Genomic DNA, 288,358 nt, shown 5'->3' on the forward strand with positions numbered 1-288,358 from the left:
GAGAATATTACTGAAATGAATTTAAAAAGCAGCAGACACAATAACAAATATGGTCTGCAATTAGCATTATTAAAGGGGTTGTCCAGGACTTTTATATTGATGGCCTAACCTTAAGATAGGTCATCAATACTAGAGTTGAGCGAATACGTTTGGAATCGGTCGCCCAACATGAATTTTTCATAGTCGTGCCATATTGGTACCCTATTCGTGCCGAATTTATGTTTGATGACATGTCATTAGTACTTCCATTGACTCCATTGATGTTCAGCTGTGTTCGGCGAATACTGCAAAACCAATATTCGCCGCCGATCATAATAAGAACTGAATTTTGGAAAATTTGCTCAACTCTAATCAATACCTGATCAGTGTGGAGTGACACCCAGCAATCCTGCCAATCAGCCGGATGTGCTGAATTGTGGAGCTTCACAACACAGGTCCGTCAACAGCCGAGGCCTGCAGAACCACCGCATATTTGAATCAACATTTCTTTTTGCAGACCGCTTAATAAAACTCGCCCACTAAATATGTGTGATAATCAGAAATGCACATTGTCCTGTCATTATAGACCAGCCACAGAAATCAAAATTGTACAGAAATGGCTGCTTGTTCTGTGGAAGAAGGTTTCCTGAGCTTCATTCATGTAGATATATCAAGGTGACCTCTTGGAGCCAAGAAAACTTTCCACCCATATGAGATTTTATCGCCTTCTCAGCCAATGACGGTGTGAAATGTGAGCTCATTAAACACGCTATGTACTTTGGGATAATATGACAGATTTACATGTAATCTAGTTAATAATTTAATCTTCACTACATCTATTGTGCTATTGTGTTATGTAATAGGATGATGGCTGACAGAAGGCCTCGACTACTGGAAGAGGCCATCGGAGGAGCCTTCAGTAATCCCTCGTTTCCTGCAGCTATTGCTTCCTGCAGTTCTCCCAGGGATATGTAGAGCTGTATCTTTAGCTCTTGGTTATTTTTTTCAGTGCATTCAATAATTGGACACATTTACATTTGAGATCTTTTTTGACTACATGGTCAAAACCAGATTATGAACTGCAACAAAACAAGCGTTTTTAAATCCCACAAATTGCGCAGTTTTGCAATGCTGATCTTGACCACAACGTTGCAAACCCCAACCTGTTTGAAGTGAAACATTTAGTGTTTTTCACCACGATAAGTGTGAAGGACAAATAAATCGCTTAGACCTCATGTGGCTGATGTATGCATTTTGAAATTCCATGTCAGAATGGCTGTATAATCCTCTATGAAAATTTATGTTATGCGCTTACCTGGTGCGGTGGGTTCTCTAAGCTAAATATCAGGGTAAATGGCACGGACCGGAGGTTTTAATGCAGCGGAGTGGACTTGCCGAACAGGACATGCATCAGTGATGATCAATACAGACTTTTCAGGACTGCAGACGGGCATACGTAGATCAAGATACAGCTGAGCCAGATGTATGGCTACACATTTATATTCAGATTGCATGGGACCAGTGGAGATTGAGAGCAATGTATAAACACCTGCTGTGTTGGTGGCTCGATTAGTGGTGCTCTTAAATCAGGGCAAATATGGAGGTGGGAATTAGGCAGGTACGAAGCAAGATCAGAACATTTCCTACACAAAGACAACTGTTAACCAAGTCCGGGATGATGAGGATTGTATAGAGGACAAGACTGAGAACCAGATCATGGTGCTGAGGAACTGATGTCATGAGTGGTGTGTGTTTGCACATGCAAGAAAGAGCAGAGCTGCCATCTACCCAAAAGATCCGGCAGAACAGATCTGCTTGTGGGGTCAACTTTGCAGCAGGTGATGCCTTATGTGCTGTTGATGAAGATGACTCCAACACAAATGACACTTGGACCATGATTATTCAGTCAAAAGTTTTCTTCAATTTATATAAAGTTCAAAGCCACATAAACATGTACAGTACAGACCAAAAGTTAGGACACACCTTCTCATTCAAAGATTTTTCTGTATTTTCATGACTATGAAAATTGTACATATACACTGAAGGCATCAAAACTATGAATTAACACATGTGGAATTATATACTTAACAAAAAAGTGTGAAACAACAGAAACTGTCTTATATTCTAGGTTCTTCAAAGTAGCCACCTTTTGCTTTGATGACTGCTTTGCACACTCTTGGCATTCTCTTGATGAGCTTCAAGAGGTAGTTACGGAAATGGTTTTCACTTCACAGGTGTGCCCTGTCAGGTTTAATAAGTGTGATTTCTTGCCTTATAAATGGGGTTCATCAGTTGTGCAGAAATCTGGAGGATACACAGTCCTACTGAGTAGACTGTTAGAATTTGTATTATGGCAAGAAAAAAGCAGCTAAGTAAAGAAAAATGAGTGGCCATCATTACTTTAAGAAATAAAGGTCAGTCAGTCCGAAAAATTGGTAAAACTTTGAAAGTGTCCCCAAGTGCAGTGGCAAAAACCATCAAGCGCTACAAAGAAACTGGCTCACATGAGGACCGCCCCAGGAAAGGAAGACCAAGAGTCACCTCTGCTTCTGAGGATAAGTTTATCCAAGTCACCAGCCTCAGAAATTGCAGGTTAACAGCAGCTCAGATTAGAGACCAGGTCAATGCCACACAGAGTTCTAGCAGCAGACACATCTCTACAACAACTGCTAAGAGGAGACTTTGTGCAGCAGGCCTTCATGGTAAAATAGCTGCAAGGAAACCACTGCTAAGTACAAGCAACAAGCAGAAGAGACTTGTTTGGGCTAAACAACACAAGGAATGGACATTAGACCAGTGGAAATCTGTGCTTTGGTCTGGTGAGTCCAAACTTCAGATCTTTGGTTCCAACCACAGTGTCTTTGTGCGAAGCAGATAAGGTGAATGGATGGACTCCACATGCCTGGTTCCCACCGTGAAGCATGGAGGAGGTGTGATGGTGCTTTGCTGTTGACACTGTTGGGGATTTATTCAGAATTGAAGGCATACTGAACCAGCATGGCTACCACAGCATCTTGCAGCGGCATGCTATTCCATCCGGTTTGCGTTTAGTTGGACCATCACTTATTTTTCAACAGGACAATGACCCCAAACAAACCTCCAGGCTGTGTAAGGGCTATTTGACCAAGAAGGAGAGTGATGGGGCGCTACGCCAGATGACCTGGCCTCCACAGTCACCAGACCTGAACCCAATCGAGATGGTTTGGGGTGAGCTGGACCGCAGAGTGAAGACAAAAGGGCCAACAAGTGCTAAGCATCTCTGGGAACTCCTTTAAGACTGTTGGAAGACCATTCCCGGTGACTACCTATTGAAGCTCATCAAGAGAATGCCAAGAGTGTGCAAAGCAGTAATCAAAGCAAAAGGTGGCTACTTTGAAGAACCTAGAATTTAAGACATAATTTCAGTTGTTTCACTTTTTTGTTAAGTATATAATTCCACTTGTTAATTCATAGTTTTGATGGCTTCAGTGTGAATGTACAATTTTCATAGTCATGAAAACACAGAAAAGTCTTTGAATGAGGCGTGTCCAAACTTTTATTCTGTACTGTATATCATGATGGCAAGCAAATATAAACATACAAGATGGTGGCCCGATTCTAGCGCATCGAGTATTCTAGAATATGTATAGTAGTATATAGCACAGCCCACGCAGTATATAACACAGCCACGTAGTATATTGCCCAGCCATGTATATAGTGCAGCCACGTAGTATATTGCCCAGCCTCGTATATTGCATAGCCACGTAGTATATAACACAGCCACGTAGTATATAACACAGCCCACGTAGTATATAACACAGCCCACGTAGTATATAGCACAGAGATGTATATAACACAGGCCACGCAGTATATAACACAGCCCACATAGTATATAGGAATGTCGGCACCATATCCCTGTTAAAAAAAAAAAATTAAAATAAAAAAGTTATAAACTCACCTTCCGGCGGCCCCCGGATCCAGCCCAGGCGTTTAGCGATGCTCCTCGCGATGCCCTGGTCCCAAGAATGCATTGCGGCAATAACACGTGATGATGTAGCAGTCTCACGAGACCGCTACGTCATCATCTCGCAAGACCACTACGTCATGTCCGGTCATTGCCGCAATGCATTCTTGGGACCGGAGCATCGCGAGGAGCGGGAAAGGCCCTGGAAGGTGAGAATGATTTTTTATTTTAATTATTTTTAACATTAGGTCTTTTTACTATTGATGCTGCATAGGCAGCATCAATAGCAAAAAGTTGGTCACACAGGGTTAATAGAAGCGTTAACAGACTGCATTACACCGCGTTATACCACGGTGTAATGCAGTCCGTTTAACGGACTGCTAAACCGCTATGGGGGCACTGACTGGGGAGTAGTGAGGGGGCACTGACTGGAGTGGAGTAGGGAAGGGTGAATTCGTGGCCGGACTGTGTGGGATTTCCGTTACAGACAAACAGACGGAAGTACCCCTTAGACAATTATATATATAGATAACTTTAGAGCCCATGAGATACTGTAGAGAGCGCTTGCATCATGGAACAGAAGAGCTGGACATTTTGGAGGAGGATCAACAGTGTTTGGAAGGTCTGGTTGGGGTCATGAAGGTGGCGAGTCCTACATGCGCACGTCGAGTGTAGTTTTTTTCACACTGACCGAAAAATCTTTTACAATGTTCATACTCTGCAAGAGGAAAGTAAGCAATGCACATCTAGGCTGTAACTGACTAAGAATTATATGTCTCTTGCTGGATCATTACTTCTGATCGAAACCGACGAGGGAGCGCACTGTCACTGTGCATACTGCACGAGAAGAATTTACTGAGCACAAGTCGAAGTTGACAACCATCACATGCTCAGTAGAGCAGAGAGTAGCCCAGTTCCAGAGACAGAGGTCACTGGTGAAGCTTTTCTGTAGGGTGGGGGCAGAAGCTGCGGCAGTAACCCCAGCCTCTGCCCCGATGACGTTTCATTTGGAGTATCACAGCATGCACTTGGATTCTCAAATGAAGCGTCATCAAAAAGGAACTAGTAAAACATAAAAGTAGTTACTGTAGTGAGAGAATGGTAGGGACTCTTTAATTAAAGTATATTAGAAGATATATTAGATTACAGCATTAAATGGGCATTGAGAATAAATTAATTTGTGTTTCAGTCCACCCTTTTATTGCAAATTGCGGCTATAAAAACTTACACAGCAAACCAAAATTTGTGTCAGTCTCAAAATTTTTGGCCACGACTGCACGTTCAGTGCAGAGACATTACAAATCCCCATTTGGTATTTTAGGTCGTAAAATTCCAATCCAGGTGAATGGAGAGCATTGCTACCACTGCAGACATAATAGTTCTTTATTATGGATTAGATTTACACAATAGTGTAGCAGTAATGACCAATAAAGTGTTCAGATGAGCTGTAAAGACAAAATGTGCTACTTGGGTTTTCAGGTTTGGTCATGTTGCCAAGTCAATAAGAACCTGGAATCTGCTACAGAAACACATACAGTGCCCTCCATACCAGGCTAGGGTTGTGCCAAGCTTTAGTTACAATAAACACATTCAATGTGGTACATCCACAAGAACCATTTCTATAGCGTTTGTGATACTCATAAATTACAGCAAAATAGCAGCTTTTTGGACCCATTTTTACAAGACAAGAACTAACAAAAATATTCTTGTAAATATAGCCTATGGAATGGATTCATCAGCATAAAAAAGGGCTTATTTTGGCGCACATCATTTTGTAGCTTTTTACCTGCTTCTGCACTTTTAGAAAAGGTGGCAAGATTAGTGAGAGGGGGTTTACTCATTTACACCAGAAATCGTTGTAAATTATAGTAAAAATCTTCACCAGATCGCCACAGCTAGAGCACTTTAATGTAATGTAGCACTATGGGGCTCAAAGTGGTGGCAGTAGCAAGCCTCCAATGGAGGCAGACCACGCATCTATTGAGCCCGTGAGTTTGGTGCCTAGTAGTGATAAGCGAACTTGCTCGTGTAACGTCTTATATGAGCATACTCGGGTTTTATCTGAGCATCTGGGTGTGCTAGTATATTATGTTTGAGTCCTTGCGGCTGCATGATTTGCGTCTGTTTGACAGTCTGAATATACAGCTCTGGCAAAAATTAGGAGACCACTGCACAGTTTTATAAAAATCAGCTTCGCTACATGTCTGGCAGCCATTCCATTCCAGTGTCAGTTGAGTTCCATCCAGAGTGCACCTCATTCTACTTAATGTGCTTCTGATTAGGTGATCACCTGAACCAACTCTTATTTAACAAAGAAAAGTATAAAAAGAAACACTGCTGTGGTGTTCACAATCCTCTTGCAATAGGACAAGCTGGATGGCAAAAGAAGTGCTAGTAATATCCCAAAAGTAATAGGAATGAAAAAACAACTTTTATCCATGCCAAAGGAATTGAAAAGTCTTGAGTGAGGAAAAGAAGGGCTCAATTCTGGCTTTACTAGCAGAGGGACACAATGAGCGTCATGTTGCCTCCATCCTTAAAAATTCTAATACAGCAGTCCATTACAACAAGGTCAAGCAGCAGACATTGGGGACAACAAAGCTACAGACCGGCAGAGGGCGAAAACGACTCTCCACTGACCGGGATGACCGTCATCTTATCTTAATGTCACTCAGCAACCGCAGAATGACATCAAGTGACCTACAAAAGGAATGGCAAATGGCATCTGGGGTGAAGTGCACGGCAAAAACAGTTCGTAACAGGCTCCTAGAGGCAGGACTCAAGTCATGTAAAGCCAAAAAAAGCATTTCATCAATAAGAAGCAAAGGAGAGCCAGGCTGAAGTTTGCCAAAGACCATAAGGATTGGACCATAGAGGACTGGAGTAAGGTGATCTCTGATGAGTCTAATTTTCAGCTTTTGCCAACACCTGGTCGTCTAATGGTTAGACGGAGATCTGGAGAGGCGTACAAGCCACAGTGTCTTGCACCCGCTGTGAAATTTGGTGGAGAATCGTTGCTCATCTGTGGATGCTTCAGCAAGGCTGGAATTGGGCAGGTTATTCTTTGCAAAGGACATATGAATCAAGCCACATACAAGGAAAAATAGTTGATTCCTTCTGCTCAGGCAATGTTCCCCAACTCTGAGGACCGGTTTTTCCAGTAGGACAATGCACCATGACACACAGCTAGGTCAATCAAGGTGTGGATGAAGGACCACCATATCAAATCCCTGTCACAGCCAACCCAATCTCCAGATCTGAACCCCATTGAAAACCTCTGGAATATAATCAAGAGGAAGATGGATAGTCACAAGCCATCAAAGAACTGCTTAAATTTTTGTACCTGGAGTGGCATAAGGTCACCCAAAAGCAGTGTGAAAGACTGGTGGAAAGCATGCCAAGACACATGAAAGCGGTGATTAAAAATTATGGTTATTCCACAAAATATTGATTTCTGAACTTTTCCCGAGTTAAAACATTAGTATTGTTTTTTCTAAATGATTATGAACTTGCTTTTTTTTGCATTTGAGGTCTGCAAGCAATGCATTTTTTTGTTATTTTGACCATTTCTCATTATCAGAAAATAAATACAAAATGTATTGCTTGGAACTTCGAAGTCATGTTGTCAGTAGTTTATAGAATAAAAGAACATTTTACTCAAAAATATACCTGTAAAAGAGAAAAATCAGACAAACTGAAAATTTTTGCCAGAGCTGTATGTGGGGATTCCCTAACAAACAGGCAATCCCCACATGTATTAAGCTAACAGCTGCAAATCATGCAGCCGCAGGGACTCGAACATAATACAGTTAAGTCCATATATATTTGGACAGAGACATTTCTAATTTTGGCTATAGACATTACCACAATGAATTTTAAACAAAACTATTTAGATGCAGTTGAAGTTCAGACTTTCAGCTTTCATTTGAGGGTATCCACATTAAAATTGGATGAAGGGTTTAGGAGTTTCCGCTCCTTAACATGTGCCACCCTGTTTTTAAAGGGACCAAAAGTAATTGGACAATTGACTCCAAGGCTATTTCATGGACAGGTGTGGGCAATCCCTTCGTTATGTCATTCTCAATTAAGCAGATAAAAGGCCTGGAGCTGATTTGAGATGTGGTGCTTGCATTTGGAAGGTTTTGCTGTGAAGTAAACATGCGGTCAAAGGAGATCTCCATGCAGGTGAAACAAGCCATCCCTAAGCTGCAAAAACAGAAAAAACCCATCCGAGAAATTGCTACAATATTAGGAGTGGCAAAATCTACAGTTTGGTACATCCTGAGAAAGAAAGCACTGGTGAACTCATCAATGCAAAAAGACCTGGGCGCCCACGGAAGACAACAGTGGTGGATGATCGCAGAATAATCTCCATGGTGAAGAGAAACCCCTTCACAACAGCCAACCAAGTGATCAACACTCTCCCGGAGGTCGGCGAATCAATATCCAAATCTACCATAAAGAGAAGACTGCATGAAAGTAAATACAGAGGGTTCACTGCACGGTGCAAGCCACTCATAAGCATCAGGAATAAAAAGGCTAGACTGGACTTTGCTAAAAAACATCTAAAAAAGCCAGCACAGTTCTGGAAGAACATTCTTTGGACAGATGAAACCAAGATGAACCTCTACCAGAATGATGGAAAGAGAAAAGTATGGCAAAGGCGGGGTACAGCTCATGATCCAAAGCATACCACATCATCTGTAAAACACGGCGGAGGCAGTGTGATGGCTTGGGCATGCTGGCTGCCAGTGGCACTGGGTCACTAGTGTTTATTGATGATGTGACACAGGACAGAAGCAGCCGAATGAATTCTGAGGTATTCAGAGCCGCCATACTGTGTGCTCAGATCCAGCCAAATGCAGCACAACTGATTGGTCGTCGTTTCATACTACAGATGGACAGTGACCCAAAACATAAAGCCAAAGCAACCCAGGAGTTTATTAAAGCAAAGAAGTAGAATATTCTTGAATGGCCAAGTCAGTCACCTGATCTCAACCCAATTGAGCATGCATTTCACTTGTTAAAGACTAAACTTCAGACAGAAAGGCCCACAAACAAACAGCAACTGAAAACCACCGCAGTGAAGGCCTGGCAGAGCATCAAAAAGGAGGAAACACAGCGTCTGGTGATGTCCATGAGTTCAAGACTTCAGGCAGTCATTGCCAACAAAGGGTTTTCAACCAAGTACTAAAAATGAACATTTTATTTAAAATTATTTAATTTGTCCAATTACTTTTGGTCCCTTTAAAAACAGGGTGGCACATGTTAAGGAGCTGAAACTCCTAAACCCTTCATCCAATTTTAATGTGGATACCCTCAAATGAAAGCAGAAAGTCTGATCTTCTACTGCATCTGAATTGTTTTAAAATTCATTGTGGTAATGTCTATAAACAAAATTAGAAAAATGTTGTCTCTGTCCAAATATATATGGACGTAACTGTATATGAGCACGCCCAAGATACTCTGATAACACCCAAGCGTGCTTGGATAAGACATTATCTGAGCATGTTCGCCCATCACTAGTGCCGAGTGATCCCTCTCCACACCTGCCGTTTGCCTGTTGCCCCTTCTATATGCATTTAGCCAATGTGCGGCTGTCTCTTGGTCAATCATGGCTCTTGGAACATCAGTGCGGTCTCTGGGATCATGGAGGCTTTGAGGTGAACATGGTGGTAGCTCTTCTCATTGTTTAATATTATTTTCCTGGACAACTTCACAGGAACCAGCAGACTCCCAGTTCAGAGCCAGCCTAAAGATTCTAGATTGCTGGTGGTTGTCTTACCAGAGCCCCTTAAACTTCTTTTTTATAGTTCTAGATCTGATTTGTAACTGATGCATATCTTATAACTCAATGGAACATTATAATAATAAGACTTGGCATTGATTTATAATATTCAACCTCATATGAATTTTGGGGATGTGCAGTCTTATGCTCTTTTGTACTGAGAGATGAACAGATCATCCGAGGATCATGTTTGTAAACGTTCCTAAATTTTCTCACTATGTACTCCAATCTCTCATTTGTACCTCCTGCCGTTTATTTTAAATTTATTTTTAATTGCAATTACACTATCTCAACTCATCAATTATAATAGCATTGACCAAGGCTCTCAGAATTGGATTAAAGGACAGCCCCTATAAATCTTAATTTTCCCAAAAAACCCTATATACTATTTATAAACTGTCTTCAATAGATTCAGACCACATACCATATATACTAGAGTATAAGCTGACCTGAGTATAAGCCGACCCCCCCCCTCATTTTGCCACAAAAAAACTGGGAAAACTTAATGACTCGAGTATAAGCCTAGCGTGGGAAATGCAGCAGCTATTGGTAAATAAAAATAGATAAAAAAGTTAAATTAATTGAGACATCAGTAGGTTAAGTGTTTTTGAATATACATATTGAATCAGGAGCCTCATATAATGCTCCATAAAGTTCACGATGGGCCCCATAAGATGCTCCATACAAAATATGCCCCATACAATGCTGCATAAAGGTTGATTATGGCACCATAAGATGCTCCATAGAAAATGTGCCCCATATAATGCTGCACAAAGGTTGATTATGGCCCCATAAGATGCTCCATAGAAACATTTGCCCCATATAATGCTGCATTAAGGTTGATTATGGCCCCATAAGATGCTCCATAGAAAATGTGCCCCATATAATGCTGCACAAAGGTTGATTATGGCCCCATAAGATGCTCCATAGAAAATGTGCCCCATATAATGCTGCACAAAGGTTGATTATGGCCCCATAAGATGCTCCATAGAAAATGTGCCCCATATAATGCTGCACAAAGGTTGATTATGGCCCCAAAAGATGCTCAACAGAAAATGTGACCCATATGATACTGCATAAAGGTTGATTATGGCCCCATAAGATGCTCCATAGAAACATTAGCCCCATATGCAGCTGCTGCGATTTAATTAAAAAAAAAAAAAATGTACATACTCGTCTCTTGTCCAGAGCAGGCAGGGACACCGGCTCTTGCGATATTTACCTGTCCACATTCCACCGCTGTGCGCCGCTCCATCTTCCATCTCTCTGCAGTGACTGTTCAGGCAGAGGGTGGCGCACACACTAAACACGTCATCACTCCCTATGACCTGAACATCACAGCCAGAGGGCGCAGAAGACGGAGCGGCGCGTAGCGGTGGAGCGGGGACAGGTGAATATCACATGTCTCACGTCCCTCTACTCACCCTCTCGGCGCGATCCCTGCTTCTCCGTGATGGTCTCTGACGCTGGCAGCTTGTTCCGATGTTCAGCGGTCACGTGGTACCACTCATTAAAGTAATGAATATGCGGGGCTCCACTCTTATGGGAGTGGAGTCGCGACCATATTCATTACTTTAATGAGCGGTACCGCGTGACCGCTGAAAACAGGAAGAGCTGTGGGCGCCAGAGAAGCAGGGTCATGCAGAGACGAGCCGGGAGCAGGTGAGTATGATGGACAGCTGCCGCTCTCCCGCCGACCCCCTGGGACAATAACTCGAGTATAAGCCGAGAGGGGCACTTTCAGCCTAAAGAAGTGGCCTGAAAATCTCGGCTTATACTCGAGTATATACGGTAGTTTCTATAGTGCCTATGAACTGGAGGGCCCCCAATGCTGGACAGCAACCCCTCACTCACTTCTGTAAGCCAGATCCTAACTCCGAGCATCCCTTATGACCAGAAACATAAGCAGATGCAGTTGGCTAAAAGGCAGAGTCAGACTTTTTTAAATGGTGCCCCATGATTTCTATGTATATTGCACTGTGGTGGCACAAGTATCGAAATGTTGCTTCTTTTTGGATTTTTGTAAGGGAGCAGTCAGATGGCCGTATCTATTGGACTGAGATCGGACCGCAATGCTTGGACTGGTCTCCGCTCTCCTGACTCAAGCGTCACAACTGCATAGAAATATATGAAGCGGTCATGCTCGGGTCGGGACAGCCGCCAGCCAGTCCATGCATTGCGGTCCAATTTATATGGCCATCTGACTGCACTTTAAGGAAAAAACATTTTGATGTAGATTGTGAGCCCTCGCGGGCAGCGTCCTCTCTTCTCCTGTACGAGTCGTGACTTGTATTAATCAAGATTACTGTACTTAGTTTTTATTAAGTGTACCCCTTACGTGGAATAAATGGCGCTATAATAACAATAATAATGTATGAGAAGACCTGACATGATATTATACAGTACATGTACTTATAAATTCAAGTTACACCCTTGGACACGGTCATTAATCCCTATTCTTATGGAATGGCTCTACTGTTAATTTTGGGTATTAGCATAGTTATTTGGGAACTTTGTCTCAATTGTCCATTACAGCACAACTTATGGAAACTAGCTGTTGCAGAACAAAAGATAACCTAATAAAGTACTACTTAAGAGAGCTGGCTGCCCTAGAAGTTAATGATTGTTCCTTTAACAAGTCTTGCAACATCACCAGGGATAAATGCTAATCCAGAAACTTTTCTACAGACTCTTGTTTCAGGGTGTTTGCCCCTCATCATCATAGAGCAGAGTCAAGCTAGTTGAGAGTGATGCCTTTGAGACAACATGGGTAAAGTGCTGGTTGTGTTCTGCAAGACCTAATTTGCATATATTTATCCAATGGGGCAGTACCTGTAATACTCAACTGGTCTTTTTAAGGAGAACACAGTAAAAGCATGTCAAAAACCATATACTAAACCTCTTATGGTGAGACTATGTAAAGAGAAGAGTTGCTATAGTTACCATGTTTCTTGTAGAAACCATCCATGTTCCTCAAATAACATCCAACCCCCTTTAAAGAAATATTCCTAACTCATAAGTGATGTTTGATAGGTGCAGGTGTCTGGGGGGGGGACATACCTACTTTGAGAATGGGACACATAATATGCCATGAATGCTTAGGAAAGAACTAACCCTTTAAACCTTTCACTCATAGGCCATTTTTCATTTTTGCACTTTTGTTTTTCCTCCTCTTCTTCCCAAAGCAATAACTTTTTTATTTTTTTCCCCATCAACACGCGGTAGCTATATGAGAGCGTGTTTTTGTGGGACAAGAGGTAGTATTAAAATGGCACCATTCATTTTACTACATCAAGTACTGAAAAAATATTCCAACTGTGGTGAAATGGTGAAAAATATGGAATTCCACTACTATTTTTTTGGGTTTTATTTTTACAGAACTATTTTCACAGTAAAAATGACCCGGAAACCTGACTCTTCAGGTTAGAACAATTCCACTGATGCCAAAGTTTTTTTTTCTTGAGGTGAGAAAATAATGCACAAGTTTGGATTGGAAAAAAGAACATTTTTTTTTGTTTTATATTGCCATTTTTCAAGACCTGCAACATTTTTCATTTCTTTAGATAGTGAACTTATTTTTTCATAAACACCATTTTGGTATATAAAAGGTTTTGATCACTTTTTATTGTATTTTGTTTTAGTGTAGGTGTTGGGAACACACAACTGCAATTTAGATTTTTTTTTTCTCACGATTGCATTCATGGATCGGGTTAACATTGGATATTGACAAATCCAACTTTTACGGACGTGGCGACACCAAATATGTTTATTACTATATTTTTAATTAGTCATTTTAAAAGGTCAATCCATTTTTTTTTAAAGCTTTTTATTTTTTACATTTCATTAGCCTTCTTACGGGACTTGAACCTGTAGTCGCCTGATTGCTTACACTATAATATTACAGTATTTATGTAATGTAGTGTAAATCGCTATGTCCTTAGAAGCTTAGCCTATACCTGAGCTTCAAAGGATAGCATAGCATAGGTGCTTTTGTGAAGCTCAGAATATAGCGGAGCTTCACAAGAGGACCAAGATGGCAGCAAAGCCTTCAGCAGGCTCCCAGTTTTCATAGCAGCTGGAAGTCAATGTGCGCTTGCACCAGCCATAACATCATTTAAATGCTGCTGTCAAAAATTGACAGCGTGACCACAGAGACAGATGTCGGCTATTTAATATAACTGGCTTCAACAGAGTATGAAGGGAGAGCAGCTACTGAGCCCCCTTCACAGGCAGTCAGCCCAGCTTTGGACATAGTTATAGCCATCTATTCTCATTTTATTAAACTGATTTAGTCACAAAGAAAAAGCAAGTTTATTACAAGCTTTATTATTTTCAATCTGCTTTCGTTCTCCTGCTATGAAAGCTTTTATCTCTCATAGTGTGCAACTTGTTTCCAAGGAGCTCAGCAAATAGAACTTGGTAAAGTATCGAAGTGGGTATATTCCTGGAGAGGAGTTCACTCCTAAAATCGCAGTGAGCGCTCTCCAGCCATTGATGTCTATGCAGCAGTTAGATGCTCTTATCAGTCCTTAATCACAGCTCTCACTGGTCTATGCCTTGTTCAAATGCAATGTCATCTCTAAATGCAGATATAGAGGTAACAAAACATAGCAGAAGGAAACAGACTAGAACTGTCACTCTAGGAAGAGTGCCTTCCCACCCAGCAACGAAGAAGTAAGGAAAATGCAGAGCCATGAGATGAAAAGACAACTCGAAAATAACCATTTAAAAGATATATTAAAATATAGAAATAACAGTTCATTTTGAAGCACACAACTCAGGAAAGTGAGAATTGCTTTGAAAACTGCTAATAGTGGAGGCTAGCGGATTGTGATTATACAGGAATGATAAGACCAGCTCTGTCAGGAGCTGACAGAGAGGAGGAGGGAGGTGAACTGTTAACTGCTCAATAGAAATCAACGGGCTGGAGACAGCTGACTGGAATCTCAGGAGTTAATATCTTTCCTGGAATGAAGCTACTGAACACTTCTGCCAGGATAAAGTGGATAATATCTTTGGAAACAAGCTATACACTATGTAAGATAAAAGCTATCACAGCAGGAGAATGAAAGAAGATAGCATGAAAATAAGCCGTTTGCAATTGACTTTTCTTTCCTAACTTTTTTAATAACTTGAGAATACTTCTTTAAACTTTAATATAGGTATGAATTATTTATATGCTCACATTCTGTTACACAAAGAAGCGATGTTTAGGGCAGCAAGGTAAACATGTCATATAGGTGTAATGGAAAGCTTGGCTCTTCACATGAACTATAGTCCCTTTGTCCTTGTTGCTATTGTGAAGGCAGCCATTAGCTTTACGTCCAGTAGTGACACAAAGACCAATGACTATTGGGAGATGCTTTTACAATCCAGGTCTGGATTCAAAGTTTTAACTTTTCCTAAAACAAAAAATTAATAGTTATGACATTTTCTTCAGGAAGAGAGGACAAGTTGGCAATTTTGTTCCAAGCGCAGGGTTCAGCAGCGAAATGTTGTCAGAGGCTCTTCTGTAAATTATCAACTTTGCTCCATGTGTTGGGAAATAATCATTGTGTATATGGAGGATTACATCTCATAGTACAAAATAACACAGAACAGTCACTAAAGACCGCTTCTTTTTGCTAACCCCCATGGTCCCTGATCTTCAGAAAGCACGGATTACAGAATGTAATCAATGTGTACCTCATACAGAAATTATCTGTATGCACAATACTGGTTCTTAATATGTAAATTCTACATTTTAGGTTTACGCTGTAATAAGAAAATAAGTTGCTTTATTTCTGTTTATCATCTTTGTTATATTAACAAATTTGAAAATGAAAAATGTTTGTCTCCAAAGCACTAAAATAATCAAGTCCTTGTGTCGTTCTTGAAGTTTTCATTTTTTATATACAAAATTGCACCTTTACACAAGTCTCTCAAATGACATAATTGAATTTCCCAGACCCATCAGTCAGTTATTCATAGGATAACTTGTATCAAAAGCAATTTAATAAAAGCACTCGTAAGCATTTTATTCCTATCCATGATTGCAGACATTTACAAAAACCAGAACAACATTTGAGTTTACCTTAAAAAATAACTTATTAAGCAGTGATATACACAGCACAAAATAGTTCAGGGAGAAAATGCGACAATTTGTAATTCAAAAATGTAAACGTGGAAAAAAAAAAGATGGAACAGAAGTCTCTATGTCTCGCTACTTAAGATGGCATGTGATAATATCCTTTTACAATGTCCTGTGGGAATATATATATATTTATATATATATTTATATATATATGTACAGATGATAAATTGCAGTTCTGTTTAGGGCACATTTTTACATATGCCACTCTTTACAGTCGCTTGAGTTTACACTTGGACCCGCTTCTTCACAAACAGGGTAAATGGCAAGATATAGAAAAAAAAGGATTCGTGTGACGGGGGACCAGGATCCTTAAGTTAAATGGCATGGTGATGAATAGGACTCCTCAAGGGCAGATCTGTGAAGAGGGCTAACTCACTGCAGTCTTCATGACGACACATGATGAGGAATCACACACTCATTGTCATGCTAGGGGAATACTGTGGAGAAAGAAAACAAAGGGTTAGAAAAGCCTTCCACTATACTGTAGATAATTTTCTGTATTTCTCTGTACCATGATAGATACTGAGTGTGTCATTGTCCTCACTGGAGGAGCATCTGCGCTCACTCAGAGCTGGAGGAGCATCTGCGCTCGCTCAGTGCTGGAGGGGCATCTGCGCTCCCTCAGAGCTGCAGGAGCATCTGCGCTCGCTCAGAGCTGGAGGGGCATCTGCGCTCGCTCAGAGCTGGAGGGGCATCTGCGCTCGCTCAGAGCTGCAGGGGCATCTGCGCTCGCTCAGAGCTGCAGGGGCATCTGCGCTCGCTCAGAGCTGGAGGGGCATCTGCGCTCGCTCAGAGCTGGAGGGGCATCTGCGCTCATTCAGAGCTGCAGGAGCATCTGCGCTCGCTCAGAGCTGGAGGGGCATCTGCGCTCGCTCAGAGCTGCAGGAGCATCTGCGCTCGCTCAGAGCTGCAGGAGCATCTGCGCTCGCTCAGAGCTGCAGGAGCATCTGCGCTCGCTCAGAGCTGCAGGAGCATCTGCGCTCGCTCAGAGCTGCAGGAGCATCTGCGCTCGCTCAGAGCTGCAGGAGCATCTGCGCTCGCTCAGAGCTGCAGGGGCATCTGCGCTCGCTCAGAGCTGCAGGGGCATCTGCGCTCGCTCAGAGCTGCAGGAGCATCTGCGCTCGCTCAGTGCTGGAGGGGCATCTGCGCTCGCTCAGAGCTGCAGGAGCATCTGCGCTCGCTCAGTGCTGGAGGGGCATCTGCGCTCGCTCAGAGCTGCAGGAGCATCTGCGCTCGCTCAGAGCTGCAGGAGCATCTGCGCTCGCTCAGAGCTGCAGGAGCATCTGCGCTCGCTCAGAGCTGGAGGGGCATCTGCGCTCGCTCAGAGCTGGAGGGGCATCTGCGCTCGCTCAGAGCTGGAGGTTTCCCGTGCAGAGACAAGCAGGGACTTCCTGAGCGGGATCAGATATAGCCATAAGGTGGGCATTCATATGCAGTTTTTGTTTAGCCAAATAATGAATTCAAGAAGATAAAATATGAAAGAAAAGAAAGAAATATGCTAAAAATACACCTTTAAAGGGTTTATCTGGGACTTTTACATTGATGGGCAATCCTGGGTATAGTTCATCAATATATGATTGGAGTGGGCACCCCCACGAAGTGGCTGTTCACAGTGCCAGAGGTGGGCAGAACTACTCAGTTACGGAGTTGCACAGCACAGATCCATGAACTGTATAGTGGTGGTGGCCGGGTACTGCACCTCGCCACCTATTGATTAGAATTTGCAGCAGATCTGCAGTACCTGGCCCTGTACACTACACAGGCGATTTGCACTGATCAGATGTTGATTATCTATCCTGAGGATAGGCCATCAATGTAAAAGTCTCAGACAACACCTTTAACTGCTGCAAACATGCAAATCTTATGCGCAACCTATAAAGTTACATTTCTGATACAAAACTCCAAATCTTAAAACTCAAGTTTTTCGCTTTACTTAGGATACTTTCACACTAGCGTCGGGCTGAGGTTCCCGACGCTAGCGTTGTCTCCGCCGCACAACGGGGGCAGCGGATGCATTTTTCCAGCGCATCCGCTGCCCCATTGTGAGGTGCGGGGAGGTGGGGGCGGAGTTCCGGCCACGCATGCGCGGTCGGAAAAAGCGGACCGTCGTGAGCAAAAAACGTTACATGTAGCGTTTTTTGCTCCCGACGGTCCGCCACAACACGGCGCAACCGTCGCACGACGGTTGCGACGTGTGTCAATCCGTCGCAATACGTCACTTAATTTAAGTCTATGGGGAAAAAACACATCCTGCAAGCACTTTTGCAGGATGCGTTTTTTCAGCAAAACGACGCATTGTGGCGGATTGCAGTTAACGCCAGTGTGAAAGTAGCCTTATGAAAAATAGCAGGTCTATCTCTGGGTGAATTTCAGGAGATGCTGCAGGGGTCTTCTATGCACGGTGTTTGGGGTTTTGTATCAGAAAAACACCTTTGATAAAGGCATACTAGAAATCCAAGGCGGCAGAAGATGCTGGACCTATTGAAACTATTAAGTGCAGAAAAAGGGTCTAAGTATGTCAGGGGTGGACATGTAATTTATAGTATAGGTTTTAGAAACCTGTAATGTTGTAATTATATATGGGAGGAGTGAGGAGGATTTATGGGATGGTCACTTTTCCATACGGGTAATGTAGTGGACAGATATATTACGGTTATCACAGTGGCTCACACTGGAGAACAGAACGGTCCAATCTCAGGTTACACCACCTATTAGTTTGCCATTTTTGGCCCATGTTTTTTCAGGTTAGAGCATACCCTCTTCCCACTAAGCCATACTAAATTATCAAATGAAGAATATAAGAGACACTGATTCATCAGGGTGTTTTCACGAGAAAGGTGAAATGTTGCACAAAATTTTGGAGACTTTTGCCGTTTTCATGGCATGTCAAGCCAGTACTGCCCACTTTTAGAAAAGAGCGCAAAGCTGAGGTGGGACAGGGTAATGACCAAGCACACCCGAATAATTCATGATCAATTATGCCAGAAATGTACTCCAGCTCCTAACTGGGGAAACAGCATCCGGGCACTAAAAGAGGTTGTTCGTGAAGAATGGAAAAAACAGAAGTTACGATATGTCGCCAACTTATCCGTCCCATGCCTAGAAGACTTGGTGGTTGTCCGGTCTAGAAAGACAAGTCTGCAGTCACTCGCATATCGCTGTTCCCGCTGTAAGCACTGGAGAACCCTTGCAGTGCATCATGGAGGTCCTACAAAATACTACATGTAGTAGTTTTTGATGTGGGGTGTATTCATTTTTGCATCACCTAATTTGAATAAAACTGAAAATTTTGTAATGAAGTTATATTATTAACTTTACTTTCGCGTTATGGATAAAAAAAAAATATTCTGTGAAACTCAAGTCTTGTGAAAATGCTGGAAACTGAGGAGGTGTACTCATTTATGCTGAGCACTGTAAGTAATATGTTCACAAACAGGACACGACACTCACACTCTCGCTCTGAAAGGGATTTAAGAAGTTTCCACCCATCTCTCCGTCATCCCGTGGTGTGCCTGGCTGGTTACTCAGGCTCATGTTGTTCGGAGAGTTCTGGGGGATAAAGCAATACATGTTATGTTAGGCAGAGCATCCACATAAAGGCATTTGAGGGGTGAAAGATTAAAGAGGTTCTTCTTTACTTTATCATTGATGACCTATCCTTAGGAAAGGTCATCAATGTCTGATCGGCCAGGGTCCGACACCCGGTACACCCGCTGATCAGATGTTCTCTATATTGGCGGCCGGAAATGCTCAATTGCGGAGGTTCTCTGTCTTCAATAGGAGGCAGATGTGCAGTACCCGGCCGTGGCCACTATCAGAAGATGGAGCAGCTCCACAATTAGGCATTTCTGGCCGGTGGCTGCCTACACCGTGATCAGCTGATCGGCAGGGGTGCTGGGTGTCGGACCCTGACTGATCAGTCTTTGATGACCTTTCCGAAGAATAGGTCATCAGTGATAAAGTAATGGACAACTGCTTTAAACGTTCAAAAATAATTAAGGGACGTTTAGTGACACGAGGTCACACAAGTCTAGTTATTTTTACTACAACTTCTTCAAAGTGAGAAGTACAGGATACAAAGAAAATGTGCACACAATGGAGAACAGGTCTCATCACTGGTGATTCCATGCTATTCACAAATGACCGTACCTTGGAAATACTGTCCATGTCCCCAGAACCTACACAACAAGGAAATAATTAGAAACACAAGGTAATACCACAAAGTAAAATCACCTGTCAACATCACTGGATGCAACAAATATTGGAATTAATGTGTATAGTCATTTGTAGGTAGATAACCAGTAATTAATCTTCACTGTGAGGCAATGGCACATCTTTTAAGGCAACATTTTTTTTCTCTTTGAGGCATCTTAGAGTAAACATACTTTTGAAATGCCCGATCAGAGACCATGTGTCTCAGATGAGCAGTACGATACAATCTTCGATCCTTTTGACTTATCTGTCAGTCAACTGAAACAGAGTGAGGATCACATCAGACTAGTCATCCAAAACACAGTCCGCAAATTGGATTGTCAAAATATGTTTACTGTAAAAGCATTCGCTTTAAATGCTAGTGTTATTGGATAAAAAATATTTTTGCAGTCGTGTTTGTTTTATTTTGAATGATTTGGCTTCTACAGCCTCTGTGTATCACTGTTCATAGCTGGCTGTAGAATGAGGGAAAGAGAATTAGAGCAGCACAAAGAAAGAGTCCAGGTGCAGAGCCCCCCCAAATACCAAACCTCAATTATAAAAATCCAGAAACATTGGAGGCAGCACACTGTTTTGTAATGTTTTGAGAAAGGTTCCTGTTGGGACCGAAACGTCGCTTTCTGGGCGGATTAAATAGCTCCTTTTCACTACAAAACGGTATGCTGCCTCCAATTTTTCTGGATTTTTATAATTGTGGCTGTAGAATGAGTTAGAAGTTTGATCTGTCAGTGAACTTATGGATAAAAACCTTGCTGTAAGAACGAGCTCACTGATTGATTTGACTGATTGATTTTAACTCATTATGCAGTCTTCTATGTATGGTTATACATGATGGCTGTAGAAGCCATACGCCCCCAAATTTGTAATAAAACCCAAAAGGATAAGTTATTTTTAGTCAAAAATACATGCACGGCAATGTTTGTGGTAACTCAACTCATTCCTTAGCCATAACTTAATATAGCTGTGGATCTGCTGCATCACAAAATGTAGGAAAACAAGGGCTAAAAAGGGAGATGTGAAATGATATTGTCCAAATGTGGGCAGTAACAGAATTGGCTGTACGTCTATATACCGGGGTATGCCAACATGCATAAGACTGCTATAGCAAAGTACTGACACTGAAAACTATACATATAAATGACCTGTAAATCAATGGTCAGGTGGAGTTTGGTTGTAAGAAGGGCTCGACTTTATGTGGAAATAGCACTAATGGTGTGACTACCAAAATCTATTTCTACCTCACATGTTCTAGAGGCCGTTATAAAGAATACAGCTCGGCCGCCATGATGGCCGCACTTACCTAACGAGCCATTTATGTGGTGCGGTTCCATCCCACCTAATCCACTCATTGGGCCATCTGATCCAGGCCCCATTGGGAACTAATACAAAAGGGAAAAATAAAATGAGCACATCGGTGTTATTCTGAAAATATTCACAGTTCTAATCTATCCTTTATACAGCTCCAGTACATTATAGGCTAGGAGATAAATATATGCCCGCAGACAATCGGGGAAGGCTTACCTCCTACATACAGTTACAATCTATCCGTACTGATCCCCAACTTACATTAGGTCTGTTGGCGCCAGGAGGTACTGCATTCATTAATGTGTACATATTGTCTCCAGAATTTGTGGAATCTGAAATAGAAGTGAACATGTATAGTCAGCGCATGGTCTCCTATACAGCAACTCTGGACAGGAAGGTGGATGGAGAGGGGGTGACCATGGTTAGGAAAACAGCGCCACCCCTGATCAGAGTTTGTGTGTTGCATTGCAGCTAAGCTCCAATACCAGGCAACATCCATGGTCAGGCGTGGTGCTATTTCTGAAAAAAAAAAAATAGCATCCATATTTTTCAAATACTGCACAACCCCATTATTAAAGGGAATCTGTCACCAGCCTTTTGCCACCTTATCAGCAAGCAGCATTAATGTGGAGATATTGACCTTGATTCCAGCGATGTATCATTTTCTAGGCTGCCTACCATAAGCTTGAGAAAATCACTGTTTTATCAGCAGGAGATTATCACAAGAGGTATAGTAAACCTCCTGCCATGTAGTCCTCCATATTCATAGTTCTGTATAACTCCGCCCCCACCACCGATTGGCAGCTTTGTGTGTACACTGTGCATAGATAGAAATTAGCCAATCGGTGGTGGGGGCAGAGTTATACAGAGCTCAGCATTCAGAGAGCTGATAAGATTTGTAGCAGATCAAACCATTTTTAATCAAAACTGCACCAACAAGTAAATTAAGTGACACATTGCTGGAATCAGGGCCTCTGCCCCTACATCATGCTGCTCTTAAATGGGGCGGCAGAAACCTGGCTACAGATTCCCCTTAAGGGTTTTCCCACAAAACATTTCACAACTATCAACAGGAATCCATTCAAACACCTCCTCAATGCTTATTCCAACGTCTATGATAATCGGTCCATGCACGGATCGCTAATACACGGACTGGCCGTGGCTCTCCCAACACGTGCGAGGCCGCTTCATATATTTCTCTGCAGCCGTCGTGCTTGAGTTGGGAGACCCGCGGCCGGCCTGTGCATTGCGAACTGATTTGCATGGACGTCTGATGAGTCTTTACAGTGATCATACAGTGAGCCAGAACAGGGCACTTGGAAGCCCAGCTGTAGTGATCCATGGGATCCCCGGCACCAGACATTTACCATCTATTCTCTCTGGCGAGAGGATGCATTTCCATATTGATGCATAAACCTACCTGCTGGACTGGGCATAATTGGCGTGCCCGGAGGCCCACCACCACCAGGAGGACCCTGCAGAGACAAGATTGGGTAACAATAAATCCTGGCTACCCAACAAGGCCATATTACATATAACTTGAAACAAAACTACTCAAAACAGAATCTGTGCACAGTTTGTAGTTTTAGGGTATGTTTCCATGGGCACAAACCGGCGGGACTTTGGACGCAGCACATGTCCGCTCCATTCAAAGCGCTGCCGGCTTTTGTATGCACGGTGATTCTGGATGTGTTCATGGAACCGTGCAGAATCACCACATCCTATACATTGGACGGGTGATATCTATCTTGCGGAGACTGAGTGAGATAAATAGACATGCTGCAGCCTGGAAAGACGCGCCGCATGTCCGGTTACGCAGGGACGCCAGGGGCGTGTGCACGTATAGTGGAGACGGGATTTCATAACATCCCATCTACTATGCTGTAACATCTGGCCGCTGTGGGTAGGACACTGCCGATGTACTCAGCATCTAATCCACAGCGTTTACTGACCGTGGAAACATACCCTTATGCTTCTTATTATTATCTTTTATATAAATATAAAGCACTCTCCTAATCTGTTTTTTTCAGTCAGTCAGTTTTTTTTTAATATACCAAATGGCTGCAGTGAAACAAAGCATGAAAAATGTAAAGGAGTCTGAATACTTTCCGTACCCACTGTATATTGCAGTCATCATATTATACAGCACTATGTTCTTTCAATTGCTCATTTTCCCTTCTACCCAGATAATTCTTCTCTTTTCCATTAGGTCTATGATATCACGTGATTAAAAACTGAATAGCTGAATCCTTCTAAGCTCTTTAAATGTTCCATACAGTATAATTATTTGGAGAGGGGGCTTACTGAAAAATGTAGCTGCACAATCAATAGAGATAATGCAGATTTGGTTTTTATTGATCCACAATGACTGAGGCAATCCCCCCCCCCAAAAAACCAGGAAAACCAAAAAACAATAAGCTCCAGTAAAAATACAAGACGAAAGATGAATAAATACAATAGGAAGTGTTCTTTTAATGTACCCTGAAACTTTTTGTCAGGTTACATGTTGGTAAATACAAGTTTCTGTAAAGTTTACAACTAATCCGATAAAACAGAAGTGATTAGATCCTACTATAAATGGCCTCTTTAAGTTATATTAGTGGAACGTAGAGCTGTTGCTTTCGAGGGGGTCTACGCCAGTAGTTTTACCGCTTCTCCATAAACTGACCGCATTAGTGGATTCCTCTCCAGCAGTCGGCAGAGTTAATCAATGGGTTTTTGAGCTCCTCATTGTTCCAAGTGATTGTGAAGTACCTCTTACCGTGGCATGCATTGCAGCGGATGGTGTGATGGAGGGAAGCCTGGCTCTCCCTGCATCTGTGCGCAGATTGCTAACGGTTCTTCAAACGAATATCAACATATGCACATTAAACGTCAGACAAAACAGCGGCGCGCGGCTCAGATGTTCACTCCGCACACAATACTCAAGGGCTCCTCTTAACATCTGGATAACTATTTCTTTGACTAAATAAAATGTAACATCAATTCCAATGAGCAAACAAAAGCAGATGAACTTACTACATAATTCCCGGGAGACGCGGACGAGTAGGGTATCTAAAAGCAAATAAAAATCAAAGTTACTCCTTTATTGTGCAGTGAGAACATCTATTGATTGCGTTCCTTGTTGGGGACATCTTTCTTGCAGGGCAGATTGTCCTCTTTAGTTAGATTAGTCCACACAGATATCAAAGGGAAATGGTCGCACGTCTCGCATTGGAGCAGCTGCTTCCTATGCCAAGGAGTGGAAATACGCGCAATCTCGGGTGGGTGACGGAATCGAAGGGGCTTCAGCTGGTGAAGAAGGGGTCACAAGAAGAAATAGCAGCGACCAGGTTAGGCAGTGCTCAAATCACGCGTTTGAACTAGGCTCTAAACCAGAAAAGCTCCTAGCCCTTATCATTTATTTAAAAGGATGTCTTTTTGACGAAACCAGGCTGTTATGCTTCATCATGAGGGATATAGTAAAAATACAAAAAACACTTCAATACAACAACAAAAAAAACATATGTACAATGGTCTTTTTTTTTTTTTTTTACAAGAGCCTATTTGAATACACCGTGACCTTACATCTTAGGGCTCGTGCACATGACTGCATTTTCGGTCCGAGTGTGATCCTACAAAACATCGGGGATCACTCGGGTCAATGTTAGTCCATGGAGCCTTGCACATATCAGATTTCTGCATCCATAAATCGGATTGTACTCAACCATTCAACTCAGTGGGTCAAAAAATTGGACTGCACTTGGATGACATCAGAGTGTGGTCAGATTTTAACAGAATGGAGTATTTTTTGTGATCAGCATAATCGGCCTGATTTTCTCAGATGAGAGAAAAAAGGTGATATGACCCTATCCTAATGCCTAAGTCTGGAAATCTACCAACAAAGCCTTATATAAGAGGATCACAGATATCCCCAAAAGAAGTGCCCGCTCCATGCAAAGCAGAGCATCTCTTCCTACATGACTGGATCCGGACACTCAATGGCTCCGGGGCTGTTGTGTGTCTGTATCACAACCACATTGGGTACTAAAAGAAGGTAAGAAAATGGCCTTAAATAGAAGGTCTGTCTTGTCAGCATTACTAGAATTGAAGAGGTCTGTAATGAGGAGCTACGCCTGGTTTACACAGAGTAAGATAAAATATGTCAATATTTATTTGAAAACTCTATTAAAAAGATATGTAAAGTAAAGTAATCATAGACAAAAAAAACATATCAAATAAATATATACTAACTGAGTTTGCACTGCCGGGGTTGGGCCATGGTCTTCCACCTCCAGGACCCCTGAGTATTAAAATAAAGATCATCACTTTCATCATAACAAATATCAGACACAAAATAAAGCATCAAAGGGTTAACTGTTTCAGTGGTGTACAGGGGGCCAAGATACAGCTGTTAGTCCAGGAGACCTGCGGTGGGTCCAGGCATTAGTCTGTATACAGACTGAGATCGGGACATCTGAATCCGGTCCTACAAATAAACTCCCCGTGTAGCCCTGGCCTTAAACCTTCCTTTAAGCAATAAAGGAAATTATGAATATTACACCATAATGCACATTAGATGTTACTTGTCCTTTCATTAAAACCCCGGAGACCACCCCCAAGGAGTTCAGGAACGACCATGCTCCCCATTAATGGTGTGTGCCGTCCACTTACATATTCATCCCCGGCATCCCTGGACCACCAAGTGCATTCAGTGGCGGTCGCATCCCACCTCCGTAGCTCTGTAATGATAACCAAGGGTCAGACTACCACAAAACAAAAAAAAAAGCAAAGAGGAAAGGAGAAAGAAAAGACAGTACATTAATGGAAGCCCAAAAGATGTCTGCTGCCAGACACACACCATACACCCCAGCCGAAGGCTTGCCGAACGGCAAACAGGAGCGGAAACCCTCGGGGAAAATGTCACTCTTTCACCTCAGCCCAGTCTATACCCAGGCCCAATGGGACCGGGGTTTGTGCTCATTTATTCACAGTTCTCCCCTGAATATTCCATTTTTTGTATTTTGGGTTTTTAAATCCACCATAGGGCTTCAGAGAGATCAGAGATATGGGCCTTTAGATTTATTGCTATTTCTTATGGACTTTACAAGGGGGCGTGGCTCGCAGAGCAGCCTAAAGTCTTGCCCCGGAGCATCCAGTTAGCCACGCCCCATTGGTAAAGACCCTACAAAGTTGTACCAAATAGAAAATCCCACATCTCTCGAAAACTGTATAGAGAATTTAGAAAAAGCAATAAGTGGAACGCTCAGTGGAGCAGCAGTAGCCAAATTACCGCAAACACTGATCGCTCCTCTGTATCCAGGAGGCCTCAGGTCAGGAGAAACGTTTGCTTCATTCCTGAACGGCACCATTTTGTCTCCAGCACTTTGGGTGTAACGGGGTCTGCAGCTCAGCCGCATTTACTGGTATGGGACAAGCGGGCCCACCAGACACCGCACAGGACGACCTTACTCCTAACTGGATACAATCAATTTTCATCTGTAAATTGAGCCAATGTGTGGCCGGATCAATATCACTACAGAATAAAGGCTGCGGACAGCTCTGCAGTGAAATGATTTCACTGTTCACTAAATGGAAAATTAAGCAATATTCTAAGTAAAATGAGGAAACTATTTCCTGCTGCAGATTCTGTTTTACTCCTTCATCTAGCTGGTTGCCCTGAGACTTTTTGCATGGGACCAACAGTATAGCACTTTAGGCAATGTCGGTCCCCCCTCCCTTTACTCAATGGAAACAACCATAGCAGGAACCAGTCTGTACATCAGAGATCCCAGTGTGGAGAGGGGAAAATGCATCCATAGTGCAGAGAGGGAAAATACATCCACACATAGTGCGGAGAGGGAAAATACATCCATACATAGTGCGGAGAGGGGAAAATGCATCCACACATAGTGCGGAGAGGGTAGAATGCATCCATACATAGTGCGGAGAGGGGAAAATGCATCCATACATAGTGCGGAGAGGGAAGAATGCATCCATACATAGTGCGGAGAGGGAAGAATGCATACATACATAGTGCGGAGAGGGAAGAATGCATACATACATAGTGCGGAGAGGGGAAAATGCATCCATACATAGTGCGGAGAGGGTAGAATGCATCCATACATAGTGCGGAGAGGGGAAAATGCATCCATACATAGTGCGGAGAGGGAAGAATGCATCCATACATAGTGCAGAGGGAAGAATGCATCCATACATAGTGCGGAGAGGGAAGAATGCATACATACATAGTGCGGAGAGGGAAGAATGCATACATACATAGTGCGGAGAGGGGAAAATGCATCCACACATAGTGCGGAGAGGGTAGAATGCATCCATACATAGTGCGGAGAGGGGAAAATGCATCCATACATAGTGCGGAGAGGGAAGAATGCATCCATACATAGTGCAGAGGGAAGAATGCATCCATACATAGTGCGGAGAGGGAAGAATGCATACATACATAGTGCGGAGAGGGAAGAATGCATACATACATAGTGCGGAGAGGGGAAAATGCATCCATACATAGTGCGGAGAGGGAAGAATGCATCCATACATAGTGCGGAGAGGGAAGAATGCATACATACATAGTGCGGAGAGGGGAAAATGCATCCATACATAGTGCAGAGAGGGGAAAATGCATCCATACATAGTGCGGAGAGGGTAGAATGCATCCATACATAGTGCGGAGAGGGAAAATACATCCATACATAGTGCGGAGAGGGGAAAATGCATCCATACATAGTGCGGAGAGGGAAGAATGCATCCATACATAGTGCGGAGAGGGAAGAATGCATCCATACATAGTGCAGAGAGGGAAGAATGCATCCATACATAGTGCAGAGAGGGAAGAATGCACACATACATAGTGAAGAGAGGGGAAAATACATCCATACATAGTGCGGAGAGGGTAGAATGCATCCATACATAGTGCGGAGAGGGAAGAATGCATCCATACATAGTGCAGAGAGGGGAAAATGCATCCATACATAGTGCAGAGAGGGGAAAATACATCCATACATAGTGCGGAGAGGGAAGAATGCATCCATACATAGTGCGGAGAGGGAAGAATGCATACATACATAGTGCGGAGAGGGGAAAATGCATCCATACATAGTGCAGAGAGGGGAAAATACATCCATACATAGTGCGGAGAGGGGAAAATGCATCCATACATAGTGCAGAGAGGGGAAAATACATCCATACATAGTGCGGAGAGGGTAGAATGCATCCATACATAGTGCGGAGAGGGAAGAATGCATCCATACATAGTGCGGAGAGGGAAGAATGCATCCATACATAGTGCAGAGAGGGAAGAATGCATCCATACATAGTGCGGAGAGGGAAGAATGCATCCATACATAGTGCCAAAAGGGGAAAATGCATCCATACATAGTGCAGAGAGGGGAAAATACATCCATACATAGTGCGGAGAGGGAAGAATGCATCCATACATAGTGCGGAGAGGGAAGAATGCATCCATACATAGTGCGGAGAGGGAAGAATGCATCCATACATAGTGCGGAGAGGGAAGAATGCATCCATACATAGTGCGGAGAGGGAAGAATGCATCCATACATAGTGCCAAAAGGGGAAAATGCATCCATACATAGTGCGGAGAGGGGAAATGCATCCATACATAGTGCAGAGAGGGAAGAATGCATCCATACATAGTACGGAGAGGGGAAAATGCATCCATACAAAGTGCGGAGAGGGGAAAATGCATCCATACATAGTGCGGAGAGGGAAAATGCATCCATACATAGTGCAGAGAGAGGAAAATGCATCCATACATAGTGCGGAGAGGGGAAAATGCATCCATACATAGTGCGGAGAGAGGAAAATGCATCCATACATAGTGCAGAGAGGGAAAATACATCCATACATAGTGCGGAGAGGGAAGAATGCATACATACATACATACATAGTGCAGAGAGGGGAAAATGCATACATACATACATAGTGCAGAGAGGGAAAATGCATCCACACATAGTGCGGAGAGGGAAAATACATCCATACATAGTGTGGAGAGGGTAGAATGCATCCATACATAGTGCGGAGAGGGGAAAATACATCCATACATAGTGCGGAGAGGGGAAAATACATCCATACATAGTGTGGAGAGGGTAGAATGCATCCATACATAGTGCAGAGAGGGAAGAATGCATCCATACATAGTGCGGAGAGGGAAGAATGCATCCATACATAGTGCGGAGAGGGAAGAATGCATACATACATAGTGCGGAGAGGGGAAAATGCATCCATACATAGTGCGGAGAGGGGAAAATACATCCATACATAGTGTGGAGAGGGTAGAATGCATCCATACATAGTGCAGAGAGGGAAGAATGCATCCATACATAGTGCGGAGAGGGAAGAATGCATCCATACATAGTGCGGAGAGGGAAGAATGCATACATACATAGTGCGGAGAGGGGAAAATGCATCCATACATAGTGCGGAGAGGTGAAAATGCATCCATACATAGTGCAGAGAGGGAAGAATGCATCCATACATAGTGCGGAGAGGGAAGAATGCATACATACATAGTGCGGAGAGGGGAAAATGCATCCATACATAGTGCAGAGAGGGGAAAATACATCCATACATAGTGCGGAGAGGGTAGAATGCATCCATACATAGTGCGGTGAGGGAAGAATGCATCCATACATAGTGCGGAGAGGGAAGAATGCATCCATACATAGTGCGGTGAGGGAAGAATGCATCCATACATAGTGCGGTGAGGGAAGAATGCATCCATACATAGTGCGGAGAGGGTAGAATGCATCCATACATAGTGCGGTGAGGGAAGAATGCATCCATACATAGTGCGGAGAGGGAAGAATGCATCCATACATAGTGCGGTGAGGGAAGAATGCATCCATACATAGTGCGGAGAGGGTAGAATGCATCCATACATAGTGCGGTGAGGGAAGAATGCATCCATACATAGTGCGGAGAGGGAAGAATGCATCCATACATAGTGCCAAAAGGGGAAAATGCATTCATACATAGTGCGGAGAGGGGAAATGCATCCATACATAGTGCGGAGAGGGGAAAATGCATCCATACAAAGTGCGGAGAGGGGAAAATGCATCCATACATAGTGCGGAGAGAGGAAAATGCATCCATACATAGTGCGGAGAGGGAAGAATGCATCCATACATAGTGCCAAAAGGGGAAAATGCATTCATACATAGTGCGGAGAGGGGAAATGCATCCATACATAGTGCGGAGAGGGGAAAATGCATCCATACAAAGTGCGGAGAGGGGAAAATGCATCCATACATAGTGCGGAGAGAGGAAAATGCATCCATACATAGTGCGGAGAGAGGAAAATGCATCCATACATAGTGCGGAGAGGGAAGAATGCATCCATACATAGTGCAGAGAGGGAAGAATGCATCCATACATAGTGCAGAGAGGGAAGAATGCACACATACATAGTGAAGAGAGGGGAAAATACATCCATACATAGTGCGGAGAGGGTAGAATGCATCCATACATAGTGCGGAGAGGGAAGAATGCATCCATACATAGTGCAGAGAGGGGAAAATGCATCCATACATAGTGCAGAGAGGGGAAAATACATCCATACATAGTGCGGAGAGGGAAGAATGCATCCATACATAGTGCGGAGAGGGAAGAATGCATACATACATAGTGCGGAGAGGGGAAAATGCATCCATACATAGTGCAGAGAGGGGAAAATACATCCATACATAGTGCGGAGAGGGGAAAATGCATCCATACATAGTGCAGAGAGGGGAAAATACATCCATACATAGTGCGGAGAGGGTAGAATGCATCCATACATAGTGCGAAGAGGGAAGAATGCATCCATACATAGTGCGGAGAGGGAAGAATGCATCCATACATAGTGCAGAGAGGGGAAAATGCATCCATACATAGTGCAGAGAGGGGAAAATACATCCATACATAGTGCGGAGAGGGAAGAATGCATCCATACATAGTGCGGAGAGGGAAGAATGCATACATACATAGTGCGGAGAGGGGAAAATGCATCCATACATAGTGCAGAGAGGGGAAAATACATCCATACATAGTGCGGAGAGGGGAAAATGCATCCATACATAGTGCAGAGAGGGGAAAATACATCCATACATAGTGCGGAGAGGGTAGAATGCATCCATACATAGTGCGAAGAGGGAAGAATGCATCCATACATAGTGCGGAGAGGGAAGAATGCATCCATACATAGTGCCAAAAGGGAAAAATGCATCCATACATAGTGCGGAGAGGGGAAATGCATCCATACATAGTGCAGAGAGGGAAGAATGCATCCATACATAGTGCGGAGAGGGGAAAATGCATCCATACAAAGTGCGGAGAGGGGAAAATGCATCCATACATAGTGCGGAGAGGGAAAATGCATCCATACATAGTGCGGAGAGGGTAGAATGCATCCATACATAGTGCGGAGAGGGAAGAATGCATCCATACATAGTGCGGAGAGGGAAGAATGCATACATACATAGTGCGGAGAGGGGAAAATGCATCCATACATAGTGCAGAGAGGGGAAAATACATCCATACATAGTGCGGAGAGGGGAAAATGCATCCATACATAGTGCAGAGAGGGGAAAATACATCCATACATAGTGCGGAGAGGGTAGAATGCATCCATACATAGTGCGGAGAGGGAAGAATGCATCCATACATAGTGCGGAGAGGGAAGAATGCATCCATACATAGTGCCAAAAGGGAAAAATGCATCCATACATAGTGCGGAGAGGGGAAATGCATCCATACATAGTGCAGAGAGGGAAGAATGCATCCATACATAGTGCGGAGAGGGGAAAATGCATCCATACAAAGTGCGGAGAGGGGAAAATGCATCCATACATAGTGCGGAGAGGGAAAATGCATCCATACATAGTGCGGAGAGAGGAAAATGCATCCATACATAGTGCAGAGAGGGAAAATACATCCATACATAGTGCGGAGAGGGAAGAATGCATACATACATACATACATAGTGCAGAGAGGGGAAAATGCATACATACATACATAGTGCAGAGAGGGAAAATGCATCCACACATAGTGCGGAGAGGGAAAATACATCCATACATAGTGCGGAGAGGGGAAAATGCATCCATACATAGTGCAGAGAGGGGAAAATGCATCCATACATAGTGCGGAGAGGGGAAAATACATCCATACATAGTGTGGAGAGGGTAGAATGCATCCATACATAGTGCAGAGAGGGAAGAATGCATCCATACATAGTGCGGAGAGGGAAGAATGCATCCATACATAGTGCGGAGAGGGAAGAATGCATACATACATAGTGCGGAGAGGGGAAAATGCATCCATACATAGTGCGGAGAGGTGAAAATGCATCCATACATAGTGCAGAGAGGCAAGAATGCATCCATACATAGTGCGGAGAGGGAAGAATGCATACATACATAGTGCGGAGAGGGGAAAATGCATCCATACATAGTGCAGAGAGGGGAAAATACATCCATACATAGTGCGGAGAGGGAAGAATGCATCCATACATAGTGCAGAGAGGGAAGAATGCATCCATACATAGTGCAGAGAGGGAAGAATGCACACATACATAGTGAAGAGAGGGGAAAATACATCCATACATAGTGCGGAGAGGGTAGAATGCATCCATACATAGTGCGGAGAGGGAAGAATGCATCCATACATAGTGCAGAGAGGGGAAAATGCATCCATACATAGTGCAGAGAGGGGAAAATACATCCATACATAGTGCGGAGAGGGAAGAATGCATCCATACATAGTGCGGAGAGGGAAGAATGCATACATACATAGTGCGGAGAGGGGAAAATGCATCCATACATAGTGCAGAGAGGGGAAAATGCATCCATACATAGTGCGGAGAGGGGAAAATACATCCATACATAGTGCGGAGAGGGTAGAATGCATCCATACATAGTGCGGAGAGGGAAGAATGCATCCATACATAGTGCGGAGAGGGAAGAATGCATCCATACATAGTGCCAAAAGGGAAAAATGCATCCATACATAGTGCGGAGAGGGGAAATGCATCCATACATAGTGCAGAGAGGGAAGAATGCATCCATACATAGTGCGGAGAGGGGAAAATGCATCCATACAAAGTGCGGAGAGGGGAAAATGCATCCATACATAGTGCGGAGAGGGAAAATGCATCCATACATAGTGCGGAGAGAGGAAAATGCATCCATACATAGTGCAGAGAGGGAAAATACATCCATACATAGTGCGGAGAGGGAAGAATGCATACATACATACATACATAGTGCAGAGAGGGGAAAATGCATACATACATACATAGTGCGGAGAGGGGAAAATGCATCCATACATAGTGCAGAGAGGGGAAAATACATCCATACATAGTGTGGAGAGGGTAGAATGCATCCATACATAGTGCAGAGAGGGAAGAATGCATCCATACATAGTGCGGAGAGGGAAGAATGCATCCATACATAGTGCGGAGAGGGAAGAATGCATACATACATAGTGCGGAGAGGGGAAAATGCATCCATACATAGTGCGGAGAGGGGAAAATACATCCATACATAGTGTGGAGAGGGTAGAATGCATCCATACATAGTGCAGAGAGGGAAGAATGCATCCATACATAGTGCGGAGAGGGAAGAATGCATCCATACATAGTGCGGAGAGGGAAGAATGCATACATACATAGTGCGGAGAGGGGAAAATGCATCCATACATAGTGCGGAGAGGTGAAAATGCATCCATACATAGTGCAGAGAGGCAAGAATGCATCCATACATAGTGCGGAGAGGGAAGAATGCATACATACATAGTGCGGAGAGGGGAAAATGCATCCATACATAGTGCAGAGAGGGGAAAATACATCCATACATAGTGCGGTGAGGGAAGAATGCATCCATACATAGTGCGGAGAGGGAAGAATGCATCCATACATAGTGCGGTGAGGGAAGAATGCATCCATACATAGTGCGGTGAGGGAAGAATGCATCCATACATAGTGCGGAGAGGGTAGAATGCATCCATACATAGTGCGGTGAGGGAAGAATGCATCCATACATAGTGCGGAGAGGGAAGAATGCATCCATACATAGTGCCAAAAGGGGAAAATGCATTCATACATAGTGCGGAGAGGGGAAATGCATCCATACATAGTGCGGAGAGGGAAGAATGCATCCATACATAGTGCGGAGAGGGGAAAATGCATCCATACAAAGTGCGGAGAGAGGAAAATGCATCCATACATAGTGCGGAGAGAGGAAAATGCATCCATACATAGTGCGGAGAGAGGAAAATGCATCCATACATAGTGCGGAGAGAGGAAAATGCATCCATACATAGTGCGGAGAGAGGAAAATGCATCCATACATAGTGCGGAGGGAGGAAAATGCATCCATATTTTCATGTAGGGCAGATAATGTAGTAGGTTTCAGTGTATTAGAATGCAGAAAGGGAAAAAAGAACACACGGAGCCACCTGCTGGGGTGGAGGGAATCACAGAGCCTGAATATACAGAGAGAACCTATGAAAAACTGTGGAGGGGAAGGCGGCTAAATAGCACAATCGCTACCAAGTGATAAGATTCCTTGTGGGCTGTAGAAGGAGAAATCGGTACAGGAATGAAGCTGTGCTAGTACATAACAGTGGTGAAGGCAGCAGCATCTTGGACACACACAACTAATATGCAATAACTATTACTCAAAGCAACACGAGAAAGGGCTAAAATTAGGAGAAGGCTGCAAACTGCTTATTACGGGGTCTAAAATGAATGAAAAAATAAAAATTCCAACCTTGAACTTAGTGCAACTTCTTTAAAGGGAATCTGCCTCCAGGTGTTTGCTACCCCATCTGAGAATGATGTAGGGGCAGACGTTGATGCCAGGAATGTTTGCTAGATTTTTGATAAAATGACTGCTTTATCTGCTGCAGATCTCTGAATGCAGTGCTCTGTATAATCCTGCCCACACCACTGACTGGCAGCATTCTGTGTACATGGTACATTGATGAAAAGCTGCCAATCAGTGGTGGGAGCAGTGTTACACAGAGCAGGGGGACTACATGGCATGAGTCCTGTAGAGATAATCTCCTGCTGATAGAATGCTGATTTTATTAAAACTACAGCACAAAGCCCAATAAGTGACAAATCACTAGAATCTGGGTTTCTGCCCCTACATCATGCTGGTCTCTGATTGAAAGGCATAAAAAACTAGTGACAGATTACCTTTAACACAACATAACTAGTAAAAATGTAAAAATAAATGTTCCCATGTCTCAAAGGCATTCATAGCCTTTAATCCTTTAAAACTTCCAGCAACCCTCCTTGAATGATCCTGGATCATCACTCTAAGGACCATCCATCTTACTGAGCGGAGGTAAAGATCAAATCGTAAAAATGAGCTTTGCAGAAATAGTTTTCAATAACTGGCTAATTGGCTTGTGGCACATTTTTGAGTTGTGCGGACCCGTTAATCTATTTGGGATTCTTTCAGGATATAAATAAAAGCTTTGTGCAATCTAATTGTAATCATCAAATATTAGTCAAGGAACCAAAGACGCAGAACAGCAGTGGCCACTCTGTGGAATTGTTAATAATAATTATAATAATAATAATAATAGCAGTACTATTTAAAAGTCCATCTCCCACGTGTAGAGATCTGAGGATGGTGCTGGTTACAACATGCTCACTGGGACCCACGTGCTGTATAAGAATGACACGGTGCGATGAATATGGACACAGTCAGGATTCACCTCTTCATATCGGACATTCTTTAATATGCAGGACATATATTAAAGACCCGAAGGCACCTCAGCAAGGATGAAGCTGGCAAACTCCTCCAACACTGAGAACCTCACAGCGCCAGCTTTCCAACCAGAGACCCCACAACCCCCTACTAAGACATATGGTACGTACCTGTGGGCCGAGAGGAACCATTCCTCGGGGGCCACTCATCCTCTGCATTGGCCCACCCATGTTTGGATGACCTGAAGGAGTCAGGACACATAATAAAAGTTACTTCCATACACCATCGGAGACATTTACTCTCAATGTCACACTAGGAAACGCGTTCTTGCAGCAGTTAGCAGAATCATCTCCTTGGAGTGAGATGACCCAGCAAAGTGGTGACTGCATGATAATGTGACTGCACGAAGGCAATGACAGAAGACAGAGCGGTTATTAATGTTTCCCGTCAGTTTGCAGCATAGTGATACAACAAGCGGCATTTCTAATAGCTGACCATCTACCGTAATGGTAGCGATATGGGGGGGATAAAGATTATTCTACATTTGTTGTTAGAATGTCTTCTGAAAGCATCTGGACCGGGGTTTACCACTTGGCATGAGGTGCAATTGGAAGAATAGTGGGGGCACTGATCCAAAATCCTGCATAACATGGCACCAATACTGCTCCAATAAAAGGGTTTTCTGGGAGTGACAGACTGATGACGGCCTCTTATTTATCACTAAGGCCCCACTCAGACACGCGTTTTTCACGTAATGATCTGTGTTTTTCATGAATCGGGCCGTAGTTTCACACTGGATCTATAGCTGAACACTTACAAGTTACTAAGAACTAACATCAGTAACAACTGTACAGCTCGGTCCTACTTTTATCACCTTGCTGTCTTGAAGGATCCATACCGCTGGGAAGTAACGTCTGGCTGCCAGGAACGCCGGCCAGTCCCTGGAGAAAGAAACACCTCGCTTACAGACAGAACACAGCAAGGGTAAAGGACGACAGTATTCGGAGGGTTAATGGTACACTTACCTGATTAGGTATTCTTAATGGAGGCCGTGGACCACCGGGATATCGAGGGGACATGAAAGGCTAAAAAAAGGGAAAAATATTACTATATCCAGAATTGTATGGAAAACTTCCAGACCTAATTTCTTCGCCGCTTTTTGCACAGAACCAATGAATTCTGATAGATAGTAAACAAAAAAATCATTATAAACCAGTTCTACACTTTACAAAATGACTAATAGTCTCCATTCTGAATGTCCCAGCTATTCCAGACACTGGACCTTTGTGTCCACGAAACTCGCTTTATTCCATATGTGCAGGTGGTTTGCATGGTCCATTCTAAGTGTAGGGACCAGAATACACTGTATACACCAAGTATAACTGGAAATACACAGTCTATATCACATTATCCCCTGAGCTTCCCATGACCAGACGAGGAGGACAGAAGCTGCTGCTCAGCAGGCAGGTTGGTGTATAGTCTGTACCACCACCAATTATTCCCCGGCTGCGCTGCTGAACTTACTTTTCACGACACCAGTGAGATTCAGGAAAAGTATTTGTACGCACGATGACTAAAACCACCAATACTTTATAGATTGCTTGAATTCATAAAGGGAATCTGTCACCAGGTGTTTGTCTCCATCTTATGTTGATTTCAGATTTAGCTGGTAGAGACCCTGATTCCAGCGAAGTGTCACTTACTGGGCTTCTTGTTGTAATTTTGATAAAATCAGCAGGAGATTATCACTAGAAGATTAGTAAACCTGCTGCCACATAGTCCTCCATATTCATGAGCTCTGTGTAGTCCCGCCCCACCACTGATTGGCAACTTTCTGCCTATGCACAGTGTACACAGAAAGCTGCCAATGAGTGGTGTGGATGGGGTTATACAGAGCTCAGCATTAAAAAAAATGTAGATTTGCAGCAGATAAAACAGACTATCAAAATAGCAGAAAACACACCAGTAATTGACACATCACTGGAATCAGGGCCTCTGCCCTAACCTCACACTGCTCTCAGTTGCAGCAGCAACCTGCTGTCAGATTCCTTTTATACCCATATATGTTAGACCACAGTAAATTATCGCTGGCTGTTTTGGGGAAATAAACAATCATTTTGAACAATGACAGATGGACGAATGTTCATCAATACTCAAAACAAAGATCGGAAGAGGCTTTTTTCGGCTAATGCTAAGCAGTGGCTGCATCACTGGCTGAAAATTTATAATATCGACCCATGGGTATTGAGTAGTCATCCATCGGCCCATTGTGATTGCCGAACAGCAATCATTCCCAAATACCGCCCCCATATACTGCCCCATAGAATGCTCCATATAATTCTCCATGAACTGCCCCATATACTGCCTCATATAAAGCCCCATATAATGCGCCATACACTGCCCCATATACTTCCTCATATACTGCCTCATATAATGCCACATGTACTACCCCATATAATGCTCCATAAACTGCCCCATATAGTGGCCCATACACTGCCTCATGCACTGCCGCATATACTGCCTCATATAATGCCCCATATACTGCCCCACATAATGCCCAATATACTGCTCCATATAATGCCCAATATACTGCCCCATATAATGCCCAATATACTGCCCCATATAATGCCTCATATAATGTCCCATATAGTGCCTCATATACTGCCCCATATATTGCTCCATATACTGCTCCATATAATGCCTAATATACTGCCCCATATAATGCCTGATATGCTGCCCCATATAATGCCTCATATACTGACCCATATAGTGCCTCATATACTGCCCCACATACTACCTCATACACTGCCTCATATAATGCTCCATATAATGCCCCATATACTGCCTCATACACTGCCCCATATACTGCCTCATATAATGCCCCATATTCTACCTCACACTGCCCCATATACTGCCTCATATAATGCCCCATATACTGCTCCATATGCCCCATATACTGCCTCATACACTGCCCCATATACTGCCTCATACACTGCCCCATATACTACCTCATACACTGCCCCATATACTGCTCCATATACTGCCCCATATACTGCTCCATATAATGCCCCATACACTGCCCCATATAATACCTCATACACTGCCCCATATGCTGCTCCATATACTGCCTCATACACTGCCTCATATGCTACCCCATATAATGCCTCATACACTGCCTCATATAATGCCCCATATACTGCCTCATACACTGCCCCATATACTGCCTCATATAATGCCCCATATACTGCCTCATACACCGCCTCATATACTGCCACATATACTGCCTCATACACTGCCTCATATAATGCCCCATATACTGCCCCATATAATGCCAGCCTAGCTAAGTGTACATCTGCCTTCATTGAGCAGAGAAGAGCTGTTGCTCCCAATGCCTGGCAATGGCTTCTCTCTAACGGGGACAAAGAATCGTCACGCTCAAATCCAACATGGGTGATCAACGGCCTGAAATGCCCAACAGGAAGTATATGTGCTCGGCGTCTTCTGTAAATATCTAATATAACTCGCACTCGGTGGACTAAGCTTTGTGCCATCAGCTTCTCAGAAATCTCATATATGTGATCCTGTGAGATTGCCCTAAACTTTACGTGGGCCAAACTTCTCAGGAACTGAGGAGGAGAAGTCAACAACACATCTCTAACATCAATACAGCTAAACAGGATCGGGAAAAGGGGAAGACGATCACTTCGGTGGCGGCACATTTTTTGGATGCATACGGCAGCAGCATCAGAGGCCTAAGAATCATGGGACTGGAGGGCATAAATGTGACCATTAGGGGTGGCAACATAACCAACCAATTACTGAGATGTGAGTCCAAATGGATATATAAATTGAAGAGTCTCACACCGGTTGGACTTAATGAAGAACTATTGTTCACTGGCTACTACAAGCAACTTTAGGGTGCATTTACTGATTGGACTAAGCAATTGAGTTCTTCCTAGGTTTACTATTTTTTGGATTGGTACCCTGTATAGTGAGATAATTATTATCTTTTGATCTCCCTGTAAGATCCATCCTCTATGAGTAAAATGGGTCTTGGCAATTTCTCCTTTTTGTTGACACTCTTTGCATAAGTAGGGCAAAAAATAATAAATTAAATAGGATACGGTAACATGATTTTTGAGGTATTTTCCCTGTCATTAGGTTTCTGGGTCTAGGTGGTGATTGGTACCCAATATAGTGGAGGCTTCCCTTTTTGAGCTCACATTTTGAGTTCTGGTTTTTGAAGAATCCTCTCAGGTTGAGACAGTCTTTTATACTTTAAATCCTAGATCTAGCAGTACAAGTTAATGGGTCATCTGTGCTTTGTGACTACCTGGGTTTGTGTTGACATATCACCTGCGTATGTTTATGCACCCTCTTTATATTGGTAAATTCATCTCCTTTGCCTCATTTTGGCATTAAATACATCATACGGCAATTTCTGGCCAATTGATATCTTTCATGTCGCCTAGATTAGTATTTTTGCGGGATGGGGACTGTAGGTTCATGTAACTGACTTCAATCATCTAGTAAAATATATGTCTATGTATTTACATGCGCGTGCGTAATGGATGGAGCTCGGCTAAATGACATTGCTTTCGACTTTGAATACTTAAGAGTTCAGTATACCATTATAAATGTAGGCCCTTGGGCAATTATTTCTATATGACTGCGCTCGATAAATAAGGTGTTTCACAATTTACTGTGCCTGTGCGAATACAGCAGTTGTATATTTGTCTCCATGGTTACTCCAGTTTGTGCACATTATGAAGCAATCTGATTGGTTGGGTAGCAAGCTAGTGCTGACCTGGGCTACTGTTGTCGCCCTGGCTACTGCACCTGCGTAATAGGGTTGGCGCCGTCTTATTCTCATGGAGATCCTTGGTTATGCGCACTAGCGTTTCCCGGGATACGGTAATTCTGTGCTGATTTGTATCTCAGCGGTAACTAAGGTGACCGCGCTTGTGCAATAGGGCTGACGCCGCCGCATCTCTATGGGGATTCCTGGGCATAGGCAATACCCATTTCCGGGACGCTAAGGAGACAACATGCTAGTGCCTGTACTCCGGCGTGACTCGTGTCACAGCTGCAATGAATTTCTTAAATTGTAAGTGCTATATATACTTTTGTCTGTAAGCTATCACACTACTCTACCCCTGATGAAGTCACTTTGGTGACGATACGCGTTGGGTGGGCTACATGGGAGCCGGTTCCGTTTTTCCATCTCATCTTCCTCAGCCATTTACAGAGTGTGAGCATGTCTATTAGGAGCTTATTCTATGCATTTTCATCTGATTCATTCTTTTTGCTCAACTATGTTGGTTCTCCAATGAAATGCCCATATGGGTATGGTACTAAAATGTTATTTGTGCATTTAGGCTCTGTATATCTAGTGTTACTCTTCCTGTCTATCAGATTATTATAGACACTGCACTTTGCACCTTCTATTTGCCTATATTGGGTACCAATCCATGAGAATAGGGTTGTTTATGGTCTAGATTTAATAATAATAATAATATCTATATGAGGAGATTTGATCAGGAACTGTTCCCCCATGTGTACTTTCTTTGTCTTCCCTTATTGCTTTCTTGGGTATATTCTGTTGTGCTATTTGCGGTTTTAAATGTTTTTAAATTCAAGTTGTGTGGTTAAAAAGACATTGAATAAAATTTGTAACTTTTTCTTGTTGATCCCTGCGTTTGTGCATGTTTCTTTTCTTCTTTTTTGTATGGTCTATGTTTGACATGCAGCGGGTTGAGCACATAGAATATTATTGTTGATGGTGCCCTCTGTCCTATAGTGGTTTGCTATCAGCTTCTCAACACTCTACTATGATGGGCAATTAAACAACAAAGAAGGCTCCTCACTCCCAGCTGCATATAGAAGAATACTTGTGTAGTGCCCGGATATTGCTGGCATGTCAGGCCATGAGACAGCGAGCCGACAGTCACTGCTTTCTTCGGATTACACCGGGAATCTTCCTACGGTGGAGGCTCGTCATGGGCACAAGCGTCCTGTAGGCCACAGCCTTCATCTTCACATTACCTTACGTGTTCTATAGGGCGGTAGAACGGCCATGATTGCCTTCCATACCTCCAGCTTTATAGCAGAAGATTGTACTTTACTCCCTATCCACTGGAACCTTTTAGACTTCTAATGGTTGTACCAAGTTTGGACGTTATCTCCTATCCTTAGGATAAGGGATAACTTCCCAATGACTCAGGCCCCAGGAACCCAAGAACAGGGGCTCTGAAAAGCCCAGTGTGAATGGAGCAGAGGTCAATCGTGTGCACTTCCAATCCATTAATTCTTAAAGGGACCTCCGGAGGTAACCAAGCGCTCGCTGTCAGCACTCCCATTAAGAATACAGCGGTGCACATGACTGACCACTGCTCCATTCACACTGGCCCCTTCAGAGCCTAGGTTGTCGGGATCATTGGGGGCTACCGCAGTCGGACTCCCAGCAATCGGGGAGTTATCCTTACATAGGGGAGAACTTCCAAACTTAGCCATTTATTGCAGTAAAGAGGGTTATACCAACATAAGAATACCCCTTTGACTTCTATTAACACAGTTTCTTTCCTTTGAAGGGGTATGTTCACATGTGGCATTTTTTCATTTTTTGGTATGTATTTTTTTCTGCGGCAAAATTGCTGCATCTCACAGTACCAGTGAAGTTAATGATATTTCAAAAATCTCCTCCACACGCTGCGCTTTCCTACTTGTCTTTTTGTGTTAAAAATAATAAACTCAGTGCTGGTCACTCTCCCCAGGTCCAGAGCTGCCCTCTCCACCGCTGCTCCTAGACTTTTGCTCACTTTCCCCAGGTCCAGAGCTGCCCTCTCCACCGCTGCTCCTAGACTTTTGCTCACTTTCCCCAGGTCCAGAGCTGCCCTCTCCACCGCTGCTCCTAGTCTTTTGCTCACTTTCCCCAGGTCCAGAGCTGCCCTCTCCACCGCTGCTCCAAGTCTTTTGCTCACTTTCCCCAGGTCCAGAGCTGCCCTCTCCACCGCTGCTCCTAGTCTTTTGCTCACTTTCCCCAGGTCCAAAGCTGCCCTCTCCACCGCTGCTCCAAGTCTTTTGCTCACTTTCCCCAGGTCCAGAGCTGCCCTCTCCAACCCTGCTCCTAGTCTTTTGCTCACTCTCCCCAGGTCCAGAGCTGCCCTCTCCACCGCTGCTCCTAGTCCTTTGCTCACTCTCCCCAGGTCCAGAGCTGCCCTCTCCAACCCTGCTCCTAGTCTTTTGCTCACTCTCCCCAGGTCCAGAGCTGCCCTCTCCACCACTGCTCCTAGTCTTTTGCTTACTCTCCCCAGGTCCAGAGCTGCCCTCTCCACCGCTGCTCCAAGTCTTTTGCTCACTCTCCCCAGGTCCAAAGCTGCCCTCTCCACCGCTGCTCCAAGTCTTTTGCTCACTCTCCCCAGGTCTAGAGATGCCCTCTCCACCGCCGCTCCTAGTCTTCTGATCACTCTCCCCAGGTCCAGAGCTACTCTCTCCACCACTGCTCCTAGTCTTTGTTGACATGCTGCAGCGGTGACTACAGCACGTGACCACTGCAGCCAAATCTCTGGGTGATTGGCAGTAGCGGCAGAGACGTGATGCCAAGTTTATTACTTTTCACACAAGCAAGCCGATATACCAGCTATAAATGGAGACGCCCTGTAACGGGCGAACACTGCCTGTATGTTTTTTATTTCGTAGGATTTCCCGCTGCCAAATGATAAACTCTGAATTGACCCTTTCAGGTATTCGGCTTTGCTTGGCAATATCTTTCATTTCCTTCTTCAATCCTTTACATTTCATCCAATACCCTCTCTCCTAAAAGCAGGATTCCTCTGGGAAGGGAGGAATGGCAAGCAATTGGGGGAGGTGTTCAGATCCAGGATCCCCGACCCTCCATAAATCTCCCTTAAATGGTGGGATTCACCACTATGACCGTTGTGCTACTAATGTTCAGGCCACATTTATCAGCAGGAATAGTCGAGTCGGGCAACCTCCACCTACTCTCTATTAAAGGGAATCAGTCAGCAGGTTTTTCTATGTAATCTAAGGACAGCACGAAGGAGGGGTTAAAGCACAGATTTCAAAGATGTGTTACATGTCCGGCTGTGTGCTGCCGTTTACTTACCCTCAAGCTTTCATCACCTGGTGATTAGCATCATCTGGACTATAGAAGCTACAGCAGTGTGTGCATGCTAGTCAGACTCCGCCCCTCCTGTGATAAGCAGCTCACTGTCAATAGACAATGTACATACAAAGCTTGGTGTGGACGGGGTTAGCTTTCTCAGCTCTGCTGCATTGCTAAATCTAAGAACTCCGATTGTGTCAGAACGAATGCACCATGTAATCTAAGTGATACATCGCTGGATTCAGGGTCTCTTCCTCTACATTAAGCTGCTCTCAGAAGAGGTAGGAAAAACCTGCTGACAGATTCCCTTTAAGAATCCGCCATGCGCAAATACCACGTGCATGAAAAGATGGTTACAGAAGGGGGTAAATTAATCACAACAGACTTTGGAGTTAGTTGACCACCTATGGGGACAGTTAGTTTATTATTTTAATGGTCAGGAATAATAAACAAATCAGGGTAAAAAGTTAGAATCCGCGGCAAAGCTTCAGGGCATTGGCTACCAGACTTAAGCGATGGACTATAGTCGGCCCTTCCAAACAAAAAAAAACAACAAACTCTAGTGTACTCTACCTGCCCGTGGGGTCCTATCATGGAGCTGCTGAGGTTGTGAGGTAGGTGATGTGCATGTGGTGATGGCTGTGAACCTGGAGGACCCTAGAGGGTAATGAGATCACGGATATCATTAGACAGGGACTTTCTTATTGGTAAGAGGAAAAGATCAGTGATCACAGATTAGAGTCTGGCAAGGCGCTGTTCACATTACAGGGGATCTGTCGCCAGACTTCACCACACAAACTGCATACATTCGTCAACACATCACAACTACATGGTGGTATAACTGTAGAGTTCTTTCTTAAAGGTTTCCTTCTGCTTTTTAAGAGTCTACATCTAGCTGGACTCCTACAGTGCACATAGTAATATCAGGGACATATTTTCAAAGTAAGTACTCCAACCTCATCGGGTCTAATAACCTACAAACTGAATACATTATTCATTGGATCTATAGGGTGACTGATCCATTTCAACACTTTTTTGCCCCTTACCTTAGGGGGTTTCATATGTTTGATGTCAATAATGGCAGCACTATTCCACCAGTCTAAAATACCTGAAACCCAACACACCCCATTCAAAGGACGGCATCATCTATGACCAGAAGCCATGACAAGTGTGAACGGAGCTGTACACTGCCTTCTCTCCCTGGTGACAGGACCTGCAGTATTACACCAGCTAGTGATTACAATGCAGTAGGAACTGGTCTATGTAATGCATCTGATGTGCAGGAAACGTTATTACCAGTACTACTAATGCCTTGCTTTATTCTTTAGAGATTTCTTGTTATTTTTCTCCATTGCTCTGGTTGTGTAATAAGCTGGGGGTTATTTCCATTTTGCTCTAAAACATCTGTAATATTAAAATGAATATGTCACTGACTGTTCAAACCAAGCACTGGTGCTGTGTGCAGCCTTGGCGTGAGCACCTGTAGTTGTACACCAATCCTTGCCCTTTTCTGAGCTGCCAATGAAGGAGACGGATGGGAAGTTGCACTGAGCTTTGTGGACACCCAAGGGTGCAGAGACTGGGCTTGGTTTGAAATGTCAATATGTCGACAAACTCGCTATAAATGGCCTAAAATGTAACCATCATTTAAGTCCTATTTCATAAATCAAGAGTGCTCATGAAAACACACGACTTAGTAATATATCCCAGCAGAGAAATCGGTTTTGTTCTCATCCAGGATCGATCTTTTACTCTCAATTCTTGGGTAACAGCGGTATTCCGTGTACACCAATGTAACATTACTGAGAGAAGATGTGAGAGTTGGTGCTTCTAACATTCTATGTAGAACGGAGGAGGAGATAGAGGCAGACACAGATATTCTGCGGCAAGCTCTCCTGGAAAACCCAAATCCCATTCTCCATAGAACTATACGAGCACCAACTGTCATCTCCTATCTCACTAACGGGAAAACCTGCATTCAATGAAGAAACAGTATAATAATAACAATAATTAGTTTACTGCTAATTGAGAATTTTGAGAATAAAAGATCAGTCCAGGAAAAGAAAGAAGCACATTTCTCTGATAAGATATAATACAGAATTGCTTATTTCCATGTGTATTATTAATTAAAACACCGGATACTCTCTAAATTCTCTCAAATGTCCATCAGATACAGTAATTTTTAAACAGACAGATCTTTAGTCAGTGGTCTGAAAATCAATAGTCCATGCATAGCTCCTAGTATGATCATGGAGAGGCATGGTGGGTGCAATGTCTGAAAAAAAGACAGTGGCGCCAAACTGATCAGAGGTGATCGTGGACCTCACCAATCATATACCGATTATGTATCTGGAAAATCACAGTAAAATAAAAAACCTATCATTAAACTTCCCAGAAATGACCTCATAAATAATAACAAACAAAAGAAGTCAAACTGCAAATCAGATGGTGAAAATCCGTAAATGTTAAAAATCCTTTTCTAAAATATATAAACAAAACTAAATTAGAACCAGAGGGTATTTCCACAATTGATATATAAATTACAAATAAAAATTACGGTATATAATTTTACTTTTATCATTCACATTTTTGTGTTGTGTTGCAATTGCTGCTTCAGTCCACTAGGTGGCATTGCAGACACAGATAACGATTGCTCGGCTTCCCCTTCTTTTTAACCTTGTCGCTTTATTTTTTTTTTTAGTGTGAAATATAGCGTTTAATTTTATTTTAGGCTACGAGGTATCTGTTTTATAAACACAGGGTCACACACTGTATTCAGCTGAGATTATTTACCAAAATCTGATCATTACAAATGGATGGAGAAGAATGAAGAGCCCCCGTCCCTGCGTAATCGTCAGACACCTCTCTTTAGGGAAAAGACTGAAGTTACTGACTTGGGGTTCTTCCAAATATGAAGCCATCACAACATTTAAAGAAATCCGTCTACTGTCTCCCCATAGAAGACTGTGTCATCTAGAGAGGAATGAACGATAAGTAATTATACGCGATTCCTAAAAATCACCTTGGGCTCAGCACACCGACACTTTTCTTTGTCACACCAAACTAATGCTCGGCTATGTTATGGCCACTGCACGGCCTGCAGGGGTGGCCCACCCATGAATATACGGTAATCCCACCTGCCAGGCACACAGTATATTGTCTGCATATCTCCAGACGCTGGAGAATAACGGCCGTGCCGCCTCACGGATTTCATTATAGGAGGTCGTAACTATGCTCCGAGCAAAAAAAGGATCCAATATAAATCTATACTTTCATAGATACATTGATTAGCACTTCCCAGCTTCTGCTGATGATCACTTTGCATTTAGCTATGAAGTGACCCTAATGGCGGATTCATGCTGCCGAGCCACGGGTGGCACGTGTCACACACCGGCTGTCAGTCATACTAGTAGCACAGGTTTTAGCAATTTAGTTTTCAGATTAAAAACTATTTTATATGCAACTGAGGGGCTCCCGTGCACCCTTGGCATAGTCGGGGCCTCAGTGCACCGCTGCTGGGAACCTGGTCATATCTTGAGCGTTTTCAGAACTCAATCACCGGCTCTGATCCTCCGCACGGACGCTGCATGAGCCCAGTCTTCTGCAGTATAGTACCCAATGGCAGCTGCAGACAGGAGCGAGTGACGGGAGCCCACAATGACACTGTGTGTGAATGGCTACTGCAGTGTCGGAGTGCGCACTCATTGCTGACCCCTGTCTGTAGTATGGTACCAAGCAGTGGCTGCAGGCAGGAGTCAGCAATGATCGTGCACACCGACACTCCAGGAGCCCATCTGTGCTTGTATAGTCTCACTGTGGGCTCCCATCACTGGCTCCTGTCTGGAGCTGCCATTAAGTACTGTACTGCGGACAGGAGCCAGCAGTGAGAACACGCACACCGCCACTACAAGAGCCCATCCGCAGTGCCATTGCAGATTCTCATCGCTAGCTTCAGTCTGTGGTACTGTACTGCGGACAGGAGCCAGCGATGAAAGTGCACACCGACACTGAGCATGGTGGGCTCCTGCAGTGCCCATGTGGAGATGCGGAGCCTCTGACTGAGTGCAGGCACAGCGTGCTGTCAATCAAGACATGACAAAGTGCTCAGCATGCAAACTGAGGGGACAGAACTGTGCGCTGAGCCCTCGGCCATGCTAAGGGGGCACCAAATCTCACTCATTTACATATAAAAATACATTTTTTTGGCAACTAAACCTCTAATATCTATACTACAGGTATGACTTGTATAATGTCTAAGGCCCCGACGGGATTTAATTAGAATATGGGGGGGTGACAGGACCCTTTAATCCAGCAATGTAGGTTTCATTCTGTAACACTGTGGTGTGTCAGGGAAAAATGTTATAAATGAGCATGACTAGTCCGAGAGGCGGATCCGCCGACTGCTCCATCCAGCTGACCTGCCTGTTGTGGGGTGAAGCTGGCAGGGACCTTACCTCCGAAATCAGTCGTCATAGTCAGGAGGTCCCCTGAAATGCCAGTGTGTCATGCTGAGGCATGAGGAATCAGCGGACAGGTTCCCTTTAAGATTCCCCAGTAGGGCAGACCCCCAGGATTTGTGGCGATCAGTCTCAGTGACACTTTACACCTCTAGGGGGCGCTTCACAGTAAGTCACGTATGCTTCATTTGGGAGGAGATTTGTACAGATCTCTGACAGACTGAGAGCTTAATGTTACAGTAATGAGCATAAAACACAATCTGCCGGACCCCGAGCATGCGGCACAGGACTGCGGGGTCAGGGAGGAGCGGGCACACTGGTCCCAACAGGAGGGGGCTCCTATAGGCTTCCTGGTACGGACATAGCCGTCATGAGACAGGAGCTGTCAATCATGTCTGCAGGAGACGAGATGTTAATTGCACCGTTCTCCGAATGGCCTCGTAAAAAGGTAATAAGTGAAGCTCCCGTCACACCGAGCAGAGGAGGGAACAGCGACACCTAAATATTTATCTACTAGTTATGTTCCAGACTGACTGGGAACGGCGAGGACTGGGCAGGAACTGGGAGAATGGAATGGGCGGCACATAACGTAACTGTCTGCGGCCTAGTCAATCACTGAGACAACTGGTCACAGTCCGATGCCCAAGAACACATCACACCGCTACCTCTGTTATATAGGGAATCTGTCAGCAGGTTTTTGCCATGTAATCTGAGAGCACCATAATAAAGGAGCAGGTACCCTAGGGGTTCACAAGGTAGGGGTGCAACATACTTGCCTATACTAAAGAGCTCATTGGGCACATACAGGGTAGACGCATGTGTTTATATGGCATCATCCTAGGGTCAAAACCGATCCTACTTCTTCAACTAAGAAGCCCAAAGCTGATGGGGACAAATTATGGAAATTCTGGCATCAAAGCCAATATAATGCAGGTAAATGATCGGGTATTGGAAACAATTTGCAGTCATACATCTATAGATCGCTGTGAATTTTAGTAACCTAGAGTTGTGCAGAGAAGAGACGAACACTATCTGAACACTTTATACAAGGAGAACAATGGACGCTGACTGCATATAAACAGTAGGACTGGATCTATCTATCCTCCGCTGTCCATTGCCCTCCGCCGGGTGCTGCAGATGGAGCCCAGCAGCGGTAACTAAACAGTGTGACAGCACAGTGCCCTCCGGACGCTGCAGGAGCTGGTGATCAGAGGGGTCACTGGGTGCCAGACCTCCACTGGTCTGAGAATAAGGTGACTTGCAAAAGTATTAACGCCCATTGGCTTATAAACTATTTTGTTACATTTCAACCGGTGTTTAAGTATTTTTGCAATCTGATTTGTGTGTGACGCATCAGCACTAAATAGTTGCTGAAGTGAGAAAAATAGTGGCACAAATTAAATTTATTGGATCAAGTAAAAATTGGCATGTACAATTGTGCATATGAACGCATCAATTTTGCCAAGAAGCCCCTAAAAATCTCTGATGCAAGCAGTTTCCTTTGTGACAGGAAGCCCACCTGTGTGCAATCTAAGAGTCACATGTCTGTCAGTACATACACTGCACCTTCTCTGAAAGGCCACAGAGCCGGCAACACCATTAAGCAAGAGGCACCACTAACCAAACACCATGAAGACCAAGGAGATCTCCAAACAAGTCAGGGACAAAGTGGTATAGAAGAACAAGTCAGGGCTGGGTTACAGAAAAAATTCCCGATCTCTGATGATCCCCTGGATCAAATGAAAAGAACATGGGACCACTACAAATTTGCCAAGAGGACCACCCACCAAAACTGTCAGCCCGGGCAAGGAGGGCATTAATCAGAGAGGCAGCACAGACACCAAAGGTAACACTGAAGGATCTGCAGAGTTCCCAAGCAGAGATTGGAGTATATGTCCATAAGATCACAATAAGCCATACACTCCTTAGATGTGGCCTTTTATGGAAGAGTGGGAAGAAAAAAGCTTTCATGAACACACAAAAATTGTAAGGCTCGTTTTGAGTTTGCTCAAATACATGTGGGACACTCCGCAAATGTATGGAGGAAGGTGCTGTGGTCAGATGAGACCAAAATTTAACTTTTTGGCTACTAAGGTAAATGCTATGTCCGGCGCCAAACCAACACAGCTAATCACGCCAAGAACACCATCCCTACAGTGAAACATGGTGGTGGCAGCATCATGCTGTGGAGATGTTTTTCGGCAGCTGGGACAAGGAAAATGGTACGAGTAGAGGGGAAGGTGGATAGTGCGAAATACAGGGATATGCATGAGCAAAACATGTTTCAGTCTGTCAGTGATTTGAGACTAGGATGGAGGTTCATCTTCCAACAAGACAATGACCCAAAGCATACTGCTGAAGCAACACTTGAGTGGTTTAAGAGGAAACGCATAAATGTTTCAAGTCTGTGGTCAGACTTGAAGATTGCGGTTCACCACAGGAAACCATTTAACTTCAAGGATCTGAATCAGTTATGGTTTGAGGAATGGGCAAAAATCCCAGTGGCAAAGTGTGGAAAGCTCATAGCGACTTCTCCAAAGCGACTTGCAGTTGTAACTGTGTAAAAAGAGGCTCTACAAAGTGCTGACTTTAGGGGAGTGAATAGTTATGCACACTGCAGTTTTCAGTCATTTTGTCCTGTTTGTTGTTTGCTTCACAAAAAAAGAAGAAAACCAAATGTCCACAGTTGTAGGCATGTTCTTTACATGAACTGGTGCAAACCCTAGAAAAAAAAACTGTGAAATTCCAGGTTGTGAGGTAGCAAAACATGAAAAATGCCAGGGGAGGGGGGAGAATACTTCGCAAGCCACTGTTATGTTATCAATATGTCAGTACTGGAAAAACCTTTATAGGGGTAAGTCCATACATAGTGGCCACAGTATGCAGGAAAAAGCACCTACATGCAGGTTTACCAGAAATATGTCCATGCCCCTGTTGCCATTTGGAGCATTTATGGTAAGGACTGACCACTGTATGTCAGGAACGCTGCACAGGTCCTGCCATTTTGGAGAGCCATCACAATTGGGCCCTTACTCAGAGTCATACACTTGCCCATTTGTACTGCTTATGAGACATCACTTTCCAGAACTGTTATCTTGCTGCTGAATACATCCCGCCTGTTATCCAATATTATACACCTGTTTTATTGTTGTGGCTGATGGCTATATATCTGAAGGGGTTTCTTAAAGTCACCTACCAGACAAAGCTCAACAGGTAAACAGCTTCCTATAGTTATGCTATAATATTAGATGTAAAAAGACCATAAATATTCCTACAGAACGTACCCTCTTATGGTATAGTTTATTTCTCCGCTGAGACGCCTGAGCGCACCATGTAGGTAATGTAATATGAGGCGGAGAAGGTGACCACCCGCAGTCACAATAGAGACCCTCCATAAGAGATGAGGTCTCCTGCAGAACTAACTGGAGACTCTGCAGCCAGCGGCCCCCGTGTGAGTGTTTAGTCTTTGCATACCTGAAAGAATCCAGGAGGGACCGGACCCACCGGCATGCCGTCCCCCGGGGGCATATTTCCTAGAACAGGACTGGGTGCAGCGGCAGCACTCTGCAAGGAAACAAGATGCCCGATTAGTGTCAGACTTATCCATCACCAGTCTAATAACAGAACAATACATTTACATGCAGGCAGCCATGTCCTCCTCCATCCAAAGTTACTAGTTCCTAAACTGGACACAATACCTGCAGAAAAACACGGCCTTGCCTCACTCATCTGCCACAAGTGAAAACTGCTTTTGGCGCATACACCAGTTTTATAGGTCTCATGTTTTTTCGGAGAGGGTAATACTTCTCATCAGCATCATGTCAGCACTATAGGTGCAAGGAGTTCCCTGCCCACACTTCCCATTATGCATTGCTCCTGTTAATGACCAATGAATTGCCTGTCCTGTACTGAGAGTTTGACAGAAAGGAGGGACAAAGTCCTGCTCCAACTTAATTTGATCCATGTCAGTGCTGCTAGAGAAGGTGACATACGTCTGTGGATAAATTACAAGAAAAAAGGGAGACACCTAGTCTCTGGCATTTTGGAGGGTATTTCAGGGGTAATTTTTTTTTACTAAAGTTATTTGCAGATTGTCTTATTTATCACAATATCAAATTAGAGGAAAGTGCAGGGATCATGTATACGCAGAAAATCTATGTTATGGGGCACTCTTACATGTCCTCCATCTGTCATCAGTGGAGTCATGCATGGAGCTCTGACAGATCATGAAGGTGAAGAAATGCCATGGTGCTCCAATGTGTTCAGTGAAATGCTGGACATCTCCCAAAGAGCGGTGAAGCCCCTTTATTCTAGAGGTCAATGTGGCTACCCATCCAAAGCCCCCAAGTGCTTTACTAGCAGGTGGCAATAACCTGTCGCTGTATGTGATAAGGAATGGTGATGAGCGAGTGTACTCGTTGCTCGGGTGGTCTCCGAGTATTTGTGACTGCTCGGAGATTTCATTTTTGTTGGCGCAGCTGCATGATTTACGACTGCTAGCCAGCCTGAGTACATGTGGGGGGTTGCCTGGTTGCTAGGGAATCCCCACATGTATCCAAGCTGTCTAGCAGCCACAAATCATGCAGCTGTGGCAAGGAAATCTCCGGGCAGTCACAAATACTCGGAGACCACCCTTAGCAACGAGTATACTCGCTCATCACTAATAAGGAGGCACTCCTCCCAATAAAGTATTCACCCACATAATATATTGCAGTCAGCATATTATATAGTGATGGTGAAAAAAAAATGGTTTTTTTGCTTAGGTCGGCATTTTCTGAGGCCTGTAATGTTTCCATTTTTTGGTGCACAGTGCTGTGTGAGCGCTTATATTTTGCGCCCTGAGACGACATTTTTATTGATACAAATTTGATACGATGTTTTGATTGCCTTTTATTGCAATGTTGCGATGACCAAAAAAAATCCCGTAATTCTGGAGTTCTGATTTTTTTCTCGTTAGGCTGTTTATCGAACACATTGATTTATTGTATATTTTGTTAGCTCGGATTTCTTCAAAAGCAGCGATACCAAACATGTGGGGGCTTTTTTTTTTATTATGGTTTTATTTTTAATGGGGAAAAAGGGGGGTGATTTGAACTTTACAGTCTTTACTGGCTTCAACTGTCCCCTTAGGAGACTTGAAGCTGTGACCGTCTGATCGTCCTATGTACAGCAAAACCTTTGATCTCCTATGAATGACGGCGTGTCATAATGACAGGCACGGGGGTCAACACATCGGTGCCCGGCGATCGTCTGACATGGGTGCCGATGGGCAGGATGAATATCGAGCTTCCTGCCGATGGGTGTTAAATCCCGCTGTCGGTGACTGACAGCGGAATTTAACTGGTTATCAGTCACGGGCGGAGCACTGCTCCACCCATGGCTGTTAAAGGCACATGATGGCTGATTAAATCAGTCATCATGTGCGGGGAAAGGCAGGGTCGTGACCTGTGACATAAATATACGTCATAGGTCGTGAAGGGGTTGACTGTACTTACAGTAGATGGACTCTGTAGAAGGGCAGGTAATTTCGTCACAAATTTTACAGAATAGCTACTTATTTAATAGAATTGTCATAAAAAGTCACATTCGACCAAAAAATAAATATTTTAGCAGATAGACAAGTCTCTGCCAGTAGGGATGCATATAGCGCCGTGTTACTGAAATCACAGCTACAAGGAGAACTCATTTAATGTCAAGTGTTTGGCCTTTTTATTAATAGCTATTCATGCAAGTCACCAATGTATTCTACAAAGCTGGAGACCCCCCTTTAACAAAATAAAAATAAAAAATTGAAAAGTAGCAAAACTTCTGTAAGTAGCACATCACCAAATTAGTTTACATTTCTGCAATCTTTAAAGGAGAAATGACTAATTAACCCTTACGGTCACACGCCCAGCTCCCCTATGCTGATGTAGAGACATGTTCGTAAGTAAACACACCGTGTATGTAGTTTTGCATTCGTGTGTAGAAAGGCAGGCGTTATGTCATGGGCATTTTACACCAGAGCTTTGCATTCCACAGAGAGAAAACACAGAAGAAAAAGAGAGAGGAATCATTGATCCCTCTGGGGCTTTTCTCAAGAACATGTGGGCTTATGCTGCGCAGAAGAAAAGCCGTGTGGATCATGGTTCTATTAACTTGCACAGCGGGCTGGATGTTGTAGCCAGCTAACAACTGGAGAGCCACAGGTTAACAGCACACGGGGTTTAATGTGCCAACAACAGGCAATAAGGCTGAAAGTATGCCAGCAAGTTCTAAATAAAGCCAAGTCATTAGCACATAGGGGAAACGGATTCCAGATCCAACGCTACAACGCCATAAAGGAGCAGAGAACGTGCAATCCAGCCTCCACCAACATAATATCCATAATAGATTACACAGAGGTTTCCATAAACAGATCGAGCACAATACAGTTAATATTTTATCACGGGTATTAAAATATTTATCAGCAGTTATAGGGTCTTCCATTAAAGAAAGATGACAAAACCACAGTGACATCTGCTTCTGGTGACAAATATGGAGGCTAAATGGTGGCCAAAGTATTCTGCATTTATATGAAAAATGTAAATCTCAGTCAGAAAAGACATAAAAAATAGATGGGATGGACACATACTGTATGTGCACCAAGTAAGCCTCCACCTATGGCCAAGTAAGCCTGCGCCTATGACTAAATAAGCCTCCGCCTATGGCCAAGTAAGCCTCCGCCTATGGCCAAGTAAGCCTGCGCCTATGGCCAAATAAGCCTGCGCCTATGGCCAAATAAGCCTGCGCCTATGGCCAAATAAGCCTGCGCCTATGACCAAATAAGCCTCCGCCTATGGCCAAGTAAGCCTCCGCCTATGGCCAAGTAAGCCTCCGCCTATGGCCAAGTAAGCCTCCGCCTATGGCCAAGTAAGCCTCCGCTTATGGCCAAGTAAGTCTCCGCCTATGGCCAAGTAAGCCTCCTCCTATGACCAAATAAGCCTCCGCCTATGGCCAAGTAAGCCTGCGCCTATGACCAAGTAAGTCTCTGCCTATGGCCAAGTAAGCCTGCGCCTATAGCCAAGTAAGCCTCCGCCTATGGCCAAGTAAACCTGCGCCTATGGTCAAGTAAGCCTCCGCCTATGGCCAAGTAAGCCTCCGCCTATGGCCAAGTAAGTCTCTGCCTATGGCCAAGTAAGTCTCCGCCTATGGCCAAGTAAGTCTCCGCCTATGGCCAAGTAAGTCTCCGCCTATGGCCAAGTAAGTCTCCGCCTATGGCCAAGTAAGTCTGCGCCTATGGCCAAGTAAGCCTCCGCCTATAGCCAAGTAAGTCTCCGCCTATGGCCAAGTAAGTCTCCGCCTATGGCCAAGTAAGCCTCTTCCTATGGCCAAGTAAGCCTCCTCCTATGGCCAAGTAAGCCTCCTCCTATGGCCAAGTAAGCCTTAGCCTATGGCCAAGTAAGCCTCCGCCTATAGCCAAGTAAGCCTCCGCCTATGGCCAAGTAAACCTGCGCCTATGGTCAAGTAAGCCTCCGCCTATGGCCAAGTAAGCCTCCGCCTATGGCCAAGTAAGTCTCCGCCTATGGCCAAGTAAGTCTCCGCCTATGGCCAAGTAAGTCTCCGCCTATGGCCAAGTAAGCCTGCGCCTATGGCCAAGTAAGCCTCCGCCTATAGCCAAGTAAGTCTCCGCCTATGGCCAAGTAAGTCTCCGCCTATGGCCAAGTAAGCCTCCTCCTATGGCCAAGTAAGCCTCCTCCTATGGCCAAGTAAGCCTCCTCCTATGGCCAAGTAAGCCTTAGCCTATGGCCAAGTAAGCCTCCGCCTATGGCCAAGTAAGTTTCCGACTATGGCCAAGTAAGCCTCCTCCTATGGCCAAGTAAGCCTTAGCCTATGGCCAAGTAAGCCTCCGCCTAAGGCCAAGGAAGCCGGTTGCGACTATGGCCAAGGAAGCCTGCATCTATGGCCAAGGAAGCCTGCGTCTATGGCCAAGTCTCCGCCTATGGCCATGTAAGCCTGCAACTAAGGCCAAGTAAGACTCCGTCTATGGCAACATGCATTAGAAAATAAAAGGTAAAAATCCAACATTATTTATTTTCAGTATATAATAAAATATTCCTACCTGGAAACTGTCAAGAAACAGACAAGATGCTATTACAGAATCTTTTCATTAAAGGGGTTTAGTATAAGCAACATTTATCATCTATCCACAGGATGAGGACAATAAAGACCCCTACTGATCATGAGAACAGGGTCCTAAATTCTCCTGTGCGAATGGTGTGGAAGTGCACGTGTGACCTGTGCGATACTCAATGTCCATGGGAGTGGTGGTTACACATGCACATTACTGTGTCATCACTCACACGGGACTTTGGTACCCCCGCTCTTGTGGTCCTGTAAATATGTTTGTGGAACAACGTCTTTAAAAGGGTGACTCAGCCTTAACAAGAGATGATCTATTTGTAGGATAGGTCATATGATATTGGCTGAAATGTTCTCAAGAAGCGGACGAATATAAGCGATAAAACACAGCAGCTCTGTATGTTGATTTATGGCCACTGCTGAGTCCTAGTCACTTTAATAGGAGACAAGGTGCAGTCCTTGGCGACGGCCACTATACAGTATGTATGGAGGCAAGGTGTCCTGCCCCGCGCACGGTGCGCATCCTGCCCCCCGCACGGTGCGCATCCTGCCCCGCGCACGGTGCCCATCCTGCCCCACACACGGTGCCCATCCTGCCCCACACACGGTGCCCATCCTGCCCCGCACACGGTGCACATCCTGCCCCGCACACGGTGCACATCCTGCCCCGCACACGGTGCACATCCTGCCCCGCACACGGTGCACATCCTGCCCAGCACAAGGTGCACATCCTGCCCAGCACAAGGTGCACATCCTGCCTAGCACACGGTATACATCCTGCCCCGCACACGGTGCACATCCTGCCCAGCACAAGGTGCACATCCTGCCCAGCACACGGTATACATCCTGCCCCGCACACGGTGCACATCCTGCCCAGCACACGGTGCACATCCTGCCACTTACAGGGCAGATTGCAATGGATCAGCGCGGGTGTTGGATCCATTATATATCTTATTCTATGGATAGGTCTTCATATGTTCGTCCCCTATAAGGTATGCACTTACAACTGTATATCAGATCTGCCAATATCAGCTTGCTGATGGTTTCCAAGTAAGAAATGGAAATCATTTCAACACCAAAAAAATACAAAGAATAAAATAAAAATTACATGATTGAAAACAAGATACAAAAGGTAATGAATACATATTGTAAGATAAAAGATTTTCCCAGCGCAAAATGCCATTAATGTTGTGTCATTGTCATTTCCATTGAACTTTCAAGAGAAAACCCAACAGAACACACAAGAGCCAAAGTCAAGGATGATATATTGAATACCACAATACGCATACAATGCAGCTGTCACACAGCGTTACGGTTTATCATCTGCTACTCATTTGCCCAATTTTATGATATATAAGTATCACTGATCCAGTTGTCTCCACATAGTAATCACAAGTCACACAAAGCAGAGGCTGCACGGAGCGGAGGAGCAGGACTGGTCTCCTGGCAAAATAAGAGTAATGGCCGAATAACACTACAGAGAAAGGCTCCCCGGCTTGTATGTTGTAGCAAATCATTGAATTCCCCATAACATTGTGCAGCATTTTGTGTAGTTGTTGTGCAACATTTTTCACAGCACTTTACAGATATTTTCACTCACTGTCTGCAAGATGCCTCACACTAACTCCCCTATCAGTATGGAGTGTGGGAAGAACCCGGAGGAAACCCACACGGGGAGAACATAGAAACTTTTTGCAGATATTGTCCTTGGTGGGATTTGAACCCAGGACAACTGTACAGCAAAGGTAACAGTGCTAACCACTGAGCCACCGAGCTGCTAATCACAGAGATACGGCGCTGCCCATTGTACATGTCCTTGGTTACTCTTCCTACAAAATTATCAACAAATTGACAACAGAGGGGGCTTCAAACCCTCCAGTCACTGCTGGCAGTATCAGACATGATCCTTCAGCAAGTAGAGATGGTAACACCAAATTCTTAATTTATACATTAACTTCTAAAGTAATTTCACAATGAAGAGTTAGGCCCCATTCACACTAGCAGTATTTGGTCAGTATTTGACATCAGTATTTGTAAGCCAAAACCAGGAGTGGGTGATAAATGCAGAAGTGGTGCATATGTTTCTATTATACTTTTCCTCTGATTGTTCCACTCCTGGTTTTAGCTTACAAATACGGAGATAAAAAACGGAAAGTGTGAACATGGCCTAAAGTGCTATATACAGAGGGGGTGCCTATATGAGACAACCTCTATAGGGTATTAGGGCAGATGGGCATCAAACAGGAGAGTCCCTCTGTTCAGGGTCCTCTCCCCCCATCATCTTGAACAGAAAGGCCATAAGCAAAAAGCATCTGTAACGGACCCTGGAGGCCATATATTACATTGGCGACCATATATTACATAGGTGAGCATATGTTACATTGGTGACTGTATATTACATCGGTGACCATATATTACGGTACATTGGTGGCCATATATTACATTGGTGCCTGTATGTTACATCGGTGGCCATATATTACATCGGTGATTGTATATTACATCGGTGGCCATATATTACATCGGTGACTATGTATTACATCGGTGGTCATATATTACATTGGTGCCTGTATGTTACATCGGTGGCCATATATTACATCGGTGATTGTATATTACATCGGTGGCCATATATTACATTGGTGACTGTATATTACATCGGTGGCCATATATTACATTGGTGACTGTATATTACAACGGTAGCCATTATTACATTGGTGGTCATATATTACATTGGTGGCCGTATATTACATTGGTGACTGTATATTACATTGGTAGCCATTATTACATTGGTGGTCATATATTACATTGGTGGTCATTCATTATAATAGCAGGCGAGGGGCAAGAAAAGTCAGTTTTCCTGGGCAGCCTATGGAGACGTTGTAAAGCTGGCCCTGATCAGATGCTCTGTGCAGCTCGCAGTAATATATCTGCTATACCCGGCATATATAAGACCCATTTATGGGTTTAACAGCTTTCAGCCATATTCTGCTGGGATCCACGTGACCGATCCCCCAGTTTGTCATACATCATGGCACAGGCGCGATTCGCATTATACCTCTCGACGTTTAGTGCAGAACGCAGCAGTCAGTGTAGCGGCTCCATGAAGATGGAGGGGGCACCAGATAAATAACTACAAAGCCCTGCAATATATTTGTAATGACATTACTTGCGCAGCGTGAGCATTAATGGCAGGCGCTGCATATCTCCTCCGCACAGAGCAGGGGACCTAAAATTTATTGATGCAATTATCAATGGTTTTCTTTGCTACACCTGTAATTTAGTGGCCTCCTTCCTCCTCCTCCTCCTTCATAATACAGACTATTTAATTGTCTCAATATTTTATAAATAAAGCACATTGATGTAACATCAAGAAGTCATTATACTAATGGGTTTCAATAGGTGAGTGGCACTGCGATGTGTGCACTGATGTCTTTCCATTGTCTGGTGATTGTTTTAGAGAATACAAGTCATTACCTGCGCTGACAACCAACAGCTCAGCGATTCTAACTTTCATACACTCCTCGCACAGTCATAAACCGCCTCCTACATACACAACACACGGGTGTACACATCCACGACACATCGGTCCCTGTGCACAATGGAGGACGCCCCTTACAAACAGAACACTGCACAAGCTCCTTGCAGATGTTGTCCTTGGTGGACTCAGGGCCTCATCGCTGCAAAGCAACAGTGCTAACCACTGAGCCGCCGTCCTGCCGACACATTGCTTTCTTGATGATTGCGCCAGTATATTCCAGAAGAGGCCAATCTGACTGGTTTTCATCAGCACCCCAATGGTTTAGTTGAACATTACACATGGCCATTGCCCCCTGCCACCCATCACATCTACTAAACATTGAATTCTAAGTGGCATTTGTGAGCTTAACAGACCCTTAACTCAGGGAACAAAAATATTTTCAAAAATGGTTTAATAAAACATAAAAGTAGTAATACTTGGGTGAGTAATCCCTCGCCGCTCCAGCTCTCACCAGAAGTGACCAATCAGTGGCGGCCGCAGTGGTGACCCGTCACAGCCAAGGTCTGAGCGTGGAGTTCAGTGCGGACAGGGTAAGCATCAGAAAAGGAGCGGTGACGGGTCATTGAGGGCATTTCTTATTTTACTATACTAACATTTTATTCAGTCAATATTCATCTATATTGTAAGTTTTCAAAGTGAATCTGTGAGAACAAAATGACTGTTCAAACAAAGCACAAGCACTCCGTCCATCTATGATGTGTCCCAACAATTCAGTTCTCCTCCCTTCCTGTAAAGCCAGAGATGTCAATTGAGGAAGAGGAAGGGAGAGACAGAAGAAAAACGAATTGTCAGGAAGGTGAACTGACTATATTGGCCAGCCCAAGGGGACACCGCGTGCCAGTTATTTTGTGCATTTTGTGCTCACAGCCTCCCTTTAAAACCTCAAAGACAAAAAGTCAAATTACAAAGAAAAAAAAAAGGGTGGGGACATCTCACCATGCTGGAAACAGTATGCGTTCTGGTTGGAGTTCACTGGAGGGCGGCGATCCCACTGGTGAAAGCAGCAATAATGAGGATTCCAATCCAGCGCGACCATATAAGTAAGAAATGATCACTAGGATGGTCGTGCTGGATTGGAATCCCTCCCACTCCTCAAAAGTCAAATTAGGTTTTTTTCCTAATTTTGCACAATTCTTTACCTCTACTTGTACAACAACATGCACAGCTGAACAAAACTACTGAAACTTGTGTATGTTCCGGTGACCTAAAAGGACTTGGCTCAGTGTATAAAGTTCTGAAGCCTCCTATCGTAGTCCCCCCATACTTTTATATGTGCACTGATCCAGTAGAACTGGGCCATGACACATTAGAGAAAGCCATTGAGGCCACATTCTCCGTCTTATACAGTAAAAAATTGGAATTTCTTATATACATCAAAATGGACTCAAGCAGGAGGTATTGGGAATTAGCCGCCCCCCTCGGCCTAGGAGAGCTGAAAGTTAGTTAAGTGTTATAATAAGGTTATGTTCACATGTTACTTTTTTTTCCATTTTTTTAATACAAATTAAAAGCTGCATTTTACAGCCAGAGCTTTAAGATTGCAGAAATCTCATGCACACGATTGTTATTTGTTTCCTGGCTGAACTGAAAAACTGGAGTGTCTTTGAGACCTCCAGGATGTCTCTTTCAGCATTTTTGCAGCATTTTTTTTAACTAATAAAAAGCAATGAGAAAGTAAAAAAAAGCTGCAGAAAAAACACAATTATTTGGTGAATAAAACTAACTGAATTAAGCATGTACAGCAGACAAATGACACATACAATCTGCGCAGAGAACAGGTTTTGCCTGCAGAAAAAAATGCTGCAAAAATGCAACATGTGAATGAAGCCTACAGGTTTTGGAGCTCCTCGAGTTGGATGAAGCAAAGAAAGAATACTTTATTAATTATCTATCACCTCTGAAAGCTCCCGAACCAAGGAGCATCTGTCTTCATCTCCTGTAGGTGATAACCGTGTTACTAAAGTGCGATACCACCCAGCTAAGTGTTGTATAGAGTGACGATGTATAAGTGCAGGACAGTGGAGAAAGCCCCTAATTAGAGTCATCCATGGCTTATTCACAGGCGATTATGCAGAACTAGATGGTGGCCCGATTCTAACGCATCGGGTATTCTAGAATATGTATGTCCACGTAGTATATTGCACAGCCCACGTAGTATATAGCCCAGCCACGTAGTATATTGCCCAGCCACGTAGTATATTGCCCAGTCATGTAGTATATTGCCCAGCCACGTAGTATATTGCCCAGCCACGTAGTATATTGCCCAGCCACGTAGTATATTGCCCAGTCATGTAGTATATTGCCCAGCCACGTAGTATATAGCCCAGCCACGTAGTATATTGCCCAGTGACGTAGTATATTGCCCAGTGACGTAGTATATTGCCCAGTAACGTAGTATACAGCAGAGCCACGTAGTATATTGCCCAGTGATGTAGTATATTGCCCAGCCACGTAGTATATAGCCCAGCCACGTAGTATATTGCCCAGCCACGTAGTATATTGCCCAGCCACGTAGTATATTGCCCAGCCACGTAGTATATTGCCCAGCCACGTAGTATACTGCCCAGCCACGTAGTATACTGCCCAGCCACGTAGTATACAGCACAGAGCCACGTAGTATATTGCCCAGCCACGTAGTATATAGCCCAGCCACGTAGTATATTGCCCAGCCATGTAGTATATTGCCCAGTGACGTAGTATATTGCCCAGCCACGTAGTATATAGCACAGCCCACGTAGTATATTGCCCAGCGACGTAGTATACAGCACAGAGCCACGTAGTATATTGCCCAGCCACGTAGTATATTGCCCAGTGACGTTTGCAGAGCGACGTAGTATACAGCACAGAGCCACGTAGTATATTGCCTAGCTACGTAGTAGATTGCCCAGCCACGTATGTCACAGGTTAAAAAATAAACATACTTACCTTCCGATCAGAGGGCCCCTTGTAGTTCTACATACTCACCATACTTGTAGTTCTGTCGCCTGTGCGCGGTACAGGCGGCAGCTTCCGGTCCCAGGGTGTGACGATGTCGCAGTCACATGACCATGATGTCATGGTAAGTCCTTCTGCCATACGATCCTTGGTACCGGAACCTGCCGCTTGCACAGAGCGGTTACCGGAGGGTGGCGAGGAGCAGGAAAGGCAGCGGAAGGTGAGTATATAATGATTATTTATTTATTTATTTTTTAACAGTAGATCCTTTTACTATTGACGCAGCATAGGCTGCGTCAATAGTAAAAACTTGGTCACACAGGGTTAATAGCGGCGGTAACGGAGTGAGTTACCCGCGGCATAACGCGGTCCGTTACCGCTGGCATTAACCCTGTGTGAGCGGCGGTGACTGCAGGGAGTATGGAGCGGGCGCCGGGCAGTGACTGCAGGGGAGTAGGGAGGGATTAATCGGACTGTGCCCGTCGCTGATTGGTCGCGGCAGCTATGACAGCCAGCTGGCGAGACCAATCAGCGAATGAATAAACGGGACAGACAGACAGACAGACGGACGGAAGTACCCCTTAGACAATTATATAGTAGATAATATCAAGCTACAAAAAGCATAAAACAATATAACCTGACACGGAAGCACAGAAATGTTGTCCTAACTGCTGTAAAATTAATATTTCCTGTGATATACAGAGTCATTACTCAATTGTTAGACTAGATCATGGACGTGTTTTCACTTAAGACCAGCAAACCATTAGTAATATTAATAATTCAAATGAACAGAGTCCAAAAATTAGCAATAAAATAAGCAAAATAATTATATTAAAGGGCTCAAGGATAACAATGGGACTCCTGTTTTAAAGCTACCAAAAGGTGTCTGCTGTCAATCATGGCCAATCAGATTATGGCTTGACAGCGGTATTTTGGAGAAAAAAAACAAAAGCAAAAAACTTTCCTTTGGATGCCAAGAATAACAAGGACCTCTGTACATTGAACCAGTTTTCATTTGCAATGATCATAAAAGGCTGAGCTCTTTTTCTTTTTACTTGTACTGCAATGTATGGAATGGGAAAAGTAAGAATGTAGAAAAAATAATAAAAAGATAAGGGAAAAAAACTCAGTCTCATGGAATTTTCAGTCCAAAAATGATCAATGTTGATATATATGCAAGTGAGAAATAAGTGTCATAAGTCTTAATCTTTACTAATTGCATAGGATCAATGTGAATAAATGTAATCACTAGCACATAAATATATGTATGCCGTGTGCAGCTCATTTCTAGAAGAACGATGGATTCTTGTATTCTCCAATAGGGGTCACTCTCAAACTCTGTTTTAATGCACATTAAAAAGCTCAAAAAATGAAATACTTTTGTTGTCAGAGGGACGAGGAATAAGCTCTGCTGGAGACTAACTGACATATTCCTACTTTTCTCGGAAACCGCAAGACACAGTTTATCTACTCGGGGTTAGCTGGAAAAAAACATCTGCAACAAAGGGCTAGGTTAGAAGAGAGTGAGACTCGGGAATTTTGCTGCCCGTAAGCGGCTTGTCCTTGTCACAGCTCTGAGCTACAGCACCAGCAGACCGCGTTATTACAGATATCTGAGGGACACAAAATATAAAACAAGTGCAAAAATTAACCACAGGAGCAGTGCTGGAAACAAACCCCTGATCCACACTAGCTAAATATCTAGAAGTCCACCCAAGAGGAGACAAGAACATGTGGATTTAGGCTTATTAATCTAAAGAATGTAAAAATTATCTACATTCCCCATAGGGGTGGAGCCGCATATTCATCAGTAATGAGCGGCACCACGTGACCGCTCATACAGGACAAGCTGCGACGCTGAGAGGAAGCATCAAGGGAGCTGGGTGAGTATTTTATATCCAGCGGGCGGGCGCACAGGGGGTGGGAGGGGGTTGGCTACCGGGAACTTTATTTCAACCGCAAAAAACAAACAAAAAAAAAACAATGATTTTTCATTCCTTCTCTCCAGCGAACGCTGCTGGAGAGAAGAAATGAATGGCGGCTTCAGCACCCAAAGCAGGGGACAGCGCTTACTGTAGCGCTGTCTCCTGCACGGTCCGTGTGGTACCCAGTCGGCACACGGCTGCCGCACGTGTGCTACACTGATGTGCCACATGCGCACACGGACACGGATAACTCCGGTACCGATTTTTCCGGTACCGGAATTATCTGGACGTGTGAGACTGGCCTTAGAAATACATGAACAGTCATCAGAACCGAACAGTCACATGTATGGGGAAGTCGGGAGAAATGGCTGTCAGTCAATCACTTGCGTGACAGCTTCTAAGGTGCAATGGACAAGTTTTGATTAAACTACAATGTGTATGGCGACATCAGACATACTTTTGGTCAGTCATCATCACCTAACAACCAACTTGTATCCTATGTGTATGGCCGCCTTCACATTTACAGTCCACTTACAGAAAACAATGTAAACTTCCACCTGCTGGATAATAAAACCCAGATGGCGCCTTGGCAAAGAAGGTGGTCTACTGCCTCGGTGGCCTTTTAGAGGTCTGTAATGGTGGTTGGATACAATACTTTTTATGTTAAAATTTAAGTCTTTAGTTTTACAGATTATGGTCTGAGAAAAGGGGCTAGTGACTGTTCCCGTTTATGAATGGTTAAAGGGGGACTTAGGAAATAGGTCAGTAATATCAGAAAGGTGTGACCACCGGCACTAATCAGCTGTTCTCGGTGCTGGACAGATATGATCCGTGGTGGAGCAGAAAAGCTCACATCTGCCAACTGTACAGCGGCTGTGACTGGGTACTCTACATCCACCCTTGTGTGAATAAATAGGGGGATCCTGCAGCCCCCTGTTGGGGCCTCCATACAGTTGACAAAGCGGTGTGCTTCTGCTCTGCAGATGATCACACCCGACTACGGCTAGCACCAGTAACAGCCGATCGGTGGTGATGCCATGTGTCGTACCCTCACCCAAGGGTAGGCCATCAATATAAAAGTACTTATCAACCGCTTTACCTTAGATATTATTTAGTTATGACATTTTTTTTTATTTTGACTGATGTGTGCTTCACTTACCCTATCAAAGGTATAGTCATGCCCAATCCAACGGAATTTGGCCATACAACATATTTCATTCAAGCGGGTGTTTTAAGAGGGCAATTTCGTAATATGGGAGTATATGAACAAATAAATAAATGCAGATAATTTGTTTGATCCAACCTTGGTCTTTAGGATACAGCTTAACTGTTTAAAACTAAAATCTTGTGACAAAAAACAAAAAAACAAAATATGACTTACATCTGTATTTAGTCTGGTACCCAGCTCCTCCGATCTTCTTCACAGTCTCATCTACTAAATGCTACATTTTAAGTGTTTTTACAATGTATTTGATACTAGATGCTTATGAACTATATTAAATAACAATTATATTACATTACACTTCTATTAACAGAAGCAGATTATTGATTGAAGATCATCTCATTGTGGCCTTATGATGAAATATATACATATGCATTTAGCTGCCAAAGCTTTGTTACAGACCTGAAAATTCCAATCCCTTCATGAATATGGTTTTACGAAGGAGCCATTGTATTCATGATTTTTTTTCAACCACAAATCCTTAAAAAGATTGTACAGAATTTAAAAGAAAAAAAAAATCCACCTTCCATTTATCCCAGAAACAGCACCACACCTGTCCATGGGTTGTGTCTGGAACTCCACTGAAGTGAATAACAGACACAACTTGTGGACAAATGTCACGGTCTTGAAAACTAGCCAGCCATGTTTTTCTAGCCTTGGGTTGAATGTTAAATGACCCAAGAGTAGATCTGTGAAGGTGGCCTTGTAAATATGAATTCTGCCCAAAGTAGTTCACAATTTGTTGTAACTTGGTGAACCATCGCAAGCCCCCTACAAGTCCCCTGCTGTGGGCAGACCATCATTGTGCGCATGCGCCGGTCCCATCGAAGTGGACCGGGATGACGTCGGAGGCAGCATCCACATTGATCAAGCAAAGATGGGCTGTGTTACAGACACTTGGGAGTTCGAGATGCCCCTCAGCCCTGTTTTGTTGGAGTTTTTAGAACATACATGTCTAGTGTATGTATAATTTCTGATGACTGAAGACATACATTTTGAAAGGGGTTCTACAGAGAGGTGCAATAGTTTTATAAGGGTAAAACTTGGCAGGATCAGCTCACTGTCTAACATGGATCACATGCACTCTGAGTGTGTTTCTATATGGGGGAGGGGATCAGAATACAAAGTAGTTGGCCAAAGGAGACAACCCTTATCTCACGTGTAATGCCAGAAGATATGAAAAGGAGTTGTCTTATGTCACAAGATTCGTGTAATATAATGGCGAGACTCATCTTATAGAGATACCTCCTCTATCCCAGGGGTATAATGGAGCCCACCTACATATTAGGCTACATTCACATGACCAGTATCAGCCATTACAACGGCTCAAGCAGCAATCTTGATAAACAAAAGTTTAGCAGACCCAACTTTGCTGTCCGCCTAAAAAAATGGATTTCAAATGGATCCGTTTATTTTTACATTGAAGTCTATGGAAAACGGATTAAATAGGCATTCATTTTTCTCCCATTTTAAAAGGATCTGCTTTTTTTTTTTTGCTTACTGGTTTAGTTGCAAATGGAAGATTAATTGACAGGTCATATGTCCAAAAAATATAGTTCTTACCGATAACGGTATTTCTCTGAGCCCATGACGGCACCACGGAGAGAGGGGATCCGCCCACCAAGGACAGGAAACCTACGGATAAAAAAGGCGGTACCACCCTCCTGCATCAGTTTGTTTACATAGAGAATGATGGGAGACTACTTAAGGCATTTGTAATTTTCAACTGTTTAGCCTAATAAGATACCGCGTGACTTTAACTAAAAGTAGACTATAAATATACTAAGGCACTCTAAAAATGTGCACACCCATAAGTGAAGGGAGGGAATGTACGGGTGCCGTCATGGGCTCAGAGAAATACCGTTATCGGTAAGAACTATATTTTTCTCTGATCGCCCATGACGGCACCACGGAGAGAATTGCATAGATAGTACATTCAGGGAGGGACCACTGCTTCCAGAACCCTTTTACCGAAGGTAAGATCTGAGGAAGAGATTAGGTCCAATCTATAGTGCCTATAGAATGTAGATGGTGAGGACCAGGTAGCAGCTCTACATATCTGGTCTATAGAAGCGCCGGCCTTCTCCGCCCAGGAAGTCGCCACTGCCCTTGTCGAGTGAGCCTTAACCTCCCCGGGAACGGACATCCCACTTGCCGAGTATGAAAGACTGATGGCGTCCGTGATCCATCTTGCTATGGTGGCCTTAGAAGCTTTTTTCCCCTTCCGGGGACCCTGGAAACACACAAACAGAGAGGAATCCTCCCTACTCTCTCTAGTGGCTTCTAGGTATTGTAAGAGACACCTTCTTACATCCAGAGTATGTAATGTTTGTTCCTCCTTATTTGTAGGGTTGGGACAGAAGGAGGGGAGAGATATTTCTTGAGACCTGTGAAATTTTGAAGCCACTTTCGGGAGATATGCTGGGTCTGTTTTTAAAATGACCCTATCCTCTAATATTTGTGTGTAAGGGGCATTAACCGATAGAGCCTGTAAGTCGCTGACCCTACGTGCAGAAGTGAGGGCGACTAACAGAGCGGTTTTGAGAGACAAGTTTTTTATTGAAGTTTTGTGTAATGGTTCAAATGGTGGACTAGTGAGGGCTTTAAGGACCAAGTTTAAGTCCCATTGTGGAACCACTTTCACTGGCAGAGGCCTCGATGTTCCGGCTGCTCTGATGAATCTAGAGACCCACCTATTTGAAGCTAAGTCAAAATTGAATAATGCACCTAATGCTGCCACGTGAACTTTCAGGGTACTGGTGGCTAACCCCATCTCCAAACCTTTTTGTAGGAACTCTAATATGGAATTGAGGGGAATCTCTTTCCCTATTTTTGCCCCTGAAGAAGATAAAAACTTTTTCCATATTTTGCCGTACTGTCTTGTTGTAACCGGCTTCCTACTTTTTAACAGAGTTGAGATTACGCCTGAAGAGAACCCTCTGTTTTCTAATATCTTCCTCTCAAGAGCCAAGCTGTCAAGTGCAAGTTCTTGACTTGCGGATGACAAACTGGGCCCTGCGACAACAGATTCTGGAGGTCTGGTAATACCCACGGGTCGGATATTGACATTTTCCTCATCCATGAGAACCAAGGCCTCTTCGGCCAGAACGGGGCAATCAGGATGACTAGTGCCCCGTCCTCCCGAATCTTCCTCAGCACTGCTGGAATCAGGATGAGAGGAGGAAAGGCATAGACCAGGTGGTGACCCCAAGAAATCAGGAAAGCGTCCACAGCTACTGGGTTCCCCAAGGGAGATAGGGAGCAGAAGGAGGCTACTTTTTTGTTTAAATGGCTCGCAAAGAGATCTATTTTGGGAACCCCCCATTTTTTTGTGATCTGAGTAAATATCCCTGGGTTTAGTTCCCATTCCCCCTGTTTCAGGCTGGAACGACTTAGAAAGTCTGCCTTGTAATTGTCTACCCCCTTTATGTGTAGGCTTGTCAGGGATAGAAGGCTGTTCTCGGCTATCTGAAGGATTGAGCTGGTCACTTCCATTAGGCTTTTGGAACGGGTACCCCCCTGATGATTTAGGTAGGATACTACTACTTGGTTGTCCGACATCACTCTTACATGGTGAGATTGAAGGACTCCCAAAAATTCCTGAAGGGCAAATTTCACTGCCAGGAGTTCCTTCATATTGGAGGAATTGTTTGCAAGGGACGGAGACCAGATACCCTGGGCTACTAGGTCGCCCAGATGAGCCCCCCACCCTGAGGGGCTTGCGTCTGTAGTTAGGACCTTCGAGATCGGGATTACCCATGGGACTCCCTGGGAAAGATTTTCCTGCAATGTCCACCAAGTCAGGGAGTGATTGGTGCGAGGAGACAATGTTAACCGCCCGTCTAAATGTTCTCCTAGGCGGTTTTGTTCTGACAGTATTTGCCATTGGAGGTCTCTTGAATGTAGTTGGGCCCACTGGACCGCCGGGATGCAAGAGGTCATAGAGCCTAATAGAGACATGCCCTGATGAAGTGTTATGGAGGGAAGAGATTGTACTCTTAGCGCTAAATTTTTTATTTTTTGTATTTTGCTCTCTGGGAGCCGGCATTCCATTTGTTTGGAGTCTAGAGTGAGACCTAGGTACTCCTGAACCTGAGAAGGCACCAGTCTGGATTTTTCTAGGTTTATTAGCCAACCTAGATTTTTTAGAGAATGAATCACTAGGTCTAGTTGGCTCTTGCAATGCTGCGGGGAAGAGCCTATCACCAGGAAGTCGTCCAGATATGGTACGATTAGGGTATTTTCTTCCCTGAGGTGCGCCATTACCTCCGCCACCAACTTTGTGAAAACTCTCGGGGCGATCGCTAAGCCAAATGGTAGGGCTGAGAACTGGAAGTGACTTAGGACTCCCTGGATATGGACTGCCAGTCTGAGGAATCTTTGGTGGTCCTTGTATATTGGGACGTGATAATACGCGTCCTTTAGGTCCAGGACCACCATGAAGCATTGAGGAAATAGCATCTTGATGGATGATTTTACTGTTTCCATCTTGAATGCTTGAACCTCTAGGTAGTTGTTTAGTTTTTTTAAATTGATGATGGTCCTGAAGGAACCATCTGGCTTCTTTCTCAGGAAAAGAGGGGAATAGTAGCCTTGCCCTCTTTCCTGAGGGGGAACTTTCTGGAGTACCCCTTTTTTTACTAACCCGACAACCTCGTTTTCTAGCGTCAACTGCTCTTCTGCCGAGGATCTTGTGGGTGTTATCTTGAACGAGGGACGGGGGTACCTTTTGAATGTTAACCTCAGTCCCGACTCTATGATGTTTAGTATCCATCGACTTGAGGTAATCTTTTCCCAGGCTGGGAGAAAGAGAGATAACCTCCCCCCCACCTGGGGCGAACCTTCATTGTGAAGGCTTTTTGTTGTCATTGAGGTTTTTATTAAAGATAAAGCCCTTGTTTTTGCTCTTTTTATCTTCCCATTTCCCCTGGTTTCTCCCCGTGTTCCTACGGAAAAACCTCTTGTTCCGAAAGGGCTTCCTATAAGAGGGGAGACCCAGAGGGGGGGAAGGATTTTTTCTTGTCCCCCGCCTTTTCCAAGATGTCATCTAGGGTGGAACCAAACAAAAATTCTCCTTCACAGGGGATAGTACACAGTTTTGTTTTCGTCTGCAGGTCGCCTGGCCAATTTTTAAGCCAGAGGGCGCGCCTGGCCGCATTAGCAAACCCTGCTGCTCTGGCGGATAGCCTGATAGAGTCGGCCGAGGCATCAGCTAGGAAAGCCGCAGCCCCTCTCATTACGGGTAGTGTGTCCAGTATTGAGTCCCGAGAAGTTTTCCCCTTTAATTGGCCCTCTAGTTGGTTCAGCCAAATCATCAGGGAGCGTGAAGTACATGCTGCCGCTACCGCCGGCTTCAGGCCTCCTCCCGCTGCCTCCCAGGTACCTTTAAGAAAGGCATCTGCCTTTTTGTCCATCGGGTCTTTTAGGACTCCCATGTCCTCGAACGGGAGGGAAAATTTTTTAGAGGCCTTAGCGATCGCTACGTCTAGTTTGGGGGCCTTCTCCCAAAAGGAGCAGGATTCTTCCTCGAAGGGGTATTTTCTTTTAGGTGTTAAAAGAGCCTTTTTCATAGGCTTCTTCCATTCTTTTTTAATTAAGGCTGCTATTGTTTCGTTAAGAGGGAAAGCTCTTCTCTTTTTTTGTTCCAGGCCTCCAAACATTATGTCTTGTACCGTTTTTTTGGGGTGGGAGTCTACCAGAGCCATGGTACTTCTCACGGCTTTTATGAGGCCATCAGTATCCTCTAGAGGGAAACAGTTATGTCCCCCTGAGGAAGAAGTAGATGATGAAGATGAGGTGGAGGAGTTAACGGACACCGAACTCTCACTATCACTTCCTGATTCTGAGACGGGAGATGGGGACCTGAGTCTGGCTTTCTTCCTTCTTTTCCCACTTTTTAGTGATCTGAAGGTGTCCTCTACTTGATCTTTAATCAGGTTCTTAAGGTCTGTTGCAAACCCAGGAAGGTTTTCGGATAAGGTTTGCTGAATGCAAGTATTGCATAGTCTCTTATCCCATGTAGGTGGAAGATCCTCTCTACAGATGGCGCAACTTTTGTGCTTAGTTTTACATACGCTTTTCCTCCCCTATAAGAGACAAATAATAATCTTACTGTCTCTGACATTCACGAAGATCCACTTACCACCTCCAGGACCCATAAATACCAGTTGGGGATTGTCTGCCTCTGGCTTCTTCCCCGACGCCGTACTGGACTCCTTACTGTGTAGGGACCTTTGGCGTTCTTTGCTGGTGTCCTGGTGCCCTTTCTGCTGTCGCCTTTTTTGCTGCTGCTGCTGCGGCGATGCTACCGGTGGAGGTGACTCGGGCTGAGGTGATGTCGGGTCGCTCATACTGCTGCTGGTCTGCGGATGCTGAGCTGACGCTGCGGCACTACTGCTCATGAGGCTCTTTTGCTTATTACAGCAGAGCCACTGGGAGGATGTGCATCTCCGTATTTAAATTCTCCCGCCGCTTCACGCAGCCCGCGGGGAGGAGCGCCGAACTCCCAAGCAATTAGCTCGGCGCTCACCGCCGGCGCCTGCGCAGATCGCTCCTCCAAGCAGCGCCCCGTCGGCGCCTGCGCTGACCGCGCTCAGCGCTCGAGCGGCGCTTTCCGGCGCCTGCGCAGATCGCTCTAGTGAGCGGCGCCCCGCCGGCGCCTGCGCAGGCCGTGCTTGAGCGTCATCCGCAGTCCGCGTTCTCGCGGGACCAGCCTGGATCCCGGGCATGCGCCGATTTCCAAGATGGCGCCCAGGAAGCAGTTATGGCGCTGCTGACCGGCGCCCCCGGTCCTATGCAGCCCTTGTAGCGCGTCCTCTGCACGCCCGATGGCGGTGCAGCGTGCAGTCTCATGCTTACTCAGGGAGGGTCGCGCTGCACCTCCCACAACCACAGAGGGACCCCCCTGGATGTTGTTGCTGCTGCATCTTACCTAGGGGAGGTGACCGCGATTCCTTATCACCTCCCCCGCACACCCTGTTGCCCCTGGCTCCCAGCGGTGGCGCTTCGGGTCACCACCCTAGCCGAGGCAGAGGGACCCCAGCTGCCTTGAATCGGACTGGTTGGCCCCGGAATTCCAACGTCGACTGGTAAGTCCGTAGGTCTCCCATCAAGGACAGGAAACCAACTGATGCAGGAGGGTGGTACCGCCTTTTTTATCCGTAGGTTTCCTGTCCTTGGTGGGCGGATCCCCTCTCTCCGTGGTGCCGTCATGGGCGATCAGAGAAAGAATATGCTAAATATCTATTTTTCCACCTCCTATGAGCAAAAACCGAATCCTTTTCAAATGGGAGAAAAACAGACGACTAGTTAACGGATCAATTTTCCTTAAACTTCAATGTTAAAAATGGATCCAGTTTAAATTATTATTTTTTGTTCAGCTGGGTAAAAAAAATTGTGTCTGCACAACTTTATTTTTATTAATGGATTGCTGTTGGATCCATTCTAAAGGCTGATTACTGGACATGTGAACAGTGTCTTAGCTCAAGGATGAATAAAGTGGTCGATTTCGATGAATAAAATAAAGATTGCTGGATTAAGTCTGGAATGTGTTCAACCGGCCGTTGCCAAATGATCGTTCGTCGACCCATTTTCATCTAAGTGTGTATGGGGTCTTAAGATATGATTATCTGTAATATGAGCCCAGAAGACTAAAGTGGTCTGACAATGTCTGACGGTACAACGGTAAGAATAGGGGCTGGGGTTTACATAAGGCTGAAAGACGGGAGCAAGATCCTACGTGTTAAACAGCGTTCAGCCTGACTTACAACATTAAGATCAACTAGATTGTGCGATGGAGGGAACGTATTTGCATCTCAGCTCCTGGCTAGCCTGATAAATAACTAAATGAAAATGTGATACAGCTGGCTTCACACGGCGGTAATGATTTAGTACAAGGACCTGAATGAGAAACAAGGCTGTAACAATCTCACGGACCCAGAAAACAAGATGGAATTTGCACTGAGTTTTGCTAAAACAAGAAGAAAGAAAAAAAAAGAAACTGATGAAAATATATGCAAAAACCAGACTAGATGAAAGCACGGGGCGTCTATTGACCAGGCTATGGGGAATATTGATTGGCAAGCTACTGAAATTAAAACTAAATAACACAGAGGTGGAATTAAACTGTAGGAGACATTTGCTGCCTCATTTTACAGTCTCATCATCTCCTAATGACCATGTTAGCATTAGAACCTGCAGAGAACGCAGAGAATACAAATCTCCTAATTCCCTGTACTCTAATGTGGCGACATCCGAGAATCAGGACTGCTCGACTTCATTTCTAGCAAAGGGTCGGGAATGTGTATGAAGCCATTCAGGAATTAGTGTGCGCACAAATATACCCTATACCAAAATCTCAGACACAAACGTTCCTATACGCAGATAACAGGTACTGTCCATGCGGTGTGGAATATCTAATGGATATTGTAAATAGATGACAGGGTAGCAATGTGCACCCCAAAGCTGCACTCCAGACTACAGGCTGCCATACAATGCAGCTTACAGTCTGCAGTTGGTCTTGATGAAGAGATGTTGTGCAGTCAGACATTCCTGATTAATGAGGCACGCGCGTCTTCATGCGTCATGAGCGTTTGTCCAGTGTCATACACCTCGCCACAAATCTTACTCTAGTCCCTGCTGGAGTAAGATCTGTGACATAGCGAAGTCCGCCACTCATCAGGATTCTGGCAAGAGGGGTTGCCACACCTCCGTCCCGCCATAGCTTTGCCCACTTTGTTGGAGTTGGATGAAAATGGTGAAGAACGCCAAAAGTCGCTGATTTTTAGCACAGCCGCCAGTTGCGCACAGTTAAGTGCCCTTTCATAGCTTTTTATGTAACAGCTTTGATGAATCTGGCTCTGCTCTAATGTCCAGTTTCTTCCAGAATTAAAAAAAATAGATCTGTCACACAGGGAGCAAAAATGGATGCAAAGTGGAACCCACAGTGCACGATTTTCAATAGATCAGTCTTCAAAAAAAAAGAAAAGCCAACACTTTGGTCTCCATTTTGTATCTGTTTTTGTTCTGTTCGTAACAAATTGGTCCTTACTAGTGATGTTTCTGAAAATCTGTTGTATTCCGGGGAAGCATAGTGCTAAGAAAACGGATTGTTAATGGATGACCATCTGTTATGATCCAAATCAAAATTAATTCCATTTAAAAAAAAAAAAAAAAAAAAAAAAAAGGTTCAGTTCTCCATTGTCTTTTTTATGCCAGACAAAAAAAGAAAAAGAGAAAACCGCTGTGCAGATTATAATTTTTGTTACAGATATACTATGGATGGATAAATAGAAAGGAAGAGACACTTCAATTCCCATTAAAATAAATGGCTACTGTACTGGAACGTTTTATTTCCATTTTTATTAACCCAAAATAGATTAAAAACAAACAAATACCTGGACATGTGAGCAGAGTCTAATAAGGTCAATTAAAACTACAGCTAAGAAAAGTAAATAAATATATTACAAAAATAAATGAATAATACAATGAGCATAAACTAAAACACAATTTATTAAAAAAGACAAAATACATAAACTAAAAAGGAATTTGGCATGAGAAAGCCACTCCAAAGTAAGGCTTGTCGCAGGAAGTAGCCTCCATCCGGGAAACCTAACGGAAGTGACATTCTCGCACAATCACATTCTGAAAATAATCTGATAAGTATATAAAAGAGTGGACCGCAGAGAGCCCCCTCAGCAGAGACCACTCATCTCTCCTACTGTCACCCTACATCAGCCACTTATCTCATTTATTAAATCAGTACATTAAAAGAAAAAAGGAGGCCATCTTACCCTTGTAGAGTGGATGGAGGGTGAAGTGTTGGCAGCCCAACCAGCCCTTACCCACTCTATGAAGTCATACCACTGACACTCCACAGAAGGGTGAAGCTCAATGGTCACCAGTTTTGGAGCTTGTTGGTAGGTAGCTTCCCACACAGTAAGTGGAGATATTTGGTAGAGACTATGCTGAATAAATAAAGCAGTGTTTCCCTTTAGGCAATTGATGTTTTTTCTTTGGCGCAGTTTATTGGTCCCTGAAGACCAAAAAAAGTTTTTACCAGTGTAAAAATCGATCAATCTCCCTTTGGATTAAATATCCCATATAGGTCTGTCGGCATGTGGATCGGACATGGGATTTTTACTACCAAAGAATGCTGCGACCAATGTGAGGTCTACAGATTCGAAAACAAGGAGGAAGCATGGCAGGGAGCACAACTGCTAACTTTTTTTTTGGAAAGACAGAATGGCATGTCAGGTTCATACAACTTAGTGCATTGACACATCCGTGTAAAATGTTTAATCGGACAGCACACGGAGCCGATACTGAATCAGAGCAGGACATGCTATGAGTTTGACGGATCTCATTCTAAGATCAAGGGTTTTACCAGATGTCAATCCCTCCATTCTACTCAATGGGTCCGTGTGCGGTCCAATAGAAAAATTGGGCAGCACATGGATTTGTGAATGCAGCCTAAGATACACAAAGTAGCAGCCAATGCTTAAAGGGTTTATCCCAAAATTTGTTTTCTATGGGCCTAAAAACAGGCACCAAACAGTCATTGACCGCTCCTGCCGGTGAATCAGCTGTTCCTCCTCTTCCAGACTGCTGGGTTCTCGGGGCGTAAATGCCGATGTCATGCTGATTGACAGCCGGCTTCTCGTTGGCATTCACGCCTTGTCAACAGAGAAGAGCGGAAGAGAATCCGCTGATCTGTCAACAAGATGTCAGCAAAAGCTGCTGAAATGCTGGCAAGGATGGTCTGTGCCGTCGGACACTGGGGCCGGGCACAACAAGCAGGTAGGTATCAACTACTTGCCTATTAATTCTCAGGCCTGTACTGGAAAAAATAAATATTCCTTTAACATCTGTACATTTAGAAAAATACAGCACTTGGGCCATTGATATATCTGAGAGAGAGGTCTGGAAGTCTTCTTGCCCAGAAGCCAGGGCCGTGGAGTAGGTAAGCCAAACCTCCGACCCAGACTCCTCAATTTCCCTAACTTCTGACTCCACAGCCCTGCCAGAAGCTGTGGTCTAAAGAAAGTTATCTACTGCTCAATGCTATGAATAGTACTACAAAACCACCCAGAGAAAATACAGCGGCAGCCACGGCTAAATGGGACTCACTATCATTTACAGCAGCTTTCAGGGGTCTACTGTGAATTTATTCTCACTGGCCATGTACAGCTCAATACAATGCGGCTGCTTTAACTTTCCAAAAGATCAATTGGGAAGAGGAATAATGTGCAGATGCTGAAGTGTCAGATAGCGGAGCAGTAAAGGCGTCAGAAAGCTGTGCCTCTCCGAGCAGTGCTGGACTCTAAAGCAAACGCAGAGCTGCAGGTACCAAGGACACAAGACTTATCACCCTCAAAATGTATCAGTCGGTATAAATTCACCCTGCCACGAGCACAGGATATAAGTCAAGGAAACCAGAGAACGCTTGATAGTAGCAATAACCTTACCGAGCACCAAAGAATCAATCAACCCAGTGCACTGGCTAAAATGCATCAGACGTACTGGAAAACGTAAAAGGAGAAATTCCCACATTACAGCCATGATAATACATATATATTATTGAGCGACACGCATACCATCCTGACAGATATTACAATGACGTTGTATTCCACGTATTGACCACAAACAGAGGTGAGGTAAAGGGATACTCTGTTGTAGGATCCCAACTAGAGGAGGTAAAAGGATACTCTTGTAGGATCCCTACTAGAGGCGAGGTGAAGGGATACTCTTGTAGGATCCCTACTAGAGGCGAGGTGAAGGGATACTCTTGTAGGATCCCTCCTAGAGGCAAGGTAAATGGATAGTCTTGTAGGATCCCTACTAGAGGCGAGGTGAAGGGATACTCTTATGTAGGATCCCTCCTAGAGGTGAGGTAAAGGGATACTCTTATGTAGGATCCCTACTAGAGGTGAGGTAAAGGGATACGCTTATGTAGGATCCCTACTAGAGGAGAGGCAAAAGGATACTCTTGTAGGATCCCTATTAGAGGCGAGGCGAAGTGGTAGTCTTGTAGTATCCCTCCTAGAGGTGAGGTAAAGGGATACTCTTATGTAGGATCCGTACTAGAGGGGAGGTAAAGGGATACTCTTATGTAGGATCCCTACTAGAGGAGAGGTAAAGGGATACTCATATGTAGGATCCCTACTAGAGGCGAGGTGAAGGTATTCTCTTGTAGGATCCCTACTAGAGGTGAGGTAAAGGGACACTTATGTAGGATCCCTACTAGAGGAGAGGTAAAGGGATGCTCTTATGTATGATCCCTACTAGAGGAGAGGTAAAGGGATACTCTTATGTAGGATCCCTACTAGAGGAGAGGTAAAGGGATGCTCTTATGTATGATCCCTACTAGAGGTGAGGTAAAGGGATATGCTTATGTAGGATCCCTACTAGAGGAGAGGCAAAAGGATACTCTTGTAGGATCCCTATTAGAGGCGAGGCGAAGTGGTAGTCTTGTAGTATCCCTCCTAGAGGTGAGGTAAAGGGATACTCTTATGTAGGATCCGTACTAGAGGGGAGGTGAAGGGATACTCTTGTAGGATCCCTACTAGAGGCGAGGTGAAGGGATACTCTTGTAGGATCCCTCCTAGAGGCAAGGTAAATGGATAGTCTTGTAGGATCCCTACTAGAGGCGAGGTGAAGGGATACTCTTATGTAGGATCCCTCCTAGAGGTGAGGTAAAGGGATACTCTTATGTAGGATCCCTACTAGAGGTGAGGTAAAGGGATACGCTTATGTAGGATCCCTACTAGAGGAGAGGCAAAAGGATACTCTTGTAGGATCCCTATTAGAGGCGAGGCGAAGTGGTAGTCTTGTAGTATCCCTCCTAGAGGTGAGGTAAAGGGATACTCTTATGTAGGATCCGTACTAGAGGGGAGGTAAAGGGATACTCATATGTAGGATCCCTACTAGAGGAGAGGTAAAGGGATACTCATATGTAGGATCCCTACTAGAGGCGAGGTGAAGGTATTCTCTTGTAGGATCCCTACTAGAGGTGAGGTAAAGGGACACTTATGTAGGATCCCTACTAGAGGAGAGGTAAAGGGATGCTCTTATGTATGATCCCTACTAGAGGAGAGGTAAAGGGATACTCTTATGTAGGATCCCTACTAGAGGAGAGGTAAAGGGATGCTCTTATGTAGGATCCCTACTAGAGGAGAGGTAAAGGGATGCTCTTATGTAGGATCCCTACTAGAGGAGAGGTAAAGGGATACTCTTGTAGGATCCCTACTAAAGGCGAGGTAAAGGGACACTTGTAGGATCCCTCCTAGAGGTGAGGTAAAGGGACACTTATGTAGGATCCCTACTAGAGGCGAGGTAAAGGGATACTCATATGTAGGATCCCTACTAAAGGCAAGGTAAAGGGATTCTCTTGTAGGATCCCTACTAGAGGTGAGGTAAAGGGACACTTATGTAGGATCCCTACTAGAGAAGAGGTAAAGGAATACTCTTATGTAGGATCCCTACTAGAGGCGAGGTGAAGGGACACTTATGTAGGATCCCTACTAGAGAAGAGGTAAAGGGATACTCATATGTAGGATCCCTACTAGAGGCGAGGTGAAGGGATTCTCTTGTAGGATCCCTACTAGAGGTGAGGTAAAGGGACACTTATGTAGGATCCCTACTAGAGGCGAGGTAAAGGGATACTCATATGTAGGATCCCTACTAAAGGCAAGGTAAAGGGATTCTCTTGTAGGATCCCTACTAGAGGTGAGGTAAAGGGACACTTATGTAGGATCCCTACTAGAGAAGAGGTAAAGGAATACTCTTATGTAGGATCCCTACTAGAGGCGAGGTGAAGGGATACTCTTATGTAGGATCCCTACTAGAGGCGAGGTAAAGGGATAGTCTTTGTAGGATCCCTACTCTGATTTTAGCATTACCGTTGCTTTAAAATCAAATTATGGTAAGGATTTTCTTATATATTATGCATAATATTATGTCGACAAGGCAACAGCGTGCGCACATTAAGAGCATTCAATTTTAGAACATTTAGCTGCCCAGTGTTATTTTTTTCACCGTACATTTGATGAGCAGACATTAAACATTGCTCATGTCAAATGCAATTTACAAAAACACAAACATCCCTGAGACTGCAAGCATTTCACATTAAGTGAGGAAAATGATTGCAAATGTTACCGGAGAAAACGCTATACCGCTCATTTATGGCTTTTTAAAAATTAGGTTATATCTTATCACTTTCATCCTAAAAATATGCAAAATAATTATTAAAAGGAAAAAGAAAAAAAAAGTCTAATGTAGAACATAAAAATATTTTGGAGTTCTGTAGTTTTTGTTCCAATGGCTTATGGATGGTAGAAGTGGCCGCACATGTGGGGTCCGTCTCATTTAAAGTGGCGCTTTGATTCTGAGAATTTCTTACTGTAAGGCCTCATTCACACACTTCTACTGGACAGAGCACTTGTATCTCTGATCACTGTGGTGAAACGCTACCTGAGTGGGTTGGGGGACACTCGCTTGGCACGGGATTTAAGCAATCATGCACGATTTCTCCACTTAAACAGTCCAATCCGGTTTATTACACATCATAAACATAGTACTCAGACAAAAAGGAAACCCACAAAACTTAACATTATTTTTGTGCTTGGGTCAAAGCAGTAAAAGGCAGATAGTTGTCAAATAACTACGTGCCTGTTCTGCACAGGGACGATATCTACCGGGGTAGCCAGCAATTCCTCCGCTTCATTTCACTTCTTGTCATCAGAGCAGCTCTTTCTCTTCCAGGCTGCTCTGTTGTCAGAACGTCACTGCCAACGTCATGGTGATTGACAGCTAGCTCCTCACAGTTAAAGGGCCACTGTCACCCCCCCCCAGCCGTTATAAACTAAAAGAGCCACCTTGTGCAGCAGTAATGCTGCAGTCTAACAAGGTGGCTCTTTTAGTTTTTGATTCATTTATTACCTCAATAAAGCGTTTTAAAAATTGGCCACACATACCAGATATTGTACCAGGAGGCAGTCCGAATCGTCCTCTATCAATCTTCCAACTGCCGTCACTCTTCTCTTCAGGGCCGATGGTACCCGCCCCCTTCGCGTTGTTGCTTATTAAATCCGGCGCCTGCGCTGTGCGTGCCTGCCTGGGGCCTGCGCAGTGTTCTTTGTCAGTCACATCTCAGATGCCGGGTGCCTGACTGCGCCCTGTTACTGAATCCCCGCCCCGCACTGTGTTATTCATTATGCACAGTGCGGGGCTGGGGTTCCTGGGAAGGCGGGGGAGCGTCAGAGATGGGAGAGCGTCCGAGATGGGGGAGCGCCTGAACAGCGCAGTGCGCATGCCCAGGAATGCCAGCCCCGCACTGTGCATAATGAATAACACAGTGCGGGGCGGGGATTCAGTAACAGGGCGGCCGCACTGCCCGCACAGGCGCAGTCAGGCACCCGGCATCTGAGATGTGACTGACAAAGAACACTGAGCAGGCCCCAGGCAGGCACGCACAGCGCAGGCGCCGGATTTAAGAAGCAACAACGCGAAGGGGGCGGGTACCATCGCCCCTGAAGAGAAGAGTGACGGCAGTTGGAAGATTGATAGAGGACGATTCTGACCGCCTCCTGGTACAATATCTGGTATGTGTGGCCAATTTTTAAAACGCTTTATTGAGGTAATAAATGAATCAAAAACTAAAAGAGCCACCTTGTTAGACTGCAGCATTACTGCTGCACAAGGTGGCTCTTTTAGTTTATAACGGCTGGGGGGGGTGACAGTGGCCCTTTAAGCAGCAGGGAAGCGGCAGTCAATCAGCATGACATCGGCAGACACACCCTGTCAACAGAGCAGAACGGGAGAGTAGATGCTGATCTGTCAATGTGACGTCGAGAATCACCGTCAGGAGCGGTCCGTGACTGCTCTGAGCCAGCGGAGATCGGCACTGGGCAGAACAGGCAGGCAGTTAGCAAAAATAATCAAAGTCCTGGATGACCCTTCTAAGCTGCTGTAAATTAGGTTATCAAAAATTTCAGGAGTGGTGAGGTCATAGGATTCGTTTCCAAAGAGAGGACTATGTAAATAAGAATGTTAACTTTAGAAAATAAAAGTTTTAATAAACTTGGCCCTAACTATTATTAAAGATGATGACAATAAAACAAGTACATTTGTGTAATCTTCATGCTTGTTAATAATGTATGAAAGTGATTGGAAAAACATCCCTGAAAATGAGAATTTCTCCATGACCTAAACATTTGTCTTCATGAGGAAGAAGGGATCTCTACAACATGGAAAATACTACAGGAGATAATCAATAGTCCAATTTCCACAAAGCCTTCTCCAGCCACTACTTAGCAGATCTAAAGCCGGCATCCCTGCCAATTTCTGCAACATTTCCAACACATAAAAATGCTCTTGTCTCATTCAAGGTTGAATAGCAACGAAAAAGTTTTTTGCACAGGCAAGCATTTTCTTTTTGTCGTAGATTCTGGCTGAGGACACAGTTACGGCAGGAAATAAAAATTACACTGCTCAGGAAGGAAGCTAATGAGCTCCCCTCCTCCAAGTGCCATTAGACGACTTCCTGAATACATGAGAAGTGTAGAAGTTGAATAGATAGGCAAACCCAGGCGACGTACATGTCATCACATAGCACACTGCGGGTTCACTGGCACACATGCCAAACCCAACACAGGAGCCTTCTGAGCAGAGTTCTGATGGGGGCCCAAGGGCGACAGTGCACAGTATATTGTCAATGTAGACCGGGCATATGTTTGCCATTACGCAGGCAGGATTTGGAAATGATGACCTTGGAATAATTCCTTCAGCGACGTTGCATGGCTCAGATGCTGCCTTCACTGATACTCCTGAAGGTTATATCTTACTGCGGGAAAGGATAAAATTATGTACGGTATGTTCAATACACTGCTAAGGCCGCGTGCTGGCTGTTTCTACATCACAAATACACATTTGGACAATTTAGCCAATTGTTGAATAATGTTCAGAAAAATAAACATTAACACCCTGACTATAAAGAAAATCAGTAAATATCTAAAAACTGTCAGTTGGTGCATTTATGGCAATATGTTTAATCATTGCAGAAAAAAAAAAGCCTCAAACAAACTCTTAACTCCAAGAGTAAAATGTATAAGTAAATGCCAGCACAAAATATAAATGAGTACATAGGTATATAACACGGTGGATCAGTGGTTAGCCCTCCAAGGACAACATCTGCCAGGAGTTTGTATGTTCTCCCTAAGTGGGTTTCCTCCTACACTCATACAGATAGGGAATCTAGATTGTGAGCCCCAATGAGGTCTGTAAAGTGGTGCGGAATATGATGGCGCTATATAAGCAAAGCATAGTAATAATAATGCCCCCTAAGGGTATGTGTCCACGTTCAGGATTGCATCAGGATTTGGTCTGGATTTTACGCAGGTAAAATCCTGACCAAATCTGCACCTGAGGTCACTGGCAGGTCACCTGCGTTGTTCTCGCGTTGTTTCAGCATTGTAAGGACATGCTGTGTTCTGAAAAGACGCGCCGCATGTCCGTTTTCTCGGGTCTGCTGCATGCGTCTTTTAATGCATAGTGGAGACGGGATTTCATGAAATCCCCTCCACTATGCTGTAACATCTGGACGCTGCGGCTCTACGCAGCCTCAAACACGCAGCGTTTCCTGAACGTGGAAACATACCCTAAAGCATGATAATGTGAGGGAAGTGAAGAACATTCATTAAAAAATTATCTGATCCATAAATGTATTTAATACAGTGGCCTGAGAACATTTAATTGAAATCTAAGATGTACAGAATGCACAACTTAGATTTCAGGAGCAGCCATTCATATATATTATATATGCACATAGACACACACTAACTTGTCTTGTGAACAGCATGAGGAGTCCTTGTCAAGCTGTTTTGATGGTCAAGTCCACATGACAAGTTACTAAGACATTTTTTGTTGGGGTATATCCGCCACTGTTGTTGGCTTTTATTTCAATAAATTGTTTGGGATGAGGAAATCACCATTGCATGCTTCTACTTAAATGCAATACTTTCATGATAAAATATCACTGTAGCGTGAACTTTTTACTGACTAGATATCCTGACTCCACAGTCCCTAGTGGTGCCTATGTGTGCAGAGATCGGCCTAGCCACACACTACGAGATGGCAACTCGGAGCTAAACTGCGTAAAAGGCTGTGGAGTTGCTTCACGTTCCTCCTAAACAACAGGAGGACAGATCACAGTGTGAAATAACTACAAAAGGAGCAGTGTGCGGTAGAAAAGGACAGATCCCAGAGCGAGTAAAGTAAACAACAAAATACCAAACAAAAAATAATGCAATTACTGTTCATCAAAATACTGCCAACTTCCTAACGATAAACAGAAGAAAGGTGCAAAGTATAGAAAAGAAACAGCAAAGCAAAAACTCTAAGCTGTAATTTCACAGACTGGCTCCAAATCAATAGAATGTCAGAACATCCAAATTAGTCTATCACCATCAGGAAACGTCCACTGGGGAATATAATATAAGGCTGCATCCAAAAGGTGATAGCCGGACAAATGAAAACACCTGTGTGAAAGAAGTTGTCCACTACTTGGCAACTACTCCTCATACCCCAAGCTTGGCCTCGATAAAATAAAAAAGCTAATACTCACCCCCTGTGCTGGCACAGTTCCCGCGGTGTCGGCACATGCTCTCCCTGGTGCTCCCTTGCTGTTGTGACACGTGACCCCGGGTGCCCAATCAGCGCTGGTGTCACTGTCCCCGCCTCCTGTTGAATTGAACATGAAGAAGTGAGAGCAGATGCTGCCCGGACATCCTCTTCATGTTCCATTTGTCTGAAAGTGGGGACAGTGGGTCACATGTCACTACAACCACACGACAGCCCCGATACCGTGAGTGCTGACATTGCTGGGACGGCACCAGCACGGGAGGTTAGTATAGGTTTTTTATTTTATTGGGGACCAAGCAGTGGACAACCCCTTTAAGCTACAAGCTCAGGGGATCGAATCCAGGAGCATAACTTTTATATATACATGTGTATGTATGAATACACACACAATCGAATATATATATATATTTATTTATTTGATATGTATATCAAGGAATACATCCCTGAATTCAGAATTTAGTTTGATTGCATACACCTTAGTTATGATTCTGAGCTGATCGGAGCCTGCCATTAACATCTAATATACAGACAGCGACCTGTTGTCTGATCCTGATGATGATGGCAGTGACCTTGGGATTCTATTGTAGCAGACATTCTCCCGGTGGGCTGGGCAGAATAAACACGACTAGTGACAGATACCGCTTACTCTGCAATGAATGGAGACTATAAGTATCATAAACACAAAAGGGAAAAGGTCAAGCTGCTCTAAATCTACAAGAATGGATTGATGTGTGTCAAAAGGCATCTTAAGATTCCTGAAGAGTTACAACACACATCAACATGACTTCTCTCTCTTCTGGCAAATGTACACGGCAGACCTCCATGTGGTCTCTGATCAGCAATCCAAGGTTTACACATCAGGATACACAAGCTGGAGACGAGCAGAACTCCCAGCCAGTGTTATTTATTAACCACACTGGCAATTTCCCCAAGGTGAGGGCACTAGAACAGCCCGGACTACCTGGCATGCCTTGCTAATTAGGACAAAACTTGTAAATTCATCATACTGAATACTTTGCCACTTGTAGACTTTAAAAAACAAAACATTTTACAATATAAAATTGTGTTAATAGTATTTTATGATTATGTAAACTATACACTGAAAACAAATATAAAAAACCCTATACAGGACTGTGCATATACAATCAATACCAAGTGTACTTTAAGGGGTCATTCTCATCTCCAAGATCCTATCCCAATATGGAGTAGGTGTAATATCAGTAATGTATGCAAATACCTACAATTAGAAATGTAGTATAGTTCTTCTGATTCACTCTGTTGCTTACGCCATGTGCAGGCATTGCAGGACCTTAGGTATCCATGGATATGATCACTCATAGTGACAGCTACTTGCTAGTGGTTGTAACCATGGATACCCAAGTTCCTGCAATACCTGCACATGAGGAAAGAGGCATAGTGAATCAGTGGCTCTTTGGCTTCCTCCTCTGCCCAGGAGCTGTGGTATGATCAGACCATGTCCCTGTACGGTCAGACACAGCCATTACACAGGACACAGCAGGGGACATTTAATAGATTATCTCAGCACAGGAACATTTTATTAATAACATCCAATTTTGAAAATTATTATTCCAAGATCTATTGATTAAAATGAACTTTTGTTTGTGGGAAAACCCTTTGAAGCTAGTTGATCCCTTTAGAATTCCAAAGTGCTGCTTCAGCAGTGAGACCTTGCATTTTGAAGTTCAGTCTAGAAGTGCATTGTGGCGTCATGGTGCACTTACAGCGCCTTAGCCTCCACTGTAATCCTGAGCCAGCAGCACCTTCCTAAGGCTGACTGACAGCTTGTTTGCTCTGTTCCCATGATTGACAGGTCAGTGTACAGTGTAAGGTGCTGCTAGTTCAGGAATACAGCCTGATGCTGAAAAGATGTAAGTGCATCATCTCACCCCAGTGCACTTCCAGACAACTTCAAAATGTGATTTCTCACTGCTGTAGCAGCACTGGGGTCACAAAGGAATTTTAGCTCATCTTTTAAAGGGAACCTGTCACCCCATTTTTTCAGTATGAGATAAAAATACCGTTAAATAGGGCCTGAGCTGCGCTTTACAATAGTATATTTTTTGTCCCCTGATTGCCCACCTATGCTGCCGAAATACCTTACCAAAGTCGCCGTTTTCGCCTGTCAATCACGCTGGTCTAGTCAAAAGGGCGTGGTGAAATGGCTTTTTCTCCCCCACCTCTTGCTTATCTTCCCGGCGTTGGCGTAGTGTTCTGCACATGCGTAACTGCCGAATGCACTGTGCAGGGGCAGACAAAGAGCGCGATCTGCGCTATTCACCGGCTTTTCCGTGGCGGCGGCCATCTTCCTGAGGCCGCGCGTGTGCAGATGGAGTGCTCTGCTGCCCGGGGCTTCAGGAAAAAGTGACGCGGGATGCCGCGCGTGCGCAGATGGAGATTGCGGCGGCCATTTTCCTGAAGCAGAGATGCGAACTGTGATTGACAGGTGAAAACGGTAATCGTAAGAGGCTAGGTTGTTACAGTGCTGAGTGGTGTGCTACTGCCCAGACCCCCAGCTTCTCACTGGTCACGCTTCTTTAACCATCCTATATAGGTAACTATTCTACCAGACTCCCAATACTGACTGTTCTCTACTAAGGAAACCAAACCAGAACAGATTTACAGTAGACACATATATGGGCAGAGGTTGAGGGGGCGAGATGACCGGAATACCACATGCCAACAGTTCTGATCTTTGTGGGATGGTTACAGGAACCAGACTGTAAAAGGGGGATTGTTTTCAAGTGGATCGGGTCAGGTTAAAAATGGCCTTGATTTGCGGTTCAACTGGTGGGACGTATGGCACATTTATGGCAACATGGGGGTCTGCTGCACACCACCAGGAAAGTGGTGGGAGTAAAGGAACAGTTCTCTCAATTCATTTCTATGGGAAACATGAAAAATTGCAAGCAAGCTAGCTCTGCCATTCTTCAAGATGGTGAAACAAGCGAATGGGAAGAGGAGCACATACATGGCCACCTCTCTGCTCCTGGAGATGGGCGGTGGGGCCTGGTGCTAAGGTGCGAGCCTCAGCAGTGGGACCGGCATTATCTGGACATTCATGGCGTATTCTGTGCACAGACCTTTACTGCACTGTCACATTTCAGATCATGGCTCCTTACAGGCCAACACAGGGGTAATCTACCTATCCTGCCTGTTGAATAGGATTTGTAGATAAGTTACAGCTGGATTCTGCTCCTGGGTTTAGTCCATGTAATGCGCCTTGTTATTATCTAAGGGCGAGTTTATTATCCACCATCGTAATGTTCAGGATTGTTTGTTTACGGATATAAATGAACAAGTCGATGTACAAACAAACAGCGAAAACCTCTTTACAGAGTCCATAAAGGACTGATCCGAGCTGTTTATCCCGCCGCCATATAGAGCTCATTCGAAACCTCAAATAGCACATTTAAGCAAACAAGCACATACAGACAGAGCCAATATTGCTGCAGTGAATTGGTGTAGGAAGCCATAAAATGCTTAATAAACATTTGTATTAACTTTTTTAATCTATTTAAATGGAATCGCACCTTTAAGAGAAAAGAGGGTCAGAGATTCAATTAAAAAGTATGTATTGATTTCATTTCACTGCAGTGTAGATTGCAAACTCCTCTCAGCACAGGCATTTAGATCTGCAGATGTAATGTGCTCAGAAGAAAGGGAAAAACAAGAACAATGGATTAACCCCTTAGTGACAGAGCCAATTTTTACAATTCTGACCACTGTCTGTTTATGAGGTTATAACTCTGGAACACTTCAACGGATCCCACTGATTCTGAGGATGTTTTTTTTCGGGACATATTGTACGTCATGTTGGTAACATTTCCTCAATATACCTTGTGTTTCCAAAAAAAAAAAAATTGGCAAAAATTTTGAAAATTAGAAAGTGGTGTCACACAAAATAGTTAATAAATAACATTTCCCACATCTCTACTGTACATAAGAACAATTTTGTAAACATACGGTAATATTTTTGGTTAGGAAGTTAGTTTGGGGAGACCAATATGACTGAAAATACCCAAAAGTGACACCATTCTAAAAACTGCACCCCTCAAGGTGCGCAAAACCACATTCAAGAAGTTTATTAACCCTTCAGGTGCTTCACGAGAACTAAAGCATTGTGGAAGGAAAAAATGAACATTTTAGTTTTTCCACAAAATTTTTTACTGTAGACCCCAACTTTTTTTTTCTTTCACAAGGGTATCAGGTGAAAACGGACCCCAAAAATTGTTGTGCAATTTCTTTACGCCGATACCCTGTATGTGAGGGAAAGCCACTGTTGGGCACATGGCAGGGCTCAGAAGTTAGGGAGCACCGTTTGACCTTTTGAATGCAAAATTGGCTGGAATCAATGGCAGGCACCATGTCGCATTTGGAGACCCCCTGATATACTTAAACAGAAGAAATCCCCCAACCCTAATCCAAACCCTAACCCCAACACAACCCTAACTCTAGTGCCAGCCCCAACACTAACCCTAGCCCAACCTTAACCCTAGCTGCAAAGAATGGAAAAAATATTTTTTTTTTTTTCGTTTTACTACTTTTACCAAACTAAATGGGTGACAAAGGGGGGTTTGATTTCCTATTCTTTTTATCTTGAATACTGTGATAGGGTATATCACAGTGATCAAAATGAACCAGGAAAAATCTAAGATGGTTGTCTGGTACCCTCCGGCAGATCTCGGCGGCCACACTGTGCATGTGCCCACCATTTTCTTCCAGGAAGAAGTCACCGAGGGCTGGGGGACAGAGCCGGAGGGTCCGGGAATGGCGGGGGTACCGGAGGAGCTTAGGGGACCCCATTTCTCTCTCATCTGGTATGCTAGATCATATCAGAGGAGAAAGAAATGAATGGGAAATCAGACTTTTTTTTTTTTTGCGATCGCCATTATTCCATGAATAACGAAGATCACAAGACTGTGGACTGTAAAAACGGACTCGAATCATGTTGGGGGGGCGCTACAGTATTTATGTCTGAGCGCTGAGGAATAAGTACCCTTAACTGCTGCTGTTAAAAGGCGTATCGGCTGTCGTTAAGGGGTTAAAGAGCACCCATCACCAGTTTGAGGCTGTCCTTCTCATTTAAGAAAAGATTTGGTGACCTCAGACTGGGCGATTTATTTTTTTTTTTAATAACAAACACTTATTAGCAAAAGTGTCCAGAAGGCAGAAGACCCCCTAATACTCCCCCCTAAAGGACTCAAATTTATATTTAAGGCTATGGGCATACAATGCCCATCAGAAAAAAATTTGCAAGAACATCCAATAAAATGACCATACTGCACAGCAATGTCAAAACAACAGCCACCGGCTCCCTACATTTAACAGTATAGAGTGAAAGGTGTGGTCGGCAAAGCTGCTTCAGCCAAATGACTGCCGATGCTCCTCTTAAGTAGCTTTACCGGGGAAAATTTGGCATCTAAAAGACTTAATGTGCACAGAGCTACAGGCTGGTCCCGAACCTCTGGGTTATGGGATCCTGACATGCAGTGCCAGGGAAAAATGACTGGTCTGACGCTACTCAGACTGGTCTTAAAGGGAACCTGTCAGCAGAATTGTGCACAGTAACCTACAGTGTCAGGTTGGCGCCGTTATACTGACTAGGAATTGTGAGAATATCAAACCCTGCTATAGGCTTTCCACCTCTCATACCACTGTCACCTCTGCTGTACTGCCCCTCCCCCCACACTGCCTATCAATATATGAGAGTTCAAAGGTGCCAGTAATCACACTGATGTATGTTGTGCTCAACTAGTACTGGCTCTGCAGGGATCAGGCAAGATGAGCACAAATGATATAAATGTGTGATTACTAACAACACAAATCTCTCATCTGCCAGACAGGCAAAGTGGGGAGAGGGGCAGTACAGCAGAGGTGACGGTGCTATGGGTGGAAGAAAGCTAATAGAAGGGTTTGTAATGTGAGATGCAGCTAAACTGTGTTGCCCCTCCTCCACATGGACTGCCAGGAGATAGAAGCTCAAAAATGTCAGTTCTCACTTATACTTTCACACTAGCGTCGTACGACGCATGACGAATTGCGTCGTTGCGACGTACCGACGCTAGCAGTGAATGCGCCGCACAACGGAAAACTGCATCCGCTGCCCCATTGTGAGGTGCGGGGAGGCGGGGGCGGAGGTCCGGCCATGCATGCGCGGTCGGAAATGCTGGACACGACGCACCAAAAAAACGTTACATGCAACGTTTTTTTGGTGGCGTCAGTCCGACGCAACACGACGCAACCGTCGCACGATGGTTGCGACGTGTGGCAATGTGTCGCACTGCGTCGCTAATGCTAGTCTATGGAGAAAAAAACGCATCCTGCAAGCACTTTTGCAGGATGTGTTTTTTCTACAAAACGACGCATAGCGACGTGCAGTGCACGACGCTAGTGTGAAAGAGGCCTTAGATCCGCTAATCTCACAGCAACTTGTAAGCACTGTGCAGTGAGATGAGGCAGTGTGTCTCCAGCCCACACAGGAGTAACCTGCTCTGAGCTACGGTGGGGGCGTGTTCTTCATCTTGACTGTTGCTGCCTGCTTATGATTGGTCAATGTCACACATGAGTAGGAAGCACACGCCTCCAGTGAAAACTCTCTGATGATGCCCACTTGGGCATAACAAAAATTAACTAATAAGCTACTAAATACACCAACTGCAATATCTCCAAAGAAGTGGAATTAAAAAAAAAAAAAAAATATATATATATATATATATATATATATATATATATATATATATATATATATATATATATATATATATATATATATATATATATATATATATATATATATTTTTTTTTTTAAAGAGCACAAAGCACCCACTAGCGGTGGCTGCAGGAAGCCTGGCTTTTATCATTTAGCTTGATGGCTATGCAGGGGTTTACCAAGCAGCATTAGCCGCTTTAGCAAATAACCCGTGGGTATAATGCTCTGCTATGTGATGCATTATACATTGCATTTTCTTTCTCTAAATAACTCGGCTGGTATAATGTTTATAGAGTCTGACTATAATCTTCCAAGACTCCGTTCTCCAAGAAGAATGTATTGCCTTAGGTATAGAGAGACTTCATTGAGCTCAGAACTCTAAAGAACGACAATATAAAAATGTCAATAGGAGCGCTGCTGGGAAAGGGGCTTATAATATTACAAACAGCCATACAAAGGGGGAAAATTGACAGCAACATATTGAGTGCAATCAAACACTGTCTTTTCTCAAGTTAAAGCGAGCTTAATCCTCCATTAGTGAATATGCAGGTGTTAATACAGGCGTTTATTAGGGCGGGTAGATTAACTAATTAATAGCCGACTGCACAAAATACAACCTCACGTAAGGACAACTTTATAGCTTTAGCTGTGAAAAATAGTAAAGGGGTTATTGGGGCTTTAGGCTTTTTTTTTTTGCTAAAGGGGCAAGCACTTATCAGCAGGTAGTTGATGATGGATGAGAAAGGAGAAAAATGCCACCAACCAAAAAAATAACTAAATTAAAACATCATATTTAGTATAATACATACAAAAGGTGAGCCACCGGGTCTATGTGTTTCAAGGGGACTCTCTCAGTCTTGGCTACCTCACCAAGACAGGAACTGCTGTGGAGGACACAAACTGGAAAGGGACCTGCAGCACCCGCAGCTTGGAGCTGAGAACTGGGACACCTTTCATAAAGGAACTATTACTAAGTTACATGACCTACTAATAGGAGCACATATAAGAATTTTTTAGCAGAACAACAACAAAAAAAAGGAACCCTATGAGCTCAAAATATCAAAGTGTTGCCCACACCGATTCTCATGAGGAGACGTGCTGGAGTCAGACACTGATTCATGAAGCCATGCATGTCTCTTCACGAGTATGGAGCTCCAAAGTAATGACGGCGTTTGAAAGAGAAGGAAAAACGTCTGCAGTAAAGCACAGGTCCGGCCGAAAGTCAAAGTTGACTGAGAGAGACCGTCAGACTCTAAAGCGAATTGTGAGAGAGGATCGCAAGACCACGGCTCCGAAAATCACTGCTGAGCTCAATGAACACCTACAGAACCCATTTTCCACGAAAACTGTTCGTCGGGAGCTGCACAAATCTGGATTCCATGGAAGAGCTGCAATTAGAAAACCACTGCTCTCAACGAGAAATGTTTCCAAGCGTTTAGAGTGGTGTAGAAACCTCCAGAATTGGTCCCTCGAGCAGTGGAAACATGTGATATTCTCAGACGAATCATCGTTTACCCCTATTTCCGACCTCCGGCCGAGTGTACGTTTGGAGACAGCCGAAAGAAGCATTCCATCCAGACTGCCTTCTCCCAACCGTAAAAAATAGGGCGGAGGTTCTGTGATGATCTGGGGTGCTATTTCGTGGGGATCTGCCGGACCAATGATATCCCTTCATGGAAGAATTGACAGCCGAGATTATTTAGGCATTTTGGGCGACCAAGTGCATCCAACGGTTCAAGCACTGTTCCCAGAGGGGAACACCAACTTTCAGGATGATAATGCACCAATTCATACAGCTAGAATCGTTAAAGCATGGCGCGAGGAACATTCTAATGAAGTTGATCATCTCATCTGGCCCCCACAAACCCCAGAACTCAACATTATTGAGCATTTATGGTCGATTTTAGAGATTCAAGTTAGACGTCGATTTCCGCCTCCATTGCCGCTCAAAGAACTGGAGGGTGTTTTAACTGCAGAATGGGCTAAAATTCCTTTGGAAACAATTCACACCTTGTATGAATCCATACTTCGGAGAATTGAAGGTTGTAATTGCTGCAAAAGGTGGACCTACACCATATTAAACTAACTTTTGTTGATGTTTCCAGGTGTTTCCATTATTTGGACCAACCCCTGTAATGTACATAGTGATCCTGACTTTATGACGGATGTCAGAGAAAAGAAGGGTCATGTTCTAAATCATAAGACATAGCTGTGGATATACATGATGCACAGAAGCTACGTATCTTAATACATCGCGTTTATCATAAAGGCCACTTCATCTCTGCATAAAATACAGATTCCAGTCCTTCCTCTGAGTTACTGGGAAGTTCTCCAATTCTTCCGAAAATTTATATTGCCTAGTTAAAACCAATGTGTTAGTTTCAGATTCGGATGACAATCATGAGCGTTATGATGGGACAGCGCCATTTGGAGAACTCCATTTTGTCAACCTTAGTATATTAACGAGTCTGTCCCAGGAAAGAAAAACACAGATTAAAATGGCTTTCATGAGACATCTAGAGAACCAGTCAGGTGTCAGCAGTGCACCACTGGCCATTCTAGACTTTCTACAGTAGCGTTTCTTATTCCCAGCAGAGGCGTACCATTCATAAAAAAGAGGTTTATTATTATTATTATTATTTATTGTTATAGCGCCATTTATTCCATGGCGCTTTACAAGTGAGGAGGGAACCTGTCACCAGACAAAATGCCAATAAGCTGGAGATATGGGGTTAATCAGCAGGGTAAGTGCGTTACTAACCTGCCCGACACCCGCCCGTAGCTGAAGTTTATTTTCTCCCCCTTCGGCAGTATTTGTTTTCAGTCACGGTGGTGGTGCCGACCCAGGTTCAGTCACCGCTCTCAGTATAGAGAGGGGACACTGGCTGGAGACATTAGGGCCACCGCTCTCCATACACAGAGCAATGACTAACAGCCGTCCAACGTGACTGAAACTGAATGCTGCCAGGGGGGGAATAAAGTTAAGTTTCTCTTTAATAGCGTTTTTTCTGGTGACAGTTTCCCTTTAAATGCACATTACCAGCCTGAAGTCACGCAGGTGGAAACGCTGTGCCCAGAATCAAGCTCATCTGGCCCCATAAAGCGTGACTGAAATCCTTGAGGACTGGGTACATTATCTCAAGCTTTTTCTGTAATCCCTCACATGTAGGACTGGCTCCAAGGTTACATTAACCCTTGGGAGACAGGTTCCCAGTGCTCCAGTCTCCACGTGTGATTTTTCATTCTCGCATTTGGAGAACTACAGTACATCACTTCATTGATATAGTTGAATGATGGCTTGATTTTTTTTTTGTGGTATGAGCCAAAACTTTATCATCACTATTCTGGTTCCAAACTGCTATATCTACTATGTGATCTCTTTTTAGGACTTATCACATTTTTCCCCGTTTCAGTGTTCAGCACATGGAATAAATAATATGATATTAGTTAGTACAGTTACATGTGCGGCGACACAAAACACGTTCATTGTTTAGACTTTAATTGCACTCTACAAAGGGGAGGTAAGGAATGAACTTTTACATTATTTGTAAAAATATTTCTCATTTTTTTCTTGTAACTGACCCCCTTTGGGATTTGGACCAAGGATCCTTTGATTGCCACCACAATACACTGCAATTCTGTGATACTGTAGAATATTATATATAAAATTATCGCCCATGTAACCCGCTCACATGTTGGGCTTAACTGCTTTCCAGACATAGCAGACACCGAAGCCTTCGGTAGACTCTCCAGCTGCAATGACATTGCCAAACCATAATACGGGGCTACCAATGGAGATAGGAAGGCACATCACCTATTTTAAAGCTCTTCAGTGCTGTTATCATAATTGACAATGGCGTGAACGAGGTGAACCTGCTGCGATCAGCGCTCGTGGATATACACAGCCAGCACCCACACTGTATAGCGCAGGCTTAGCTCCGAACTCCACTTCATACAACCAGTTTGCACATTTGCTATAAATGGCCCAGTCCACCACACTACTTCTCTTTCCCTTATCCCCTCCCCCTCCTTTCTATCAATCTTTCTTTCCCTCTCTTTTTTTGTTCTGTCTTTCTAATTCTTTCCTCTCTCTTAGGTGCGCAGAGGGAGGTGCCTGCAGCACTAAGAAGAAGCAGTGTGCTGCCAGGAAATGTAGTTGGAGCAGATAAGAATAAAACTGCCCAATCAGCTCTGAGAAACTGGATGCACACAGGGGTAGAAGGAGATGAAAGAAAAAAAAAAAAAAAAAGACACCAAAGGTACAAGAAAGAGACTATGTTGGGCTAATACAGTATATTAGTAATAGTCATGCAGATACTGGGCTGTGTAAAAAAAACAAAACAAAAAACCCCCAAAACATTGCCGTTGTGGAAATAACCTTTTAACCTACAGTAGGTCTTCCTTTTTATCCACAATAGGAATTACAATATCAGGCAATAAGTATATAGACAACTCTAATTATTGAGTTAAGTCGTTTCTATCTCTATAGACAAACTCTTTGTGTGTCATACTGAAGAACTCGAATCTGTCACCATATTTTTGCTACCTTATCTGAAAGCAGCATAATGTAGGTGCAGAGACCTTGATTCCAGCGATGTGTTCCTTAGTTTACTAGGTGCAGCAGTTCTCACACAGATTTTTTAAATGTAGTATGTAGCAAAGCTCAAAAGGCTAACCCTGCCCACACCACAGCTCTCTGTGTACATAGTCTATTGACAGTGAGCTACTTATCAGGAGGAAGGGGTGTGGCCAGACCACTTGGCATGAGGGAACTAGTCTGGGCAGTGATAATCTCCTGATGATAAAACATTCATTGTATGGAAATAACAGCACACAGCCTCGAAATCTGTATATGTATATCAGCCCCTACATCATTCTGTGCTTACATAGCAAATATCTGGTGACAGATACCCATTAAACAGAACACTGTACATGACGCCATCACTGAACGGCCATTACACGGGAGGCGCTGTACTGTTCCGGCTGTGTTTATATCTGGCCACCGGTGGAGCTGAAAACAGCTGATCAGTGGCGGTGCTGGCCATCAGTCCCCCCTGATCTGATACGAAGCACCTATCTTAAGGGAAGGTCACCAGTATCATAACCCTGGAGAACCCCCATAATTCTGAGTGATATTAATGTTTTTAATTCTTTTTGTCATTTTTGCAGACACTGATGATGTGCACAACAGACTTGAGAAAGGCAGCGGTAACCAGGCTTAATCGATACTAAAGAAACAGACTTCTGTCAGTCATGTGTAGCCTCATTTCACAAAATTAAAAACGCAAAGTGTTTCCATGGCAGCCAGCGTGCCCCTAAGGTATAGCACTTCACTCCAGTCTGATAGCCATTTTAAGTCTCAGCATGCTGGGGACGCACGGTGCTGGGGCTGGCACTGCTAGAATATGGGCACATAGAGGAGGATGGGTAATTAGTTGGGGCTGCGTTACACCATGCATTATCCCTTCCATCTCTAGACACAGCAGTTATGACGGCGATATCTACAAATATTATGCAGGATGGTACCGAAGGGGTCATCTCAATAGATAAGGACACAAGTCATCTGGGGGTTTCAGGCTAGGCGACCATCATACGAAGAGTTCTTGTGTCGTCACTCTGCTATAGAAAAACGCTTCTGGAATGAGACGTTGCAGAGTTCTAAGGGGTCTGCCCATCACATGGAGGAGACCACAGGGGCGAGAATGACGGAGCGAGTCTGGGTCTGAAACTCCCATAGAAATGACCAGAAGTTACGGAAACCATGTAGCCCACTGTGCAGAGTTGGGGATGTGTGACCCTCTAACTCTATGGGAGGTTTCACAGATTGAACCCTCACCTATTATAGTCTAGGGCGCTGTTCACATGTCCATGTATTTTTGCAGACTGAGTATAAATTCTGTGAACCAAGTAATCCACACTAAAACATGGAGACACGTCTGAGTTTGATCATGGGTCAATCTTGCCCATGCAAGTCTATCGGTTCGTAAAGACATGGACAACGCTTGGATGCCATCTGTGTGTGACTTTTCACTAACTCTTTTAGAGAAGCTGGAGAAACTTATCAGGCTTTTTTTTTTTTTTTGCATACGAGAAAACACTGATGGAACACTGATGGTAAACACTAGTGATGAGTGAGTATACTCTTTACTCGAGATTTCCCGAGCATGCTCGCGTTGTCTCCGAGTATTTTGGCGTGCTAGGAGATTCATTTTTTGTCGCCGCAGCTGCATGATTTTCGGCTGCTAGACAGCCTGAATGCATGTGGCGATTCTCTAACAAACAGGCAATCCCTGCATGTATTCAGGCTGCCCAGCAGCCACAAAAACGAAATCTCTGAGCACGCCCAAATAGTTTTGCTCAAAAGTTTACATACCCCAGCAGAGTGTTTGCTTTCTTATCCTTTTTTCAGAGAATATGAATGATAACACCAAAACTTTTTCTCCACTCATGGTTAGTGGTTGGGTGAAGCCATTTATTGTCAAACTACTGTGTTTTCTATTTTTTAGATCATAATGACAACCCAAAACATCCAAATGACCCTCATCAAAGTTCACATACCCTGGTGATTTTGGCCTGAAGTTGAGACAAATCAAATGGGTTTGAATGGCTACTAAAGGTAACATCCTCACCTGTGACCTGCTCGCTTGTAATCCGCGTGTGTGCATAAAAGCTGAGTGAGTTTTTGGGATCCAGACAGACTCTTGCATCTTTCATCCAGCCACTGACGTTTCTGGATGGTGAGTAATGGGGAAAGCAAAAGAATTGTCAACGGATCTACGGAAAAAGGTAGTTGACCTGTATAAAACAGGAAAGGGATATAAAAAGATATCCAAGGAATTGATAATGCCAGTCAGCAGCGTTCAAACTGTAATTAACAAACGGAAAATCAGGGTTTCTGTAAAAACAAAACCACGGTCAGGTAGACAAACAAAAATTTCATCCACAACTGCCAGTAAAATTTTTCAGGATGCAAAGAAAAATCCACAAATAACATCAGCTGACATACAGGACTCTCTGAAAACTAGCGGTGTGGCTGTTTGAAGATGCACAATAAGGAGGCGGAGGCACTTGAAGAAAAATGGGCCGGTGGTCGAGTCCTCAGAAGAAAGCCATTACTGTGCAAATGCCACAAAGTATCTCTCCTACAATATGCAAAACAGCACAGAGACAAGCCTCAAAACTTCTGCAACAAGGTACAGTAATTTGGAGTCATGAGACCAAAATTGAACTTTTTGGCCACAACCATAAATGTTGCATTTGGAGAGAGGTCAACAAGGCCTATGATGAAAGGAACACCATTCCTACTGTAAAGCACGGAGGTGGATCACTGATGTTTTGGGCATGTGTAAGCTACAAAGGCACAGGAAATGTGGTCAAAGTTGAAGGAAAGAAGAATTCAGCATGTTATTAGCAAATACTAGAGGCAAATTTGCACTCATCAGCCCAGAAGCTGCACATGGGACGTACTTGGATATTCCAACATAACAACAATCCAAAACACAAGGCCAAGTCTCCTGACCTCAAGATCACTGAGCTACTCTGAGATCTCAAGCGTGCAGCTCATGCTAGACAGCCTGGGAATTTACAGGAACTGGAGGCTTTTTGCCAAGAAGAGTGGGCAGCTTTACCATCTGAGAAAATAAAGAACCTCATCCACAACTACCACAAAAGACTTTAAGCTGTCATTGATGTTATAGGGGGCAATACACTGTATTAAGAAATGGGGTATGCGAACTTTTGATCAGGGTCATTTGGATGTTTTGGGTTGTCATTATGATTTAAAAAGAGAAAACACAGTAGTTTCACAATAAATGGCTTCATCCAACCACTAACCATGAGTGGAGAAAAAGTTTTGGTGTTAGCATTCATGGTCTCTGAAAAAAAGGCCAAGAAAGCAAAAATTCTTCCGGGGTAGGTAAACTTTTGCGCACAACTGTATATTTGCACTTTTCTTCCTCGACTGACCATTTGGCTTTACAGGAGCCAGAGGAGGGAGGTGAGAGGTGGACAATAAGTAAGAGGGAAGGTGTGGGGAACTGTTTGGCAATGCCAAGGGCACAACGAGCATCTGTGCTTGGTCTGAACAGTCATTCTGAGCTGAGAGACTTCAGGAGATTCCACATAAAAACCCAACCACTAAAATTACCCTTATAATAGGAATTGTCTCAAACTTTTATCACATAGGAGTGCTGGGGGCTTAACCACTGAGAACCCCTCCGATCCTGAGGAAAGAGTCCCACAGAAGCAAACCTGTACATGGTTATTTGTGTGACCTACACACCACTTCAACAGGAGACTGACACCCCAGAAATTGTGGGGTGCATCAATGATTTTTAGGGGGCAACCCTGTAAATTGGAAGTAGGCAAAAGTAGGAAAAACCAAGGGAATCTGCTTTTTTTCAGCCACTACACAGATCTAACAGCTAAAAAGGAGAAATAAGAAAAATGAAAAAAAAAGAAAAGCTGAAAACACCAACATCCGGCTGGGGAACAGCGGTCACTTATGGAACAGAAGAAGGGTCCGGTGAATTATGGGATACGTGTGATATGGACAATCCTTTCTTTGTATAGGGCCCCAAGCAACTTGTCGATCATGAAAGGAATTGCTGCTGGAGAAGGAGTGTTTTCACGTGGATTGTTCTATGTGAACATGCTCTAAACCTAAAGGGAAAAGATTTTCCAAATTCCAAGTAAAAGGTAATGGAAAGATCACTGCAAGTAACCAGAATCTTCCCAGCTGTGTGGACCTGTCATAAAACACTCGCTGCCAGGATATATACAGCACACAAGCCAAAAACAATAACTAGATGATCACAACTAGACGAGATCTTCCAATGGCATCTTCACTTTCCTCTATGAAGTGAAAATAAAGTATACAAGTGCTTGGTAGGCAAGATCTGACTAGATGACAGAGATGGCAGCGTTAACTACCGGCTTCTGTCCTAGCTGCCCAGCATCGAGCCTGTGCCAGCAGCTGGATCGATGTGTAAGTGATCCGACTGTAGCTGGACTGGACAAGATAAGGCACATTTCAATGAGCTCTCCAAGAAACATGATGTAGCAAATAAAGATTACCAGAGTCACTATTAGCACAGGCTCAGGCGGCCATATCACAATCTACATCTACTTATTTATAATTAATATACAATTTATTTACAATTATTCTGTTTTTTTTTGTCCATTTATTTTATTGTATTTACTTTACATGACTATAGGAGGATTGATCTTGGCCGAGCGCCTCCTAACAGCAGTCAGCGTCTTACAGCCTTCCCAGAGACCATAGGACCCAGTAGACTGGACACATTTTCATTGACCTCAATGTAAGAGTTTTCTATGCATACCATGTGGTCCATGCGCAAATCAATGCGAAGAGAGAGGGAGGAGGTGAGCTGTGACCATCAGGTGATCCGAATGACATGTATTAATTGTACTCACTTATACAGTGCCATTAATTACACAGCGCTTTGTAACACAAGATAAACATCATCGCTGTCCCCATTGGGGCTCACAATGTAAATTCCCTATCCGTATGTCTTTGGAGTGTGGGAGGAAACCGGAGAACCCGGAGGAAGCCCATGCGAACATGGGGAGAACATACAAACTCCTTGTAGATGTTGTCCTGGGTGGGATGCTGCAAAGTAACAGTGCTAACCACTGAGCCACCTCCACATCCTGTGTTATCTTACTATAAATGTTCCCTTCCATTGTAATCCTGCCTGTGATGAGGAGATGGCTGCTGAAAAGTGATCTCTACAAAGCAAGACATGTCAGCCCGTTATGAGGCTTGTGGGCAGTGTGACATCAGCTCACATGTCGGCCGATCTCTACATGTCCCACGTTTGGAGAACATGCTTTAAAGGGACACTGTCACCTGAATTTGGAGGGAACAATCTTTAGCCATAGGGGCGGGGTTTTCGGGTGTTTGATTCACCCTTTCCTTACCCGCTGGCTGCATGCTGGCTGCAATATGGGATTGAAGTTCATTCTCTGTCCTCCCTAGTACATGCCTGCACAAGGCAATCTTGCCTTACGCAGGCGTGTACTATGGAGGAAAGAGAATGAACTTCAATCCAACATTGTAGCCAACATGCAGCCAGCGGGTAAGGAAAGGGTGAATCAAACACCCGATAACCCCGCCCCTATGGCTAAAGATTGTTCCCTCCAAAATCAGGTGACAGTGTCCCTTTAAAGACAATCTGTCAACAGATCTAACAATAAAATGAAATAATTGACCTATCCCTGATGAGGATGGTGTACTTTGCAAATCCATCTCAGAATGTCTCTTTTATATCCTCTACTTCCATCCACCTAGCTGGATTGACACGCTCTGTGCACTGTCCTCATGGCTGCAATCTTGCACATGCTCAGTTGGGGCTAGAAGGCCAACACTATAGTAAAGAAGGTCTGTTTTTCTGCGGTACTTTCGGTGTGTAACAATAGTGTATATAGTGTATATTTATATACATTATACCTATGGTAGAACATGGAGATCTGCCCAGACTCCCGGGGTCCTGGCTGTCAATCACGGTGCTCGGGCGCGGAAGGGTGGAGGACATGATACTGAATATTGATAAAGCACAAGCCTGCTGAACCCCCCCTGTAACATCATCTACTCACTGCGGGACTTCATGTTTTTATATAGGACAGAAGAGTCTAGAGACAGTCCATTAAGCACTGTGAGCCACGGGTAATAAACCCGACACTGGTGACACTGAATGCTATGGTTGTGACAGATCCGCTTTAACAGAAACCTGCCTGAATCTTTAACACCCCCCAAACCATTACTATTACTGACTAGCCCTTTAAAAAGATGAGACAGTCAATCCCTTTATGAGCCCAGTAATGATGTTCTGTAGTGGTGTCTGGAAGTGCACTGGGCTGTGATGATGCACTTACAGCCTCAAGCTGTGTTTCCAAGCAAGCAGCACCTTCCCTTGACTGCTTGACAGGTCAGTTCCTCTGATATACCGTCACGGATGTCTCAATTTGCCAGGAGGGGTCGCTGCTACTTTAGGAATACAGCCGAGGATAAAGGAGCTGTACGGCTACGTTCACATTTGCGTTGTGCGCCGCAGCGTCGGCGCCGCAGCGCACAACGCAAACAAAAACGCGGCAAAACGCACGCTAAAACGCTGCGTTTTGCGCCGCATGCGTCGTTTTTGGCCGAAAGTTGGACGCAAAAAAAATGCAACTTGATGCGTTTCTTGCATCCAACGCTTGCGGCCATGCGGCGCTAAACGCAGCACAACGCATGTCCATGCGCCCCCATGTTAAATATAGGGGCGCATGACGCATGCGGCGCCCGACGCTGCGGCGCTGACCGCAAATGTGAACGTAGCCTAAGTGCATCGTCCCATCCCAGTGCACTTCTTCACTGAACTTCAAAACTATTTCTTGCTGATGAAGCAGCACTTAGAGGTCAAAAAGGGAGTAAGTAACTTTTCTTTTATAAAGGTCATACAGTCATATTAGGAGCTTGAGAGGGTATAGAAGTTTCTGACAGGTTCAGGTTATCAGGACTCTCCAAACATGTCTATTTTCAATTAATATTTCTATGAAATTACAATTTCGGATCATCTTTTCCTTAAGCTCTATATTGTAATGTTCCTCTGATGAAAAAATGGACAACTGGGTGTTCCTATTCCTCTTATCTAAGGGGTGTGTGACCACACAGCCTGGGGCTATCTGATCGGACGGTGTCAGGGTGTGGAGACCCCCACAGTACTGGCAATACGCAGTGTAAATCTAGGAGAAATAATGACAGAACGGCACAAAGCAGACGTCTTACAGAAGATGCTGCAGAAATGCACGCACAAGTATGAGGAGTGGAACACATTCTGCTGTCAGGAAACCTTTAGGCTGCTGGTCCATCAGTAATGGCGACGCTTCCTCCTTACATACACAAAGGCTTATAAAAGGGTTCTCATGACTAAAATAGAGCTCATTACCCAACAAGGGAAGCCTGGGGGCTAGAATGGTGTACAAGAGCCATTATTACTATTCATCAGCCAAATGACAGATCTCCACTGGCTGCTTTCTGCAGAGAAGCAGTACCACCCCTGTCCACCGGAGGTGTGTGCCGCCACAGCCTGGCTCTACTCACTTCAATGGATCGGAGCGGTTATTACTAACAACTACTGAGGGACAATGGTGGCGCTGTATCTGAAAGAAAGCAGACATGTTTTTCTTATCAAAAATAACATTCATGGGCCCCCTACAGCTCATACTTTACATCTGGGAAAGAACTTCAAGGGAATCTGTCACCAGGCTTTAACTATCTCATTTCAGAGTAGAATAATGTAGAGACATTGACCCCGATTCCAGCGATGTGTCACTTACTGGGCTGCTAGGTGTAATTTTGATAAATTCACTGTTTCACCAGCAGGACATTATCACTAGAGGTCCAGTAAAGCTGCTTCCCTGTAGCCCTCCATATTCACGAGCTCAGTATAACCCCGCCCCCTCACTGATTGGCAGCTTTCTGCCTATGCACAGTGTACACAGAAAGCTATGTGGGTGGGGTTATATAGAGCTCAGCACTTGGAGAACTGCAGTAGATAAAAAACAACAACTTAACAACTATAGCAAGCAGCCCAATAAGTGACACATTGCTGGAATTAGTCTTGGCCCCTGCAATATGCTGCTCTCAGATGGAGCAGTAAAACCCTGATGACATATTCCTTTTAAAGCACATCTAGCAACAGATTGTATAGTATAAACTTCATACAATATTAAATAAGTGTCTTAGACCTGATGAGGCTGGTGTACTCACTCTCATACTCTACGTAAGATTAGCTATATAATCCTTTGTGAAATTTTCCCTACCCAATATTAAAATGAGCATTTTGTGAGTAAGCTAGTTTTAAGTTGAGCATTATACGGCCATTCTGATGAGGATTTCGAAAGTAAGTGCACCAGTCTTGTCAGGTCTACGCAATCTACTTAGTAATGTATGCGGTTTATGTGGTGAAATCTGGCATTAAGTATAAGCAGATTTACCAGGAAAATCTGCAGTCAAACTGGAAGATCATGCTGAGAACTTAGAAGTGTGGCTGGTGGCCGGCTCGTGTTCGGGTGACCGGCTCGTGTTCGGGTGGCCGGCTCGTGTTCGGGTGGCCGGCTCGTGTTCGGGTGGCCGGCTCGTGTTCGGGTGGCCGGCTCGTGTTCGGGTGGCCGGCTCGTGTTCGGGTGGCCGGCTCGTGTTCGGGTGGCCGGCTCGTGTTCGGGTGGCCGGCTCGTGTTCGGGTGGCCGGCTCGTGTTCGGGTTAGCCTGCCTGCCATTAGTCAGTGCCTGGTGCAGGATAACAGCGGCACAGCTCAGGACTCTGATTGAGGCGTCCTCCCGCCTCAGCCGTGATCCGCCATCCTGATCAGCCAGATCTCCTTATTAATCCGGACAGGTGCTGGATTCATGTTTACCGCCGGCTTGTAGATTTTCACACTGAATTGCTGTCACTGTCGTGGCTGACTGATCTCATTCTGCTTAGCGCTGTCACACAATACAAACTTCATGGTCAGCCGCTGTGTGGATCAGGAGTCCTCCATAGACACCGGATGGATGGAGAAAAACAGTTTATGAACCTTAGTGGGCAGTAAGAGAAAAATACATGAATGGCAAAAATATAATTATCGAGCAGATCCAGGAAAGAAAAAGTAGCGTCATCATCCGCCATCGACGACGTCTACTGAGGGTACAATGTTTGCTCCTTACACAGATCCGCTTATGTAAATATACAGTTATATGGAAAAGTTTGGGCACCCCTACTAATCTTAAGCTTAATGTTTTATAAAAATTGTTTTTTTTGCAACAGCTATTTCAGTTTCATATATCTAATAACTGTTGGACACAGTAATGTTTCTGCCTTGAAATGAGGTTTATTGTACTAACAGAAAATGTGCAATCTGCATTCCAACAAAATTTGACAGGTGCATAAGTATGGGCACCTCACCAGAAAAGTGACATTAATATTTAGTAGATCCTCCTTTTGCAAAAATGACAGCCTCTAGTCGCTTCCTGTAGCTTTTAATGAGTTCCTGGATCCTGGATGAAGGTATTTTTGACCATTCCTCTTTGCAAAACAATTCCAGTTCAGTTAAGTTTGATGGTCGCCGAGCATGGACAGCCCTCTTCAAATGATCCCACAGATGTTCAATGATATTCAGGTCTGGGGACTGGGATGGCCATTCCAGAACAGTGTAATTGTTCCTCTGCATGAATGCCTGAGTATATTTGGAGCGGTGTTTCGGATCATTGTCTTGCTGAAAGATCCATCCCCTGCATAACTTCAACTTTGTCACGGATTCATGAACATAATTGTCAAGAATCTGCTGATACTGAGAGGAATCCATGTGTCCCTCAACTTTAACAAGATTCCCGGTGCTGGCATTGGCCACACAGCTCCAAAGCATGATGGAACCTCCACCAAATTTTACTGTGGGTAGCAAGTGTTTTTCTTGGAATGCTGTGTTTTTTTGCCGCCATGCATAACGCCTTTTTGTATGACCAAACAACTCAATCTTGGTTTCATCAGTCCACAGGACCTTCTTCCAAAAATAAATTTGCTTCTCCAAATGTGCTTTTGCATACCTCAGCCGACTCGGTTTGTGGCGTGCTTACAGAAACGGCTTCTTTCGCATCACTCTCCCATACAGCTTCTCCTTGTGCAAAGTGCGTTGTATAGTTGACCGATGCACAGTGACACCATCTGCAGCAAGTTGATGCTGCAGCTCTCTGGAGGTGGTCTGAGGATTGTCCTTGACTGATCTCACCATTCTTCTTCTCTGCCTTTCTGATGTTTTTCTTGGCCTGCCACTTCTGGCCTTAACAAGAACTGTACCTGTGTTCTTCCATTTCCTTACTATGTTCCTCACAGTGGAAATTGACAGGTTAAATCTCTGAGACAGCTTTTTGCATCCTTCCCCTGAACAACTCTGTTGAATAATCTTTGTTTTCAGATCATTTGACAGTTGTTTTGAGGAGCCCATGATGCCACTCTTCAGAGGAGATTCAAACAGGAGAACAACTTGCAAGTGGCCACTTTAAGTAGCTTTTCTCATGATTGCATACACCTAGCTATGAAGTTCAAAGCTCAATGAGGTTACAAAACCAAAAAAAGTGCTTTAGTAAGTCAGTAAAAAGTAGGTAGGAGTATTTAAAACAAGATAATGATAAAGGTGCCCATACTTGCACCTGTCAAATTTTGTTTCAATGCAGATTGCACATTTTCTGTTAGTACAATAAACCTCATTTCAAGGCAGAAACATTACTGTGTCCAACAGTTATTAGATATATGAAACTGAAATAGCTGTTGCAAAAAAAACAATTTTTATAAAACATTAAGCTTAAGATTAATAGGGGTGCCCAAACTTTTTCATATAACTGTATTCCTTCTCCATCCCATAACACGGCGCTGGTGTGACAGGTCACCTGGGGAGAAGCCGCGTGACACCGCACAGTTTTCGGAAGCTAGCCGCACACAGCATGGGCCGATGCCGGGTGAAATCTACCCCGTATATGTAGCATAACTGCTGTTGTATGGTTTGTCTGAACTTTGCCTTGTGGCCCCTTTGGACGGGCCGATCTAGGCCACTGAACACCTGACAATCGGCTAGATGTAAGCTGATCGGCGACACCTTCTCCGTGCACAGGAGGACTGGTGATACGATCGCTCCGCACCCATACCCAGTGTCCGGTTATCGGCAGCACATGTCCTGTTTACACGGGCGATTCCTGTTTACACGGGGCGATGTGCTGCAGAAAACAAGGATTTTTTAAGCCACTGTACATATCATTGCTCGTCGGTAACTGAAAATGACCAATGCATCATCCCAGAACTAGGAGTAAACAAATATGCATCAAGGACCAATGAGGACCAGCTGCCAAAACATAACAAGAAAAAAGAAAAAAGAAGAACAGACAGCCATAAAGGTCCAATAAAATAGATTTATTAATGCAAATGATTAAAACCACCAGACAAAAAAGGTAGTATGGCACAGGGAAAGAGGGCACACATGAAAACACGGCCAAGCAAAAACCGGGTCAAGACACCAACCCATAGCCAGATCACTTGCAGGGGTACAATGTGTTGAAATACATACCCATGTTATTAGAAATAATGCAATAGATCTGTGCCTAAACATGGGAACATTAAACATAACATTGTCATATAATTGCCGTATCAGCATATTTAACGTACCTTGCACCTGCAGGATCAGCAAATAGGAAGAGCGGCCGGACCCGACCCCTACCACAGACCCTGTCACAAGGACGTCCGGTCTACATGGGGGGAACCTGCAACGTGGGCTAATGGGTACGATTCCCTATGCGTTACTCCTAGACCTGCCCACTGAGCCAGTCACATCTGTAACTGGAGGATGTGACTGATCTGAGAAATTCAGCGGCAATGTGAACCTAGGCTTACTGGGGTAAGTAGAATGGACTGGAATTTTCTATAAGAGCAAAATAAATCCTCAGAATACCTTACTTCTGCTTTACTGTTTCTTAAAACATTCGTACACATATGAAAATAAGAAACTTTGTAATTCATCTCATCAGAGAAATCCACTTCTTCTTGATCTTGCTCAGGATCATTCATTCATTCATTCATTCATTCTTAAAAATTCTCAATTCACAGGTAAAAGCTGTCACAGTGGACACGGATGTCCCATTACTGAGATAGGAGGTGACAGCTGGTGCTCATAATGTTCTATGGAGAACGGTATTCAGGAGACCGGCTGTGTCGGCCTCAAGCTCCTCCCCCTCCATAGAATATAAAAGCACCAACTGCCATCACTTATCTCAGCAATGGGATAGCGTCAGCACTGAACACAGATTTTACCCACCAATTGAGACTGAAAGGTCAGTCAGTCCAGGAAAAAAAGAAGCAGATTTCTCTGATAAGAATATATTACAAAGTTGCTTATTTTCAGGTGTACTATTGATTTATGAAATAAAAATTAAAATGACGGCTACTCTTAACCCATTCCCGACATTTGAAATATATATACTTCATGGATGGGAAATACTTCCCGACCAATGTGGTGTATATACCTCCTGCTCTTGCATTGCTATACTATGCTTTATAAGTGATCAGAGTGACAAAAATAAAAACAAATTAATAATAAAAACAATTATTATCGTACTGACCCAAAGAATAAAGCTGCCTTATCATAGATCATATAACAGAGGTCACAATTCACCCACAACCAGCAGTTAGGCACCATATTGTACGAACGGATTAATTCATCATCTGTCTTTCTGCATCCGCTTGAGTTCTGGTTCCAGGACCAGTGCCACGCTGGTCACTGTATCTGCACATACCCTCCCTGGCCCTCAGCGCCGTTTGGACATTTTTTTAATTTTCAGACAACAGGGGGTAGTTGTCCACCAAACCAGGCAGCAAGGGCTAGGCTCTACGGTGTTTAGCGCCAGTGTTTTTGATTAACCGTATCTGTATTTCTACATTCAGCAGAAATTGTGGAACACATTTTGGTGCCATTTTTACCAATTTCCCAATGTGAAAATGTAAAATCTGGGGCTAAAACAAATTTTTGGTTGTAAAAATGTAATTGTTTATTCTTCACTGCCCGATGGTATGAAATTCTATGACACACTTGAGGTGTCATATAATCACTGCACCCCTAGATGAACTTATTGAGAGGTGTAGTTTGTAATATGGGGTCACTTATGGTTTTTTTTGCTGTTCTGGCACCTGAGGGGCTCTGGCAATGTGACATTGAACCCTCAAACCAGTCCTCCAAAATCTGAACTCCAATATGGCGCTTCTTCCCTTCAGAGCTTCGCACTGTGCCTGAAAAGTACGGTAGTTTTCGAACATATATGGGGTATCTGCATACTCAGGAGAAATTGCACAACAAATTTTGGGTCCATTTTCTACTACTATCCTTGTGAAAATGAAAAAAATTGGGGCTAAAATAATAATAGCAGTTTTTCCCACAAGTGGGGTATCTGCGTACTCAGAATAAATTTCAAAACAAACTGTATGGTGCAATTTCTCCTGTTACCCCTGTGAAAATGCAAAATTTGGGGCTAAAAACTTTTGTGGGAAAAATGTGATTTTTTATTTTCATGGCTCTACGTTATAAACTTCTGTGAAGCACCTGGGGGGGTTCAAAGTGCTCATCACACATCTAGATAAATTCCTTGAGGGGTCCAGTTTCCAAAATGGTGTCACTTGGGTGGGGTTAAGCCCACCAATGTCACCTCAGCACTGTGGGACTTGTAGTTCAGAGACAACACCTGAATCACTCTTGTGCCCTCCGTTAGGCAGTCTCCAGTTACTCATGTAGAGCAGCCATGTATATGAATTGCCGCCATGTGCTGTTACATTTCCATTGTATTGGTACCAGAAATGTCTGTCGGGTTGCCGTAACCCCTAAGTCATGTGACAAGGCTCGCTAAGGGGTCGACATTGACTGTTAGGATTGCTACTTCCAATAGGTGGCACTAGAGTTCTAGTCCGCTTCCTCTCTGAAGAGACAATTTGCATATTTCCCAGAGGAGCATTGCGGCTTTAAGTCTCCTCATCTCGACATGCTTAACATGTCACTCTCCACAAGGAGAAACAATACTTCTTGGATCCCGGTAACCCCTAACAAAATTAATTTCTGGCTGGTGGTGCAGCTTCTACCCCTAGGGACTATATTACTATATGAGAATATATTATGGAGTATTCCCTGCATATTTTGTTAAGGAAATTCAACAGTGGAAACTAGAAATGAACTCATATGTTGCCGCATTACAAGAGCGATACAACTCCTCTACTAGAAATACCTGTAGTTTCCCCCATGCCGGCGGGCCAGTCCCCTCCATCTTGTGTGTACGTGGTTACGGGGCAGCCACATTACACAGCACATGGAGGGTTGGGGCGATGTGACGCTTCCTATATTGACAGCCACATCCATTACCAAAATGGACATTTGGTGCTAAGGATAAGTTCGTTTGGTCGATTTATGTAAAAATATAAATGGTTAGTCACTGTGCCAAAAGAATATTGATGTTGAATGTCGAGATAATGGAGGAATGAAAAAAGTTATAGTTTACAAGAGTGGACAGCAGTAATGGGAAAAGCTGGCTGTCCTAGACTCGGTGCTACAGATAGGGAGACGCAAAGATCTACCGTATATTGCCACTTATCCTCGGATGACCGGCAGTGTGTGGGCAGAAGAAATCAAAGGTAAACTACCTGATAAAGTGCAAAAGTTTCCATGATACATAAGTCACGATTGCTGAAAAATGAAAGATTCTTTACATTCTCCCTCCACGGTAACATAAAGTAGCCTTCAATGTAGACACAGACCAGACTGCAAGCCATCCGTCACCGCTACCCGGAATATCCTACGTATGTTTTTAGTCATCGAAGACTTCAATCCAGAAAGACCAATAAAAATGACCATGTACAGCACACGTGTGAAATGACCATCTGTCCCCTCTGTGCCGGACCACCACCGATCATGTACAGTCTATATACCAGGTTAGACATTTCTCAGCACTCGGTCTCGGCAGTGATCAGGTCAATCATTGTTATCACACATTGCGAATTTCTTCTAGAATGTGCTCAAATTCTAAAGAAAAGCATCTCAGAATCCTGAAAGTGAGACCACGCAAGGTTATGATAGATGGGGGACATTATCATATATGATCATACCCAACACAACTGCTAGATAACTTTATTGGGGAAAAAAACAGGTAAGTACGAGGAATGGACTTATGTCAAAGGTACCATTCTCATTCATACAGGTACGGTCACCCCAAACTCTGCAAAGAGCAGAGATCAATGTCCGTAACTCTGTGAAAGATACTGGAGAGACGACTATCGGAAAGAAGAAAGCCGGGTGAGGAGGATGGACAGGATCAGGAGAAATGGGACTACTGGATAGACAACTATCGGAAAGAAGAAAGCCGGGTGAGGAGGATGGACAGGATAAGGAGAAATGGGACTACTGGATAGACAACTATCGGAAAGAAGAAAGCCGGGTGAGGAGGATGGACAGGATAAGGAGAAATGGGACTACTGGATAGACGACTATCAGAAAGAAGAAAGCCGGGTGAGGAGGATGGACAGGATAAGGAGAAATGGGACTACTGGATACTGGAGAGACGACTATTGGAAAGAAGAAAGCCGGGTGAGGAGGATGGACAGGATAAGGAGAAATGGGACTACTGCACTTTTCAAAATGTCACCTTCCCGTATGGACAGGACCAGTCTCTTACGGCTTTTACAGTATAATATAATGAGATTTATAGAGTTAAAACATAGCAGAATTCGTGTGCAATTTGCTTAAAAAAAACAACAAAAAAATCAGTCCTTCATGACTTGCACTATATTATGATTTTAGACATTTTCTGCCCCTCATCTGACCAGGCGGCGTGGCTTCACTGAAATGGGGTATGCATTCACTGTGAGGGGGGCGTGGGTGAATGCAAAACGCTATAGCAAAAAATACAACACAATTTTGGTGCAAGTTTCAGTATAAAATAAGCCAGATAATAAGCGGAGAAGACTTAAACCACTGAAAACAAATGGGGTCCATTTTGAGACTGGCTAGTTTAGGACCCTTTCACACATCAGATTTTTGCCATCAGTCACAATCTGTCGAATTTTGAAAAAAACGGATCCGTCACAGATTGGGAAAAGCTGATGCGACGGATCCGTTTTTTCCGCCGGATTCGACTAGCTGATCTGGCTAATTGGATCCTAAAAAAATCGAGCATGTTCAGTTAAAAAAAAAAAAAAAACAAAACAGAATCCGTCGCCAGATTATGTCATTTGACGGATCCGGCACCCATAGGCTTCCATTCGAGCAAACGACGGATGGTGATGGATCCATCGCTGTCCGTTGTCTCACACCCCTGGACAAACAATTTTTGACGGATCCGGCGAACGACGGATGAAACGTGAGGCCATCCGTCGCTAATACAAGTCTATGAGAAAAAAAACCGGATCAAAATTCAACGGATTGCGACTGATAGCAAAAAACTGATGTGTGAAAGGGGCCGAAGGGAGCCAAAACACATTGGATAAAACAATTTACGAGCGACCGTCGGCTGGTATGGTGAAACTAGCCTTCATTTCAAAATCGACAATGTTTCATAGTTGTTCAAAACAACAGACAGGAACGTTGTTTTGGGTTTTTTGGCCAATACTGGCTCCATCACCTGCTGAAACTACCCAATATTGGCCAATAGTCTGTGAGGAGATGGGGCCATTGGGGAACAATCATTTGTCAGGACATTTTATTCCAAATGTGTAAATTAGCGCCCTGACATATACATTTTACCAATCTGAGTGTATTATATTAAGATTACAGCACTTATAAGTATTCGGTAAATGTGTATAACCTTGATGATGTGGGTTACATAATATTACTGCACACACATTATATAACGGTATTACGTAATATTACTGCACTCACATTATATAACGGTATTACGTAATATTACCGCACTCACATGTAGATAGTGCTATTACGTAACATTATTGCACTCATGTATATATTGGTATTTATATATATATATATATATATATATATATATATATATATATATATATATATATATATATATATATATATATATATATATATATATATATATATATATATATATATATATATATATATATATCCAGGAAATAGAAAAATAGAGGGCACTCACCGGTCTTCATATTCAGTCTTTATTAGCAATACATATGGATAAAATTCATGGCCGGGAACGTCGGAGCCGAAGCTCGTGTGAGCAGGGAAGGAAGGAGACGACGATCGTTTCGCGCTGTGCTTTGCGCTTCTTCTAAGGACCCGTAGAAGCGCAAAGCACAGCGCGAAACGATCGTCGTCTCCTTCCTTCCCTGCTCACACGAGCTTCGGCTCCGACGTTCCCGGCCATGAATTTTATCCATATGTATTGCTAATAAAGACTGAATATGAAGACCGGTGAGTGCCCTCTATTTTTCTATTTCCTGGATTACTATCATAGTCGCATTTTCTGGAGGAGCACCCGACGTTTGGTTCAGTGAATATTGCAAGAGTTATTTGTTAAGCACTCCCTCAGGGATATACCGACTTGTATAGAACCTCAGCAGAGATTGTGCCGCCTACTGAACTCTTTTATGGTGGATATATATATATATATATATAATGGTATTACATAGTATTACCGCACTCACTGAATATAACCCTACATTTGCCCCTCACCTGTTAGACATTACTCAGTAAAGTCCTGGTAATACACCGTGCTATGGTTAGAAATTACAGCCGTTAAAGGCGTTTCTCCCATCTACAGATGTTATTTGTGATCCTGCGGCCCAGATATCTGACATGATCCTCACAGAGGGCTCGGCACCACCTATTAGTGAGAGGTGGCGGCCCAGAGAGCGGCGTGGACTTTGGCACTTGTGGCACACAGTAACTTTTGTCCTACTTGGCGGAGGTGACGCTGCTATTGACTTTCCTCCCTGACCTGCGGTGATATTTGCAGAGTAAGGTGTGTTCTGCACCTCGCAGACTGATCACAGTACCTGACAGGACACAGACCCCAAATATAAGGCTGCGCCTGCTCCATCCTGGCGCTGGCCAGGTAATAGGGGATACTGTCCTATGCTGGGGTCCAAAAATTCTAAGTCGCTTTACAAGGCTGATTCCTGAAAATGCTCTGTCCCCATGACATCCGGATCATGCATCACTGTCACTGGTCTGATCCTACTCCCCGAAGACTCATCAAGTGTGTGCCCAGAGTGCTCACCTGTGCGCCTCCGACAGAGGCCGTCACAAGGAAACGGAGCTTATCAGATCATCTAGTAACATTAACCAAAGAATGGAAATCTCGGATGGAACTACAAGTCTCAGCATGCACTGTTAGGTTAGGCTTCCAAGAAGAAAAATGTCTGATGTGGAAAATCTGGGAGCACCCAATACAACTTCACGAAAAATCTGAGGATTTACAATAAATGTCACTACTCTGCGGATGTCGCCACAGATTTCTCTCTCCCAATTTCCGCAGTGAAATCCAGTGTTTTTTGTAGCATTAGATACTGCATGAGACAATAAATCTTCTGCCAGATTTCCTTGAATTTTTGAGTTTTTTCTTCACTGTTCACTTTTAAAAATGGACATAAATTTCATGAATATTGTTTGCCAAACTTTTTAAAGTGTTTTTTGTTGTTTTTTTTGTTTGTTTTTTTTTTTTAGGTATACCCGTTTAACGTATGCTTTTTTTTTTCAGGCATCTATTTCTTTTAATTAACCCCATAGAGAAGCAAGAGAGACAAAGGGTCCGAGTCATCAAGACCGGAGAAAAAATTGCCAGTCCTGATGAGTCAGTGGAGACAGACGCTCCTGATTCATGAAGAGGCCTGGGCACCTTCAAGCATCTGGAGCCTCTGATAAGAGGCGTGCGCCTCGACACAAATCTTACTCCAGGCCCTGACTGGAGTCAGATTTCTGGCATAGGAAACACCACAGCTTGTCATGAATTAGACAAGCTGTGGCATCTCGCCCCCCACCGAGTTCCCATCCCACTCCTGCTCGTATCTGCAAAGCTGGAAGAAACTGGTGAGAAAAAACCCAAAAGTTGCACATAGATCTTTTAGACCTGATGAAGTTGATAGACTTACTATGAAAATGCACATCAGCATGGTAATAAAATCCACTTATAATATTTTGTTTCCAGCACTAGGCAGGCAAACTTTAATAAAAGGATTACACAGTCACACTGACATACTTACACAGATATTCTGCGTACCTACACCGATTTCATCAGGTCCGAGCTATCCATTTAATAATATATACATTTTTTATTTAAAACGAAAAAGCAAAAGTGTGAAAAAGACAAAAACACACATAAGCAATGCTAGTTGTGCAATTTGGCCCAGGATTATTCTGGCTGCGCACCGGATTACCAGGCTTTTCAGACCATAATGTGCTACAATAAGGAATTGTAAAGTACTTCTGACATCTGAAAGCAGCGACTGCATAGAGACATGCAGAAATCTAACCCAAGTGTGAACGCGGATCACTGCAGACTCTGACAATTACTGTAACAAAGACAAGAAAATCCCTCATACTGATGTTATATGGAGAACATAATGTATATACACTTATCAAAGCCACGGAGATAAAAGCAGTCTACTGTACGGAGGGAAGTTACATAATTAGCAAAGGCAAAACAAAACATACAATTAACGAGAACAAATGTGGAAACTCTCACTTGTGTCTGTGATACAGTACTTATCTGCAATCCCTCCTAAGTCAGGTCTACAGAGGCGCTGCTATCAATTAATCAGCTGCCATTCACCATCAGGCAGGTCCTCCGCCGAGACAAAGGGGATCACTTCAAGCACGGAGATGGGTCTCATGACAGCAGCGTACAAGATGGAGACATGTGATAGGGAACTTTACATTATTAATACAGGTCGGGATGTACAGAAGAATGGCCTCGAGTGCTCATACTGCGACAGGCGTAAGGGAGGGATAGAACGACGATCGCGGCATCAACGTGGCACCCAGGGCTCAGGACAGACCGTGTGGTGCACTATGGCTTATGGCAGCGATATTCCACCTTTCTTACCTCGAGAACCACATCCAGCTCAGAGATGGAAGCTAACCACATCCAGCATCACTGCCCCCCACAGTAGTGACACCCAGAGCCCCCCGTTACGGCTATAATGACAGTCAAAGCTTCCCCGCAGAATGAATGCCTAGACCTTGTGCCCTTGTCCCTAGGCAGTGTACTTACAAATGTAACCCTGTACATCTGTAACCCTGTACCTTACCCTGTGTGATATCCCCGTACCCAGCACTCCCACCACACTATTGCATCCTGCCTCAAGCACCTTCAGGCTGCAGATCAGATGACAACGCCAGGTAATCAGATTCACCTCTCCACCCCACTGCTGGTGTGTGCGGATCCACAGCTTCTGCGTAATGGGCTACTCCTGGAGACCTGCTCTTCATAACGGTTTGCCAGACCCAGTGCCAACGCATACAGGTGGTAGACAGCAGCGAGCCACACATCATGGGACTGCAAGAGCCACACGTCATGGGACTGCAAGAGCCACACGTCGTGGAAAACATGATGAGATTGCAAGAGCCACACATCAAGGGACTGCAAGAGCCACACATCATGGGACTGCAAGAGCCACACGTCATGGGACTGCAAGAGCCACACGTCGTGGAAAACATGATGAGATTGCAAGAGCCACACATCAAGGGACTGCAAGAGCCACACGTCATGGGACTGCAAGAGCCACACGTCATGGGACTGCAAGAGCCACACGTCATGGGACTGCAAGAGCCACACGTCATGGGACTGCAAGAGCCACACGTCATGGGACTGCAAGAGCCACACGTCATGGGACTGCAAGAGCCACACGTCATGGGACTGCAAGAGCCACACGTCATGGGACTGCAAGAGCCACACGTCGTGGAAAACATGATGAGATTGCAAGAGCCACACATCAAGGGACTGCAAGAGCCACACGTCATGGGACTGCAAGAGCCACACGTCATGGGACTGCAAGAGCCACACGTCATGGGACTGCAAGAGCCACACGTCATGGGACTGCAAGAGCCACACGTCATGGGACTGCAAGAGCCACACGTCATGGGACTGCAAGAGCCACACGTCATGGGACTGCAAGAGCCACACGTCATGGGACTGCAAGAGCCACACGTCATGGGACTGCAAGAGCCACACGTCATGGGACTGCAAGAGCCACACGTCATGGGACTGCAAGAGCCACACGTTGTGGAAAACATGATGAGATTGCAAGAGCCACACATCAAGGGACTGCAAGGGCCACACGCCATGGGACTGCGAGAGCCACATGCCATGGGACTGTGAGAGAGCCACACGTCATGGGACTTTGAGAGCCACACGCCATGGGACTGCGAGAGCCACACGCCATGGGACTGTGAGAGAGCCACACGCCATGGGACTGTGAGAGAGCCACACGCCATGGGACTGCCAGAGCCACATGTAACTCCCAAGCCACAGGTTGGGGACCTCTGTCTTAAAGAAGCGCTCCCATTGACATATTATTCTTTTAATATATTGCAGTCATCATATTACATAGCAATGAGTACTTACAATTGCTCATTTTGCCTTTCTACCCAGCTAATCCTTCTCTTTTCCATTAGGTCTATGATATCCCATAATTAAAAACTGACTAGCTGAATCCTTCTAAGCTCTATGTACAAACAGGAGGTCTTCTTTCCCTGAACGAGTCATAAGTAAATGTTCTCAATAAATGCTGCGGGTTGGACGCTGCATACATCTGCAGCGTCCAGATGATACAGCATAGTGGATGGGATTTCAAGAAATCCCATGCCCACTATGCGTGCATCGACACCTGCGGAGATGGACATGCGGCACATCTTTGCAGACTGCAGCATGTCAATTTATATTGCAGAGACGTGAGTATCCACAAGATAAATGTCACCTGTACACTGTATAGTGCACGGTGATTCTGCACGGTTCAATGAACACATGCAAGATCGCCTGCGTTCAAAAGCCGGCAGCGCTTTGAATGGAGCGGACATGTGCTGCATTCAAAGCGCTGACCATTCCTGACCATGGGGACGTAGTCTAAGTCACTGCAAGGTCTGAGTCATAACACTCAGCAGCTGGGTCAGGTAAATGCAGGGACAAGAGACTTCCTGTTTCTACATACAGCAGATAAAAAAGGGAAGAATTAGCTGAGTAGAAAAGCAAAATGAGCAATTGTAAGTACACAGTGTCATAGAGTATGATGACTGAAATATATTAAGAGGATAAAAACTATGATAGGAGGAGAAGTGCTTCTTTAAAGAGTATTCTCCTGGCCAAAAATATCCTGCAAGGCTATATTCACATCGACATTGAAGCCCCACTTCAGATCCTGCCCTGCAGGCAGCAAAGGACACAGAAAACCCCAATCTACGTCTACGGGGTCTGTTGTGTGCACAGTACATTGGGGCCATAATGCAGATCACCTATCCTGAGCTCTGGAGAGGACGCTCAACCTTAGCATCAGGCATTCAGACGTTCCTTCCTTCTTGGGGTCAATACGGCTGATGTTACCGCTGTCATCTCAGCTCCCAATACACTGCCTGGATGACTATAGGGAATAATACACACTGTGCACGGTCCAGTCTTTCATTATTGTATCGGTGCGGATTTCTTCAACAAAGCTCTTGGAAAGCTGTGTGACGTCCGACACTCAGTATTATAAGTTGATGGTGATATCCATAATGTAAAAGCCTTATAAGTAAAATTACATATGGGTCTAGATATTCAGCCTGCGTGACCAGGTGCCTAAATGAGAAACGTAGTGTTATTCTATGTCTGTTAATAAATATTATATCTTTTGTGGGAAAGAGTCTTATACCTTGTAATTAACACACTTATATTGTGCTTAGGATATTGGGGTCTGAGGAGTCCAGGGGGCGGTCTTATCAGTGTCTGACAGACTTAAGGCCCCGTCTCACATAGCGATTTACCAACGATCACGACCAGCGATACGACCTGGCCGTGATCGTTGGTAAGTCGTTGTGTGGTCGCTGGGGAGCTGTCACACAGACAGCTCTCTCCAGCGACCAACGATCAGGGGAACGACTTCGGCATAGTTGAAACTGTCTTCAACGATGCCGAAGTCCCCCTGCAGCACCCGGGTAACCAGGGTAAACATCGGGTTACTAAAGGTACCTTCACACGAAACGACTTTGTAACGATATCGCTAGCGATCCGTGACGTTGCAGCGTCCTGGCTAGCGATATCTTTAGTTTGACAGGCAGCTGCGATCAGGATCCTGCTGTGATGTCGCTGGTCGCTGAATAAAGTTCAGAACTTTATTTGGTCGTCCGATCGCCGTGTATCGTTGTGTTTGACAGCAAAAGCAACGATACCAGCGATATTTTACACTGGTAACCAGGGTAAACAACGGGTTACTAAGCGCAGGGCCGCGCTTAGTAACCCGATGTTTACCCTGGTTACCAGTGTAAAATGTAAAAAAAACAAACAGTACATACTTACATTCGCATCCCCCGCCGTCTGCTTCCCACACTGACTGAGCGCCGCAAAGTGAAAGTGAAAGCACAGCACAGCGGTGACGTCACCGCTGTGCCCTGCTACTGCCGGCGCTCAGTCAGAGCAGGAAGCGGACGCCGGGGGACGCATGTAAGTATGTACTGTTTGTTTTTTTTACATTTTACGCTGGTAACCAGGGTAAACATCGGGTTACTAAGCGCGGCCCTGCGCTTAGCAACCCGATGTTTACCCTGGTTACCCGGGGACCTCGGCATCGTTGGTCGCTGGAGAGCGGTCTGTGTGACAGCTCTCCAGCGATCAAACAGCGACGCTGCAGCGTCGTTTCGTGTGAAGGTACCTTTAGCGCAGGGCCGCGCTTAGTAACCCGATGTTTACCCTGGTTACCAGCGTAAATGTAAAAAAAAACAAACAGTACATACTCACCATCTGATGTCCGTCAGGTCCCTTGCCGTCCGCTTCCTGCTCTGACTGAGTGCCGCCGTACAGTGAGAGCAGAGCGCAGCGGTGACGTCAATGCTGTGCTGTGCTCTTACTGTACGGCGGCAGTCAGTCAGTGCGGGAAGCGGACGGCAAGGGACCTGACAGACATCAGATGGTGAGTATGTACTGTTTGGTTTTTTTTACATTTACGCTGGTAGCCAGGGTAAACATCGGGTTACTAAGCGCGGCCCTGCGCTTAGTAACCCGATGTTTACCCTGGTTACCAGTGAAGACATCGCTGAATCCGTGTCACACACACCGATTCAGCGATGTCAGCGGGACCTCAGCAACCAAAAACAGGTCCAGGCCATTCCGACACGACCAGCGATCTCGCAGCAGGGGCCTGGTCGCTGGTACGTGTCACACATAGCGAGATCGCTACTGAGGTCGCTGTTGCGTCACAAAACTTGTGACTCAGCAGCGATCTCGCTATGTGAGACGGGGCCTTTACTTCAATGTAGTCTAACATCAATTAACTCCGCCCCCTGGACTCCTAAGCTTAGGATAAGCAGGATTGTAAAACAATATATTCCCATAAAACTGTATGTGTGTCAGCTAAGCACCTGCTTTATAAGACCCGGCTTGTTAAACATGACAATTTCCCTTTAATTTCCACAGAACAGCCACATTCTGCAAAGTTATCCTGTAAAATATTAAAACATGAATGAATAAAACATGCATCGTATCTCAACACCTCTGATGGGGATTTGTAGACAGAAGACGACCTTTGTTTCTTCTCGCTTTAGCAGTGGACAAACCCATCCACAAGTTTTCAGACTACACGACCCGCAGAACATCCTTCCCGTACATTTCCTGCCAGGGATGGCAGAGGGGTAACATCCAATGGCCAAACACTGACCACGGACACATTTTACCCACCATGGTACTCGGGGGCACTAGTAATCAACCAAACAATCAGCACATAAAAACCTTTTGTAGGGACGAAGACATTTGATCTCTTTTTTTAATTGTTTTATTGGGTTTCTTTTACAAATTATGGCACAATCAAACATAGAAGAGGAGGTAATATATAATGACCTATTACTGGCAAATCAGCAATGATCAGCGAGTGGACACGAGGCACATACACACCACCACCCCCAAACTAGGAGTCAGAGGCACGGCACTGCCCCTAAATATAGGGGTCTGCATGTAACAAGCATACATTTAGGATATTCCTGGCAATCCCTGCACGCCATCACCTTGTGCGATCTCCTCCACCAAGATTATATATTTTAACTATTGGGAATTTTCATAAGGAATAGATTACCGAGAGAAAGGAAGAGTCATACTGAAAGCCGAAACTGCACAACTGGTTCTTGTACTAAAGATGCAATCAGAAGGAAACCACTGAAACATACAAGCTGCGAGTGTGCAGCCAAGTCCTCCGGAAACACAGTACCAGGTCCAGGAGGAAGTTCAGCAGGATGGCCGTATTGGTCTGATGAGGCAGCAATGGCGGTCTATCATTTCATCCTACACACATGCCAATGTGTAACCAACAGCAACTTCCCCTGGTGGATCCCCGACTTGGTTCTCAGAATAGATGGGTTGTCCAGTGAGGCAGCCCCCGGAAAACCGGCTTTATAATCAGGAAGCTAATCCTTCGGTTATGACAACTTGGTTCTTTAAAATGGTATTTAACTAGGAGCCAGAGGTACCGGTCATCCATGGCTACAAAGGTTCATCTGGCCGTCTGAAGAGATCAGCTCTTTACACCAAGATTTACTGCAAAGACATTTCACTAGAAAATCGGAACTCTTTGTAGTGATAAAATAGGTGCGAGGCAGGAACACTGAGCTGTCAGCCTGGGATTTTCTACACTAAAACATAGTTTCTGTTCTTAACCATTAACCTTCTTGCTGTAATATTTTTCGACGTTCCTCTTATAAAAATGATCCTTTTTTTATAGAATTTAAAAATTATTGCAAAGCTCCCGTTTCTTTTTAGAAGTCATCCAGAATGAAGACATTTTAGAGATGATATTACGGGGAAGCATTAACAGCCCTACTTGGCGAGTGTCCAGCAAGGCTCAGAGATCGCACCAGGAATATGTCTGCAACGCGACTATACTGGCTGGAGAAGCAAACAACTCCTCCCTACTTTTTGGCTAAATTATCGAAATAACTAAAGGGAATGAATATTTGAAGTGACCCCTATGTACAGAGAGTGTGAATACTTGAATTTAGACTATGTACATACTTATTTTTAGGGTGGCAGAGGTCGGGCACTGAACACGGGGCTTATGAAGACTTTTTGGTGTACGCATTGTTGGCTGATGATTTGGTTCTCATACCCCTCTGACTCCATTTTTCTAATTATTACAGAACTTCTACCTATACTTACACACTTGATAACTGGTGAGGACAGAAACTGCAGCAATTTACATCTCTTCCTTTAGTCGTCAGGTCATGGCATCATGCAATATCCATATACCAATCATTCCACCAGAAGTACAGAGAACCTGTAAGCGTTCTCCATCACAGCACAGTGTATGTTCGTAATAGGCAAATTGGAAAAAATTGTAATTCAGCAATTTGAATAAATTTGCCCAGAAAATTCACATTGAATGTATTCAATGCAATTCGAATGTGCTTTACAATGCCCAAATGTCTCTCCAGAAAAAAAAAATGCCACATAGCAGCCCCGCCGCCACAGCTCCCTCCGGCTTCCCCGACAGTCATGCCCTCTCCCTCCATCTACACTCTGCGCCGCCGCTTTTGACGAGACCTCAGGCAATGAATGTCATGACGTCATAGACTTACTCAACGCCAAAGGGCACAGTTCGGAGAGTAGATGGCAGTAGAGGAGGGCGCATGACATGGACCTGTAAAGAAAAGGCCAAAGGGAGCTGTGGCAATAGAACAGGTGAGCAGCGAGGGGAGCATTAGGGTGTGAAGTGGGTGTGAAGTATTATCGTGCTTCCTTGTCCTGTGTCTATGTAGGGGAAGTGACATCAGGAAGGAACGACACAGCCCGTTATTGTCATCTACAGGGCTGTGGAGTCGGTAAGCCAAACCTCCGACTCCTCAATTTCCATGACACCGACTCCAACTCCACCAAAATGGGCTCCGACTCCACAGCCCTGCCAGAGTTGTGGAGTCGGTAAGGCTACGTTCACATTCGCGGCGGGCGCCGCAGCGGCGCCGCATGCGTCATGCGCCCCTATATTTAACATGGGGGCGCATGGACATGCGTCGCACTTGCGTTTTGCACCGCATGCGTCGCTGCGGCGCCCGCGTCCGGGCGCAGAGGACGCAGCAAGTTGCATTTTTGCTGCGTCCAAAATCAATTTAAAAAAGGACGCATGCGGCGCAAAACGCAGCGTTGTGCATGCGTTTTGCTGCGTTTTTGTTTGCGTTGTGCGCTGCGGCGCCGACGCTGCGGCGCACAACGCAAATGTGAACGTAGCCTTAGTCAAACCTCCAACTCCGACTCCTCAATTTCCATGACACCGACTCCAACAAAACGGGCTCCAACTCCGACTCCACAGCCCAGGTCATCTATCCCCCGTACAGCCCTCAGTGACCCGGTGACAAATCATCTGATCATTTTTACCTAGGGGGTTTTATTTGATTAGTAAAAAAAAAAAAAAAACCTAATAAGTAGTCAACATTGGTTGATTTTGACTTGGATGTTTACTGGTAACCGGATTGAGACTTTTGGTATATATAGTCCGGTGATTATCCAATGACAAGTGCCAAAGTAGACATACATGACAAGTATAGACACTGCACATCTTAAACTTTTATTTTTAGAAGGTGTTCTGTATATTCAGCTCATATCGGGTCAGATTTATTATTACGATCATCAACCTTTACTCAATTTTTCTTCTAAAGAAAAAAAAAAGTAATGTTTCAGGACAAGAATTAGATGAAACGTACCCATGATTGTGAAGAACTAGTAGCATTTTCACAATGTGCCAGGCGTCTATCTCCCAAAACTATATGGATATGGAGCAGCAGAATATTTATTTTAGAATTTCAGATTTTACTTGCATTTATCAAACGTGTAACATTGGTCCCAGCTGCAAATGGTTGAAGATGTATTCCCACGTTGTAATATTAAAGCTCATCATTAGCAGGTGACATAACTGGTCGTGGTCTGACCTCTGGGACCCACCGATCCAGGACAATGCCTCGAGTTCCCTATAAAATCCTTGTGATACATGGTTGTTACTATGATATTACCGTGGATCAGAGCTTACACACCCACTGGAAAGCACAAATCCCGAACACTTACATAACTAACATTAAGTTTATTTGGAAGACAAAACCTGGGACTTACTAAACCTGAAATGTCAGCTACTGGTACACTGTGAGCAGGGAGGAGAAAGTAAATAAGATTAGTAATAAACGCCCGTCATCCTTATAGAAATCTCTTGTGCATATCCTGGTGTAGAAATGCAAGCAGAAATATAACATGTGCTTAAAGGGAGTATGTCAGCACAAAATGACTGTCAAACCAAGCACAGGTGCCCGGTGCACCCTTAGCATGACCGAGAAGTTCAGTACCCCTTCCCACCTTATGGTTTTCCATCTCAGCCCTTGTATGGCTCTGGTAAAACCAGATCTGTCAATCAAAAAGGAGGGGGGTGTAGAGGGAAACAAGTAGGTGGGAAGGTTCACTGAACTGTTTGGCCACACCAAGGGTGCACCGAGCCTCTAGCTTGATTTGAAGAATCATTTTATGCTGACAGACTTCCTTTAAACTGTTGACCAAAGTAAACAAGTCCAGAAAGATGGTATCGTGAGAAGAACCACAGATCATACACTACCCACATCCAGTGAACTTCCCACATTCAGTATAACTGTATCCTAGGGGCTCAGACTTTATTCTGTAATGCACTTCAGGGCATAGTCTAAAGTTCTACAGTACACCCCTCTGTGGTCTAACCAATTGTAAGCCAAAAGGGTTTCCTTGAAGACACCCTTGTACCACCATATCACACAAGTGAAACAAGTCATCGGTTGGCAGCCCACTAACTGGCACAACTACGGATCTAAAAAATAGGGCGCTTTCTATTGCCATCGGTCTGATCTTTCCTTTTGGCAACAGGCTGTGTCCATACACAGTGATATTATCAACACGAAGATTTCAGTCAGACGGCCACATAAATCAGACTGAGATTGGAACGCAGTGCTCTCCCAACCCGAGTGTGACAGCTTATTGTATTTCTATAGAGATGCACGCTCGGATCGGGAGAGCCGCCGGCCAGTCTGTGCACTGTGTACAGATCTCAGTCAAGTTTATCTCAATTGTCCATTTTCATCTGTTACAGTGAGAATAATAATCAAATAACTCACAATGTACAAAAATAAAATTTGTAACATTTAAAAAAAAAAATATTAGTGACCAATATAGCCGCCCTTCTTTTAAATACCAGCCATAAGACTACCATGCATGGAGTCTGTCAGTTTCTTAATCTCTTGATGACTAACTTTTTGGGCAGCACCAACCACAGCCTACCAGACCATGCGCAGAGATGTGACTGTTTTCCTTCACCGTAAATACCCTGTTTAAGAAGGGCTTATAGGTTCTCAATAGGGTTTAGGTCAGGTGAGGAAGGGGCCATGTTGTTATTCTTTCAACTTTAAGGCCAAGCAGTGAAGGACTTTAACGCATGCATGTACTGTCCTGCATAAAAATCATGGCTTTCGTGAAAGGTGCAGACTTTTTCCTGCTTGAAGAAAGTGTCTTCTAAAACTTGACACAAGGTTTGCAAGTTGAGTTCAGCTTCAAAAAGTTCTAACTAGCTCATCTTTAATAATATCATGGCCGCACCTCCACCTTGATGGTATCGGAGTTGAAGTGGAGGTCTATGCCCTTTACTAATCCACCCACTTCATCTGTCAAAAGTCACTCATCTTCTCCGTTAATAATTCCTTTGGAAAATCTGTTGTTAGATATTTCTTGGCCCAGTCTTGGCCTTTCTCCTTCGGTGTCTTGCTCAGTGGTGGTCGGGTTCTGCCTTCCTTACCTCAGCCATGTCTCTGAGCACTAAACACCTTGTACTTCTTTCTGGGCCTCCAGGGAGGATGTCGGTCGGGAATGTGACAGCACTGGAGGATAATGGCTTTCTGGTCACTTCACGATTTAGTCTTCTCAAATCTTTGGCTGCCTCCCTACGTGAGTCTTAACCATTTTTGACTTTTCAGAGTCAGTTAAATCTCTTTTTGGCCCATTTTACCAGAGGAAAATAAGCTGCCTAATAATTCTGCACACCTTGATGAAGAGTTTTGATATTCTTAGGCCACCTTCTCCCCATTATATAAATACACATCACCCGATCTGCTTCATCCAATAAGCATTGACATGTACATAGCTTAAATGTTAGAAAATAAATCTGAATAAAAGTGATGATTTGGTCAAAATCCTCACTTGCACAGTTTCAAGAAGGATTACATGGGAATGGGAGGAAGTATCGTTCAAAAGAAGCTGCAGATGGTTTTTTTTTTTACACAAAATACGAGTAGTGCAAAAACTGACATGTGGCGAGATTTAGGGGAGGATCAGGAGAATTTTAATAAGTGATTATGTAATATATATTTTAGGCTATGAATAATACAGAGCAGGGAAGAGTCGGCAAACATCTGCTATCCAAGATGAATCTGTTTTGTTCCCCGTAGGAAGTGACCTGTAATATTTACACTGAAGAACCGTCCGGGAAGCTTTATAGAACGCAGGCTCCACTGAAACACTGCGAAGAAATACAAGTATCTCGATGCTCCAAGCTCATGAGCTGCGTAACACCCGACTTATTCATGGGAAATCAATGGCTATTTAAGCCGTAGATTTCCTTTAAGGGTGTGGGAGGCAACGGCATCAACTGCTGATTAATCAGACTTTATTGCCTGCACTTTATGGATCTCCAATCCGAATCGAATACATGCACAAGAAGCAAATGGCACTGGTTAAAAGACAAAAATCTGTCCCACGGGGAATTGGAATAATGGCAGCAACTTCTTTTTACTTTTTGGCATTTCTTAACAGATGGGATCAGCTACACAAATATTAGGGGGAAGCAAATAAGCAGAGCACGATCTAAACCACTACAAAGTAAGGCAATTACCATAAATAATAATTTACGGGCATTTTCACAATCCCTATAGTTTCCCCAGAATTTATTTAGCAGATGCAGACTATACCCTAAACTAAAAAAAAACAAAAAAACTAAACAAAACAATGGAGAGGTGCAACTTTCTTTTTGGAAGAAATTGGTCTTATAGGGGTTTGACAGATGATAGTTTGAAAAAGACTGGTTTAAAAAAAAAAAAAAAAAAAAAAAAAAGGTTTCCCTGTAGCTCCCGTTGCGTTATGTAGGTGACTACTGTAGAAAGTAGTAGTTTGGCCAACGTAAAGACCAACAGGGCCTGGGTAAGCCTCAGAATGGGAGCTGCAGTGGATTGATTAAAAACAATTTTTTTTTTACATTATGTGAGCATTGCAAAAATTATTTTTATCTGCTTGAAGGGCAACCTCTTAAAGAACCCCAATAAACAATAACTGTACGACCCAAACGCTGCTCAGATCAAGCAAGACGGCATGCTCACAATGTCCAATAGCTTAGTTACTACTCTTTGCACCATTCCTGTTAGAATTCCCTGATTAATAAATTCCCTAAAATAATAAAAAGGGTTATACAATATTTAATCTACTTGTTGTCCTGTTTCAAGATATTTGACAGATTTTACTGGTAAAATCCCCGTGTTCATTCTCTTATTGTAGAAAGAACAGTTTGAAGGCATGATCCTTTAGATCAGGTGCCCCTGATTCGGTCATCTGTAGTCCGCAGGGCACCAGAACTTCCGAGACATTCTTGGGAGAGCAGTGTGTCAAAGTAGGGGTGTCGCACCGGAGCCCAGTGCGTCAGAGATGAGGTGTCACACCGGAGCCCAGTGCGTCAGAGTGGAAGTGTCACACCGGAGCCCAGTGCGTCAGAGTGGAGGTGTCACACCGGAGCCCAGTGCGTCAGAGTGGAGGTGTCACACCGGAGCCCAGTGCGTCAGAGTGGAGGTGTCGCACCGGAACCCAGTGCGTCAGAGTGGAGGTGTCACACCGGAGCCCAGTGGGTCAGAGAGGAGGTGTCACACCGGAGCCCAGTGCGTCAGAGTGGAGGTGTCACACCGGAGCCCAGTGCGTCAGAGTGGAGGTGTCACACCGGAGCCCAGTGCGTCAGAGTGGAGGTGTCACACCGGAGCCCAGTGCGTCAGAGTGGAGGTGTCACACCGGAGCCCAGTGCGTCAGAGTGGAGGTGTCACACCGGAGCCCAGTGCGTCAGAGTGGAGGTGTCACACCGGAGCCCAGTGCGTCAGAGTGGAGGTGTCACACCGGAGCCCAGTGAGTCAGAGTGGAGGTGTCACACCGGAAACCAGTGCGTCAGAGTGGAGGTGTCACACCGGAACCCAGTGCGTCAGAGTGGAGGTGTCACACCGGAGCCCAGTGGGTCAGAGTGGAGGTGTCACACCGGAGCCCAGTGCGTCAGAGTGGAGGTGTCACACCGGAGCCCAGTGCGTCAGAGTGGAGGTGTCACACCGGAGCCCAGTGCGTCAGAGTGGAAGTGTCACACCGGAAACCCAGTGCGTCAGAGTGGAGGTGTCACACCGGAACCCAGTGCGTCAGAGTGGAGGTGTCACACCGGAGCCCAGTGGGTCAGAGTGGAAGTGTCACACCGGAAACCCAGTGCGTCAGAGAGGAGGTGTCACACCGGAACCCAGTGCGTCAGAGTGGAGGTGTCACACCGGAGCCCAGTGCGTCAGAGAGGAGGTGTCACACCGGAGCCCAGTGCGTCAGAGTGGAGGTGTCACACCGGAGCCCAGTGCGTCAGAGTGGAGGTGTCACACCGGAGCCCAGTGCGTCAGAGTGGAGGTGTCACACCGGAGCCCAGTGCGTCAGAGTGGAGGTGTCACACCGGAGCCCAGTGCGTCAGAGTGGAGGTGTCACACCGGAGCCCAGTGCGTCAGAGTGGAGGTGTCACACCGGAACCCAGTGCGTCAGAGAGGAGGTGTCACACCGGAACCCAGTGCGTCAGAGAGGAGGTGTCACACCGGAACCCAGTGCGTCAGAGAGGAGGTGTCACACCGGAACCCAGTGCGTCAGAGTGGAGGGGTCACACTGGGGCCCAGTGCGTCGGAATGGAGGGGTCACACCGGAGCCCAATGTGTCGAAGTGGATGTGTGCGTTTCTGGAGCTGCTGGCTTGCTAGTGGTAGGATGAATATGGAAAGGTGACATTTTTACTCATTCAGTCCATCTGCAGCACATAAATGGCACAGTGGGAGATGATTTCCTGCAAACCGTCGTACATGTATGACACCATCGTGAGCAAGTGTCAGGTGTATTTCATAGCTGACAAAGGTCACAAATCGGTATGATCACTGAACGTGGCTGTTTGACCTCTAAGGGTATGTGTCCACGTTCAGGATTGCATCAGGATTTGGTCAGGATTTTATGCAGGTAAAACACTCGGTTGAGTCAAACGTTCACGTGTGGGGGGAATCAGGAAAGTTAGCTGCAGGCCAGATGAGCATTCAGTTGTCATCTATCCTATAGCACTTTTCTATTCAGCTACTTTTAATAACTAAAGCTGAGAGAAAAAGATTCACAGGAGCCTGGTCTGGTGTCTACACACATACATACATACATACATACATACATACATACATACATACATACACTTCTACACACATACATACATATCTACACACACACATACATACATACACGTCCTCATCTACACACATACATACATACTCGTCTACACACACATACATACACGTCTACACACACATACATACACGTCTACACACACATACATACACGTCTACACACATACATACATACACGTCTACACACACATACATACACGTCTACACACACATACATACACGTCTACACACACATACATACACGTCTACACACACACATACATACACGTCTACACACACATACATACACGTCTACACACACATACATACACGTCTACACACATACATACACGTCTACACACATACATACACGTCTACACACATACATACACGTCTACACACATACATACACGTCTACACACATACATACACGTCTACACACATACATACACGTCTACACACATACATACACGTCTACACACATACATACACGTCTACACACATACATACACGTCTACACACATACATACACGTCTACACACATACATACACGTCTACACACATACATACACGTCTACACACATACATACACGTCTACACACATACATACACGTCTACACACATACATACACGTCTACACACATACATACACGTCTACACACATACATACACGTCTACACACATACATGCACGTCTACACACATGCATGCACGTCTACACACATGCATGCACGTCTACACACATGCATGCACGTCTACACACATGCATGCACGTCTACACACATGCATGCACGTCTACACACACATACATACGTTTACACAAAAATACACGTCTACACACATACATACACACACATACACATCTACACACATACATACACGCATGCATACACGCATGCATACATACACGCATGCATACATACACGTCTACACACATACACGTACACACACACACACACACACACTAACTTTACTAGAGAAAGGAAAGCTAGTTCTGATCTACTACTATATGCAAAAGCACAAAAAGTACAAGATATAAAAGCCCAGGGACACAAGAGTGATGTGGTCACCAGGACCTGAAATGGACTACGTAACACAATAGGATATAGCATCACTTACTGAACCATGGGGTGGCCCACACGGCCGCTCTGCAGGACCATGTCACCTCAATTCTTTTACTCTTTGAATTGGTGAGGGTCCAATGGACTAACCCGAAAAGATCATAATGTTATGACATATCGTAGCAATGATGTAGAAACAGCTTCAAAATGAACATGATAAACAGAAAGATAAATATTTCCTATGTACTGTATCACACAGAAATCATTAACATTTTGAAAGGTTTATAAAGCAACCAAATAGCAAAATCCAATGTGTATAGGACAAAAAAACAAAACAAAACAACAAAGCAGCACATTTACTGAAATTATTAAATACTGAATTTAAGAAAAAGAAAAAAAACGAGGAGGGAACATCACAACTTTATAATTTTTTCTGGTGTTTTTTAAGTATATTATTTTATCTTGGTGGAAACGCACTTGTAAAGTGTCTTGCAGACCGTAGTGGTAACAGATGGCCACTCACTTATTTATATCCTGCTTTTTGGAGGTCAGTTTACCCAACCTTTCAATTATACCACTAGAAACGATGAGAGCGGATATACATTTAATTAAACTTATGCATAGCAAATGAGAGATTCTTAAAGGAGACTCTTCACATAAAGATGCATTACAAGGACCTCTTGATGGCAAGCTCTGCATTTCATGACTGCGAGAAACTGAAAATGACAAAGGCCACAATGCATAGAAAATTAATTGGAAATATTTGACCTACAATAATTGGAAATATTTGACCTACAATGGTTAATAAGGCATGGGTACACAATATTACTAGAATTTACCCATCATTATGAACTCTAGTGGAAGCTTTTATTACAACCACATTCAGGCTCCATTTCCAAGTCCAATCAAGCAGAATTATATAATTATGAATTCAGCTCTGCAGCATAACATATGCAGAAAGTCGCAATCAGTACAAAAGAGTCAATGCAAACTATAGTTTCTCACTTTGTTTGGTGCATATATTATACACACAAAATTGAGTAATTTTGGAACTGCATCGCATTAGTTCTCTTGTAATGACTGTGTCTCTCTCTCTCTCTATATATATATATATATATACACACACACGTATATATATTATATAGCCTCAGACTAGTGCATAGCTAAGCACTGATAATTCAGGCAGCTGATGCTTCTGTTCCGCTGTTTCATGATTTAGCACCAAACAGCAAAAAATAACTCCTTCTCACTTCATTCTGTAACTCACACAAAATTGTAAAGTCCTTCCTGCAGAAGCCAAACAAAAGCATTTGCATGCAATGACACATATGCTCCGCACATTAATTCACATACTTTCCACACTGTTATAATAAAGAAACCCTGATAACTGTACAGCGCATTCTCCCTACTGCAAACTACACAAGTGATTCCGCCACCGACTGTTACAGAGCCCCGACACAAGGCCAGAAGGCATGCTCTTCCCTAAAAATCTGAAGAGGAAAGCGGAAACATTTCTGCTAAACCAGTAATAGCAAATATCATAAGATCACTACAGTGAACCTCTCCGGAGATGGAAATCATACATAGGTAACATTGTCCGGCGTTACCCTACAAGTCTGCCATCACTATTCTCCCATGCTGGGGGTCTTGCGACCAGAAGCATGCAATCTGCACACTCCACATCCCAACTAGATGGGAGCAGCCCTGCACAATGCAAGTGTATTGAGTGAAGCCGGAAAAAGTCTAGTCGGAATGTGCCCAGTAGTATGCAGATCACATACTTGTAGTCACATGACCGCCGGCACCAGAGAATCCCCACAGCGCACTGTGCATGCAATGTGAGCATTCACACGTAGAGTGCCTGCAGATTTGTACAGAAGACTGGACAAAACTTTTAAAAAAAATAGCATGCACAACTTTTTTTAAAAAATATCCCAGCGTTATTATCATAATCCCCTGCACTTCTCTGAAGAGAGATCAGATGAATTGCAAATGTAAAGCATTTATCATATCATCAAGAACTTCAGAGATTCAACTGCAGTGAAGAAGGCCCCGGACCGTCTCCTAAAGAGGGTTCAACTATGGGAATCGGTTAAAGGGAACTAGTCATGCGGAGAAATGCTAACAACCTGCAAATATGGGGTTAATCTGCAGGTTAATAGCATTCTGAGGGTATGTGCACACGTTGCGGATTTTGCTGCAGATCCGTAGCGGATTGGCCGCTGCGAATTCGCAGCAGTTTTCCCTGAGTTTACAGTACCATGTAAACCTATGGAAAACAAAATCTACAGTGCCCATGCTGCGGAAAAAAAGCGCGGAAACGCTGTGTTGTTTATTCCGCAGCATGTCAATTCTTTGTGCAGATTCCGCAGCGGTTTACACCTGATCCATAATAGGAATCCGCAGGTGTAAAACCGCAGGTGGAATCCGCACAAAATCCGCAAAAAAATTGTGGTAAATCCACGGTAATTCCGCAGTGCGGTTAACCTGCGGATTTACCAAAATCAGTCCGGAAAAATCTGCAGAGTAATCCACAGCATGAGTAAGCTTCAGGACTTAAGCCGCCGCTGCCGGGAGAAAATTAACTTTATTCCTCCTGGCAGATTTCAGGTTTCAGTGACGGCGGTGGCATGGGTTCACTCACCGTGGCTGTAACCACGCCCTCAGCACGGACTGACAGCCGTAATGCTGAGCTGCTGTCAGTCAGTGCACGGGGCGCGGTTACAGCCGCCGCACTCTATACACAGAACGGTGAGTGAACCCGCGCTGGCACCACCCCTGTGACGGAGACCTGAATGCTCCAAGTTTATTTCCTCCCGGCAGTGTGGGTCAAGTGCTAGTGACAGGCAGGTTCAGAACGCTATTAGCCTGCAAATGAACCCCATATCTGCAGGTTAATAGCATTTTTTCACGTGACCGGTTCCATGCTCAGGAAGGGCGGCATGCGTCACTACCCTTGAATGAACAGTGCGACAGAGGATTTAGGCTACGTGCCCATGATCAGGAATAGCAGCGTTCTGGACGCAGCACACTCGCACTGTGCCCAAAACGCTGCGTTCTACATTACTAACACAATGGATGGGATTTATAGAAATCCCATGCCCACTGTGCTTCTATCTGATGCTGTGTAAAGTAACCCGCGGCGCCGGTTTACATGCCACAGCATGTCAATGTCTGTTGCAGAGACAGTCGTCTACACAATAGAAGCTTCCACAATAGAAAAGTATTGAATGCGGTAAATCTGCATTGTTCAGGGAACACATGCGGATTTACCTGTGTGATCAGAACGAAGCATTTTGGATGCAGCAAAAACAGCCTGTGTCCAAAGCGCTGCCGTTTCCTGATCGTGGGCACACAGCCTTTGAACGGCAGAACAAAAAAAATAACACTCATCTCCAAGAAAAACCATCAAGGACAGACAGATTTTGCAGGAAGTACAGGGATTGGACTGAGGAAAACTTGTATTCTCTGATGAAGGCTCTTTCAGACTGCTGGGACATCTAGAAGAGTGACTGTCACGAAAAAAAAAAAAAAGAAGAACGCTAGCACGAGTCTGGTGTCATGCCAACATTAAAGCATCCTGAGAATACTCATGTGCTGGAGCGTCTCATCCATCATCCATGGAGGGGAATCACTCACAATTTTGCCGAAGAACACTGCCATAAATAAAATAATGGGGTCTACACAACCTCCAAGAGCAACTCCTCCCGGCGCTCCAGGAACAATTTAGTGACGAACAATGCTTTTTCCAGCAGACCAGGTCACAAGGAAAAAGAGGTAACCAAGTAACTTTGGGAACAAAACATTGACATTTTGGGGGCCTGGCCAGGAAACTCCCCAGATCTCAATCCCACTGTGAACCTGTGGTTATTCCCCAAAAAGTGGCTGAACAAAGAAAACACAGAAATTGTGATAAAGTCCAAGCACTGCCTGGACGAGAATGGGTCATCAGTCAGGATTTGGCCCAGGAGCCGATATCCAGCAGTCAGGGCGAAGGGCAAAAGTCTTGAAAAGTAAGGTACAACGCTGTAAATATTGAGCCTTTACATAAACTTGATGCATTTATCAATAAAAGTTAATAAGTTATGAAACTCTGAATTGTCCATCAGTGACCAAAGAAACATCCGGCTAACGATCTAAAATCACTGAAGCAGCAAACAACGAGAAAAACAAAATTTGTGGCCGAATAAAAATGTTTGGACAATGACTAAAATACAGAACAGAGCAAAATATAGCGCAACCCAACTAAAGGCGGCACAGGAACCAGATAGGGATTACCGAAAAACATATTCCCTGTGCAGTCACTATAGGAGAAATCTCCACTGACTGCACAGGCCAATATATTTCTGGGTCATTGCCAGCTGGCACCTGTGGTTCCCCTATATATGTTTCATTGAGGCCGCGCATGTAGTGGAGTTATATAATGTGCTGTTTATTCTGGCCTGTACCTTAGTCACTAGCCGCACGAAAATCTTATTTTTTTTTACAAAAAATATATTAATAAATTTCAGTTCAGGTTGAAGCAGAAAATGCTGCAGAACAACAAAGCTTGAGGACATTTGACCATGAGGCCATTTCTAGGTATGATGTTCCTTAACCAACACAGACACAATGAAGTTTATGAGCGAGTGTGACAACATTGCGAAACGAGCTCTGACTAAGCCGGAAAATATTCACAAAACGAAAATATTCACAAAACTGTCCTAACAACAAATAAACAGCAAATTCCACCAACTCCAGTCACCTTACACCGGCCACACAATGTACCCAGCAGTCCTCACAACTGTGATATGCTCACGCTGCAATGTTTCACGCTCCACACAACAACATGGCGCATAACACTGCGCACAACAACGATGACATGGTGCACAACGACGACATGGCGCACAACAACGATGACATGGCGCATAACGACGACATGGCACACAGCGACGACATGGCGCACAACAACGATGACATGGCGCACAACAACAATGACATGGCGCACAACAACAATGACATGGCGCACAACAACAATGACATGGCGCACAACAACAATGACATGGCGCACAACAACAATGACATGGCGCACAACAACAATGACATGGCGCACAACAACAATGACATGGCGCACAACAACAATGACATGGCGCACAACAACAACGACATGGCATACAATGACATGGTGCATAACATTGTGCACAACAAAGATGACATGGCGCACCAGGACAACATGGCACACAGCAACGATGAAATGGCACACAACGACAACATCGTACAACAACATTGCACACAACGATGACATGGCGCACAACGACGACATGGCACACAGCAAAGATGACATGGCATACAGCGACGACGACATGGCGCATAACAACATTGCGCACTACAAAGAAGACACGGTGCACAACGACAACATGGCACACAGCAAGGACATGGCACACAGCAACGATGACATGGTGCACAATGACGACATGGCACACAGCAATGACATGGCACACAGCAACAATGACATGGTGCACAGCAACGACTACATGGCGCCTAACAACATTGCGCAGAACAACGACGACATGGTGCACAATGCGTCTCTTCCACAGTAAGATCACATAAATGTGAAATGAGCAGTAAATCACAATACTGAATGAAACGAGCAGTGAGAAGTGCAGCCACTTACGTAATCGTGAAAGGCCTTTGCTTCACTTGAATGTTCACAGGTTTCTCGTCTTTCTGGAGCAGCACAGTACAGATCCCAAAATACACTGAAAAACACAGAAAAAGGAGGTAAAAATATCTTCCAAACGTGTTAATAGATGTAACAGCTTGTCCATTCAAATGATTCTCCAACGTTTATTATCATGCTATTTTTAAGTGAATACTTTAAAAAAATACCTTAAGATATAAATTTTCCTTAAGTGGTAGGCGTCCAATTACTGATGCAGCGCTCTGTGACTGGCAAGAGCCTGGCTGCATAAAGCCACCACACTTGGTGGAGTACAGACGCTTAGCGCGACACAGAATTTTAGCGTTTAGCTCTGTACAGCTGGAATTCTGTATCAGAACACAGGTGCATCGACAAATTGAAGAATTAATTGGTGCAAATTTTCAGTCCGATTAGGGTATGGGGGTGGAGTACTGGTTCTGTGTGAAGACACTAGCCGAGCATCACATAGGAGCAGATCCTCGAGGGGCACAGGGAGACAAAGTCCATAGATGATTTCTGACAAAACATTTATTTTTGTTCATCTTACAAGGCTCTGACTTACAAGAGTCTGACTTACAAGTTAGGTACCTCTCCTAGATGCAACTTGCTAGAAAGCAGGAAATAAAGGGCTAATTTGCATACATTTCTCCCATGGAGCATTGCCTGCAAGACTCCATAATGAACTCTCTTTACACAGAATCAGGACTTTCCACTTGTTGCTTTAAGGGGGTTTCACACTGATGAGTGGTCCCTACCGGAGTGTCTGGCTCGACATTCATCCCTGGTCATGTTACAAGGCTCGGTAAAAGACTAATCGGGGTCTGTGTCAGTCAAGGCACATTTTCTGTAAGTATCTACCCTCAAAATATAACAAATATACAGTAAAAAACACAATGTTTGACACATGATAACTATAATGACCTCCTACTTGTGGCTAGTAGAGACGTCTAAAGTCACGGTCGCACGGTCAGTATTTGGTCAGTAATTTACCTCAGTATTTGTAAGCCAAAACCAGGAGTGGGTGATAGAAATATGTCACCACTTCTGGATTTATTATACTTTTCCTCTGATTGTTCCACTCCTGGTTTTGGCTTACAGATACTGAGGTAAAATACTGACCAAATACTGATAGTGTGAATGTGGCCTAATAGAAACTCCACCATCCAGACTCCTGAATAGACAGCAGAGATTAGAATGATTACCCAAGAAGTTAACAATTCTGATCCATTGCTGGGAAGCTGGGGCACAAGCCCTAGAAGAGACCAAGACGGTTTAACATTATGATAAATGGAATCTGTCAGCAGGTTTTGAGAGCAGCATGATGTAGGGGGTGAGATACTGATTCCAGGGATGTGTCACTTGTTTGAATGTGTGTTGCTGTTTCAGTAAAAATCAGTGTTTTATCAGCAGGAGATTATAACTACAGGACAAGCTGCCTCGCGCCTCCTAGTCAAGTGCTCTGTATAATCCTGCCCCCACCACTAATTGGCAGCTTTCTGACAATTTATAGGGTCAGATTCAGCAAGAGCAGAATTGTTCATGTTAGTTTTGATGAAGAAGCATGATGGAGTCAGACGCTCATGATTCATGAAGAAGTGCACTCCTCTTCATGAATCTGGAGCGCCTGATGAATGGTGTGCGCCTCCATGCGCTGCGCCACAAACCTCAGTCCAGTCATGTACTGGAGGGAGATTTCTTGGGTGAGGAACATCACAGCTCGTCATGAATTAGATGACATGGCACACGCCTCCACCATGCCCTGTCCCACTCCAGCTCAGCTCGCAGAGCCGGGAGACACTGGTGTGAAGATGCCAAAAGTTGCAAAATTTAGGCACAACTCTGCAACCTTAGGTTGTAACTACAATTTTTGAAACTTTTTAAAGCTTTTACGGCAGAATTCTGACATAAAACATTTTGATAAATCAGGCGTATAGTGTACACACAAAGCTGTCAATCAGTGGTGTGGGCGGGATTATACAGAGCTCAGCAGTCTGAGCACTGCAAGATCTGCAACAGTGAATCTATCAATATTACAGCAAGGAGCCTAGCAAGTGACATCGCTGGAATCAGGGTCTCTGCCCCTACATCACACTGGTCTCAGAGTATATAGCAAAAACCTGGTCAGATTTCCTTTAACAGAGAAGTCGGATTTTAATACTTTTACAGGGGAAACACACCTTAAAAAGCAGACACAGTTTAAGACAATATAATAAGGCACAATGGTAAGAACACATGTTAAAGGGGTTGTATACGATTAATTTATGAACCCAAAAACTTGCAGATATACAAAAAATAAGCAATACTGGACCTCCTCAGGTACAGGACTGCCTCTCCATTGCTGCTCCAGTCAATGTTGCGGTGATGTAATGACTATACCGCATATGACTGCTGCAGCCAATCACTGGGCTCATCTGTGATGCAGATGTAGAACGCGAATAGCTGCAGCGGTCACTTGAGCTGCAGTCATGTTGTCATCATTGCGGCTGGTCAATGACCGGGGCAGCAGTGGAGAGGTAGTGCTGGATGGACAATGAGATGATGGATGGGTATTAGAAGGTTTGTCATTTTCTGTGTCTTAAAGATTATGGGGAAATAAAAATTAATCCTGGACAACTATTTTTTTTTTTTTTTAACAAAGCTGGAAAAAAAAGAGATACTTAGTCCTGTAACAAAGCTAGGCTACATGCAATATAAAATGCAGGATGACTTCACAATGTCTTAAAGGGCTTCATCGGCCATCTTGATTTTCCACTCTGTTGAATGAAGTCCAAATTATTACCCTCTAGGATAGGACAGAAGCTGTAAAACGGCTACTAAAGCTGAGAAACTGAAATATTAATGATGATCCCGGCATCTAGACTGTTTGTTCTTTGCTTGCTGGAGCCGGGGCGCTCAGACACACACGGCTGAAGATGATTCATAGCAATCCTTGTGAGACTCCATAAAAGCATTACACATGCACTTATTGGTGGGGCCTCGGATTTTGGATGCACTTGCAGATATGGCAATCGATGAGCAATGAGAGGAGCTATAGTGGTGACTACACATGTACTGGTGTGAATAGGCGCAGATACAGGGTCCGAGTTATAATCTACGGGGGCCGCTTACTGACTCGCTCTACAGTGCTGAAAACAGTACGAGAATAGTCCAGAACACTGAGGTTCAGCGGTCATTCTGTGGATGGCTTTCTTCTCGTTCTTCCTAGAGCAATAACTTTTTATTTTTCCGTTGACGTAGCCGTATGAGTGAGACGGCGATGGATTTGGACTCAGTGCGCCACTGGCAGGATTTACCCTGGAGGGGAGTAACTAAGACTACATGATCTTCACTAAAGCCTCTGATGGTGAGGGTAAGCTTGGGCCGTTAGGGTAATCACCAGGTGCCACTCAAGGCCACTGCCTGAACCCACAGTAGCTGACCAAAGGGTCAGAGACACAACACGAAAGCAAAGATAAAGACATGGTCAGACAGTCCGAGGTTGGGGCAGACAGGAGCAGAGAGGTAGGACAAAACGGGTGAGCAAGCCAAGTTGCTAACAGGAGAGTCAAAACAAAACATGCACCTTGTCAGATCAACAGACAAGGATTTAAACTAGGAACCTAAGTTCAGGCATGGTGTGCATGGAGATGCTGCCTAATATATACCCTGCTGGCAGGGGATGGGTCAGGGAAGCAAAACTCTGCATCACACAGCCGGTTAAATTTCTGCAGAGTCCGGCCGCAGCCAGGTGGAGACCCTCCAGCTACAGGGGAAAGCAGCAGTGCTGGGAGTCCAGCAAGAAGATGCTCACCATGGTAGCTTGACACTGGGAGGAGCAGAGCGGTCAACGCAGTTAGTAGGAAGGTGCTGAGAAAATGTGAGTTACAGGCGTGACAATGAGGGTTTGATTTTTTTTTGCCTGACAAGTTGTAGTTTTGATTGACACCATTCATTTTAATTGATTCAATTAATTTAATTTGTAAAGCGCTGCGGAATATGTTGGCGCTATATAAATAAAATTATTATTATTTATTATTATTCATTTTACCACAAGATTTAATGGAAAATAGGAAAAACTTCCAAGTCCCATAAACGTATTCTGAAACTTATTCTGCTGTGGTTCTTAGGTTTTGCTTTTACAGTGTTTATTCTGTGGTAAAAAGAACTGTGAATCATGATCCCCCTAGGTCAGTACGATTATGGCATTACCAAACTTACAGCAATTTTATTTTATTATTTAAGTAAAACAAAATGTGTTTTTTTTTTGCTTGTATCGCTATTTTGCTAGACAACATTCCTAGGTAACATTTTTATTTTTCCTAATGATTAAGCTATGTGAGGGCTTGTTTATTGTGCATCTAGCTGAGTATTTTATTGATACCAGTTGGGGATACAGTGCCTTGCATAAGTATTCGGCTCCCTGGAACTTTTCAACCTTTTCCCACATATCATGCTTCAAACAAAGATACCAAATGTAAAATTTTGGTGAAGAATCAACAACAAGTGGAACACAATTGTGAAGTTGAACTAAATTTATTGGTTATTTTAAATTTTTGTGGAAATTCAAAAACTGAAAAGTGGGGCGTGCAATATTATTCAGCCCCTTTAACTTAATACTTTGTTGCGCCACCTTTTGCTGTGATTACAGCTGCAAGTCGCTGGGGTATGTGTCTATCAGTTTTGTATATCGAGAGACTGAAATTCTTGCCCATTCTTCCTTGGCAAACAGCTCGAGCTCAGTGAGGTTTGATGGAGATCATTTGTGAACAGCAGTTTTCAGCTCTTTCCACAGATTCTCGATTGGATTGAGGTCTGGACTTTGACTTGGCCATTCTAACACATGGATACGTTTATTTGTGAACCATTCCATTGTAGATTTTGCTTTATGTTTGGGATCATTGTCTTATTGGAAGACAAATTTCCGTCCCAGTCTCAGGTCTTTTGCAGACTCCCAACAGGTTTTCTTCAAGAATGGTCCTGTATTTGGCTCCATCCATCTTCCCATCAATTTTAACTATCTTCCCTGTCCCTGATGAAGAAAAGCAGGCCCAAACCATGATGCTGCCACCACCATGTTTGACAGTGGGGATGGTGTGTTCAGGGTGATGAGCTGCGTTACCTTTATGCCAAACATATCGTTTGGCATTGTTGCCAAAAAGTTTGATTTTGGTTTCATCTGACCAGAGCACCTTCTTCCACATGTTTGGTGTGTCTCCCAGGTGGCTTGTTGCAAACTTTAAACGACGCTTTTTATGGATATCTTTGAGAAATGGATTTCTTCTTGCCACTCTTCCATAAAGGCCATATTTGTGCAGTGTACGACAGATTGTTGTGCTATAGACAGACTGTTCCACCTCAGCTGTAGATCTCTGCAGTTCATCCAGAGTGATCATGGGCCTCTTGGCTGCATCTCTGATCAGTCTTCTCCTTGTTTGAGATGAAAGTTTGGAGGGACGGCCGGGTCTTGGTAGATTTGCAGTGGTATGATACTCCTTCCATTTCAATATGATCGCTTGCACAGTGCTCCTTGGGATGTTAAAGTTTTAGAAATCATTTTGTATCCAAATCCGGCTTTAAACTTCTCCACAACAGTATCACGGACCGGCCTGTTGTGTTCCTTGGCCTTCATGATGCTCTCTGTGCTTCAAACAGAACCCTGAGACTATCACAGAGCAGGTGCATTTATACGGAGACTTGATTACACACAGGTGGATTATATTTATCATCATTAGGCATTTAGAACAACATTGGATCATTCAGAGATCCACAGTGAACTTCTGGAGTGAGTTTGCTGCACTAAAAGTAAAAGGGGCCGAATAATATTGCACGCCCCACTTTTCAGTTTTTGATTTTCCACAAAAATTTAAAATAAGCAATAAATTTTGTTAAACTTCACAATTGTGTTCCACTTGTTGTTGATTCTTCGCCAAAATTTTACATTTGGTATCTTTATGTTTGAAGCATGATATGTGGCAAAAGGTTGAAAAGTTCCAGGGAGCCGAATACTTCTGCAAGACACTGTATATATATATAAGGTTTTTATTGCATTTTTTTCTAGAGAAGAGCAAGGATAAAAAGAAAAACAAAAAAAACTTCCGTTTACAGTCATATTTACTGATTGGGTTAATTGATTTTAGGTTTTCATAGATTACACTTTCATGGACACAACGATAACAAATCTATTTAGTTTTTCAATTCTTCATAATGGGGGAAATAACTTTTTGCATTTTTAATATTTTGGATTCTTTAGTGACCTTTGGGACTTGTATCTGAAATCAGTCGTTTATACTGTAGCTTGCAATAACACAGGATTGCAGTATATAGTGAAAACCCTGTCCTTCCGACCTATGGGCTCGCTCACATGACTGTATTCTTGTTCAGAGTACTGCACGTAAAAAAACGGACGGCACCCGGACCAATGTTATTCAATGGGGTAGTGCAGGTAAGCATTTTTTCTTTCACAGACTGAATCTGCATGTGAAAAGAATAACAGCGTGCCCTAGTTTCTTCTGTAAATCACGTGACACTCACCCATTCAAGTCAGGTCCCATTCTATGATGGGAACCGATCTGGGCCCCATGATTTGCATTTTCCATATAAATGCCGCTATCAGAGACTGTTTAATATCAGCAATCAGAGCTCAGCTCCGGTCATTCAAAAATGCTGGTGATGCTGCTCCACGGCTGATGCCATTTTTGCATCGCCACCTTCCATTAAGGATCATTGAAGGGGGTCAGTATCAAACTAAGTCCCAACTACAATGCTCCTAAACCTATATAAGGTTGTACTTCTGAAACATTTTGGACAATTTTCTTTTTAAACATTTTTATTTTTTGCATTTTGACTCGTAAATGTTTGCTCTTGCTGACTCAATTCATTGAAACTCTTGAAGAATGGATAAAAAAAATGTTTTAGTCAACTTACCACCACCAAGAGTGTAGGAATCCTGGGGGCTCGCCCAATGTGATATTTTTCTCCCATCTTATCTGGAATGAAGAAGAACAAGTGTGTACGTATTATATATGCTACACACACCAACGACTATTACACAGAAAAGGAACATAGAAACTGACTTCTCGCCATCCTCGGATCCATCGTAATTCTTTTACGCTACGTTTATCTATGAATTAAGGCTTTTGGTGACTTGAACACCAACTGGTGAAATCACCGCACATGTTGGTCTCAGGCCATCAATCTCCTATGTGATTGGGACCAGAACCAAATGGCCGCTGATTGCATGCGTAAGACTGCACGCCTTCACTAAAAAACAGCATGAAGACAGAGGAACACAACACGCACTCATTTAGCCCCAGTGCCTAGAAAACACATTGAGCCACACATATCTGCAGCCAGAGCGGACAGACACTGACAGCATGGCACACTGGTAGCAATGGCTATGAGGAGCGAGGAGTAGGAGGCTGGGTATAGCACACCATGCTTCATTATGGACATGTGAACACTGGGAAAAGAAAGACGTGGAAAAATAAAAAGCTTTATAAGGAAGCCTGACGGCAGATTCATGCTGCCCATATTCTGCTCGGACTGAGGCAGAGCTCCGCTCAGTCATTCCAGGCAGGCATTTTTTACTGCGAAAAGCAGCAGAGTTTCAGAAGGGGGCAGGGAATGTACTACTAGGGTGACTAGCCCAAGGGGTGACTAGCCCAGGGGGTGACTAGCCTAAGGGGTGACTAGCCCAGGGGGCCCAGAGGCTTCTCCCTGCCCGCTGTGTGTATAGGGAGAGACTCGTCCATCCAGGAGAGTGGGGATGGAAGAAGCCCCATGGGCTAGTCACCTGAGCAACATGTTCCCTGGCTGGCTATCAAATGTATATCAATTATCAAATAGAGTCCATATATTAGATTAATGGCACTTCATATTAACATCATATACAAGCTAATATTAATTCGGTCAAGGGAAGAGAACCATAGAATAAAAATAATTACGGTAATCAATATTTAGACAACATTAAAATAACAGAGTGCTCAGTAGGGGGAGACACTTCTCAATCCGAAGAGAAAGGTGTTACTGCTATTTATCTAAAATGAAAAAGAGAAAAATATATAAATATATATAATAACCAATCAATCAATAAATGTCAAGTAACTTTTCGAGTATATAATGGTCTATAGTATATAGACTGTGAGTAGCAGAGATATGCCAAACCACTGCATGACCAGCTCTATCCTCACCTACTGTATCCTCACCCATCCCTTGTAGACTGTGAGCCCTCGCGGGCAGGGTCCTCTCTCCTCCTGGGCCAGGCATGACTGTATTGTTTTTTTTATTATGTATACCCCTACTCACAAGTAAAGTGCCAAGGAATAAATGGAGTAATAATAATAATAATAATAATATTCCAGAAAACACATAGCATTGAGCAAGAGTGAAACTCCAGACTAAGCAGTATAAACTGACACTCAATGTCCACCAAAGAGAATCACCATACACTGTGAAATGCAATCAAAAACGGTCATAAACTGTGGCTCAGAAGATAAAAGCATTAAATGGATCCACTAGTGGGTATATTGATATTATAAAGCCTGGACCACAGAAGTATTCCAAGATAATCCCTGGTACTAATATTACCTGTGTAGATGTGTGACAGAGGACAGAGTAACTCTAAACAGGATAGAGACATCCCAAAGGTGTGAGGGGAGACGTCGCTCATCTCCACAAGCCTCGCCATCCCAGATTAAATGGAGAGTTGGTCGCACATGGGTCTTGGTGAAGGGATTATTACCAAAATTGCAACAGATGCCCCATTAAGTGTCTGATTGCTGGGATCCCCAGAGTTCATGAGGACAATGCTCTGGATCTACAGGTGCTTCTCACAAAATTAGAATATCATCAAAAAGTTAATTTATTTCAGTTCTTCAATACAAAAAGTGAAACTCATATTATATAGAGTCGTTACAAACAGAGTGATCTATTTCAAGTGTTTATTTCCGTTAATGTTGATGATTATGGCTTACAGCCAATGAAAACCCAAAAGTCATTAACTCAGTAAATAAAAATAATTACAAAAAACACCTGCAAAGGCTTCCTCAGCGTTTAAAAAGGTCCCTTAGTCTGTTTCAGTAGGCTCCACAATCATGGGAAAGACTGCTGACATGACAGATGTCCAGAAGGCAGTCATTGACACACTTCACAAGGAGGGCAAGCCACAAAAGATAATTGCTAAAGAAGCTGGCTGTTCACAGAGTGCGGTGTCCAAGCATATTAATGGAAATAGATCACTCTGTAATGACTATATAATACTATATTTTTCAGACTACAACTCACATTTTTCCTCCAAAAACGTGGAGAAAAATAGGGGGGGTGAGTCTTATAGTCTGGATGTACCGTCTCTGGCTGAGGTGTGGGTGCGGCAGCGGTGGAGCAAAGGGTCACAGGAGGCTGCTGTGGCTACCTCCTGTGCCCACTGCTAAAGAGAAATTAGCTGGGCACAATGTTTGGGGGCCTACAAATCCTGGCGTGTTACAAAATAGTCACTGCAGCCGTAAATTAATTCACTGAGAGGTGCAATTTCTACAATAGGGTTTTTCTGCTGTTCTGGCACCTTAGTGGCTCTGCAAACGTTGTACGCAATGGCGCAAACTATTCTAGGGCTCCAAAAGCCAAACGGCGCTCCTTCCATCACAGCCCTGACGTGTGGCCTAACAGTAATTTCTGACAGCATATAGGGCAGCATTGCATTCGGGAAAAATTGTAGGTCCAGTTTTACCTATTGGCTCGTGAACCTGACAAATTTGCAGCAAATAGAAAAATTACACTTTTACCACTAAAATGTCATATTTCCACGTCCCAATGGTATAAAATTCTGTGAGGCACTTATGGGTTCAAAATACTCAATACACCCCTAGATGAATTCCTTAAGCAGTGAAGTGTCTAAGGGGTCACCTGGGGGGTTTATGCTGTTGTTTTGGCACCTTAGGGGCTCAGCTAAAGGAGCTTACAATCAATTCAAATGGAATCTGCGTTCTAAAGGCCAAGTAGTGCTCCTTCCCATCCGATCCCTGCCGTGTGCTCAAATAGTAGTGTACAACCACATATTGGGTAAAAATTGCAGAACAAATTATGGGGTACATTTTCTCCTATTACCCATTGAGAAAATTATAAATTTTGTGCTAAAGCAGTAATTTTTTCCTTTTCACATCTAAATGTTATAAAGTTTGGTGAATCACCTGTAGGTTAAAAATGGTCAGCACACCCATAGATTCCTTGAGGGGTCTAGTTTCCAAAATGGGGTCACTTGTGGGGGGGGGGGGTTTTCTACCGTTTTGGTATGTAAGGGGCTCAGCAAATGCGCCATGGCATTCACAATCAATTTCAGACAAATTTATGCTCCAAAAATCTAATCGCACTCTTTCCTTTCCAGACCCTGCATGTGCCCAAACAGCAGTTTCTGACCACATATGGGGTATCGTAAAGTTCAGACGAAATTGCATAACAGATTATGTGGTCTGTCTTTTCCTGTCATCCATTGTAAAAGTTACAAATTTGGGGCTAAAACAATATTCTAGCAGAAAAAAAACAAAATTTTCATTTTCACATTCACATTTCAAAAAGGTCTGTGAAGCACAAGCAAGTGAATTAAGCTCAACAACCCCTTAGATAAATTCCTTGATGAGTCTAGTTTTCCAAAATGGGGTCACTTGTTGGGGTTTCTATTGTTTTGGTACCTCAGGGGCTCTGCAAAGGAGACATGACGTCTGCAATCTATTCCAGACAAATTTACAATCCAAAAGACACTTTTTTCCCCCTTACGAGCCCCGCTGTGTCCAAACACAACTTTTTTACATGTGGCGGTACCATCATAGTCAGAAGAAAGTGGGCAACAAACTGTGCTGTCTACCTTTTCATGTTGCCTCTTGCAAATATGAAAAATTCGGGGCAAAAACTTTTTTAAAAAAAGAACATTTTCAATATGACGACCTAATGTTATCAAATTCTGTGTTGTACCTGCGAGTTAAAAATGCTCACTATAACACAGGATAAAATCCTTGAGGGGTATTGTTTCCAAAATGGGGTCATTTGTGGGAGTTTTCTCCTGTCTGGATGCATTAGGGGCCTGTGAAAATGCGACATGGAGCCTGCAATCTATTTCAGCCAAATTTATGTTCCGAAATTCAAATGGTGCTCCTTCCATTCTGAGCCTGAGGTTTCTGACCACACGTGGATCATCAGCGCACTCAGAAGAATCCAGGTAACAAATAGTGGGGTCCATTTTCTTGTGCTCTTAAAGTCTGAAAAAATGATGCAGATTTAAAGTAGACACATGAAAAATGTTGTTTATTAATTATTTTGTATGGCGTGACTAACTGGTTTAAGGATATGAAGATTGAAAGTTTGTAAAGTGCAAAATAAAATAGCCAAAATTTCTAAATTTTCACAAATAAATGCAAAACATAAAGGTCTAAATTTCCCACTAACATAAAGAACAATATGTCACGAAAAAAAAAAGAAAACAATCTCAGAATCACTCAGCGTTATTACCCCATAAAGTTACACTGGGCAGATTTTAAAAAGTTGTCCTGGTGAATAAGGTGAAAATTGTCTCGGTAAGTAAGAGGTTAAAATTACAATATTAACCCACAGAATTAGTCCATATGGAAAAAATAGGAATTCAGAAGTCAGAGAGATGAAAGACAATGGGTAGGCAGCGGGGGTTCGGACTGTTGTGAAGAACGGCCTCACATCCAACAATTACATCCAAGTCTCATTACATCCAAGAGTCATAACCATTAAGTGTCATCACGTAGTTTATATACAAGCATATAACCAAGTCTCACAATGAAAAGAAACACTGATATGGTATAAATCTCAAATGGAGCACTTTATCCAGCCATCCCAGAGTATATTATAAACCATAGAGCGGTACAATACGGATATACAGCCGCCATCTATAGCACGTGCTTTATGAGGTTATGAAACTCCTCTTTATTGAACACATTTACAAGCCTCTGAACAGCCACGAAAGATTTTGCTCTTGTATTCAAAAAGAAAAAGCAAGATAAATCGTACAAAGCCCATCGGGGTGTCAACAGTCTTTACAGTAAATTTGGTAAGGGGGTGTGGGGAAAAGATTTCTAATTGTACAGCCGAGAATTAATAGGTTAGACGGCTAAAAGATACTGGAAGATCCCGAGTAGGAGTTTATGAAAAGAAAACAAAGACGACATCCATGATGATGAGTCACCGGGAAGAATGCAACAATCCGGGAAGCACATATAAAGTTTACAAAAAGTAACATACCAAATCCAGAACCAGCTTTATTAGGGTCAGTTACTAAAATTCCAGAATTTACACTTTAAAAAAATTACAATCCAGTACAGGGAGTGAATCCATTAGTGGCCGTCAGTCATCTGGGGCAAAGACTGCAAATTAGATACATAATGTCAGAACCCCACAAATTCCACATTTCCTTCAGCTACAAACATGCAGACTGTGCTTTCATCTGCCATTTGGGTCACCACGTGTTATACACGTGTTCTAGACTCCAGGCTAAGAATAATCTAGGAGGCATACACAAGGATCTGGTTTTCTGTTATCTAATCTGTCTCAGCTCCTGACATGTCTGTTTAGCAAATACTTGTATTGTCCATGAAATATCAAATCACCTCTTTGGTGCCGGTATATACACCTTAGAACACTTGTTTGGTCAATAGCCATTTATCTGCACCCAACTAACATTGATCGCTCTTCCTGCAATTTACAAACCAAATCTGCCACTAATTTTATCTTCTGATGAAGGGTGGTCTTCTGATGAAGGGTGGTCTCCCACATGCAACAAATAGCTGTGAGGATCACACTGCAATAACTAAAAGGAAGTTGCATATGTTGCGTGTATATTAAGACCCTTGATCAGAAAAAAATACTTAAAAACTATGCACAATTCTATACATTTTTTTTTTAAATTTTCATATTCCTCCTAAATGAAAAGTTAAAGGGAATCTGTCACCTCATTTTGGCCCTATAAACTGCGGCCACCGGCATCAGGGGCTTATCTACAGCATTCTCTAATGCTATAGATAAGCCCCCGATGTATCCTGAAAGATGAGAAAAACAGGTTATATTATACTCACCCAGGGGCGGTCCCAGCGCGGTCCGATGGGAGTCGCGATCTTGGTCCAGCGCCTCCCATCTTCATAGGATGACGTCCTCCTCTTTGCTTTCTGTCACGTGTCCAGACCCGAACCTGCGATGCCCATCGGACTGGACCGCAGCAGGACCGCCCCTGGGTGAGTATAATCTAACCTGTTTTTCTTCTCTTTCAGGTTACATTGGGGGCTTATTTACAGCATTACAGAATGCGGTAGATAAGCCCGATGCCGGTGGCCGCAGTTTATAGGGCCAAAATGAGGTGACAGATTCCCTTTAAAGAGGTTGTCTGGTGAAAACAAGTTGTCACCTATCCAGAATAGGATAGATGATAACATGTTGAGACCCCACCAATCAGCAGAAGGGAGAACTTTTCTCTCGGTTTCAAAGGAAAGTGTCGCACATGCTCAGCAGCTATTGACCTGCATGCTCATCCGCTGCTGACCCGCATGCTCACCCACTGCTCCCTTCACCCCCCCCCCCATGGTGCTGCAGAGCGCTGCACTCTGTTTTTTCCAGCAACTCAGTAGAGAATGGACAGATGGTCTGTTATGTTCATATGCCTCCTAAAACCAAAGTTAAAGAGGTTCCCAATGAAAACAAATTAACACTTACCCAGGATAGGTACTTGCTGATTGTGGGGATCCAACCTTTGAGACCCCTATCAATCAGCAGAATGGGGAACTTAGCTTTTGTTAGATCAGCGATGCAGTGTGCGTGCTCAACCTCTGCTACATTCACTCTCCATGGTGCTGCTGAGCAGTGGGCTTTGCTTTTTCCGGAAGCCCCATAGAGAATGAATGGATCCGCAGTTAGCTGCATAACCTACAGTATCATTTTGATAACAATTCCCAATTCTGCCAATCGGTGCAGGTCCCAGCAGTGGGACGTTCACTGATCTCAATAATCTGCAGATATGTGATAACTTGTTTTCAGCAACTTTTTAATAATCTTCAGTAACCGTTTTCTACTATTTTGCTGCTGCTGAGTGTCTAAAAATCCTTTAATCTACCTGCAATACTATTTTTACAAATTCATCAGAGCTCCTGCTTCTGATGGCTTCTCTCAGGGTTAGTGATAGCAGAAGGTCTAGCTCTGCAGTGGACAAGGCAGAAAGTATCTAGAGTTTGTTTTCTCTGCTCCCAATAAGTCTTTAAAAATGAGGAAAACACATGAAGTGGAGATAAGCGCAGGATCGCAGCTGTGCTGATACATGAAAGCAAGTGAAGACCGTGGCATCCTGAAGACTCCCACAGCTCAAAGATGTGAGCTTGTTACTACGCTGTTTATTTTTTACTCGCTTATATAGCGCCATTAATTCCACAGCGCTTTACAGACATCATCATCATCGTCATCACTGTCCCCATTGGGGCTCAATCCAAGTTCCTTATCGGTATGTTTTTGGAGTGTTGGAGAAAACCGTAGACCTTGGAGGAAACCCAGGAGAACACGGGGAGAACATACCCACTCCTAACAGATATTATCCTTGGTGGGGTCTGAACCTTGGATTCTTTTTAACTCTCACAGAAATAAATGAGAGCTACTCAAATGCACGGCCACCACTTTACTCCCTAGCTGGATGCAGAGACGGCCTCACCACCAGCCGGGATAAAGGTTGGCGACCCTGTGCCAGGTGTCCAGAGAGGAGACACAAAGTTATTAGACATTTATGCTGTATCTTGTGGAAATGCAATAAATGTTTACAATGGGAAATACGGCTCCATTGAAATATATTTATTTAAAACATGGCACCTATCCTGAGATCAGGTCCTATCATGCCAAGTGAATGTGTCCGGAGAGCAAGTGTGAGGTGCAGTGCCAAAAGGACACTAGGAGTAAGCTGGTAAGGAGCAATTTTATACTTAAAAGTAGGCATCCCAAATTTTGTATACAGAGAAGTCCTAAGCGTTCACACAACGATGAGGGATCCATGATCTATGAAGCCTCATACATAATAGAGGGCGGCTGCACACTATGGGCACTCATTTAATGGTACTTACAATTCCTACAGTGTGAAATGGATAACGCCGCTTCCCAGAAAGTGCTGCCTGCTAATGAATATGGACTGGAGAAAGAATGACAGAAATGCACAGGGAAGATCCTAAAGCGTTCGGATTAGTGTAGACAGCAGTGATGATTATTCAACCTCACCGTTAATAACTCATAAACCACTTTTCCCAACTTATGTATTTTCAGCACTTCTAAATGCTCTCTTGTAGAACACAAACCTCGCTGTGCTCTCCCATGGGCTGACCCATCTGCCATGGAGCAGGAAAAGCAGGCAGTAAGCAAAAGTTAAAGATGCATGCTAAAATGAACCGGGTAGGAATATATCAGCGCGTGCGGCTGGGAGAGGGAGAGCTACGGAGGAAAAATGCCTGCCATCGGAACAGAATGTATATGGCTGGGTAGACTTTATATGATCTGAGAATAGGAGTCCAAGTGACTGGAAGCGCGTCAGATGTGCAGCAGATGATCCTCTCACCTACTAGAACGGGTTCATGACAAAAGTAATGAAGTTTTAGCTGGCTGATGATGGGTTTTTTCCACTGTTTCTTTTTATGTATATACGGCTAATTTATAATTTTATGTATATTTATTATTTTGAAGCAATTCAAGATTCAACATAAAAAAGGGGCAAAAACATGAAGATGTAGGATCTCTATTCCCCAAAGTAGTGGTGATAAACTGAAGTGGACTTGATCAACTTCAACTTTCAGAAATGTAATACCGCAGACAATACCGTCTGAAATCTACTACTACAGCCAAACATGGGTACAAGGCATAGAAATGGTTTATCTGCCAATCTGACTCCCATAATGTATGTGTAACACAGACAACTGATTTCAATAGGCACAGTGTAATACTTCTTTTCCCCAGTGGAGGCGCTGCAGACAAATTGAACAGTGATTTACATTACATAAATGACTCACCTCTGATAAAAACGTCTGAGCGGACTTCTGTGCCCCCACGTGTAGCAGGTACTCATACACATATAGAGCTAATCTGGAAAAACAAAAAGAGACTGATGTAATTAGAGTGAATTGGTAAGTGACAAAGCACTGCACTATACAGCAGAAACAACTCCACTTTCTACTTAGATGTGGTCATAAACCATCTTAAAGAATTATGCAGGAGAGATTAGGGTCACAAGCACTGTCAGTAAATTAACTCACTGACAGATTCACTTTTAACTCATTAATCAGTCTGCCATGTACAGTTATACACAGAGGCTGTAATAGATCAGTGGTGCAGCATTTTCATGAAACCCAGCTTCAAAGAGGATTCCACATATACACAATATTTACGGACCCATCACCGAAAACCCTTCCTTCTCATGAGGGCGTAATAAAGTTCAACCGCATTGAGTATATCATAAAATTACACATTACCAACACCTAATATATACAATCATAGCTGAATCAGGACGCTATGTTCAACACCAATTCTGTTATGACATAAGCTGATTGTAAAATATAACCGTGACAGAAAAAGTGGCTGACTCTTTAAAACACCTCTCCCCGAATATTATAAATTATATATATATATATATATATATATATATATATATATATATATATATATATATATATATATATATATATATATATATATATATATTCTATATACACACACATACATACATACATACATACACACACACATACACTGCTCAAAAAAATAAGGGGAACACTAAAGTCGCACATCCTAGATAACACAATGAAATATTCCAGTTGTAAATCTTTATTCATTACATAGTGGAATGTGTTGAGAACATTAAAACCTAAAAATGATCAACCTAAATCACAACTAATATCCCACGGAGGTCTGAAGTTGGAATGAAGCTCAAAATCAAAGTGGAAAATGAAGTTACAGGCTGATCCAACTTCAGTGGAAATGCCTCAATACAAGGAAATGATGCTCAGTAGTGTGTGTGGCCTCCATGTGCCTGTATGACCTCCCTACAACGCCTGGGCATGCTCCTTATGAGGCGGCGGATGGTCTCCTGAGGGATCTCCTCCCAGAACTGGACAAAAGCATCCGCCAACTCCTGGACAGTCTGTGGTGCAACGTGACGTTGGTGGATGGTGCGAGACATGATGTCCCAGATGTGTTCAATCGGATTCAGGTCTGGGGAATTGGCGGGCCAGTCCATTGCTTCAATGCCTTCATCTTGCAGGAACTGCTGACACACTCTAGCCACATAAGGTCTGGCATTGTCCTGCATTAGGAGGAACCCAGGGCCAACAGCAGCAGCATATGGTCTCACAAGGGGTCTGAGGATCTCATCTCGGTACCTAATGGCAGTCAGGCTACCGCTGGCGAGCAAATGGATGGCTGTGCAGCCCTCCAAAGAAATGCCATCCCACACCATTACTGACCTACTGACAAACTGCCCATGCTGAAGGATGTTGCAGGCAGCAGATCGCTCTCCACGGCGCCTCCAGACTCTGTCACGTCTGTCACATGTGCTCAGTGTGAATCTGCTTTCATCTGTGAAGAGCACAGGGCGCCAGTGTCGAATTTGCCAATCCTGGTGTTCTGTGACAAATGCCAAGTGTCCTGCACGGTGTGGGACTGTGAGCACAACCCCCATCTGTGGACATTGGGCACTCAGACCATCCTCATGGAGTCGGTTTCTAACCGTTTGTGCAGACACATGCACATTTGTGGCCTGCTGGAGGTCATTTTGCATTACTCTGGCAGTGCTCCTCCTGTTCCTCTTTCCACAAAGGCTGAGGTAGCGGCCCTGCTGCTGGGTTGTTGCCCTCCTACGACCCCCTCCATGTCTCCTGGTGTACTGGCCTGTCTCCTGGTAGCGCCCCCAGCCTCTGGACACTATGCTGACAGACACAGCAAACCTTCTTGCCACAGCTCGCATTGATGTGCCATCCTGGATGAGCTGCACTACATGAGCCACTTGTGTGGGTTGTAGAGTCCGTCTCATGCTACCACGAGTGTGAAAGCACAACCAACATTCAAAAGTGACCAAAACATCAGCCACAAATCATTGGTACTGAGATGTGGTCCCCACCTGCAGAACCACTCCTTTATTGAGTGTGTTTTGATAATTGCCAATAATTTCCATCTGCTGTCTATTCCATTTGCACAACAGCATGCAAAACTGATTGTCAAACAGTGTTGCTTCCTAAGTGGACAGTTTGATTTTCTTGGCGTTATATTCTGTTGTTTAAGTGTTTCCTTGTTTCCTTTATTTTTTTGAGCAGCGTGTGTGTGTGTGTGTGTGTGTGTGTGTGTGTGTGTGTGTGTGTGTGTGTGTGTGTGTGTGTGTACACACACACACACACATACATATATATTTACACACACACACACTCATGGCCAAAAGTATTCACACCCCTGAAATTCTGTCAGATAATACTCAGTTTCTTCCTGAAAATGATTGCAAACACAAATTCTTTGGTATTATTATCTTCATTTAATTTGTCTTAAATGAGAAAACACAAAAGAGAATGAAGCAAACATTGATAATTTTACACAAAACTTCAAAAATGGGCCAGACAAAAGTATTGGCACCCTCAGCCTAATACTTGGTTGCACAACCTTTAGCCAAAATAACTGTGACCAACCGCTTCCTGTAACCATCAATGAGTTTCTTACAATGCTCTGCTGGAATTTTAGACCATTCTTCTTTGGCAAACTGCTCCAGGTCCCTGATATTTGAAGGGTGCCTTCTCCAAACTGCCATTTTTAGATCTCTCCACAGGTGTTCTATGGGATTCAGGTCTGGACTCATTGCTGGCCACCTTAGAAGTCTCCAGTGCTGTCTCTCAAACCATTTTCTAGTGCTTTTTGAAGTGTTTTGGGTCATTGTCCTGCTGGAAGACCCATGACCTCTGAGGGAGACCCAGCTTTCTCACACTGGGCCCTACATTATGCTGCATTGTTGGTAGTCTTCAGACTTCATAATGCCATGCACATGGTCAAGCAGTCCAGTGCCAGAGGCAGCAAAGCAACCCATTCATTCAGACGCCGACGGATAGTATGGGTTGACACTGTTGTACCTTCGGACTGCAGGGCAGCTTGAACTTGTTTGGATGTTAGTCGAGGTTCTTTATCCAACATCCGCACAATCTTGCGTTGAAATCTCTTGTCAATTTTTATTTTCCGTCCACATCTAGGGAGGTTAGCCACAGTGCCATGGGCTTTAAACTTCTTGATGACACTGCGCACGGTAGACACAGGAACATTCAGGTCTTTGGAGATGGACTTGTAGCCTTGAAATTGCTCATGCTTCCTCACAATTTGGTTTCTCAAGTCCTCTGACAGTTCTTTGGTCTTCTTTCTTTTCTCCATGCTCAATGTGGTACACACAAGGACACAGGACAGAGGTTGAGTCAACTTTAATCCATGTCAACTGGCTGCAAGTGTGATTTAGTTATTGCCAACACCTGTTAGGTGCCACAGGTAAGTTACAGGTGCTGTTAATTACACAAATTAGAGAAGCATCACATGATTTTTCGAACAGTGCCAATACTTTTGTCCACCCCCTTTTTTATGTTTGGTGTGGAATTATATCCAATTTGGCTTTAGGACAATTCTTTTTGTGTTTTTTCATTTAAGACAAATTAAATGAAGATAATAATACCAAAGAATTTGTGTTTGCAATCATTTTCAGGAAGAAACTGAGTATTATCTGACAGAATTGCAGGGGTGTCAATACTTTTGGCCATGAGTATGTATGTATGTATGTATGTATGTATGTATGTATGTATGTATGTATGTATGTATGTATGTATGTATGTATGTATGTATGTATATATATATATATATATATATATATATATATATATATATACACACACACATACATATACACATATACATACACACACACACACACATACACACACATAGATACATACATGCACATATACACACACACATATTTATACACACAAACACACAATATCATATGTGGCATGGTGGAGCATATCCTTCAAGCATCTCAGAGTCCTAGAGAGATATCTCTTACAACACACTTGTTAAACCGCAACTAATCTCCAGACCTGAAACCATCCTACATAGAACAGCATTAAAAATGTATGGAGAAGGATTGCTGAGCTAGCAGCAATAAGGAGAGCCAGAGGGAACGAGAAATAAAAATACATAAGATACAGCAGCATTAGCAATACACGTCCCCAGAAGAATGCTTGAGTAATCTGTACAGAACGCCAAAAACATTTATTGTAGCGAGTCCTACAAAATCATCTCACTCCGAGATCGTCTGCTGGAGCGGGGTCAGAAACGTTCATTGTAGTCTACTTCTACCAACAGGGTCCAAGTAAAATCCTAAATCATGGGACATGCTGTTACCCCAGAGTTTCAGAGTAATCTGTCATAGCCCAGAGATCTAGGAGTTTTACACACTGGAAAACTGAAAGTCCAAATGAGAGAAATAACATGAAAAGCCGTTCAGGCCATGCTCACATTTGTGTGTGAGGATTCTGTGTCAATGGGTCACACGGGTAGTGCTGTCATACAATGGACGACTTCAACCAGAACTAGTGATTGATGGTTATAGGTTACATAAACAGTGAACACTCGGTTTAGGCAAAAGAAAATAAACCATAATCTATGTTTGTTACAGTTGTCCCATAGTTCTTAGGACACAAGTGTGGACGGGTCCCTTGGCTGTTATCATTTAGTCCTTCCCTGCACTATATTGGCTATTGGGGTCTATTTACTTGGGTCAACTGTGGCCATTGATAGACAGCTGACCGATGGTTGTTTGATGATGAACCTTGCGTTGCGCAAAAAGAAAAAAAAAAATTGTGGCTTTTCTTGTCAGAAATCTGGAGAAAAAGCTTTGTCGAATCCCCCCAAAACACTATACTGCCTGAAAATTTGTATGATCTGAAGATTTGCAGTTTGTTTTCTTCTCAGTTCATGTACAATGTGTGCAGCATTCAGAGTATACAGCACAACAGAATTTTTATGCAACTAAGCTAATTTATAGTACAAGATCTGTGTTATACAGAGGCTTTATACACTCACGTTCAGGACCTTGAAAGAGTTCCTTCTTTATCTTTAGCATATACGATATTTAGCCACATGAACACAAATCTAGCCGTCTCCGCTAGAAGTAGACACTGAAAGCACCCAGCCACAGATAAAGTGAATACATCAGTTCTGATTACAAGATTATACTTGATTACAACCTACAGGTGCAAACTAAGCAAACACTTTCACACTTTACATCCTCCACGCAAATCACAGGAGCAGAGAAGGCTCCTCCAGGAACAAGAACACCAAAATCTCAGCAGCATGAGCAACAGCCAACACAACGTCATGATGTCCAAAGAAATACAATGACCTGCACACAGCTTGGTGCATTTTTCTGGACTGCATCTTTGCACAAAACAAAGCCTTAAGCTCAACATATAATTTATTGTACTTTTGTTTTTTTTATATCTCAGTCTGCATCTTTCATCTACACTGCAGAAACTACAATTCCCAGCAACACCCTGCTTCTACTCAGTGCTGCAGGCCCCTTTCTCTCCTGCATGCTCCTGACTCGTCTCACTTCTCTGAATTGAAAACTCAATGCTGTGCTGGTAGCTGGACGACTGATAACTGTAAAACAGTACAGGCTTCCTACACTTGCAGAGAAGAGCGACCAAGGTTATTAGAGGACTGAAGGGTCTGCAATACCAAGATAGGTTATTACACTTATTTAGTTTGGAAAAACGAAGGCTAAGGGGTGATCTTATTTTAATGTATAAACTTATGAGGGGACACTACAGAGACCCTTCTAATGACATTTTTATTCGTAGACCTGAGACAGGGACAAGGGGGAATCCTCTACGTCTGGGGGAAAGAAAGTATAAGCATAATCACAGATGCGGATTCTTTACTGTAAGAGCAGTGAGACTATGGAACTCTCTGTCGTATGATGTAATGAGTGATTCATTACTTAAAATTTAAGAGGGGACTGGATGCCTTTCTTGAAAAGTATAATGTTACAGGGTATATACACTAGATTCCTTGATAGGGCGTTGATCCAGGGAATTAGTCTGATTGCCGTATGTGGAGTCGGGAAGGAATTTTTTTCCCCATGGTGGAGTTACTCTTTGCCACATGGTTTTTTTTTGCCTTCCTCTGGATCAACAAGTTAGGGCATGTTAGGTTAGGCTATGAGTTGAACTAGATGGACTTATAGTTAGTAACAAAGTCTTCCTTCAACCTTAATATGTTAACACAGCTCTGTTATACCGTACTTTACAGTTAAACTGCATCCAGGAAAGATATTTGCCACATTATCAAGCAAATCAGAGATTTAAATTAGCTTTTGTGTATAGTCCTGTATTCAACTCTGCATGGCTTTATATTTTGCCATGTACATCTACAGAGCTGAATGTGGTCATTTCATCATTGACCCATTAGATGGATGCAGCAGAAATCAACAGTCCTGCACTTTGCTCTGACTGTGATTTTGCCAATAACATTTTTTAAGGGAATGTAAGGAAAAGGAATCGCAAAATGACCTGTTTAAAATCGGGTTGTTTTTGGCAAATTCTTTTTCATATCACAATCTGTATAATATAAATAAATAGATTATAGATATTTAAAGGGAACCTGTCACCCCCCAAAATGGAAGTTGAGCTAAGCCCACCGGCATCAGGGGCTTATCTACAGCATTCTGTAATTCTGTAGATAAGCCCCCGATGTATCCTGAAAGATGAGAAAAAGAGGTTAGAATATACTCACCCAGGGGCGGTCCCGATGCGGTCCGGTCCGATGGGTGTCGCGGTCCGGGGCTTCCTATCTTCATCAGATGACGTCCTCTTCTTGTCTTCCTGCCGCAGCTCCGGCGCAGGCGTACTTTGTCCTGTTGAGCGCAGAGCAAAGTACTGCAGTGTGCAGGCGCTGGGCCTCTCTGACCTTTCCCGGCACCTGCGCACTGCAGTACTTTGCTCTGCCCTCAACAGGGCAGACGGAGTACGCCTGTGCCGCAGCTGCAGCGTGAATACAAGAAGAGGACGTCATCGAAAGAAGACGGGAGGCCCCAGACCGCGACGTCCACCGCAGCTGGACCGCCCCTGGGTGAGTATAATTTAACCTCTTTTTCTCATCTTTCAGGATACATCGGGGGCTTATCTACAGCATTACAGAATGGTGTAGGTAAGCCCCTGATGCCGGTGGGCTTAGCTCATCTTCCATTTTGGGGGTGACAGGTTCACTTTAAATTAATTCTTCCTGTTCTTTCATTAAGACTTTTCAATAGTCTCATTATCATCAGAGGCTGCATAACACATTGTGCCTTCACAGCGACCTTTGCACGCATTCATTAGTGGATCCATTTAGTGTCAGGTAGGCTGACCACTGCAGTTTAGGACCACTCATTGGACTCTTGGGCATAAAATGGGTTTCTTAGATTATAATGCTAGGTATTATACTGAAGCTTTTCTTACAAATCTGTATATCAGTCTGTTCACTGTGTCTTAAAGCTCCGTGCAGAAAAAAAGATATTTTCAAAGTGACACATTACCTTTAAACAACTTATGGTATTGCCCATTGAAGTTCATGTGCTCCTCAGGAAGGATAGCTCTGCACATTGCGCATATAACTCACAGGGGGCCACTTGCGTGTTTGGCTTATAGATGCCATCATATTCTTACCACTATAAATATGTACAGATTTTCATGCACAGCCTCAATGGCCATCAACTCAGAAAACACAATCATTAATTGAACCTACTAAAAATAATTGCACTGAGTAATAGACCATTTATAGTTTATTATTAATTAGCACGCTGGTAATTTAGGAATAAAAGGCAAAGGCTTGGCAAGGCAGCTCCTCTGTACAATAATCAATGTTATCAGTTATGGTCCCAATGCAACACTTACATGGCAGTAAGAGCACACACAGTGTTCACAATTACTCCGACTGATGGTAATTAATTATACAAAGTGCTGTTTTAAATAGAGATTTCAAGTAAGCAATTAAGAAATGGTAAATAAAAACAAAGACATTCCATTGGTTGCTAGAAATATATATTTTAGTCCCTTTATTATAATAGGAAAATCCTACTGCCATATATCAGTCATTTGCCGCATATGTTATTACGCCGGGTGCAGAGCCACATCATACGGCTCGTCTGAGAAACATGCATTTACAGCCTGCAATGTTATCAGTAAAGGGTCGGCCAATACTTCTTTATTGGTGGCCCATCCTGCGGAGAAGATATCACAATCTGATCAGCTGTTACCGGAACCCAGCAGCGCCATCACTTCTACAGTGGCCGTGGCGGGTACTGCAGATCCAATCCCTATTCAAATGAATGAGGGGCAGACCTGCAGTACCCCGTAGTGGCCACCATAGTTTTGAAGGCGCTGCTGTGCTCCAGTATTATCTAAGAACTTCCAGCCAGTGCTGGTAACAGCTGATCGGCGGGGATGTATCGGCAGTGTCGTACCCCACTGTTCAGCTATTAATAGCCTATGCTAAGGTTATCAATAAAAAGTAGTGGCCAACCCCTTCATGTCACTACCTCACCCTGCTTCTTAGCCCTCTTGCACCAGAGTAAAACCATAACACACCCATCTTTTTTTCCTGGCATGCTTTACACTGCAGTGCTGCTTTCTTAAAATCATGATTGTCCTTTTATGCAAAACCTGTAGGGAAACCTAGTATTTCTGCCTCCAACTCCTACAACTGGATAAAACTGCTATTGGTGCGCATACCAGTGTACCGTATTCAGGAAATGTGCCTATTCTCATGCCCTGTTACTATTTTTTAGTGGACAGTTGCTCTTTAGTTAAAATTTTGCCAGCACAATAGGTCCAGGAACTTTCTTTCCCTCACTACACACGTGGCAATGCCTTTGCCATTCTCCAATGGATTGCTTGCCCCGAATTGAAAGTCAGCTTTCGATTAGGTCTGTGCAAATTGCCTCTTTAGGGAGAAAGAGGACTTGAACTCTTTAACACCACCTGTTGGAAGAGACGATCCTACAAATCACAATCAACTCTTTAACGAGTCTTCGAGGGATCTTATAAGGGTATACTGTATTCAATTTAACGAGTCTTGTAATATGACTTGATATAAAAGCCAAATCAGAATCTCAATCAGACACGGTGTTTCGGGCTATTGGCCCTCATCAGTGCAAAGTATGAGAAATGGTTTGGCCAGGAGAGAGGCTCTGGACTAGGGTCTAAGGGGTAAGGTTTCTTCTTGTGGAGAGTGACCCCAGTCTAGAACGTCTCACCTAGCCAAACCAGTTCTCATACTTTGCACTGACAAAGGGGCAATAGACAATAGACCGAAACACTGTCTGCAAACTGAGATTCTGATTTGCTTTTCTCCTAAGTCATACTGTAAGACTCGTTAAAGGGTTGATTGTGACCTGTAGGATCGCTACTTCCAACATATGGCGCTAAAGAGTTCAAGTCCTCTTTCTCTATGAAGAGGCAATTGGCATATTATTATATTTCCCAGAGGAACATGGCACGGAGAATAAGCCTCCTTACCTTGGCATGCCAGAGCTGGTATATCGCTCTCCACAAGGAGAATCCTTACCCCTTAGACCTCATTATGTCTGTGGATATTCATGCAGACAGGAGAGCAGGAGCAGAGATAAAGACCAAGGAGCAGAGAGATAAAGAACCACTCCACTTCCCGTAAACCCATTCGATGTCTCTGCGGCTAGACAGATTACACTTGACAACAGACAGTGGTCACCAAGTTAGACCGGGAGACATCTAGTAGTTGGCATTCTGGAGTGATTTTTCCGTGATAAGACGCAATTGTTTTAAGTAATGTGATTTGCTGACTGACTAGCACACGATTTACTCAAAAGGGATCAAGGTGGACTCCACCGATCCGATACAATCCTCAAGACAGGCCATTAATATCATATACTCGGACCTCTTTAAACACAAGCTAAAAAAAAAAAAAGAAATGGAGCACTTGCTGGGGATATGTCCGTAGAAAAGCAATATAAAACTATAAGTGACTAAACCAGCATAAAAAGCCATTTATAAAGTAGCGCTCGCACATTAGCCTTTAGGGCTCAGACGATGTACGCCTTGAGGCCACAGGCTTGCCCCATCAAAGCTTCGCACAGATTGTAACAAAACCCCTCCTTACCTTTCCTAGCGTATTGATCGGCATGGAAAAAACACTGTAATCTGGAGAAACTTGTGCAGATTGTTGTGACTGCAATAATCATATTACCATGCACACATTTCTCTATTCATATCTGAGCTCCAGACAGACAGTATATACTTCTAGACCGGCATTATAGGGCTGTGGTTATATCCAAAGATGTACAGATGATGGAGACAAAAACCCAGTGATACGCACCCTCCAGAGATCCCCTGCTGCTCTGGTCATTGTGGACAAGCTGCAGGGCAGCAAACGTGACCACTGCAGCTAATCACTGAGCCCAGCGGCTTGTGTCCTCCAGGTTGGCAGCAGTGGTCCCCTGCGCTGCAGTTGTGACATCACTTCTGCAGCTTGTCAGCAAAGACCGGCGCAGCGGCGGAGAGGCAGAGCTGGACCTGATGTCGGTGAATATTACTCTTTTTCTATATCTGGAAACCTTTGGGGAAATAAAAATGAATCCCCGACAGCCCCTGTAACGTGCTGTTACCACCATGCTGTAATATAGCATTGTAAGTTGTATATCTGATTTATAAGGCACGTTTCCCACATGAGGGCGAATATTGCTGTGCTTGTTATATTTATCTGCAAGCCTACGGATACATGAAAACTGCTGCCCTGACAATGGGCTGTCCAGACACACTGGGAGAGGACTGGTACAGAAATGTGCTCCCAGTGCAGGATGTAAGGTGTCTATACCGCCAGATACCCCGGGATAAGGCAGGCAATGATGAAAAAGGAACGGGGAACAGCAGAGTCGGGTGTGCAGCAGAGTCGGGGGTGCAGAGATCTCTGCTCACTGCCAATATTAGCATGTAATAGGCTGAATTCAGCGTGGGGTGATATCGCCGCTCATTAGCACAAGGTGCACACTCAGCTCTGGTGGAGATCATCGGAGGATCCATTCTACTATGTAGGCGTCAATATAAGCGCACAAGGGCAGGAGATTTCGGGGAGGACAATCTCATTAAGAGCCATTTGCAGAAAACGAGATATGAGGATTTGTGCGATATCACAGCTCAGCTTTGTTGAAGTGAATGTGGCTGAGTTGCAATACCAGGCACAACCTATGGTCAGGGGTGGCGCTGTTACTACAAGACAGCGGCCATGCTTTACAGCTTTAAGGAGTCAAACCGCAGTAAGTGAAATTTTCAGTATCAGGATTTTCTTTTTGCGATGCGGTCCCCCATTCTACTCTATGAAAGAAAAAAAAAGTCTCGGAGACCGTAATCTAAAAAGCGTATCTCAAGAGAGCGCACATTTTCAAACAGATCGCTCAGACAGATTACAGAGAACTATTACAAAATGCCACTGCAAAACGCAGGCTCCTATCAGGCAGATGATTTATATCTATACCTTGAAAAATTGGCAGAGTTTGTTTTTCCAACAATGCTTACCGAATAGAAGTCAGGACGACGATTCAATTACTGGCTAAGTGATGCCGTGCCGGAGATGTGCGCTGACATTATTTACACAGCATCGCCAATGTAATTAACTCTCATCATGTTCCCGGCAGACTAGTAGCCAAAACCTCGCAGGGTCCACGCTGGTGTCACTAGTTGGGAACACAGAACAGTTGTTTTCTACAACATTGGGACATTTTGGCTAATAATCTAATAATGTCCAACTCTTCTCATCTGTATCAAGTTGTCTTAAGATTTGTAACGGAGCATGAAATTTGGAAATGGCTCGCCTCCTCGTAGAAAACCCCTTCTACAGCGCAGTAGGAGTGCAGACGGCTGATCACCTACGGTTTGGCTCCAGGAACACTGTGGAGTTTGCCAGGCAACTATTGTAAGGCCGATGAATGGATTTTGTAGAGCAGCTCCTTACGATGACTGTCGTATCTTATGTTCTTACAGCCGATATCTATTCCTCCTAATCCCACATCATCCGAATGTGAATGCTTCATCAATAAGGAGAAAACAACAGCAGCCGTATAAAGGATCAGACATGCTGGAATCCAGCATGCCCAATCCCACCATCTCCCACCCCAACATCTTAACCTTGAGGACAGTGTTCCCAGGTGGCATAAACGCTCCGTTTTTCCTTTTATTTTGTGCAGAAAATCTCCTCTGTCTAAGGCCATGTTCACACGGTCAGTATTTTAACTCAGTAGGAGTTGAACAAATAGAGGAAAAGTATAATAGAAACACGTCACTTCTGTATTTATCACCCGCTCCTGGTTTTGGCTTACAAATACTGAGATAAAAAACTCACCAAATACTGACCGTGTGAACGTAGCCTAGTTCAAGCGAACTGGATGTGATTTCATGAAAACTAATTTTGCCAAAGTGCAAAATCCCAGCATTTCGGCAAACATATAAAATAAGCTTCACAAAAAACCCTGCAATATTCAGAACAGATTATTATTGCATATTTTGATGCAGACACCTGTAGGAAAAAAAATGCAGTGCTTCAAGGAGTGTGAACATGGCCTAGAAGATGGTCAGTGGGCTCGGATGACTAATATGCCTGTGCCACCTGGTGCTTCAAATAAAGTCACTTTATGAGGCATTGCGGTTTTTCACGCTTTAAGGTTATAAGAAAAAAAAAATACCGTAACTTAAGTCTACTAATAACCAACCAATTATTCTTAGAAAACAGACGAAGTAGGACACCAGCTTCAAAACAAACAAAAAAATTACCGTAAAACTCCGCACATTGAGAACAGTTTTTTTAAAGGGTTTCTGTCATCAGGTTTTTGCTATGTAAACTGACAGCAGCATGATGTAGGTACAGAGACTCTAATTCCATTGATGTATCACTTAGTTTACTGGGTGCAGGCATTCTGATAGAATCACAGCTTTCTCTGCTGTAGATCTAGCAGAGCTCAGGCTGCTGAGCCCTGTATAACCTCGCCAACGCCACTAATTGGCAGCTTTTTGTGTGCAATGTATATTGACAAAAATCTGCTAATCTTTGTTGGGGTTGTGGTTGGGCTAAGAAGCAAGAGGCCAGTTGTCCTGTAGTGATAATCTCCTGCTGATAAAATACTGAATTGAAACCGCAAAACATAGCACAGTAGGTGACACAGTGCTATAATCAGGGTCTCTGCCCCTACATCATGCTGCTTTCAGATTACATTGCAAAAAAAACGGTGATAGACTCCCTTTAAAGACTATCCCTAAACAAAGCTGCATGCCCCAACCCTGCAGATGATAGGCTCCTGCTAAAGTTCTATACTACGAGCACTCCCTCGTAATGTGGTGTCCAACATGGGAGATTATGGAACAACTAAAACTAAAAATGCCACAACACAGAATGTAAATGAAAGAGTTAAGTTGTCTCTGCCATGTAAAGAGAAAATTTATATATATATATATATATATATATATATATATATATATATATATATATATATATATATATATATATATATATATATATATATATATATATATATATATATATATATATATATATACACATACACACACACATATATCTATAATATAACGCTGGGAGCGTCACTCTGTCCGAAGCCTTTATAGACTGCGCAAGCGCCGGCGCAGTCTGGACCCCACAGAGTGACGCTCCCCGGAGATCGCGGTATGCGTAAGCGCTGAACGCACACCGCGATCTCCAACGGAGAAGCAGGGACGAGCCAGGAGGGTGAGTATGCAATACTTACCTGTCCCGTTCCACCGACGCGATTCCGGGCCATGAATGTCCCCCTGCTCCCGGAATCGGCGCCATTTTCTTGAAGACACACTGCGTGTCTTCAAGAAAATGGCGCCGGAAAGCGCGGACGCCTGTGACGTTCAGTTCAGAAGGCGCGATGACGCGCTTAATGCGCGCCGCCCTCTGACTGAACAGTCACAGCCAGAGGACCCGGAAGACGGAGCGGTGGAACGGGGGACAGGTAAATATAGCAAGTGCCGGGGGCCTGAGCTAGCGGCGACTCCGGCACCTGACCCCCACAGCGCGCCGGTGTCCGCGCCGGTGTCCCCGCCAGCTCAGGCCCCCAGCACAGCCGCCCGCATTCACCACCGCCACGCACAGCCGCCCGCATTCACCACCGCCACGCACAGCCGCCCGCACTCACCACCGCCGCGCACTCACCACCGCCATGCACAGCCGCCGCGCACTCAGCACAGCCGCCGCGCACTCAGCACAGCCGCCGCGCACTCAGCACAGCCGCCGCGCACTCAGCACAGCCGCCGCGCACTCAGCACAGCCGCCGCGCACTCAGCACAGCCGCCGCGCACTCAGCACAGCCGCCGCGCACTCAGCACAGCCGCCCGCACTCAGCACAGCCGCACTCGGGCAGTAGAGCCGGAGAGAGAAAGATGGGAGCAACATATGGCAGAATGGAAACAGGAACAGGCAGAATGGGTGCAGCACATTACAACAGAATGGGGGCACAGGATGGGAGCACAGGATGGGAGCAGCACATGACAGAATGGGGGCACAGGATGCGAGCAGCACATGACAGGATGGGGTGCAGGATGGGAGCACATGACAGGATGGGGTGCAGGATGGGAGCAGCACATGACAGGATGGGGGCACACATATGACAGGATGGGGGCACAGGATGCGAGCAGCACATGACAGAATGATTGCGCACGATGGGAGCAGCACATGACAGGATGGGGGTGCAGGATGGGAGCACATGACAGGATGGGGATGCAGGATGGAGCAGCACATGACAGGATGGGGGCGCAGGATGGGAGCACATGACAGGATGGGGATGCAGGATGGAGCAGCACATGACAGGATGGGCATGCAGGATGGAGCAGCACATGACAGGATGGGGGCGCAGGATGGAGCAGCACATGACAGGATGGGAGAGCAAGATGAGAGCAGCACATACCAGGATGGGAGAGCAAGATGAGAGCAGCACATACCAGGATGGAGGCCATATACCAATATAAATGCTCGCCACCCGGGCGTAGAACGGGTTCAATAGCTAGTATATATATATATATATATATATATATATATATATATATATATATATATATATATATATATATATATATATATATATATATATATATATATATATAGTGTGACATGGGCATAAATCACTACTGTACATGGGATTTGTGTAACATACATCAAAATAGGCTTGAAAGAAAGCTGGCTTCATGTATGCCATTATTAAATGGAAAAGAAGGAACCTTGATGATAAAGTAACTGATGACAGGAGGCATCCGTTTCAGTAAGTCTACGTTCACATTTGCGGTCTGCGCCGCAGCGTCGGGCGCCGCAGCGTCGCCGCATGCATCATGCGCCCCTATGTTTAACATGGGGGCGCATGGACATGCGTCGCACTTGCGTTTTGCGCCGCATGCGTCCCTGCGGCGCCCGCGTCCGGGCGCAGAGGACGCAGCAAGTTGCATTTTTGCTGCGTCCAAAATCAATGAAAAAAAGGATGCATGTGGCGCAAAACGCAGCGTTGTGCATGCGTTTTGCTGCGTTTTTGTTTGCGTTGTGCGTTGCGGCACCGACGCTGCGGCGCACAACGCAAATGTGAACGTAGCCTAAGGCCTCATTCAGACATCAGTGATTTTGCTCATAGATATAAAACGGAGTTTTGGATCAGATTTTCATCACAGTTTTGTTCGTGTGTCAGTTTTTACCATCAGGGTTTTAACAGAGTTTCTCCAATAAAAAAAAAATAAATAAATCACAAAGCTTCTCACAGGCCATCCGAGTGATTTATAATTTCCCCATAGACATGTTTGCGTAGTTTTGCTGCACGACAAATAAAAAGACAGACATATTCCCCATTTACCGTATTTTGTGTTCACACGGTCTGTGAACACGGACATATGAACAGCAACACAGACTATAAGGTCCCGTTCGCACCTTCAGTAATTGCTCAGTATTTTACCTCAGTATTTGTAAGGCTACTTTCACACTAGCGTCGGGCTCGGCCCGTCGCGGTGCGTCGGGCTGAGGTTCCCGACGCTAGCGTTGTCTCCGCCGCACAACGGAGGCAGCGGACGCACTATTCCAGCGCATCCGCTTCCACATTGTGAGGTGCGGGGAAGCGCAGGGAGGTGGGGGCGGAGTTCCGGCCGCGCATGCGCGGTCGGAAAAAGCGGACCGTCGGGAGCAAAAAACGTTACATGTAACGTTTTTTGCTCCCGACGGTCCGCCACAGCACGGCGCAACCGTCGCACGACGGATGCGACGTGTGTCATTGCGTCGCAAATGCGTCGCTAATGTTAGTCAATGCAGAAAAAACGCATCCTGCAAGCACTTTTGCAGGATGCGTTTTTTCGGCAAAACGACGCATTGCGACGTAATGCAGTTAACGCCAGTGTGAAAGTAGCCTTAGCCAAAGCCAGGAGTGAGTGAAATGCAGAAGTGGTGACGTGTTTCTATTATACTTTTCCTCTAATTGTTCCACTCCTGGTTTTAGCTTAAAAATACTGAGGTAAAATACTGACCAAATACTGATAGTGTGTATGTAGCCTAATGGTCACACGTTCCAATGCGTGAATCGAGGCCTTATAACACATTCAGACATCGGTGATTTTTCTGGTACGCCAAAAACTGGTCTGATTTTAATCAGTGTTTTCAATCAAAGTTCTTTCAGTGTTTGGTCCGTGTCAGTTTTTACCATCAGTTTCAACCGTGATTTTCTTGTATGTAAAAAAAAAAATAATAATAATTTACAAACTTGTATTCATCACATTATTAATGGCAGACAGCACACGGATTACACACGGATGCCATGCGAGTGCGGTCAGTGATTGCTGACACACGGTCCATAAAAAAACAAGGACATGTGAACGGCGCCATAGACTATAATGGGTACATGCTCTGTGAATAAGAAAAGTAGAACATACGGTATACGTGAGAAATAGGCATCTGAATGAGGACTAACAGGTACCTTCACACGAAGCGACGCTGCAGCGATAGCGACAACGATGTCGATCGCTGCAGCGTCGCTGTTTGGTCGCTGGAGAGCTGTCACACAGACCGCTCTCCAGCGATCAACTATGCCGAGGTCCCCTGGTAACCAGGGTAAACATCGGGTAACTAAGCGCAGGGCCGCGCTTAGTAACCCGATGTTTACCCTGGTTACCAGCGTAAAATCTAAAAAAAACAAACAGCACATACTTACATTCACGTCCCCCTGCGTCCACTTCCTGACTGACTGAGCGCCGTACAGTGAGAGCAGAGCGGTGACGTCACCGCTGTGCTGCTTTCACTTTCACTTTGCGGCGCTGAGTCAGAGGAGGAAGCAGACTGCAGGGGACGCAATGTGAGTATGTGCTGTTTGTTTTTTTTACATTTTACGCTAGTAACCAGGGTAAACATCGGGTAATTAAGCGCGGCCCTGCGCTTAGTAACCCGATGTTTACCCTGGTTACCAGTGTAAAATATCGCTGGTATCGTTGCTTTTGCTTTCAAACACAACGATACACAGCGATCGGACGACCAAATAAAGTTCTGGACTTTATTCAGCGACCAGCGACATCACAGCAGGATCCTGATCGCTGCTGCGTGTCAAACGAAACGATATCGCTAGCGAGGACGCTGCAACGTCACGGATTGCTAGCGATATCGTTATAATGTCGTTTCGTGTGAAGGTACCTAAGCATGTGTGCAAACACCTCAATATTACATTTAAGAGGAAAAAGGAAAACCAATCATTTGCACGTTTTGCATATTGTAAGAACATGATAAGAAAACAGATGTAGGAACTACTAAAATGAACAAAACTTTGTGTCTTCCTACCGAACCATTATGTCTGGGATTAGCCCCCCATGCCCATAATACTCCTGTACAGGCGACCCAGCGCCTGTACATCTGCCATCCTGCTCATGAACCCCCTCTAGTAACACCCACCTGTCCAGTCGGCCCTCAGCATTGACGCTGTACACTTCTTTTCTCAGGGTTTTATGGGAAAACACAGATTAGAGCCTCATATACAAGACTCGCGCGCTGGAGCGCAGGTGCTGCCATGCTCTTAAAATAACAGGACTTTTTCTACCTCCCCCATGTTGGCATTGGCTACAACAATTTCATGATCTAAGAATTTGTTTGTTACTTAAAATCCCCTCTGCCACTCACAACAGAAACCACTTCTAATTAAACATTGGCAGGAGACAAGTCACAGATGCCAAACACACAAATCTTCCTGTGCAAAACAAGTCATGAAGTCAATGCTTCAGATGGTCTCGATACTAGCAGCACCCTAAAGATCTTTATGACACCTATCCCTTGGGTGGGCTGCAAGCCTGGACCCTATACCCCTATAGCTGCTGCATAGCAAAGATGGAACACAAATGCAACGAGCAAACCCACTGCAGTGGCCTGGCCACGGTATGCCATGTAATAAACTCCGGTACCGCTCACTGTACACTACGGGATAAAGAAATGCAAGGAGACCATTAAAAAGCCCTTAGAGGGGCTGTCTACTACTAGGACAACCAACCCTTCTCAATCTGAAGGTTTGCACTTATACTCCCCTCCGGTGCTGTTCCAGAAGTGTCAGCAGACGTGTTCCCGGGACTCGTGCAGTTGTTGAGTGGGCACACGTGTTCCCGGGGCTCTCGTGCGGTTGTGGAGTTGGCACACGTGTTCCCGGGGCTCACATGTGGTTGTTGAGTGGGCACATGTGTTTCTGGGGCTCTCATGCGGTTGTGGAGTTGGCACACGTGTTCCCGGGGCTCACATGTGGTTGTTGAGTGGGCACATGTGTTTCTGGGGCTCTCATGCGGTTGTGGAGTTGGCACACGTGTTCCCGGGGATCACATGTGGTTGTTGAGTGGGCACATGTGTTCCCGGGGCTCTCGTGCGGTTGTGGAGTTGGCACCCGTGTTCCCGGGGCTCACATGTGGTTGTTGAGTCAGCACATGTGTTCCCAGGGCTCACATGTGGTTGAGTGGGCACACGTGTTCCCGGGCTCTCGTGCAGTTGTTGAGTGGGCAGACGTGTTCCCGGGCTCTCGTGCAGTTGTGGAGTCGGCACACGTGTTCCCGGGGCTCAAATGTGGTTGTTGAGTGGGCACATGTGTTTCTGGGGCTCTCGAGCGGTTGTGGAGTTGGCACACGTGTTCCCAGGGCTCACATGTGGTTGTTGAGTGGGCACACGTGTTCCCGGGACTCACGTGCGGTTGTGGAGATGGCACACGTGTTCCCAGGGCTCATATGTGGTTGTTGAGTGGGCACACGTGTTCCCGGTGCTCACATGCGGTTCTTGAGTGGGTACACGTGTTCCCGGGGCTGATGTGCGGTTATTGAGTGGGCACACGTGTTCCCGGGGCTGATGTGCGGTTATTGAGTGGGCACACGTGTTCCCGGGGCTGATGTGCGGTTATTGAGTGGGCACACGTGTTCCCGGGGCTGATGTGCGGTTATTGAGTGGGCACACGTGTTCCCGGGCTCTCGTGCAGTTATTGAGTGGGCAGACATGTTCCCGGGCTCTCGTGCAGTTGTGGAGTCGGCACACGTGTTCCCGCAGCTCACGTGCGGTTGTGGAGTCACTTGAGCTCGGCGCCCAATCACCGCTGGCATCACTGTCCCTGCCTTCAGACGTATAAGTAGTCAAGAAAAAAGTGATCGGCCAACCACAGCTCTCACTTCCTGTTGATTACTTAAACATCCGAATGCCAGCGGTGATTGGGCGCAGTGCACACATGACATAACCTCATGTAAGTCCCGGTAACACAAGTGCCAACACTGCTAGAACGGCACCAGAGGGGAAAAGAAGTGTTTTTTGTTGTATTTTAAACAAACATTCAGATTGAGAAGGAGGCAGGGATCCTGAATCCAGCAATGTATCACTTACTGGGCTGCTTGATGCAGTTTTGATAAGTTCACCGTTTTATCTGCCGACTTAGCAGGGCTCGGAATGCTGAGCTCTGTATAACACCACCCACATCAATGATTGACGGCTGTGTACACTGTGCATAGGCAGAAAACTGCCAATCAGTGATGGGGGTTACATGAATAGAGGCCTTAATGGCAGCAGGTTTACTAGTTGTAATTTACTAGCAATAATAATCTCCTAATGATAAAACAGTGGCTTTATCAAAATTAAAGGAGGCAGGCCAGTAAGTGACACATCACTAGAATCAGGGTCTCTTTCCCACACTATGCTGCTCTCAGACTAGGTGGCAAAAACCTGGAGACAGATCCGCTTTTACCTGCTAGATCAGTGTGTAATCACTAGAGCGGGGCACTTTTATTCCCTTTAGGCTACGTTTATACAACTGTACTTTTGGACCAGATGATTTTTGTGAAAAACCGAGAGCACTTGGACCAATGTTCTTCTATGGGGCTGTTTAGATGATCATTTTTTACTAGATGGTGGCCCGATTCTAACGCATCGGGTATTCTAGAATATGTATGCGTAGTGTATAGCGCAGCCCACGCAGTACATTGCGCAGCCCACGCAGTACGTTGCGCAGCCCACTCAGTACGTTGCGCAGCCCACTCAGTACGTTGCGCAGCCCACTCAGTACGTTGCGCAGCCCACTCAGTACGTTGCGCAGCCCACTCAGTACGTTGCGCAGCCCACTCAGTACGTTGCGCAGCCCACTCAGTACGTTGCGCAGCCCACTCAGTACGTTGCGCAGCCCACTCAGTACGTTGCGCAGCCCACTCAGTACGTTGCGCAGCCCACTCAGTACCTTGCGCAGCCCACTCAGTACCTTGCGCAGCCCACTCAGTACCTTGCGCAGCCCACTCAGTACCTTGCGCAGCCCACTCAGTACATTGCGCAGCCCACTCAGTACATTGCGCAGCCCACTTAGTACATTGCGCAGCCCACTTAGTACATTGCGCAGCCCACTTAGTATATTGCGCAGCCCATGTAGTATATTGCCCAGCCTACGTTGTATATTGCGCAGCCCACGTATTATACTGCGCAGCCCACATAGTATATTGCGCAGCCATGGTAGTATTTTGCGCAGGCCACGTTGCATATTGCGCAGCCCACGTATATAGCAATGTGGGAATGATATCACTGTTAAAAAAAAAAATAATAATAATTAAAATAAAAAATAGTTATATACTCACCTTCCGTTGGCGCCTGGATCCAGGAAGCGGTTACCGACGTTTGGGATCCACCGAAGCTCCGCCGAGCCGCCGCCATCTTCCTTTCCCAGGATGTATTGCGAAATTATCCAGAACACTTAGCGGTCTCGCGAGACCGCTAAGTCTTCTGGGTAATTTCGCAATACATCGCCGGGAACGGAAGATGGCGGCCGGCGCCAGCGGTGCGGCGAACTACGGAGGGTGAGTATAGCAGTTTTTTTTATTATTTTTAACATTACATTTTTTTTTTACTATTGATGCCGCATAGGCAGCCTCAATAGTAAAAAACTGGGGACACACAGGGTTAATAGCGGCGGTTACGGAGTGCGTTACCCGCGGCATAACGCACTCCGTTACCGCCGGCATTAACCCTGTGTGAGCGGTGACCGGACAGCGTATGCGGGCGCCGGGCAGTAAGTGCGGGGAGTAAGGAGCGGCCATTTTCTTCCGGACTGTGCGAGTCGCTGATTGGTCGTGGGCGTTTTGCCACGACCAATCAGCGACTTGGATTCCATGACAGACAGAGGCTGCGACCAATGAATATCCGTGACAGACAGACAGAAGGACAGACAGACAGAAAGACGGAAGTGACCCTTAGACAATTATATAGTAGATTTCACAGACGGGATGTCCACATTAACAAACTGCAGCATGCACCAGTCTGCCCTGTATTTTGTATGAGACCCCCATATGCAAGTCAAGGGATGAGAAAAAAAACGGATTTTTACTGACACATTACAATTCTTTGACATAGGAAACTTTATCTTGTCTCGTAAATTTACACACACAAAAAGATTTTTTTCTGCATGAAAATCAGACACCTTTTTTATACATTTGTGTGAACTTAGTCATAGAATGGAGCGGAGGGCAATATGCTCGGACGCTGCTCTATTCATTCTCTAAGGGACTGACGGAGGAAGTCAAAATACAGACGTTTGTCAGTGCCATAGAGAATGAGGGGCGCGGTGGTCGAGTATGCGCACTGGGATAAAAAAAAAAGCCCCTTTCAGACGATCAGTCGGATTTATCGCCTATTCCGTGTATAGGTAATAAAGGGGTAATCTGATAGTCAGAAGTGTTGTAAGGGCCCTGGTTGACGTCTATTTCCATAGCCAAGCCATACATCTTCTCTCTACACATCTGCAGTGACAGAGAAGGGGGCTGGCTTTGCTTTATAAACGAGCCATCTCCAGTCCCTCACTCACAAATGGCAAAGGATATACGTTCCATTTTCCTTCTTTTAATTAGGAAGGATCTAAACCTCTTCTAACCTCTTCTATAGACCCCTGTATTGTAAACGGCATTCAGCTGAAAAGACGCGAATGAAGCAACAGTGAAGTAATGGCTGCAACAATCGTTTGTGACCTTAATTACGGCTTAACGGCAAAAAATTAGATTTCAGAAATGCTAAATTCAAACAGATGGCCACATTTAGGTAGATAAGAGCAGGTCTTCACAGAGAGATGTACATGCTGTGCTTACTAATGCCAGAAACGTACACTTACAGAAGAGAACATTCCTAGCATGTGCAGCAGAGCCGCCTGCAAAACACCAATCTATCAGGATTTGTATGGAGATCTATTCTAGATGAGCAGTGATACAACGCCCTGGGCCCTGTTCACACCACATTCCGACAAACATATGCCTATGCCATTTCCTACATCTGCCACTGACAGCCGTGGATTGTATAGATTTATAAAAAGGAAAAAGTGGCTGTAATCTACGCATTTCAATACCATTGAGGCATGGATGGAGCACCACATTGTCCTAATCTGAGAGCAGCATAATGTGCAGAGACCCTGACTCCAGCGATGTATGACTTACGGGGCTGCTTGCTGTAGTTTTCATAAAACCACACTTTTATCAGCAGCATATTATCACTAGATGACTATAGTAAACCTGCTGCCATGTAGATAAACCACATCCCTACCACTGATTGGCAGCATCAGTGTACACAGAAAGCCGTCAATCAGTGGAGTGAGCGAGGTCATACAGGGCTCAGCATTCAGGGAACTGCTAGATCTGCAGCAGAGAAAGCAGTGATTTTATCAAATCTGCAACAGGCAGCCCAGTAAGTGATACGTCATTGGAATCAGGGTCTCTGCCCCTACATCATGCTGCTGTCAAATGGATATTTGGTGACATAATTCCTTTAAAACAAGTATAACAAATGGGTGAAAATGGATGAATAACAGATAGTGATAGGAAGCCAGAGGCAGATGTTCACAGTTATGAGCATTTTTGCTTTTGCTTCCCACTTAGGTATATTAGCCTGCCACTTCAGCTTGCAGGCGGCTTATCACACCGTGCCACGGGTCATATGTGAAAGTAGCACTACGTAAACACAGATACACAATTGCAATTATGTCCCTTTGATTAGGAGGGATAGAATCACATCTTTATCTGTGGACTTGTGTTTACCTTGGTTAATTAGAATTTGGCTCTCGTTATCTTGGTACAATGAGATTGTTACATTCAAGTGGATAATAAGTGCAGAACAATCTACTTCTTCCTGGCACACATTTCTCCCTGCATTCTGCAGGGCTGGGATTCACCAGGTGAAGTTTAATATCAAACACTTTGAGAAGACTTTTTAAAGTTTTATATTGGCTGCCAATTTTTACATTGAAATCTTAAAAAAATAAATAAATAAAAAAATAATCAATAAGAAAATACCAGGCCAAATGGGCAACTGTGCTGAAAGAGTAACATAAAGGTAGCGGCAGACATATCAAGTCACTGGATATTCACTGAAAGGCCCTTTAAACACTTGTCAGTACACACTGTGCTAATATGCCAATCATACAGCAACCTGTAGTAATACGCCTCGTTCACACAGGGAAGAAGCTGCTGCTACTCCCCTCGGATGTAAGTTACAAGCGCAAACATTGCCTCTATGGAGAAATATGTTCCAAAATGGGGGAAAAAAGGAATGTGACGCTTCTGTATTCTCAGATCTCACGTGTGCTGTTAGCAAGTTATTCGCATAGGTGCTTCATGCTGAAATGGTGACACACCGTATGTGTCAGGTATTGTATCAGGGCCCCGGGAACGTCCCACCAGGATTAGAGACGCATATACATCGCCAAACAGTCTAATCTATTACTCCATCATAAACAATAAAACAATTCACAGACATAAAAAAAAAAGATTGCAATAAAACAAAATGTTCTAAAAGCCAAACATCATTGCAAGCTTCTGAATAGAATTACATTGAAAAGGCCGCTAGCCCAAACACAAGATTCCTGCTCAACAAATCAGATTTATAAAAGAAATCATCATAAAGCAGAAAAAACATCAATAAATCTAATCTATGAATCTACAAACTAAATGAACCACATTAGGATATTCACTAGTTTCCACAAATGGTAGAAAATAATTACTAGCAGGTTATTTAACAGCGTAATACTGCGATCCTCAGTATACTACAAATGATGGAACCTTGCTTATTTGAAGTGTACCCCCATTATCAGAAAACTTTTGACTTGTCAAAAGCTTTGATCATTAGGTTCCCGTTTGAAACCCTCACTGAAAAAGTGCAATGTTGAGTATGAAAAATTACAAGGTTATTACCAGCGTTTTAGATGGACACAACTCTATGTAGATTGGAGGAGCTGGAGGCAGAGCTTTTCACTCCTGCTCCCTCTTCTGCAAAAATAGAATCTCATCAGTAGCAGCCGCCATCTCCGATCTCAGTAATGGTAAAGTCTTCACTGAATGCAGATTTTACCTCAGAAATGAGAATTTTGATAATGACTGATGAATTCTGGCAGGGAAAGTGATAACATACATTACATAGCTTCTATTTTTCACATGCACTCTTGATTTATGAAAGAAAATTAAGATGGTTACTCTTTAAAGTATGGAGACCTTCTATTATGTGGTGATTATGCCAACATTTTGAAAGCAATGGGATTAACTAGTATCAATAGCGTAGCTACCAGTTGGGCAGAGGGGGCGAGTGCCCCGGGACAGACGCTCTGAGGGGTCCACCCGGAGCTACGCTACTGTTAAATGTATGGGAGTACGCAGTTATGGTTACACTCTGCGGGAGACTCGAACTCCCTGCACTGCTATCCGGCAGCTAAGGGGCCCGTGAGCAGGAGAATGGGGCCCGGTGCCAGCACTGGACCACCCTCCCATCATAAAAGTTCAACTGTGTCAGCTGGATACTGATACAGTTGAAAGTACTGACGAGACAGACAGGGAGCATCACGCATCTCCCATCATTCCCCCTCTGTGAATGACGTCCCTGACGCAGACACGCAAAAGGAGCGCGATGACTTCATTACTTGCCGTCCTGAGATGCATGGGCGCTCGGTGCAGCACAGAAACGAGGAGAGGCGAGTATTGTATTTTTATTTTTTTGATGGGGAGTGCATTATACTGTATAGAGTCTACCTATGGGGAGTGCATTATACTGTATAGAGTCTACTATGGGGAGTGCATTATACTGTATAGAGTCTACTATGGGGAGTGCATTATACTGTATAGAGTCTGCCTATGGGGGAGTGCATTATACTATATGGAGACCTATGGGGAGTGCATTATACAATATAGAGTCTGCCTATGGGGAATGCATTATACAATATAGAGTCTGCCTATGGGGAATGCATTATACTACATAGAGTGCTTAAGGGGAGTGCATTATACTGTATAGAGGCATATGGGGAGTACATTATACTATTTTGAGGACTATCTTGTGCATTATACCATATGGAGGCTATTTAGAGGGCCAACATACAGTGTGGTGATTACAGTGAGGGGGCAATCATACAGTGTGGGAGATAATATGGGGTATTTGTACAATGTGGAGGTCATCAGCATGTTTGAGCCATCAAACAATTTGGGTGCTACTAAGGGGTCAGTATACTGTGGGGGGTACTATACAGTGAGGGGGCATTATACTGTGTATAAGAGCATCATACTGTGTATAGGGGAGCTGTACAGGGGGAGACTCGGGACATTATTAAATGTAAAGTGGGCACATATTGTTATAGGGGAATTCAGGTTACTGTGACTATCAAAGGGGCACGCAGGGCATTATTACTTTCTAGGGAGCAAAATGTGGGCACTGTTTTCTAGGGCACTTGCACCCGGCATTACTATATTATAGAGGGGTGCTTTAGAATTTAAAGGGCACAGAGAACCACATAGCAGGTGCAGTAATAGGGACACATACGGAGCAGCGGCTCAGTATTAGGGTATCAGCAGGATGAGGAGTTTGTGCAGGTTGGGAATAGATGAGGACGGTGCAGGAAATGTGAGAAGTCAGATGTATCTGCGTTGTAATCTCTGCAGACGAGTCCTGGCTGGAGAAGTTGTGATGTCGGTCTGGGCCAGATGGAAAAAAGATGGGAAAAGTGAACGATTCCATCAGAAAGAAAATCAGTGGTAAGTCACTATCTGTAACTGTGCTGTAATCTCTTGTATGATTTGCAGCACTGATATCTATCACTATATGTCACCATATGGAGGTAATATTAGCGCTGGCCTTTGTACAGAATTTTTTTTTAGTAATAGTGCGGTCATCTGCTGAGGTTCCACTATACCTACAATTAGGGTGCGCCACCATGTGTATAATCAGGGTTACATGGTTAGGGACCCACTCAGAAGTTTTGCCCCCCCCCCCCCCGAACCAAAACCCTAGGTACGCCTCTGACTAGTATGAAAGGTTTCTCCAATCAATGTAAACCAACCATGGATGACATGAAATGAAGTAGATATGGGCAGCACGGTGGCTCAGTGGTTAGCACTGTTATTTGGCAGCACTGGGGTCCTGGGAGTCAAATCCCACCAAGGACAACATCTGCAAGGTGTTCCTATGTTCTCCCTACATTTGGTGGGTTTCATGGCACATTCCAAAGACAAATGGATAGAGAATATAGATTGCAAGCTCCAATGGGGACAGTAACAATGTGGTCTGTGGAATATAATGATGCTACTATATGCAAGTAAAATAAATAAAATATTGGATACAATTTGTAGATCTAAAATAGCAACAACAAAAAATAAAAAAATAAAAACACTTTCTGTTGGAACAAACCGTAAAATGTTGAAACAGAAGGCAATGTAACTTTCTAGTGGATCTCCAGTTACGTAATCAGCCATGAGGGCGTCCGAGTGCTCTCTGCAGGTCTCCATAAGTACACCTTGGATACCATGTTTTGGCATAGGTGGTGTTCCTTTATTGGATGCTGCCCTTCCCGTGGTTGTTCCTTCCCGGTGAAAGACCTGGCTATTCATTGCTTGAGTTGAGAAACACGTGATGGTGTCTCCGCGGCTTTTCTACATGCATTTCCATAAGTACACCTGTCACCATTCATTGGCATTTTATGATGCTATGTGCTATACAAAAATCTATTTCTATAACATTTTGACTATTTTAAAACACCTGTTTCTTCAACACATTCATGGTCCTTGCAAATATTACAGACTGCGCAATGTGAGTAAGTCGATTTGGCAAGATGTAAGTAGTGTTAAAAGCAGTCGTGCTAATGAAAACCTGACGTTACTTTAGTCAGCCGTATAAAATCTAATTTTATAGTCACATTCCTTCCACAGAACCGTGAGTTAATCTAAAAACTCACAAGACAGGTAGCAAAATAAAACCTACATTTTTTGCGGAGAAAAATAAAAAGAACACACTTGTGTGTGACAAAACCCTTATATTGGTGCCGTCTGACCCCCTGATGACCTGCATATTGGGCAGATGATGCAGATGGGTCCCCTCAGTGGTTGTGGAGGCACATCACCCTAATATACGGATGTAAAAAAAAAAAAGTTTAAAAAATAAAACATGTTGGCCTTCTTTGTGTTGTCACTGGAGATCCTACTATGATCCCCACAATGGTTAGTTCTCTGCTGAGCGGAAACCCGTTAGGATTGGACACTGCCCCATGTGTATCACAGAGAAAAGAGAGGCAAAAACAAAGTACCGCACTATTAAAATCCAAGAACTTATTTCACATATATATTTTAAAAATAAAACAAGGGAATTTCACAATATAACAGAGGGTGAAACAGAGAACAGGGACTAGGAGCAATGGAACATACCGGTATATAATTAATGTCGTATTGCACCTAATCAATTTAATACTCAGCCAACAATACTTTTATAAAACGCCCAGTGCCATAAATCATTGTTATATTAACGGTGTTGCAGCATCATATAAGGTGTAAACTGCATAGTGCAAATCCATGCATAACCGTCTGCTAACGCCCATGTCTCAACTCAATCATGTTCCTTACATCAGTAGCGGTCCCGCTGCCTGCACCCCCAGATACCCCGACAGCGCCGTTTCGCCGTACTGGCTCCCTCAACAGGGGGCATGTGCCAGTGTGCGGCTGCATGTATTTCTGTGCAGATGAACGCTCTGCTCCCGAGTGCCGGTAGCTGTGCCGGGAATTGATGCGCGAGTTTCTCGCATTGCACACGCAAGTGTGACCCCGGTCTTACGTGTAAAATACCGACAGCTTTAAAAAAAAAGGTTTTGTTTGTTTTTACTGGAGCAGGTTTTGGCTACAAAAAAAACAAAACAAAAAAAGTTTTGCAGTGTTGTTTCTTTGTGCGGACTACACGTGTGATTACTCTACATACGCAGACATAGTAGACAGCGTCTGAGTTTCCACCTCCAGTAGGGGTATACGCCCGAAAACGATGCCCGACAGGGCACACAGGACTGTCAGCCTCATTATAGTCTATGGCCCCGCCGTCGGCACATACGTCCCAATCCTGTTTTGCAGGTGGGGTCCGAATGTGACCCCTGACAGGACCAACAAACGTATGACAAAGCTCAGTGTGAAAGGGCCCCTATTCACCAAAAATGCAACCACACCTGTTCACTGTGTTTTTTTGCACTCTTGTTGCTTTACATGGGTAAAAAAAAAAAATAAAAAAAAATAAATCAGCAAAATCCTGATAAATAAAAAAAAATAAATCAGCAAAATCCTGAAAAAATTGACATGCTGCAGATTATAAAAACGCTGCGGTTTCCAAGCTAATTCAGAAAAAAAACAGACATGTGCATAAGATTTCCGAAAGCTCTTTGTTCTTGCTGGCACTGTTCCCACAAGGAGTTTTTGATGTTGCAGAATTTCTGAACTTATCTAGATTACGGTAGGTTACTTGCGTTTTTTTATCATACATTTTTGTCGAGGTTTTGACACTGCGTTTTTTGTCTCTCTTTGGAGTGTAATGCTTTCAATAAAGCCGCTTGGTTTTCGATACTTCCGGTTTGACGGAAAGGCACTAGAAAACAAATGTGCATTTTTTTTCCTGCGGATTTCCCATCTCTAATGTAAGTCAATGGGAAAAATCCGCACCGAATACTCAGCAAACCCACAAGAGAAGTTGACATGCTACAGATCTGAAATACGCACCGTGGGTCAGCGTCAAAAAGAAGCGCGGTGGGCAGGAGAGATCTAGAAATCCTCAAACGCAGTTTCTTATTTGCATAAAACAAAATGCTGCGTGTGAACACGGCATAGGAACAAATGTGCACAACTGGGGGGAAAAAAAAGATGGTAAAACATACGGTTTCTTTACCTGTGACGCTACTGGCTGGATAATGCCGTCCGTGGCACCTTACAGTTTATGCTGGTGGGGTATACATGGCGAAATAACAGCTCAGATCTAGACAAATCTGTATACTGAACAGATGCTTCCCGGGCAGAGACTGCAGAAGCCTCCGAAGAGACGAAAATATTTAAAAACAATGATGGCTTCAGACAAGAGCGAGACAAACAGCGCATTCATGAGACAGACAGGGGACTGCCACTTTAACTGGGACTTTCAGCACCATTAATCACTTACATATGGTACCGCTTTACAAGGAATGTACTTTCGAGGCAGGAGCAGAGCCTTGCAAGACAACAAAAATGGCCCCTGAGGCAGATTGGCACTGCGAGACGTCGGATGGCTGGAAAAGCTCTTACAATAACTTATGGAAAGCAGTTGCCTAGTGGGCCCCTCTGCACAGACTGCTCGGCACGGACTAGTCAGTGCGGCTGCATGGAGTCACCAGCAAATAACGCAGTGTGAATAACTTCATGTATTGTACGATTAGCTATAACGCGTACAGGCCAGGAACAATCTGACAGAGCTAGGATTTTTTACTTATTTTTTTAAAGCTCACTGATTGGCTGCAGTGCTGTCAACCAATAAGAGTAGGTGGACAAAGTCTTTTTGAAGACATGTATTAATTTCCTGAAGCAACTTTTTAGGCCTTTTTTGTCATTTTCAGACCACTTCTTCACTGTTTTTGGCTATTGACTTATTTTTGAGCATTTTTCCAGCATTTTTGTGGTGCCTTTTTAACTGGCATTTTCCAGTCATTTTTTATTTTTACTCCATTCATTCCCCTTGCGGTTCTTGAAGCAAAAACACTGCCAAAACGCTTAAAAACATGTCCGGGCGTCTTCCGACATCTTTTCAGCCTTCCCATTGACTTGTATTTTAAAAGTATAATGCATCTTCAGAGTAGAAAACGCCTGATGATTGATCGGATCACTTCGTTTTAAAGCTTGGAGTCTTTCGAAACCTGAAGCTCCAAAAACCTGAAAGTATGAACAGGAGACTGTTTTTACATAGGACGAATACGATCATTCTTTTCAGTGTTTAGTTAGCACTAAAGCATTGGCAGAGATTAAAGGGAACCTGTCACCTGAATTTGGCAGGACCAGTTTTGGGTCATATGGGCGGGGTTTTCGGGTGTTTGATTCACCCTTTCCTTACCCGCTGGCTGCATGCTGGCCGCAATATTGGATTGAAGTTCATTCTCTGTCCTCCGGAGTACACGCCAGCGCAAGGTAATATTGCCTTGCGCTGGCGTTCCCTTTAAGCACTAGACCTGGGGAGGGTGTGAAAGGTGCAGTTTGCATCTTAAAAAAAAATAAAAATGCAGCCGGAGAGACACAGGTTTTACAAATCAGGAAAAGCCCTTTAAGGTCTTTAAATGTAGAAGCAGTTTTGGCGGGCCTACATAGGTGCAGTCAGAGCATGGCAACACAAAAAGGATCTTGTTCACATTACGTAGCAAGATAGTAAAGTAATTGTGCCACTATATATGACAAAGCTGTTCTGGTTAGTTCACTTTTTGTGAAAGGAGCACAATGTACATCGTATCCACCAAAATGACAATTTCTACACACAACAGAAGTACAACAGGGAGAGAGAAGTACAGCGAACGTACATAGGATTTCCCCATCTCGTTTTGCCCACAATAAACCCTAAACATAAGAAGGCAAAAAGAAAAAAAGGTACACCTCTACTATAAACACCCAGCTATCGGTGCCAAGTCTACTATAACACCCAGTGATCAGTGCCAAGTCTTTACATCCATACGTCAATTAACTTCTCATATTGTAGTAATACAATAAAAACGTGCTGTGACCCATACACACCCCACACCCAAAGTGCCAAGCAACAGATCTGCTTACACTGTGCAGTATATGAATATAAAAAGAAATTAAGAAAAAAAAAAAATGTGCAGGTGTAAATCCGTGAAAATGCAATGGAGACCTTGCAGCATATGAGAAAAAAAAACAACTTCTGCGCCTCATACGTGTACCGCAATACAGACAAGATAGATAATGTAATTCCCTGGAATAGTGCACACGGGAGTGCGCTACTACACAGGAATAATGCTCCAGCATGTAATTCTCAGGAATAGTGCACATGGGAGTGCTCTACTACAGATATAATGCTCCAGCATGTAAGGCCGGCGTCACACTGGCGAGTTTTACGGACGTAAGAGCGCAGAAACTACGTCCGTAAAACTCGCAAAATAAACGGCACAATTATTCTCAATGGGGCTGCTCCTATTAGCCGTATATTACGGTTCAGTATTATACGGCTTTCTACGGCCGTACAAAATCGCAGCATGCTGCGTTTGTCAGCGTATTGCGCAAAAAAAAAATCGCTAATGAAAGTCTATGGGGGCGAGAAAAATACGGATTCCACACGGACCAGCAGTGTGACTTGCGAGAAATACGCAGCGGTGTTAGTGAAAAGTCGGTAATTCAATTGCCGGCTTTTCATTTCTCCTGCACAAACCCGACAGGATATGAGACATGGTTTACATACAGTAAACCATCTCATATCCCCTTTTTTTTTGCATATTCCACACTACTAATGTTAGTAGTGTGTATGTGCAAAATTTCAGCGCTGTAGCTGCGGAAATAAAGGGTTAAATTGCGGAAAAAATTGGCGTGGGCTCCCGCGCAATTTTCTCCGCCAGAATGGTAAAGCCAGTGACTGAGGGCAGATATTAATAGCCAGGAGAGGGTCCATGGTTATTAGCCCCCCCGTGGCTAAAAACATCTGACCCCAGCCACCCCAGAAAAGGCACATCTGGAAGATGCGCCTATTCTGGCACTTGGCCACTCTCTTCCCACTCCCTGTAGCGGTGGGATATGGGGTAATGAAGGGTTAATGCCACCTTGCTATTGTAAGGTGACATTAAGCCAGATTAATAATGGAGAGGCGTCAATTATGACACCTATCCATTATTAATCCAATTGTTGGAAAGGGTTAAAAAACACACACACACACACACATTATTTAAAAGTAGTTTAATGAAATAAACACAGCGGTTGTTGTAATAATTTATTGTTCTCTCAATCCATCAGGAACACCCTCGCTTGGAAAAATAATAAACGCACAAGATACATACCTTCTGGTGAACCGTCTCGTCCCACGAAGTAATCCATCTGAAGGGGTTAACTAATATTACAGGCACGAGCTGCGATAAACCACTCGCTCGTACCTGTAATCCCCGGGTGCTGAAAGGAAAGCTAGATCTGTACTTACATTCAGTCGCGGTGAGGCGCCCTCTGGTGGATGTTCTCATGAACTGCAGCCTGGGAACTTTTTCCCACGCTCCAGGTCATATGAGGACATCCAGCAGGGGGCGCATCACCGCGACTGAAGGAAATGTAGGTCAATGACCTACATTTCCTTCATTCGCCGGGGATTACAGGCACGGAGCACAGCTGCATTAGCAGGGCTCCTGCCTGTAATATTAGTTAACCCCTTCAGATGGATTACTTCGTGGGACGAGACGGTTCACCAGAAGGTATGTATCTTGTGCGTTTATTATTTTTCCAAGCGAGGGTGTTCCTGATGGATTGAGAGAACAATAAATTATTACAACAACCGCTGTGTTTATTTCATTAAACTACTTTTAAATAATGTGTGTGTGTTTTTTAACCCTTTCCAACAATTGGATTAATAATGGATAGGTGTCATAATTGACGCCTCTCCATTATTAATCTGGCTTAATGTCACCTTCCAATAGCAAGGTGGCATTAACCCTTCATTACCCCATATCCCACCGCTACACGGGAGTGGGAAGAGAGTGGCCAAGTGCCAGAATAGGCGCATCTTCCAGATGTGCCTTTTCTGGGGTGGCTGGGGTCAGATGTTTTTAGCCACGGGGGGGCCAATAACCATGGACCCTCTCCTGGCTATTAATATCTGCCCTCAGTCACTGGCTTTACCATTCTGGCGGAGAAAATTGCGCGGGAGCCCACGCCAATTTTTTCCGCCATTTAACCCTTTATTTCAGCAGCTACAGCGCTGAAATTTTGCACATACACACTACTAACATTAGTAGTGTGGAATATGCAAAAAAAAAAAAGGGGGATATGAGATGGTTTACTGTATGTAAACCATGTCTCATATCCTGTCGGGTTTGTGCAGGAGAAATGAGAAGCCGGCAATTGAATTACCGGCTTTTAACACATATCGCGCTGAATGAAATCTAAATACAGAATATATATATATGTGTCTCAATGACATATATATATATATATATATACTGTATATATGTTTTCCCGAACATTTGAGCACATAAATCCATTAGATGTCGGTTTTGCAAGCCTGCGCGAAAATCTCGCAGTACGGATGCCATACGGATTACATACGGAGGATGCCATGCGCAAAATACGCTGACACACCCTGACTACGGATCAATATTTTGAGAACATTTCTCCGTATTACGGCCGTAGTACGGACGTATAATACGTGGCGTATTGTCTTACGCCCAGTGTGAGGCCGGCCTAATTCTCAGGAATACTGCACACGGGAGTGCGCTACTACAGAGATAATGCTCCAGCATGTAATTCTCAGGAATAGTGCACACGAGTGCGCTACTACAGGGATAATGCTCAGGAATAGTGCACACGGGAGTGCGCTACTACACAGGGATAATGCTCCAGCATGTAATTTTCAGGAATAGTGCACACGGGAGGGCGCTACTACACAGGGATAATGCTCCAGCATGTAATTCTCAGGAATAGTGCACACGGGAGAGCGCTACTAAAGATATAATGCTCCAGCATGTAATTCTCAGGAACAGTGCACATGGGAGGGCGCTACTACACAGGATAATGATCCAGAATGTAATTCTCAAGAATAGTGCACACGGGAGGGCGCTACTACAGGGATAATGCTCCAGCATGTAATTCTCAGGAATAGTGCACATGGGAGGGCGCTACTACAGGGATAATGCTCCAGCATGTAATTCTCAGGAATAGTGCACACGGGAGTGCGCTACTACAGAGATAATGCTCCAGCATGTAATTCTCAGGAATAGTGCACACGGGAGTGCGCTACTACAGAGATAATGCTATTCTCACAGAAAAAACCCAAGAACTAATATACAAATATTAAAATTTAACCTTTATTTCAAATATTAAAAATGTGCACTTGACAAAACCATCACCAATAAATACAAGCGTACTACAGAAAAGGCCGGAACAGTGCCAAGCCCTACACTCTCTACGTGCCCCCTACCTGCCTGCGGAGGTTGGCACCCTATTGTCCTACGCCGTGGCGCCCCCGCTCCTCGTCGGCTCTCCCTACTATCCCTGTCAGACCCTAACGGGATAGGGGACGAAATGCTCACATATACAATGTATGAAAATAGATAACTTGAAGGGACAAAAACTATATCAGTAAAAATATCTAGCTAGGACTAGAATTCTCAACTAGCTTGGTAAGCTGTATCCCTTTACTTTACTCTGTAGTTAATCTTGTCCTAACGCAACAATTCATGGCAGATAGGAATGAACGGTGGTGCAGTTATCTGAATTGCTAACATGCTAAATTTATACACAAGCTAAGTAACCCTTTTTATTATTTGAATGTACTCCTGATGAACCCCTTTGAATTAGAAGGGGAGAAACGCGTTCATTCCTATCTGCCATGAATTGTTGCGTTAGGACAAGATTAACTACAGAGTAAAGTAAAGGGATACAGCTTACCAAGCTAGTTGAGAATTCTAGTCCTAGCTAGATATTTTTACTGATATAGTTTTTGTCCCTTCAAGTTATCTATTTTCATACATTGTATATGTGAGCATTTTCGTCCCCTATCCCGTTAGGGTCTGACAGGGATAGTAGGGAGAGCCGACGAGGAGCGGGGGCGCCACGGCGTAGGACAATAGGGTGCCAACCTCCGCAGGCAGGTAGGGGGCACGTAGAGAGTGTAGGGCTTGGCACTGTTCCGGCCTTTTCTGTAGTACGCTTGTATTTATTGGTGATGGTTTTGTCAAGTGCACATTTTTAATATTTGAAATAAAGGTTAAATTTTAATATTTGTATATTAGTTCTTGGGTTTTTTCTGTGAGAATAGTTCAATTTCCCCAAGTATTCATTCTTTGACTGTGAAAAATACAGAGATAATGCTCCAGCATGTAATTCTCAGGAATAGTGCACACGGAAGGGCACTACTACACAGGGATAATGCTCCAGCATGTAATTCTCAGGAATAGTGCACATGGGAGGGCACTACAACACAGGGATAATGCTCCAGAATGTAATTCTCAGGAATAGTACACACGGGAGGGCGCTACTACACAGGATAATGCTCCAGCATGTAATTCTCAGGAATAGTGCACACGGGAGGGCGCTACTACACAGGGATAAAGCTCCAGCATGTAATTCTCAGGAATAGTGCACACGGGAGTGCGCTACTACACAGGATAATGCTCCAGCATGTAATTCTCAGGAATAGTGCACACGGGAGTGCGCTACTACACAGGGATAATGCTCCAGCATGTAATTCTCAGGAATAGTGCACACGAGAGTGCGCTACTACAGAGATAATGCTCAGGAATAGTGCACACGGGAGTGCGCTACTACACAGGGATAATGCTCCAGCATGCAATTCTCGGGAATAGTGCACACGGGAGGGCGCTACTACACAGGGATAAAGCTCCAGCATGTAATTCTCAGGAATAGTGCACACGGGAGGGCGCTACTACAGATATAATGCTCCAGCATGTAATTCTCAGGAATAGTGCACATGGGAGGGCGCTACTACAGAGATAATGCTCCAGCATGTAATTCTCAGGAACAGTGCACACGGAAGGGCACTACTACACAGGAATAATGCTCCAGCATGTAATTCTCAGGAATAGTGCACATGGGAGGGCACTACAACACAGGGATAATGCTCCAGAATGTAATTCTCAGGAATAGTACACACGGGAGGGCGCTACTACACAGGATAATGCTCCAGCATGTAATTCTCAGGAATAGTGCACACGGGAGGGCGCTACTACACAGGGATAAAGCTCCAGCATGTAATTCTCAGGAATAGTGCACACAGGAGTGCGCTACTACAGGGATAATGCTCCAGCATGTAATTCTCAGGAATAGTGCACACGGGAGGGCGCTACTACACAGGGATAATGCTCCGGCCTCCCGATCCTCCTCTGATCAGGATGCTGCCAGTTGTGCTGCACATGCAGACTGCCCCATCTGTGCAGGTCAGAAATCACATTGTCATAGTCCATTACGATTTCAGACCAATCCATTGATTATATACAAGTCGTTCACACAGGACGATAAATACGGACTAAACGTTAATACTACTGCTCTGTCCCCATACAGCTTCATGTTCTCGGCAGCACGTCCCTTGTACGCACGGGGTGATGTACTCCGGTATAAAGGACCCAAAGAACGAGCATTTTCACTGTTCGTTTGACGACATCTGTGATACAGTCCCGATTTCTATTGATTGCATTTACTCCAGTAACTACAGCTAATTCTACAGAATATTACTTATTATTATAACTGTTTGGTGGACTAGGGTGAGGTTTTGTTTTTGTATAAGGGCATGTTAGCATTTAGCCATTTTTGCACCCCACTCACTTCAATAGGAAAATACTGTAAACCGCTGGAAAATCTCAGCGGCAATTCCACTTTAAATGGCGCATTTATTGGTGAATTTCTGGTGTGGAAAGCATGGCATTTGTTACTCCCTTATCTCAAAAGGGGAGAAAAAAGCAGTCAAATGTTCAAGAATTGACAGGTGGTTGTTGCTCCCACTGTAGAAATTCTGCGTTTTTTCTGCCCGAAAAACAAAAACCACACATCAAAAAAGCTACAAGTCCCGAGATGGAGATGAAAATAAGTGTGCTACCGGGATAAGCGTATCACTGGAATTGCAATCAACATGACGTATCGGTGTTTGGGACAAGGGTGCTTCACACCTGTGATAAAAATAAACCATTTATTTCCAGCGGGTTCATCCCACGGTTCTGCAAGTCAGCTGCTGCTATAAACGTAATACACTTGCCTTTATTTAGACGCAGATTTATTTCCAGGCTCCATCCAGTTGGAGGCACTCTACATAGAGCGAGAAGGGCAGAAATAACAGCAATATTATTGTTATGGGACGGCAGCCTGGCCCCACCATACAATAGGACCATCGTAGATTGTAAGCTTGCGAGCAGGGACCTCACTCCTAATGACACGGTTTAAATTGTCTTAAAAGGTAACCTGCCACCCCCAAAATGGAAGTTGAGCTAAGCCCTCCAGCATCAGGGGCTTATCTACAGCATTCTGTAATGCTGTAGATAAGCCCCCGATGTATCCTGAAAGATGAGAAAAAGAGGTTACATTATACTCACCCAGGGGCGGTCCCGGTCCGGTTCTGGTCCGATGGGCGTCGCGGTCCGGGGGCCTCCCATCTTCATAGGATGATGTCCTCTTCTTGTCTTCACACTGCGGCTCCGGCGCAGGCGTACTTTGTCTGTCCTGTTGAGGGCAGCGAGAAGTACTGCAGTGCGCACGCGCCGGGCCTCCCTGACCTTTCCTGGCGCCTGCGCACTGCAGTACTTTGCTCTGCCCAACAGGACAAAGTATGCCTGCGCCGGAGCCGCAGTGTGAAGACAAGAAGAGGACGTCATGGTATGAAGATTGGAAGTCCCGGACCAGAACGCGATGCCCATCGGACCAGAACCGGACCGGACCGCCCCTGGGTGAGTATAATCTAACCTCTTTTTCTCATCTTTCAGGATACATCGGGGGCTTATCTACAGAATGCTGTAGATAAGCCCCTGATGCTGGTGGGCTTAGCTCGTCTTCGATTTTGGGGGGGATAGGTTCCCTTTAATTTGTGTTGAATTTATTGTCTGTACATGTCCCCGCTTAATTGTAAAGTGCTGCGGAATATGTTGGCGCTATATAAATAAAAATTATTATTATCGCTGGCCCGGACTGCTATTCACCTGGTATAACATCCAATGAAACGTGGCAAGTACAAAGATTCCTCCATGATCTATTAATGGGGCAGTTCCCTACTTACCGGTAGTTATTTATCCCCTTCCCTCGTAATAAGCCATAAATGTCAAACCAGCTAATGGAAAGTGCTGGCGGCCACCAAGCCAACACATAGGTGCGGATTCCAGAGACAGAACTGACAATTAGGAGCCATTTATGGCATATCCCATGGCATACAGTAAATATCTAATTTGGGAAAACTAGTTATGTAACCCAAAAAGGACAGATTTAATAGACATTTTTTCAAGAAGTAAAAATTAAAAAAAAAAAAGCAAAGAAATCTCCCCAACGTGAAGGCCTGAGCTATGTCACTGTATACCTCACATCATACATTGGCCCCCATGGTAGAACATTTTTTATGTTGGTAGTCCAATTTATAGGGAAGCAGTCTAGGAGGGTCTGTAGATACGGTACTTTCAGCGTGCTGGAAATAACCCCCAATACATACAATAAATGTACACACCAGGAGCAAATAGAGCCTCAATGTGCTCCACTCAAAGATTGGAAGCATGTACCGTAATATCAATATGCTGTACATCAAACACGACCCAGCAGCCAAATGGTTAAACGGCAGGCATGGTATAAAACAGTGGTCAGAAGCAGGGAAGATGATGGATGGCTGATAATCCCATCAGTTTCCTCTTCCTTTGGAGACTTCAAAGTAGTTTGTCCCTTATTTGTCAGCTGATGATTTACATGACATCCACAAGGAGGTCAGCGGGTTAGACTTCCCTTCCCCAAACCAAGACCATGATACTCAAGAAAGAGTTTTACTATAGAAGGCAATGAACTAAGTCAGAGGCAACATAAGGGACAACTACAGTCTATGCAATACACTTACTGCCATACAATACATACCATGAAACATACATTGCCTGTTAAAGATACGGTATTCATTGAGGGATACAAAATATTTTTAAAAAGGACTCAGACTGGTATAAAAAAAATAAAAGGATAAGTAACACCCTGACTCCTGTTCCGACACTTACCGGGTAGCCATTGGTCTCTACTTGCCAGCAACAGAAATGCCCAGTTATCCCATCCCCGGCTGAGGTGGGTCTGAACATACCACCATCTACATTACTGGAACATCTCTTCCATGCAGGGGAGAGCGGACAGCAGCCACATAAGCAGGTATACAGGTGCAGAGGAATAGGGGTATCACCTACAGATGATAAAAAAGATGTGTAGTACCCAGGTCCAGCGGCCACATAGAAAGTCCATGGCCACCAGGCCAGGGCCTTATAAACATCTTCCTACTTGCCGGAATCCTCGGCACCTCTTCTGATTAGGAGGTCCGCTGCAATGTAATGCGTGTAAAACGAGGACATCGTGCCTCACCTACAAATAATAAGAGGAGTTGGGGATTCCAGCAGGTAGAAGGTCCACAAGGCTCTGGTCCAACAGGAAAAGACTACTGATCCAGCTGTGGGACCAGGGTTCTGCAAATCTTTATGATAATCTCTAGCACCAGTCACACCCAAGCCCTTATAACTGAGAAGGCCACAACAAAGCCACCTTTGGTTCATAAAAAGACACCAGTATTAATGGTAGAAAAAAAATAAAATTAACCACAGGAAAAAAACACCAAGGTATTTACAAGTCTCATTGGTTCCTGGCTTAGGATTCGACCAAGCACAACATCTGCATGGCTTTTGTATGTTCTCCTGTTCTTTGTACCATAGGAATACTAGAGCAAAAGTATCCAAACAGAGCTATCTGAATACAGGATGCAGGTGCACGAGTAAAAAGTGTCACACCACAGACATTAGATGTGGGAAAGAGCTCTAATATTTGTAATTGTATGGTATTATTTAATTTCTGTTATTAAAGTATACTCTTTTTAATTATTTTGTTATCTTTTGTGATTGATATGCTCCAATTTTTGTATTTGAATGTTAATGGGGAGCTTCACAGGGTACTACCCTTAGTAGTTTTGCTCTTAACATGCTATTAAAAGACAGACTATCATGTAGCCCATTGGTGGTCGTTCACTGGTAGCGTAGTCTAAACCTGAGAAAATAAATAACCAATTAACTCACATTACACCCTCAATAGTTCAGACAGCTATGACTGTTATGTCATGGCACTGATTAAAAAAAAAGGTGCTAAAAGATGCTCGGCTACGTTTGCCCTTTTGTGTTTGCCAGTGCTCAGTAAACCCCACTTCATAGTGACCTCTCGTTTTTCCTATTTGTCAGTAAGGAAATGAAACCTTCTCTGTGTAGAAATAGGAAGACACGGGCGCACACCGGCGCTCAGAATTCCCTAACCTGGAGGCCATTCCTCAGGAGATAAACATGCATTGGCTTTTTGTTCCTGACTGTCATGGTAGCAGGAGGTCATTATCTGTCTGTTTGGCGAGAGCCATGAGGGTCATCCTGGGGAGTGTCACGCCATCTGGGGAAGAACTCCCTTGAAAATTGGATTTCATTACCAAGCTGTAATGAAAGTTACATTTGCTTCCCCAGGTATTTTACAGGCTGTAAGTCTATAATCGAGGAGAAGTGAGTGAAATGTATCCTAAATTCCCATCATACACATTTAGACTAAGGTCGGCCAAAGCGGCAGAGAACAGGTTTGGCCGACAATCTGTGTATGAGGGTTCCAGACAAATGATGGTCGTGGGGCTTTAAGGCAAAGTCATGTTCGATTTTCAACTGTCATCGGCAGCGGCTCTCTCAGAGAACACAGGAGCGCTCCTGTGTATGGGAGAGACGGCCGAGACAGCTGCCAACCGAACACTCCATGTGACAGCCTGGCTCACATAGTCACATACAGTAGCTGTGAGCTGCACATGACACCGGGCGCACATAGTGGTGCGGCCACAGCATACGAGATAGGGTCAATGATCGCATGGCCTGTGTCTGCCAAGTGTGCTCTGTGTAATGGTACGTGCACCAGAAATGGGTTTCTTGGTTGGAAAAATGATCTATAAAATATGTGCACTTTTGCAGCTTTTTTTATGAAATTTTTTTGTCTCAATCATCTGAATGACATGAATTGACATGCCACAGAAGTAAAACTGCTTCAAATCTGCAAGGAAAACATAAGTAGCGTGTGCATAAGATTACAGAAATCGCACTCACTTTACCAATACAGTAAAAAAAACACTTTAAAGGGAACCTGCCACCTGAATTTGACGGGACCGGTTTTCGGTCATATGGGCGGGGTTTTCAGGTGTTTGATTCACCCTTTCCTTACCCGCTGGCTGCAATATTGGATTGAAGTTCATGCTCTGTCCTCCGTAGTACACGCCTGCGCAAGACAATCTTGCCTTGCGCACGCGCAGTATGCTTTGCCCAACTGCGGGCAAAGCCGAAAAGCATTAGGGCGCATGCACCGGCGCACTATGTCCTGGAAGTATTTCGCTGTGTTCTGGGACCCCGCCCATATGACCGAAAACCGGTCCCGCCAAATTCAGGTGACAGGTTCCCTTTAATGGAAAAAACATGGGAAATATGTGGCAAAAATGCGACTTGTGAACAAGCGCTTAGTGTCATGTTCTGACACACACCACCAGATCAAAATGGCAACCCCAGTGCCTGAAGAAAATATTAACGAAAACAAATACGGTATATATACATATTATTTGTTATGCTTACTTATATAGCGCCATCATATTCCACAGCACTTTCCAAACATCATCATCTCTTTATCCATTGGAACTCAAGAGTTGAGAACCCGGAGGAAATTCACACAATAAAAAAAAAATATATATATATATATATTTGTGTGGATTTCCTCACATACACAATAGTATTATATAAATATACAATCAGAATTACAAGTCATTAAAAAAATAAGTACATTTGTGATAGATCCTCTTTAAAATTCCAAAATTCCCTCCTCGGACTCCAGCTCCAAGTAATAAAGATAACGATGGAGGAGGGGTGGATTTTTAACTATGTGCCATTAAACAATAGCCATGACGGCTTCATAGCACTGAAGGGGAGAGATATATTAGAAGTACAAGGTGTAGAAACAATCGGGCTTTCTAGTATGAGGTGCAGAAGAACAGATGGTGGCCTTTACAATTTTAGGCCCACTTGGAGAGGCTTCAGTTTACATCTAGATTAAATAGAAAGCGAAAGCAAATAAAATTAAAACAGAGGAAAAAACTGTTTACAGGGGAATGTAAAAGCACCAGCATAGAGGGGGAAGGAACCACTCAGAATGACTACACCCCCAGAAGACGTATACAGGTTGTGGCATACGGAAGTGGGTCTTAACGGAACTGGCACGGGGGGGCGAGTATGTGATTTATTATGTTATCGGGGCTGAACATTTAGTTTAAGAAGGGGTTGCCCTAGTAGTGGACAACCCCTTCAAGGGAACTTGAATCTTTGTTCATGGAGATTCGATTTTTAGATTAATAGCTGTATCAACAGTAAAATCAAACTGAGGGTCAGATCTCAAATCACCCCAAAAGTCTAAAGGTACCGTCACATTAAGCGACGCTGCAGCGATATCGACAACGATGCCGATTGCTGCAGCGTCGCTGTGTGGTCGCTGGAGAGCTGTCACACAGACAGCTCTCCAGCGACCAACGATGCCGAAGTCCCCGGGTAACCAGGGTAAACATCGGGTTACTAAGCGCAGGGCCGCGCTTAGTAACCCGATGTTTACCCTGGTTACCAGTGTAAATGTAAAAAAACAAAAACACTACATACTTACATTCCGGTGTCTGCCGCGTCCCTCGCCTTCAGCTTCCCTGCACTGTGTAAGCGCCGGCCCTAAAGCACAGCGGTGACGTCACCGCTGTGCTTTGCTTTACGGCCGGCACTGACACATTCAGTGCAGGAAGCTCTGAGCAGCAGCGCGGACGTGACAGACATCAGAGGGTGAGTATGTAGTGTTTTTTTTTTTTACTTTTACAATGGTAACCAGGGTAAATATCGGGTTACTAAGCGCGGCCCTGCGCTTAGTAACCCGATATTTACCCTGGTTACCATTGTAAAACATTGCTGGCATCGTTGCTTTTGGTGTCAAACACGACGATACATGCCGATCTGACGACCAAATAAAGTTCTGGACTTTCAGCAACGACCAGCGATATCACAGCGGGATCCAGATCGCTGCTGCGTGTCAAACACAACGATATCGCTATCCAGGACGCTGCAACGTCATGGATCGTCGTCGTTCTCGTTGCAAAGTCGTTTAGTGTGAAGGTACCTTTAGTAAAAAAAATGGAAGTTGCAGGTGGATTTAATTTGTGTGAATTTCATCTCAGCATCTCATATTTCCAGAATGCATCTCTTCCTCAGCCCACAATCTACTAAAACTCTTGTCCATGCCCTCATCATCTCCCGCCTCGACTACTGCAACACCTTCCCTGCTACCTCTCTTGCACCACTCCAGTCTGTCAACTCTGCTGCCCGCCTAATCCACCTCTTTCCTTACTACTCCAGTTTCACTCCTCTGCAAATCCCTCCACTGGCTCCCAATTCCCCAACGAATCAAGTTCAAACTACTAACACTGATCTACAAAGCCATCCACAACCTGTCCCCTCCCTATATCTCTGAACTAATCTCCCAATATCTTCCCTCACGTAATCTTCGATCCTCAAGACCTCCTACTCTCCTCCACACTTCGTTCCTCACACAACCGCCTCCAAGATTTCTCCCGAATATCCCCCATCCTCTGGAATTCTACACCTCAACACATCCGATTATCCACCACCCTCGGATCCTTCAGACGGAACCTGAAAACCCATCTCTTCACGAAAGCCTACAGCCTGCAATAGCCATTCTGCCACCTCACCAGCACCCGAGCTGCCGCCTCACCACCACCAGAGCTGCCACCTCACCACCACCAGAGCTGCTTAACCCCAGACCTTCTGTCTCTTCCTCATTATGCCGTAGAATGTAAGTCCGCAAGGACAGGGTCCTCTCCCCTCTGTACCGGTCTGTCATCATAAATTTGTTTACTGTAAACGATATCTATAACTTTGTATGTAACCCCTTCTCATGTACAGCACCATGGAATTAATGGTGCTATATAAATAGATAATAATAATATTGTGATTCACTACAGCTGAAATCACATCTACACTGCTCAGTACTGCTGTTTATTGTCTGTCAAGCTACTGCTTCTCTCTGTGGGCAAAGTAATGAAGACCAGGAATCTCTGTGTGCTGTGTATGGCAGACATCACAACAGCTAGTCTTCTCCCACCAGCTCAGAGCCCAAAGTAAGAGGCAGAAGGAAAAACTGGTGAAAATAAAGGATAAAATTCATATAACGGCCAAAAGTAGTATTATTCCTCCTCATGCTCTCACAGAGGGCAGCTTATTCTGAAACGTTACTTGAAAGTAGAGATACCCTTTAGGTGTATGTTTAGTTTTAGGAGAAGTGTAGTATAATGCATGTACACAAAAGCAAGTATTACTAATTGCATTACTCATCTTATATATATTGTAGTGCAGCGGTATCCTCGCTGTGCAGTGATGAGGCAGTGACCCAGCAAAGTTCAAAGCAAAATGTCTCTTTGCTGTTCAACTCACAAAAACACAGCACACGATATTCTCCAGATCGCAGCCGGGAACCATATCCTCTGGATTGCAACCAATAAACACGCCAGTCCACCTTCGTGACCAGTTGCCATGGGTGACTGGACCGCCAAGTTAATGTTCAACTCGCAGCACTACACAGTACACGATATCCTCCGGATTGCAGCTGAGAACCATATCCACCAGTTTGCAGCCAATAAACATGCTAGTCCACCTCTGAGACCAGTTGCCGTGGACGACTGGACCGCTGTGTACGCTGTGGGTGCCAGGCCTTTTCAGCTGCTTTGGCTGTTTGGCTCTGCTGGCCTGTGTTGCCTCCCACAGGTGGAGCTCTGCCCACAGGTGGAGCTCTGCCCACAGGTGGAGCTCTGCCCACAGGTGGAGCTCTGCCCACAGGTGGAGCTCTGCAGAGCCTTCTGCTCTTTACTCCTCCAAACACCAGACTGACACTGACCCTGACCCTAACACACCCAACCCTCTGCTTCAGGGGTTTTTACAAGCAACCTGTGGCCTTCAGACACATGGAAACCCCGGCCAGGAATGAAACGGACTGCACCACTACCATCTGCAGTCTGTTTCAAAACACAAAAGCACAGAATAGGTTTTCCCTAAATCTGCCTTGGCACAACCAGCATGTCCCAAGACCTATACTCACTTTTATTCTGCTTTGCAACCAGAATAGCAGAATTCTGCTTTGTTACGCCTGTGACTGCAATGCATTCCCGTGGCCTCAATGTGCATCCTGGGGGGAACAAAACAGCGACCCTCATATGTAACACCAGTCACTGCCTCACAATATTAAAAAACACAATATTTTGACACCTTCCTATATAAAATGATAATTACATACAACTATTGCAGAAATTATGTCACAGAATTATTAAGAACACTTGTATAATAGTTTTGAAATATCATGGACATTAACAAACATCACAACCACTATATTAAAGGCATTCTCTGCTATGTTTATACTGATGGGTCTACCCTCAGGACAGGTCATCACTCTCAGATTGTTGGGGGTGGGACATCAGGCACATCCGCAGCTCCCAGTGCCAGAGGCGGGCACGTGCTGCACAGCTCCATCAACTGTATAATGGCCGCAGCTGGGTACTGCACTTCTGACCCCATTCAGATTAATTAGGGTGGATCTTCAGTGCCCCACTGCGGCCACTATACAGAGGACGGTGCTTCGATGTGCAGCTCCAGAACTGGTCACATCTGCCAGCCACCAGCACTGGGATGAAATACGTCGTACCCCCACAGATCTGATAGGCCATCAATGTAAAAGTATTGGACAAGCCCTTTAAGTAAATCACCATAGTAACAGTACAACTGGGCTTATAAATCAAGAGAGACCCTCATCAGTAAAGAAGTAACATGTGGATGTGTAAACCTGGAAATCAGTCCTAAAGGCGGCGAGCACAACGACTAAATGGGAAACGGACTCTAGAGAGGCAAACAAAAAAGAGAAAGGCTAAAACAGAGCAGGGCCATGTGAGGAGCAAGGGTGGTGCCTGATCAGTGCGGTGAAAGGGGTGGGGCGGGAGGGTCCAAAATGAAGAATGTGTATGACTGGAAATACATGTGTCAACTCCGTGTCACAGGAGGTAAAATTAGAAGCAGCTTCTTGACACTACTACACGGGCAGAGAGACATTTTTCAGAGTTACTATGTGAAATACTGTCATTCTTGCTCGCACAGATTGTTTCCATGACAACGTGAGATCTGGGTGGAGTTTTACTCGTTTCCAATCTTTCCTTGTGTGAGATATTGGCAAACAGCGTCACCGACCTATGTCGTTTGGCGACAACATAACTTTACCCATTGGATCATTAAAAGCAGCGAGCACTTAAGTACATCAGCTGTATGTGCCAGGCATCATTGGGGGCACTGTCCCCTCATATCGGGGTACCACTTACGCCAGTTCTGGGGTCAAATACAGACTGATGAACAATGCATGGCAGCAAACTTTTTTTTTTTTACTTTTTTAAACAGCGCCCCCATCTGTCCACAGGTTGTGTTATCAATGCCTGTTCACTTCAATAGAGTTGAGCTGCTATACCCAACAACTTTTAGGCTATGTTCACAGGTTGCGTTTTTTTTGTGCTTCGTTTTTATGCAAATTAAAAACTGTGTCTTACAATGGCAGCAAAAGCTATGAAATTTCAGAAATTTGTTTCTTTTCCCTGGATGAATTGGAAAACTGCTGCGTTTTTTAAAACTGCAGTATGTCACTTCTTTCAGTGTTTTTGCAGCATTTTTTTCACCCATAGAAAGCAATGATTAAGTGCAAAAAAAACGCAGGTATGTGAAACCCATTGATTTTTGTGATTTTCCCAAATTTAAACCATAACGTCTTGGTCTCCTCACCTGAGAATGGCAATTAGTATTAGTATAATTTAATTAAATTAATGTCACCATGTATATTAGGAAGTTGCAGTAAACATTGGCTGACCAAGGTGTGAAATTGAACAATACCTGACCAATTCAAGGGCTGACCAAAGTGTAAAAGTAAACAGTGGCCTCCTCTGCCAACACCCGTTACATTTGCAACTGTGTATTTTTTCATGAACTCATATGAACTGTTTTGTTTAGAATAGTCACTATTTCTTCAGACATAAAAATCTTTTTCCACTAAATAATTTGATCAAATTGCCTTTTTCCAAATATGGATGGTTTCACATATGGTTTACATTTCTGACCTGTTTTCATGCTTCCGTGGTGGAAGCAAAGCTGAAATGTGGGATTCTGAAAAATCGCAGCAAAATCTGCTTTTTGCAAGCCGCTTCTTTACTGCCAAGAGAGCAGGTTTTGCCTGCAGAAAAAAGCAGCAAAAACACAACGTGTGAACATAGCCATAAACAGGTCCAAAAATCAAACGAGTTCCCCCCTGCTGCAATGACATCACGTCGACAACGCTGCAGCCAATCGCTGACCTCAGCGGTTCTGACCATGTGGCTGGCCTGAGCCTCTCTACAGTGCTGTCCACGTGATGCTACTGCTGCAGCTAAACAGAGAAACGGCAGCAGTGAAGAGCCGACACTGGACTCAGGGAGGATAAGTGCAGTTTGAATTACTAATTCCACAAATGGCAGAAACCCAATTAATAAAATGTCACAATGTTTCAGTCTATTGTCTTCATTCCTTCAATTATTGTCAGCCATCCTGATACACAGTTTACAGCCTAATCCAAGTTTCAGACCTTTGTCTTCTGGGATGGTCTCTGCTAGTAAAATAGACTAGATGTGAGCCTTGTGTGTATCCAGGTATTCAGCCCCGGAGGTCTGGATAAATGACACGCACCTGTGTTGTCCCTGTAGTAAAAGGCTGTGACCTCTAAGGTTATGGTTACACACAGGAAGCTAGAACAACAGAGCAAGGACAACAGAGCCTTGTCCAACGTGCACACAACTATTTAAAAGTCCATTTACTGCAATGCAATAACTGACCGCTGCATGGGAAATATCTTTGGAAGGCTCCGATTGATCGCTTGAAGAGGACATTTCAACAAATTTTTCATGTTGGACCGGATCTTATTTGAGAGGTGTTCATCATCAGTGATTTCTAATCACGCAGGAGGTTAGACCAGGAGATCAGAGCTGTATCATTACACCTCACTGACAAACCTGCTCTAAGCTATGGTGGGGGCGTGTTCTTTTCTGCTGTGTTGCTGCCTGCTTATGATTGGTCAGAATCCTACAAGGATACAAAGTACACGCCCCCAGTGAAAACTATCTGATAACTTGTGTTAACTCATTAAGTGCGAAATGCTTTGGATTGTCGACATCTCCGCAACAGAGAGGCAAGATTAAAAACAAAACTGTGCAGCCATTATAACATCCTGTATCTACTTCACCATGAATCATTCAGTGAAAGGACCTCCTTAACATAAGGAAGCTTTTAATTTTATTTATGCCCATCCCTTCGCAAACTAATAAATCAGAGGCAGAAGATCAGACACCTCACTGAATACACATCAGACACAAACGTGGTGACGTTACTGAATGCCAAGCTGTCATTGGAAGCCACAAGTAGTAAACTGAAGAGTGTCTTCTATTCAGAGGGTATGCCAAGTATTTGCCACTGGTAATTATTAACTTGTCAGGGCTATTTGTTTAGAAGTCAAACTCCTGGGTCACATAAATGGACTGGATTACTAGGAACCGGTTCTTCCAGCAAGGTACGGATGGCAATTCTATGTAAAGAGGTGCACAGCAGCAGTGACATTTAGAGTCCATGTTTCATCCCTCACTAATACTGGGAATAGATCTCCATAGAGGATAGTAGAAAACATTCCCAATGGAACAGCTCAGAAATGGTGAGAACGTACCGAGCGGCAGCTATAACAGGACTGACTGTCTCCGGACTCATAAATGCGATTTCCACAATAACAACACTCAGCATCCAAGCCGTTGCACTTTCTAATGGGAGTCAGAGATGGACCATCACTTTCCAGGACATGTGGCTGCTCTTCTCCTCCATACTTTAAACTACAGCACTGATCGCTATAATTCTGTGCAGGACATAAGTTACATAGGCTTAGACAGCATTACCAGAACAGTGCTGATTTCTGTTGGGTCGGGTTCATACAAACATATAAAAAAAAAAAAAAAAAAATTGTCAAGAGCTTTGTCCAGAAAACTTGGACAATTCTTTTCTCACTTGTCATGTGTGCCAGCCTTTATTTTATTTTTTACAGCAGAATATATTAATAGTTTACAGGACCATTTATAGCTTACTATGTTCCAGAATTGCAATGCATCAGTAAAAATCGGATGTGATAGTATGGCGCCAAGTGGCATCGATTTTGTTTTGGTGTTTTTTGTCCACGTATAGACTTGAATGGGCGAGTCTCATCCGATTTACGAAAGAACCTCATGTATGCTGCCATTTTTCCCCCAAACAGATCCGGTCAGGAAAAAAAACAAAACAAAAAAAGAACGCTCATCTGTACTGCCTCATTGAATAGTTTTGCTACGAGTGAGGTCCATTGGTTTTGGGTTTTTTTACGAACAGCACTTGGACCGAAAATACAGTTGTTTGAATGAATCCTTTAGAGTAAGCACAGGAACGACAGACCACCATAGAGCCCCAGCGTCATATTGGGCTATCGCTCCTCATATCAGGATCGGGTCCCGTGGGGTACGGTCACACAGAATTCTCATGTCGTTTGGAAGTGGATCCTCTCCACAAAATCAACAGTAAAAACAGATTAAATACTCTAGGAATATGCTGGTTAATTATTCCAATGGGATACACGTGAGGTATAAAAGAAAAAAAGGTGATGTTGTTTTCTTGGAAAATCAGCCTCAAACTTGATACAGATCAAGTTAAAAAAAAAATTTTAAAAAAACCTTGAAAAGCCATGTCAGGTCTGAAAACCAGGTTAAAAAAAACCAAACAAACAAAAAAAAAAACCAAAAAAAAAAAAAAACACCCGATTCCTAAAGTGGATTTCTCTAGAAAACCATGTGGGATTCCACTCCTTACTTCGCATTTCCACATGTAGTTGCCTTATTTTCCATTCCATCTTTCAGAATATTTTTACCTCCTTTGCAGGTAACAGCCACACATAAGGCCCCACATACATATAAATCTAACAACGGCCGAACCCACCGATATACAGTCCAGACCAAAAGTTTGGACACACCTTCTCATTTAAAGATTTTTCTGTATTTTCATGACTATGAAAATTGTAAATTCACACTGAAGGCATCAAAACTATGAATTAACACATGTGGAATTATATACTTAACAAAAAGTGTGAAACAACTGAAAATATGTCTTATATTCTAGGTTCTTCAAAGTAGCCACCTTTTCCTTTGATGACTGCTTTGCACACTCTTGGCATTCTCTTGATGAACTTCAAGAGGTAGTCACCGGAAATGGTCTTCCAACAATCTTGAAGGAGTTCCCAAAGATGCTTAGCACTTGTTGGCCCTTTTGCCTTCACTCTGCGGTCCAGCTCACCCCAAACCATCTCGATTGGGTTCAGGTCTGGTGACAGTAGAGGTCAGGTCATCTGGCGTAGCACACCATCACCCTCCTTCTTGGTCAATAGCCCTTACACAGCCTGGAGGTGTGTTTGGGGTCATTGTCCTGTTGAAAAATAAATGATGGTCCAACTAAACGCAAACCGGATGGAATAGCATGCCACTGCAATATGCTGTGGTAGCCATGCTGGTTCAGTATGCCTTCAATTTTGAATAAATCCCCAACAGTGTCACCAGCAAAGCACCCCCACACCATCACACCTCCTCCTCCATGCTTCACGGTGGGAACCAGGCATGTAGAGTCCATCCGTTCACCTTTTCTGCATCGCACAAAGACATGGTGGTTGGAACTAAAGATCTCAAATTTGGACTCATCAGACCAAAGCACAGATTTCCACTGGTCTAATGTCCATTCCTTGTGTTCTTTAGCCCAAAGAAGTCTCTTCTGCTTGTTGCCTGTCCTTAGCAGTGGTTTCCTAGCAGCTATTTTACCATGAAGGCCTGCTTCACAAAGTCTCCTCTTAACAGTTGTTGTAGAGATGTGTCTGCTGCTAGAACTCTGTGTGGCATTGACCTAGTCTCTAATCTGAGCTGCTGTTAACCTGCGATTTCTGAGGCTGGTGACTCGGATAAACTTATCCTCAGAAGCAGAGGTGACTCTTGGTCTTCCTTTCCTGGGGCGGTCCTCATGTGAGCCAGTTTCTTTGTAGCGCTTGATGGTTTTTGCAACTGCTCTTGGGGACACTTTCAAAGTTTTCGCAATTTTTCAGACTGACTGACCTTCATTTCTTAAAGTAATGATGGCCACTCGTTTTTCTTTACTTAGAATTTGTATTATGGCAAGAAAAAAGCAGCTAACAGTCTATTCAGTAGGACTGCAGTAAAAAACTCAGCACTCTAACTTAACTTTTGTCAGTGGTTTAATTGTGTCCACGTTAAACAACAGAAACGTTTCGGTCCTAACATTCGGACCTTCCTCAGTCACAGTAGTAAGATATGGTCGACACCAGGCAGACCCCCAGGATTGTGAAATCTCAGTAGATTCATGGGAGATGGTGGATACAGACTGTGTCTCAGGACTGTATAGAGATCCGGCGAGTGCCCTTAGAAGATCTGGAGCCTGTGTGTGTGGTCTGAAGGGACGCGGCATTCACCGTAAGTCGCATGGACTTACGGTGGATGCCGCGTCCCTTCAGACCACACACACAGGCTCCAGATCTTCTAAGAGCACTCGCCGGATCTCTATACAGTCCTGAGACACAGTCTGTATCCACCATCTCCCATGAATCTACTGAGATTTCACAATCCTGGGGGTCTGCCTGGTGTCGACCATATCTTACTACTGTGACTGAGGAAGGTCCGAATGTTAGGACCGAAACGTTTCTGTTTAACGTGGACACAATTAAACCACTGACAAAAGTTAAGTTAGAGTGCCGAGTTTTTTACTGCATTTTATGGTATTGAAACCTACTCAGGCACCTCACTATTAGGCTGTGCACGCGCTTATCTTTCTATTCAGTAGGACTATCAGCTGTGTATCCACCAGACTTCTGCTCAACACAACTGATGGTCCCAACCCCATTTATAAGGCAAGAAATCCCACTTATTAAACCTGACAGGGCACACCTGTGAAGTGAAAACCATTTCCGGTGACTACCACTTGAAGCTCATCAAGAGAATGCCAAGAGTGTGCAAAGCAGTCATCAAAGCAAAAGATGGCTACTTTGAAAAACCTAGAATATAAGACATATTTTCAGCTGTTTCACACTTTTCTGTTAAGTATATAATTCCACATGTGTTATTTCATAGTTTTTATGCCTTCAGTATGAATTTACAATTTTCATAGTCATGAAAATACAGAAAAATCTTTAAATGAGAAGGTGTGCCCAAACGTTTGGTCTGTACTGTAGGCCAACAGGTTAATGCGTGTGGGGGTCCCCGACAGATGATGTCAGGTAGATAATGATTACAGCCTGGCAAACCTTTAGTTCTCAGTGATAAGGGCCGCCCGGGGAGTCTGACAACAAAGGAGGAGGGTCCGCCGAATATTCGGCTATCTATTGTGTATGAGGGGCTTCACAGAGGCAATAAGCCTCAATAAGTGGTGGCATGTTTACAGGCTATTTTTACCTCTAAAGACCACCCGTCCTGCTGTACCTCGCTATGTGTTGGGGGATTTCGGTTCAGGAGTGATCAGGGCAGGTAGTAAAGTGTTTGTACCATTGTCTTGCCTTTTAAATGGTGATTTTATCACCGTCCTCTCCATTACTACTGTCACCATTTCTAGCACTTGAAGTCTTACCTACATGCGGGAAAGATTTATGATCACATGTGGTAATTCAGCAGAAAACACTATCTAGAATCAATCTGAAGGAAGCGCTCCCATTCAAGTGATGGAGGGTATCGATGCATGTACAAGCGAAGCATTGGATGAATGGCGCGGTCCTGTGGACAATGAGGGGCAGACTGGGCTAACACCGAGGAAAACAGAATACAGCAGGTACATCACATAAGGAGTACTACAAATATCAGTGCGGCATAGCTGAGGATCAGATAGGCAATCAGGGATTCTAAGAACAGCGGGGAAGGGCGAAAACAATTATATTTGTCACATGGATGTTCTATCTCAGGTCACAGGACCATCAAGCCCAATTCACACTAAAAAACCTGGAAAATGGACTGCGCATATACTGCAGTGCTCCCCCCAGAGCGATTTTATGAGTGCTAGATATTTTGGCGCTAATTTGTAAAACTCACAACTTCCTTTGCTAAAGAGTCACAAACACAGTTAAGACCAAAGATAAATCCATTTCTGATTTTGCACAGAGTCATAAAAAGACCCCCACGTTCAACCTCATAGGGGCTGAGTGTTTTATACAGATCGTCAGGATATTGCGGCCCACGGCTTGTGCAGCATTCCTCTCCCGGCAGGTTCCCTTTAAGGCTATGTGCACACATTGGGTAAAGGAATGCACACATTTCTGCCCCATTCCTGCATTACTTGGCAGGTAAAATGCACATTTTTGCCTGCAATTTTAACTGATTTGAGTGAAGTAAATTGTGAAAAACTTGGGCAAAAAACGCACAGAGAAACGACACGCTTCAGATGATATTCTGTACCAAATCTTCAAGCCACAAATAAGCATTGTGTGCGTGAGACGTCAGGTTTCTCCTTCACTTTGCTGGCATCAGGTTTCGCTAACACATCACGTGGCGAAAACGCAACGTGTGCACACGGCCTAAGGCTTTGTTCCCATGAGGAGCTTCTGACGCTGCAGAATTTATGCGCCTATTATTTACATGAGGTTACTTGCGCTTTTTAATCACATTTTTGATGCTACGCTTTTTGGTGTCATGCCTTACAGTTTCTGATACCTCCAGGTATTTGGCTTTGACAAAACTTCATTGATACTTAGGTGCGAATTACGTCCGGTTTTGATGTGCTTCTGCCATGGAAACACAATAAAAATATATGTACGATTTTTACATGCGGATCTTCCACATCTACGGTAATACAAGTCTGTGGGGAAAGTCTTCACAGCAAGAGAAACTGACATGGTGTGGATCAGAAACTCGCATCGCAGATCGGTTCATGTGGAGTAAAATAAAAAATAAGAAAGGGAAAACCACCAATAAAGCAGTCGGACATGTTCAAAATGTCCAAGAATGTTCCCGGAAAGATCTGTGTCCGCTGTAATGAACATGTGAGAGCGGCTGTAACAGCCAATATGGGCCAAACCGCGCACCGCTGCGTCCACGGATGGAACACTCGCTGGGTGATCACTTCAGTGGTCGATCCAATAACCAACTTCAATCTCAGGATCGACCACCTTACAAACACTGCAGCAGCTTGGCAACTTACTAATTTCTCTGGAGACATACATGGAAAGTCATTAGATGCCTCAATATTTCATTTTCAATCTTCAGCTTCACAACTTTGTAAAAAAAAAAAAAAAAAGTGTAATGTATGTTTATTACATACCAACTAGTTCACTGTTAATTCAAGTCGGATCATAAAGCTGCAGGTAAACCAAAGTAAGAAATATACAAAATAAATGGCTGCACTTCGGCAGCACCAATCGTTTATTCTAGTTTTTATTTAGTGCAGTCTCCGAGATGGTCTGTGGAGCGTGCAGGGTTTTTTTTTTTGTTTTTTTTCTTTGCGCCATATGCTGTAGTAATAGTGAAGCAATGCCAAGTGGACGGACCCATATTAGATCTATCTGATGGCGCCTGGATCAGCTCATTGTGACAAGTGACAAATTGCTCCACGTGCAACTACAAATTGTGCTGGAAACGAAAAGATTTAATCAGCAGTGCTGGAGAGAAGGGAAAAGGCAGATTATAGATATATATAAAAAATAAATGGTCTCATGGAAGATACAGTGATGTACTATGTATAAAACAGCGGAAACGAGCATATATCAAAAGTATATATTACAGGCAGGTAAAGAACAGAAACAGCAATAATGCTCCAAGACAGGTAATCATAGGCTGTAATATCTCCATTTGGGCTTAAAACAACAAACAAAAAAAAACAAACTTAAAATAATCTAATAATAAAAACAACAGAAGAATAATTCAAGCATATAAAGAGAATAATACAGAGTTCTCCATAAATAACAGTTTGCTGTAAACCAATCACTTTCTGTAAGACTAACGGCCCCATACACATAAGATAAAAGTCACAGATGCCGCCAATATTAGGAGGGGAGAAATGGCCGCTCATCTACTGTCTATGGGACCTGCCGATCCAGCCTTACAGATATCGGGGGACATACGGACTGGGCGCCTGGTGTTCAATCTCCCAGTTCTTTTGCTGGTGGGGAGATGTTAGGCAGCGAGGAGCCGGCTGTCAATCAGCAGAATATCGGAAGTGACCACTGACAAAACCGAGCAGAAGAGAAGAAGCTGGCATGAGGTGATAGCAAACAGGAGTCACCGGCAGAGAGGACACAGGGCAGAACCTGCCGGAAGTTCTTACACCCAGTGCAAAAAAAGCCAAAGTCCCGGTTCACCCCTTTACTGTTCATTGCCAGCCTCAATCCCCGATGACAACCAGTGCTGAGACTTGAGAATTCAGTGGGCAAATATGGCATCCCACCGCTCCCATTACAGGCTGCCATGTGAATGTTATGGCGCCACCTTTAATGACTACTATTCGCTGTGGCCAACAGATGATGGTCCATGACAGGGGACCCACTTTTATTAAAAGGGGGTCTTCACTGTCAAAACTAAACTTATGCTACGTCTATGATAGGGGACTTAGCCGCTATAAAACTCCCCCAGAATCACGCAGGCGCGCGGCCATCGCTCTCTCCTGTCTGCAGCACACAGGATCACACAGGGGCAAGAGATGGCTGCAGACAGGAGAGCGGGCAGAGAGCGGGCCTGCTCCGATATGTGTGTGCGCAGGGCCAGGGATTCAGATCACGCACTGGGCAGGGAGTGCTGTCAATCAAGGGGGTGGTGGCATGTAGAGAGGGGTAGCACTGGGCACACACCATTGGCCCTGTGATGGGGGCACTGAGGACCCTTCTACACTGCAGGAACGGGTAGTAGCCCCCCATGGGGGTGAAGAGGCAGATGTGAGGGTGCAGACACCTCTCACACAGAACTCCTGAACCAAATCCTTGATTGTTCGAATTTCCTCACGGATGACACTTCTTTGATCCGCAGTAGTCACGTCTGTTTCCTTATGGGTCATTCACAAGGCAGAGCGGCGTGTGCGGGGCACGGACGGCGGCACACAGAGTCCTGACAGCTCCGACTATCATTTTCTCAGTGTGTTTCATCAATAACAAAATAACAGTTCTACCAACAGTCGCTGAGAAGCAAATTGGAAAGCGATCGGCAGTAATGGCCGCACTTCCGGTTGTCACCAGCAAAAATGGCCACAAATTCAGAAAAGCCTAAGGACTCGTACTTCTAACTTCATCGCTACTTCTCCAAATGTTAGGAGAAAATAACTAAAGGGGTATTTCCACCTCATCCACTACTCAGACACACCTATGTGCAGGATGGGGGTGAGGAGGACCCCAGCCACTACTCAGACACACCTATGTGCAGGATGGGGGTGAGGAGGACCCCAGCCACTGCTCCGACACACCTATGTGCAGGATGGGGGTGAGGAGGACCCCAGCCACTACTCAGACACACCTATGTGCAGGATGGGGGTGAGGAGGACCCCAGCCACTGCTCCGACACACCTATGTGCAGGATGGGGGTGAGGAGGACCCCAGTCACTGCTCAGACACACCTATGTGCAGGATGGGGGTGAGGAGGACCCCAGCCACTGCTCAGACACACACCTATGTGCAGGATGGGGGTGAGGAGGACCCCAGCCACTACTCAGACACACCTATGTGCAGGATGGGGGTGAGGAGGACCCCAGCCACTGCTCAGACACACCTATGTGCAGGATGGGGGTGAGGAGGACCCCAGTCACTGCTCAGACACACCTATGTGCAGGATGGGGGTGAGGAGGACCCCAGCCACTGCTCAGACACACCTATGTGCAGGATGGGGGTGAGGAGGACCCCAGCCACTGCTCCGACACACCTATGTGCAGGATGGGGGTGAGGCGGACTCCAGCCACTGCTCCGACACACCTATGTGCAGGATGGGGGTGAGGAGGACCCCAGCCACTACTCAGACACACCTATGTGCAGGATGGGGGTGAGGAGGACCCCAGCCATTGCTCCGATACACCGGGCTCAGGGGGCTGCTCTCCTGTACATCAGCGAAAACAATCCCCCAAGGAAAGGTTAGTGGGGGAGAAGAAACATCCTAAGATCTAGGGTAAGGCATTGATCGGGGCTATAACCAGCTCTTAAAGGGACAGCACATGGCTAGGATGTGTGAGGAGGTCCTGAATAACGATGAGCATGAAGGCGCTGCAGATCTGTGGCCCCATACACACTGCAGCCCCTGGACCCAGGCATTTCGGGAATATCAGGCAATGGCTGCCCGTGGTACATGAATAACAGGTCACTTACTGGAAACCATCAGCAAGTTAGTTGGTCCACTTGTGTAACTGCATGTGTCTGAATAGAGCTTGTGCTGCAGTTCTGCACGGCAGGTGGTCCTGTGCGGGGGAAGACTTACAAGGGGGTCACAGAACAGGAGGGGTCCCACCAATAGTATGGCAATATACTAGAAATATGCCATCACCTTCACACATAATGCATGTACCAATGAGTCCTGAGTCGCTGGCGAGATCGCTGATGGATTCCAGGTAGAAGGGTCCTGCCTGATGCAAGTGAGCAGGCAGGACGGGACACATCAGCATGTGCGCTGCTGTCTATACACTGACTGCAGGGAGGCAGGAGACCCCCACTGCACATAATGGGGTCTAACATCGCAGAATTACTGAGCGCAGGAGGACGAGGCAGGAAATGGACAAGATGGCCCTGCAGAGTGACCCCAGAAGGGGCACAATCACCCACAGAAGGGGCACAATCACCCCCCCAGAAGGGGCAGAATCACCCCCCCCCCCCCCAGGAGGGGCACAATCCCACCCACCCCCCGCCCAGGAGGGGCAGAGTAGCAGCTGCACATGTGGGGAATGGGAGGCTGGTGGGCAGAAGCCGGGGCCTGGTGTCAGGGTGCCAGCTACTGCTCGCTGTTAGCAGCCTGCTCCCAGTGACAGCTGGCCTGCCCTCCGGCATCTCCCCCAGGCTCCGCTCGCTGCTGGTACAGCAGACTTGGAGCAGCCGGATGGGGCAGGTAATGTCACTCCGCTCCGGGACTGCAGCGCACACGGCGCTCAGGGAAACTTCTGCTGCCCATCAGGATCCTTAAGGACAATTATGGGAAGATGTCGCATGCATTAATGTCGCACACTATTAGATCGCACGGACACTCACACTCGGGGACGGCGCAGCTTTCAGCGACAATTCAATCATTTCAGCTTTTTTTTTTTCCCCTGCGACAAAAGTTTTCCAGCGGCCGCCAGTCTCTGCCGAGAGCGGAGCAGCCTGCCGGTGAGCAGGTGAGCAGTGTCCGGGGCTGATGGAGGCCGGCGGCGGCGGCAGGCTGCGCACTCCCGGCTCTCACCTCTCTGCCCCAAACTTACTTTCCCGGCACCGGTGACCGCGCCGTCCTCCCACCAGGAGGGGAGAAGTTTGGGAAGCCCCGGCCTGTCCCCCGGTCCCCGCACGCGTCCCCGGTGAGCGCACTTACTTCTCCCTGGCCTGGCTGTCGGACGGTACGCTGTTACTCTTGCCTTTGGCGTACATGCTTGCAGAAAGCTCCGATTGTCACACACCTGTCAACCGATCACAGCCTCCCCAGGAACAACCCCGTCACCATGGCGACACCAGCAGCGCCCACCCTGATAGGCCCGCCCGGCGGCCGGCCCCGCCTTTTCGCCATAGCAACCCGTGTGATAGACATGCTCTTCCCCTCCCTCCCGTCCTCCCTCCGCCTCCTCAGCAGGACGGGCTCGGAGCGGCGCACACAGGCTGCCGCTGCCTCCTCCTCCACCTCCTTCTTCTCCTTTCCTCCGAGCTGGGAGGGGGAGGAGGAGGGGGGATTTGAAACCGTTCTAGAAGGATTTTTAAACAACTGGCTGTTCCGTGTTACGCGCTGCCCGCCCGCCGCTGCCGGGAGAGCGCTCACAGGAGGGGGCCGGGCGGGAGGAAAGTGCGGACTGGAGCGGCGGCTCACATCTGCAGTACACGGCCCGGAGCTGTGCACATACACAGGAATAACGCGTTTCATTACATGCGGTTCTGTAGCCGCTATACTGGCACAGCAACACACTGCTAATTGGAGCCAATCAGTGATAGTCTTTGTCACTCGTAACAACCAATCACCGCACAGCTTCATTTATGCAAGTGAATGAAAGCCGCTCAGTGATTGGTTACACTGTAAGCGCTTGGAGTTTGAATGAAAACCTAAAACAGTAAAAGATGTAAAATGCTGATTTGTGTGTAGAGCAGCGCGGACCCTGCTGCTGTGTATGAGGGGGCTATACAGGAAACATAGGAATCACTGACCAGTATGGAGGGAGCGGACCCTGCTGCTGTGTATGAGGGGGATATACAGGAAACACATAGGAATCACTGACCAGTATGGAGGGAGCGGACCCTGCTGCTGTGTATGAGGGGGATATACAGGAAACACATAGTAATCACTGACCAGTATGGAGGGAGTGGACCCGGCTGCTGTGTATGAGGGGGATATACAGGAAACACATAGGAATCACTGACCAGTATGGAGGGAGAGGACCCTAGTGCTGTGTCTGAGGGGGACTATAGGAAACACATAGGAATCACTGACCAGTATGGAGGGAGCGGACCCTGCTGCTGTGTATGAGGGGGACTATGGGAAACACATAGGAATCACTGACCAGTATGGAGGGAGCGGACCCTGCTGCTGTGTATGAGGGGGACATACAGGAAACACATAGGAATCACTGACCAGTATGGAGGGAGCGGACCCTGCTGCTGTGTATGAGGGGGACATACAGGAAACACATAGAAATCACTGACCAGTATGGAGGGAGCAGACCCTGCTGCTGTGTATGAGGGGGATATACAGGAAACACATAGGAATCACTGACCAGTATGGAGGGAGCGGACCCTGCTGCTGTGTATGAGGGGGACTATGGGATACACATAGGAATCCATGACCAGTATGGAGGGAGCAGACCCTGCTGCTGTGTATGAGGGGGATATACAGGAAACACATAGGAATCACTGACCAGTATGGAGGGAGCAGACCCTGCTGCTGTGTATGAGGGGGACATACAGGAAACACATAGGAATCACTGACCAGTATGGAGGGAGCAGACCCTGCTGCTGTGTATGAGGAGGACTATGGGATACACGTAGGAATCACTGACCAGAATGGGGGGAGCGGACCCTGCTGCTGTGTATGAGGGGGATATAAAGGAAACATAGGAATCACTGACCACAATGGGGGGAGCGGACCCTGCTGCTGTGTATGAGGGGGATATAAAGGAAACATAGGAATCACTGACCAGTATGGATGGATCGGACCTTGCTGCTGTATATGAGGGGGACTATGGGATACACATAGGAATCACTGACCAGTATAGGGGGAGCGGACCCTGCTGCTGTGTATGAGGTGGACTATAGGATACACATAGGAATCACTGACCAGTATGGAGGGAGCGGACCCTGCTGCTGTGTATGAGGGGGACATACAGGAAACACATAGGAATCACTGACCAGTATGGAGGGAGCAGACCCTGCTGCTATGTATGAGGGGGACTATGGGATACACATAGGAATCACTGACCAGTATGGAGGGAGCGGGATATACAGGAAACACATAGGAATCACTGACCAGTATGGAGGGAGTGGACCCTGCTACTGTGTATGAGGGGGATATACAGGAAACACATAGGAATCACTGACCAGTATGGAGGGAGCGGACCCTGCAGCTGTGTATGAGGGGGACTATGGGATACACATAGGAATCACTGACCAGTATGGAGGGAGTGGACCCTGCTGCTGTGTATGAGGGGGACTATAGGATACACATAGGAATCACTGACCAGTATGGAGGGAGCGGACCCTGCTGCTGTGTATGAGGGGGACTATGGGATACACATAGGAATCACTGACCAGTATGGAGGGAGCGGACCCTGCTGCTGTGTATGAGGGGGACTATAGGAAACACATAGGAATCACTGACCAGTATGGAGGGAGCGGACCCTGCTGCTGTGTATGAGGGGGACTATAGGATACACATAGGAATCACTGACCAGTATGGAGGAAGCGGACCCTGCTGCTGTGTATGAGGGGGACTATGGGATACACATAGGAATCACTGACCAGTATGGAGGAAGCGGACCCTGCTGCTATGTGTGAGGGGGACATACAGAAAACACATAGGAATCACTGACCAGTATGGAGGGAGCGGACCCTGCTGCTGTGTATGAGGGGGACTATGGGATACACATAGGAATCACTGACCAGTATAGAGGAAGCGGACCCTGCTGCTGTGTATGAGGGGGACTATGGGAAACACATAGGAATCACTGACCAGTATGGAGGGAGCGTACCCTGCTGCTGTGTATGAGGGGGACATACAGGAAACACATAGGAATCACTGACCAGTATGGAGGGAGCTGACCCTGCTGCTGTGTATGAAGGGGATATACAGGAAACACATAGGAATCACTGACCAGTATGGAGGGAGCGGACCCTGCTGCTATGTATGAGGGGGACCATGGGAAACACATAAGAATCACTGACCAGTGTGGAGGGAGCGGACCCTGCTGCTGTGTATGAGGGGGATATACAGGAAACACATAGGAATCACTGACCAGTATGGGAGCAGACCCTGCTGCTGTGTATGAGGGGGACTATAGGAAACACATAGGAATCACTGACCAGTATGGGGGGGGGGACCCTGCTGCTGTGTATGAGGGGGACTATAGGAAACACATAGGAATCACTGACCAGTATGGAGGGAGCGGACCCTGCTGCTGTGTGTGAGGGGGACTATAGGATACACATAGGAATCACTGACCAGTATGGATTGAGCGAACCCTGCTGCTGTGTATGAGGGGGACATACAGGAAACACATAGGAATCATTGACCAGTATGGAGGGAGCGGACCCTGCTGCTGCGTATGAGGGGGATATACAGGAAACACATAGGAATCACTGACCAGTATGGATTGAGCGAACCCTGCTGCTGTGTATGACGGGGACATACAGGAAACACATAGGAATCACTGACCAGTATGGAGGGAGCGGACCCTGCTGCTGTGTATGAGGGGGATATACAGGAAACACATAGGAATCACTGACCAGTATGGAGGGAGCAAACCCTGCTGCTGTGTATGAGGGGGACATACAGGAAACACATAGGAATCACTGACCAGTATGGAGGGAGCGGACCCTGCTGCTGTGTATGAGGGGGACATACAGGAAACACATAGGAATCACTGACCAGTATGGAGGGAGCGGACCCTGCGGCTGTGTATGAGGGGGATATACAGGGAACACATAGGAATCACTGACCAGTATGGAGGGAGCGGACTCTGCTGCTGTGTATGAGGGGGATATACAGGAAACACATAGGAATCACTGACCAGTATGGAGGGAGCGGACCCTGCTGCTGTGTATGAGGGGGATATACAGGAAACACATAGGAATCACTGACCAGCATGGAGGGAGCGGACCCTGCTGCTGTTTATGAGGTGGACATACAGAAAACACATAGTAATCACTGACCAGTATGGAGGGAACGGACCCTACTGCTGTGTATGAGGGGGACATACAGGAAAAACATAGGAATCACTGACCAGGTTGGAGGGAGCGGACCCTGCTGCTGTGTATGAGGGGGATATACAGGAAACACATAGGAATCACTGACCAGTATGGAGGGAGCAGATCCTGCTGCTGTGTATGAGGGGGATATACAGGAAACACATAGGAATCACTGACCAGTATGGAGGGAGCGGACCCTGCTGCTGTGTATGAGGGGGATATACAGGAAACACATATGAATCACTGACCAGTATGGAGGGAGCGGACCCTGCGGCTGTGTATGAGGGGGATATACAGGGAACACATAGGAATCACTGACCAGTATGGAGGGAACGGACCCTACTGCTGTGTATGAGGGGGACATACAGGAAACACATAGGAATCACTGACCAGTATGGAGGGAGCGGACCCTGCTGCTGTGTATGAGGGGGACATACAGGAAACACATAGGAATCACTGACCAGTATGGAGGGAGCAGACCCTGCTGCTGTGTATGAGGGAGATATACAGGAAACACATAGGAATCACTGACCAGTATGGGGGGAGCGGACCCTGCTGCTGTGTATGAGGGGGACATACAGGAAACACATAGGAATCACTGACCAGTATGGAGGGAGCGGACCCTGCTGCTGTGTATGAGGGGGACATACAGGATACACATAGGAATCACTGACCAGTATGGAGGGAGCGGGATATACAGGAAACACATAGGAATCACTGACCAGTATGGAGGGAGCGGACCCTGCTGCTGTGTATGAGGGGGACTATGGGATACACATAAGAATCACTGACCAGTATGGAGGGAGCGGACCCTGCTGCTGTGTATGAGGGGGATATACAGGAAACACATAGGAATCACTGACCAGTATGGAGGGAGCTGACCCTGCTGCTGTGTATGAAGGGGATATACAGGAAACATATAGGAATCACTGACCAGTATGGAGGGATCGGACCCTGCTGCTGTGTATGAGGGGGACTATAGGAAACACATAGGAATCACTGACCAGTATGGAGGGAGCGGACCCTGCTGCTGTGTGTGAGGGGGACTATAGGATACACATAGGAATCACTGACCAGTATGGATTGAGCGAACCCTGCTGCTGTGTATGACGGGGACATACAGGAACACATAGGAATCACTGACCAGTATGGAGGGAGCGGACCCTGCTGCTGTGTATGAGGGGGATATACAGGAAACACATAGGAATCACTGACCAGTATGGAGGGAGCAAACCCTGCTGCTGTGTATGAGGGGGACATACAGGAAACACATAGGAATCACTGACCAATATGGAGGGAGCGGACCCTGCTGCTGTGTATGAGGGGGACATACAGGAAACACATAGGAATCACTGACCAGTATGGAGGGAGCGGACCCTGCGGCTGTGTATGAGGGGGATATACAGGGAACACATAGGAATCACTGACCAGTATGGAGGGAGCGGACTCTGCTGCTGTGTATGAGGGGGATATACAGGAAACACATAGGAATCACTGACCAGTATGGAGGGAGCGGACCCTGCTGCTGTGTATGAGGGGGATATACAGGAAACACATAGGAATCACTGACCAGTATGGAGGGAGCGGACCCTGCTGCTGTGTATGAGGGGGATATACAGGAAACACATAGGAATCACTGACCAGTATGGAGGGAGCGGACCCTGCGGCTGTGTATGAGGGGGATATACAGGGAACACATAGGAATCACTGACCAGTATGGAGGGAACGGACCCTACTGCTGTGTATGAGGGGGACATACAGGAAACACATAGGAATCACTGACCAGGTTGGAGGGAGCGGACCCTGCTGCTGTGTATGAGGGAGATATACAGGAAACACATAGGAATCACTGACCAGTATGGAGGGAGCAGATCCTGCTGCTGTGTATGAGGGGAATATACAGGAAACACATAGGAATCACTGACCAGTATGGAGGGAGCGGACCCTGCTGCTGTGTATGAGGGGGATATACAGGAAACACATAGGAATCACTGACCAGTATGGAGGGAGCGGACCCTGCGGCTGTGTATGAGGGGGATATACAGGGAACACATAGGAATCACTGACCAGTATGGAGGGAACGGACCCTACTGCTGTGTATGAGGGGGACATACAGGAAACACATAGGAATCACTGACCAGTATGGAGGGAGCGGACCCTGCTGCTGTGTATGAGGGGGACATACAGGAAACACATAGGAATCACTGACCAGTATGGAGGGAGCGGACCCTGCTGCTGTGTATGAGGGGGATATACAGGAAACACATAGGAATCACTGACCAGCATGGAGGGAGCGGACCCTGCTGCTGTGTATGAGGGGGACATACAGGAAACACATAGGAATCACTGACCAGTATGGAGGGAGCGGACCCTGCTGCTGTGTATGAGGGGGACATACAGGAAACACATAGGAATCACTGACCAGTATGGAGGGAGCGGACTCTGCTGCTGTGTATGAGGGGGACATACAGGAAACACATAGGAATCACTGACCAGTATGGAGGGAGCGGACCCTGCTGCTGTGTATGAGGGGGATATACAGGAAACACATAGGAATCACTGACCAGCATGGAGGGAGCGGACCCTGCTGCTGTGTATGAGGTGGGACGGAAGCAAATGTCATCTGATATTCATCTCTCAAACTTTATTAAATATAAAAAACCAAACCAGAAACAATTCTGAAAATTTAAAAGTACATAAAACATGGAGACCACATGCAAAAAAACCGCACACACCCGGTAATGCAGCTGATAAAGTGTTCACAATTTTGTCTATATATGGACGGGGGTACCTATTTCACTAATTAGCTTCTCTATAACTGTTTAGGATGTACAATATCAATGTTATAAAGCTATCCCAGCATTTTAACAGCACTGCACCACTACTTTGGAGGCAAAAAGGTTGAGTATAGATAAATAAAGTGCATAGTGCAATATATCAAGCTATTCGTCACCATATAATTATCAAGTTGTTAAAGGTGCATCTGCAGTTGATAAAACATCCACCTAGTCAGCAATTCTTAGGTCCCATATGCTATGAGTGCATATACAAAAGTTGAACATATTAAGACATAAATAAATATAAAGTGACTGTGCTACATAACCTGATTGTGCGGTCCTGAGCCCCAACGCGCGTTTCGCGTTAGCTTCGTCCGGGGGAATGTATATATAATGGATATACATTCCCCCGGACGAAGCTAACGCGAAACGCGCGTTGGGGCTCAGGACCGCACAATCAGGTTATGTAGCACAGTCACTTTATATTTATTTATGTCTTAATATGTTCAACTTTTGTATATGCACTCATAGCATATGGGACCTAAGAATTGCTGACTAGGTGGATGTTTTATCAACTGCAGATGCACCTTTAACAACTTGATAATTATATGGTGACGAATAGCTTGATATATTGCACTATGCACTTTATTTATCTATACTCAACCTTTTTGCCTCCAAAGTAGTGGTGCAGTGCTGTTAAAATGCTGGGATAGCTTTATAACATTGATATTGTACATCCTAAACAGTTATAGAGAAGCTAATTAGTGAAATAGGTACCCCCGTCCATATATAGACAAAATTGTGAACACTTTATCAGCTGCATTACCGGGTGTGTGCGGTTTTTTTGCATGTGGTCTCCATGTTTTATGTACTTTTAAATTTTCAGAATTGTTTCTGGTTTGGTTTTTTATATTTAATAAAGTTTGAGAGATGAATATCAGATGACATTTGCTTCCGTCCCTTTCCTCTTTTTGAAATATGCTAAATTAATGGAAGTGTCATACACCTAGGCCACTAGCTCTATTTTGTGATTTGTGTATGAGGTGGACATACAGAAAACACATAGTAATCACTGACCAGTATGGAGGGAACGGACCCTACTGCTGTGTATGAGGGGGACATACAGGAAACACATAGGAATCACTGACCAGTACGGAGGGAGCGGACCCTGCTGCTTTGTATGAGGGGGACATACAGGAAACTCATAGGAATCATTGACCAGTAAGGAGGGAGCGGACCCTTTTGCTGTTTATGAGGGGGATATACAGGAAACACATAGGAATCACTGACCAGTATAGAGGGAGCGGACCCTGCTGCTGTGTGTGAGTGGGACATACAGGAAACACATAGGAATCACTGACCAGTATGGAGGGAGCGGACCTTGCTGCTGTATATAAGGGGGATATGCAGGAAACAAATAGGAATCACTGACCAGTATGGAGGGAGCGGACCCTGCTGCTGTGTATGAGGGGGACATACAGGAAACATATAGGAATCACTGACCAGTATGGAGGGAGCGGACCCTACTGTTGTGTATGAGGGGGACATACAGGAAACACATAGGAATCACTGACCAGTATGGAGGGAGCGGACCCTGCTGCTGTGTATAAGGGGGATATACAGGAAACACAAAGGAATCACTGACCAGTATGGAGGGAGCGGACCCTGCTGCTGTGTATGAGGGGGAATATACAGGAAACACATAGGAATCACTGACCAGTATGGAGGGAGTGGACCCTGCTGCTGTGTATGAGGGGGACATACAGGAAACACATAGGAATCACTGACCAGTATGGAGGGAGCGGACCCTACTGCTGTGTATGAGGAGGACATACAGGAAACACATAGGAATCACTGACGAGTATGGAGGGAGTGGACCCGGCTGCTGTGTATGAGGGGGACTATAGGATGCACATAGGAATCACTGACCAGTATGGAGGGAGCAGACCCTGCTGCTGTGTATGAGGGGTACATACAGGAAACGCATAGGAATCACTGACCAGTATGGAGGGAGCGGACCCTGCTGCTGTGTATGAGGGGGACATACTGGAAACACATAGGAATCATTGACCAGTATGGAGGGAGCGGACTCTGCTTCTGTGTATGAGGGGGACATGCAGGAAACACATAGGAATCACTGACCAGTATGGAGGGAGCGGACCCTAGTGCTGTGTATGAGGGAGACATACAGGAAACAAATAGGAATCACTGACCAGTATTGAGGGAGCAGACCCTACTGCTGTGTATGAGTGGGACATACAGGAAACACATAGGAATCACTGACCAGTTTGGAGGGAGCAGACCCTGCTGCTGTGTATGAGGGGGACATACAGGAAACACATAGGAATCACTGACCAGTATGGAGAGAGCGGACCCTACTGCTGTGTATGAGGGGGACATACAGGAAACACATAGGAATCACTGACCAGTATGGAGGGAGCAGACCCTGCTGTTGTGTATGAGGGGGACATACAGGAAACACATAGGAATCCCTGACCAGTATGGAGGGAGCGGTCCCTACTGCTGTGTATGAGGGAGATATACAGTAAACACATAGGAATCACTGACCAGTATGGAGGGAGCGGACCCTGCTGCTGTGTATAAGGGGGACATACAGGAAACAAAGGAATCACTGACCAGTATGGAGGGAGCAGACCTTGCTGCTGTGTATGAGGGGGACATACAGGAAACACATAGGAATCACTGACCAGTATGGAGGGAGCAGACCCTGCTGTTGTGTAAGAGGGGGATATACAAGAAACATAGGAATCACTGACCAGTATGGAGGGAGCGGACCCTGCTGCTGTGTATGAGGGGGATATACAGGAAACATAGGAATCACTGACCAGTATGGATGGATCGGACCTTGCTGCTGTATATGAGGGGGACTATGGGATACACATAGGAATCACTGACCAGTATGAGGGGAGCGGACCCTGCTGCTGTGTATGAGGGGGACTATGGGATACACATAGGAATCACTGACCAGTATGGGGGGAACGGACCCTGCTGCTGTGTATGAGGGGGACATACAGGAAACACATAGGAATCACTGACCAGTATGGAGGGAGCGGACCCTGCTGCTGTGTATGAGGGGGACATACAGGATACACAAAGGAATCACTGACCAGTATGGAGGGAGCGGGATATACAGGAAACACATAGGAATCACTGACCAGTATGGAGGGAGCGGACCCTGCTGCTGTGTATGAGGGGGACTATGGGATACACATAGGAATCACTGACCAGTATGGAGGGAGCGGTCCCTGCTGCTGTGTATGAGGAGGACATACAGGAAACACATAGGAATCACTGACGAGTATGGAGGGAGTGGACCCGGCTGCTGTGTATGAGGGGGACTATAGGATGCACATAGGAATCACTGACCAGTATGGAGGGAGCAGACCCTGCTGCTGTGTATGAGGGGTACATACAGGAAACACATAGGAATCACTGACCAGTATGGAGGGAGCGGACCCTGCTGCTGTGTATGAGGGGGACATACTGGAAACACATAGGAATCACTGACCAGTATGGAGGGAGCGGACTCTGCTGCTGTGTATGAGGGGGACATGCAGGAAACACATAGGAATCACTGACCAGTATGGAGGGAGCGGACCCTAGTGCTGTGTATGAGGGAGACATACAGGAAACAAATAGGAATCACTGACCAGTATTGAGGGAGCAGACCCTGCTACTGTGTATGAGGGGGACATACAGGAAACACATAGGAATCACTGACCAGTATAGAGTGAGCGGACTCTACTGCTGTGTATGAGTGGGACATACAGGAAACACATAGGAATCACTGACCAGTATGGAGGGAGCTGATCCTGCTGCTGTGTATGAGGGGAATATACAGGAAACACATAGGAATCACTGACCAGTATGGAGGGATCGGACCCTACCGCTGTGTATGAGGGGGACATACAGCAAACACATAGGAATCACTGACCAGTTTGGAGGGAGCAGACCCTGCTGCTCTGTATGAGGGGGACATACAGGAAACACATAGGAATCACTGACCAGTATGGAGAGAGCGGACCCTACTGCTGTGTATGAGGGGGACATACAGGAAACACATAGGAATCACTGACCAGTATGGAGGGAGCAGACCCTGCTGTTGTGTATGAAGGGGACATACAGGAAACACATAGGAATCCCTGACCAGTATGGAGGGAGCGGTCCCTACTGCTGTGTATGAGGGAGATATACAGTAAACACATAGGAATCACTGACCAGTATGGAGGGAGCGGACCTTGCTGCTGTGTATGAGGGGGACATACAGGAAACACATAGGAATCACTGACCAGTATGGAGGGAGCGGACCCTACTGCTGTGTATGAGGGGGACATAAAGGAAACACATAGGAATCACTGACCAGTATGGAGGGAGAAGACCCTACTGCTGTGTATCAGGGGGACATACAGGAAACACATAGGAATCACTGACCAGTATGGAGGGAGCTGACCCTGCTGCTGTGTATGAGGGGGACATACAGGAAACACATAGGAATCACTGACCAGTATGGAGGGAGCTGCTGCTAAGTATGAGGGGGACATACAGGAAACACATAGGAATCACTGACCAGTATTAAGGGAGCTGACCCTGCTGCTGTGTATGAGGGGGCTATACAGGAAACACATAGGAATCACTGAGCAGTATGGAGGGAGCAGACCCTGCTGCTGTGTATGAGGGGGATATACAGGAAACACATAGGAATCACTGACCAGGATGGGGGGAGCGGACCCTGCTGCTGGGTATGAGGGGGACATACAGGAAACACATAGGAATCACTGACCAGTATGGAGGGAGCGGACCCTGCTGCTGTGCATGAGGGGGATATACAGGAAACACATAGGAATCATTGACCAGTATGGAGGGAGCGGACCCTTTTGCTGTGTATGAGGGGGATATACAGGAAACACATAGGAATCACTGAACAGTATGGAGGGAGCGGACCCTGCTGCTGTGTATGAGGGGGACATACAGGAAACACATAGTAATCACTGAACAGTATGGAGGGAGCGGACCCTACAGCTGTGTAAGAGGGGGACATACAGGAAACACATAGGAATCACTGACCAGCATGGATGGATCGGACCTTGCTGCTGTATATGAGGGGGATATACAGGAAACACATAGGAATCACTGACCAGTATGGAGGGAGTGGACCCTGCTGCTGTGTATGAGGGGGACATACAGGAAACACATAGGAATCACTGACCAGTATGGAGGGAGCGGACCCTACTGTTGTGTATGAGGCGGACATACAGGAAACACATAGGAATCACTGACCAGTGTGGAGGGAGCGGACCCTGCTGCTGTGTATGAGGGGGATATACAGGAAACACAAAGGAATCACTGACCAGTATGGAGGGAGCGGACCCTGCTGCTGTGTATGAGGGGGATATACAGGAAACACATAGGAATCACTGACCAGTATGGAGGGAGCGGACCCTGCTGCTGTGTATGAGGGGGATATATAGGAAACACAAAGGAATCACTGGCCAGTATGGAGGGAGCGGACCCTGCTTCTGTGTATGAGGGGGAATATACAGGAAACACATAGGAATCACTGACCAGCATGGATGGATCGGACCTTGCTGCTGTATATGAGGGGGATATACAGGAAACACATAGGAATCACTGACCAGTATGGAGGGAGTGGACCCTGCTGCTGTGTATGAGGGGGACATACAGGAAACACATAGGAATCACTGACCAGTATGGAGGGAGCGGACCCTACTGTTGTGTATGAGGCGGACATACAGGAAACACATAGGAATCACTGACCAGTGTGGAGGGAGCAGACCCTGCTGCTGTGTATGAGGGGGACATACAGGAAACACATAGGAAGCACTGACCAGTATGGAGGAAGCGGACCCTGCTGTGTGTATGATGGGGATATACAGGAAACACATAGGAATCACTGACCAGTATGGAGGGAGCGGACCCTGCTGCTGTGTATGAGGGGGACTATGGGATACACATAGGAATCACTGACCATTATGGAGGGAGCGGACCCTGCTGCTGTGTATGAGGGGGACATACAGGAAACACATAGGAATCACTGACCAGTATGGAGGGAGCGGACCCTGCTGCTGTGTATGAGGGGGACATACAGGAAACACATAGAAATCACTGACCAGTATGGAGGGAGCAGACCCTGCTGCTGTGTATGAGGGGGACTATGGGAAACACATAGGAATCACTGACCAGTATGGAGGGAGCGGACCCTGCTGCTGTGTATGAGGGGGATATACAGGAAACACATAGGAATCACTGACCAGTATGGAGGGAGCGGACCCTGCTGCTGTGTATGAGGGGGACTATGGGATACACATAGGAATCCATGACCAGTATGGAGGGAACAGACCCTGCTGCTGTGTATGAGGGGGATATACAGGAAACACATAGGAATCACTGACCAGTATGGAGGGAGCGAACCCTGCTGCTGTGTATGAGGGGGATATACAGGAAACACATAGGAATCACTGACCAGTATGGAGGGAGCAGACCCTGCTGCTGTGTATGAGGGGGACATACAGGAAACACATAGGAATCACTGACCAGTATGGAGGGAGCAGACCCTGCTGCTGTGTATGAGGAGGACTATGGGATACACGTAGGAATCACTGACCAGAATGGGGGGAGCGGACCCTGCTGCTGTGTATGAGGGGGATATAAAGGAAACATAGGAATCACTGACCACAATGGGGGGAGCGGACCCTGCTGCTGTGTATGAGGGGGATATAAAGGAAACATAGGAATCACTGACCAGTATGGATGGATCGGACCTTGCTGCTGTATATGAGGGAGACTATGGGATACACATAGGAATCACTGACCAGTATAGGGGGAGCGGACCCTGCTGCTGTGTATGAGGTGGACTATAGGATACACATAGGAATCACTGACCAGTATGGAGGGAGCGGACCCTGCTGCTGTGTATGAGGGGGACATACAGGAAACACATAGGAATCACTGACCAGTATGGAGGGAGCAGACCCTGCTGCTGTGTATGAGGGGGACTATGGGATACACATAGGAATCACTGACCAGTATGGAGGGAGCGGGATATACAGGAAACACATAGGAATCACTGACCAGTATGGAGGGAGTGGACCCTGCTGCTGTGTATGAGGGGGATATACAGGAAACACATAGGAATCACTGACCAGTATGGAGGGAGCGGACCCTGCAGCTGTGTATGAGGGGGACTATGGGATACACATAGGAATCACTGACCAGTATGGAGGGAGTGGACCCTGCTGCTGTGTATGAGGGGGACTATAGGATACAAATAGGAATCACTGACCAGTATGGAGGGAGCGGACCCTGCTGCTGTGTATGAGGGGGACTATGGGATACACATAGGAATCACTGACCAGTATGGAGGGAGCGGACCCTGCTGCTGTGTATGAGGGGGACTATAGGAAACACATAGGAATCACTGACCAGTATGGAGGGAGCGGACCCTGCTGCTGTGTATGAGGGGGACTATAGGATACACATAGGAATCACTGACCAGTATGGAGGAAGCGGACCCTGCTGCTGTGTATGAGGGGGACTATGGGATACACATAGGAATCACTGACCAGTATGGAGGAAGCGGACCCTGCTGCTATGTGTGAGGGGGACATACAGAAAACACATAGGAATCACTGACCAGTATGGAGGGAGCGGACCCTGCTGCTGTGTATGAGGGGGACTATGGGATACACATAGGAATCACTGACCAGTATAGAGGAAGCGGACCCTGCTGCTGTGTATGAGGGGGACTATGGGAAACACATAGGAATCACTGACCAGTATGGAGGGAGCGTACCCTGCTGCTGTGTATGAGGGGGACATACAGGAAACACATAGGAATCACTGACCAGTATGGAGGGAGCTGACCCTGCTGCTGTGTATGAAGGGGATATACAGGAAACACATAGGAATCACTGACCAGTATGGAGGGAGCGGACCCTGCTGCTGTGTATGAGGGGGACCATGGGAAACACATAAGAATCACTGACCAGTGTGGAGGGAGCGGACCCTGCTGCTGTGTATGAGGGGGATATACAGGAAACACATAGGAATCACTGACCAGTATGGGAGCAGACCCTGCTGCTGTGTATGAGGGGGACTATAGGAAACACATAGGAATCACTGACCAGTATGGGGGGGGGACCCTGCTGCTGTGTATGAGGGGGACTATAGGAAACACATAGGAATCACTGACCAGTATGGAGGGAGCGGACCCTGCTGCTGTGTGTGAGGGGGACTATAGGATACACATAGGAATCACTGACCAGTATGGATTGAGCGAACCCTGCTGCTGTGTATGAGGGGGACATACAGGAAACACATAGGAATCATTGACCAGTATGGAGGGAGCGGACCCTGCTGCTGCGTATGAGGGGGATATACAGGAAACACATAGGAATCACTGACCAGTATGGATTGAGCGAACCCTGCTGCTGTGTATGACGGGGACATACAGGAAACACATAGGAATCACTGACCAGTATGGAGGGAGCGGACCCTGCTGCTGTGTATGAGGGGGATATACAGGAAACACATAGGAATCACTGACCAGTATGGAGGGAGCAAACCCTGCTGCTGTGTATGAGGGGGACATACAGGAAACACATAGGAATCACTGACCAGTATGGAGGGAGCGGACCCTGCTGCTGTGTATGAGGGGGACATACAGGAAACACATAGGAATCACTGACCAGTATGGAGGGAGCGGACCCTGCGGCTGTGTATGAGGGGGATATACAGGGAACACATAGGAATCACTGACCAGTATGGAGGGAGCGGACTCTGCTGCTGTGTATGAGGGGGATATACAGGAAACACATAGGAATCACTGACCAGTATGGAGGGAGCGGACCCTGCTGCTGTGTATGAGGGGGATATACAGGAAACACATAGGAATCACTGACCAGTATGGAGGGAGCGGACCCTGCTGCTGTGTATGAGGGGGACATACAGGAAACACATAAGAATCACTGACCAGTATGGAGGGAGCGGACCCTGCGGCTGTGTATGAGGGGGATATACAGGGAACACATAGGAATCACTGACCAGTATGGAGGGAGCGGACTCTGCTGCTGTGTATGAGGGGGATATACAGAAAACACATAGTAATCACTGACCAGTATGGAGGGAACGGACCCTACTGCTGTGTATGAGGGGGACATACAGGAAAAACATAGGAATCACTGACCAGGTTGGAGGGAGCGGACCCTGCTGCTGTGTATGAGGGGGATATACAGGAAACACATAGGAATCACTGACCAGTATGGAGGGAGCAGATCCTGCTGCTGTGTATGAGGGGGATATACAGGAAACACATAGGAATCACTGACCAGTATGGAGGGAGCGGACCCTGCTGCTGTGTATGAGGGGGATATACAGGAAACACATATGAATCACTGACCAGTATGGAGGGAGCGGACCCTGCGGCTGTGTATGAGGGGGATATACAGGGAACACATAGGAATCACTGACCAGTATGGAGGGAACGGACCCTACTGCTGTGTATGAGGGGGACATACAGGAAACACATAGGAATCACTGACCAGTATGGAGGGAGCGGACCCTGCTGCTGTGTATGAGGGGGACATACAGGAAACACATAGGAATCACTGACCAGTATGGAGGGAGCAGACCCTGCTGCTGTGTATGAGGGAGATATACAGGAAACACATAGGAATCACTGACCAGTATGGGGGGAGCGGACCCTGCTGCTGTGTATGAGGGGGACATACAGGAAACACATAGGAATCACTGACCAGTATGGAGGGAGCGGACCCTGCTGCTGTGTATGAGGGGGACATACAGGATACACATAGGAATCACTGACCAGTATGGAGGGAGCGGGATATACAGGAAACACATAGGAATCACTGACCAGTATGGAGGGAGCGGACCCTGCTGCTGTGTATGAGGGGGACTATGGGATACACATAGGAATCACTGACCAGTATGGAGGGAGCGGACCCTGCTGCTGTGTATGAGGGGGATATACAGGAAACACATAGGAATCACTGACCAGTATGGAGGGAGCTGACCCTGCTGCTGTGTATGAAGGGGATATACAGGAAACATATAGGAATCACTGACCAGTATGGAGGGATCGGACCCTGCTGCTGTGTATGACGGGGACATACAGGAACACATAGGAATCACTGACCAGTATGGAGGGAGCGGACCCTGCTGCTGTCTATGAGGGGGATATACAGGAAACACATAGGAATCACTGACCAGTATGGAGGGAGCAAACCCTGCTGCTGTGTATGAGGGGGACATACAGGAAACACATAGGAATCACTGACCAATATGGAGGGAGCGGACCCTGCTGCTGTGTATGAGGGGGACATACAGGAAACACATAGGAATCACTGACCAGTATGGAGGGAGCGGACCCTGCTGCTGTGTGTGAGGGGGACTATAGGATACACATAGGAATCACTGACCAGTATGGATTGAGCGATCCCTGCTGCTGTGTATGAGGGGGACATACAGGAAACACATAGGAATCATTGACCAGTATGGAGGGAGCGGACCCTGCTGCTGCGTATGAGGGGGATATACCGGAAACACATAGGAATCACTGACCAGTATGGATTGAGCGAACCCTGCTGCTGTGTATGACGGGGACATACAGGAACACATAGGAATCACTGACCAGTATGGAGGGAGCGGACCCTGCTGCTGTCTATGAGGGGGATATACAGGAAACACATAGGAATCACTGACCAGTATGGAGGGAGCAAACCCTGCTGCTGTGTATGAGGGGGACATACAGGAAACACATAGGAATCACTGACCAATATGGAGGGAGCGGACCCTGCTGCTGTGTATGAGGGGGACATACAGGAAACACATAGGAATCACTGACCAGTATGGAGGGAGCGGACCCTGCGGCTGTGTATGAGGGGGATATACAGGGAACACATAGGAATCACTGACCAGTATGGAGGGAGCGGACTCTGCTGCTGTGTATGAGGGGGATATACAGGAAACACATAGGAATCACTGACCAGTATGGAGGGAGCGGACCCTGCTGCTGTGTATGAGGGGGATATACAGGAAACACATAGGAATCACTGACCAGTATGGAGGGAGCGGACCCTGCTGCTGTGTATGAGGGGGATATACAGGAAACACATAGGAATCACTGACGAGTATGGAGGGAGCGGACCCTGCGGCTGTGTATGAGGGGGATATACAGGGAACACATAGGAATCACTGACCAGTATGGAGGGAACGGACCCTACTGCTGTGTATGAGGGGGACATACAGGAAACACATAGGAATCACTGACCAGGTTGGAGGGAGCGGACCCTGCTGCTGTGTATGAGGGAGATATACAGGAAACACATAGGAATCACTGACCAGTATGGAGGGAGCAGATCCTGCTGCTGTGTATGAGGGGAATATACAGGAAACACATAGGAATCACTGACCAGTATGGAGGGAGCGGACCCTGCTGCTGTGTATGAGGGGGATATACAGGAAACACATAGGAATCACTGACCAGTATGGAGGGAGCGGACCCTGCGGCTGTGTATGAGGGGGATATACAGGGAACACATAGGAATCACTGACTAGTATGGAGGGAACGGACCCTACTGCTGTGTATGAGGGGGACATACAGGAAACACATAGGAATCACTGACCAGTATGGAGGGAGCGGACCCTGCTGCTGTGTATGAGGGGGACATACAGGAAACACATAGGAATCACTGACCAGTATGGAGGGAGCGGACCCTGCTGCTGTGTATGAGGGGGATATACAGGAAACACATAGGAATCACTGACCAGCATGGAGGGAGCGGACCCTGCTGCTGTGTATGAGGGGGACATACAGGAAACACATAGGAATCACTGACCAGTATGGAGGGAGCGGACCCTGCTGCTGTGTATGAGGGGGACATACAGGAAACACATAGGAATCACTGACCAGTATGGAGGGAGCGGACTCTGCTGCTGTGTATGAGGGGGACATACAGGAAACACATAGGAATCACTGACCAGTATGGAGGGAGCGGACCCTGCTGCTGTGTATGAGGGGGATATACAGGAAACACATAGGAATCACTGACCAGCATGGAGGGAGCGGACCCTGCTGCTGTGTATGAGGTGGACATACAGAAAACACATAGTAATCACTGACCAGTATGGAGGGAACGGACCCTACTGCTGTGTATGAGGGGGACATACAGGAAACACATAGGAATCACTGACCAGTACGGAGGGAGCGGACCCTGCTGCTTTGTATGAGGGGGACATACAGGAAACACATAGGAATCACTGACCAGTATGGAGGGAGCGGACCGTACTGCTGTGTATGAGGGGGATATACAGGAAACTCATAGGAATCATTGACCAGTAAGGAGGGAGCGGACCCTTTTGCTGTTTATGAGGGGGATATACAGGAAACACATAGGAATCACTGACCAGTATAGAGGGAGCGGACCCTGCTGCTGTGTGTGAGTGGGACATACAGGAAACACATAGTAATCACTGAACAGTATGGAGGGAGCGGACCCTACTGCTGTGTGTATTAGGGGGATGTCACGATATGGTATGAAATATCATAAGTTTAGTGCTCTTGTCAGCCCAGGATGTGGGCTAGGAGGCCCCCCTTGACTTTTGCTTCAGAGTTGAGCTTGCTTGCCAATGTAGATGGGGGAAGTGAGTTTTATTGACGAAAGGCATTTACGACCCCCAGTTCCTGTAGTAGTAAGTGCTCAGCTTTAACAGTTAGAGAAACTTCTAGAACCATGCGGTCCTTTGTTCGGTTATTGTGAGATATTAGACAAACTATTTAGGATAGTGGAATGATAAATACATATTCTTTATCTCCGTCGAAGCATCTACCCATCACTCTAAACACAGTCGCCTAACTCCATCGGGGGAAGAAGTAGGGATTGCTCTGTAAATAATAGGACATATTTGATCTCCTTAGAAAGCTCATGTTAATACAAGCTCTATGCTGGGTGTGATATGACTCTGATATGTACTGGAACGGAGTTATAAGCATTAGACCAATTTGTATCCAAGTTACTCAGACTGAAAGGTAGGAGGATCTGGAAAAGCCAGCCCTTTCTGTGAGGTCACAGACTGTAGATTATAAAGTTGTGGCCAGATCTCCCGGGTCAGTCTTCTTCTTCTCTTTTCCTGTGAGCCCTGAGCAGCACATCCAATGAGCTGGGATGTCTGGCTGACTGCCATGCAATGATCTGAGAAATGTGAGTGTTATCGTTTCTTCCTTTAATCCTTTTATTTTCATAATTACCTTGTACATATTTGCAATTGTCTCATTTGTAACATCTTTGTAAAATATTTTTATAAACACTGCCTAAAAATCATTTATGGGGTATATTATTTAATACTAGTTCGTTCTTCCTGCCCTAAACCGTACCCTGTCTCTGAAGGGAATTACGCTACTGTTTTTTTGGGGGTTTGCTCCAGACCCGTTCAATTGGAGCTGGTGGCAGCGACCGTGTGCCGGCTTTTGGGGGTCCCTGTAGCGACTGCGGCTTGATAATTATTGTTCCTGCCTGAGTGGGAGTAGTTATCGCATCGCTGCAGTGCACCCAATAGCCAGTACATAGCAGGCAGCGTTTCTGGCGACTAATTACCCCAGGTGCAGTACCTAATCTGACCTGAGAGTAAGGGGGGCGCCAGAGAGCTGCAAGTGTTAAGTGGAACTGTAAGCGGGATAGACCCAAATCCCTGCAGTTCATGGTATATTGAAGAGCAGTGGGATACCTAAAATAAGCCCCTGCTGTAAACTAAGAGGTCAATAACCTCGTGTGTGTGTTTTTTCATCACATTGTGGCAGTGGAGGGATAACTAGGATAACCCCCCTGCACATGTGATAGCCGTCTGTTGGTCTAAAGTCACCCCAATCCGTGACATATTGTAGGCAGCGGCTAAGGGATCTTGACAATTGGTGACAGTCACGGTGTGAATCGTGACATATTGGTGGCAAGGCGGTGGGATATTAGAGCATTAGTGATTTGGTTTGAGCAATCATTCCTCTCACTAAAAACTTGCAGAAAGTTCTTGCGAGAACTCTGCGCAAATAAGTTTGGAGAACGAACTCAGTGTTTATTAGTTGTGAGACAATTGTGTACTGGTAATTATCCCTTCCCTTTCTCTTCGTTTTTCTATTCTATCTTTTATTTGGCAACCATGGCTGCGAAAGGAGAAGCCTGGTACACCCAGCAGAAGAAAGATACTCTTGCTGGGATATGCATGTACCATGGCCTGAAACCCCAGGACAAGTCCAAGGCTCAAATGGTCGCTGAACTGGTGCAATTTGAAGCAGACCAAGCCAGGCCACAGAGCCCAGAGGCCGCAGAAGCTGGCACAAGCGAGCATGGTGCTGCCGCAGAGGTCCAACCACTGAATACGGGCCCTACTGGCAACCAAGGGGGCGCAGACCTCCTCCTGCAGCTGGCTCTGCAACAATGCTCCGCAGATGACCTAGAGAGACGTCTGCAGCTGATCCAGCAATACCAGGAGCGAGCCGAGCGAGAGGCTGAGAGAGCCGAGCGAGAGGCCCAGGCCCAGCGAGCCGAGCGCCAAGCCCAGCGAGAACATGAACTGGAGATGCTCCGGCGGGGGGGGACGCCTTCCACTGCCCAGAGCCGTGAGCCCAGCAGCGCTCAGATACCAAAGCCCCGGCCCGACCACTTTCCTGTTATGGAAAAGGATGGGGACTTGGACACTTTTCTGCGGGCCTTTGAGAAAGCCTGCAGACAGTACCAGCTGCCTACACAAGAATGGGCACGATACCTGACACCAGGACTGAGAGGAAAAGCTCTGGAGGCGTTTGCTGCCCTCCCTCAAGAACAAGATGGTGACTATGAGGCCATCAAGCAGGCTCTCATAGCTAAGTACCAGCTTACCCCCGAGGTGTACCGTAAAAAGTTTCGGACCCTCCTACGTGGCCCACACGACAGTTACAGTGATGTAGTGCATAGACTGGGGACCCACTTTGACCAGTGGACCCAAGGACTGTCAGTGACCACCTTTACACAGCTACGAGACCTGATGATCAAAGACCAGTTCTTCCGTCTTTGCCCAACTGAAGTGCGACAGTTCGTGATGGACAGAGAACCCAAAGACGTGACAAAAGCAGCGCAGATTGCCGATGCCTATGAGGCCAACCGTAGATCGGAAGTGCGGAAGCCAGTCACCTCCAGCTGGAGAGGGGGTAAGCCTGCATCCAACGCCAGTACCCCTGCCAGCCAACACACCAGAGGTCCTGTCCCCGTGGCCAACAGCACCAGACCTACCACCGAACTTCGCCAGTGTTACCACTGCAGGCAGACTGGACACCTCAGTCACCAATGTCTAGCCAAGCAGAAGAACCCCTCATCCCAGGCCCCAGGGCCTAATGCAGCAGTTCTTTTGGTGGGTGGTGTGGTTGGGAGGGTGTGTGACAACGTACAGCCCGTCACTGTGGGAGGTCGTGTTGCTACAGGCCTCAAGGACACCGGGGCTGAACGAACCCTCATCCGACCCGAACTGGCGGCCCCTGAAGAAATCATTCCGGGGAAAACCCTAACTGTCACTGGGATTGGGGGCATCAGCTGTCCCTTACCGATGGCCCGGGTTTTTATTGATTGGGGTGCCGGGAGCGGGGTGAAAGAAGTGGGGCTGTCTGATAATTTGCCCACTGATGTTTTGTTGGGGACTGATTTGGGGAGGTTGTTTGCATACTACGTCCCTGACACCCCTCCCCAATCTGCTAATAAGGGTAACGTTAACCCTGATGATGATGATGATGATGATGGGAAATCGCATGTGTTACCTGACCATGCTTTATCTTGTAGTGATGCATCTGCTAACCATTTTTTCCCTAGGATTGATGGTGAAAATGCTGTACCTGTGCCAACTGTATCTGATAATGATGTTTCTGTGAAAGTTGATGTGTCCATAGGTACAGGAGTGCTCAGCCACGTCGCTCTGCGGAGTGAGACGGCTGAGGAACCCCTAGCAGGGGCAAGTGTCGGTGCTACCGGAAATGGGGAAATACATGGGAACCGTGAGGAAGTGGATGCCATGCAATTGACCAGTGCCACCGAGGAAGGTAACTGGCCCCTAAGTAGCAATGCTCCTGAGGTAATGGGGGAGGATGGGGAGGTAGAGCCCATAGCAGCGTCAGCTGATGGGTCTGTAGAAACCCCCGGGGAGACAGCCTACGTAGCTGCTGTCACCCGCAGTCAGAGTGCCCGGAACGCAGATACCTGTCTGCCTTCCGGACCCTCCTCAGTCATCAGTGTGACTGAACCAGAGGTGGACCCAGTGCAGGTCCCAGAGGGCTCCCGTGGGCAAGGGACCCTGACGTCGCTTCTGGCTTCCCCTAGCCAGGAGTTTCAGGCCGCTCTGCACACAGATGCGAGCCTAGAGAGTTTGAGACAACTCGCCGGGACGTCATTCTCCGAGACTGATAAGGAGAAGGTGTTCTGGGAAGGAGGAAGGTTGTACCGGGAGACAGTACCCGGAGAATCACAAAAGGAGTGGTTGAGGGAAAGACAGCTGGTCGTCCCGCAGCAATTCCGGGGTGAGTTGTTGCGGATTGCCCATGAGATCCCACTAGCTGGACACTTGGGGATCAGCAAAACTAAGGCCCGGCTGTCTCAACACTTCTATTGGCCTAAGATGGGGACAGATGTGTCAAACTACTGCCGCTCCTGTGTCACCTGTCAAAGAGTGGGGAAGGCGGGGCCTGCTCTTAAGGCTCCCCTGATCCCTTTGCCAGTGATAGAGGAGCCTTTCCAGAGGATTGCGGTGGACATTGTGGGCCCGCTGGCCGTCCCCAGCAGCTCTGGAAAGCAATACATCCTTACTGTGGTAGACTTCGCTACCCGGTACCCAGAGGCAGTAGCTCTGTCGTCAATTAGGGCAGATAAGGTGGCGGATGCCCTGTTGGCCATCTTTTCACGTGTAGGATTTCCCAGGGAAATGCTTACTGATCGAGGGACCCAATTTATGTCTCACCTAATGGAGGCTCTCTGTAAGAAAATGCAGGTGAAGCACCTGGTATCGAGTGCATATCACCCACAGACCAATGGCTTGTGTGAACGCTTCAATGGTACCCTCAAACAGATGCTACGCATGCTGGTTGAGACACAAGGGCGCGACTGGGAGCGGTACCTCCCCCACCTGCTATTCGCTTACCGAGAGGTTCCGCAGGCCTCGACGGGGTTCTCCCCCTTCGAGCTCCTGTACGGCAGGCGAGTCCGGGGACCCCTTGGGTTGATAAGAGAATCCTGGGAAGAGGAGCCGACCCCTTCTGAAGTGTCCATAGTGGAGTATGTCATGCGCTTCCGTGACAAGATGCAGACCTTGACGCAGTTGGTGCATGACAACATGATGCAGGCTCAGGCTGATCAGAAGCACTGGTACGACCAGAACGCCCGGGAGCGGACCTACCACGTGGGTCAAAAGGTGTGGGTGCTGGTTCCTGTACCAACGGATAAGCTTCAGGCAGCCTGGGAGGGCCCGTACGTCGTCCACCAACAGCTCAACCCGGTCACCTATGTGGTCACGCTTGACCACACTCGGGGTAGGCGAAAGGCCTTTCACGTCAACATGATGAAGGCTCATCACGAACGTGAACCTTTCGTCCTACCGGTCTGCAGCGCACCCGAAGACGGGGAGGAAGACGCCCTCCTGGACATGCTAGCCCAAGCCAAGGCCCGTGGGTCCATTGAGGACGTGGAGGTAAGCGCCTCGCTAGATGAACCACAGCGGTTGCAGTTGCAAACCATGCTGGAACCCTTCCGGGTCGTGTTCTCCAACCGGCCTGGACGGACTGAGTTAGCCGTCCACGAGGTGGACACCGGGAATCACGCCCCACTACGGCGAACACCCTATCGAATCTCTGACCAGGTGCAGCAGATTATGCGCCAGGAGATCGATGAGATGTTACAGCTGGGGGTGATTCGACGGTCAAAGAGCGCGTGGGCCTCACCTGTAGTTCTCGTGCCAAAGAAGGACCGGACCACCCGGTTCTGCGTGGACTACAGGGGGCTCAACGCCATTACAGCCTCTGACGCGCACCCAATGCCGCGCATCGAGGAGCTGCTTGAGAAGTTAGCTGGCGCAGAATACCTGACAATAATGGATCTGAGTCGCGGATACTGGCAGATTCCCCTGAGCCCCGAGGCGCAGGAGAAGTCTGCCTTTATCACACCTTTTGGACTGTACGAGTCCACGGTCATGCCCTTCGGCATGAAGAATGCCCCTGCCACTTTCCAGCGGATGGTCAATCTCCTGCTTCAGGGACTGGAGAAGTACGCTGTGGCGTACTTAGATGACATTGCCATCTTCAGTCCCTCCTGGGATGAACACCTGCAGCATCTCGAGGAGGTGCTCGGGCGAATTCACCGAGCAGGACTGACTATCAAGCCGGGAAAGTGCCAGATGGGCATGAGGGAGGTTCACTACCTGGGACACCGGGTAGGCGGAGGCACCCTGAAACCGGAGCCTGACAAAGTGGGCGTGATCGTGAACTGGCCCACTCCCAGGAACAAGAAACAGGTGATGTCCTTCCTGGGCACTGCAGGGTACTATAGGCGCTTCGTGCAGCACTATAGTAGCCTGGCAAAACCTTTGACGGACCTCACCAGGAAGAAGCTACCCCACATCGTCAACTGGACAGATGGCTGTGAGGGGGCCTTCCAGGCGTTGAAAACAGCACTGTGCAACGCCCCTGTGTTGAAAGCAGTCGACAGCAGTCGACCGTTCTTGGTACAGACCGACGCCAGCGAGTTTGGCCTTGGTGCTGTGCTCAGCCAGGTTGACTCGGAGGACCAAGAGCATCCCGTGTTGTACCTGAGCCGGAAACTTTTGCTGAGGGAAGTGGCCTACTCCACCATTGAGAAGGAGTGCCTGGCCATAGTCTGGGCCCTGCAGCGCTTGCAGCCCTACTTGTACGGTCGCACCTTCACCGTGGTGACCGACCACAACCCTCTGCGCTGGCTAAGCACCATGTGTGGAACCAACGGCAGGTTGCTACGCTGGAGCCTTGCCCTTCAGCAATTTGACTTCACCGTTGAACACAAAGCGGGCAGGGAGCATGGGAATGCAGATGGACTGTCCCGCCAGGGTGAACCCACGGAGGTGCGCATGGAGGCATACCGAGAGGTCCTGCCGCCGTAGCGCACGCCAAAAGGGGGAGGTGTCACGATATGGTATGAAATATCATAAGTTTAGTGCTCTTGTCAGCCCAGGATGTGGGCTAGGAGGCCCCCCTTGACTTTTGCTTCAGAGTTGAGCTTGCTTGCCAATGTAGATGGGGGAAGTGAGTTTTATTGACGAAAGGCATTTACGACCCCCAGTTCCTGTAGTAGTAAGTGCTCAGCTTTAACAGTTAGAGAAACTTCTAGAACCATGCGGTCCTTTGTTCGGTTATTGTGAGATATTAGACAAACTATTTAGGATAGTGGAATGATAAATACATATTCTTTATCTCCGTCGAAGCATCTACCCATCACTCTAAACACAGTCGCCTAACTCCATCGGGGGAAGAAGTAGGGATTGCTCTGTAAATAATAGGACATATTTGATCTCCTTAGAAAGCTCATGTTAATACAAGCTCTATGCTGGGTGTGATATGACTCTGATATGTACTGGAACGGAGTTATAAGCATTAGACCAATTTGTATCCAAGTTACTCAGACTGAAAGGTAGGAGGATCTGGAAAAGCCAGCCCTTTCTGTGAGGTCACAGACTGTAGATTATAAAGTTGTGGCCAGATCTCCCGGGTCAGTCTTCTTCTTCTCTTTTCCTGTGAGCCCTGAGCAGCACATCCAATGAGCTGGGATGTCTGGCTGACTGCCATGCAATGATCTGAGAAATGTGAGTGTTATCGTTTCTTCCTTTAATCCTTTTATTTTCATAATTACCTTGTACATATTTGCAATTGTCTCATTTGTAACATCTTTGTAAAATATTTTTATAAACACTGCCTAAAAATCATTTATGGGGTATATTATTTAATACTAGTTCGTTCTTCCTGCCCTAAACCGTACCCTGTCTCTGAAGGGAATTACGCTACTGTTTTTTTTGGGGTTTGCTCCAGACCCGTTCAATTGGAGCTGGTGGCAGCGACCGTGTGCCGGCTTTTGGGGGTCCCTGTAGCGACTGCGGCTTGATAATTATTGTTCCTGCCTGAGTGGGAGTAGTTATCGCATCGCTGCAGTGCACCCAATAGCCAGTACATAGCAGGCAGCGTTTCTGGCGACTAATTACCCCAGGTGCAGTACCTAATCTGACCTGAGAGTAAGGGGGGCGCCAGAGAGCTGCAAGTGTTAAGTGGAACTGTAAGCGGGATAGACCCAAATCCCTGCAGTTCATGGTATATTGAAGAGCAGTGGGATACCTAAAATAAGCCCCTGCTGTAAACTAAGAGGTCAATAACCTCGTGTGTGTGTTTTTTCATCACATTGTGGCAGTGGAGGGATAACTAGGATAACCCCCCTGCACATGTGATAGCCGTCTGTTGGTCTAAAGTCACCCCAATCCGTGACATATTGTAGGCAGCGGCTAAGGGATCTTGACAATTGGTGACAGTCACGGTGTGAATCGTGACAGGGGACATACAGGAAACACATAGGAATCACTGACCAGTATGGAGGGAGCGGACCTTGCTGCTGTATATAAGGGGGATATGCAGGAAACAAATAGGAATCACTGACCAGTATGGAGGGAGCGGACCCTGCTGCTGTGTATGAGGGGGACATACAGGAAACATATAGGAATCACTGACCAGTATGGAGGGAGCGGACCCTACTGTTGTGTATGAGGGGGACATACAGGAAACACATAGGAATCACTGACCAGTATGGAGGGAGCGGACCCTGCTGCTGTGTATGAGGGGGATATACAGGAAACACAAAGGAATCACTGACCAGTATGGAGGGAGCGGACCCTGCTGCTGTGTATGAGGGGGAATATACAGGAAACACATAGGAATCACTGACCAGTATGGAGGGAGTGGACCCTGCTGCTGTGTATGAGGGGGACATACAGGAAACACATAGGAATCACTGACCAGTATGGAGGGAGCGGACCCTACTGCTGTGTATGAGGAGGACATACAGGAAACACATAGGAATCACTGACGAGTATGGAGGGAGTGGACCCGGCTGCTGTGTATGAGGGGGACTATAGGATGCACATAGGAATCACTGACCAGTATGGAGGGAGCAGACCCTGCTGCTGTGTATGAGGGGTACATACAGGAAACGCATAGGAATCACTGACCAGTATGGAGGGAGGGGACCCTGCTGCTGTGTATGAGGGGGACATACTGGAAACACATAGGAATCATTGACCAGTATGGAGGGAGCGGACTCTGCTTCTGTGTATGAGGGGGACATGCAGGAAACACATAGGAATCACTGACCAGTATGGAGGGAGCGGACCCTAGTGCTGTGTATGAGGGAGACATACAGGAAACAAATAGGAATCACTGACCAGTATTGAGGGAGCAGACCCTACTGCTGTGTATGAGTGGGACATACAGGAAACACATAGGAATCACTGACCAGTTTGGAGGGAGCAGACCCTGCTGCTGTGTATGAGGGGGACATACAGGAAACACATAGGAATCACTGACCAGTATGGAGAGAGCGGACCCTACTGCTGTGTATGAGGGGGACATACAGGAAACACATAGGAATCACTGACCAGTATGGAGGGAGCAGACCCTGCTGTTGTGTATGAGGGGGACATACAGGAAACACATAGGAATCCCTGACCAGTATGGAGGGAGCGGTCCCTACTGCTGTGTATGAGGGAGATATACAGTAAACACATAGGAATCACTGACCAGTATGGAGGGAGCGGACCCTGCTGCTGTGTATAAGGGGGACATACAGGAAACATAGGAATCACTGACCAGTATGGAGGGAGCAGACCTTGCTGCTGTGTATGAGGGGGACATACAGGAAACACATAGGAATCACTGACCAGTATGGAGGGAGCAGACCCTGCTGTTGTGTAAGAGGGGGATATACAAGAAACATAGGAATCACTGACCAGTATGGAGGGAGCGGACCCTGCTGCTGTGTATGAGGGGGATATACAGGAAACATAGGAATCACTGACCAGTATGGATGGATCGGACCTTGCTGCTGTATATGAGGGGGACTATGGGATACACATAGGAATCACTGACCAGTATGGGGGGAGCGGACCCTGCTGCTGTGTATGAGGGGGACTATGGGATACACATAGGAATCACTGACCAGTATGGGGGGAACGGACCCTGCTGCTGTGTATGAGGGGGACATACAGGAAACACATAGGAATCACTGACCAGTATGGAGGGAGCGGACCCTGCTGCTGTGTATGAGGGGGACATACAGGATACACAAAGGAATCACTGACCAGTATGGAGGGAGCGGGATATACAGGAAACACATAGGAATCACTGACCAGTATGGAGGGAGCGGACCCTGCTGCTGTGTATGAGGGGGACTATGGGATACACATAGGAATCACTGACCAGTATGGAGGGAGCGGTCCCTGCTGCTGTGTATGAGGAGGACATACAGGAAACACATAGGAATCACTGACGAGTATGGAGGGAGTGGACCCGGCTGCTGTGTATGAGGGGGACTATAGGATGCACATAGGAATCACTGACCAGTATGGAGGGAGCAGACCCTGCTGCTGTGTATGAGGGGTACATACAGGAAACACATAGGAATCACTGACCAGTATGGAGGGAGCGGACCCTGCTGCTGTGTATGAGGGGGACATACTGGAAACACATAGGAATCACTGACCAGTATGGAGGGAGCGGACTCTGCTGCTGTGTATGAGGGGGACATGCAGGAAACACATAGGAATCACTGACCAGTATGGAGGGAGCGGACCCTAGTGCTGTGTATGAGGGAGACATACAGGAAACAAATAGGAATCACTGACCAGTATTGAGGGAGCAGACCCTGCTACTGTGTATGAGGGGGACATACAGGAAACACATAGGAATCACTGACCAGTATAGAGTGAGCGGACTCTACTGCTGTGTATGAGTGGGACATACAGGAAACACATAGGAATCACTGACCAGTATGGAGGGAGCTGATCCTGCTGCTGTGTATGAGGGGAATATACAGGAAACACATAGGAATCACTGACCAGTATGGAGGGATCGGACCCTACCGCTGTGTATGAGGGGGACATACAGCAAACACATAGGAATCACTGACCAGTTTGGAGGGAGCAGACCCTGCTGCTCTGTATGAGGGGGACATACAGGAAACACATAGGAATCACTGACCAGTATGGAGAGAGCGGACCCTACTGCTGTGTATGAGGGGGACATACAGGAAACACATAGGAATCACTGACCAGTATGGAGGGAGCAGACCCTGCTGTTGTGTATGAAGGGGACATACAGGAAACACATAGGAATCCCTGACCAGTATGGAGGGAGCGGTCCCTACTGCTGTGTATGAGGGAGATATACAGTAAACACATAGGAATCACTGACCAGTATGGAGGGAGCGGACCTTGCTGCTGTGTATGAGGGGGACATACAGGAAACACATAGGAATCACTGACCAGTATGGAGGGAGCGGACCCTACTGCTGTGTATGAGGGGGACATAAAGGAAACACATAGGAATCACTGACCAGTATGGAGGGAGAAGACCCTACTGCTGTGTATCAGGGGGACATACAGGAAACACATAGGAATCACTGACCAGTATGGAGGGAGCTGACCCTGCTGCTGTGTATGAGGGGGACATACAGGAAACACATAGGAATCACTGACCAGTATGGAGGGAGCTGCTGCTAAGTATGAGGGGGACATACAGGAAACACATAGGAATCACTGACCAGTATTAAGGGAGCTGACCCTGCTGCTGTGTATGAGGGGGCTATACAGGAAACACATAGGAATCACTGAGCAGTATGGAGGGAGCAGACCCTGCTGCTGTGTATGAGGGGGATATACAGGAAACACATAGGAATCACTGACCAGGATGGGGGGAGCGGACCCTGCTGCTGGGTATGAGGGGGACATACAGGAAACACATAGGAATCACTGACCAGTATGGAGGGAGCGGACCCTGCTGCTGTGCATGAGGGGGATATACAGGAAACACATAGGAATCATTGACCAGTATGGAGGGAGCGGACCCTTTTGCTGTGTATGAGGGGGATATACAGGAAACACATAGGAATCACTGAACAGTATGGAGGGAGCGGACCCTGCTGCTGTGTATGAGGGGGACATACAGGAAACACATAGTAATCACTGAACAGTATGGAGGGAGCGGACCCTACAGCTGTGTAAGAGGGGGACATACAGGAAACACATAGGAATCACTGACCAGCATGGATGGATCGGACCTTGCTGCTGTATATGAGGGGGATATACAGGAAACACATAGGAATCACTGACCAGTATGGAGGGAGTGGACCCTGCTGCTGTGTATGAGGGGGACATACAGGAAACACATAGGAATCACTGACCAGTATGGAGGGAGCGGACCCTACTGTTGTGTATGAGGCGGACATACAGGAAACACATAGGAATCACTGACCAGTGTGGAGGGAGCGGACCCTGCTGCTGTGTATGAGGGGGATATACAGGAAACACAAAGGAATCACTGACCAGTATGGAGGGAGCGGACCCTGCTGCTGTGTATGAGGGGGATATACAGGAAACACATAGGAATCACTGACCAGTATGGAGGGAGCGGACCCTGCTGCTGTGTATGAGGGGGATATATAGGAAACACAAAGGAATCACTGACCAGTATGGAGGGAGCGGACCCTGCTTCTGTGTATGAGGGGGAATATACAGGAAACACATAGGAATCACTGACCAGCATGGATGGATCGGACCTTGCTGCTGTATATGAGGGGGATATACAGGAAACACATAGGAATCACTGACCAGTATGGAGGGAGTGGACCCTGCTGCTGTGTATGAGGGGGACATACAGGAAACACATAGGAATCACTGACCAGTATGGAGGGAGCGGACCCTACTGTTGTGTATGAGGCGGACATACAGGAAACACATAGGAATCACTGACCAGTGTGGAGAGAGCGGACCCTGCTGCTGTGTATGAGGGGGATATACAGGAAACACAAAGGAATCACTGACCAGTATGGAGGGAGCGGACCCTGCTGCTGTGTATGAGGGGGACATACAGCAAACACATAGGAATCACTGACCAGTTTGGAGGGAGCAGACCCTGCTGCTGTGTATGAGGGGGACATACAGGAAACACATAGGAATCACTGACCAGTATGGAGAGAGCGGACCCTACTGCTGTGTATGAGGGGGACATACAGGAAACACATAGGAATCACTGACCAGTATGGAGGGAGCAGACCCTGCTGTTGTGTATGAGGGGGACATACAGGAAACACATAGGAATCACTGACCAGTATGGAGGGAGCGGACCCTACTGTTGTGTATGAGGCGGACATACAGGAAACACATAGGAATCACTGACCAGTGTGGAGGGAGCGGACCCTGCTGCTGTGTATGAGGGGGATATACTGGAAACACAAAGGAATCACTGACCAGTATGGAGGGAGCGGACCCTGCTGCTGTGTATGAGGGGGATATACAGGAAACACATAGGAATCACTGACCAGTATGGAGGGAGCGGACCCTGCTGCTGTGTATGAGGGGGATATACAGGAAACACAAAAGAAATCACTGAACAGTATGGAGGGAGCGGACCCTGCTGCTGTGTATGAGGGGGAATATACAGGAAACACATAGGAATCACTGACCAGTATGGAGGGAGCGGACCCTGCTGCTGTGTATGAGGGGGACATACAGGAAACACATAGGAATCACTGACCAGTATGGAGGGAGAGGACCCTACTGCCGTGTATGAGGAGGACATACAGGAAACACATAGGAATCATTGACCAGTATGGAGGGAGCAGACCCTGCTGCTGTGTATGAGGGGGATATACAGGAAACACATAGGAATCACTGACGAGTATGGAGGGAGTGGACCCGGCTGCTGTGTATGAGGGGGACTATAGGATGCACATAGGAATCACTGACCAGTATGGAGGGAGCAGACCCTGCTGCTGTGTATGAGGGGTACATACAGGAAACACATAGGAATCACTGACCAGTATGGAGGGAGCGGACCCTGCTGCTGTGTATGAGGGGGACATACAGGAAACACATAGGAATCACTGACCAGTATGGAGGGAGCGGACTCTGCTGCTGTGTATGAGGGGGACATGCAGGAAACACATAGGAATCACTGACCAGTATGGAGGGAGCGGACCCTAGTGCTGTGTATGAGGGAGACATACAGAAAACACATAGGAATCACTGACCAGTATGGAGGGAGCTGACCCTGCTGCTGTGTATGAGGGGAATATACAGGAAACACATAGGAATCACTGACCAGTATGGAGGGATCGGACCCTACCGCTGTGTATGAGGGGGACATACAGGAAACACATAGGAATCACTGACCAGTATGGAGGGAGCGGACCCTGCTGCTGTGTATGAGGGGGACCATATGACACACATAGGAATCACTGACCAGTATGGAGGGAGAGGACCCTGCTGCTGTGTATGAGGGGGACTATAGGATACACATAGGAATCACTGACCAGTATGGAGGGAGCGGACCTTACTGCTGTGTATGAGGGGAACATACAGGAAACACATAGGAATCACTGACCAGTATGGAGGGAGCGGACCCTGCTGCTGTGTATGAGGGGGACTATAGGATACACATAAGAATCACTGACCAGTATGGAGGGAGCGGACCCTGCTGCTGTGTATGAGGGGGACTATAGGATACACATAGGAATCACTGACCAGTATGGAGGGAGCGGACCCTGCTGCTGTGTATGAGGGGGACTATGGGATACACATAGGAATCACTGACCAGTATGGAGGGAGCGGACCCTGCTGCTGTGTATGAGGGGGGCTATAGGATACACATAGGAATCACTGACCGGTATGGAGGGAGCGGACCCTGCTGCTGTGTATGAGGGGGACATACAGGAAACACATAGGAATCACTGACCAGTATGGAGGGAGAGGACCCTGCTACTGTGTATGAGGGGGATATACAGGAAACACATAGGAATCACTGACCAGTTTGGATTGAGCGAACCCTGCTGCTGTGTATGACGGGGACATACAGGAAACACATAGGAATCACTGACCAGTATGGAGAGCAGACCCTGGTGCTGTGTATGAGGGGGATATACAGAAAACACATAGGAATCACTGACCAGTATGGAGGGAGCGGACCCTGCTGCTGTGTATGAGGGGGATTTACAGGAAACACATAGGAATCACTGACCAGTATGGAGGGAGCGGACCCTGCGGCTGTGTATGAGGGGTATATACAGGAAACACATAGAAATCACTGACCAGTATGGAGGGAGCGGACTCTGCTGCTGTGTATGAGGGGGACATACAGAAAACACATAGTTATCACTGACCAGTATGGAGGGAGTGGACCCTGCTGCTGTGTATGAGGGGGATATACAGGAAACACATAGTAATCACTGACCAGTATGGAGGGAGTGGACCCTGCTGCTGTGTATGAGGAGGATATACAGGAAACACATAGGAATCACTGACCAGTATGGAGGGAGCGGACCCTTCTGCTGTGTATGAGGTGGACATGCAGGAAACACATAGGAATCACTGACCAGTATGGAGGGAGCGGACCCTAGTGCTGTGTATCAGGGAGACATACAGGAAACACATAGGAATCACTGACCAGTACGGAGGGAGCAGACCCTGCTGCTGTGTATGAGGGGGACATACAGGAAACACATAGGAATCACTGACCAGTATGGAGGGAGCGGACTCTACTGCTGTGTATGAGGGGGACATACAGGAAACACATAGGAATCATTGACCATTATGGAGGGAGCTGACCCTGCTGCTGTGTATGAGGGGGATATACAGGAAACACATAGGAATCACTGACCAGTATGGATTGAGCGAACCCTGCTGCTGTGTATGACGGGGACATACAGGAAACACATAGGAATCACTGACCAGTATGGAGAGAGCAGACCCTGCTGCTGTGTATGAGGGGGATATACAGGAAACACATAGGAATCACTGACCAGTATGGAGGGAGCGGACCCTGCTGCTGTGTATGAGGGGGATATACAGGAAACACATAGGAATCACTGACCAGTATGGAGTTAGCGGACCCTGCGGCTGTGTATGAGGGGTATATACAGGAAACACATAGAAATCACTGACCAGTATGGAAGGAGCGGACTCTGCTGCTGTGTATGAGGGGGACATACAGAAAACACATAGTGATCACTGACCAGTATGGAGGGAGTGGACCCTGCTGCTGTGTATGAGGGGCATATGTTATGGTCTGGTGATTAAGGAGCGACATGCGACTAGCTCTGGGCAGGTGGTAACTATTCCGACCGCAGTTCCTAATCTTAACACAGACACTAGCAGTAGCCGTGGGATGTTCCTGTCACTCCCTGGACACCTCGTCACAGCCGGAGAGCTAGCTACCCCTAAAGGTAGAAACAGGAAAGCTATCTTGCCTCAGAGAAAATCCCCAAAGGATAGGACAGCCCCCCACAAATAATGACTGTGAGAGGAGAAGGAAATGACATACGTAGTATGAAACAAGATTTAGCAAAGGAGGCCACTACTAGCTAGACAGAATTAGTACAGAACAGATAACTGTGCGGTCAGTAATAAAAACTAGAAAAAGTCCACCGCAGAGAAATGCAAAAATCTCCACACCTGACTAAAGGTGTGGAGAGCCAACTCTGCTGTGGAACATCTCCCACCAGGACAGTAATTTGTAAGTTTACTATTTGTTTCTCTACAATGGCGTGCCATATGCTAGCACACTGCATAGTGGTGTATAGAGAGATTTATCAGGTTAAGCATTAGAGCACTTTAGGTCTGGCAAGTTATAGGTGACTATTGAGGTTAATTATACTTGGCACCATAGGAACTGTTGTTTCCTGTCCATTTGATTGTATTTAATATACCTCTTTTAGTACTTTCTTGCTTTTGTAGAGAACTGATCATTTTTGTATTTCCTGGTGTGGTTATTGCTCCCAGCCGTTTTATGAGCTTTACCCTGCTTTTTTCAATATATTTTGTATTTTATTATGTTCATTAAAATTGGTTTTTAAATTTATAGCTTATGCCTCTTTTTCCCTTTATATATTTGAGGGAATTTTTTGTCTTATGCCATGATTTTGAGGTGTGCTGGATACCTTTGTGGGACTCTTGATAAATTTAAAGGTGTGGTGGGCAAACTCTGCTGCCCAGAGCTTCCAGCTTAGCGAAAAAGATCCATAATAATAAGCTGGACAAATGGGCAAAACATAGAAAATGCCAAACAACAAAGTCCACAACAAGTGAACTGCAAAAAGGCATGCAAGGACTTAGCTTTGCTGAAATGGTCAGAGTGGCAGGGAAATCTTCAGAGAGCCATGACTCCAAGCTCAACAATTGACAACTGGCATTGAATTAGGGATAAAGCCAGGCTAATATAGCCGAGCCAGAAAGACGATCAGTGAGAACAGCTGCTGATGCTAAATCCAAGAAGCAGCCATACCACTCAAAACCACAGGAGGGAGCCCAAGAGCAGAATTCACAAAAATGCTACTTATAACCACCGGAGGGAGCCCAAGAGCGGAATTCACAACAGTACCCCCCCTTTGAGGAGGGGTCACCGAACCCTCACCAGAGCCCCCAGGCCGATCAGGACAAGCCAAATGGAAAGCATGAACCAAATCGGCGGCATGGACATCGGAGGCAACCACCCAAGAATTATCCTCCTGGCCATAACCCTTCCACTTGACAAGATACTGAAGCCTCCGCCTCAAAAAACGAGAATCCAAAATTTTCTCAACCGCATATTCCAACTCCCCCTCAACCAACACCGGGGCAGGAGGATCAACAGATGGAACAACGGGTACCACATATCTCCGCAACAAAGATCTATGGAAAACATTGTGGATGGCAAAAGAGGCTGGAAGGGCCAAACGAAAAGACACTGGATTGATAATCTCAGAAATCTTATAAAGACCAATAAACCGAGGCTTGAACTTAGGGGAAGAAACCTTCATAGGAACATGACGAGAGGATAACCAGACCAAATCCCCGACACGAAGCCGAGGACCAACACACCGACGGCGGTTAGCAAAACGCTGAGCCTTTTCCTGGGACAATGTCAAATTGTCTACCACATGAGTCCAAATCTGCTGCAACCTATCCATCACAGAATCCACACCAGGACAATCAGAAGGCTCAACCTGCCCTGAAGAAAAACGAGGATGGAAACCAAAATTACAAAAGAAAGGCGAAACCAAAGTAGCCGAACTGGCCCGATTATTAAGGGCAAACTCGGCCAACGGCAAGAAAGCCACCCAATCATCCTGATCAGCAGACACAAAGCATCTCAAATAGGTTTCCAAGGTTTGATTAGTTCGCTCAGTTTGGCCATTTGTCTGAGGATGGAACGCCGAAGAAAAAGACAAATTAATGCCCATCTTAGCACAAAGGGCCCGCCAAAACCTGGAAACAAACTGGGAACCTCTGTCAGACACAATATTCTCCGGAATGCCATGCAAACAAACCACATGCTGAAAAAATAATGGAACCAAATCAGAGGAGGAAGGCAATTTAGGCAAAGGTACCAAATGGACCATTTTAGAGAAACGGTCACAAACCACCCAGATAACAGACATCCTCTGGGACACAGGAAGATCCGAAATAAAATCCATGGAAATATGTGTCCAAGGCCTCTCCGGGACAGGCAAAGGCAAAAGCAACCCACTAGCGCGGGAACAGCAAGGCTTAGCCCGGGCACAAGTCCCACAGGACTGCACAAAAGAACGCACATCCCGCGACAAGGAAGGCCACCAAAAGGACCTAGCAACCAAATCTCTGGTACCAAAAATCCCAGGATGACCGGCCAACACAGAACAATGGACCTCAGAAATTACCTTACTTGTCCATCTATCAGGAACAAACAGCTTCCCCACAGGACAGCGGTCAGGTTTATCAGCCTGAAATTCCTGAAGCGCCCGCCGCAAATCAGGGGAGATGGCAGACAGAATCACCCCTTCCCTAAGAATGCCAACCGGCTCAAGGACTCCAGGAGAATCAGGCAAAAAACTCCTAGAGAGGGCATCCGCCTTAACATTCTTTGATCCTGGAAGATATGAGACCACAAAATCAAAACGGGAGAAAAACAGGGACCACCGAGCCTGTCTAGGGTTCAGCCTCTTGGCCGACTCGAGGTAAATCAGATTCTTATGATCGGTCAAGACCACAATGCGGTGCTTGGCTCCCTCAAGCCAATGTCGCCATTCCTCAAATGCCCACTTCATAGCCAACAACTCCCGATTGCCGACATCATAATTGCGTTCCGCAGGCGAAAACTTTCGGGAAAAGAAGGCACATGGCTTCATCAAGGAACCATCAGAATTCCTCTGTGACAAAACGGCCCCTGCCCCAATCTCAGAAGCGTCAACCTCAACCTGAAAAGGAAGAGAAACATCAGGCTGACGCAAGACAGGGGCAGAAGTAAATCGGCGTTTAAGCTCCTGAAAGGCCTCAACAGCCTCAGAGGACCAATTAGTCACATCAGCGCCTTTCTTCGTCAAATCGGTCAGGGGTTTAACCACACTAGAGAAGTTGGCAATGAAACGGCGATAAAAATTAGCAAAGCCCAAAAATTTCTGAAGGCTCTTCACAGATGTGGGTTGAATCCAGTCATGAATGGCTTGGACCTTAACAGGATCCATTTCTATAGACGAAGGAGAAAAATAAACCCCAAAAAAGAGACCTTCTGAACTCCAAATAGGCACTTAGAACCCTTCACAAATAGAGCATTATCACGAAGGATCTGGAATACCATCCTGACCTGCTTCACATGAGACTCCCAATCATTGGAAAAAATCAAAATATCATCCAAATACACAATCAAGAATTTGTCAAGATAATTGCGGAAAATATCATGCATAAAGGACTGAAATACAGAAGGAGCATTAGAAAGCCCGAAAGGCATCACCAGGTATTCAAAATGGCCTTTGGGCATATTAAATGCAGTATTCCATTCGTCACCCTGTTTAATACGAACAAGATTATATGCCCCTCGAAGGTCAATCTTGGTAAACCAACTAGCCTCCTTAATCCGAGCAAACAAATCAGAGAGCAAAGGTAAAGGGTATTGGAATTTGACCGTGATCTTATTAAGAAGACGATAATCAATACAGGGTCTCAAGGAGCCATCCTTCTTGGCAACAAAAAAGAATCCCGCTCCCAAAGGTGACGAAGACGGCCGAATATGCCCCTTCTCTAAAGACTCCTTTACATAGCTCCGCATGGCTGCATGCTCTGGCACAGACAGATTGAAAAGTCGGCCCTTAGGGAACTTACAGCCAGGAATCAAGTCAATAGCACAATCACAGTCCCTATGTGGAGGAAGGGAACTGGACTTGGGCTCATCAAATACATCCTGGAAATCTGACAAAAATTCAGGAACATCAGAAGAGGGGGAAGAGGAAATTGACATTAAAGGAATGTCACTATGTACCCCTTGACAACCCCAACTAGTCACAGACATTGATTTCCAATCCAGCACTGGATTGTGTACTTGTAACCATGGAAAACCCAGTACAACAACATCATGTAAATTATGCAACACCAGAAAACGACAATTTTCCTGATGTGCTGGAGCCATGCACATAGTTAGCTGAGTCCAATACTGAGGTTTATTCTTGGCCAACGGTGTAGCATCAATACCCCTTAAGGGTATGGGATTCTGGAAAGGCTGCAAAGAAAAACCACAGCGCCTGGCAAATTCTAAGTCCATTAAGTTCAGGGCAGCGCCCGAATCCACAAATGCCATGACAGAAAAAGATGACAATGAGCAAATCAGGGTCACAGACAAGAGAAACTTAGGCTGCACAGTACTAATGGTAACAGATCTAGCGACCCTCTTAATACGCTTAGGGCAATCAGAAATAGCATGAGCAGAATGCCCACAGTAAAAACACAGCCCATTCTGACGTCTGTATCCCCTCTATTCCGCTCTAGTCAAAATCCTATCACATTGCATAGGCTCAGGACTCTGCTCAGAGGACGCTGCCATATGGTGCACCACTTTGCGTTCACGCAGGCGCCGATCAATCTGAATGGCCAGAGACATAGACTTGCTCAAACCAACAGGCGTGGGGAACCCCACCATAACATCCTTAAGGGCTTCAGAAAGACCCTTTCTGAAAATTGCTGCCAGAGCATCCTCATTCCATTTAGTGAGCACAGACCATTTTCTAAATTTCTGGCAGTATAATTCTGCCGCTTCCTGACCCTGACACAGGGCCAACAGTGTTTTCTCAGCATGCTCTACAGAGTTAGGTTTGTCATACAATAATCCGAGCGATTGATAAAATGCATCTACATTAAGCAATGCCGGATCCCCTGACTCAAGGGAGAATGCCCAGTCCTGAGGGTCACCACGCAGCAGAGAAATAACTATTTTTACTTGCTGAATGGGGTCACCAGAGGAACGGGGTTTCAGAGCAAAAAACAATTTGCAGTTATTTTTAAAGTTCAAAAACTTAGTTCTATCCCCGTAAAACAAATCCGGAGTAGGAATTCTAGGCTCTAAGGCCGGAGTCTGAAAAACATAATCTTGAATACTCTGTACTCTTGCAGCAAGCTGATCCACACGAGAAAACAACCCCTGAACATCCATGCCCGCATCCAAATCCTGAATCACCCAGAGATTAAGAGGAAGGAAAAAGACAAAACAGACTAAAGAAAAAAAAAATGGCTCAGAACTCTTTTTCTTTTCCTTCTTTTGAGATGCATTCAGCTCATTTTTGGCCAGTTGTACTGTTATGCTCTGGTGATTAAGGAGCGACATGCGACTAGCTCTGGGCAGGTGGTAACTATACCGACCGCAGTTCCTAATCTTAACACAGACACTAGCAGTAGCCGTGGGATGTTCCTGTCACTCCCTGGACACCTCGTCACAGCCGGAGAGCTAGCTACCCCTAAAGGTAGAAACAGGAAAGCTATCTTGCCTCAGAGAAAATCCCCAAAGGATAGGACAGCCCCTCACAAATAATGACTGTGAGAGGAGAAGGAAATGACATACGTATTATGAAACAAGATTTAGCAAAGGAGGCCTCTACTAGCTAGACAGAATTAGTACAGAACAGAAAACTGTGCGGTCAGTAATAAAAACTAGAAAAAGCCCACCGCAGAGAAATGCAAAAATCTCCACACCTGACTAAAGGTGTGGAGAGCAAACTCTGCTGCCCAGAGCTTCCAGCTTAGCGAAAAAGATCCATAATGATAAGCTGGACGAATGAGCAAAACATAGAAAATGCCAAACAACAAAGTCCACAACAAGTGAACTGCAAAAAGACAAGCAAGGACTTAGCTTTGCTGAAATGGTCAGAGTGGCAGGGAAATCCTCAGAGAGCCATGACTCCAAGCTCAACAATTGACAACTGGCATTGAATTAGGGATAAAGCCAGACTAATATAGCCGAGCCAGAAAGACGATCAGTGATAACAGCTGCTGATGCTAAATCCAAGAAGCAGCCATACCACTCAAAACCACAGGAGGGAGCCCAAGAGCAGAATTCACAAAAATGCTACTTATAACCACCGGAGGGAGCCCAAGAGCGGAATTCACAACAGGGATATACAGGAAACACATAGGAATCACTGACCAGTATGGAGGGAGTGGACCCTGCTGCTGTGTATGAGGGGAATATACAGGAAACACATAGGAATCACTGACCAGTATGGAGGGAGCGGACCCTGCTGCTGTGTATGAGGGGGACATGCAGGAAACACATAGGAATCACTGACCAGTATGGGGGGAGCGGACCCTAGTGCTGTGTATGAGGGAGACATACAGGAAACACATAGGAATCACTGACCAGTATAGAGGGAGCAGACCCTGCTGCTGTGTATGAGGGGGACATACAGGAAACACATAGGAATCACTGACCAGTATGGTGGGAGCGGACTCTACTGCTGTGTATGAGGGGGACATACAGGAAACACATAGGAATCACTGACCAGTATGGAGGGAGCTGACCCTGCTGCTGTGTATGAGGGGAATATACAGGAAACAGATAGGAATCATTGACCAGTATGGAGGGATCGGACCCTACCGCTGTGTATGAGGGGGACATACAGCAAACACATAGGAATCACTGACCAGTTTGGAGGGAGCAGACCCTGCTGCTGTGTATGAGGGGGACATACAGGAAACACATAGGAATCACTGACCAGTATGGAGAGAGCGGACCCTACTGCTGTGTATGAGGGGGACATACAGGAAACACATAGGAATCACTGACCAGTATGGAGGGAGCAGACCCTGCTGTTGTGTAAGAGGGGGATATACAGGAAACATAGGAATCACTGACCAGTATGGAGGGAGCAGACCCTACTGCTGTGTATGAGGGGGATATACAGTAAACACATAGGAATCACTGACCAGTATGGAGGGAGCGGACCCTACTGCTGTGTATAAGGGGGACATACAGGAAACATAGGAATCACTGACCAGTATGGAGGGAGCAGACCTTGCTGCTGTGTATGAGGGGGACATACAGGAAACACATAGGAATCACTGACCAGTATGGAGGGAGCGGACCCTACTGCTGTGTATGAGGGGGACATAAAGGAAACACATAGGAATCACTGACCAGTATGGAGGGAGCAGACCCTACTGCTGTGTATCAGGGGTACATACAGGAAACACATAGGAATCACTGACCAGTATGGAGGGAGCTGACCATGCTGCTGTTTATGAGGGGGACATACAGGAAACACATAGGAATCACTGACCAGTATGGAGGGAGCTGCTGCTAAGTATGAGGAGGACATACAGGAAACACATAGGAATCACTAACCAGTATTAAGGGAGCTGACCCTGCTGCTGTGTATGAGGGGGCTATACAGGAAACACATAGGAATCACTGACCAGTATGAAGGGAGCGGACCCTGCTGCTGTGTATGAGGGGGCTATACAGGAAACACATAGGAATCACTGACCAGTATGGAGGGAGAGGATGCTGCTGCTGTGTATGAGGGGGCTATACAGGAAACACATAGGAATCACTGACCAGTATGGAGGGAGTGGACCCTGCTGCTGTGTATGAGGGGGATATACAGGAAACACATAGGAATCACTGACCAGGATGGGGGGAGCGGACCCTGCTGCTGTGTATGAGGGGGACATACAGGAAACACATAGGATTCACTGACCAGTATGGAGGGAGCGGACCCTGCTGCTGTGCATGAGGGGGATATACAGGAAACACATAGGAATCATTGACCAGTATGGAGGGAGCGGACCCTTTTGCTGTGTATGAGGGGGATATACAGGAAACACATAGGAATCACTGACCAGTATGGAGGGAGCGGACCCTGCTGCTGTGTATGAGGGGGACATACAGGAAACACATAGTAATCACTGAACAGTATGGAGGGAGCAAACCCTACAGCTGTGTAAGAGGGGGACATACAGGAAACACATAGGAATCACTGACCAGCATGGATGGATCGGACCTTGCTGCTGTATATGAGCGGGATATACAGGAAACACATAGGAATCACTGACCAGTATGGAGGGAGCGGACCCTGCTGCTGTGTATGAGGGGGACATACAGGAAACACATAGGAATCACTGACCAGTATGGAGGGAGCGGACCCTGCTGCTGTGTATGAGGGGGACTATAGGAAACATATAGTAATCACTGACCAGTATGGGGGAGCGGACCCTGCTGCTGTGTATGAGGGGGATATACAGGAAACACATAGGAATCACTGACAAGTATGGAGGGAGCGGACCCTGCTGCTGTTTATGAGGGGGCTATACAGGAAACATATAGGAATCACTGACCAGTATGGAGGGAGCGGACCCTGCTGCTGTGTATGAGGGGGATATACAGGAAACACATAGGAATCACTGAACGGTATGGAGGGAGCAGACCCTGCTGCTGTGTGTGAGGGGGACATACAGGAAACACATAGGAATCACTGACCAGTATGGAGGGAGCGGACCCTACTGTTGTGTATGAGGGGGACTATAGGAAACACATAGGAATCACTGACCAGTATGGAGGGAGCGGACGCCCTGCTGCTGTGTATGAGGGGGACTATAGGAAACACATAGGAATCACTGACCAGTATGGAGGGAGCGGACCCTGCTGCTGTGTATGAGGGGGACTCCGGGATACACAAAGGAATCACTGACCAGTATGGAGGGAGCGGACCCTACTGCTGTGTATGAGGGGGACATACAGGAAACACATAGGAATCACTGACCAGTATGGAGGGAGCGGACCCTGCTGCTGTGTATGAGGGGGACATACAGGAAACATATAGGAATCACTGACCAGTATGGAGGGAGCAGACCCTACTGCTGTGTATGAGGGGGACATACAGGAAACACATAGGAATCACTGACCAGTATGGAGGGAGCAGACCCTACTGCTGTGTATGAGGGGGACATACAGGAAACACATAGGAATCACTGACCATTATGGAGGGAGAAGACCCTACTACTGTGTATCAGGGGGACTATAGGAAACACATAGGAATCACTGACCAGTATGGAGGGAGCGGACGCCCTGCTGCTGTGTATGAGGGGGACTATAGGAAACACATAGGAATCACTGACCAGTATGGAGGGAGCGGACCCTGCTGCTGTGTATGAGGGGGACTCCGGGATACACATAGGAATCACTGACCAGTATGGAGGGAGCGGACCCTGCTGCTGTGTATGAGGGGGACTATAGGAAACACATAGGAATCACTGACCAGTATGGAGGGAGCGGACGCCCTGCTGCTGTGTATGAGGGGGACTATAGGAAACACATAGGAATCACTGACCAGTATAGAGGGAGCGGACCCTGCTGCTGTGTATGAGGGGGATATACAGGATACACATAGGAATAACTGACCAGTATGGAGGAAGCGGACCCTGCTGCTTTGTATGAGGGGGACATACTGGAAATACATAGGAATCACTGACCAGTATGGAGGGAGCGGACCCTGCTGCTGTGTATGAGGGGGACATACAGGATATACATAGGAATCACTGACCAGTATGGAGGGAGCAGACCCTGCTGCTGTGTATGATGGGACTACAGGATACACATAGGAATCACTGACCAGAATGGGGGGAGCGGACCCTACTGCTGTGTATGAGGGGGATATACAGGAACATAGGAATAACTGACCAGTATGGAGGGATCAGACCCTCCTGCTGTGTATGGGGGGACTACGGGATACACATAGGAATCACTGACCAGTATGGAGGAAGCGGACCCTGCTGCTGTGTATGAGGGGGATATACAGGAAACACATAAGAATCACTGACCAATATGAAGGGAGCGGACCCTGCTGCTGTGTATGAGGGGGACTATGGGATACACATAGGAATCACTGACCAGAATGGGGGGAGCGGACCCTGCTGCTGTGTATGATGGGGACTACGGGATACACATAGGAATCACTGACCAGTATGGAGGGAGCGGACCCTGCTGCTGTGTGTGAGGGGGACTCCGGGATACACATAGGAATCACTGACCAGTATGGAGGGAGCGGACCCTGCTGCTGTGTATGAGGGGGACTATAGGAAACACATAGGAATCACTGACCAGTATGGAGGGAGCGGACGCCCTGCTGCTGTGTATGAGGGGGACTATAGGAAACACATAGGAATCACTGACCAGTATGGAGGGAGCGGACCCTGCTGCTGTGTATGAGGGGGACTCCGGGATACACATAGGAATCACTGACCAGTATGGAGGGAGCGGACCCTGCTGCTGTGTATGAGGGGGACTATAGGAAACACATAGGAATCACTGACCAGTATGGAGGGAGCGGACGCCCTGCTGCTGTGTATGAGGGGGACTATAGGAAACACATAGGAATCACTGACCAGTATAGAGGGAGCGGACCCTGCTGCTGTGTATGAGGGGGATATACAGGATACACATAGGAATAACTGACCAGTATGGAGGAAGCGGACCCTGCTGCTGTGTATGAGGGGGATATACAGGAAACAGATAGGAATCACTGACCAGTATAGAGGGAGCGGACCCTGCTGCTGTGTATGAGGGGGACTCCGGGATACACATAGGAATCACTGACCAGTATGGAGGGAGCAGACCCTGCTGCTGTGTATGAGAGGGACTATGGGATACACATAGGAATAACTGACCAGTATGGAGGGAGCAGACCCCTGCTGCTGTGTATGAGAGGGATATACAGGAAACAAAAATGAATCCCTGACCAGTAAGGAGGGAGCGGACCCTGCTGCTGTGTATGAAGGGGACTATGGGATACACATAGGAATAACTGAACAGTATGGAGGGAGCAGACCCTGCTGCTATGTATGAGGGGGACATACAGAAAACACATAGTAATCACTGACCAGTATGGAGGGAGCGCACCCTACTGCTGTGTATGAGGGGGACATACAGGAAACACATAGGAATCACTGACCAGTATGGAGGGAGCGGAGCCTGCTGCTGTGTATGAAGGGGATATACAGGAAACACATAGGAATCACTGACCAGTATGGAGGGAGTGGACCCTGCTGCTGTGTATGAGGGGGACATACAGGAAACACAGTAATCACTGACCAGTATGGAGGGAGCGGACCCTACTGCTGTGTATGAGGGGGATATACAGGAAACACATAGGAATCACTGACCAGTATGGAGGGAGCGGGCCCTGCTGCTGTGTATGAGGGGGACATGCAGAAAACACATAGTAATCACTGACCAGTATGGAGGGAGCGGACCCTACTGCTGTGTATGACGGGGACATACAGGAAACAGAAAGTAATCACTGACCAGTATGGAGGGAGCGGACCCTGCTGCTGTGTATGAGGGGGACATACAGGAAACACATAGGAATCACTGACCAGTATGGAGGGAGCGGACTCTGCTGGTGTGTATGAAGGGGATATACAGGAAACACATAGGAATCACTGACCATTATGGAGGGAGCGGACCCTGCTGCTGTGTATGAGGGGGATATACAGGAAACACATAGTAATCACTGACCAGTATGGAGGGAGCGGACCCTACTGCTGTGTATGAGGGGGACATGCAGAAAACACATAGGAATCACTGACCAGTATGGAGGGAGCGGACCCTGCTGCTGTGTATGAGGGGGACATACAGGAAACACATAGGAATCACTGACCAGTATGGAGGGAGCGGACCCTACTGCTGTGTATGAGGGGGATGTACAGGAAACACATAGGAATCACTGACCAGTATGGAGGGAGCTGACCTTGCTGCTGTATATGAGGGGGATATACAGGAAACACATAGGAATCACTGACCAGTATGGAGGGAGCGGACCCTGCTGCTGTGTATGAGGGGGACATACAGGAAACACATAGGAATCACTGACCAGTATGGAGGGAGCGGACCCTACTGTTGTGTATGAGGGGTACATACAGGAAACACATAGGAATCACTGACCAGTATGTAGGGAGCGGACCCTGCTGCTGTGTATGAAGGGGATATACAGGAAACACATAGGAATCACTGACCAGTATGGAGGGAGCGGACCCTGCTGCAGTGTATGAGAGGGATATACAGGAAACACATAGGAATCACTGACCAGTATGGAGGGAGCGGACCCTGCTGCTGTGTATGAGGGGGACATACAGGAAGCACATAGGAATCACTGACCAGTATGGAGGGAGTGGACCCTACTGCTGTGTATGGGGGGGATATACAGGAAACACATAGGAATCATTGACCAGTATGGATGGAGCGGACCGTGCTGCTGTGTATGAGGGGGATATACAGGAAACACATTGGAATCACTGACCAGTATGGAGGGATCGGACCCTACCGCTGTGTATGAGGGGGACATACAGGAAACACAAAGGAATCCCTGACCAGTTTGGAGGAAGCAGACCCTGCTGCTGTGTATGAGGGGGACATACAGGAAACACATAGGAATCACTGACCAGTATGGAGGGAGCGGACCCTGCTGCTGTGTATGAGTGGGACTATGGGATACACCTAGGAATAACTGACCAGTATCGAGGGAGCAGACCCCCGCTGCTGTGTATGAGGGGGATATACAGGAAACAAAAAGGAAACACTGACCAGTATGGAGGGAGCGGACCCTGCTGCTGTGTATGAGTGGAATATTCAGGAAACACATAGGAATCACTGACCAGTATGGAGGGAGCGGACCCTACTGTTGTGTATGAGGGGTACATACAGGAAACACGTAGGAATCACTGACCAGTATGTAGGGAGCGGACCCTGCTGCTGTGTATGAAGGGGATATACAGGAAACACATAGGAATCACTGACCAGTATGGAGGGAGCGGACCCTGCTGCTGTGTATGAGGGGGATATACAGGAAACACATAGGAATCACTGACCAGTATGGAGGGAGCGGACCCTGCTGCTGTGTATGAGGGGGACATACAGGAAGCACAAAGGAATCACTGACCAGTATGGAGGGAGTGGACCATACTGCTGTGTATGAGGGGGACATACAGGAAACACATAGGAATCATTGACCAGTATGGATGGAGCGGACCGTGCTGCTGTGTATGAGGGGGATATAGAGGAAACACATTGGAATCACTGACCAGTATGGAGGGATCGGACCCTACCGCTGTGTATGAGGGGGACATACAGGAAACACAAAGGAATCCCTGACCAGTTTGGAGGAAGCAGACCCTGCTGCTGTGTATGAGGGGGACATACAGGAAACACATAGGAATCACTGACCAGTATGGAGGGAGCGGACCCTGCTGCTGTGTATGAGTGGGACTATGGGATACACCTAGGAATAACTGACCAGTATCGAGGGAGCAGACCCCCGCTGCTGTGTATGAGGGGGATATACAGGAAACAAAAAGGAAACACTGACCAGTATGGAGGGAGCGGACCCTGCTGCTGTGTATGAGTGGAATATACAGGAAACACATAGGAATCACTGACCAGTATGTAGGGATCGGACTCTACTCTGTGTATGAGGGGGACATACAGGAAACACATAGGAATCACTGAGCAGTTTGGAGGAAGCGGACCCTGCTGCTGTGTATGAGGGGGACATACAGGAAACACATAGGAATCACTGACCAGTATGGAGGGAGCGGACCCTGCTGCTGTGTATGAGGGGGATATACAGGAAACAAAAAGGAAACACTGACTAGTATGGAGGGAGCGGACCCTGCTTCTGTGTATGAGGGGGACTATGGGATACACATAGGAATTACTGACCAGAATGGGAGGAGCGGACCCTGCTGCTGTGTATGAGGGGGACTATGGGATACACATAGGAATCACTGACCAGTATGGAGGGAGCGGAACCTGCTGCTGTGTATGAGGGGGACTATAGGATACAGCACGGGCAGCACGGTGGCTCAGTGGATAGCACTGTAGCCTTGCAGCGCTGGAGTCCTGGTTCAAACCCCACCAAGGACTACATCTGCAAAGAGTTTGTATGTTCTCTCCGTGTTTGCGTGGGTTTCCTCCGGGCACTCCGGTTTCCTCCCACATTCCATAGACATACTGATAGGGAATTTAGATTGTGAGCCCCATCGGGGACAGCGATCATAATGTGTGCAAAACTGTAAAGCGCCGCGGAATATGTTAGCGCTATATAAAAATAAAGATTATTATTATTATTATACACATAGGAATTTCTGACCAGTATGGAGGGAGCGGACCCTGCTGCTGTGTTTGAGGGGGACTATAGGATACACATAGGAATCACTGACCAGTATGGGGGGAGCGGATCCTGCTGCTGTGTATGAGGGGGACTATGAGATACACATAGGAGTCACTGACCAGTATGGAGGGAGCGGACCCTGCTGCTGTGTATGAGGGGAATATGGGATACATATAAGAATCACTGACCAGTATGGGGGGAGCGGACCCTGCTGCTGTGTATGAGGGGGACTATGGGATACATATAGGAATCACTGACCAGTATGGAGGGAGCGGACCCTGCTGCTGTGTATGAGGGGAATATGGGATACATATAGGAATAACTGACCAGTATGGAGGGAGCGGACCCTGCTGCTGTGTATGAGGGGGACTATAGGATACACATAGGAATCACTGACCAGTATGGAGGGAGCTGACCCTGCTGCTGTGTATGAGGAGAACTACGGGATACACATAGGAATCACTGTCCAGTATGGAGGGAGCGGACCCTGCCCTATGGGCTCCCAGGCTGCACCACAGGTTTTCAGGTTCTATCTGAACAATTGTGGCAGATAATAATCAGATGTGTTGGGGCACAGAATTCCAGAGGACAAGGCACTCCGGAGAAGTGAAGAGAAGAGAAGAGAAGGAGGTCTTGGGAGGACTGGATGTTATGTGTAGGAAAATATCGGGAGTTATATGGGGGAGACAGATTATAATCTATCCCCCATATGCTGATTTATATATACATTGTAATCTGACCCCCACATGCACTAATTTATATACACAGTTGTGCTCAAAAGTTTACATACCCCGGCAGAATTTTTGCTTCCTTGGCCTTTTTTTTCCGAGAATATGAATGATAACACCAAAACCTTTTCTTCACTCATGGTTAGTGGTTGGGTGAAGCCATTTATTGTCAAATTACTGTGTTTTCTCTTTTTAAATCGTAATGACAACATCCAAATGAACCTGATCAAAAGTTCACATACCCCATTCCTTAATACCATGTATTGCCCCCTCTAACATCAATGACAACTTGAAGTCTTTTGTAGTAGTTGTGGATGAGGTTCTTTATTTTCTCAGATGGTAAAGCAAAAAGCCTCCAGTTCCTGTAAATTCCTGGGCTGTTTAGCATGAACTGTGCTCTTGAGATCTCCTCAGAGTGTCTCAATGATATTGAGGTCAGGAGACTGAGATGGCCTCTGCAGAACCTTCACTTTGTTCTGCTGTAGCCTATGACAGGTCGACTTGGCCTTGTGTTTTGGATCGTTGTCATGTTAGAACGTCCAAGTACGTCCCATGCGCAGCTTCTGGGCTGATGAGTGCAAATTTGCCTCCAGTATTTGCTGATAACGTGCTGTATTCATCTTTCCTTCAACTTCAAAGTTTCCTGTGTCTTTGTAGCTCACACATCCCAAAGACATCAGCGATCCACCTCCGTGCTTTACAGTAGGAATGGTGTTCCTTTCATCATAGGCCTTGTTGACCTCTCTCCAAATGTAAAGTTTATGGTTGTGGTCAAAAATTTCAAATTACCTTGTTCCAGAAGTTTTGAGGCTTGTCTCTGAGCTGTTTGGCGTATTGTAGGAGAGATATTTTGTGGCATTTGCACAGTAATGGCTTTCTTCTGGCGACTCGACCATGCAGCCCATTTTTCTTCAAGTGCCTCCTTTTTGTGCATCTTGAAACAGCCACACTGCTAGTTTTCAGAGAGTCCTGTATTTCAGCTGATGTTATTTGTGGGTTTTTATTTGCATCCCGTACAATTTTCCTGGCAGTTGTGGATGACATTTTTGTTGGACTACCTGACCGTGGTTTTGTTTTTACAGAGCCCCTGATTTTCCATTTGTTAATCATTCAGGTCAGAGGGCGTAATCACGTGGTTAGTGCACGCCCTCTGCCTGAACAGTCACTGCAGAGAGCCGGCGACACTGAGGAGCAGCGGGCAGCAACGAGAGGTGAGTATGTCATTTTTTTTTTTAATCGCAGCAGCAGCATATGGGGCATATTTTAATATGGAGCCTCTTATGGGGCCATCATTAACATTTATGGAGCATTATATGGGGCATATTTAAATATGGAGCCTCTTATGGGGCCATCATTAACCTTTATGGAGCATTATATGTAACCTTTATGGAGCATTATATGAGGCATATTTTAATATGGACCATCTTATGGGGCCATCATTAACCTTTATGGAGCATTATATGGGGCATATTTTAATATGGAGCCTCTTATGGGGCCATCATTATCCTTTGTGCAGCACTATATGGGGTATGTTTTAATATGGAGCATCTTATGGGGCTATCATTATCCTTTGTGCAGCATTATATGGGGCATATTTTAACATAGAGCATCTGATGGGGCCATCATTAACCTTTATGGGGCATTATATGGGGCATATTTTAATATGGATCATCTTATGGGGTCATCATTAACCTTTATGGAGCATTATTGTCATGTCGGACGCTGTTCACACTAGGGCGTCCGACAGACAGCGGTAATTCCTCATTCGTCCACTATATTCTCAGTGGCGCCGGCTAGATTGATCCAGATTGTCCGGGGTTAATCTGGCTGGTACTCGGGTTGGAGGCTTAGTCACGCCAATTGCCTTTAAATAGTTTTGCTGGGCTTTGGGCGTCGCCGATTATAGCTTGTGTCTTGTGCCTGGTGATCTCGGTCTGGAGTGGTGGTCTAGGAGAGGAAATATCGTATCTGGTGGTGTATTATCCTTCGTTATATTTCTCCTTCCTATATTTGTATTGTTTTGCCCTGTGCACATTATAGTGTTTTCCTGTGTGTCTGCGGCGTGGTGCGTTTTTTAGTTTTCCCAGTCTGTCCTTTCTGTAGGGGTTGGTGAGAGGTCTTATCACTGGGTGGCGGGTGGAGGTTTCAGCTTAGTACTGAAACAGGACTCAGGGTCAGGCCTGGCGGCCCAGACATGCACACCTTCAGTGTAAACTCTGGGAGAGGGACAGACAGGGTTTCCCTAGTTTGAGGGATATTGCAGGGGCCTGGGTAATCAGCTGTAGTCTACCCAGTACCCCCGTGACATTATAATCGGCCATATTTTTTGTATTCCATGGATCCCATGACTTCCATAACCTGCCAGTTGGAGGCGCTGTCCCTGCAGGTCACTGAGCTGAAGGGGGCAGTTCAGGAACAGGGTCTAGTAGTATCTAATGTGCAAGCTGAATCTGCAGGCGGAGTTGCTGAGCCAAAGTTTCCTTTACCTGAAAGGTTTGCTGGGGAACACAGTAAATTTGTTACTTTTCGTGAATCTTGTAAACTATATTTTCGTATGCGCCCGATCTCCTCAGGTAATGAGGCTCAGCGTGTGGGCCTGGTGTTGTCATTACTGAACGGGGATCCTCAAGCATGGGCGTTTTTTTACCATCTGATTCTGCTGCATATAACTCAGTGGAGAGTTTTTTTTTCTGCTCTTGGACTCATTTATGAGGATCCTGACAGAATGGGTCTAGCAGAATCTAAAATTCGCGCTATCTGCCAGGGGGAGCGTATGGCGGAGGATTACTGTTCTGAATTTCGCCGCTGGGTGGTAGATACACAGTGGAATGATCCCGCGCTGCGGAGTCAGTTTGTTCATGGGGTTTCAGGAAGGGTTAAAAAAGCCCTTCTGATGTACGAGACTCCTGCTTCTCTAGAATCCGCTATGAGTCTTGTTATCCGCATTGATCGCCGTCTGCGTCAGGGGGTGCAAGAGAAGCCGCCTATGGGAGAGAGCGTAGGTACACGTGAGGTTGCTGCAGGTGAGCCCACGGAGCCTATGCGAATCGCAGGGGTGTCACATATGAAGCATCGTGCCCCTTTGCTCAGGAAGCAGAGAGCCTGTTTTTGCTGTGGTAAAACTGGTCATTATGTTAATACTTGTCCTCTGCTATCTAAGAAAAGCGCAACGGCGGAAAAACTACTAAGCTCAGAGGGTGTGGAGGAGGCCAATCTGAACTTATGCATATCCTCCATTGTGGTTTCTCAATGCATGCTCCCTGCCAAAGTTATGGTCGCTGGCAGAGAGCTGCCAATCACTGTGTTTGTGGATAGTGGTTCTGCCACTAATCTTATTGATGAGGAGTTTGCGTGCACATCCGGTTTCAGGATCGAAAAACTGCCTCATCCTATCCGGGTGGTCACCATCAATGCCGCTCCTCTCCCACAGGGGGAGATTACTGAGTTTGTGGCTGAGGTTAAACTCCACATTGGGGTCCTACATTCTGAGCAAGTTACATGTATGTTTCTCAGTAATCTGCCTGCACAAATGGTTCTGGGTTTTCCATGGTTGGCTATGCACAACCTGGTGATTGACTGGAAAACCCAGGACATCATCCAGTGGAGCGGATTCTGCCAGGAGAATTGCCTGGCCACTTGTGTGTCCGCTGTGACTCCTAGTATTCCTGAGTCTCTGCTGGATTTGGCAGATGTGTTTTCTGAGAAGGGTTGTTCAGAATTGCCACCACATCGTCCCTATGACTGCACTATTAGGTTAAAACCAGGGGCCAAATTGCCAAAAGCTAGGATGTTTAACATCTCTCGTCCTGAGAGGCAAGCCTTAAAAGACTACATCGCTGAGAGTCTGAGCAAAGGGCACATCAGGCCTTCGTCCTTGCCTGTGGCAGCAGGGTTCTTCTTCGTTAAGAAGAAAGATGGCGGTTTACGCCCGTGTCTGGATTTCAGGGAGTTAAACCAGATTACGGTTCGTGACCGATACCCTATGCCGCTGATACCCGATCTGTTCAATCAGGTGGCTGGTGCTAGGTGGTTCTCTAAGCTTGACCTCAGGGGGGCGTACAACCTCATAAGAGTCCGTCAAGGGGATGAGTGGAAAACGGCGTTTAATACTCCTGAGGGTTATTTTGAAAATTTGGTGATGCCATTTGGTTTGACAAACGCGCCTGCTGTATTTCAACATTTCATAAACGATGTGTTCTCTCATGTCCTGGGAAAATTCATTATTGTGTACCTTGATGACATTCTCATCTATTCATGCGACCGTGATACTCATTTAGAGCATGTTAGGCAGGTGTTACAGCTACTCAGAGAGAATAAGCTCTATGCTAAATTGGAGAAATGTGTATTTTCGGTTCAGGAGTTGCCTTTCTTGGGTAATATTGTGTCCGCTTCTGGGTTTAAAATGGACGCCGCTAAGGTGCAAGCGGTGCTGCGTTGGGAATGGCCTGATAACCTAAAAGCGCTCCAGCGGTTCCTTGGGTTTTCTAACTATTATAGAAAGTTTATCAAAAACTTTTCTACCATTGCTAAATCACTCACTGACATGACAAAAAAAGGTACCGATTTCTCCGCCTGGTCTGAGCCTGCTGTGCGCGCATTCGAGTTTATGAAGAACAGTTTTGCTTCAGCTCCCATTCTGGTGCAACCGGATGTATCGAAACCATTTACCGTGGAAGTCGATGCGTCTGAGGTTGGAGTGGGGGCGGTGCTGTCTCAAGGCTCATCCTTGAGCGAGTTGCGTCCATGCGCCTATTTCTCCAAGAAACTGTCGCCCGCCGAACGCAACTACGATATCGGCAACAGGGAATTGTTGGCTATCAAGTTGGCTTTTGAGGAATGGCGACACTTTTTGGAGGGGTTGGTTCACCAGGTTACTGTTATTACCGACCATAAGAATTTGCTTTATTTGGAGTCAGCCAAGGGTCTGTCCCCCAGGCAGGCTCGCTGGGCATTGTTTTTCACGCGGTTCAACTTTTTTGTTACTTACCGACCTGGGTCTAAGAACACTAAGGTGGATGCTTTGTCCAGGTGTTTTCCGGGGGGAGAACCTCGGGAAGAACCGGTACCCATCCTCCAAAAGGGTTTAGTGGTCTCGGCTCTCACGACAGAGGTTGAGGCTGAGATTGCCGAGGCTCAGGAGGAAGTACCACCAGAACTTCCTGTTAACAAATCGTTTGTACCGCTCCATCTTCACCTAAAGATATTGGCAGAGCATCATGATGCTGTCCTGGCTGGTCACCCAGGGGTTAGGGGTACTTAGGAGTTGGTGTCGCGTCGGTTTTGGTGGCCCAAAGTCCGGCAGGACGTGGTCTCATACGTGTCAGCATGCACCACGTGCGCTAGGGCTAAGACGCCCCACTCACGTCCTGCTGGAACACTACTTCCTCTCGAGGTACCCAGTAGGCCATGGACGGAGATCTCCATGGATTTTATCACGGACTTGCCCTCCTCAGCTGGGAAGACGGTCATCTTGGTGATTGTTGATCGGTTCTCAAAAATGTCGCACTTTGTGTCTTTGCCTTCGTTGCCTAACGCTAAGACTCTGGCTCAGGTATTTGTGCAGGAGGTGGTCAGACTTCACGGGGTCCCGTCTGACATCGTGTCTGATAGGGGTACTCAGTTTGTGGCAAAATTTTGGAAAGCATTTTGCTCACGGCTGGGGATCAAGTTGTCGCATGCTTCGGCATTTCATCCTCAGTCAAATGGTCAGACCGAGCGTATGAACCAAAATTTGGAGCAGTACTTACGCTGTTTTGTTTCTGACAACCAGGAGGAGTGGTCGACGTTCCTTCCTTTGGCTGAGTTTGCCATAAGTAATCACCGCCAGGAATCTTCTGGGGAGTCTCCGTTCTTTTGTGTTTACGGGCACCATCCTCAATTTTGTACTTTGAGTCAGGGGGGCTCTTCCGGCGTCCCGGAGGAGGACCTGTTAGGAGAACAACTGTCTTCCGTCTGAAGGAAAGTGAAACAGCGCCTGTTGGGCGTGGGTGCAAGGTACAAACGTGTGGCTGACAGTATACATGTGCCAGGTCTGGACCTGAGTGTGGGTGACTGGGTGTGGTTGTCCACAAAAAACATAAGACTCAAAATACCATCCCTTAAATTGGGTCCTAGGTTTATTGGTTCGTTTAGGGTCGCCGCCATCATTAACCCGGTTGCCTACCGATTGGAGCTCCCTATGGTATATAAGATTCACAACGTGTTCCACAGATCGTTTTTAAAAAAGGTGGTGGGTTCTGTGGACGCGGCGCCGATGCCTCCTCCAGTCTTGGTGGATGGCAGTTTAGAGTTTGAAGTCTCCAAGGTGGTTGACTCTCGAGTGGTGCGCCGCACGTTACAGTACCTGGTACACTGGCGTGGTTATGGGCCGGAGGAGAGGTCTTGGGTACCAGCCTCGGATATACATGCGGACCGGCTGGTTAGTATGTTTCACCGCCGCCATCCAGACAAGCCGGGTCCTATAAGTCGTGAGGGCCCTGGGGTCCCTCGTAGAAGGCGGGGTACTGTCATGTCGGACGCTGTTCACACTAAGGCGTCCGACAGACAGCGGTAATTCCTCATTCGTCCACTATATTCTCAGTGGCGCCGGCAAGATTGATCCAGATTGTCCGGGGTTAATTTGGCTGGTACTCGGGTTGGAGGCTTAGTCACGCCAATTGCCTTTAAATTGTTTTGCTGGGCTTTGGGCGTCGCCGATTATAGCTTGTGTCTTGTGCCTGGTGATCTCGGTCTGCAGTGGTGGTCTAGGAGAGGAAATATCGTATCTGGTGGTGTATTATCCTTCGTTATATTTCTCCTTCCTATATTTGTATTGTTTTGCCCTGTGCTCATTATGGTGTTTTCCTGTGTGTCTGCGGCGTGGTGCCTTTTTTAGTTTTCCCTGTCTGTCCTTTCTGTAGGGGTTGGTGAGAGGTCTTATCACTGGGTGGCGGGTGGAGGTTTCAGCTTAGTACTGAAACAGGACTCAGGGTCAGGTCTGGCGGCCCAGACATGCACACCTTCAGTGTAAACGCTGGGAGAGGGACAGACAGGGTTTCCCTAGTTTGAGGGATATTGCATGGGCCCGGGGAATCAGCTGTAGTCTACCCAGTACCCCCGTGACATTTATATAGGGCATATTTTAATATGGAGCATCTTATGGAACCATCATTAACCTTTGTGCAGCATCATATGGCTCCCTGAAGAAGGAAGTTCTATGCCCTGGATCGCTGGTAATTATTGCTGTTCACTATATTTTGTGCACTTTGGTTCTTAGATGTGGCCTAGACATAGGAGTTATTGTGGTCTGATGGGTCTTAGGGACATGATTGAGGTGATAGATGATATAATGTACTCTATATGACACATTTTTGTATGTGATATATTGTGGGATAATGATTGATACCTCTGAGTCACGGTTTCATGTCCTTGCGTGGCCATTTTTGCATTATACTGAGTGTGACAGTTTTGTGTGACTATTCCCCCATTATCTGAATTTACTGTATTTTAACAATAAAATTTGTATTTTTATATTAAGACAGACCTTAGTATCATCTGTTCTGTTGGTATGTTTAGCATTATATGGGGCATATTTTTCTATGGAGCAGCTTATGGGGCCCATCATGAACTTTATGGAGCATTATATGGGGCGTATTTTGTATGGAGCATCTTATGCGGCTTCTGATTCAATATGGATATTCAAAAACACTTAACCTACTGATGTCTCAATTAATTTTACTTTTATTGGTATCTTTTTTTATTTTTGAAATTTACCAGTAGCTGCTGCATTTCCCACCTTAGGCTTATACTCAAGTCAATAAGTTTTCCCAGTTTTCTGTGGCAACATTAAGTGCCAAGGCTTATACTCGAGTATATACGGTATACATTGTAATCTGACCCCCATATATACTAATTTATATATACATTATAATCTGACCCCCATATATACTAATTTATATATACATTGTTATCTGTCCCCCATATATGATTATATATACACAGGTGGTCAAAATTGTTGGTACCCTTCGTTTAATGAGAGAAAAACCCACAATGGTCACAGAAATAATTTGAATCTGACAAAAGTAATAATAAATAAAAGATGTATGAAAATTAACAAATGAAAGTCAGACATTGCTTTTCAACCATGCTTCCACAGAATTAAAAAAAAACAAAAAACTCATGAAATAGGCCTGGACAAAAATGATGGTACCCCTGAAAATAATGTGACAAAAGGATCATGTTAAATCAAGGTGTGTTCACTAACTAGCATCACAGGCGTCTACAATCTTGTAATCAGTGAGTGGCCTGTATATAGGGCTACAGATACTCACTGTGCTGTTTGGTGACATGGTGTGTATCACACTGAACATGGACCAGAGGAAGCGAAGGAAAGAGCTGTCTCAGGAGATTAGAAAGAAAATTATAGACAAACTTGTTAAAGGTAAAAGTTATAAGACCATCTCCAAGCAGCTTGATGTTCCTGTAACTGCAGTTGCACATATTATTCAAAAATGTAAGATCCATGGGACTGTAGCCAACCTCCCTGGATGTGGCCGCAGGGGGAAAATTGATGACAAATCAAAGCGACGGATAATAGAAATGGTAACAAAAGAGCCCAGAAACACTTCTAAACAGATTAAAGGTGAACTTCAAGCTCAAGGAACATCAGTGTCAGATCGCACCATTTGTCGTTGTCTGAGCCAAAGTGGACTTCATGGGAGACTACCAAGGAGGACACCATTGTTGAAAAAAAATCATAAAAAAGCCAGACTGGATTTAGGCAAACTACATGTTGACAAGCCACAAAGATTCTGGGAGAATGTCCTATGGACAGATGAGACAAAAATGGAACTTTTTGGCAAGGCACATCAGCTCTATGTTCACAGATGGAAAAATGAAGCATATCAAGAAAAGAACACTGTCCCTACTGTGAAACATGGAGGAGGCTGTGCTATGTTCTGGGGCTGCTTTGCTGCATCTGGCACAGGGTGTCTAGAATCTGTGCAGGATACAATGAAATCTCAAGACTATCAAGGGATTCTAGAGAGAAATGTGCTGCCCAGTGTCAGAAAGGTTGGTCTCAGTCGCAGGTCATGGGTCTTGGAATAATGACCCAAAACACACAGCTAAAAACACCCAAGAATGGCTAAGAGGAAAAGATTGGACTATTCTGAAGTGGCCTTCTATGAGCCCTGACCTAAATCCTATTGAGCATCTTTGGAAAGAGCTGAAACATGCCGTCTGGAAAAGGCAACCTTCAAACATGAGACAACTGGAGCAGTTTGCTCTTGAGGAGTGGGCCAAAATACCTGTCGAGAGGTGCAGAAGTCTCATTGACAGTTACAGGAATCATTTGATTACAGTGATTGCCTCAAAAGGTTGTGCAGCAAAATATTAAATTAAGGGTGCCATCATTTCTGTCCAGGCCTTTTTCATGAGTTTTATTTTTTTTTAATTCTGTGGAAGCATGGTTGAAAAGCAAAGTCTGACTTTCATTTGTTCATTTTCATAGATTTTTTTTAATCTATTCTTACTTTTCTCAGATTCAAGTTTTCTGTGACCATTGTGTGTTTTTCTGTCATTAAACGAGGGGTACCAACAATTTTGACCACGTGTGTATATTGTAATCTGTCATCCATATATGATAATTTATATATACATTGTAATCTGTCCTCCCCATAATTCCGGGCTGCTTTGTAGGTCAGTATTAGTAGTTTGCACTGGATATGTTGGGGAATTGGGAGCCACTGAAGGGATTTGCAGAGGAGTAGCAAGGAGAGAGGTGGATTTCTCAGGCAGCAGAGTTAATGACGGTCTGCATAGGTGCGAGTGTGTTTGTAGAAAGGCCACAGAGGAGGATATTGCAGTAGTTGAGGCTGGAGATGATAAAATAAAACGTATAATCATACTTGGCGACCTCCAAGAGGCTCCTTGTAAGTGGCAAGACCTACTTGAAGAGTCACAGATCCCCAAGTGCACGTCTAACGGCCCATACACGGTGGGCAGCATTAAGTGACAAGCAGCATGTTTGACTTTCAGCAGCCATTAGTACCCTGCTTACATAGTAGGCTCAAGCATTGAATGATTTCTAATAGATCCGTATACTGTGTATAGGCTGCCATTGTTCTCGGCAGCGCAGCAGCTGTTTACACAGGATTGATGTTCTGCAGAGAACTATGACCTTGGCCAGCTCTAGCAAATCACGAGGGCATGAGAACATGTTGGGGGACCTCTCAGGTTCCCTTTAATGATGAGAATCGGGGAAGCACATCACTGAAATAAGAGTTTGTGAAGTGAGGAATTTTTGTGCCTGTCTGAATGTAGAACTTATCAATAAAGTCCCATGCACTGAAAGTGCGGTATGTTCTGGGTCTCTGCCGAGTGTATGAATAAGTATAATTTTTTCACAGTGCAGTAGACTGTGCTTTTTTTTTCTATACAACAGGCTGCCGTGAAAAAATGTATACCACATGTAATAGTTATTTAACATTTTTAGTTTAATGGTGGACTGTCCACAAAATAAAAACACGGGTCAGCTTTTTACTTTAAGCAATCCAATTTGAGATTAGACTAGGCATACACCATACAAAGATCTGCCTGCATTCCCCATACACATTAGATAGCCGATGGACAATCGATTGTTTGGCGGACAATTGATTGCTTGGCTGACAACTCTCTCTCCCGACTCCCTCATACACAGAAATGTCGAATGATTCCTTGTTTTCTGTGAAAGAGCCGCTGCCAGACTCCATATTTCTGCCAAGCAAAAGGATAAGCTTTCGAAATTCCAACTGGTGGATCCTTCTCTCCCCCAACATTGTCTGTGCAGAGAGTCCAAACCCGTACACAATACAAGGACAGACAATGCCACCAAAATCAAAGGGTTTAGCCAGTATTTATCTACTGTGTATCAGGACCTTTAGGTTGTGTTCACACGTTGCATTTTTACTGCATCTATTTTTTCTGCAGGCAAAACCTGCTCAAAGTTGCTAGAAGAAAAACAGGTTTTGCTGTGTTTTTTGATGTTTCTTGTGCATGCTGATAAAGTTTAGTGCCCTCCAAAAACATGATGCAACTTCCTTAAGGTTTTTGCACCAAAAACACTGCAAAAAACGATACCTGCATTTTGCTGCGTTTTTGCATTTGCTTATTGTTTCCTATGGGTGAAAAAACACTGCACATACGCAGAAAAAGCGCTCAAAGAAGTGACATGCTGCAGTTTTAAAAAACGCAGCAGTTTTCCAAATCAGTCAGGAAAATAAAACCAATTTGTGTGCATGAGATTTCTGAAATCCCATAGGATTTGCTGGTACTGTAAAGCGCAGCTTAACATTTGCATAAAAAAGCAGCAAAAAAAATGCTGTAAAAATGCAACGTGTGAGCATAACCTTAGAGTTTTTTAGAAGTTTTTTTTTTGTGTGTGTGGATCTACCTCTTAAAAAAAAAAAAACTTCAGGAAAATAAAACCTCCTTAAAAAAAATCACGAAAATTGAATCATTTGAACACCTTTAAAAATCTCCATCTGAACATAGGGAATCTGCCAGTAGGATCAACCTTCCTAGGGAATCTGCCAGTAGGATCAACCTTCCTAAGCCATCTATATGAGCACGTTCCAGGAAGCTGAATAAGATGACACCATGATATCTGTGGTCCAATATATTGTTCCAGAGAAATCCTCGTTTTTCTTACATGTAACTGAGCTGTTCAGGTCTATGGGCTGGACATAGATCTCCTCATTCACCAGTAGTTTTCAGCCGGGGCGGTCGCATCGTGGCACCGTCCTGGTTGAAAACTGTATATACCCCAGATATGGATTACTGCGTGGGACACAACGACGGACAGGTATGGTATATTGTTGGTTTCTTGTTTTTATTACAGGAGATCGAGGGCGTTGCATGGATTAGGAGTAATAATAAAATGGGAAAACTGTTGTGTTTTATTTCATTAAAAGACTTTACTCTGGCTGTGTCTTTATTTAACATGTAACAACTATAGGATTAGTAATGGATAGGTGTCTTATTGGCACCTCTACATTACTAAGCCGTGGGTTTGATGTCACCTTTCCATTCAAAGGTGACATCAACCCCACAACTATTACCCCACTTGCCACCACTACAGGGCAAGTGGGAAGAGCCAGGCTAAGTGCCGGAATTAGCACATCTTAGAGATGCACCTTTTCTGGGGTAGATGAGTGCTGATGTTTTTAGGCAGGGGGCAATATCCATTGCCCCTTCCTAGGCTATTAATATCAGTAGACAGCCAGGGCCGTATTTAGAGTTTCTGCTGCCCTAGGCACTTTTAGTGCTGCCTCCCCCTTTGGTGAGTATGACACTATCGGCAGTGACTTTTGGCAAGAATCGCTGATGTGAAAGTCGCCTTTTGCAGCAGATCGGGCAGTTTTTCTGCATGTGCCGCGTAACGGATCACTTAAGGCAACACTGCGTTCGGCCTCATTCATTCCCTATGCAATTTGCGGCACTTGCCATGATCTGGCAAATGCGGTACCATACCTCCCAACTTTTGAAGAAGGGAAGGAGGTATAAAGTTTGCGGCGGGCTTAGTGCGCCGCGGCAAATTTTAGGCCACGCCTCCGACCACACCCATTTCACAACTAGTCACACCCATATTCACGTCCCAACCACAGCCATTTAGCACTGCTGATCACACTGTTTTATATACAATAATTATAAACAAAAAAATATGGCCACAGTGCTGCATACTGTATAATGGCCACACATGATGCTCAATACTGTATAATGGCCACACATGATGGTCCATACTGTATAATGGCCCCACATGATGCTCAATACTGTATAATGGCCACACATGATGCTCAATACTGTATAACGGCCACCACACATGATGCTCCATACTGTATTATGGCCACACACAGTTCTCCATACTGTATAATGGCCACACATGATGCTCCATAGTGTATAATGGCCACACATGATGCTCCATAATGTATAATGGCCACACAGTGCTCCATACTGTATAATGGCCACACATAGTGCTCCATACTGTATAACGGCCACACAGTTCTCCATACTGTATAATGATCCCACATGATGCTCAATACTGTGTAATGGCCACACATGATGCTCCATACTGTATAACGGCCACACATGATGCTCCATACTGTATAATGGCCATTGGCCACACATGATGCTCCATACTGTATAACGGCCACACATGATGCTCCATACTGTATAATAGCCATTCATGATGCTCCATACTGTATAACGGCCACACACGATGCTCCATACTGTATAATGATCCCACATGATGCTTAATACTGTATAATGACCCCCCTCCTGTATGCATGGCTCATATTCCCCCCCTGTATGCATGGCTCATATTCCCCCTCCTGTATGCATGGCTCATATTCCCCCCTGTATGCATGGCTCATATTCCCCCTCCTGTACGCATGGCTCATATTTCACCCCCCCTGTATGCATGGATCACATTTTCCCCCCCTGCATGCATGGCTCATATCCCCCCCCGTATGCATGGCTCATATTCCCCCACTGTATGCATGGCTCATATTCCCCCTCCTATATGCATGGCTCATATTTCACCCCCCCCATATGCATGGCTCATATTCCCCCCTGTATGCATGGCTCATATTTCACCCCCCCTGTATGCATGGCTCATATTCCCCCCCTGTATGCATGGCTCATATTCCCCCTCCTGTATGCATGGCTCGTATTCCCCCACTGTATGCATGGCTCATATTCCCCCCGTATGCATGGTTCATATTCCCCCTCCTGTATGCATGGTTCATATTCCCCCCCCCCTGTATGCATGGCTCATATTCCCCCCTGTATGCATGGCTCATATTCCCCCCCTGTATGCATGGCTCATATTCCCCCCCCTGTATGCATGGCTCATATTCCCCTCCTGTATGCATGGCTCATATTCCCCCTCCTGTATGCATGGCTCATATTCCCCTCCTGTATGCATGGCTCATATTCCCCCCCCCTGTATGCATGGCTCATGTTTCACCCCCCCCCCGTATCCATGGCTCATATTCCCCCTCCTGTATCCATGGCTCATATTCCTCTCCTGTATGCATGGCTCATATTCCCCCCCCTGTATGCATGGCTCATCTCTCCACCCCCCGCTTCCATCTTGAATGGCGCGGCTTACCGTCCTCCTTCATCCCCCCTCCCCTGTCCCCCGTCCCTCATACTTACCTGTTCCTCGCCGTGCGGCCGCGCCGACATCCCTCTAGCTCTGTCCCGACTCCCGGCGCAGCACCTTCTTCCTGCGTAGGCGGTCATGTGATACCGCTCATTAAAGGGAACCTGTCACCACGTTTTTGGAAGATGGGATAAAAATAGCGTTAAATAGGGGCAGAGGTGGGCGTTACATTAGTGTGTGTGTTATGCGTTTATTACCCACCTAAGTTGCCGAAATAACTTTGCAAAGTCTCCGTTTTCGCCTGTCAATCAGGCTGGTCAGGTCGCATGGGCGTTGTCTTCCCCCAGATTTGGCGTAGTTTTCCGTTGGTGGCGTAGTGGTGTGCGCATGCCCAAAGTCCGGAATCCTCTTCCAGGGGATTTAAAATAGCGCGGTGTTCGTTATTGCATTGGTGATCGGTGGGCGCGGCCATCTTCCTTTGGCCGCGCGTGCGCAGAAGCGGCGCTCTGCTGGCCGCGGCTTCAGGAAAATGGCCGCCGCGATATCCATCTGCGCACGCGCGGCATCCCGCGGCCATTTTCCTGAAGCCGCGGCCAGCAGAGCGCCGCTTCTGCGCACGCGCGGCCAAAGGAAGATGGCCGCGCCCACCGATCACCAATGCAATAACGAACACCGCGCTATTTTAAATCCCCTGGAAGAGGATTCCGGACTTTGGGCATGCGCACACCACTACGCCACCAACGGAAAACTACGCCAAATCTGGGGGAAGACACCACGCCCATGTGACCTGACCAGCCTGATTGACAGGCGAAAACGGAGACTTTGCAAAGTTATTTCGGCAACTTAGGTGGGTAATAAACGCATAACACACACACTAATGTAACGCCCACCTCTGCCCCTATTTAACGCTATTTTTATCCCATCTTCCAAAAACGTGGTGACAGGTTCCCTTTAAGGTCATGAATATGGGAGGTGACCCAGCTTTTATTAAAAAAAAACAACAAACCTTGCTCAGGTGCCGCCCCCTGCATTGTCCCCGCCCTAGGCACGTGCCCTCACATGTGTTAATTCATAGTTTTGATGCCTTCAGTGTGAATGTACAATTTTCATAGTCATGAAAATACAGAAAAATCTTTAAATGAGAAGATGTGTCCAAACTTTTGGTCTGTACTGTATATATATATATATGTGTGTTACCGACATGTATATATACTGTATATGTTTTCTATGTGTATATTTCTATTCTATCTATTCTAACCTGTCAGTGTGATTTTACTGCACACCGAACATGAATTACCGGCTTTTCAAAGGAGACCGGTGCATGGTGTGAGTGCTGTGCGTTTTTTTTTCTCGCATTCATTGACTTGCATTGGCGAGTCTCGTCCTAGATATGCTGTAAATCGCAGCATGCTGCAATTTTTTTCTCAGTCCGATTTCAGCTGAGAAAAAAAATCGTAGATGAGACGTAGCCCATTGAATAACATTGGTCAGAGTGCAATCCGATATTTTCTTGGATTACACTCGTCCATTTTTACGTCTGGCACCGCCATGGATGCCAGATGTGCGCCATCTTACACCAACCTATTTTTAAGTTGGTGGGAGGAGACATTTGTACGTCATTTACCTTAATTTACAGCGAATGTCATCAACTGGTATCATTATATTGTAATCCAATTGTAATCCATGGAATACTTTCTTACTTCCAGTTTGTCTAAGGACTCGGTGGACTTTTTGGATCTACGAATGACCAAGAAGGATGAACATGTCTGCACTTCTTTTTTCTGGAAGGCTACCGCTTCTAATAGTCTGCTTCACTACAGCAGTTTCCATCCCCAGCATGTCCGAAATGGTATACCAAGGGGATAGTTTTACCGTGTAAGATGGAATTGTAGTGAACACGATCAATTCCACACGGAGGCCAAATCACTTACATCTCGCTTTAAGAAGAGGGGCTATCCTAAGCGAATAATTGCTCAGGCTTTTCAAGCCTCCGCGTGTAAGGAACGCAGTGAATTACTCAGGCCCAAACCAAGTAATGAATTTTGAAGTACCATCATAATCACCCCTTATAACAACTACTAGATGGTAGCCCAATTCTAACACATCGGGTATTCTAGAATATGTATGTAGTTTATTTATGAAGATTTTCGAATAATACATTGAATACACAGGATTCGGCCGGGTGCGACCAATTAACGAAGCATGGTTCAAATACCGCGCCAATTCGCTGCCGGACTGCGCCTGTCGCTGATTGTTTGCGGCCGGCCACGTAGTATATAGCGCAGCCATGTAGTATATAACAGCCCACGTAGTATATAGCACAGCCACGTAGTATATAGCACAGCCAAGTAGTATATAGCACAGCCCACGGAGTGTATAAGAGCCCACATAGTATATAACACAGCCACGTAGTATATAGCACAGCATGTAGTATATTGCACAGCCACGTAGTATATAGCACAGCCAAGTAGTAAATAGCACAGCCACGTAGTACATAGCACAGCCACGTAGTATATAGCACAGCCACATAGTATATAGCACAGCCGCGTAGTATATAGCACAGCTCACAGAGTGTATAACAGCTCACATAGCATATAACACAGCCACGTAGTTTATAACAGCCCAGTAGCATATAACACAGCTCACGTAGTATATAACAGCCCACGCACGCAGTATATAACACAGCCCACGTAGTGTATAACACAGCCCACGTAGTGTATAACCCAGCCCACATAGTGTTTAACACAGCCCACGTAGTGTTTAACACAGCCACATAGTATATATCAGAGCCACGTAGTATATAGCACAGCCACGCAGTATATTGCACAGCCGACGTAGTATATAGCACAGCCCACGTAGTATATAGCAATGTGGGCATCATATCCCTGTTAAAAAAAAGAATTAAAATAAAAAATAGTTATATACTCACCTTCCGTTGGCCCCCCGGATCCAGGCGAGGCGTTTACCGATGCTCCTCGCGACGCTCCGGTGACTGCTCCATGCATTGCGGTCTCGCGAGATGATGACGTAGCGGTCTTGCGAGACCGCACCTCATCATCTTGCGAGATCGCAATGCATGGAGCGGTCACCGGAGCGTCGCGAGGAGCGGGAAAGGCCTGTTCTGGATCCGGGGGGGGCGACGGACGGTGAGTATATAACTATTTTTATTTTTTTATTATTTTTAACATTAGATCTTTTTACTATTGATGCTGCATAGGCAGCATCACTAGTAAAAAGTTGGTCACACAGGGTTAATAGCAGCGTTAACGGACGTAACGTTACACCGCGGCATAACACGGTCCGCTAACGCTGCCATTAACCCTGTGTGAGCGCTGACTGGAGGGGAGTATGGAGCGGGCACTAACAGCTGGGGAGTAGGGAGGGACTAATTATCGGCCGAGCTGTGCTCAGCGACGCGGGATTTCCAGGACAGACAGACAGACAGACGGAAGTGACCCTTAGACAATTATATAGTAGATGCTGGCACGAGCCTTTATTTGTGCTATATTTCCTTCACAACATGATTCATCTCGTATACTGGTCTGTAGCCTCAATTATTTGGATTGGGGTACCATCTTGTGCCTTATACTTTGCTATTTGGGGAATTTCTTATTTTTTACAGCTTTGATTATTACGTAATCTTTCTTCTTATTTGCTACTTCTTCTAAATGGAGTTTGCTTTTGCATTTATGTCTCTGTTATTATGTGTGTGGCCTTATTACACGGTTCACACCATGTTTCCTCATCTGGTTTGTAATATGTGAGGCATAGGACCAGTATTCTCTTATACTATTAGCAATGTATCTGTTACCTGTCATATGCATATTCCCCTATTCTTGTTTTTTCATTATTTAGCTGGATATTGTTAACAGTTTCATGTTTTGAGATTCATGTTATCAAAACAACTGGGTATCAGTATGTGTTGAGGTTTCATCACACATTGCATGTGGAAATTCAAAAATTAGAGGTGAAAATTTGTGATTTGGTGTAATCTACTTATCCTCACATTTTTTCACCAGCACATTGGAGGAGGTTTGCTTCAGGTCCTTACATGGATCTTGGGTGGTGTTATACATGGCCTATTTAATTGTTTTTAAATGTCTTTATTGTGTGTCTTTTAGCATTAATAAAAAATTGTTATTTTTCTACAATTTATTGTGGTCTTTATTGTGGGGTTGATTGTGACCGTTCACGCACACTACTTTCTTCCAGTTTCACTTGTCCATTTTTCTTACAAATGAGTATGAGCCCATAGGCTGAGTCTAGTGTAGCAGCTCAACCACATTCACTACAATCAGGATAGGCTGCAATACTAGACACTGACTGTGTACTAGAGTGGCGCTGTTTCTGGAATAAGAGCAGAATTTATAGGTATTGGTAGAAAAGACCCTCAGATGCATTTTCTTTATTTTGCACCCTGACACTCCTTCCTTTACAGGTTATACTTTATTGTAGAGTACTTGGCAAATGAAGATAGATAGATAGATTTACACACACCTAATTCTTCTGAATTTGGTTTCGATCTCGCGATCCTGCACTATTTTTGCTGATATGAAAACATACCAAATGACATTATATTATAAACATTATTATGTACACCCCTCCTCACATGTAAAGTACCATGGAATAAATGGCGCTTTAATAATATTAAATAATAATAATAATAATAATAATAATAATAATAATAAACATGTTCCTCTATCTGAACACAGGCAGAAAATGACTGCACAGTCAGTCCAGATGCCGGCTTTAAAGGGTTGTGTGCGGAGAGATTACGGTATTCTAGTCATAGGCAGAGAAGGGTTAAGGAAGGACAGGAAACAAACTACTGTCTGTGCCTCTGCCTGGGAAAGGGAGACTTTCTACATACAAATCTCCCTCAGATATATTTGCCTGTATTGCATACCTAGGGAGGGGGCAGTTAGAGCAAAAAGCCTTCACACCCATCCTGTCTACAAACATACCATAGCATGCCATTCTCCAGACCTCCTCTTCTTCACAATTAACCCCTGCCTCCTCTAAAACACAAACATCACATTCTGCAATGTGACAAATAAACACAAAACCAGGTCATATTGTAACACACAACACCCTAAATGCTGACTCTTCCGCTGCTCACACCATCAGATTGGACGTGTGAATACTACACCCCTGGGATTGTTTAGTCTTCACCTAGCAGTCCCCCCAGGGTCCCCACCCCTGTGGGAGTAGTGAGGCTGGAGCTGATAGGATCTCAGCAGGCCCCTGGCTTCCTTGCTTTGTTGTTGCCATTTCAGCCTGACTGGTTTTTATATCCTTTCTCCCAATAGTCAGAGCCTGTAACATAGGGGTCCGCTAAAGTAGAGGTGGGGGAGAGAAGTGATGGACAGTTTGAGAATTTCACCAGTTTTTCTTTTTATTAACACGTAAAATGCAGGTAAAGCCTTTCCCGCCTGGAATGCCGTTGGCGTAGCGCTTTCTTGTAAGGAGTTTTCTCTATAGCTGAAGGCGCCATGACTAGAATATATAAGATGTGGGAAGTCACATTAAAACCTGTCTGCTGTTCAGAATTTGCCTGTAGCCTTTATTCCGTTATTGAATGGTTTTTCATTTTCTTTTCGAGAGTACAACCTACCAGTTAAAATGTTCTATAATCACATGAGTATAATATAAAAGCTAGCAGGGTAGAAGATACTAATATTCTGCGCTGGCCACTGCTGTGTTACTTCCTTTGTTTACAGTCTTCAGCTCAATGTGGCAGGTTCACATTAAGGATATGTGCACACGTCTTTTTAATCGGATCCCGTCATGAACCTGCCTTAAAAAAAGCACTAAAAAAACGCTGCAAAGGATGAACATACAGTATGCATTGTTATGCATCGTATCCTTCTTCTATGTGTTTCTGATATTTAGCGAGTTTGGTTCCTTTGGGGTTAAATCCGTCCTGTATATCCTATGGAATCCTTTGTAATGACACATCTCATACCATATGTGTTCTACTTCTGCTGTTATCATATCTTGTCCTTATTGAATAAGTTTGCTTATGTGTGGATAGATCAGCAAACAATAGTACTGTGGCTATTATATTTTGGGTCTTACATTTTTGCTTAAAGCTATTTGTCTTATATAGACTCATCATTATGGTCAGACTGGGGTGTCTGGGGCCCACAGGGGGAATGGACTCTAGGGGCCCACCCTACAGCTATATGCTAATACCTGTTAGCCATTATACTAGAGCATCGACTGTAAAACACAGAGGATCCTGCACATCTACTGTGCGCCCCCATAACTGGGAGGTACAATTACGGTAGTTTGCATTAAAGGGTTCTTTGACGGAAACAAGTTTTCACCAATCCGCAGGTTAGGGAGGTGATAACTTATTGATTGGTGGAATCCGATCATTGGAAACCGGACCGATCAGAAAAATGGGGAACTTTTATCCTTGACAGGGAACGTCTATCCCCATTTTAAAATGAAGCGACAGATGGGATGTCTGACTGCAGCCCCAGTCATCCTCTGGAAAAGCCAAGTGCAGCCGCTTAAAGAATGAATGGAACAGTGGTCGAGTCCTACATGATGCTCCATTCTAATGGGGATAAAAGTTGCACATTTTGCAGATCAGTGCAGGTCCAGCAGTCGGACCCCCACCAATCAATAACATCACTTATCCTTTGACCACGTTCACACATTCAGTATTTTACCTGAGCATCTGTAAGCCAAAACCAGAAGTGGAACAATCAGAGGAAAAGTATAATAGAAACACGTCGCCACTTCTGTGTATATCACCCACTCCTGGTTTTGGCTTACAAATATTGAGGCAAAATACTGACCAAGTACTGAACGTGTGAACATGGCCTTAGAACCCCTGTAAGTGCGTATTTGCTACTGTGGAATAGTCACAGGACAGGGAGGGGTTAAACGTCCAAGTATTTAATCTCTATTGGAAATCAAGACTCTTCCCATTATTAATATCATAGAGAGCAAGTGGTCTCCCTACACAACACAATCCCCTATACCAAGGCCAATTATGCCATACTAGATGGTAGCCCGATTCTAACGCATCAGGTATTCTAGAATATGTATGTAGTTTATTTATGAAGATTTTAGAATAATACATGGAATACACAGGATTCGGCCGGACTGTGCCTGTCGATGATTGTTCGTGGCCGGCCACGTAGTATATAACAGCCCACACACGCAGTATATAACACAGCCCACGTAGTGTATAACACAGCCCACGTAGTATATAACAGCCCACGTAGTATATAGCACAGCCCACGTAGTGTATTACACAGCCCATGTAGTATATAGCACAGCCACGTAGTATATAACAGCTCACGTAGTGTATAACACAGCCACGTAGTATATAGCACAGCCCACGTAGTATATAGCACAGCCACGCAGTATATTGCACAGCCACGTGGTATATTGCACAGCCCACGTAGCATATTGCACAGCCCACGCAGTATATTGCACAGCCCACATAGTATATTGCAATGTCGGCACCATATCCCTGTTAAAAAAAAGAATTAAATAAAAAATAGTTATATACTCACCTTCCGTTGGCCCCCGGATCCAGGCGAGGCGCTTACCGATGCTCCTCGCGACGCTCCGGTCCCAAGAGTGCATTGCGGTCTCGCGAGATGATGACGTAGCAGTCTCGCGAGACCGCTATGTCATCATCTCGCGAGATCGCAATGCATGGAGCGGTCACCGGAGCGTCGCGAGGAGCGGGAAAGGCCTGTTCTGGATCCGAGGGGCCGACGGAGGGTGAGTATATAACTATTTTTTATTTTTTAATTATTTTTAACATTAAATCTTTTCACTTTTGATGCTGCATAGGCAGCATCAATAGTAAAAAGTTGGTCACACAGGGTTAATAGCAGCGTTAACGGAGTGCATTACACCGCGGCATTACGCGGTCCATTAACGCTGCCATTAACCCTTTGTGAGCGATGACTGCGGGGAGTATGGAGCGAGCACTGACTGCGGGGAGTAAGGAGCGGCCATTTTGCCACCGGACTGTGCCCGTCGCTGATTGGTCGTGGCTGTTTTGTTGTGACCAATCAGCGACTTGGGATTTCCGTGACAGACAGAAAGAAAGACAGACAGAAGGACAGACAGAAAGACAGAAGTGACCCTTAGACAATTATATAGTAGATACAAGGAACAAATACTGCCACATCGTGACCAGACCACATATTACCACCACATAGTAACCAAATAATACCACACACAGGGAATAAATACCACCACACCATGACCAGATCACATATTACCACCACATAATGATCGAATAATTCCATATGGGACAAAAACCACCACTCCATGACCAGACCACATATTACCACCTCACAGTGACTACATAATGCCACATACAGGGCATAAATACAGTCACACCATGACTAGACCCCATATTACCACCACATAGTGACTGAATATTTCCACATGGGACAAAAATCATACAATATTAACCCCTTCACCCCCGGAGCTTTTTCCGTTTTTCCGTTTTCGTTTTTCGCTCCCCTCCTTCCCAGAGCCATAACTTTTTTATTTTTCCGTCAATTTGGCCATGTGAGGGCTTATTTTTTGCGGGACGAGTTGTACTTTTGAACGACATCATTGGTTTTAGCATGTCGTGTACTAGAAAACGGGAAAAAAATTCCAAGTGCAGTGAAATTGCAAAAAAAGTGCAATCCCACACTTGTTTTTTGCTTGCCTATTTTGCTAGGTTCACTAAATGCTAAAACTGACCTGCCATTATGATTCTCCAGGTCACTACGAGTTCATAGACACCTAACATGACTAGGTTATTTTTCACCTAAGTGGTGAAAAAAAATTCCAAACTTTGCAAAAAACAAAACAAAACAAAATTGCGCCATTTTCCGATACTCGTAGCGTCTCCATTTTTCGTGATCTGGGGTCAGGTGAGGGCTTATTTTTTGCGTGCCGAGCTGGCGTTTTTAATGATAGCATTTTGGTGTAGATACGTTCTTTTGATCGCCCGTTATTGCATTTTAATGCAATGTCGTGGCGACCAAAAAAACGTAAATCTGGCGTTTCGAATTTTTTTCTCATTACGCCATTTAGCGATCAGGTTAATGCTTTTTTTTAATTGATAGATCGGGCGATTCTGAACGCGGCGATACCAAATATGTGTAGGTTTTTGGTTTTTTTTATTGATTTATTTTGATTGGGGCGAAAGGGGGGTGATTTAAACTTTTATGTTTTTATTATTTTTTTCACATTTTTAAAAACTTTTTTTTTTTACTTTTGCCATGCTTCTATAGCCTCCATGGGAGGCTAGAAGCAGGCACAGCCCGATCGGCTCTGCTACATAACAGCGATCATCAGATCGCTGTTATGTAGCTAAAATGCAGGTGTGCTGTGAGCGCCGACCACAGGGGGGCGCTCACAGCCACCGGCGATCAGTAACCATAGAGGTCTCAAGGACCTCTATGGTTACAATGGAGGAGCATCGCCGACCCCCGATCATGTGACAGGGGTCGGCGATGCGCTCATATCCGGCCGCACGGCCGGATGCGGTAGTTAAATGCCGCTGTCTGCGCTTGACAGCGGCATTTAACTAGTTAATAGCGGCGGGTGATCGCGATTTCACCCGCCGCTATTGCGCGCACATGTCAGCTGTAAAAAACAGCTGACATGTCGCGACTTTGATGTGCGCTCACCGCCGGAGCGCACATCAAAGCGGGGGTCCCGACATGTGACGTACTATACCGTCACATGTCGGGAAGGGGTTAAGGGCACCACATAGTCATCCATACAGTATTATGGACACCACATACTGTAGTCTCAGTCATCCATACAGTATTATGGGCACCACATAGTCCTCCATACAGTATTATGGGCATGTCATAGTCCTCCATACAATATTATGGACACCATATAGTCCTCTATAAATAACTATCGGCACCACATAGTCCTCAAAACATAATTATGAGCACCACATAGTCCTCCATACAGAATTATGGGCACCACATAGTCATCCATACGGTATTATGGACACTACATAGTTCTCCAAACAGTATTATGGGCACCACACAGTCCTCCATACAGAATTATGGGCACAACATAGTCCTCCATACTGTATAATGGGGCCCATATATTGCTCCATACAGTATTATGGGCCCTTTAAAATGCTTCATACAGTATAATGAGCCCATATAGTTCTCTATACAGAATAATGGCCCCATATAATGCTACACACAGTATATAATGGCCCTCCATATAATGCTGCATACAGTATATTGGCCCCATATAATAATCCATACAATATAATAGGCCCCATAAAATGTTCCATATAGTATAATAGGCCAATATATTGCTCCACACAGTATAATGGCCTCCTATATTGCTCTATACAGTATAATGGCACCATATAATGCTTCACACAGTATATAATGGGCCCCATATATCGCTCCATACAGTATAACGGCCCCATATAATGCTCCATATAGATTGATAGGCCCCATATAATTCTCCATGCAGTATAATGGGCCTCAAATAATGCTCCACACATAAAAAAATCCAATACCTCTCCCGCTCCGTGCAGGTCCGGTCTGCTCAGTGATTTCCGACTCTGCACTGCTTATGACAGAAGGCGCACTGTACTGATGTAATTGCGCCCTCTGCCCTGAGACGTCACATACGCTGAAGACATTGCAGCTGCTGGGAATGAGAAGAGGTGAGTATTTGAGGATGGGGAGCCCGGTGTCCCCAACCAGCACACTATCGTGGCCATGAGTTGGGGAGCCTGGTGCCAATGTCGCACCCCCCCCACCCCTGTTCATCCAGGGCCCCCGCACTTACCCCATTGCGCCGGTAGGTGGCACCAGCCCTGGTCATCGTGCTTGTGCTTTTAAAGTTCCCATGTCCCTAAAAACTTTTTTTTCCTTCTTTTTTCTCTTGGGCCTTCCATGTATTTCAACTATACCCCTGCAGACCAGTCTGACCCTGCTCATCATATACTTATCTTTTGGCACAGTATTAATTTTATACTTACCCATTTATATATTGCCAACACCATATCTTGTTTACAGGTACCTGCTCAGTAGATGCCAAGCCATAATGGGCAAACACCATTACCATTATTGTGTTTGTGAGTGACGACTCAGCATTTCTTCCAAATTATGCCAGACGTAAATTCAGTAGGCCCAGTATCATAAACTGTTGTCTGAAGTATTGACTTTTGTTGTAGGTTGAATTGATATTTGCAAATAGACGAATGGTTATTCACTTCCTATATCAGCTCCTACAGTTTATTGTACTGTTATCTTTGCAAAACAGGGATACATTGTGATGCTATAATATACGTGATCCTTCTCAGGCATCATTTAGTTAGGGCCATATACACTCACTGGCCACTTTATTAGGTACACCTGTCCAACTTCTTGTTAACACTTAATTTCTAATCAGCCAATCACATGGCGGCAACTCAGTGCATTTAGGCATGTAGACATGGTCAAGACAATCTCCTGCAGTTCAAACCGAGCATCAGTATGGGGAAGAAAGGTGATTTGAGTGCCTTTGAACGTGGCATGGTTGTTGGTGCCAGAAGGGCTGGTCTGAGTATTTCAGAAACTGCTGATCTACTGGGATTTTCACGCACAACCATCTCTAGGGTTTACAGAGAATGGTCCGAAAAAGAAAAAAAATCCAGTGAGCGGCAGTTCTGTGGGCGGAAATGCCTTGTTGATGCCAGAGGTCAGAGGAGAATGGGCAGACTGGTTCGAGCTGATAGAAAGGCAACAGTGACTCAAATCGCC

At 45.4% G+C, this 288,358-nt stretch overlaps 1 protein-coding gene across 3 annotated transcripts; it reads right to left on the reverse strand.

Annotated features, from left to right (window-relative positions):
* Positions 1–15,571: 15,571 nt before the first annotated feature.
* Positions 15,572–212,281, reverse strand: SSBP2 (single stranded DNA binding protein 2). 3 transcript variants are annotated; one of them, XM_077288483.1, is made up of 18 exons: positions 212,124–212,281; positions 152,660–152,732; positions 143,550–143,611; positions 136,620–136,704; positions 52,131–52,220; positions 44,773–44,856; positions 37,100–37,159; positions 36,949–37,015; positions 36,245–36,315; positions 26,014–26,081; positions 25,594–25,642; positions 24,379–24,414; positions 22,781–22,835; positions 21,622–21,692; positions 21,356–21,434; positions 19,993–20,021; positions 19,294–19,392; positions 15,572–16,280 (listed from the first exon to the last, which is right to left on the reverse strand). In XM_077288483.1, exons 1-18 carry the CDS (start codon positions 212,177–212,179, stop codon positions 16,251–16,253), a joined length of 1,164 nt encoding a protein of 387 aa, XP_077144598.1. In that variant the 5' UTR covers positions 212,180–212,281; the 3' UTR covers positions 15,572–16,250. The 3 variants fall into 3 exon arrangements, with proteins under 3 accessions (XP_077144598.1, XP_077144617.1, XP_077144607.1); XM_077288502.1 differs by having other exon boundaries at positions 212,209–212,226; XM_077288492.1 differs by lacking the exon at positions 44,773–44,856.
* Positions 212,282–288,358: the final 76,077 nt, after the last annotated feature.

The sequence above is a fragment of the Ranitomeya variabilis genome, chromosome 1 (genome assembly GCF_051348905.1).
Source record: "Ranitomeya variabilis isolate aRanVar5 chromosome 1, aRanVar5.hap1, whole genome shotgun sequence".
Lineage (NCBI taxonomy): Eukaryota > Metazoa > Chordata > Amphibia > Anura > Dendrobatidae > Ranitomeya > Ranitomeya variabilis.

What these genes read in the sequence shown, in the direction of transcription:
- SSBP2 (XM_077288483.1), bottom strand. Translation starts at nt 212,179, where the DNA reads ATGTACGCCAAAGGCAAGAGTAACAGCGTACCGTCCGACAGCCAGGCC. An exon ending in TTCCTACACTCTTGGTGGTG is followed by an intron (nt 136,705 to 143,549) that starts GTAAGTTGACTA and finishes TGTGTTTTTCAG; the next exon opens with TGTATTTTGGGATCTGTACT. An exon ending in TCCCTCCTGGATTCTTTCAG is followed by an intron (nt 44,857 to 52,130) that starts GTATGCAAAGAC and finishes ATTACCCTCTAG; the next exon opens with GGTCCTCCAGGTTCACAGCC.